The sequence below is a fragment of the Chiloscyllium punctatum genome, chromosome 6, assembly GCF_047496795.1.
Source record: "Chiloscyllium punctatum isolate Juve2018m chromosome 6, sChiPun1.3, whole genome shotgun sequence".
Classification (NCBI taxonomy): Eukaryota; Metazoa; Chordata; class Chondrichthyes; order Orectolobiformes; family Hemiscylliidae; genus Chiloscyllium; species Chiloscyllium punctatum.
In genome coordinates this window covers 28607384-28864099 of record NC_092744.1, presented here as the reverse complement: position 1 = coordinate 28864099, position 256716 = coordinate 28607384, and the positions used below count along the sequence as shown (strand labels likewise).

The window sequence follows — 256716 nt, the reverse complement described above, 5'->3', positions numbered from 1 at the left end:
CCTATCTCCAAACAACCCCCCAATCTCAAACCCTCCCCCAATCACCCCCATCCCTCCTCATACACTGTCCCTATCTCCAAACAACCCCCCACCCTCAAACCCTCCCCAATCACCCCCATCCCTCCTCATACACTGTCCCTATCTCCAAACAACCCCCCACCCTCAAACCCTCCCCCAATCACCCCCATCCCTCCTCATACACTATCCCTATCTCCAAACAACCCCCCACCCTCAAACCCTCCCCCAATCACCCCCATCCCTCCTCATACACTATCCCTATCTCCAAACAACCCCCCACCCTCAAACCCTCCCCCAATCACCCCCATCCCTCCTCATACACTATCCCTATCTCCAAACAACCCCCCACCCTCAAACCCTCCCCCAATCACCCCCATCCCTCCTCATACACTATCCCTATCTCCAAACAACCCCCCACCCTCAAACCCTCCCCCAATCACCCCCATCCCTCCTCATACACTATCCCTATCTCCAAACAACCCCCCACCCTCAAACCCTCCCCCAATCACCCCCATCCCTCCTCATACACTATCCCTATCTCCAAACAACCCCCCACCCTCAAACCCTCCCCCAATCACCCCCATCCCTCCTCATACACTGTCCCTATCTCCAAACAACCCCCCAATCTCAAACCCTCCCCCAATCATCCCCATCCCTCCTCATACACTGTCCCTATCTCCAAACAACCCCCCAATCTCAAACCCTCCCCCAATCACCCCCATCCCTCCTCATACACTGTCCCTATCTCCAAACAACCCCCCAATCTCAAACCCTCCCCCAATCATCCCCATCCCTCCTCATACACTGTCCCTATCTCCAAACAACCCCCCAATCTCAAACCCTCCCCCAATCATCCCCATCCCTCCTCATACACTGTCCCTATCTCCAAACAACCCCCCAATCTCAAACCCTCCCCCAATCACCCCCATCCCTCCTCATACACTGTCCCTATCTCCAAACAACTCCCCACCCTCAAACCCTCCCCCAATCACCTCCATCCCTCCTCATACACTATCCCTATCTCCAAACAACCCCCCACACTCAAACCCTCCTCCATTGCTCCTCAAACACTATCCACATCTCCAAACAACTCCCTACCCTGAAACCCTCCCCACAATCACCCCATTCCTCCTCAAACATTATCTGTGTCTCTGAATAACCCCCTGACCCAAGCCAAACTGTTACATCTGTCCAACAACGGACTTTTTTTCAAATATTCTTGTTAGCAAAATACAGGTCTATGGAAACATATGGACAGGAGGAAGATGCTTCAATCTGGAGAACAACATTTCAAATTTCTACAATCCATTGTGTGATGAAGTTTTAGCTAATTTCATTTCTGAAAGCTGACCTCTCATTTCCTTAGTGGAAATATTCAAGAATGTAATGTATTCAAAAAAGATAGGGAAGGAGAAAAAAGGGAGATGGAGTAGCAGTACTGATCAAGAATAACATAGTGTTTGAAAGAGAGGGAAAAGTCAGAAACAATTTGCTTGGAGTTGAAAAATAGAAGGGTTTGATCTGGCAATTGGGTGTACAGGGAGAAAGTGAGGACTGCAGATGCTGGAGATCGGAATCGAGAGTGTGGTGCTGGAAAAGCACAGCAGGTCAGGCAAATCTGAGGAGCAGGAGAATCGACGTTTTGGGCATAAGTCCGTCATTACTGATGAAAAATGTCATTCTCCTGCTCCTCGGATGCTGCCTAACCTGCTGTGCTTTTCCAACACCACACACTCAATTGGGTATACACTATGGTTCCCCAAATAGTGAAAGAGAGGAGCAAATCTGTAAGGAAAACTCAGATAAAAGCTGTGGAGGGAACTTCAGCCTAGTTGATACTTGGATGAGTCATGTAAGAGGAAAATGGTTAAAAGGTGAAGGAATTTCGAGGATATATTTGGGAAAACTTGACCTAAATATTTTCAAACGATTTCGGAAAAAGACAGCATTACTGGATGATCTGGTGTTGGGGAAATAAGTTGTCTTAAAGTTTGGGGGTTTTGTGACCATAGTTGTTTAATATTAGCAGTTGATCATTCCTAAGGAATTTTCAGATAGTTTATTCGGTTTCTTAAGCAAAATTCCAGATATGATACAGTCGTTGATTAGACAATACGTATACAATCCATGACATTGATACCACTGGTCAAAGAGGCTTGGTGTGTGTCAATGTCATTTAAAATTATAAAGGCAGTATCATCTTCTGAAGCCAAAGTGGTAGGGTATTCTTTCTCTGGTCTTAGTCCTCCTCTCCTCTTCCATTTTCTATTTGAAGAAGAAAGCTGTCTGCTGAGCACTGCCACCTGTGATGCACTGTCTTCTACTTTTGAGCCTATTGCGAGACTATTTACAGAACTGGCAATCTATGCTTTGTCAATCACTTTTTTTTAATCCTTTTAGCCAATGGGCAGGGAACAACCACTCATGGTATTAGAAGAAGCGTTGTCCCTTGCCCACCTTCATTTGAAGAGTAGTTTTCACACTTTTGGGGAACATTCTTAATTTCCTAAACACAGCACTCATTATGGTGCCAAAAAATGATATGCTAATTTATGGCCTCGGTGGTCTTTATTGTCACCTTCCTTTTGTCTTGTTTATTAGTAATTGTTTCTGTTTGCGAAAGGCAAATAGCTACTGTAACAGTTACATGAGATCTCAAAGATAAAGGAAATACTAGAAAAACTTAGTTTTAAAGGAATGTTGATTTCTTACAGATGAGTCAAGGAGATATAATGTTTGAGAACAATTGTGAATTATTAATAAACAATTATTGTGTTATCATCAAAACAAATATAGATACAATCATTGGTTATCAAACAGAGCCAGCAATTGTGAATATTGTGTTTATTCCACAAAATGACTACGAAATACTCAAATGCACACAGCCTTCAGGAATGGAGGAAACAAATGGATTTCTCTGCAGAGAAGGAGGGGAGGATCCTGTTTCTGTTGTTCACGTTGGTACTAACAAAATTGATAGGACTGTAAAAGGGAGTGTTACTAGAGGATTTTGAACAGTTGGAAGGTAAACTAAAAGTAGAATCTCAAAAGCAATAACATTAGGATTACTGTCCTTTGCCATGGCCAAACTGAGCATAGAGGAAATAAAATCAAGGGAGCATATACATGGCTTAATGATTGGTGTGGGAGGAATTGGTTCAGCACATGGGGCATTGGCATCAGTACTAGGGTAGTCAGGAGGTTTTCCATTTGGAAGGGCTTCATGTAATCTGTGCTGGGATCAGTGTCCCAAAGAATTGAACAACTAGGACTTAGAGAGGGCTTTAAACTAATTAAAGGGGGTGACATATGTTTGCAAAGCAAAAGGTTATGGCGTATTCTGAGCACAATGCCAAGAGAGGAGATAGAAAGATTAACAGTATGGAAGACAAGGAGAGGCTTCATTCTGAACACAGTGCAGTCGAGGCTGAGTGGAAAATTCCAAGAGTGACTTGTCAGGAAATCTATGAAGTTGTTGGTTGGTGAGGAGTTATTGTCAGGATTGAATCCAAAAACATTAAAACTAAAAGAAAGGAGCATTTATAAAGGATAGTAATGTCTGCTTGAATTTCAGGGAAAAAAATTTGAAAAAAGGGGATAAAATTAATTCAAGTCAAAACCTAAAAGTTAATAAAGTAAAACTGAAAGAAAACAAAGGGAATGTACATGAAGTGTTGTTACGAGTATGTTTTTATAGTTAGCTTATATTTATTTTAAGGGAGAAAAATAGTTTTCAGAGTGATAGCATGTCAATGGGGAGAAGTGTTACATGTGAATTCATGGATGTCTGTGTCTCCCAGACAAACACATTTGCAAGAAGTGTCACAAGCTGCAAATGCTTGAGCTCCAGCTTTTAGAACTTTTAACAGTAGCTGAAGTCACTGTTGCGCATCTTTGAGGCAGATGATATTTGTACGGAGGTAGTCATACTGCAGGTTAGAAGTATACAGGCAGAGAGGGAATGGGTAACAACCAGGCAGACATAGTAAACCCCAGCCTATCATGCTTGTCAATCTGTTTTCCATTTTGTAAATGAGTGAAGGTGATGGTTCCTCAGGGGAGTATAGTCAGTGACAAGTCCATGGCCCCTTCAAGGGCATCTCAGCTGTACAGTGGGGGAGAAAGAAGAATGGGGATACAACAATGACGGGGATCACATAGCCATGGGATCAGATAGGGGTTTCTGCAGCATGAAACATGATTCCAGGATGCTATGTTCCATCTGTGGTGACAGAGTCAAGGATGTCAGAGACGAAATTGAAAAGCAGATCTTGAAAACAATTTCAGGATTGCTACCAGTGCCATGTGCTAGTCGGCATAAGAACAGGAGAATCAATCAATTGAACATGTGGCTAGAGAACTGGTGTAAAAGGGAGGACATCAGATTTTGGAGACATTTGGACTGGTTCTGAGGCAGGAGGGATGTATACAAGCTGGTTGGAACACATCTTAGCAGGATTGAGACTGATTCTGTGAGGCTCGCAGTGGGATTTGTGACTGCTGTTGTGCCTGGATTAGCTTGGACTAGATTGTCAGGGCATATGAACCTGGGGGTAACCCAAATTGGAAGGGAATTAATCTGGTAACAGGAAGGAGAAACGTTGTGAGGGAGAAATGAACACATGATGCATAAAGCTAAGAATTCCTGATGAAGGACTTGCCTGAACTGTCAACTCTCCTGCTGCTTGGATGTTGCCTGACCTGCTGTGCTCTTTTGACTATGACTCTTTAGCATTTTCAGTCCTCACTTTCTCCTGTGCATTGAATATGCCTCAAATGTAGAATGATGTGTAAAGACACAAAGTTAAGGACACATCTGATTGCATGCAGCATTCACAATTACATAGATGACCTAAAGGTTATAATATTATTGCCAATAGAGACACATGGTTGCATTATAACCAGGACTGGAAACTGAACATTCAAGGATATTCAGTGTTTAGGAAGGAATGATGTCACATTTCATTGCGGTACTAGACTGGAAATCAAGCCCTGTTAAGAGGTTGTCACTGAAATTAAAGGTTTTATTAAAGTATGTAAACTTTTGGATTCGGGTTTCTGTGCTTAACAAAAATGATTTTAAGACTAATAAATAGACTGTAGCTACGGCTCAACAATTATAAAACATCAACATATAACTCTCCTAGTTAAACTCTAACCCCATTATAAAACTCCCCCTGCACATGCAAACAGACAAGTACAAAAAAAAATGGTGCTTTGAGTGGAGAGAAAAACTGAGGAGGCTTTTCAATGGTCCACGTCCACAGGGCTCACTAAGATGATCCCTTTTGTTTGCCAGGATGTGCTGCACTGCGATCTCTCTTCAGATAATTTCACTTGCTTGCTGTTTGAACAGATTAACTAGTTCACAACATTTTTCTGATCTTTTCGCTAAAAGCAACAGCTCATAACAACTGGTAAGATAAACAAACTTATTTACTTAAGTGGCGAAAGAAAGAAAACACCTGTCTTCCAAAGGTCCAAAGACTTCTGGCTATCTTGTTCACACCCAAACGTGTTCAGCTATTTGGGAGCCAAGAACATAGTTATTGACAGGAAGAATGCCTTGTCATCGACAATTTGTTCTTATTCCGTAAACCAATCTGCTATTTGTTACTGACTGAACATCATGTTGTACACACCACCAGTGAGATTTTGTATGCAGTCTCCTGTCGCAACTGTTTGAACAAACAGCAATGTAAACAACACTTACAACGGGTGCCAGTAACCTGCTTCTATAGCACCGAATAATTACTTCCACAGTCCTAACAGTCCCCGTTTTTTAGTTCAGCACATAGGGACGTTGTGAGTCTTGAAAGGGTTCAGAAAAGATTTACAAGAACGTTGCCAGGATTGGAGGATTTGAGCTATAGGGAGAGGTTGAATAGGCTCGGACTGTTTTCCCTTGAGCAGAGGAGTGATCTCATAGAGGTTTATAAAATCATGAGGGGCATGGATAGGATAAATGGACAAAGCCTCTTCCCTGGGGTGGGGGAGTCCGGAACCAGAGGGCGTAGGCTTAGGGTAAGTGGGGAAAGATATAAAAGAGAACTAAGGGGCAACCTTTTCATGCAGAGGGTGGTACGTGTATGGAATGAGCTGTCAGAGGAAGTGGTGAAGACTAGTACGACTGCAATGTTTAAAAGGCACCTGGATTGATATATGAGTAGGAAAGGTTTGAAGGAATATGTACCTGGTGCTGGCAGGTGGGACTAGATTGGGTTGGGATATCTGGTCGGCATGGACGAGTTGGACCGAAGGGTCTGTTTCCATTTTATACAAAAATAAAAATATATCCTCTTTACATGCTTCCACTTGTATAAGATGAAACACCATTTCAAAACTGTAGTTTATCACAGAATATGTGATTCACAAGCAACAACACATTTCTATTTATCCTTTCTTAAAAGTCACAGTTTACAGCAATTGCTGAAGGGAAAGTATACTGTTTCATTAGGGTTACAGTGGCATTTACTGCAGAGAAAACAGCTTCTGAGCGTTTAGGGATCTGATGGCTTCTCCAAATATTGCTTACAGCGCCATCAGCTACTTGTTGCCAGCTGAATCTCCGTTTGTGGATATCCTTCACTTCAGCTGGTCTGCATCTTCTCCTGGTACTGCTTGAACCATCAGCTCTGCAAACAGTACCTACAATGAGTTTCGTTTACTTGCTTTCAAAAACATAGTGGTCCTTCAGCCTCTAAAGATTTAAAGTAATTATTTTCCCTTTTCAGAGAAACATAGAAAATAGGATCAGGAATAGGCCATTCAGCTCTTTGAGGCTGCTGTACCATTCAACTGATCATGGTTGATGATTGCCCTGTCAGTCTACAATTAAAAATACATAGAAATAAGAAAATGCATGGATTTACAACCCCTTCAACAGATGAATAAGGCCCTACTACTCCTCGAACTATGGATTAGGATTCAAATTTGTCTTCATGATTGAATTTACATTTCTATAAACCACACAGAATCAACATGTTCCCTCCAGTTTAGGAAATAACTCAACAGGTAATCTCCAGCAGTTTTGGCTAGGTTCAATCAAGTGCTTCTTCAGCACATATTGAAACTGTTTCCACATGAGCTTACAGTCATATAATCATAGAGTCATACAGCACGGAAACATGCCAACCAAATTAAACTAGTCTCATTTACCTACATTTGGCTCATATCCCTCTAAACCTTTCCTATTTGTATCAAATGTTTTTTAAATGTAGTAAAAGTACCTGCATCTACCACTTCTTCTGACAGTTCATTCCACATATGTACCACCCTCTGTGTGAAAAGGTTGCTCTTTTAAATCTTTATCTTCTCACCTTAAACATATGTCCCCTAGTTTTGAACTCCCCCACCCTAGAGAAAAGACCTTTGCTATTCACTTTATCAATGCCACTATGCTTTTATAAACCTCTATAAGGTCACCCCTCAACCTTCTATGCTCCAGTCAAAACCTCCTAGCCTATTTAGACTCTCCTTATAACTCAAACCCTCCAGTCCTGGCAACATCCTGGTAATTCTTTTCCAAATCCTCTCCAATTTAATAATATCCTTCCTATAGCAGGGTGACCAATATACAGTATCCCAAAAGTGGCCTCACCAAACTCCTGTACAACCTCAACATGACATTCCAACTCCCATACTCAGTGGTCTGAGCAATGAAGGCAAGTATGCTAAATACCGTCTTAACCATCCTGTGTACTTGTGACACAAATTTCAGAGAATTATATACTTGAATCCCTAGGCGTCTGTTCAACAATGCTGCCCAGAGCTCTATCATTAACTGTATAAGTTCTGCCCTTGTTTGTATTAACAAAATGTAATATCTCACATTTATCCAAATTAAACTCCATCTGCTGCTCCTCAGCCCATTGGCCCAATTACTCAAGATCCATTTGTAATCTTAGATAATCTTCTGTACTGTCAACCAAAGCACTGATTTTGGTGCCATCCGCAAACGTCTGGGCTTAACGGATAGGAATGTTGCTTAATGGTCCTGATTCTCCAATGTCCACTTTAGGCCTTCCTAATACAGTCTGATCAGGTGTTTCACTACAGATTACCTTATACTTTCCAAGTAGTTTTAGAAGATCCTTCCTTTTTCCTTTCTTTTAATATGAAACAGAGTATTTAATGGTTCTGGTATTTCTGTGTTAGCTAGTGGAATTGCAGTTCACTTTGAGAATTGTCGACCTCTTCTTCAACCTCACTCTCATTATCTCCATGATCTTCCACTACTCTTATCACCTGACATACATTTGTTCTTATCCTGTCCCTTATGATGATACCTTACGTGATATTGATTCTTCTTATGATCAGGAGTATTTATCAGATAAATCACTTTACTAGCCGTCCTAACTACTTTGTATGGACACTTAATTTCACTTTCAGAGTTCACTTTGCAAAGGCAACAAAACCAATACTTTGTGTCAACTTGAAATGATCTAGTTGCTGAATGTTTATCTGCCCATTCTTTCATTTTCATCTGTGAAACTTTCAGAAGCTCTTCTTCTAGCTTGCATGCACATGTGAGTCATTCTAGAGAGAGAGATTCATAGAGATGTACAGCATGGAAACAGACCCTTTGGCCCAACCCATCGTTGCCGACCAGATATCCCAACCCAATCTAGTCCCAGCTGCCAGCACCCTTCCTATTCATATACCCATCCAAATGCCTCTTAAATGTTGCAATTGTACCAGCCTCCATCACTTCCTCTGGCAGCTCATTCCATACATGTACCACCCTCTGCATGAAAAAGTTGCCCCGAGGTCTCTTTTACAACTTTCCCCTCTCACCCTAAGCCTATGCTCTCTGTTTCTGGACTCTCCCACCCAAGGGAAAAGACTTTGTCTACTTCTTCTATCCATGCCCCTCATGACTTTATAAACATGTGTAAGGTCACCTCTCAGCCTCTGACGCACCAGGGAAAACAGCCCCAGCCTGTTCAGCCTCTCCCTATAGCTTAAATCCTCCATTCCTGGCAACACCCTTGTAAATCTTTTCTGAACCTTTCAAGTTTTACAACACCATTCCAATATGAAGGAGACTTTAATTGCATTCAATATTCCAAAAATGGCCTAACCAATGTCCTGTACATCTGCAATATGTCCTCCCAACTCCTGTACTCAATACTCTGACCAATAAAAGGAAAGCATATCAACTGCCTTCTTCACTATCCTATGTACCTATGACTTTACTTTCAAGGATCTATGAACCTGCACTGCAAAGTCTCTTTGTTCAGCAACACTTCCGAGGACCTTACCATTAAGTGTATAAGTCCTGCTAAGATTTGCTTTCCCAAAATGCAGCACCTCGCATTTATCTAAATTAAGTTCCATCTGCCACTCCTCAGTCCATTGTCCCATCTGATCAAGATCCCTTTGTAATATCAGGTAACCTTCTTCGCTGTCCACTACACCTCTAATTTTGGTATCATCTGCAAACTTACTAACTATACCTCTTATGCTCACATCCAAATCATTTATATAAATGATGAAAAGTAGTGGACTCAGCACCGATCCTTGTGGCACATCATTGGCCACAGGCCACAAGTCTTGAAAACAACCCTCCACCACCAACCTCTTGTCTTCTACCTTCGACCCAGTTCTGTATCCAAATGGATAGTTCTCCCTGAATTCCATGAGATCTAACCTTGCTAATCAATCTTCCATGGGTAACCTTGTTGAATGCCTTACTGAAGTCCATATAGATCATGTCTATTGCTCTGCCTCAGCACTCCTCTTTGTTACTTCTTCAAAAAACTTAATCACGTTTGTGAGGCATGATTTCCCATGCACAACGCCATGTTGGCTATCCCCAATCAGTCCTTGCTTTTCCAAATACATGTACATTCTGTCCCTCAGGATTCCCTCCAACAACTTGCCCACCACTGACGTCACTGGTCTACAGTTCCCTGGCTTGTCCTTTCTTAAATAGTGGCACCACATTAGCCAACCTCCGTCTTCCGGCACCTCATTTGTGACTATTGATGATACAAATTACTCACTAAGAAGCCCAGCAATCATTTCCCTAGCTTCCCACAGAGTTCTAGGGTACACCTGATCAAGTCCTGGGGATTTATCCATTTTTATGCATCTCAAGTCATCCAGCACTTCCTCCTCTGTAATATGGACATTTTGCAAGGTGTCACCATCTATTTCCCTACATTCTATGTCTTCCATGTCCTTTTCCACAGTAAACACTGATGCAAAATACTCGTTTAGTATCTCCCCCATTTTCTGTGGCTCCACACAAAGGCCGCCTTGCTGATCTTTGAGGGGCCCTATTCTCTCCTTAGTTGCCCTTTTGTCCTCAATGTATTTATAAAATCCCTTTGGAATCTCCTTAATTCTATTTGTCAAAGCTATCTCATGTCCCATTTTTGCCCTCCTGATTTCCCTTTTTAAGTTTACTCCTGCTGCCTTTATACTCTTCTAAGGATTCACTCAATCTATTCTGTCTATACCTGACATATGCTTCCTTAATCAAACCCTCAATTTCTTGAGTCATTCGGCATTCCCTGCACCTACCAGACTTTCCTTTCCCCCTAACAGGAATATACTGACTCTGGACTGTTGTTGTCTCATTTCTGAAGGGTTTCCATTTTCCAGCTGTCCCTTCACCTGCGAACATCTGCCCCCAATCAGCTTTTGAAGGTTCTTGCCTGGGTCCTACCCCCTATCTCTTGCCTAATACTGTCACAACCACCTGATGAAGGAGCAGCGTTCTGAAAGCTCGTGCTTCCAATTAAACCTGTTGGACTATAACCTGGTATTGTATGGTTTTTAACTAACAAAATTAGCCTTTCTCCAATGTAGAGCTTCAACTTTTAGATCTGGTCTATCCTTTTCCATCACTATGTTAAATCTAATAGAATTATGATCGCTGGCCCCAAAGTGCTCCCCCACTGACACCTCAGTCACCTGCCCTGCCTTATTTCCCAAGAGTAGGTCAAGCTTTGCATCTTCTCTAGTAGGTACATCCACATACTGAGTCAGAAAATTTTCTTGTACACACTTAACAAATTCCTTTCCTTCTAAATCCTTAGCACTATGGCAGTCCCAGTCTATGTTTTGAAAGTTAAGATCCTCTACCATAACCACCCTATTATTCTTACAGATAGCTGAGATCTCCTTACAAGTTTGTTTCTCAATTTCCCTCTGACTATTAGTGGGTTTATAATATAATCCCAGTAAGGTGATCATCCATTTCTTATTTCTCAGTTCCACCCAAATAACTTCCCTGACGATATTTCCAGGAATATCCTCCCTCAGTACAGCTGTAATGTTATACCTTATCAAAAACGCCACTTACTCTCCTCTTTTGCCTCCCTTTCTGTCCTTCCTGTAGCATTTGTATCCTGGAACATTAAGCTGCCAGTCCTGCCCTGCCTGAGCCATGTTTCTGTAATTGCTATGATATCCCAGGTTCATGTTCCTTTTCATGCCTGAGTTCATCTGCCTTCCCTGTTTGGCCTCTTGTATTGAATTAAATGCAGTTTAATTTATCAATCCTACCTTGTTCTGTGCTTTGTCCCTGCCTGCCCTCTCTGTTTGACTCTCTTCTTTTCCCAACTGTACCAGTCTCAGTTTGATCTCTTTCCTCACTCTCTCCCTGGGTCCCACCCCCCACCTCACTAGTTCCAATCTCCCAAGCAGCTCAAGCAAATCTCCCTGCCAGTATATTTGTCCTCTTCCAATTCAGGTGCAATCTGTTCTTCCAATGATCCAAAAATGTGATTCCTTCACCTGTACACCTGCTCCTCAGCCATTCATCTGCTCTATCCTCCTATTCCTACCCTCACTAGCTCATAGCATCAGGTGTAATCCAGATATTAATACTCTTGAGGGCCTACTTTTTAAATTCCTGCCTAACTCTGTATATTCTCCCTTCAGAATCTCATCCTTTTCCCTTCCTGTGTCGGTTCCAATGGGTATAATGACTTCCCACTGGGCCCTCTCCCCCTTGAGAACATTCTGCACTTCTCTGAGACATCCTTGATTCTGGCACCAGGATCAACACACCATTCTGATTTTTCATGCTGGCCATAGAAACACCTGTCTGTACCTCGGAGTAGAGAATCCCCTAACACAATCGATCTCTTGTAACCCAACATACCCCTCATTGCATTAGAGCCATCCTCGATACCAGAAACTTGTTTGTTTGTGCTACATTCCCCTGAGAATCCATCTCCCGCTGCATTTTCCAAAACAGCATACTTGTTTGAAATGGGGATGGCCACAGAAGACTCCTGCACTACCTGCCTACCTCTCTTACCTTTCCTGGTGTTAACCCATCTATGTGACTGTATCTGCGACTTTTCTCCCTTCCTATATCTACCATCCATCACACCCCTTGCTCTTGTAATTTCCTCATTGCCTCTAACTGTCGCTCCAACCGATCCATTCAATCTGCAGCCAACGGTATTTATTGCAGATATAATTCTCAGTAACATGTAAACTCTTCCAAAACTCCCACATTTGACAAGAAGAGCGTATCACTCTATTTTTCCTTCTTCCAATCTGCAGACCCAGAAAATAGCTCCATCTTATTTTTCAACAAAACACTGCGCCAGACTAATTTAATACTTATGGATTATATTTTAAGTTTAATCAAGAGACATATCTCAATAAAACTTATAATGAAGAAAGAACCCTCTCTACTCATTACTGCAGACTTTCAGCAACGCCACACTTAAAATTCGTATATCTGTTTCTGTGCTGTGACCTCTCTGAAGCAGGTTCCTCCAAAATCAGTTATGAATTTCACTGTTTGTTAATTTTCCTAGACACACTCCAATGTCCAGCGATACATGAATTCAACAGCAAAGACAGTAACTGCGGAGGTTCACTGCTGTGGACAAGTGTCTAATATTGAAGGTTCATCTTTTGTTTCAAGAACATCTGTCTAATCAATTTTAACGGACTTCTAGTCTCATGGCTCTAAAGTAATTCAAATGGACTAAACCGCATTTAGGGAAATCTCTGGAAGCAAATCATAAGAAATCTGACCCCTGTCCCAGTCATGTGGATATTCATAACAATATGCCTTTTTGGGCATAAATATACTTTTGAGTGCCTGATGGTACTTTTCCATGTTCCCCTTGTTTACAGATGGTATGCTGTTTCCTCAATTGTTTGACACCAAATTTCTCATAATCTCTTGTAAACCTTTAGACATAATATTAAAACTCTGATCAGACTTTATCTCAATTAATAATCCACAATTACGAAACAAAAAATGAGTTAACCTTTCTACCACCATCCTAAAAGGAAATTGGGTTGTCTTATCCATAATTATAAAGATACACTGAAGTTCCCTGCTTTTGCTTCCAGGAATGATGCTACACAGTCCACTGACACATGACTGAATGGTTCTTCAAAAACTGGTATGGCTATCAAAGGTTCTGGCTTAATTGCATGTTGTGGTTTTCTTACCACCTGACATATGTGACACCTTTTACAGAACGGCACTACATCCTTGTGAAGTCTTATGTAAAATACCTGTTTATTGATGCTTGTGTTTTTCATATTTCTTTGTGGCCTAGCAAAGGAATTTCATGTGCTACTTGCAACATGTGCTTACAATATCTGGGTGGTATTTAATGAGGAACCATCCAGCTGGCCTGTGATGATGGCTGAATATCCTCATCTGAACTCCATTTCTAAAATATTAGCTGTCTGGAATTGCATCTACCTCAGCTTGTATGGGCTGTCTGTGCTAATTTACTTAACGTTGAACCTACTTCCTCAGCTTCGGTTAACAAAGACATGCCAAATACTTCTTTTAAACTATGGTTGTTCTTAAGTAGAGTTTCAACTGTGCTACCAATCACTAGTGATATAACTATAACATCTGGTGATAGACATTGGTTCGCCATTCCTCCGATCACTGCATCCAATGAAAAAAATACCTAGAGTCTGTTTTTACAACTGCTCCATCTCTTGCAACTGCTTCATATGGACTTTCTGTGTCTGTAGGTGAAGTTTTAATTTTTAGTCCTCCTAAATTATTTCCCAGGAATAAAGCAACTTTGTGCCCAAGTAATTTCTTAACTGTCTTGACAATCAATGGTCCAGTTAACAAGTCACACTTAGGATTGCTGAAGAAGAATCATAGAGGCTGGAAACATCAACTCTGCTTCACTTTCCACAGATGCTGACAGACCTGCTTATTGTCTTCAGCCTTCTCTATGTTTGTAACATACTTATATTCTTTTTTTCCTCCTTGTTTCTTCTCCATAACTTTCTTTCCTACCTCTCTTTGTGATATAGCAAATTTAGCAACCCCATTTTCTGTCTCTTCATCCAAGTCACTTAAAGAAAAATGTAAATAGTTGAATAGTTGAATTGAAATCACTCTGCCAATGAGAAATGACCCTTTTATGCCTGTCTGGTTCCTGTTTGTCGGTCAATCTTCTATCCACGCAAACATACCTCCTACACAATAGCTTTTATTTCACAATAACCTTTGATGTGGCTCCATACAGATGCCTTCTGGAAATCTAAGGACAGGAAATGCACCAGTTCCTCTTTATCCACAGTACGTTACTTATTCAAAGAACGCTAATAAATTAAACATAATTTCCCTTTCAGAAAAGCACATCAACTCTGCCTGATTAGCTTGAACGTTTTTTAAGTCCTCTGCCATAACATCTTTAATAAAAACTTCTAACATTTCCATATGACAGATATAAGCTAACTGGGCTGTAGTTCTTACAAGGAGAGATCTTGCAGAGTTGTTTCAGCATCGTATGCCTTTGTTGTTTTGGTGCCTTGATTAATGCCAGGTGTTGTATTTGTTTTGAATGTTCCTTGGCTTTTCTGTAGCAGTCCAATGCAACTGCATGAGTTGGCAGGGCATTTCAAAATGCAGATCAGAGTCAACTACATTGCTGTGGATTTAGAGTCACATGTAGGTCGGACTAGGTAAGGAACGGCAGATTTCCTTCCCTAAAGGAAACTAGTGTATAAGATATGTTTTTATAATTATCCAGTAATGTCATGATCACCATGTGATTGGTGAAATGAGAAACTGAAGAGCAGCGTAACCATTTCCTGTTCTTGTTGCTGTCTGGTTGATGTGCTCCTTAATCCTAGATCTGTTGATGGGAGCCCTCAATGTTGGCATAGAGAGGATTGTGGAGGCTGGTGAATTTGATGATGGCTGGATGGTGGGGGTCATAAGTAAAAATCACAACATATGGTAAAGCTAAAATACTTCCTTTATTAAAAGAGCAGATTCATACCATGATGAATGTTTCTGATCATCCTCATGTCTTAGACAGAAATGTGTTTTGATATTATAGTTATATAACTTACCCAAATGAATGAAATATTTACAGTAGATTGTTGTACAGAATACTCATTCAAAGTTGCACTAAAAATTATTGAAAACAACTTGATATTTTTGAAGCTCTTGGTCCCTAAAATTTATCAAAAGTTCTTGACTTTTGTCACGTTGTGGATCCACTCCAGGCTTTTCCTGACATCAGAATAAACCCCATATCTGTTGTCCTCTCCACAGCCATCTCCCCACGAGACCGTCCCTACCAGGAACCAGCGATTTTTCTTATTATCGAGCGCCACCATTGGGCCCCCAGAATCTCCTTGGCAAGCATCACTCCCACCTGGAATTATCAGCAAAGGCAATTAAATTCACACAGGTAATCATTGGATAGTTACAGCATTTGTCTCTGTAAGGGCTCTTGAGAAGAGTGATTTATCTGGTTTCATTCTCCCTACACTTTGTTATTGTCTTATCTTCAGGTGTTTATCCAATTCTCTTAAAAAGAACACACCTAACTCTGCAACTATCACACTCTAAGACAGGATATATTTTTAGATACAAGTCACTCACTGCATAAAATAATTTCTTCTTATGTAGTGTTTGGTTCTTTTGCCAATTACTTTAAATTTGTGTCTTCTGATTCTCAACCCTATCTCAAATAGGAACAACTTCGAAATCGTTCATGATTTGGAAGCCTACTCCTATGATTTGCTGATTGCATGGGATAACTGTATCATGAAATATTCCTTATCTTCAAGCATAGGCATGGTTTCTCAGTTTTAGCAAATATTACATGTAATTAAATGAGTAATTTAAGAAGATGATGACAAGTAAAATGAAATTCTTCTAACAGAAATAGGAGTGAAAGATCAAGGTTTATAGTTTGGAAGATATACCTTAAGGGTTTGTTGGGACACTTATTCAGGGTTATTCCCCAATTCTCCATCACAAAGGGGCTCTGAGGATTGGATGACTGAGGTGGTGTGAGGTGCCTAAACTGAATTGGAAGGTGAGGCTGGCATTGCTAATGAGAATTGTTATCGGTGCTGTGGGATAAAAGGCATAGTGCACGAATTCTACTTGATGATAATGTGGCACTGCTTTGCTAAATATAATGTGAATGAATAGATATACACACACTCACTGCTAGGTGATGTAAACACACACAAATGCTACTGTGAGACAGGCACCCTGCTATGCAACACACACACACAAATATAAGTCACTCACACAAGTGCTCATTGCTGAGAGATGCACTCAAACAAACCCGTCCGCCTAGTAATGAATAGTTGTGGCATCTAACGTCATCTGAATGGATGCAAGGAATAGTGCTTACCTTGCTTCAGACCTGCACAGATCATATCATCTGTTACTTGTCTCCCAAGCTGAGAGTAAACATGCTTGCATTTGTCATGGTCCACAATAGGAATCTCAATCTAAACAAAAGAAAACAAGGATAGTTTGAGTTAATCAATTAATTTGAACTGATGGGGTGTTTACAAATGAAGCTGATTGGTTTGTGGACTAGGGACTGATTAGTAATGACAAAGGTCTGCATACAGAGAGAAGATAGTAAGAAGATAGGAAGAGGTATCAGTAGATCTGCACCAGCCATAATATACTGTCTATTTCACAGTTATCTGCAGTAAACCACTTTAAACCAGAAGAAAATTAGGATATATTTCCTTTAGCAGATTAGTGCTGGAGGTCACAATTATTTATAATCATTAGTGACTTGAATGAAGAAAGTTAATGAACCATTGCCAAGTTTGCAGATTACACAAAAATAGGTCGCAATTGGTGAGGATCACATAAAGAGTCTGCAGAGGGATCGAGAGAGCTTAAGTTAGTGGGTGAAAGCCTGGTAGATGGAATGCCAGTGGGAAAATGTGAGGTTATGCACTTTGGCAGGAATAATAGAAGAGCTGAATTTTACTTAAATAGAGGAAGGGTACAGAATCACATAAAGTTAGCATACAAGTTCAGCAGTTACAATGGAAGGGAACTTGAATGTTGGCCTTATTTCAAGAGATTGGAGTGTAAAAGTAGAGGGGTTTTGCTAAAATTATGCAAAACTCTAATCACATCACAGCTAGAATATTGTGAACGATTTTGGACCCCTTATCTAAGGAAAGATACACTGGCATGGGAGGCAGTCCAGAGAAGGTACACGAGGCTGATACCATGTATGGAGGGACTGTCTTATGAGGAGAGGTTGAGTAGGTTGGGTCTGTACTTGTCGGAACATAGAAGAATAAGAGGCAACCAACTTTAGCAAAGAAAACTCTTCAGGGACTTGACAGGTTGGTGCAGAATCTAGGATCAGATAGCATAATCTCAGAATAAAGGCTCACACATTTAAAGCAGAGCTAAGGAAAGAATTTTGTCTCTCAGAGGTTAGTGAATTTGTGGAATTCTTTACTGCCAATGCTGAGTTATTAAGTATCTAGTTATTAAGTATCTTCAAGACTGAGATACACAGATTTTTAATCAGTAAGGGAATCAAGGATTCTGGGGAAATTCAGAGAAACTGAGAATTATCAGATCAGTCATGATCTCATTGAATGGCATAGCAGATTCAATAGGCTGAATGGCCTAGTTTGGCTCTTACTTCTTAGTCAGCACATGCCACATGTTGTGTGACTCTGAATGGGATATGGCAGAGATATTTCACAAATGAACCAGCCACCCTGTGCCTCTTACAAACCAACAGAAGCATTTGGAAAAAGGAAGTTTGAGGAGAAACTTGCACATTAGCAAAATCCAGTCCAACAGATCTTATGAACAAAGACTATTGAACCTTTTTTTCAGTGTTCTCTCTGCTCCCTTTTTGTTCCCTGTTTCTGTTTGCATATCTGCATGTGCATAGGGAGGAGTTTATAAGAGATTTAGTTTTAATTTGTAGACTTTGCTTAATTTACTTTAATTATTTACTGTAATAAACATAATGACCTGTAATAAATAGCAATTTCATTAAGTACAGAAATCTGGACAATGCTTTCCATCAGTCTAGGTCTGCAAATCAAGTAGTTTGGGGATTTTGCATATTTCTTTTAGAAACTTTTGCTTTTGTGAAGATTCCAGGAATAGTGGGGCTTGATTTCTAATGCGCCACTTCAGAGTTATGACAATTCGTGGCGCCCACATCCATCACCTTCAAAAATGACTCCTTCCAATAAAAAGCATATTGAGCTTTTTACTGTTAGGTCGCAGTATCTGGGAATGAATGCAATGGATGCCAATTGTGATATACAAGGAATGAAAATAATCAGGATTTCAGCTGCAGTGTTAAATGATGCAGCATGTTGGTAATCTCAATTTGCTTCACAGAGGTTTTTGGCTCACAGGAGGCCTAATTAAAATAATGTGGTAGATTCACCCCATATGTCTGGCTCAATCCAGAAACATCTGCTAAATATTGATGAGGCAGAAATGTTCCAAAATTATTATGATAGTCTGGAAATTCACAGAAATCAAGTCAAGCCAGTTGGTTTCTCCAGCTGGTGAGAATGTAAGGAAAGCAGAATTGTATGTTCATAAGTTTAGGTATAAAAATTACTATTTTGAATGGAGATTATAGAGAATTTATGGAAAAAAGACTATTCTTTGCACTGTGGATTTAAAAGTGGGAAAATACTGCTTTAACTGAGAAACTGGAAGAAGACATAGCTTTATTTACTGGAAGTTATTCTATGCTGCATTTACAAGGTGGCCTTATTCAAGCACTGGGGATATTTGTTGGATTATTCAGTTCTGTGAGTGAGTGTCTGGGGCAGTTTTGCCCTGTGACAGAATTTTGACTGGTTTTTCAACAGGACCAGTTGTGTGTGGTCAGGAGTACTCAGCATAGTAATAGCTGCTTGAATGGTTCTTGGACAAGAGACTTGGAGATAGTGAGAACTGCAGATGCTGGAGAGTCAAGTGGATAAAGAGTGAAGCTGGAAAAAGCACAGCAGGTCAAGCAGCATCAGAGGAGAAAGGATGTCAATGTTTCAGGTTGGAGCCTTTCATCAGTGTGACATGAAACTTGACTCCCTTTTTCCTCTGATGCTGCTTGTCCTCTTGGACAAGAGACTACTGCTTTGTGTTTGGACAACACAACAGCAATATCCAGCCTGTGAAGGAGATATCATCTGTTTCTCCTTTCTGTAAGTGGAGAAGTAAGACGAATTCCTGAGCAGCTAGCTACCTCGACAAATTGCCTCTTTCAACTAAAAAGGGAAAAAAACTTTCGGAGATACCCCACATGTTGAATGTGAAGTCACTAATTCGTTTGTGTGACCTCATGACCTTATAAAAGAGTTAAAAACAAGTGGAAACTGATGGGAAAGATCTTATTGAAGCCTGCAATTTGGTCTGTGCTAGAACTGTGTTTCATTGACTATTACTTGTGTTCCTTTCACAGCCATAATACTTATGTCTTGCTTCTTTGTGTGTATGGGAACGTTTTACAATTGGGTGGAATTTCATTTATAGTGAGTTGTAAGTTAGCACTTTGTGCTAGTCGCCCTTGAGAAGGTGATGTTGAGCAGTTTTCCTGAACCGTTACAGTCCATTTAATGATGTTGGACCCATAACACCATTAGGGAGGGAGTTGCAGGACTTTGACCCAGTGACACTGAAGGAAGGCATGAATACATTTCCAGCTCAGGATAGTGAGTGACTTGGGCAGGAATTTGCAGGTGAGGGTCACACAGAGAGCATCAGATAGTAAGGGTCACACAGAGAGGGTCAGACAGTAAGGGTCACACTGTGAGGGTCAGATAATGAGGCTCACATAGCAAGGGTCAGACAGTGACAGTTGCACTAAGTTAGAGTGCTGTTCAGTAACTTGACAATAGAAAACTCACCTCCATCAGAGTTTCGGGAATTGAATGCAGGAACTGTTTTCCCCATCCACTGACTATCACCATATCACCTTTGAAACAAAACAATGGAAAATGTTAGTATTCAGAACACAGCAACTTCAAGGACATTTCCTATTCGACAGTACAAACTAGGGCAGTTTCAACATTAATCCCGAACAAGAGTTGAGACCATTTTAATAAATGCAACAGTAGGTGCTCTACGGTCTCTGGATGCTGTGCAGAATGTTCGCCGCAGTTTTGAGTGGCATGTAATTCCCAGAAAGTCACATTTGCTGGAATATACAAATCATGGGATGAGAGACCAGCTGGTTTCTCAATGCATGATGTTTGGAGTATCCTGTTGAGATGTTTGGAATTGTCAGTATTGGCTTCAATAACCTGGGGTGACAACTAGAAAACTGCCTTCAGGCTCTGCAGCCAAAATCTACTCACACATATCTGGGGGCATCTTTGGCTCCATGGTAGTGTCCCTGCCTCTCAGCCAGGAAAATTTGTTTCAATATCCACTTGCTCCAGAATGTGTTATAATACCTCTGTAGTAGGTTGATCAGATAATATCTCCCATATAGCTGGACTGAATTATTCCACTAACAATCAAAAAACACAGAACCATCAACGTCAAAGCAGACCACTTGATTGGCTTTTCATTCACCACCTTCAACGTTCATTCCCTTCACACTGATGGTTGCAGCAACAGTATATACTATCTACAAGATGCACTGCAAAAATTCACCAAGGCTCCTTAGACAGCAGCGTCCAAACCCACAGCCACTACCATCCAGAAGGACAAGAGCTGAAGGTATACGGGAACCCCACCATTTTAAAGTCTTGGAAGTACATCACCATTCCTTTAGTGTTGCTGGATCAAAATCCTATAACTCCCTCCTAACAGAGTTGTCGGGTACCTTCGCCAAATTGAGTGCAACTGTTCAAGAAGACACCACCTTCTCTAGGGTAATGATGGATTGGCAGTGAACCCTGATCCAGCCAATGAGGCTTCCATCTTATGATTGAATACAAAAAAAGGCCTCTTATAACAATTTTGGGGGCATAAACTCCTATGATAGTTTAGTCCACATTTAGTGCAAGATTATATCTAGAGAAATAACGGAAGCTTTATGCATAAAATGGCTGCCCAGACAATCTTTAAGGAACTGATTAGCACCTCTATGAGGTGCTCGTGCTCATTAATGCTGCATGATATGTTGTTCACTCCACCTTGTACTAATGCTGTCTCCCAACAGTAAATGCCTGATTAAGAAGGAGATACATCTGACCATACAAACAAGGAGCAAGAGTAGGCCACCCGAAACGTCGACTCTCCTGCTCCTCAGATGCTGCCTGACCTGCTGTGCTTTTCCAGCATCACAGTTTCCACGCTCAGCCATTCGAGCCTGTTGCATCATTTAACATGATCATGGCTGAACTGATTGTAAGTTAAAATCAGAATTTTTCCCTCCCCCGATAAGCTTTTACCCATTTCTTTACTGAGAATCTATTCGCCTCTACCTTGAAAATATACAAGGGCTCTGCTTCCACTGTACATTTTAATTTTAGTCAATAATCAGGAAGCAACGTCATGAGTGGAGTCCTAATGGACTTGAAATTAACTCTGTTTCTCTCTTCACAAATGCTTCCAGACCTGGTGATTTTTAATTTTTATTCTACATAAATTCAGTAAAAAAAAATACTCCTTTATCAAATCTTCTTGCAAGAAAGACTATTGTGGCATTTGCTTTCTTAATTGCCTGTTTACCTCAGTTAAAAATCATACGACACCAGGTTATAGTCCAACAGGTTTAATTGGAAGCACACTAGCTTTCGGAGCGCCACTCCTTCATCAGGTGCTTGTTTGCCTCATGTTAACTTTCTGTGACTCATCAACTTATTAAGTACCTTTAAAGTTCAACACTTCTCAGCTTCTCATTATTTAAGAAATATTCCATGTTTCTGTTTTTTTTTCTTATTGAAGTAGAAAACCTCACATTTTTCCATATTTATATTCTCTGGTTTAGTCTCTCCAAATCCCATTGAAGCATCTCCCACAACTGATGCATCTGCCTACTTCTGTGTCATCATTAAACCAGGATGTACATTTAATCCCCACATTAAAGGCTGCCACTATTTGTTCAGAAAAGGATAATTTAACTGGTCTGGGCAAGGACACTTGGCTGCAGTAAGGCACCTGACTATATCACTATAGAAAGGCACAGAATTGTTCAGGAGTTAATGGAATTCCTTGACTCATTGTGAGAATGTAAGTTCAATTGAACAAAACCATCGGTGGCTGCTGAGCTGTGGCCAGAATGCCAGTGCTTTACATGGAACATGACTTAGTTTATTGCATGGACCACCTGGTTAAAGTGGCCATTACGAACAATTTAAAACACAAGCTACTTAAACAAAGAACATTTTTTGCATTTTGTACCATTAGGAAGAATACACCTCTCTCGGCAGACAGAGAAAGAGAGAGAGCAAGATCTTGAAACACTTTTTGGTCTTCTGTAAAGTAACTGAGCAGCTGAAAGTACCATGCTTACAGAGCAGAAGCCAGTAATTTTCTTCCGTCCTGCATTCTGCTGTCCTATAGATACACACTTACAAGGAAATATCAACTAACCAACTACAGAAACCATCACAGCTGCTGAATGTTGATGCTTTTGCTTCAGTGATGGGGAACATAAGCCACAAGCCCCAGGGATATACCATGCAGACTTATTCAAAGTTTTTTCTTCTAACTACTCTTTTGTCTTCTTGCTACTTTTCCAATCTTGGCAGCAGTAATTTCTCGTTCTCACTTTATCTCTTTATCGTTAAGGTACCTTCAGGAATAACTTTTAATGTACAAACTTTTAACCTGTTAAACAAATGATTGACTGCTGATTTGCTTCAACTTAATCATTGCAAATTAAAAGGGGAATACATTAGCTATATTAATCACTAGTTCACTCAACATGTGCTGGACACTTGTGGCAGTTGTGTCGATTGTTATATAATAATGCAAAAGCATCTTTTCTTTACTATGTGCATTAGGTATCCGTTTAGTGTTTGTCTTATATTGATTTAGTTTGTTAGAATAAAAGTTTTAAAATATGACATGTTATCCTTCAGTAATTCCTATGGGTCACTAGGAAATCTGTGTATTTGTTTAAAATGTTAGAATCTTTGTGGGGGGCCATAACATGGTTACACATAATCTGTTCAAAAAAGCCTGTATCTATTCAGTTAAAAATCATGCAACGCCAGGTTATAGTCCAACAGGTTTAATTGGAAGCACTAGCTTTTGGAGCACTGCTCCTTCATCAGGTGGTTGTAAATCAGGTGTGCTTCCAATTAAACCTGTTGGACTGCAACCTGGTCTTGTGTGATTTTTAACTTTGTACATCCCAGTCCAACACTGGCATTTCCAAATCATGTATCTATTCAGTGTTACATCTGCTGGTCATTGAATAAAACAGCCTGAGGCAGGTTCAGACTATGGCAATCAACAGTTAGGACCAAAATAGCAAATAAATCCAAACTTTCAAATACATGGGTCACATTAGTATCACACTCATTTTCCTTTTATTAATTAATTCACAGGATGTTGGTGTCACTGACTTATAATTTGTCACCCATCTCTAATTGCTAATAGCTGCCTTCTTCAACTGCTTCAACCCATGTGATGAAGGTACAGTCACAGTGCTGTTAGGGACAGTGTTCCAGATTTTGACTCAGCAGCTGTGAAGGAACAGCTGTCATAGATCCAGGGCAGGATAGTTACAATCCTGTGGATTAATCACTTGTGCCACAACTCTAAATAAATCTAAATTAAACACGTTTACAGAATACCCGTTCTGAAGATAGGTCACTGGACCGGAACATTAACTCAATTTTCTCTTCACAGAATGCTGCCAGATCTGCTGAGTTTTTCCAGCAATTTCTGTTTTTGTTGCATCAACAGAATTATCCATTTCTTGAACATGCTTAACAAAGTCTCCCTCCCTAAATTCCATATCTCATTAACCCTAAGTTTAAATAAACCTTATCTTCTAGGTCTGCACAGTCTTACTGAAAACCTAATATCAATTTTTTATTTTTATCAACTCCTTGAAGATAATATCAGCAGAGAGCCAGCCATGTGTTTCCTAAGATGATGGTTTGTGCCAGTGTAGTCAACCCTGGCTTAAGCAAGACCTGGTGTTGTTCAGGAGCCCCTATACGGCATGGCAGTCTCTGCCATATTTAGTGCAGAGGGAGACAGTGGGTTGAGAGGGTGTACAACTTGCTTGCCTCTGTTTTCTCTAGGCCTTCTTCTCAGCCGACTGAGCTTCCCGTTTCTGCTTGCCTTCAATAACGCCCTTCCAGACAGTCAGCCTCCTGAGGGTCATGGCCATCAGCGACTGTCACCCAAAAGAAGGACACAGTTAGTTGGCTTTGCAAACTACACGTGGTCCAAAATTTGACCTTCAGAAGCTCATTCATTGTCCCCTGATCCTGCTGAGCTAAATGGAACAGGACAGGGGACCTCCCATGCTGACTAGGGTGAGTTCCCTCCTTATCACTATCCCAGCTGTTGGACATTAGTGACAATTGTGCCAAGAGAGAATTGAACACAACTGCAATGGCCTCAGGTTTATTTATAAGATATTCCCAATGTACCTGCATGTAAAGTTGAGAAGGACTTCTCTGGTAGACAGATTGGCATCACATAGTCTGTTATTTGTACTTTATGTGGGAGTTCCAACAACGCAATGTCAAATTCAAAGGTTGAGCCATTGTAACAAGGGTGAGAGATAATTCTTTTAGCACGAAACACTTGTTCTGTTTCTTCTTTTCTCAACGTTTTCTGCCTCCCTGAAACAGAGAGGCCGGGAGGTCAGAGAAAATAAGCACAATCCATGGATCCCAATCTGAAGTAAATCACGTTCTGAAATTTCCACTTGATTGTGCCGGTTTTTTCTACTACAATTCTCCCAATCTCAGCAAAATCAGCAAATTGATCACAGAACATCAAGCACAAATTGATTTTGGAATTTGTGCTACAAGGAAGCCCCAGCCAGAAACCTGACAACATTTCCAATGTGAATGCTGACCAAGGTAAATTTCCACTTATTATGCTCAGGAATGGGCCTTTGTGGAGGCTCCAAAAATTAAGCTAAACTGGAATTTTTAGGTCTAGAGGCATTAATAGAAACACTTTGAATGGTATTGAATAACTCTTTTTCTTAAAACTTACTATTCACTAAACTGAATTCTGTTTAATCTTTGAGAAAGCCTGATGGTGAAGGATAGATCTTGAGTTAATCTTTACACAATTTTGTAAGCATCTGTTACATAGCACAGGAATACACCTAGCCCAGCAACTACTTGTTTTTGTTTGATTGCCAGTTATCAGACCACAAGTAAATGCCTAGTTAATTCCCAATTAAACACAATTAATGTGTAATAGTCCATCCTCGCTCTAAAAGAAAATTACAGTTTATATGTAAATCATAATTTCAAAATAAATTATTTCAAGATCTGGTTCATTAATGTTCTTTATGAAAGGAAATCCGCTGTCCTTACTTGGCTGACCTTCAAGTGTTTCCAGACCCACAACACTGTTAACCACCCTCTGAAATGGCCTAGCAAATAAGTCAGTTGAATCAAACCACGATACAGTCTAAAGAAAGGAAGGGAATAGGATGGATCACCTGGCATCAACCTAGGCAATGGAAATGACAAGTGTTTTTCCCACCCCTTCTGAGCCTGCAAAGTCCTCTTTACCACTATCTGGAGTGTCGTGACAAAATTGGGAGAGCTCTCTCAAAATTGTACCTTGTAGACAATGTTCCAGACACCACCATCACCATTCTTGAATATGTCCAGTTCTACCAACAGTATAGAAGCAGTAGTGACTGTGGCACAGTGGCTCAGGTGGGAGGTGCCCTGGCAATCCTCAAAATTGACATCAGATCCAATGAAGGCTCATTACATCAGGTCAAACATGGGCAAGGAAATTTTCTCCTGATTATTATAGACTGCCTTCATCAGCTGATGAACCAGTGCTCCTTCATGTGGAACAACACTTCAGGAAGTACTGAATGTAGCACAGTTGCAGAATGCACTCTGGGTGGGAACTTCAATGTCTATCACCAAGAGCGACTGGGCAGCACCACATCTGACCAAGTTGGTCAGGTCCTAAAGGACATAGCTACTAGACTGGTCTATAGCAAATTCTGAGAGAACTTACAGGAGGCAAAAAACATACAGGACCTCATTCCCACCAGTCTACTGTCCATGACAGTATCGGCAAGAGTGACCACTGCACAAAGTTCCATCTTCATGTTGAGGATACCAGTATGGTAAATGTACAGACATTGTATAGATCTAGTAACTCAAGGCTGAGCAAAATCATAAGTTGCTGTTGGCCATCAGGAGCAGTAAAATTGTATTCTATATTAACACCCGGCATTTTTACCAATCTACTATTATGACCAAGTAAGGGTTTCAACCCTGAGATCAATAGAGAATGCAGGATGGCATACCGGAAACAGCACCAGAAGGACTGATATATGTGTAATTACCTGCCTTTGCTTTTGTACTTTACACCCATTTTCATAAAACCTAGGATGTTGCATGCTTTATTAATCACTCTCGCTACCTGTCCTGACCTATCCAAGGTTGCAGATACCATAGACACCCCATGTGGTCAGTGATCTTGATTAACATTGTTTATTAAGTCCCCCTTTCAATTGTACGATTCGAATCAAAGCAGATCAGCAGTCAAGCATTTGTTTAAAGCGGTTAAAAGTTTGATACTCAAGTTATTATTGAAGGTTCCTTAAGAATAAAGAGATATTGTTGTTAACAAGAAATTACAGACATTGAGATTAAAAGAATAACCAATAAGGCAAAAGAATGTTTATAAGGAAGCCTCAGTAGATCATTAAGCCCAATTGCTTGAGTTCCTCGTTGATGTAGCAAAGAAGTTACCACTTGATGTTCGGTCCCTACAGTTTTGATGGCTTCTGCAGTTGCGTGTTTAGTGTTTTCTAATAGATTTTGGGAGAGAGAAGACTCTTGGCTTCTCATTCTATTAACGTGGCACTTTTATTTGCAGTTATTTTACAGTAAGCTACTAACGGTTTTGAGATGGTTGTGACTCTCTCTCTTCCTCACTTTGCCTGGAGAAAGCTTTTCATTTCTATGTTCAAGATGGGGTCTTCCTATCTCATGTGTTTGTGATTCATTCTTTTCACTGGCTGTTATATTGGTTGATCTACATCAAAACTAATCATGCTGTATATAAAACAATGGCATTCAGAGACAGCTCATTTCCTGTGTTTTTTTAGTTTTTATTCCAGTCAATACCAAATTTACATTCTCATAACGAGTTGCCAATGAATTTTGTGTGCTGTTAAATGGGAATTCTTTCACATGTCAGTATACGTCTCTTAGCTCTGTATAATCTACAGTTACATAGAATCGTAGAAGCAATATTATTTGCATTTTGTCCAGGTACAGTCAGATTAATCTTTTTTACATAAAGGTTTCAGAAACATTTTCCTAATTACACAGCTGCCACAGTGGGGGTCACTGAGGATCAGTTAGCTCAGTTGGTTGGACAGCTGGTTTGCAATGCAAAGGAACATCAGCAGTGACGGTTCAACTCCTGTGTTGGCTGAGGTTACCACGAAGGTTCAACCTTGTCCCTTGCCTGTAGTGTTGTGACCCTCAGGTTAAATCATCACTCGTCATTTCTGTTTGATGAGAGAGCAGCCTTACAGTCCTCTGGAACAACGGCAACTTTACCTCTTTCCACCCTAGGTCTCTCTATTCCTGTATCTTCTTTAGAGTTACTTTATATTCTCTGTCCTTGTTTTTCTTAACACAAGAAGTCACGTAATACACACTCCTCTGTATTGAATCCCTTCACCAGGAGTCCATCATTCTACCTACTCGTCTACGTGCTTTCGAAATTTAATACTATCTCCTCAAATTTCACAATATTATTGAGTTTTGTGTAAATTCTATCAGTATCCAACGACAGATTGGAGATTTTATCTTTGGAGCATTAGTCCAGCCTCTGGGTTACCAGCCCTGAAAATTTCCAAAACTTTACCATTCTTAAATTGGAAGTGCCAAATGGCTGATCATTCTCAGACTCTCCAGAGATGTCAGGCATCACAGGTGCCAATTTTTGGCTAATTTGATACATTTCATGTGGTATCTGAAGATTGCTGAAGGCACTGGAATTTGCCAAGGTGATGGGCTGTGACAACATTACAGCAATAGTACTGAAGACTGTGTCCAGAACGTGCTGTGTTTCTAGCCAAGCTGCCCCAATATAGCTACAACACTCATCTACCCATCTACGTGAGGAAAACGTCCAGGCATGTACTGCATACAAAGCAAGACAAAATTCCCAGATATGTCCAGATTCCATGAAGATGCTTCAAATTTATTATACCTCAGGGGATTTCAGATTTGAAAGATTGTGGAAAAATTCAACTTTAAATTTTGTGGAAATACCAGGAGCTGTGGGATTTGAAGATTTTCTTTAACAATTCTTACGAGAAATCACATGACTGCTTGCTTTGCGAGATCTTGCTGGGAGTGTTCAGATAATGACTGAATGGAGAGTAATTATAAGCCCAGTGCTGAATTTAGCTAAAGCTACGGTCAGCACTGCCTTGTCCTCTTTAAGTAGACCGAGTGGGGGTTTGTGGTCCATTATTATTATAAATTTATGTCCATAAAGATAATGGTGGAACTTTCTGACTCTAAATATGACCGCCAAAGTTTCTTTCTCTATCTTGACATATTTACGCTTTGCATTAGCTAATGCCCTGGATGCATATGTTATTGGGCATTCCTCTCCACTGGGCCACCTATGAGCTAATACTACCCCAATGCCATATGGGGAGGCATCGCAAGTCAATAATAGATCATAATCTTGGGATCATAAAGTACCAACACCTTCGAGGATGATAGCTGTTTCTTCACTTCCCTGAAAGTTGGCTACATGACCATTTTCAAAGCTGACCCTTTTTTAGGAGTTGATGCAAAAGTATGGAGGCCAGGTTATGGATAAACTTTCTTTACTAATTCATCAGCCCAAGAAAAGACCGAAGCTCTGGTATAGGCATGGGAGCTGGGGCAACCTTTGATCGCTCTAACTTTATCTTCCAACAGGTGTACCTGGGTATTGTCAACTTTGTAGCCCAAGTAGGTTGCTTGAGGTGCCCTTAATGTCCCAGCCCTCTGTGGTAAAGAATTCCACAGATTCACTGCCCACTTTATAGAAAAAAACCCTCTCTATTCTCTGTCTTAAATGGGTGGTCATTTACATTAACATGATGCTTTCTGGTCCAAGACTGCCCCAACAGAGGGGCAAATTATTCCGCATCTACCCTGTCACGCCTCCTAAGAATCTTATATGTTGCAATTCAGAATCCTTTCATTCTTCAAAACTGAATACAGACCCAAAGTTTAATATCTGTTATAGTTCAGAATAATCTGCACCAACTGAGTAGGAGTTTTAAAGATACCTCTCTCCCTCACTTTACTGTGGATAACACCAGGCAGTAGCCCATGACACTCACTGGTGCCTGTCTGAGTCATCTTGTCATGTCCAGATATGAGCAGGCCTTATAATGTGTAAATACTAACCTAAGATAACTTTAAATGATGTGATGTTAATATGTTGAAAGTTGCTTAGATTTGGATTGTCAGGGTCATATGGAGGATGAAGACAATGGGCTGCAGTTATGATCCACATCTGCCCTACAGAACAAGCAAAAATAGAGTATTAGATGCAATAATTACAACAAATTACTTACATTTTTGTTATTGTGAAAAATATCAAACTCCTTCCCCGGCACACAGTGCCATATAGCAACAAAATGCTCAACAAAACTCATTCCATCACACTGATACCATCACGCTGCTTCTAATTCCCTATCCTTATAAAGATGAATAAGAATATCGACTGACTTTTACCAAAAAAAGTAACAAATCACACAACACCATAAACCAACAAACAAGTTTATTTGGAAGCACTAGCTTTTGGACCGCTGCTCCTTCATCAGGTAGCTCTGGAGCAGGACCATAAGACATAGAATTTATAGCAAAAGATTACAGTGTCATGCAACTGAAGTGATACACAGAACAAACCTAGATTGCTGTTAAGTCTTTTATCTTTTAGAATGGATTGCAGGTTTCGGTTTCTTAATATGTAAATCGCAGAACTTCTTTTAAGTCACATTCTCGAGATAACTTAATGTTTTATTAAAAAAAGGTGACATCTCAGCTCAGACAATGCATTAAAGGTATGAGGTTAGAGTCTGTCTGTATCCAAAAGCTCGTGCTTCCAAATAAACCTGTTGGACCATAACCTGTTGTGTGTGACTTTTTACTTTGTCCACCCCAGTCCAACACCAGCTCCTCCACATCATGTTTACCAAAAAAAAGGCTGTCAATTTTGGGGAGTATCATAGAGGGGTTCTCTCTGTGGGCTGTAGCAGGTTTTCTCACAAAACGATCTGCTGTTCACTTTAGTATGAATGCACCGCATTCCTCTGGTGCAGTGCTCATGACATTATCATGCACTCATCAGTAGCAGAAGTATTTGTCACTTCTACGACACTCCACTATTTCTGTTGTCAATACCATATTTAAAGCCCACCTGTGTACCAGTTCAATCACTGACAGCCCAAATAGCTCTTCATATTCCACGTAATAGCAGGGAAATGGAAAAGAAAAACTTCTGAGGACACATAGATGGTAAAGATCACACATCATTAGAAATGCAAGCTCACATTTGTCATTATATTGCCATTTTACATCAGTTCCACTCTAAACAACTATCACAGTAGCAGCAGCTCCAATAATCAAACTACAGGGGGTACTAGTCCTTAGAATCCTGTCTAAGGGAGTGCTACTCTTTCTAATGTTCGGTGTAGTAGAACATCTTGTCATTGTTCAGGATTGACAATGCCCAACCCTCCTGACCGATTTGGGAGGTCAGCCTCGGTTGATGGGTGACCAAACTTTGACAGACACTTTTCACTGAGGCTGACGCTGAAGGAGCTCCAGAGTGATGTAATATTAATGTAGAATTCAGATGAGCAAGTGGAGACATTCTCAAAGATCTGCAGATTAAGATTGGATGGTTATTCATCATATAGTGATATTACCCAGATATCGTAAGGAGAAATTGGGGGTAGATATGAAGTACCAATAGCAGGACGAATAGGAATATAGAAAATACCGACATCAATAAACATGCTTGGCCAAGACTTCATAAGAGGTAGTGCTGTTCAGTAAAATTATTATACATACCAGGAGGTAGGAAAACCTCACCATCTAGTTAACCCACTTTGATACCTGTACTGGTTTTTGAAGAACCATTTAGTTGAGTATTAATGGATTGTGCAGACCATTACCAAAAATAAGAGCAGGACATCATTGTATCCTTACAATTATGAGTCAGATAACTCAATTCCCAGATGATATTTCTTTAGTGTAGGGTAGTAGTTGAAAAGTTAATAGTTTTATTTACTAGTTATGGATATCAGTTGAGATATGGTTTGATCAGGATACCAGCTTTATATCTCAAGCTTATCAGGAAATCATGAGTACTTTGGGTTTAAACCAATTGTAATCATCTGTGTATCATCTGCAATCACAGGGGAGTTTGGAGAGATACCGTCAGACTGTCAAAACCATGATAATAAAACAAAGAACCGCAGAAGTTGAGGATCTGGAACAAAACCGTTTTAAACCATGATGATGGCATACTGTCATGAATATTCACAAGATTTGCTTCCAGAGAGTCCCCAAATCCAGGAGATGAAGTATTAGTGTTCTAGCCATTACAAAATGAACTTCTTAAAATGAAGTTTAGTAGCTCATATAAAGTAGTATAGAATGGTTAGTAATGTGACTTAGGTGATGAATACTCCTGATTGTAGGAAAAAGAATCATAAGCTTGTTGAAAAGGGAAGAAGTTAAGGGGGAGCAAATGTGTCAGGTGTTAAGAATTGTGGAGGTAACAGAGACAATAAGAGTGATGTAGAAAGAGAGATAGATGATGCTCAAAGTGAACCTCCTACAATTCCATTAGCTATATAGAAACAGTTTTGTGCACTTATATTTAAAGAAAAGACAGCAAGGGAGGATCTTGTAAGATTGCTGAGAAAGTATGAGGTAATCTGTAGAAATCCACCTGGATGTACTACATTAGCTAGAGATGATGTACACGGGAGAGTCAAGACCGATAAAACATATTTAACAGTTGAATCCAGTAAAACAAGTTGTGGCGGTTACAGAGATTCAGTACGTTTAACAAAAGTAGTAGCCTACCATAGAAAAGACACTTTGGAAATATTGTTGGCTGTTCAACACTTTGAAGACGATGTTAGGCACTAAAACAAGGAAAGCCTAACACATGCTAAACATAATCCACCAACCTTCATTGAGAAATTTAAAATTTGGAATATGAGACGATTCGTATGGAGTCTTTTGTTACAATTGTTTAATGTTAAGATTATTTATATAACTGAAAGAAACAATGTAATTGCAGATACAGTGTCCTGAATATAAAGTGTTGGAACATGTTAAAGATTTAAGAAATGCTACTATGGTTCAATAATGTAATGTGAATACACTTTTTTGGGTAGTGTTGGGCATCACAGCTGCCTGGACACATGCTCCTTGCTGCAGAGAATGGTGTCAATTCCTCTCACTGTACATTCTCCTACACCAACACATTCCTTTCTGTACCCCAATTTGATTGATTCCCTGTACCATGGTGCCATGATCATTTATGACCTCTCATCTTCTCCTCAAGGTACTGCTGACTGCAATAGTGGTGTCCTCCTGTCACCTTCTTCTCTAGGTGCTGTTGACTGCTTGGCTCAGTCCTCCACTCACTTGCTCCTCTAGTTGCTATCAACTGCCTGTCTAAGAGTTCTCCACAAACACTGTTTCTCTAAGTGCTGCCGACTGCCTGAATCAGGGTTGTCCACACACCCATGCTCCTCTGGGTGCTACCGACTGCCTGTCTCAGGGTTCTCCATTCATATGGTCCTTTGGGTGCCGCTGAATCCTCCCTCAGGGTAATCGTCAAGCTTGTTCACCTTTCTTGACAGTTTTTTGCAGGTTTTCACAAGTTGGACTCTTCCAAAGGGCTTGCGCCCTCTTTACACACCAGTCACTCTCATGCAATTGTCTCAAAGGTTACCTGATCTCTCTCCCCAAAAGATCCCTGACACTCCCTCATCCAAGGTGTTTAGATGGGGACAATCTTCAACTCTCCAAAGAGATTACCCAGGGCATCCAAAATAAATGCTTTGAGAACATTATTCATATCTGGTCTAACCTCCACACTGCAGGTTTTAGACACCAGCCACTCTGAACTTACATTTCAGTGAAGGCAGTTAGACACATATGTGGTCATCTGCATCCATGAACCACCCAAAATAAATCCCAGCCCTTCCCCAATCCCACTATGGCAAGGATTGAATGACATCACAGGTTCTAAAAAGAGACAGTGCAAGAAAGCAAACGATGACATAACCCTCCCAGATTGTCTCAACGCCTTCTATGTTCACTTTGAGCAGAATTTCGGTGGGGAAGTAGCACCTATTCCGACAAGTTCTCATGAACCTATCGAACAGTCACTGAGTCAGAAGTCAGATCAGTTTTCCTTTGTGTGAATCCAAGGAAAGCATTGGGACCAGACGGAGTATCAGGCCGTGCACTCAGAGCATGCACAGATCAACTGGCAGAGGTGTTCTTGGACATCTTCAACCTCTCCCTGCAGTAGGCCACTGTCCCTGCCTGTTTCAAGAGGGCCAACATCATCCCTGTGCGTAAGAAGGCTCATGCATCATGTCTCAATGACTACCACCCAGTGGCCCTAATTTTGGTGGCTATGAAGTGCTTTGGAAGGCTGGTAATGGCATTAATCAACTCCAGCCTCCCCACTACTCTTCACCCACTCCAATTTGCCTATCGGACCAACAGATTCACGTCAGATGTGATAACATTTGCCATCACTCCTCCAAGAACATTTTGACACCACAAACAGCTACGTAAGAATCCTGCTCATTGACTACAGTTCAGCCTTCAACACTATTAGCCCCTTGACACTGATTACTAAACTTAGTGATCTCGGACTAAGCCCCACTTTCTGCAACTGGATCCTTAGTTTCCTGACCCAAAGGCCACAATCATGAAGATTGGGGACAATATTTCATCCTCACTAACACTCAACAACTGGAGCCACCCAGGGGTGCATATTCAGCCTCCTTCTGTACTCACTGTCGCCAAATACCAGACTAATGCCATTTGCAAGTTTGCTGATGACACCACCATAGTCAGTTAAATCTCAGATGGCAATGAAACAGACGGGAGGTGGAAGACCTGGAAAAATGATGCACTGAGAACAACCTAGCTCTCAATACCAGGAGAACCAAGGAACTCATTATTGATTTTCAGCAGAATGTTACTCATGCCCCCCTACACATTAACAGCACAGAGGTGGAATGAGTGGAGTGTGTCAAGCTCCTGGGAGTGGTCATCCACAACAAGCTTTCTTGGACTCCTCATGTGGACGCACTGGTTAGAAAGGCCGAACAACACCTGTTCTTCCTCAGGCAGCTGAGGAAATTTGGCATGATGGTGAATACCCTTGCCAACTTTTACAGGTGCGCCATCGAGAGCATTCTGTCTGGAGGTATCACTGGATGGTATGGCAACTGTACCATTCAAGATCGGAGACAGTTCCAGAGGGTGGTGAACTCAGTGCGGATAATCACAAAGGCCAACCTCCCATCTATAGAATCCATGTACCAGACCATCTGTCAAGGAAAGGCTGCCAGCATCCCACCCTGGCAATGTTTTTCTACAACCTCTACCATCGGGGAGAAGGTACAGAAGCCTGAATACACGCACCAGCCGCTTTTGCAACAGTTTCTGTCCTGCTGTTGTTAGAATACTGAATGAACTCACAAACTCTTAACATTCGCCTGTACCTGTGTTTTTGTTTTTGCCGCTGTTTACCTATTATTTACTATCTATGCTACTTAACTATGTGATCTGCCTGTACTGCTCACAAGACAAATCTTTTCACTATGCCTCGGTACATGTGACAATAAATTCAATTCAATTCAATTTAATGTGCACTGCAGTTGTATACAGTGTTGATGAACCATATCTTAAGAAGAATGTGCAGTTTTGGTCTCCTTATTCAAGGAAAGATATAAATGTCTTAGATGCAATTCAGAGAAGATTCTCCTGCCTGATTCCTGGCATTGCAGGGGGTGGGGGGGAGGTGGTCTTATTGAGACATAAAGGATGCTGAGAGGCCAATACAGAGTGGAGGCTGAAAGAATGTTTCCCCTTGTGGGAGAGACTAGAACTTGGAGACACAATTTAAAAATAAGGTGTCTCCCATTTAACATAGAGGAGAACTTTTTTTGCTCTCAGAAACTTGTGAGTCTTCAGAATTCTCTTCCCCAGGGAGCAGTGGAGATGAGGTTATTGAATATTTTTTAAGGCAGAGATTGATAAATTCTTGACTAACAAGGGAGTTCACGGGGTTTTGGGGTAGGCCGGTAAAAGGAGTTGAAGCCAAACTCAGATCAGCCATGATCTTATTGAATGGAGAGCCAACATGAGGGGCTGAATAGCATACTCCTGATCCCAGTTTATATGTTTGTATGAGTAACAACCTACACATCAGGAGTCAGTTACTGAAGGGCAATCTGTATCCATTGATTTGTGTCTGATCAGCTTGGTCCTGCAGAGAGAATGCTCAAAGTAATGCAACAAAGTTTGTTTCACTCACCAATTAATGACCCACCACAGAAAGGAATGCCATTCTTCGACAACATTGTGATCCATGGTAAGGCTCCTTTTGATACAGCTCTGCCCTGTGCTATTTTAGGTTGTATTGATGATGGTTTTATTCTCGGCTTCCCACACACTGGAATGTTTTACAAAAGAAAAGTTTCATTTGAAATGAGAAACAAGCAGAAAATAATGTGTTGAGACTGAGGAACAAACAAGACAAGATTAATCACGAGATTATTAGCTACACCAAACTGATGTGAGGTCCCTTATGCTCTGGCATGCACATGCAGTTGGAGGTGAAAAATGTGAGATGCCATTGCATGCACTGAATTACAGAACTACAGCTTAAACGTTGTCCCAGTCAAATCCTGTTTCAGAGCAGATATTAAGTAGACATACCATGCAATTGTGTGTAAGGATATTACTGAGGAGTGAAACTGTTCACAGAAACACAATTATTAAAGCATAGAAGGAGGCTATTAGGTTAAGCATCAATAAATAGCAATATTAAGTAGCTCAGTGTTACAGGAGTTCCACATCAAAGATGAAGATTGAACTCATCTGAATGGTGGATTCCAACACATAATTGTTTATTCATCATGCAGTGGAAAATGGGCAATACCTTCAGCGTAGAAATCTTCACACATACTGATCACCTGTCCCCTTAAGAATTTTCACCATCACATATCCTTCTGCAGCTCACAAAATTGAGAGATCACTTATCCATTGTCAATAACAACTTGGTTGATGATCTGCCTGACTAAGGTGATATGTCCTTGTTTCCTCTGACACCAGTTGTTGGTTAATTACCTGATGTTCAAAAATTAACTCTCTGGATGTGAAATTCTCTGGAGGATTCTGACAATTTAGACAGACATATGAACAGGCAGGGAATAGAGTGATACCGACCATGTACAGATAGATGAGATTAGTTTAGAATGGCATCACAATTGGCATAAACACGTTGAGAGAAAGGGCCTGTTCCTATTGTTGCACTGTCCTGTGTTCAATGCTCAAGTAATGAAGCTCTGGATAAATCGTTATTTTTCTTATTAATAGTTCACAGAGACATAATATCAGAGAAATTGGCTGTTGAAGGAGAGCGTGAATCAATAAATAGCCCTTGTCAGGTCAATGTAGGACTGAGTGACTTGGCATGAATTTCATCATTTGCACCAAACTATTTCCATTGTCATGTATCATTTCATTGTTTTTCAGTCGATTCAGACACTGGCTTGCAGCCTTTCTTAACTATCAGTAAGGCATTCTCATACATCACTTGCACTGATCACTCACACCAGTCACTCACACCTGTCACTTACAAACCCACTGTCAAACCCACAAATTGTTCCATCTTTAAAGGCAAGGACAGTAGATACATGGGACTACCACCGCATGCAAATTCTCCTCCAAACCATGCATCATGTTGACTTGGAAATTTGTCTCTGTTTCTTCAGTGTCATTAGGTCAAAATCCTGAAACATCCTCCCTCACTGCATTGTGGATGTACATAAAGTAAATGGCAGCAGCAATTCAAAGAGGCACAGCCACCTACGGATCTATGGATGGGCAATAAATGCTGGCCCCAACAACCAAGTTCATATCCTCTGCATGGATAAATTTAACAACAGCTACATTTCACATGTTCTGATCTCCTGAATTCTACTGCTCTTTGATTGCTTCAGACTCACCACATCATCCATTAAAAAGCTTGTCTGTTAAGTCTGAAATGTGTAGAACAGTGTGACAGAGGCAGGAAGCAGTTGGCTTGAGACTCCTCAATATTGACTCTGGACTCATGAAATCTCATGGCATTGTGTCAAACATTGGCAACAAAATCTCCTGCTGATTACCATGTACCAAACCAACCTTGGCTGATGACTCAGTACAGCTCCATGTTGAACAACACTTGGAGAAATCACTGAAGGTGGCAAGTATGCTATATAGGATAGACTTTGAACAGATCTAGCAACCCAAGACTGGACATCCATGAGGTGCTGTAGGCAATTAACGATAGCGGAACTGTACTGTAACACAATCCGTAATCTCATGACCTGGTGTAGCTCGGACTCAGGAATGATAAAGATATGAATCTTGTGCCTCTCATGTATAAACATGTCACAAGATGTTTCAGTAAAGGGCGAAGATAAACTAGGGGTGCAAACAAAGCACGTGAGAGTCAGAGCAGTAAGAAGCTGAAGGAGTGGGCTTTATAAATGTTCTTTATGAAATTGGAGGTGGAGGGTTTCACAGACAATTACAGAGAATGGGTTGAAGTTGTTGAGGACTTCAACATGTTGGACACATAAGTTTCTATCCTTCAAAACCTGCAAAGGATATTGGTCTGTGGTGTTTGATTAGACATTGATTGCAGATCTACAGGTTGGTGTGTGGTTTGACTTGTTTCCCATTCCAGGTTTCAAGAGTTAATTTGGCAAACCAGAGAGGCAAATGCATATCAACCAAAACAGAAGATTTATTATTTTGAGTCTACAACTGCCACAAGTATTTCAACTGGGTTACAGAATTTTTCAGTATATCATGGGTACATTATAAAATAAATCCGGCATGGATGTTCTGACCAATTGTTCTGATTTACGCTGAAGTTCAGGATTAAATATGGTTCAAAACACAACTTATCAGTACATCTGACCTTTAACTAATGAGTGTTTAGAGGTGGAAATACAATTAGTTTTTGTATTGTTTGTAGAAATTGTGTTGAGATTTGATATGGGATTTGTTCTGAATTGGAAATACCCAATTACATAAACATTTCACCATTCAAGCCCTATCTAACAATTTGAAAACACGGCCTTAGTTGTATAGAACTTGAATATTTCTTAACCAGAGACATATTATTGAAGCTGTTTGTCTTGCCCTCAATAGGATAAACACAAGAATCAGAAATTCCAGGCTGGTTGGCTGGTTGTGTGGTAGGCAGAAGACCTTTTCTTAAAAGACTTCTGGTTGGTGGGAAATACCATTCACACAGCCATTGCACAACTACAGTATGACACGATTTGGTTAACCTGTTGTTCACATTTTTGCATTGCTTGACCTTTTTGAGGTGATTTGAAGTAGCCTGGACACCTCAAGGCTGAAAGTGATACTACTTTGGTCAATTGTAAATTTCTACAGACACAACTCACAGACCAAGAATTAAAGAACAGTCTTTACAAGTTGAGTTTTGGAAAATTATGGGATTGTGACAAAAGGTTTGGTGCAAACCTCAGTTGCTTAAAGGTAGTTAGCAAGATGCACCATCCTGATTCCTAAACCCATATTGAATCGACTATCCCATCTCCTGTACCCTGATAAAGGGTACCATCCTAATTTCAGAACCTCTATCCATTCCAATTACTCAACCTGATACTGTACACTATCCCAATTACTGAACGTAAAACTGTATACCATTCCCGTAAGTGAACCCAAAATTGTACAGCATCCCAATGATTCAATGCTGATAATGTACACCAAACCCGATTTCTGAACCCAATCCTAATTTGTCAAACCCAATACTGCACACCTTTCCAATTACTGAACATAAAACTGTTTATCATTCCAATTATTGAACCCTGATACTCTACACCATCATGATTACTGAACTCTTATACTGTACACCATCCCAATTATGGAGCCCTGATACGGTCTACCATTCCAATGACTGAGTCCAAATAATAGACACCATCTCAATTTCCAAACATAAAACAGTAACCATCTGATTATTGAACTCTGATACAGTACCCCATTCCAATTATGGAGCCTTGATACAGTACACCATACCAATTACTGAATCCCAATAATAGACACCATCTCAATTTCCAAACATAAAACAGTAACAACCTGACTACTGAACTCTGATACTGTACGCCATTCCAGTTACTGAAAACAATACTGTATACCTTCCAGCTGCTGAGCATAAAGAAATACACCATCCCAATTAGTAAACCGAAAGCAATGCAATATTTGAATTACTAAATTCAGATTATGTACATCATTCTCATTATTGAATCTTGATTCCATACATCATCCTGATTATTGAATCTTGGTACTCCATCCCAATTACTGCATCCCAATACTGTACACTATCCCAATTACTGAATTCCAATATTGTACAACCTATCGATTACTGAAATCCGATTCTGCACATCAGCCTGATTCCTGAATCCTGATATTGTCCATTATCTCAATTACTGAACCCCCAATATTCTACACTATCCTGATTCCTGATACAATATACTATCCTGATTCTGCACATCATTCCAGTTCCTGAACCCTGATTCTGAACAGTCTTGATTACTGACATAAAACTTAGAACAGTACAAGCCCTTCAGCCTTCAATGTTGTGCCGACCTTTTATCCTACTCTAAGGTAAGACTAATCTACGTACCCTTCATGATACTATCTTCCATATGTCTATCCAAGAGTCGCTTAAATGTCCTTAATGTCTATGACTCTACCACCACTGCTGGCAGTACATTCCACGCACCCACCACTCTCTGTGTAAAGAACCTACCTCTGACATCTCCCCTAAACCTTCCTCCAATCACCTTAAAATCACCCTCGGGAAAAGTCTCTGACTATTCACTCTATCTGTGCCTCTCAACATCTTGTACACCTCTATCAAGTCACCTCTCATCCTTCTTCACTCTAATGAGAAAAGCCTTAGCTCCCTCAACATTTCTTCTTAAGACATGTCCTCCAGTCCAGGCAGCATCCTGGGAAATCTCCTCTGCACCCTCCCTAAAGCTTCCACATCCTTCCTATAATGAGGCGACTAGAACTGAACACAATGTTTCCAAGTGTGGTCTAACCAGGGTTCCATAGAGCTGCAGCATAACCTAGCAGCTTTTAATCTCAATCTCCCTGCTAATGAAAGTCAACACACCGTACGTCTTCTTGACAACCATATCCCTTGAGTGACAACTTTGAGGGGGTCTGAGGACCCCAAGATCCCAAGATCCCTCTGTTCCTCCACACTGCCCAGAATCCTGCCTTTAACCCTGTATTCTGCATTTAAATTTGACCTTCCAAATCACTTCATACTTTTCCAGGTTGAACTCCATCTGCCACTTATCAACCCAGTTCTGCATCCTGTCAATGTCCCATTGCAAGCTACAACAGCCTTCCACACTGCCTACCACTCCACAAATCTTTGTGTCATCGGCAAACGTACTAACCCACCCTTCCACTTCCTCATCCAAGTCATTTATGAAAATCACAAACAGCAGAGGTCACAAAACCGATCCCTGCGGAGCACCGCTGATCACAAAACTCCAGACTGAAAACGTTTCATCTACCACCACCCTCTGTCTTCTATGGGCCAGCCAATTCTGTATCCAGATAGCCAGATTTCCCTGTATCCCATGCCTTCTTACTTTCTGAATGGGCCTACCATGGGGAACCTTATCAAATGCCTTGCTAAAATCCAAGTATACTACAACCACTGCTCTACCTTCATCAATGTGATTTGTCACATCCTTAAAAAAATTCAATAAGATTTATGAGACATGACCTGCCTCATGAGGCTGACTATGTCTAATCAAACTATGGTTTTCCAAGTTATCGTAAACCCTGTCTCTCAGAATCCTCTCCAATACTTTATCCACCACAGACGTGAGACTGACTAGTCTGTAATTCCCAGGATTATTGCTGTTCCCTTTCTTGAATAAGGGAATAACATTTTCCACCCTCCAATCATCTGGCTCTACTCCATTGGACAGTGAGGGCACAAAGATCATCGCTAAAGGCGCAGCAATCTCTTCCCTCACTTCCTGTAGTAACCTAGGGTATATCCCTAGGCAGTACGGTGGCACAGTGGTTAGCACTGCTGCCTCACAGCGCCAGAGACCTGGGTTCAATTCCCGCCTCAGGCGACTGACTGTGTGGAGTTTGCACATTCTCCCCTTGTCTGCGTGGGTTTCCTCCGGGTGCTGCGGTTTCCTCCCACAGTCCAAATATGTGCAGGACAGGTGAATTGGCCATGCTAAATTGCCCCTAGTGTTAGGTAAGGGGTAGATGTAGGGGTATGGGTGGGTTGCGCTTCGGCAGGGCAGTGTGGACTTGTTGTGCCGAAGGGCCTGCTTCCACACTGTAAGTAATCTAATCTAATCCCATATGGTCCAGGACCTACCTATCCTTACAATTTTCAAAATTTTCAGCACATCCTCCTTCTTAACATCAACCTGTCCAAGCATATCAGTCTGTTTCACACTGTCCTTAGAAACATCAAGGTCCCTCTCAGTAGTGAATACTGAAGCAAAGTATTCATTAAGGACCTCCCCTACTTCCGCCGACTCCAGCCGCAAGAACCCCCACTATCCCTCACTCTGGCTATCCTCTTGTTCCTCATTGTGGTTCTGTTCGCTGAGCTGGGAATTTGTGTTGCAGACATTTCGTCCCCTGTCTCGGTGACATCCTCAGTGCTTGGGAGCCTCCTGTGAAGCGCTTCTGTGATCTTTCCTCCGGCATTTGTAGTGGTTTGAATCTGTCGCTTCCAGTTGTCAGTTCCAGCTATCCGTTGCAGTGGCCGGTATATTGGGTCCAGATCGATGTGCTTATTGATTGAATCTGTGGATGAGTGCCATGCTTCTAGGAATTCCCTGGCTGTTCTCTGTTTGGCTTGTCCTATAATAGTAGTGTTGTCCCAGATGAATTCATGTTGCTTGTCATCTGCGTGTGTGGCTACTAAGGACAGCTGGTCGTGTCGTTTCGTGGCTAGTTGGTGTTCATGGATGCGGATCATTAGCTGTCTTCCTGTTTGTCCTATGTAGTGTTTTGTGCAGTCCTTGCATGGGATTTTGTACACTACATTGGTTTTGCTCATGCTGGGTATCAGGTCCTTTGTTCTGGTGAGTTGTTGTCTGAGAGTGGCTGTTGGTTTGTGTGCTGTTATGAGTCCTAGTGGTCGCAGTAGTCTGGCTGTCTGTTCGGAAATGCTCTTGATGTATGGTAGTGTGGCTAGTCCTTTGGGTTGTGGAATGTCCTCGTTCCGTTGTTTTTCCCTTAGGCATCTGTTGATGAAATTGCGCGGGTATCCGTTTTTGGCGAATACATTGTATAGGTGTTCTTCTTCCTCTTTTTGCAGTTCTGGTGTACTGCAGTGTGTTGTGGCCCTTTTGAATAGTGTCTTGATGCAACTTCTTTTGTGTGTGTTGGGGTGGTTGCTTTCGTAGTTCAGGACTTGGTCTGTGTGTGTGGCTTTCCTTTATACCTTTGTGGTGAATTCTCCGTTAGGTGTTCTCTGTACCATCACGTCTAGGAATGGGGGTTGATTGTCCCATCAAGAGAATTTCTGAACTGACAGCCAGACTACTGCAACCACTAGGACTCATAACAGCACACAAACCAACAGCCACTCTCAGACAACAACTCACCAGAACGAAGGACCCGATACCCAGCATGAGCAAAACCAATGTAGTGTACAAAATCCCATACAAGGACTGTACAAATCACTACATAGGACAAACAGGAAGACAGCTAACGATCCGCATCCATGAACACCAACTAGCCACGAAACGACACGACCAGCTATCCTGAGAAGCCACACACACAGATGACAAGCAACATGAATTCGACTGGGACAACACTACTATTATAGGACAAGCCAAACAGAGAACAGCCAGGGAATTCCTAGAGGCATGGCACTCATCCACAGATTCATTCAATAAGCACATCGATCTGGACCTAATATACTGGCCACTGCAACGGACAGCTGGAACTGACAACCGGAAGCGACAGATTCAAACCACTATAAATGCCGGAGGAAAGATCACAGAAGCACTTCACAGGAGGCTCCCAAGCACGAGGATGTCACCGAGACAGGGGACGAAACACAAATTCTCAGCTCGGTGAACAGAACCACAACAACGAGCACCCGAGCTACAAATCTTCTCACAAACTTTGAATTCTTGTTCCTCATGTAAGTGTAAAATGCCTTAGGGTTTTCCTTAATCTGACCTGCTAAAGCTTTCTCATGCTCCCTTCTTCCTCTCCCATGTCCTTTCTTCAGTTCCTAACTACCTTGTAACCCTGTAGAGCCCTGTCTGATCCTTGCCTCCTCAACCTTAAGTAAGCGTCCTTCTTCTTCTTGAGTAGATATTCCACATCCCTTGTCACCCACAGTTCTTTCAACCTACATTCTTTCCTTGCCTTAGTGGGTCAAACCTGTCCAGCACTATCAGAAAGTGCTTCCTAAACAACCTCCACATTTCTGTCGTACATTTGCCTGAGAACATCTGTTCCAATTTAGGCACCCCAGATCCTACCTAATAGCATTGTAATTCCCTCTCCACCAATTGAATACTTGCCCATAATGTCTGTTCTCATCCCTCTCCATGAGTATAGTAAAGCTCAGGGATTTGTGATCACTATCATCAAAATGCTGTCCAACTGAGAGATCTGACATTTGGCATGGTTTGTTGCCAAGCATCAATTCTAATATGGCCTCCCCTCTAGTCAGCCTATCTACATATTGAGTCAGGAACCCTTCCTGGATACCCCTGACAAAAACTGCTCCATCCAAACTATTTGAACTAAGGAGGTTCCAATCAATTTTAGGGAAGTTAAAGAGTCACCCATGACAACAACCCTGTTACTTCTGCACCTTTCCAAAATCTGCCTCCCAATCTGCTCTTCTGTGTCTCTGTTGCTTTTGGGACGGTCTGTAGAAAACTCTCAATAAAGTGACTGCTCCTTTCTTGTTTCTGACTTCCACCCATACTGACTCTGTAGACAAACCCTCCTCGACGATCACCCTTTCTGCAGTTGTGATACTATCCCTGATGGGCAATGCCATTCCTCCACTTCTTTAATCTCCCGCCCACTTCCTTTTGAAACGTCTAACAACCATTCCTGCCCCTGTGATATCCAAATCTCTGTAATAGTGACAACATCATAGTTCCAAGTACTGATCCATGCTCTAAGTCGAATCTGGGCATTTTACAGCCCGCGGGCCATGTCCGGCCCGCATGAGGTCAATCTTAAATTAGAACATAAATGAAAACATATTTATGCCATGTGCGCAATACAACTGTGTTGCTTTTGTTTTGAAAAGGATGTTTTTTTTATTGACGTATGGACTCACATACGCGTGTATGTGCGTGCGTGAACAGCTAAAGGTGATGCTTGCTGGCTAGCCCTCAAAATGTCAGCTCACGCCAAGACAAGTTATGTCATATCCCACAAAATCGCCAGAAACAGTAAACCGTTTTCTGGTGGAGAGTTTATTAAGGAGTGTTTGTAGGACTCTGCAGAACTAATGTGTGCAGAGAAAAAGGAGGCATTTGAGAATGTGCTCCTCTCCCGACGCACTGTAACGAGAAGGACTGGAGACGTCGTGAGAAATCTGGAACTTCAGCTGCAGCACAGAACGGTCAACTTTGACTTTTCTTCCTTGGCTTTGGATGAGAGCTGCGATGTATGTGACACAGCCCAGCTACTCATCTTTGTACGTGGGATAACTACGGACTTTAAAATCACGGAGGAGCTGGCAGCCATGCAGTCAATGAAAGGAACAACTACTGGTAATGATTTGTTCATGGAGGTAAATGCATGTTTGGACAAGCTGGAGAGTGTAACAACGGATGGTTGTCCAAATCTAATGGGAAAAAATGTTGGACTCTTAAAGACAATGCAGGATAAAGTGACAGAAATTGACCCTGAACAGAAATTGGTCTTTTTTGCATTATATTATACATCAGGAAGTGTTTTGCAAGTCAGTGTTAAAAATTAACCATGTGGTTGATGTTGTAACTAAAATAGTTAACTTCATCAGGGCAAGAGCTTTGAATCACAGGCAGTTTGTTGCACTTTTGGAGGAAAATGAGATAGAACATGAGACTGAACACAGCTGTCAGGTGGCTCAGCCTGGGCAAAATGCTGAAAAATGTATGGGACCTGAGAGAAGAGATTCAGGATTTCTAGGTGAAGAAAGCATTCCACAGCTTTCAGATGCAGACTAGATTGCAGAACTTGGTTTTGCTGTTGATGTGACTGCACTTATGAATGAACTAAATGTGAAACTGCAGTGCAAGGGCCTTTTTGTGCATGAAATGTAAAACTTGGTGAAGGCTTTTATGAGAAAGTTGCAGCTTCTCTCAAGCCAAATGGAGAACAACATTCTCACCCACTTTCCAACACTGAAGGAAGCTGCACCTTCAGCTGATCACCTCCACAGGTACTCATCTATGTTAGAAGCACTGCATGGTGAATTTTCAAGGCGATTTCAAGACTTTTAAACGGTTGAGAATGAAATGCACATGATTTTTTCCCCATTTACATGCAATGTGGAGAATGCACCTCGTGATGTTCAGCTTGAACTCATTGACCTGCAGTCTGACACACTTCTGGCAGAGTAATTTAAGTCAGTCTCACTGCTTGATTTTTACTCTTCCCTCAAAGAGGAGAACCTTCCACACATGAGGAGGCATGCTCAGATGATTCTAGTCCTCTTTGGATCTACCTATATATGCGAACAGACATTCTCAGTGATGAAGTTCAACAAACCCAAATACAGATCCTCTATCACTGATGATCACCTCTCAGCTGTCCTTCGCACATCCACCTCAGACATTCAACTTATTCAAGCCCAAAACAGACAGGACTTTTCTCACTAAACAAGTAAAATGAACTGAAAAACATCAAAAGCATTTATTGCTTTTTGTATAGAGTTGTTTGTTGTTTGTAATACTGAACAATAATGAAACAACTTTTCATTGTTGGTTTGTGAAATTAACATGTTAAAAATAAAATGAAATACTGGAATTATTGTTTTTACTGTTTATTCTATATTTGACCTACTCCACAATTTCATATCTTTATTGTAACAGAATATTCTTATTCTTTTGATTATAAATTTCAGTGCAAAACTATATAATTTAGTACTTTTTACAATGGAAGAAAATTAATATTGAACAGAATTATGTTCAACTTATTGTTGGTTCGGCCCTCCAACACAACTCAGGTTTCTCATGTGGCCCCTTGGAAGAACTAATTGCCCACCCCTGCTCTAAGTTCATCACCCTTATGCCTGATACTTCTTGCATTAAAATAGACACACTTCAACCCATCACACTGACTGCACCTTTGCCCTGTAAAGTGCCTATCCCTCTTTACAGATTCTATGCACGCTGTAGCTGGCTGTTCACTACCTACTCCATCATCTGATCCGTAACTCTGATTACCATCTCCCACCAATCTAGCTTAAACATAAAACTATACATGATTTCCCTAGATGAACCCAAAACTGTACAATATCCAAATTAGTCAATGCTGATACTATGCACCATCCCTATTACTGAACCCTGACACTGTACGCGATCTCAATTCATCATACTTCATACTGTTCACAAACCCAATTACTGAACATAAAATTGTTCAGTTTCCCAATTACAGAACCCAATACTGTACACCATCTTGATTACTGAACCTTGATACTGTACACAATCCTGATTACTCAACCCCAATACTGTACAGACTCCTGATTACTGAACCAGATACTGTATACTATCTCAATTACTGAACCGATACTGTACACCATTTTGATTACTAAATCTCGATACCATACACAATCCTGATTACTGAACCTGATATTTTACACCATCTCAATTCGTCAAACTTGATAATGTTCACCACCTTCATTACTGAACTTAAAACTGTTCACCATCCTAATTACTGAACCACGATACTGTTTATTGAACCCAATACTGTACACCATCACAATTACCGAGCATAAAACTGTATACTGTCCGACTACTGAACTCCTAAACAGTATACCATCCGAATTGCTGAATCCTGATACTGTATCCCATTGTGATTACTGGACACTGATACTGTACACCAACCCAAGTCTTGAACAATACACCTTTCTGATTAATGAACCCAAAAACGTTGAAACATCCTTATACATGAAACCAAAATTATACATCATCCCAATAACTGAAGCCCTATGTAGTATGGCATCATCCCTGTAACTGAACCTTGATACTGCACACAAACCCAAGTTTTGATCTTCAATGCAATATACCGGCACCCAGATACTTTACAACATCTTGATACATGAAATCAAAAATGTACACCATGCGAATTATACTGAATCCAAAACTATACACCATTCTGATCACTGAAACACGATATTGTACACCAACCCACAGTATCTTGATACTGTGCACCAACCCCATTCCTGAACTCTGATACTGTACACCATCCTAATTCCAGAAACCTGGTACTGTACACCCTCCTGATTACTGAACCCCGATACAGTACACCAATCCAACTACTGAACCTTATACACCATCTAACCTACTGAATACTGATACTGTTCACTATCCCTATCACTGAACCCTGATACTGTATTGCATCTCAATCTGTCAAACCTGACAGTGCACACCACCCTGATTACTGAACATAAATTTTCACCATCCCAAATACTGAACCCCAATACTGTATACCATTTTCAATTACTAAACCCTAATACTAGACAGCTGTACACCATCTGAACCCCTACTCAGTACACCATCTGACACTACACCCCATTCCAATTACTCAAAACTGATACTGTACACCATCTTGATTACTGAACATAAAACTATACTCCATCCTGATTCTTGAAACCGGATAGAGTACATCATCTAGAATACTGAACTCTGACACTGGACACATTCCTGATTACTAAACTCCGATACTGTACACATTCCTGATTACTGAACTCCGATATTGTACACATTCCCAATTACTGAACCCCAATACTGTACACATTCCCGATTACTGAACTCCAATATTGTACACATCCCTGATTACTGAACTCCGATACTGTGCACATTCCCGATTATTGAGCTCCGATATTGTACACATTCCTGATTACTGAACTCCAGTATACAGTCCTGCTTATTGAACTCCGATACTGTACACATCTCTGATTACTGAACTCCGATACTATACACATTGCTGATTACTGAACTCTGATACTGTACACCATCCCAATTACTGAATCCAGATATAGCACACAATCCCAACTACTGAATCCCGACACTGTATTTCATCCCGCTACTTTACACTTTCTGAACTTGTGAGCCCAAAAATACTGTACACCTTCCCAATTCCTGGACTCTGACATTGTATATCATCCTAATTCCCGAACTCAGATATTGTACACCATCCTGATTGTTGAACTGGATACTATACCCCATAATAATTCTTGAACCTCAGTTCTGTGCACCAATCCAAATAGTAAACAGCAGCGAACCTCGATACAGTACATCATCCTGATTACTGAATCTAGATCCTGTACTGTACATCAGGAATGATGTACTGTACTGTACATCAGGAATGCTTTTGCCTGAAACGTCGACTTTCCTGCTCCTCAGATGCTGTCTGACCTGCTGTGCTTTTCCGATACCACTCTAATCTTGACAACTATCATCCAAACCCAGTCTGGCGTACATCTGACTCCAAACCAGAGCCATGTGATTGACTCTTAATTGTCTTCTAAAATGAACTAAAGAACCACTCAATTCACAAGCAGTTAGGGATGGGCAAGAAATTTTGGCCTTGCCAGTGATGCCAACATCTCATGAAAGAAGCAAAGAAAAAGACTTAGACACAGGAATAGTGAATAAGCTTTAGCTAGTGTGGTGCAAAGCTTGCGATGGCTCATTGCTCAATGATCTCCAGTGTAATGACTGCAGATCTGCTGCGGGTCTGCCATTCAACACAGTCTTTTTCATGTCTACCGCCTCTTCCAGCTCCACTGCTCATTAACAGGCCAGTCCTGTTCTCTTCTGCCATCTCCATGCTACTATCTGCTCCCTCATCACACACCCCTACCACTGTCCATCCTGTATACAATCCCATTTCCATAACTTGAGAAACAAGATCAGCAACACGAACAAAATTATAAAGTGAATTTTCCAAAATCTGAAACCAAATCAAGAAACACCCAGAAATTAACAGGCAGCCGGAAAGAACAAACCAGCAACTGACCTGGGAGCTCGGGATGATCCCTTCCTGCCGGTTAGCGCCAGCTGTAGTTGAGTCAGATCAGCAGAATCAGGAAGGGTCCTGCAAGAAGCACAGGACCCCAATTTAAATCACATTCAAACTTTCAAATCCTGATTAAGGAACCCAAGCAATTTACAAATTCCAATTACAGAACTCCAATTACAGAACCCCATCCCAATACTGAATCCTGATACTGTACAGCAATCCTCTGGACTCTACACTATTCTGATTAACGAACTTCAATACTGGGCTCAATCCTGATTACAGAACCCTATAATATACACCAGCCAAATTACTAAACTTGATACAGTACATAATCCTGATTATGATTCCCAATAATGTATATACCATCCTGATTACAAAATTCTTAAGGTATACGTCATCCCACATACAAATACCTCAATACTGTACACAATCATAATAGATTGTCATGATAATATGCTCCAATGACAATTGCTGAACACAATACTGTACACATTCTGGTTACTGAACCCCAATACTGTACAATGAACCTTGATCACATTGTTTTTGTGGGAATTTTCAGATGTGGCAGTCTCGCATCCCACCACTGGAATGGTCAGCTAGGAATGGACCCCGATACCCACTGCCCTGCAACCACTTCATTATTGGCATGCACAGGTGAAGAAGTTCCTGCTTTAGGGAATTTTTGCAGTCAATTTTCTTCCAATAAAGAGGATATACAATCTTCTTCACCCAGGAATTAGTCCAGTAAACTTTTGCAGTATTTCTTCCAATACAAGGTAATCCTTCCTTCGTTCAAGAGAATGAATCTGTAATAGGTATTCCAGGTGTGGTCTTATCAAAGCCCTGTAGTAAGACTTCTTCATTTCTCTACTCCAATTCCCTAATAATAATTTTTTACCTAATTACTTGATTGAGCTGCATGTTGACTTTCACATTTCTTATATGAGCTTACGCAAGTCTCTCCTTGCACCAACATTCATTACAAGTTTCACATTTTTCAAAAATATTGAGCTTTTCTGTTTTTAAGATCAAAGTGTATACTTTTCCACATTGAAGACCATCTGCTAATTTGCTTCTCACTTAATCTGGAGGGTTTGAGTTATAAGGAGAAGCCAGATAGGCTGAGACTTTTTCCACTGAAGGTTGAGGGGTGACCTTATGGAGGTTTATAAAATCATGAGGGGCATAGATAAGGTGAAGATCAAAGGCCTTTTCCCTGGATTGGGGGAGTTCAAAACTATGGGACATAATTTTAAGGTGAGAGGAGAAATATTTAAAATGGACATGAGGGGCAACTTTTTCACATATGGTGTTTCATATGTGGAATGAACTGCCCGAGAAGGTTGTAGATGCAAGTTACAACATTTAAAAGACATTTGGACAATTTGGACCAAAGAGTCTGGTTACGCGCTGTATGACTCTTATGACCTCTGTGCAAGCTTTGTGATCTCCCTACAGCTTACATTCCCACATAGCTCTGTGTTGCCAGCAAATTTAGATACATTACCTTTTATAAGCCATTCATCTGGATTATAAATAGCTGCTACCTGAGCACTCCACTTGTTAAAATCTGTCAACTTGAAGGAAATGCTTTAAGTCTATTCGTAGTTTCCTGTTACCAAATCCTCTATCAGTGCTAATATGTAACCCAACTCCATGAGCCGTTACTCTTATCTCATTTTATGTGGCAATTTGTCAAATGCCTTGTAGGAATTAAAATACACAGCATTCTCTGGTTCCCATTTATTCCCAAGAAAAGTCGGAAATAAATTTATCAAACACCATTTAACTTTGAGAAAATAAACTGACTACCAAATCACTTGAGTATCATCAACATGCCCTGTTAAAAGCAAATTCCAACAATTTCCTGATTCTGTTCTCACATTAACTGAGCTATCAGTCTCTGTTTCCGAGTCTTGCTGAGATACATTTACCGCTGGCTAATCGTGCAGACTTTTTCAGAAGCTGGGAAACTTTGGAAGCTCACAGCTACTGCACTTAATATCATTTCAGCTATCTCCTTTAGAACCTTGGAATGTTGGTCTTCAGGTGTTGAGAGTGGTCAGTGGTCATTCTGTTGGAAAGTATTCCAGTCAGTGGTCAGTCTCTGGGACAGTATTACAGTGAATGGACATTCTGTGAGAGTACTTCAGTCAGTAGTCACTCTGTGGAACGATAATTTGGTCAGTGATCACTCTGTAGGACAGTATTTCAATATGTGAGTCAATTGAACAGTATTTCAGTCAGTGGTCGCTCTGTAGAAAAGAATTTCAGTTGGTAGTCATTCTGTGAAACAGTATTTCAGTCAATGGTCACTCTGCAGGACAGTATCCCAATCTGTGAGTTAGTTGAAAAGTACTTTATTTAGCGGTTGCTCTTTCGAAAAGTATTTCAATTGGTAATCATTTTGTCAGACAATATTTCAGTCACTGGGTCAGTTGAACCAAATTTTGGTTAGTGGTCACTCTGTGGAAAAGTAGTCGTTTTTATGGGGGGGGGGGGGGTTCAGATTATCTGGTTCCCTCACATTCCTGACTTAATGCTTAGTCAACAGTTTTGTATTTGACTGTATTTAGCAATAAAGATCCCTAACAAAACTAGAGACAGTGGGAATCAAGGGAGAAACTGTTCACTGCTTGGTGTCATACCAGGCATACTGTCCATGGTTGTTGGAGGTTGGTCAGCTGAGCTGTGGTCATGTCCTCAGGGTCATGTCCTAGACCCAACCATTTTTGTTGTTTCATCAATGACCTTCCCTCCTTTAGATGGTCAGAATTGGGAATGTCTGCTTATGACTGCACAGTGTTCAGCATCATTCATGGTTTTTCAGATACTGAAGCAGACCAAAACCAAATGCAGCAAGAGCAAGGCAATATCCCAGCTTGGGCTGAAAGGTAGTAAGTAATATTCATGTCACACAAATGCCAGGCAATGACAATCTGCAACAAGTAGGAATCCAACCATTGCGCCTTGATATTTTATGGCATGGCTATAACTAAAACCCCCCAGAGTTTTCGCCTGAATTCATGATTAGATATATGGATACATTACATTTGTAGGTCCTACTTCTTGTCTCTCAACAAAGAAACACCCTCATGGACCGTTTCATCACTTCAACAGGCTAGGGTTGTTGAGAGGTATTTGAGATGTTGAGAGGCTAAATGGGCAGCACAGGGGCTCAGTGGTTAGCACTGCTGCCTCACAGCACCATGGACATAGGTTCAATTTCACTCTTGGAGAACTGTCTGTATGGAGTTTATACATTCTCCCCGTATTTTCATGGGTTTCTAACACGTGCTCCCACAGTCCAAAGATGTGCAAGTTAGGTGAATTGGACATGCTAAATTGCCCATAGTGTTCAGGGATGTGTAGATTAGGTGCTTATCCATGGGAAATATAGGGTTACGGGGAAGGGGTGGTGGGATGCTCTTCGGAGGGTTGGTGTGGACTTGTTGGGCCAAAGGGCCTGTTTCCACATTGTATGGATTCTATTAAAATGAGATAAAAAACACAGTTTGTGGTAATTGTCAGTCTCATAATAAAGTAGCCCCAAGAGAAAGATGAATGAAGAGAACAAGTTAAAATCTAACATAAAAGAGAACCCAAAGGTGATACAAAGAATAACTTCAAAATTTTCACTTCACTCAAGTATCATAAATGTAGTAGAGGTAGGACAGTGACAGACTTCAGGCCATTTCAATTACTTAAACAAACGCAAGAGAGGTAAAGTTGAACATGGATAAATGAAAAACAATATATTTGTGTAGGAAGAATGGAAAGTGAAATGATCTAGTTTTCGGTGGGGGGTTAGGGTATACTTGAAAAGTGAGAACTCGGGTATACAGATTGATCTTTGTAGGTACCAGGACGGATGATTTAATAAAATATCTTACAGGATCCTTGGTTTTGATCACTGAGACACAAATGGAAACTAGAAATAGCATAGGCCATTCAGCCTTTTGAGCTTGCTCTGCCATTCAACATGATCATAGTTCAAGATAAAAAAAAAACTGCAGATGCTGGAATTCAAGGTAGACAAGCAGGAAGCTGGAAGAACACAGCAAGCCAGTCAGCACCAGGAGTGTGGAAGTTGATGTTTTGGGCATAACCCTTCCTCAGAACTGGGTGTGGGTGTAGGGGGAGCTGCAGATAAAGGGTATGGCAGGGGCAGGGTGGTGAAGTAGGGATAGGTGAACACAGGTAGAGGGTTGGTCAGTGGGAGGAATGAATCTGGTAGATGGCTGGGAGGAGTGGAGTAGAAGGGGAGGGACTGGGAAACGAGTCGGGAGTAGGGAAGGGAGGTTATTTGAAATTAGAGAACTCATTGTTGAGTCCTCCAGTCTGTAGGCTGCCCCGGTGGAAGATGAGGTGTTGTTCCTCCAATTTGTGGTTTGGTTCGCTATGACAATGGAGGTGGCCAAGGATAGTCATGTCAGAAAGGGAGTGGGAAGGGAAATTGAAATGGGCGGTGACTGGGAGATCTGGTTGGCCACTGCGGGCCCGGCTGCAATGCCCGGCTAACTGTTCCCTCAATTTACGTTTGGTCTCCCCAATGTTAACAGCTGAAATGTCATTTTTAAAATATAAAACCTTAAGTTATCTCTCAAGAATATGACTTAAATGAAGTTCTGGGACTTACATATTAATGAAACCTACAACCCATTCTAAAAGATGAAATATTGACAGCAATCTTGGTTTTTTCAATGTATCGTTTCAGTTGCATGACCTGTGATCTTTTGCTATGAATTCTCTGTCTTATGATCCTGCTCCACAGCCACGTGGTGAAGGAGCAGTGCTCTGAAAGCTAGTTCTTCCAAATAAACCTGTTGTACTATAACCTGGTGTTGTGTGTTTTTTACCTTTATTTTGCACCACACTTTATCCATCTAGCCAACTGAGCTAACACAGAGTCCAAAAGGAAGGAAGTTATGCTTAGCTTTTAAAAATCACTGATTAGGCATTTCACTAAATTCAGGCACTTCAGGAAATTAGAGATGCTGCAGAGGAGATTTACTAGAATAGGATCAGGGATGAATGAGGAGAGACTGGAGAACCTGGGATTGTTCTCCTGACACCAGGACAGGTAAATGGGAAATTGAACAATGTGTTCAAAATGTTGAGGGATTTTGACAGAGTAAGTAAGAAAAAAAAACTGTTTACATCGGAATGGGGGTCAGGAAACATTGGTTTGCTGCAATTAAAGAACCAGATGTGACAATGAGTTATTGGGATCTGGAATGCATTTCTTGACAGGGAAGCAGAGGCTGATTATAAGATAACAATATAAATGTTTGCAGCAGATATTAGCCATTCACTCCTCAGATCTGCTCTAACAATCATTAAGATCATCGCTGATGTGATAATGGCCTTAACTCCACCTTTCTGTTTGCTCCTTTAGAGCCTTTCACTGTCTTGCGGAATAAAAAGGTCTCAATTCTCAACTCTGAATATATTCAATGAGCCAGCTTACACTATTTAGGAAAGAGAATTTCAAACATTAAAGAATCTCTGAGAGAGGAACTTCTTAATTTCCATCCTAAATGAGAGACCTCAGATTCTGAAATTATGCTGCCTGCTTCTAATTTCCCCCATGAGGAAAAACGTTCTTCCACCATCCACCCTGTCAAACTCCCTCAAAATCCTATGTGTTTCAACAGGAAACCACTCTTTTTGAAATTCCAATGAGTGCAGGTGTAACCCATGTTTTCCTCACAAGTAATGCCTTAATCAGCCTTGGGTACCTTTTCTGAACTGCCTTAAGTATAAATATAACCCTGCTTAAGTAAAGAGGCCAAAAGTCCAAGTAAGATCTCATAAATTCCCTGTGCATTTGGAGTAAGATTTCCCTACTTTTATACTTAACATTTTTCTAGTAGTTTCACTACCACAGATATCAAACTGACAGACTTGTAGTTTTCTAGCTTTTCCCTATCACACTTCTTGAATAATACTACCACATTAACTACTCTGCAATCCGCTAGCACGCATCCTGTGATCAGATAGGACTTAAAAAGATTAATGTCAGAATCCCTGCAATGTCCTTTGCCTCCCAAACCAGCCTGAGATACACCTCATCTGGGCCTGGCGATTTATCTACTTTCAAACTTGGTAAATAAATTAATATCTCTGCTCTCAAAATACTAATTCATCCAAGTATACCACAGACACCTCTCTGATTTCTACATCTATGCTATCCTTCTCTATAGTGAATACGGATTCAAAGTATTTATCGAAAGCCTCAGTAATGTCTTTGGTTTACATGCAGATGGCCACCATGATCCCTAATGGGCTCTTTTCTCCCCTGTTTATTCTCTTGCCCCTAATATTCTTATAAACACTTTGGATTTTTCTTAATGTTAATGAGGTATTATGTCCTTTCTTCACTTTCCTAACTTTTTTTGAAGCAATCCTCTTCACTTTCCACATTCCTCTACAACATCCGCTATTTCGTGACTTCAGGACTTGGGTTCATGTTTTGGGTCTTTGGTATCTAGAGGTCATGTTGCTTTGCTGCTGCACATTCTATGTTTATCAGCCAATGTCCAAATATTTTCAAATACATCCTACTCTTAACTCAAACCAGAATTGTCAAATCTCACAGAACATAAGCAGATCATTTAGGTTGCCAATCCTGTCATGGTTCTTCAACAGTGGTGTGGTGTGGGAGGGCATCAGTTAGCTCAGTTGGATGGGCAGCTGGTTTGCGATGTAGAGTGATGCCAACAGTACATGTTCAATTTTCATGTTGACTGAGGCTACCAAAAAGGTTCCTCCTTTTCAATCTCTCCCTTTGCCTGGGGTGTGGTGATCTTTAGGTTAAACCATGACCAGATACTGCTTTCTAATCAGAGAGTGGGGTGGGGTGATTTTACCTTTAGTATTGTTTAAATCAGCCTGGTGTCTTTGCAAAACTCTGTTGTCTTCCTCAAATACATACTCAAATATCTTTTGAGTGTTGCTATGTCATCTTATGTAACCATCCTTCTCATTCCAGATTTTAACAACCCTCTATGTTAAAAAACTTCTCCACATTTACTCTCCTTTTCCAATTATTTTCAGTTTATAACCTTTAGTTACCATTTGCTGCATCAAGATCCATTATCATTTTGAAGAGCTTCATTTCATCTGTTCCAAAGGGGAACCATCCTAGTTTCTTATAATGTCTGCAACTGAACATAGAGGCATTTCTTAGTTCAGTGAAGAAGGATTTAAACCATAGCGGGCAAAAAAAACTAAGCAGCAAGACAAGAGTAAGTAGAAAGCAAAACTAGATAGCAAAGGAAATAAGGGCCATAGCAACAAATAGGACCATCATACACAATAGATGTTAAAAGAAACCAAAACAAAAGTCTAAAGATACTGTCTGAATAATGAAACATTCACAATAAGGCAGATGAATTAACAGCATAATTACTTTTAAAAAGACATGACTGCATGGTATCCAAGGCTGAGAAATTAACTTCCAAGAGTATTTAATCTTTAGGAAGGACAGGCAAAAAGGAAAAGGAGATGGATGGTATTATTAGTGCAAAAATACAAAAGGATATTGGTACAAGAAAACCAGATGTGAGATCAGTCTGAATGGACCTAAAATGCAACAAGGGGTGAAATGTAGGAGTTGCTTGTAGCTCTCCAAACAGTAGTGGTGAGTTGTGGTATGGCATTAAACAGGAAATTAGAGATGTATGCAACAGTAATCATGGGTGATTTTAATGTAAAAAGAGACTGGGTACACCACATTGTCCATGATACTGTGATAAATTAATTCCTTGAGTTGCATACAAAATTTCTTTTAGACCAGACCTTGACAAACAAATTTAGGGGCAGGCTATTCTAGATTTGATTTTGTGCAATATGAATGGGTTAATAAATAAATCTTGCTGTGAGAAGGAAAGATAACCATAACATGAGAGAATTCTTCTTAAGGTAGAATGTGAAGTGGTCTGATCAAAAGCAGGGCCCTAAATCTAAACAAAGGAAACTATGAAGACATGAGGAGTGAGTTGGCTGTGATAGGTTGAGTAATGTCATTTAAGGGCTTAACCATGGTTAATATTTAAGGAACAATGCATGCATTGCAGCAGTTATATACTGCTTTGGTAAAATAACACTATAAGCAAAATGGCCTAACCATAGTTACCGAAAGAAGTTAATAATCGTAATAGTTTCAAACTGGCGTCATTAAAAGTTGATACTACATCAGTCACTGAAAGCAAGCATGCAGCTGCAACAAACAGGGAAGGCAGGTGCTATATTGGCCTTTGTTGCAAGAAGGTTTGAATACACGAGTAAGGATGTGTTACTGCAGCAAATCAGGGCCTTGATGAAACCACACCTGATGGATATTGCACAGTGATCTCCTTAGCTCAGAAAATACGCCTTGTCAGAGAGGGAGTGCTGCAAAGTTTCATCAGACTGATTCCTGGGATGGCAATTTTGATTATGTTCAGTGGGCCTATATTCAGTGGAATTTATTAAGAATGAGAGAAGATCTCAGTAAAACATATAAAATTCTGACAGGTGTGGACAGCGGGAGAAAGCCACTTGGTCCATGTTTCTAGGTGATACCTCTCATTCCTGAAATATCTTGTCTTCTGCAAGTCCAATGCCAGAATTGGACATAATATTATTGGTGGGTCTAACTAGGCATTTTCAGAGTTTCAGTAAGTTCAGTACCTCTACTTACAAAGACAAGTAACCATAACTTCACTTAATCACCTTGTCCTGTCACATTCAATATATTGTGAACTTCAATCATAAGGCAACTGGATCCAGTCCATAAAACTCACACATTGCCAAGACACATTCCATAGTAAAATCACACAGAGCCCAGTCAAAAATCCATGTAAATCACACAAAGCTCAGGCCCAGTCTATATATGTCACATACAGCCTAGATCCAGTCTCTGTAAATCACACAGTCCAAATCTAATCCATAAAGTTCATTCAGAGCCCAGCCAAAGTTCATATGAATCACTTTTAGCTCAGATCCAGCCCCTATCAATCCCAGAGAACTCAGAACCAGTCTGTTTTTATCATATCGAACCTAGATCGAGCCCCTTTAAATCAGACAGAACCCCGACCCAGTGTATATAGTTCACACAGAGCCATATCAAAGCAGATATAAATTACACAGAGCCCAAATGCAGTCCATATATATCACACAAAACACAAACCCAGTCCACATTAATGTAGCAGATTCCTTCTTTGCAAAAGAAATATTTGATATTTCTGAGGGTGCAGTTCATGTACATTCTGCATTAGTCTGAGGAATTGTTCATTTTGTCTGCCAGCCACCTTCCATACTTGGAAATCTTGGTGTAAACTCCATATACTCGTTTACTGCCACATTTCTCAGGCCCACCCCAAGATACCAGTCCTTGAGCAACCCAGCTCTGTGTGACTGAGTCATATGTAATGAATGCCCCTCCACTATCACCTAAACATGTGTCCTTGCCACCTTCATAAAAGCCAGCGCAGAACATATTATCTGTCACATTGTAGCTGTCAGAACGTGACTCATAGCTGCTTTTACACTCAGCCTGGAGCGTGACTGGAAGCTTCACATATTGTAAGATATTTGACAGTGTTGCATGGTCACCTTCAGTGGCGTCATCCATGGTCAGGTTCGGGTTGGTAATGCCCCAGCCAGCCACTAATCCCAGAGTATTTGGCTGTGGTTCTTCCACCTCCTGAAGACTGGGGAGACATAATGGCATCACAAAGACATTCATAGTGACTTTGTCCTTCATCTTCACTAAAGCAATGTCATTATTGTAAGTTCTGGGATCAAATGCTTTGTGAAGAATGATTTTTTCAACAGTTCTCTTCACAGCAGCTTCCATCTGCCGAACATCATGCAGCCCCAGGTAGATAGTGACATATTCACTTGGAACAAAGGTGATGGTGTCCCATCTCTGCGAGCGTAATACATGAGCTGCAGTCAATACCCAGGTGCTGGAGAGCAAAGCTCCACTGCCAAACCACTTGTCCTTTGGGACTCGGCTCATGTCCTCCACCACCATCAATAACTGCCAGGGGAAGAGACCTGGGAGTGCAGTCCGCCCTCCGATAATCCGCTTGTTGAGTGGTGGCAGGGATCGAGCTGGCCTTCCACAGACTATCATTAACAAATAAAGAAAACACAACAGTAAATGCAGTTAAATAATCGTGCAAATAGGGGAGATAAAAGTTCATTTTTGTGAAATTGTCAGATGCAGATTACAGTCCAGTGTTTTATGGTTTGCAACAAAAATAACTTCCTTTCATGCATAAATTCTCAGCAAGCAAAGTGTTTAACCATGGCTAACAAAAAAAAGCCTGTATTATATCGAAGGAAGAGGCATATAAAATTGAGAAGGACAAGTGTTAAAGCTGAAGATAGGGAGCATTTTGGAATGTTATGAACGATGACCAAGAGAAAGATTAAGAAAGCAAAAGTAGAATATGAGAGTAAATTAATGAATGATGTAAAAATGGACTGTAAAGGTATGTAAAAAGGAAGAATTAACAAAAACAAATTCGAATATATTACAACCAGAATCAGAAGTTTATGATGGGGAATAAGGAAATGGCAAAAAAAAACCTAAAGTAACAATTTGTATTTATCCTCATGGAGCAAAATATTAAAAACTTCCCAGAAATAATGGAGATTCTTGAGACTAGTATAAAATAGGAACTGCAAGATATTATAGTTAGCAAAGAAGTAATACAAGATAAATTACTGGGAACTAATGAAAATAAATCTTCTGAACCTGATGATCTACATCCCACAGTGTTAAAGAGGTGGCTGTGGAGATAATGGATGCATTGATGGTCATCTTACAAAATTTTGTACACTTTATGTAAAGACCATGTCATTTTACTTTGTGTGTTTTTCTAAAGAAAACTATGGGCTGAAATAAGAAAGAACTGTTTTAAAACTAATGCATGATAGGATGGGTACTGCTTTTTAAAGCAAGTAACCTGACATGCATGGCAAGCACTGTGAACAACAGAGAGAACAAGCAATAATTGAAGTTTGAGTTGCAGACTTGAGCACAGGGTTGTACAGATACAGCTTTCGCAGGCAACAAGAAGTTCAGTATTCTATAGACTAGTCCCAAGTTGTTAATGACAGAGACCTTCTTGCTGACTGACTGACTGGTTCTCAGGTAACTGAACAGTTTGAAGCTTGGAATAAGTTGCAGAGAGAGAGAAATGTTCTGTTCGTCATCATCTTGTGAGTGGTCTCTCTGTTCTGTGCAGTTAAAACTTACCGTAAATGTGAAGAAAACCAGTTTACATTTCCTGCAACTGTTGTTGTAAGTAATAAATTTTAAATGAAGTCAGAGTGAATTGACCACTTTGTGCATTCGAAGCACTTGGAGTAAGAAGTAATACATGATAAATTACTGGGGACCAATGAGAATAAATTAGGGATCAGAACCTGGTAACAAAGATTACAGAATTGCCTTTCTCGTTTTTTTTTGCCCTGTCTGTAATCTATTTTGATGTGTCCATAATCTACTTTGGTGTGGTTAATATTTTAATGACTACTTTTAAACTATAACTATAGTAATTTATTACTACTTGTAATAAATAGTAATTCAAATTCTTGCAAAGTACAGAAATCTGGTCCGTGCTTTCCATCAAACAAGGTTTGAACATCAGGCACATTGGGGAACTTTGACTATTTTGAAATAACTTCAACTTTTGCGATGACTCCAGGAATAGCAGGACTTGATTTCTAGTGCATTACCTGAGTATTTGGAATATAAACAACAGATTAAATTATGGTAATTGTAAGTCCACCTACTTAAGAAAGGAGGAAGAGAGAAAATCAGGAACGACAAACCTGTTGACATAGCATCAGTTGCAGTGAATGTAGAATATGAAGCAAACAGGATACTTTGAAAATAATGGTAGGACTGGGCAGGGTCAACATGGATTTATGAAAGGGAAATCATTTTTGACAAACCTGATATAAATATTTGAGGATGTAATTGAAGAATAAATAATGGAGAGCCAGTAGATTTTTTGTTTTTCATTTGTTCAGGTGATGTGGGTGTTATTTATTGGCTAGTTCAGGATTTATTGCCCAACTATAAACTATGGTCCTCAAGACAGTGTTCCCTCTAATTTTCTTACTGCCTCTTAGACCTCTGAGGCCCATGCATGACAGTGACTTGTATATCTGTAAATCAGTGCCGTGATTGGTGTCGATACCAATCACCCTGTGCGGAGCATCAGAGCAGCTGTTGTGCATGCAGCCAAGCAGCTAAGAGGGAATGTTGCCTGGAGAGGTATGAAATATTACTTTGGCAGGAAGAACAGAGGAGCTGAATATTACTTAAATTGAGAAGGACTGCAGAATAATTCAGATAGGAGACTTTGGGGGTTCCATGTGAAGTCAAACAGCAGTTAATAGGAAGTCATATAGATTATTGGTCTTTGTTTCAAAGGGAATAGAATATAAAAAAGAATGAAACCATATTAAAACTACACAAGGCATTGGTTAAAATATACCTTGGATATGTGAAAGGTTTTGGGCCCCTCATCTGAGAAAAGATATACTGACATTGAAGGCAGTGTAGAGAGAGTTCACTAGCTTGATCCAGATCAGGAGTGACTGTCTTATGATGAGAAGTTGAGAAGGTTGGACCTGCACCCACTGGAGTATTGAAGAATGAGAGGTGACTTTATTGAGATATACAGGATTCTTAGGTGGCTTGATCAGGTAGCTACGGAAAGTGTAATTCCCCTTATAGGAGAGTGTTTTGCAATATGAGGTGCTATTGCTGTTGGGAAGGCTTTAAATTAACCTGGCAAAGTTTGGGGACCAAGACAGAATAGTAGAGCAGAATATCAGGTTCACACAATACTTACGAGATGCATTGGGCACCAGCAGTGAATACAGTAAGTAAATTGATGAAGTCAGAGTATGGAAGAAAGGAATGAAGCCCAAAATCAGAGTTCCACGTCCAAGTATATGAATGCATTAAATATTAGAAATATGATTGGGAGTTATAGGCACAAATTGCCCAAGGGAAGTATGACCTGGTGATACTTGGCTCAAGGAAGGGCAAGACTGGCTGTTAAATATACATGGGTGCAAGGTGTTCAGAAAAAAATAGAGAAGGAAAGAACTGATGGAGGATGGCAATATTGTTTAGGGAGAACCTTGTTGTGCTACAGGAAGAGGATGTTTCAGAGACTCCAAGGACAGCATCAATTTGGCCAGAGCTCAGGAACAAGCAACTGTTAGTCTCAGGATGCTTTTGAGGTCTGTAGACAGCCAATTTGTGGTAAGGATGTAACAAATCTTATGTAGTAATTGCAGACTATAGCACAGAAAAATGTCTTCAGCCTATTAAGTCTGCACCAGTCAAAAACAAGCATCTTACTATTCTCATCTCATTTTCTAGTACCTATCCCATATCCATGTATGCCTTGGCACTTCAAGAGTATCTAAGTACTTCTTAAGTGTTATAACATTTTCTGTCTCTAATACCCTTACAGGCTGTGAGTTCCAGATTCCCACACCCTCTGGGTAAAACCACTTTTCCTCACATCTTTTTTAACCCTCCAATCTGAATTTCCTTTTTGTCCTCTCCAGTGCAATTTACAACTCAGATAGTACAAGAGACAAGAGAGACTGTTCTCCTTGGTGAAAGGATTGAGAATCAGATGACATTGATTTACAGTAATTGGTGAAAGAAGCAATGGTGAAGAAGCTCTTTCTAACGCAGTGAATAGTTCGGGTCTGGAATGCACTGCCTAATACCTGGCAGAAGCAGGTTCAACTGGGACATACGAAAGTGAATTAGATGGTTATTTGAAAAGGGAGAAAGTGCACTGTTGCTAGGAGCAGGTGAGAGAATGTGACTGGGTGAGATGATCATTCTGAGAACCAGCACAGACGTGATGAACTGAGTGGCCTCTTTCTGCATATGTAACAATTCTGTGATTTATAAGGTCAACATCCTTTTACAAAAAGGATATAGTGTTTGTCCAATTTATTAGAATGCTTTGAGGATGTAATTGGTGCCAGGAAATGGAGTACTGTTGGATTTCCAAAAGGCATTTGATGTCACATAAGAGCTCCTGGAATAGGGGATGATTGTCATGTCCAAAAGAAAATTAAAGTATTATACTTTATTTTTTTGAAAGGTGACTTTACTGGTCTTTTAACAATGGCTGCTACAAATTACACAATGTACAAAATGATCAAATTTCTAGAAGCATCGGTCATTGGTTTGCAGTGAGACATAGCTAGACTCATGATGTTTGTGGAATTTCTCACCTGTTACTGTATAGAAAGGCTGCAAAACTTCACAACAAAGTCCCTCAGAAGCCTGGTCATTGTGCCCACAAAAGCCACTGAAAATGTCTAACCAGCTGCTGTCATGATTTCAATAGATTTGAGCAGGGGATCTCCTTCGTTAAAATAAACAGCTCACTAATGACCACCAACATCTGTTCATTGCCAACTAATGTGATTGAACTCATTTAGAATTCTGGAGACTTCAAACACACATTCTGAACCTTTAAAGCAGTTTGATGCCACCAGCATCAAGAAAGCAGCAGATATCAGGCTAACAGCAAGACCTGTCTGAAGGTTAGAGCCTCAATTCCTGCTTCAGAGGGATTACGAATTCAGCTGAAAATTTAATTGATCCTCTGTCCAAGAACATTACCAGCAACTATTATCTCAACTTGTTACCTTCCCACAACTTTGAAGTAACTCTACAGATTCCAACTCCATCATTTGGATTCTGATCTTTAATGATTTTTAATGATATCTTCTGTGATATTTAGTTTTAACATTTCGCTGCATGATTTTCCTTTTACTGTAATATTCGTCTGTATGTGTGGTGTGCATGTAATTATATAAGACCAGTCTGGAATCAGAAATAAATGATACTATAGGTTTAAACCTAAGACAGTCTGGCATTTACGTTTTTAAAATTGCTTTCATACCAACAGGAAACACACTTCATTCTTTTCAAAATGAAAGCCTTCTGTTTTGGAGTGAAAGTGAGGGAAAATAAAGGGGCTGTGTGTTTGGCTCTGCTGTTTATAACAGTGAGAGGCTCAGCCTATCTGTCTATTTCTGCTGTCTGTAAGAGTGAGAAAGCAGTTCTTAGAATCTTTGAAATATGGAAAATAGGAGCATGACTAGGCCATTTGGCCCTTTGTGCCTGCTCCATCAATCAATATAATCTTGGCTGACCATCCAACTCAGCAGCGTTTCTGCTTTCTCCACATACCCTTTGATCTCTTTAGCTTTAAGAATTACAGTGTAGCCAACACATTCTTGGAAACATTCAATGTTTTTGCCTGTGATATTGATATGATCTTGTCACACACACACACACACCAAGAACCATTTCAAAAGCCAACCTTTAAATCAACATTTAGATCTTCAGTCTTACCTGGCTGACAGGAAGGGAGATCTGTGCCCAGCTCATCATTGACCCAAAACCCATTCTCCATACAGGTGTACGTAGCTGGTAAAGTACAGTGATTCCATTTGTCAGTGAGAAGATTGAAAATGATGTGAAAACAGGATGTACAGGAATACTGTTCTGATTTAAGTGGCAAGAAATCTCTAAAACACACCAGACAATTTATTCAATCATATTTTGTCATTATACCACCCAGTCTATTTACACTCTGCTCTCACTTCCTGCATCCTTTATTATCCCACCCAATCTAATCCCACTCTATCTCACATTGTCTGCCTCTTATAAAATGCCATCCAGTCTAATCGCATTGTCCTTGCATCGGTATATGGTATCAAATGTTACGCAATGTTATTCTACTCTTCCTTCACTTTCCGCACCCTTTAATAACCCGAGTCTAATTCTATTCTCCACTCACTGTCTGGACTCTTTAATATCATATGCAGGCTAATCTCACTCTTCCATCACTCTTCTCACACTTTAGTATCAGTCTAACACACTCTCACCTCATTGCCCACACCTCAACTAGTCTAATTCCATTTTCCATTTGCTCCCTGCATCCTTCAACATCCGCCACTCCCCCCTCCCCAAGTCCAATCCCACACTGCAAGATGAGTTATGTAAAGAACCCAGTGATGCAGACAGAATGTGTTTCTGTTTGTAATATTTCCTGGTATAATAGAGAACTCAGTTTGAATACTTATGGGTTTGAGAGAGGTTGTCAATTGTACAAACCTCTGCCTGCAGTGTGGATTGATGTGTCCTACTTTTTCCAATAAGCAATCAATATTTTATTCATTTGAGTGAAAACTGATCCACTTACTGTTCAATTCTGTCTCCATCCGGTAATATAAGGCATGGCATGAATATTCAATGTGACTCCCAAACAGTGTTAGATTGTCTGTGGTGTGGAAAGTAATGAATCCGTCCTCTAGTGGTCGGGGTGCCCCACAATCGATAACTGAAAATATAGAAGACTACATTCTTGGCACTTACAAAAACTTAGAGAATGGCAATCTCTCCTCATAGCTAATACCTTCCAAATCAGGCAACACCCTTGTAAACCATTTCTGCCTCTCCAAAGTCTCCTTCTGGTAGTGTGGCTATATTCCAAATTCACCTGCACCTCCACACACATCATTTATTGCATCCGCTGCACCCAATGTAGCCTCCTCTATATTGGGGAGACAGGCCGCCTACTTGCGGAACGTTTCAGAGAATACCTCTGGGACACCCGGACCAACCAACCCAACCACCCCGTGGCTCAACACTTCAACTCCCCCTCCCACTCCACCAAGGACATGCAGGTACTTGGACTCCTCCATCGCCAGACCATAGCAACATGACGGTTGGAGGAAGAACGCCTCATCTTCCGCCTAGGAACCCTCCAACCACAAGGGATGAATGCAGATTTCTCCAGTTTCCTCATTTCCCCTCTCCCCACCTTGTCTCAGTCAAATCCCTCAAACTCAGCACCGCCTTCCTAACCTGCAATCTTCTTCCTGACCTCTCCGCCTCCACCCCCACTCCGGCCTATCACCCTCACCTTGACCTCCTTCCACCTATCGTATTTCCAACGCCCCTCCCCCAAGTCCCTCCTCCCTACCTTTTATCTTAGCCTGGTGGACACACTCTCCTCATTCCTGAAGAAGGGCTCATGCCCGAAACGTCGATTCTCCTGCTCCTTGGATGCTGCCTGACCTGCTGCGCTTTTCCAGCAACACATTTTCAGCTATATTCCAAATGTCGGCTTAACTAAATTTGGGTATGGACTTCTTCACTATTCACAATTCCTCAGCATCTGAGGAATTGTGAATAGTGCTGAACTTTGTGGAAACATGAGTCAACATCCTCATTTGACCTTATGATGGAAGTAAGGTCATTGATGAAGCAACTGAAAATGGTTCGGATTTTGTGGAGGAACTTGTGCATTGATGTCCTGGTTGAACATGAAAGGGTAACTGATGCTGTTTCATATCTGTACATCTCTGTTTCAAGATGTTTACATTAATTCTGTATGATTATATCTTACCCTTGCATGTAGGAATACTGCTACTCCATGTTCCAGATTTCTGGCATTCAATCTGATAAGCTTCCACCTCGTCACCACCCTGAAAACCACCAAACACGATGTTAAAAATGTCAACAAGAACAACTTATCAACACTACATTGTTTAATTCAATATTCTGGAGAATAGGCAGGCAGCATCTGTTTGTGAAAAGAAAGATAAAGTTGCATTTATATATCACGTTGTACAACCTCCGGAAATCTAAATGCATTTTATGGCCAATGATGTAGTTATGCAGTATATTTACTGTTAAAATATTTGTGACATGGCAGTCAATTTGCACTCAGCAAAATCTCACTAAGGCCAATGAAATAGTGACCACTTTATCTGTTCTTCCTGTGATGATGATAATTGATGGATAAATATTAGCCAAGACACAGGAAAGAACTTTCATTTGTTGTTTGAAGTGATATTCTAGATTCTGTTACATCCACATGTGGGATCAGAAGGAGTCTTTACTTACATACATATAAATCAGGTATATGAGAAGGTTATTCATCCCCTTGAGTCTTCTCCGGCATTGAATAAAATCATGGCTGACGTGATTGTATCCTCAAATCCACATTCCTCCCGACCTGGTAACCTTTCACCCCCTGGCTTAAAGAAAATCTATCGACATCTGCTTTAAAAAGATTTAAGGACTCTAAATCCAACAACTTTTCAGGAGGAAGTTTCAAAGATTCCCTACTCACTTGAGAAAATAAATTTCACTTAATTTCCATTTTGAATGGATTACCTTGATTGCTAAATAGTGACTCCAGTTCTAGGTTCTCTCATAAGAAGAATCATTCTCTCCACATCTACCTTGTTATGACTATCAAAACTTTGTATGTTTCAATCCAGTCACCTTTTCCTCTTTTAAACTCCTGCAGATAAAAGACTTGCATCTCTATCCTCTCCACATTAGGCAACCTACCCATTGCAGGTATCAGTCTAGTCAACCTTCTCTGAACTCCCTGCAATGCTTTTACATTCTTCCTTAAATAGACAATAGGCAAAAGACAATAGACAATCCTGATGAAGGGCTTTTGCCTGAAACGTCGATTTCGCTGCTCGTTGGATGCTGCCTGAACTGCTGTGCTCTTCCAGCACCACTAATCCAGTATTTGGTTTTCAGCATCTGCAGTCATTGTTTTTACCTAATAGACAATAGGTGCAGGAGTAGGCCATTCTGCCCTTCGAGCCAGCACCACCATTCATTATGATCATGACTGATCATCCTCAATCAGTATCCTGTTCCTGCCTTATCCCCATAACCCTTGATTCCACTATCCTTCTATCTAACTCTTTCTTGAAAGTATCCAGAGACTTGGCCTCCACAGCCTTCTGGGGCAGAGCATTCCATACACCCACCACTCTCTGGGTGAAGTAGTTTATCCTCAGCTCTGTTCTAAGTGGCCTACCCCTTATTTTTAAACTGTGTCCTCTGGTTCAGGACTCACCCATCAACGGAAACATGCTTCCTGCCTCCAGAGTGTCCAATCCTTTAATAATCTCATACGTCTCAATCAGATCCCCTCTCAGTCTTCTAAACTCAAGCGTATACAAGCCCAGTCACTCCAATCTTTCAGCGTAAGATAGTCCCGCCATTCTGGGAATTGACCTCATGAACCTACGCTGCACTCCCTCAAAAGCCAGAATGTCTTTCCTCAAATTTGGAGACCAAAACTGCGCACAATATTCGGTGCGGTCTCACCAGGGCCCTGTACAGCTGCAGAAGGACCTCTTTGCTTCTATACTCAATTCCTCTTGTTATGAAGGCCAGCATGCTATTAGCTTTCTTCACTGCCTGCTGTACCTGCATGCTTGCTTTCATTGACTGATGTATAAGAACACCTAGATCTCATTGTACTGCCCCTTTACCTAACTTGACTCCATTTAGGTAGTAATCTGCCTTCCTGTTCTTGCCACCAAAGTGGATAACCACACGTTTATCCACATTAAACTGCATCTGCCATGCATCCGTCCACTCACCTAGCCTGTCCAGGTCACCCTGTATTCTCCTAACATACTCCTCACATTTTACCCTGCTACCCAGCTTTGTGTCATCAGCAAGTTTGCTAATATTACTTTTAATACCTTCATCTAGATCATTGATGTACATTGTAAAAAGCTGCAGTCTCAGCACTGATCCCTGCAGCACACAACTGGTCACTGCCTGCCATTCCGAAAGGGAGCTGTTTATCACAACTCTTTGTTTCCTGTCAGCCAACTAATTTTCAATCCATGTCAGTATTTTGCCCCTAATACCATGTGCCCTCAGTTTGCTCACTAACCTCCTATGTGGGACTTTATCAAAGGCTTTCTGAAAGTCCAGGTATACTACATCCACTGGATCTCCCTTGTCCATTTCAGAGTTACATCCTCAAAAATTCCAGAAGATTCGTCAAGCAGGATTTCCCCTTCATAAATCCATGCTGACTCCGACCTATCCTGTTACTGCTATCCAGATGTGTCGTAATTTCGTCCTTTATAATTGACTCCAGCATTTTTCCCACCACTGAGGTCAGACTAACTGGTCTCTAATTCTGTTTTCTCTCTCCCTCCTTTCTTAAAAAGAGGGACAACATTAGCTACCCTCCAATCCACAGGAACTGATCCTGAATCTATAGAACATTGGAAAATGATCACCAATGCATCCACGATTTCTAGAGCCACCTCCTTCAGTACTCTGCGATGCAGACCATCAGGTCCCAGGGACTTATCAGTCTTCAGAACTAACAGTCTCTCCAACAGTCATTTCCTGCCTAGTATAAATTCCCTTCAGTTCAGGTCCTTCAGCCACTGTTACATCTGGGAGATTACTCGTGTCTTCCCCAGTGAAGACAGAGCTAAAGTACCAATTCAACTCTTCTGTTATTTCTTTGTTCCTGTTATAAATTCACCCATTTCTGTCTTCAAGGGCGCAATTTTAGTCTTAACCATTTTTTTTCTTTTCACATACCTCAAAAAGCCTTTACTATCCTCCTTTATATTTTTGGCCAGTTTACCTTCGTACCTTATTTTTTCTTTATGTATTTCCTTTTTAGTTATCCTCTGTTGTTCTTTAAAAGCTTCCCAGTTCTCCGACAGCCCACTCATCTTTGCTCTGTTATACTTTTTCCCTTTTGTCTTTATATGGTCCTTAACTTCCCTCGTCAGCCACGGCCACCCCTGCCTCCCCTTAGGATCTTTCTTCCTTTTTGGAATGAACTGATCCTGCATCTTCTGCATTATACCCAGAAATGCCTGCCATTGTTGTTCCACTGCCATCCCTGCTAGGGTATTGCACCATTGAACTTTGGCCAGCTCCTCCCTCATAGCTCCATAGTTCCCCTTATTCAACTGAAATATTGTCACTTCCGATTCTACCCTCTCCCTTTCAAACTGCAGATTAAAGCTGATTGTAATGTGGTCACTACCTCCTAATGGCTCCTTTACTTCGAGGTCCCTGATCAAATCCGGTTCATTGCACAACACCAGATCCAGAATCGCTTTCTCCCTGGTAGGCTCCTGCACAAGCTGTTCTAAGAATCCATCTTGGAGGCACTCCACAAACTCCCTTTCTTGGGGTCCAGTACCATCCTTATTCTCCCAGTCTATCTGCACGTTGAAATCCCCCATAACAACTGTAGTAATATCTTTGCAACAGGCCAATTTCAGCTCCTTATTCAACTTACACACTACATCCAGGCTACTGTTTGGGGGCCTGTAGATAACCCCCATTAGGGTCTTTCTACCATTAGAATTTCTCAGCTCTAGCCATATTGAGTCTACATCCCCTGATTCTAGGTCCCCCCACGCAAGGGACTGAATATCATTCCTTACCAACAGGTCCACCCCACCCCCTCTGCCAGTCAGTCTGTCCTTACGATAGCACATTTAGCCTTGAATATTCATTTCCCAGGCCCTGTCCACTTGAAGCCACGTCTCAGTTATCCCCACTACATTGTAACTGCCAATTTCCAAATGAGCCTCAAGCTCATCCACCTTATAAAGTGACCAATATTGTGCTCAGTACTCCAGATGTGATTTCAGCAGTGTTCTGTTTCACTGAAGCGTAACTTCCCTAATTTTGTATTCATTTCTCTTCGCAATAAATCATTACATTCTATTAGCTTTCCTAATTACTTTTATTCTTCCTGCCAAAGTGGACACTATTACATTTTCCTATATTATATATCATTTGCTGCATCTTTGCCTACTCACTGCAAACAGTTTAGAAAAACATACTACTAAGTTCTTTCCACAACTTGTTTTCCTACCTTTCTTTGCGTCATCAGCATATTTGGCAACCATTCCTTCCATCCTTTCACCCAAGTCATTTACAGAAATTGGAAACAGTTGAGATACCAGAACATTGCTCACTTTTGTTCCATGTCTTTGCCATCACTGTGTTTCATATTGTTAATTACCCAGTCTCACCCTCTAAAAAATGGAGAAAGTGTTTGAAACATTGAGTTTTTCAAGAGGGAATTATATATAGTGTTTAGGGGTTAAAGGGATCAAGGGGTATGGGGAGAAAGCAGGAACAAGGTACTGATTTGGATTAATAGCCAGATTGAAGAGCAGATTGAAACGGCCAAATTTTCTACTTCTGCTCCTATTTTATATCTTTCTGTGTTTAATTGTTCCTTTTTTTTGGTTTATGAAATGTTCCCAACCCTCAGGCGAACCCTTAATCTGCATGGTCAGGTACGTCTTTTGTTTAGTTTAACACTCCTTGTCAACTGTCTTTGTTGGTCATGGATGTTTCATTCATCTTGTTGATACTTTCTCAATGGAATATATCTTTGTTGGCAATTATGAAATATATCCTGAAAGCTCTGTCTCTGCTGATCTGCTCTTTTATCTTTTAATCAAGTCTCCCTGTCTACTTTAACTATATCTTTCTTCATTATTTTATTTATGTTTAAGACACTGGTTTCAGATCCAAATTTCTCATTCTCAAACTGAATGTGAAATTCCTCATGTTATTAATCACTCTTCCCCAATCTATAAGATCATCAATTAATCATATTTCATTACACCTTTCCAGATATACAGTTGCCTATTCCATGGCTGGTTCCACAATGTATTATTTTAAGAAACTGTCTAGAATACACTCTCCTAAGCCATCCTCAAGTCTTCATTTAATAATTTGACTTGGTAACATTACAGTATTATTTCCACAAACTGTCATTATTTCTTATTGTATATACTGAAACAATGTAATTACTGTCAGGGGACCCATAGCCACTCCCTCCAATTACTTCTTTGTCTTGCTATTTCTTAGCTCCATTCAAACTTACTTTACATCTCGACCTCCAGAATCAAGATCATTTTTCACGATCGTTCAGATTTCATCTAGTATTAAAAGAAGTGTACTATTTGTTTCTCTCAACCTGTAGTTACCATTACCCACGTACAGTTGGCCATTCCTTTAATTTTCAACCTACTGATACGTGCTGCCTCCATTCTTTGTACAATTTACATATAGTGCAATGTTCCCTCTACCCTGTCCCCACCAAATGCTCCCAAGACAGGTACAGCAAGGGTAAAATACAGAGTAAAGTTTCCTCTACACTGTCCTTATCAAACACTCCCAGAACTGATACAGCTTGGGATTAGATACAGAGTGAAGCTCCCTTTGATTCATCTTTCTCCATCAAACACAGAGTCAAAGTCATCGAGGTGTACAGCGTAGAGAAAAGCCCTCAGGTCCATAACATCTGCTTGGTCAAAAACAAGCACCTAGTTATTTGAATCTCTTTTACCAGCACTTGACCCATGGCCTTGTCTACTTTGGCATCACACGTGCACATCTAAATACTTCTAAAATGTTAGGATGGTTTCTGCCGGTACTACCCTCAGATGCAGGGAGATCCACATCCCATCAAACACTCCCAAGAGAGTTACAGCACAGGGTTAGATTGAAGTAAACCTTCCTCTACATGCCCCCATCAAAACTCCCACAACAGGATTAGTACAGGATTTGGTACAGAGTAAAGCTCCTTTTTCTGCCTATCGACCTTCTAAAATTACACCATTTTCATCGGTTAAAAATCACACAACACCAGGTTATAGTCCAACAGGTTTATTTGGAAGCACGAGCTTTTGATGCGCTGCTTCTTCAACAGGTGGTTGTGGAGCAGAATCAGAAGACAGAATTTATAGCAATAGGATTGCAGTGTTATGGAGTGTAATATTAAACAAATTTAGCTTAAGTCTTTCATCTTTTAGAATGATCATGTTAGTTTCATATGAAAATACCAGAAAGGTTTTAAAGTTATATTCTCAAGATAGCATTAACAATAAGTGCTGCCTCAGCTCAGATAATTCATTGAAGGTATGAGGTTAAAGCCTATCTGTGTCCCAATTGTTAGGTCAGACTGATACTGTTTCTAAAGTGGTATTTACAGAAGTTTACATGGATTTATACAGTTTTTGAGAAAAATAAAATATAGTTCTGCAAGTACAAGTTCACCCCACAAGTTTAAATGTGTGTACGTGCAGGGGAGATCAAGTGGGTGTGTGAGTGTCTGTGAGAGAGTATGTGTATGTGTGTGAGTGTAATGGGTATAAGTGTGTGAGAGGGTGCGTGTGTGGCTGTGAATGTGGGGGGAGTACGTGTGAGCAGATGTGAAAAGTATGACAGAGGGTCTGTGTGAGTGGGTGGGTTTTTAGGTATGTCTGTGTATGCACGCATGTGTGTGTGCATGTGTGTGTGTGAGAGAGTGTATAGTGCAGTGGGGACACATGTAGTGTGACATGAACCCAAGTTCCCATTTGAGGCCATCCCACGGGTACTGAACTTGGATATCAGCCTCTGGCCATTTTGCGTTGTTGCCTGTCCCGAAGTCCACCTTGGATGGTGGTCACCTGAAGGTCCAAGGCCGAATGTGCTGGACTGCTGAAGTTTTCCCTGACTGGGAGGGAACACACCTGGCTGGTGATTGTTGTGCGGTGTCCATTCATCCGTTGCCGTAGCTTCTGCTCGGTCTTGCCAATGTACCATGCCTCAGGGCATCCTTGCCTGCAACATATGAGATAGACAGCGCTGGCCGAGTCACATGAGTACCTGCTGCATACATGGTGGGTGGTGTCCCCATGTGTAATGGTAGTATCCATGTCGACACTCTGACACGTCTTTCAGTGTATGCAGCAGGTACGCATGTGACTTGGCCAGCGCTGTCTATCTCATATGCTGCAGGCAATGATGCCCCGAAACATGGTACATACACATACACACACTCTCTCACAGACACTCATCCCCCCCCCCCACACACACACACTCACATGTGCACATTCACTTGGTCTCCCCTGCATATAAGATTGTGGGGTGAATTTGTACTTGCAGAATTACATTTTATTTTGCTCAAAAACTGCATAACTCCATGTAAACTTCTGTAAATCCCACTTTAGAAACAGAATCAGTCTGACCTAACATTGGGACATGGACAGACTTTAACCTCACACCTTCAATGCATTGAGCTGGGGCGGCACCTATTGTTAATGCTATCTTGGGGATGTAACTTTAAAAAGTTCTGGAATTTTCATATGAAGGACCTGAAACTAACATGATCATTCTAAAAGATGAAAGGCTTAAGCTAAATTTGTTTAATATTACATTCCATGACACTGCAATCCTGTTGCTATAAATTCTGTGTCTTCTGATTCTGCTTCACAACCACCTGATGAAGAAGCAGCACAACAAAAGCTTGTGCTTCCAAATAAACCTGTTGGACTATAACCTGGTGTTGTGTGATTTTTAACTTTGTCTACCCCAGTCCATCACAGACTCCTCCACATCACGACCATTTTGATCATTTGGCAGCAGAGGAGGAAATGTCTTTTGTTAGTGTTAACTAGCTTCTCAGCCAATTCTACAGCTGTTTGTGCATGTAAATTTGCTTTCCAAGGTTAATGTTACTACAATATTTCTGTCTTCGCTTTGGCATTGGCTTTATTGCTGTAGTCACTGATATCTGGAGAACTCTGATAGCCAAGTTCGGTACCCAATCAATCTTGCAGATCATTATATACCTTTTGATTTCACTGAGTTTCGATGTCTATACACTTCAGTATCATAGTCGTGATGCTGTTAGAACTGACTGGGACAAGACTGTGTCAACAACAGAGTGAGAAGGCACTTTAAAATTCACAAGAGCTCAGTGTCATAGCGTCACAACAAAAGATTCTGGTGGTTGTCAGATGGCGCTCTCTCCTAGCTATCTCGCACATTATCTTCCTTAAGGCAAATGATTGATCGTTTGTAAAGAGTACAGAAAATATTTTAAAATAGTGTCAGGGATGAGGGATTTCTGATTTTAGGAGAAACAAGTGAAATTGGTGCTCTCCTCCATGGATTGAGAAGACCCAGAGGATATTTGATTGTGATATTCAAACTGATGACAATTTGAAACAGACTAAATAAAAACTGTAGACAATAGAAAGAGATTCAGGAATCAAAGACGCAGATTTAAAAGAATTATCAAATAACCATACACAATGTCTGGAGAACATATTAATTTCTGCAGTGACTGGTTATAATTTGGAATGCATAGCCTGAGTTGGAAAATAAAGATTCAAAGATGGACTTTAAAAGAGAATTAGATAAACAGCAGAAGTGTATTCTGAACAATGTGATGTAGGCTGATTGGATTCTCCTTTTTACAAAGGACTTCACTTTTGATGGGAAGAATAGTCTCTGTGCTGTACATTTCTATGACTTGAAGTTGTAAGAAAAAGTGCAAAAATGCAATCTGTTCACTCAGTCTCAAAGATTTGGATTTTAGGAAGTTGTTGGTTGTGTTAGATGAATCTCTGAAAGGCTGGGGTCCAAAATGGTATAAAGTTTCACTGTTGTCTGTTAGTTATTGCCTTACAATGTGTGACACAGATTCCCTTGAAATTAATCACCAATTCATTTCCATATGAGGGGCATGTGTGACAGAATGCTCCAAAAATGTATTACTCGACACTGACCCTAGCTATCAATTTTAAAGTGGGATGGAAGGAGACAATAAGGGAATAAACCTCTAAACCTGCTGGACAGCCAGGCCAGTTTCAGTGTTACCAAACACATTTCATCAGGGCTGATATTAAAGTTAAGATTAGTTTAAAATTTGAAGACTGCAAGAATAAGACAACAAAACTGCCAACTGATGAGAATAATGATGCCAAATTGATTTCAAAATAACCAAAACTTCTATGTAAAGTACCTTGACAAATTTAAATCCAGTGTTACATCTGATCTGGACCTGATCTTTGAATGAATATTGCTCCTGGACAGGTTCAATTGTACCATTGGCAGGAGGATGTACAATAGGACATGGAGTGCCTACAAAAACACAAAGAGATATTTATGTACAATCAAGGACATTTTGCTCATTTCCCAGCCATATTGAGAATCATCCTCAACTGTCACAGAGTAAGAGTCTTTCACATAAGAACATAAGAAATGTAAATAGGAGTAGACCATTCAGTCCATTGTGTTTGTTTGTTTAATCTATATGATCATTGCTGATCTTGGTCTTCAACTCCCCTTTCTCACTTGCTCCCCATATCCCCAATGTCCTAAGAGACAAAAATCTATCTCAGCTTTAAATATTTGCAATGACAGAGCATCCCCAGCCTCAGCGGTGGAGAAATCCAAAGATTCACAATCGTTTGTATGAAAGGGTTATCCTCATCTCGGTCCTAAATGATCGGCCCCTTATCTTGAGACTAAGTCCCTGCGTTCTACATTCCCCAATCTGTGGAAACAACGTTTCAACTTCCTGGTGAATCTCTTCTCCATCCTCTCCAGTGTAATCATGTCCTTCCTATAGTGAGGCAACCAGAAATGCACACTACTCCATTGCGGCCCACCTAATGTTATATAAAGCTTCATAATAACTTCCAAGCTTCTTCACTATTCAAGGCAAGTATCCCATATACCTTCGTAACCACCTTATCTAGCTGTCCTATTGCTTTCAGTGATCTATGGATATGTACAGTAAGACCTCTCTGATTGTCTGAACTTCCAACGGTTATACTATTCAATGTGCACTCCCTTTTTCGTCCTCCCAAAATGCATATCTCTTCACAACTTTCAGGAATAAATTCCATTTGTCATTGTTTAGCCATCTGACCAGTCCATCTATATTAAACTGTAGTCTAAGGCTTTCCTCCTTTTTATTTATCACCATCACCAATTTTCATGTCATCTGTGAACTTATTGATCATACTTCCTACATTCATGTCTAGATCGTTAATGTAGGCAATAAACAGCAAGAGACACAGCACCAAAGCCAGCAGTAAGTCACTGGACATAGACATCCAGTCAAAAAGCATCCTTCAACCATCATCATCTGCATCCTGTCACTAAGCCAGTTTTGGATCTAATTTATCAAACTGCCCTGGATCCTATGGGCTCATAACGTCTGAACCAGTTTCCCTGTGTAACTTTGTCTAAAGCTTTCATGAAGTCCATGCAGTTGCACTACCCTCATCTAAACAGCTGATCACCTCCTTTGGTAGACATGATTTTCCCCTTCCAAAGCTATGCTGACTATCCTTGATTCGTCCTTTGCCTCTTCAAGTGAAGATAATTCTGTTCCTCAAAACCTTTTGCCAATAGTTTCCCTACCAGAGATGTTAGACTAATGGGCCTATGGTTCCCTGATTTATCCCTACTTCCAAGCCGCTAGAACCACTGACACTTCCTCCCTCTCAATATGTATTTTATTTTAAGATGTTCTTTATCTAAATCTGTATTTATCTAGAATTAGCTAAATGCTGAGCGATTGCAGAACTCTGAGATGCAGAGGATGTCCTGGTGCATGAATCACGAAAGGTCAGTTTTTGGTTACAGCGAATAATTAGGAAAGATAATAATAATGATAGAATAATAGAAACGTACAGCATGGAAACAGACCCTTCAATCCAACTCGTGCATGCTGACCATAAATCGGAAATAAATCTAATCCCATCTGCCAGCATTTCAAATGTAATCATTTATAGTGAGAGGAATTGAATACAAGTTGGGAGATTATGTTTTAGTTAATCATGACACTGGTGAGATTGCATCTGGAGTACTGTCAACAATATTGGGCACCCGATTTAAGGAAGGATACAAATTCGTTGGAAGATGTTCTGGATGGTTTACCAGACTAATACCAGGAATGGGCAGATTGTCTTATGAGGAAAGATTGGACAGGCTAGGCTTAGCTCTGCTGAAGTTTTGAAGATAAGAGGCAACTTGATTGAAACATTTAAGATTCTGAGGGGGCTTAACAGGGTAGATGTGGAAATGATGTTTCCTCTTCTGCATGAATCTCGAACTAGAACAACTGTTTAAAGATAATGCCTCACCTAATTAAGAAAGAGATGAAATATTTTCTCATGAGACTTTGATAACTTTATATCCCCTTGGTTCTTGAGAATCTACCTATTCATATAACTTAGAACAGTACAGCAAAGTACAGGCCCTTCAGCCCTCGATGTTGTGCCAGCCTTTTATCCTACTCTAAAATCAGACTAACCTGCATACCCTTTATTGTACTATCGTCCACATGCCTAACCAAGAGTTGCTTAAATGTCCCTAATGTATCTAACTCTACTACCAGTGCTGGCAGTGCATTCCACACATCCATCGCTCTCTGTGTAAAGAACCTACCTCTGACATCTCCCCTAAACCTTCCTCCAATTACCTTAAAATTATGTCCCCTCATGATAGACATTTCTGCCCTGGGAAAAAAATCTCTGACTATCCACTCTATCTATGCCTCTCAACATCTTGTATGCCTCTATCTAGGCACCTCTCATCCTTCTTCGCACCAATGAGAAAAGCCCTAGCTCCTTCAACCTTTCTTCATAAGATATGCCCTCCAGTCCAGGCAGCATATTGGTAAATCTCCTCTGCATCCTCTCTAAAGCTTCCACATCTTTCTGATAATGAGGTGACCAGAACTGAACACAATATTCCAAGTGTCGTCTAATCAGGGTTCTAAAGAGCTGCAGCATAACCTCGTGCTTCTTAAACTCAATCCCCCTGCTAATGAAAGCCAACACACCATACACCTTCTTAACAACTCTATCAACTTGGGTGGCAACTCTGAGGGACCTAGTGAGAGGAATTGAATACAAGTTGGGAGATTATGTTTTAGTTAATCATGACACTGGTGAGATTGCATCTGGAGTACTGTCAACAATATTGGGTACCCTATTTAAGGAAGGATACAAATTCACAGCACCAGAGACCCAGGTTCAATTCCCGCCTCAGGCGACCCTCTGTGTGGAGTTTGCACATTCTCCCCATGACTGCGTGGGTTTCCTCCGGGTGCTCCGGTTTCCTCCCACAATCCAAAAATGTGCAGGTTAGGTGGATTGGCCATGCTAAATTGCCCATAGTGTTAGGTGAAGGGGTAAATGTAGGGGAATGAGTCTGGGTGGGTTGTGCTTTGGTGGGTCAGTGTGGACTTGTTGGGCAAAAGGGCCTGTTTCCACATTGTAAGTAATCTAAAACCCTCTGTTCCTTCACACTGCCAAGAATACTGCCTTTATCCCTGTAATCTGCATTCAAATTTGACCTTCCAAAGTGAATGACTTCACACCGTTCCAGGTTGAATTCTATATGCCACTTATTAGAACAGTTCTGCATCCTATCAATGTCCCATTGCAACCTACAACAGTCCTCTACCAACCCCCTCGTGTCATTGGCAAACTTACAAACCCACCGTTCCACTTCCTCATCCATTCTTACCTTAAAAATATTCAAAGACTCTGCTTTCAACATCCTTCAAGAGAGAGAGTTCAGAGGTAAGTAGAAATGTGGAGCAATTAGGTCACAATCTTACTGAATCTGGGTTTAAGGAGGAGGGGTTAAGCAGCCTGCTACTGTTTCGAACCTGCAGGTTCTGTCGCCAAGGTGGAGGCTTCCCACTGCTTCATGGGCAATATGTACATTTTCTCATGTTTCATGGTCCAAAACATTTCATATATCCCCTTGCACAATTTCTAAATGATAGTCTTTGGTTGCAGTCTTAATAAATGTTCCCACGGACATCATCGTTTGAACCATGATTGTGTAGATCTTCTAAAAGTTGTAAAATTCTCTTCACTTTCTTCAAATTTATCAATTTTTTTTTGAGAAAAATAGACACAGCAAGTTTTCTGCTACTGCTGTCTCTGGGGTCACCAGTTTGGAGAATGTTTGTGATGAAAGTAGCACTTGTTTTTAAGGTTAAGTGCATCTTTTCACTTTTCTCCTTCCTGGTCTGCTCCTTTATGTCGTTATTGTAAAGTTCCTTTTTTCCCTTGCTCTCAGTTATCTCTAATTTTACTTCCAGACCTCTCATCACTCACACAAAGTCATCTTCTGTAAGGTCCCAGACCCTACCCAGTAGCATAAGATTATATTTTTTCTCTTTATTCATTCACAGGCGATGGCATAAATTCCTGGGGAAGTATTTGTTCACCACCTCTAGTTGCTCTCAAGAAGGTTGTGATGAGCTGTCTTGTTAAACTACTGTAGTCCATTTGTTGTGGTAGACCCATAGTGCTGTTAGGGAGGGAGTTCAAGGAATTTGACTCAACGACACTAAAGGATCAGCGATATATTTCCAGGTCAGGATGGCGACTGATGTGGGGGGGATGGTGATAGTGATGGTGATGGTGTTCCCATGTATTTGCTACCTTTGTCCTTCTATAGTCTTGGGTTTGGAAGGTAATGTCTCAGAAGCCTTGTGAATTTCTGCAGTGCATCTTGAAGATAATACACATTTCTGCAATTGAACATTGGGATAGAAGGAATGAATGTTAAAGGTGATAAATGTGGCACCAATCAAGTGGGTCATTTTGTCCTGGAATGATTTCAAGCTACTTGACTATTGTTGGAGCTGCACTCTTCAAAGTAATTGGGGTTTATTCCATCACACTCCTTACTTGCACTTTGTAGATGGTGGACAGGCTGTGCCGAGTGGGGAGGTGAGGTACTCACTGAGGGATTCATAGCCTCTGATCTGTTCTTGCATTTATTTTTGCATTTATACAACTAGGTCAGTTCAGTTTCTAGTTAATAGTAACTCCCTCAATATTGTTAGTGGGGAATTCAGCATTGGTAATGCCATTGTCAATCAAGGGGCAATTGATAGATTCTCTCTTGTTTGGGATGATCATTGTGTGATACTTATATGGTTTGAATATTACTTGTAACTTATTAGGTCAAGCATGGACATTGTCCAGGTCTTGCTGGGTTTGGATATGGACTGCTTCAGTATCTGAGGAACCATGAATGGTGCTGAAAATTGTGCAAACATAAGTGAACATTCCCACTTTTGAACTTGTGAATGTAGCAACTGAAGATGTTTAGACCTAGGACAATGCCCTGGGAATATGTCCTGGAACTGGGATTACAGGCCTCCAATTATCACAATCACTTTGCTTTGTGCCAGGTATAATTAAATGATTCCCATTAACTCAGTTTTGCTGGGAGTAATTGAGACTATGCTCGGTCAAATGTGATCTTGTTGTTAAAGGCTATCACTCTTATCTGACCTCTAGAATTCAGCTCTTTTCTTCGTGTTTGAACTAACACTGTAATGAGGTCAGGAGCTGAGTGGCTGTGGAAGAATCCAAACTGGGTGTCACTGAGCTAGTTATTTATTATTATCAAGTACTGCTTAATAGCACTGCTGTTGACTTCTTCTACCACTTTATTGATGATCGAGAGTAGACTGATTGGGTGGTAATTGGCAACATTGGATTTATCCTGTTTTTTGTGTACAGCACATACCGGACATTTTTCCACCCTTCCTGAAGAAGGGCTTATGCCCAAGACATTGATTCTCCTGCACTTCAGATGCTGCCTGACCTGCTGTGCTTTTCCAGCATCACACTTTCGACTCTGATCTCCAGCATCTGCAGTCCTCACCTTTTTTCGCATCGTCAGTATTGTAGCTGTACTGGAACAATTTTGTCCAGGGACATGACAAGTTCTGGAACAGAAGCCTTCAGATTTCTTGCTGGAATGTTGTCAGGGCCTATAGCCTTTGTAGTAGCCAGTGCCTCAAACTGTTTGTTGAAACACATGGACTGAATCGAACTGGCTGAATACTGGTTTTTGAGATTCTGAGAATCACTAGAGGATGCCAATCACTCACTTAGTACTTAGTCTATAGTCATGGAGTCATACAGCACAGAGATAGACTTTTCGTTCCACCTCGTTTATGCTGATCAGGTTTGCCAAACTAAACTAGTTCCATTTGCCTGCGTTTAGGCCATATCCTTTTCACTTTTCTTATTCAAGCAGCTGCCCAAATATCTTTTAAATGTTGTAACTGTACTGGCTTCTACCACTTCCTCTGGCAATTCATTGCATACATGCATCACCCTCAGCTTGAAAAGTTGCATCTTAGGACCCATCTAGATCTTTCCCTTTCCACCTTAATCCTATGCCCTCTTGTTTTGGACTCCCAAACCTTGGGGAAGAGACCTTGGCTATTCATCAATTCTATGCCTCTCATGATTTTATAAACCTCTATAAAGTTTAACCTCTATAACCTCAACCTCTATAATCTCAACTTCCTACGCTCCAGGGAAAAAAAGCGTCTCAGCCTCTCCTTACAACTCAAGCCCTCCAGTCCTGGTAACATTCTGGTAAATCTTTTCTGCACCCTTTACAACTCCTTCCTCTAGCAGAGTGACCAGAACTCCAAAAATGGCCTCACCAATGTCCAGTACAGCTGCAACATGACATCCCAAACCCAATACTCAATGATCTGACCAATTAAGAAAAGCATGCCTTTCTGTCTACCTGTGACGCTACTTTCAAGAAAGAATGTACCTGAACCCTGTGGCCTCTCTATTTGACAACACTCCCCAAGGTCCTGCCATTAACTGCTTAAGTCTTGCCCTGGTTTGTCCCACCACAATGCAACACCTCACATTTATCTAAATTAAACTCCATCTGTCACTCTTCAGTCAATTGGCCCAGCTGATTCAGATTCTATTTAACTCTTAGATGACTTTCTTCACTGTCTACTATACCACCAGTTTTGGTATCATCTACAAACTTACTAACCATGCTTCCTACATTTTCTTACAAATCATTTATATAAATTACAAACAACAAGCATCGACCCAACATTGATTGTTTCAGAACACCCATAATCACAGACTTCCAGTCTGAAGAATTCCTTCAGGCTTATCTTTCAGACTCATGTTTTGGAGTGCCCCATCAATAAGAATGTGGATATTTGTACAGCCTTTACTTCCAGTGAGTTGTTTGATTGTGCACCATCATTCACAACTGGATATGGCAGGACTGCAGAGCTTAGATCTGATCCATTGGTTTTGGAATCACCTAACTCTGTCACTTGGTGCTTCCATATGAGGCACTGTGTAGCACTTAAGGAGTCCTGTGCTGTAGCTTCACCAGATTGACTCGTCACCTTTAAGTAATTTCAGGTGCTGCTCCTAGCATACATTCATGCATTCTTCATTGAACCAAGGTTAATCCTTGTAGTGGTTGTGTGGAGAAATTAACTTACAGACTGGAATTAAACACTAATCTGCTGCTGTTGGTGGCTCACAGTGCCTAATGGGCACCCAGCTTTGAGTTGGTATAGAATCATAGAATCCTACAGCATGGTGACAGGCCCTTTGGCCCAAACTAATCCATGCCGACCAAAATGTCTGCCCATGCTAACCCCATTTCCCTGCACTTGGAGTCCAAATGCCTTTTAAATGTTGTTAATGTACCCGCCTCAACCACTTCCACTGGTAGCTCATTCGATATGCATACCAAGCTCTGTGTAAAAATGTTGTCCGTCAGATTCCCTTTATTCTTTCACCTCTAACTTGAAGCTGATGCTCTCTAGTCCTCTTGGCGAAAGTGAAGACTGTAGATTCTGGAGAGCCGAGAGTGTGGTGCTGGTCAGGCAGCATTCGAGGAGCAGGAAAATCAACGTTTCGGGCAAACGCCCTTCATCAGGAATGAGCCTAGGAGCCTCGGGGTGGAGAGTTAAATGGGAGGGGGGTGGGGCTGGGGGGGAAGGTATCTGAGAGTGCGATAAGTGGATGGATGTGGAGTTAACGGTGAGAGGTCGGGGGAGGGTGGAACGGATAGGTGGGAAGGAAGATGGGCAGGTAACACAGACCATGAGGGTGGTGTTGAGTTGGAAGGTTGAAACTGGGATAAGGTGGAAGGAGCGAAAATGAGCAAACTGGTGAAATCCACATTGATGCCATTGGGTTGGAGGATCCCGAGGCGGAAGATGAGTTCTTCCTCCAGGAAAAAGACTGAGTGCATTCAACCTATCCATGCCTCTCATGATCTTATACACCTCTGTAAGGACTCCCCTCAGTCTCCTACATTCTAAAGTAAGGAGTCCCAACTTGTCCAACTCTGCCTATAACTCAGACCATTCAGTCCAGGCAACATTCTTGCAACCAACCCAAAGATATAAATAGGAAGCAAGAATTTTCAGCATTGCTTCACATGAGGTCCACTGAAGATGTTACCTAGTAAAGTAAGGAAACGTTTGGAAATACATCTAATAGCTCACCTGAGCAACCTACATCCAAAACCTTAACCTGAGCTACAAATTTTCTCAAAACTCACTAACATTCTTGTAAATTTCTTCTACACTCTCTAGTTTAATAACATACTTCCTATAACTAGGTGAACAAAACTGGACACAGTACTCCAAGTGCAGCCTCACCAATGTCCTGTAGAACTGCAACATATCTGCCCAACTTCTTTACTCAATGCCTGACTGATGAAGGTTAGTGTGCCAAAAGCCTTCTTCACTGCCCTGTCTACCTGTGACTCCACTTTCAGAGACTGGTGAACCTGAACTCCAAGATGCCTTTGTTCCATTTCACCCCTTGAGGCCCAACCATTCACTATGAAACTTCTCCCTTTATTTACTTGTTCTGATAAACAGTGACCAGACTCAAAACATTAAATCTGTTTTTTCCAGACCTGTTGAGATCTGGTCGAGGTCTGTCTTATTGTGCAGTGATAGTGCCACATGATATGGTTGAGGGAATCTTCAATGTGAAGACAGGACTTAGAGTCATAGAGTCATAGAGATGTACAGCATGGAAACAAGCCCTTCAGTCCAACCCGCCCATTCCGACCAGATATCCCAACTCGATCTAGTTCCACCTGCCAGCACCCAGACCATACCCCTCCAAACCCTTCCTATTCATACACCCATCCAAATGCCTTTTAAATGTTGCAATTGTACCAGCCTCCACCACTTCCTCTAGCATCTCATTCCATACATGTACCACCCTCTGTGTGAAAATGTTGCCCGTTAGGTCTCTTTTATATCTTTCCCCTCTCACCCTAAACCTATGCCCTCTAGTTCTGGATTCCCCCACCCAGGGAAAAGACTTTGTCAATTTACCCTATTCATGACCCTCATAATCTCTTAAGGTCACCCCTCAGCCTTCGACACTCCAGGGAAAACAGCCCCAGCCTATTCAGCCTCTCCCTTTAGCTCAAATCCTCTAACCCTTGCAACATCCTTGTAAATCTTTTCTGTGCCCTTCCAAGTTTCACAATATCTTTCCGATAGGATGGAGACCAGAATAGCACGCAGTATTCCAACAGTGGTCTAACCAATGTCCTGGTAAAAACATTCCTGATGAAGGCCTTTTTCCCGAAACGTCAATTTTCCTGCTCCTCGGATGCTGCCTGAACTGCTGTGCTTTTCCAGCACCACTCTAATCCAGTAACCAATGTCCTGTACCACCGCAACATTATCTCCCAACTCCTGTACTCAATACTCTGACCAATAAAGGAAAGCATACCAAATGCCTTCTTCACTATCCTATTTACCTGTGACTCCGCTTTCAATGAGCTATGAACCTGCACTCCAAGATCTCTTTGATCAGCAACACTCCCTAGGATCTTTCCATTAAGTGTATAAGTCCTGCTAAGATTTGCTTTCCCAAAATGCAGCACCTCACATTTGTCTGAATTAAACTCTATCTGCCACTTCTCAGCCCATTGGCCCATCTGGTCAAGAACCTGTTGCAATCTGAGGTAACCTTCTTCGCCGTCCACTACACCTCCAATTTTGGTATCATCTGCAAACCTAACTATACCGCTTATGCTCGCATCCAAATCATTTATATAAATGACAAAAAGTAGAGGACCCAGCACCGATCCTTGTGGCACTCCACTGGTCACAGGCCTCCATCCTGAAAAACAACCCTCCACCACAACCCTCTGTGTTCTACCTTTGAGCCAGTTCTGTATCCAAATGGCTAGTTCTCCTTGTATTCTATGAGATTTAACCTTGCTAATCAGTCTCCCATGGGGAACCTTGTCGAATGCCTTACTGAAGTCCATAAAGATCACGTTCACCACTCTGCCCTCATCAATCCTTTTTGTTACTTCTTCAAAAAAATCTCAAATCAAGTTTGTGAGACATGGTTTCCCATGCACAAAGCCATGTTGACTATCTCTAATCAGTCCTTGCCTTTCCAATACATGAACATTCTGTCCCTCAGGATTCCTTCCAACAATTTGCCCACCACCGAGGTCAGGCTCACTGGTCTATAGTTCCCTGGCTTGTCCTTACCACCCTTCTTAAACAGTGGCACCACCTTAGCCAACCTCCAGTTTTCCAGCACCTTACTTGTGACTATCGATGATACAAATATCTCAGCAAAAGACCCAGCAATCACCACTTCCCTAGCTTCCCACAGAGTTCCACGATACACCTGATCAGGTCCTGCAGATTTATCCACCTTTATGCGTTTCAAGACATCCAGCACTTCCTTCTCTGTAATATGGACATTTTGCAAGGTGTCACCATCTATTTCCCTATAGTCTATATCTTCCATATCCTTTTCCACAGTAAATACTGATGCAAAATACTTGTTGAGGATCTCCCCCCATTTTCTGTGGCTCCACACAAAGGCCACCTTGCTGATCTTTGAGGGGTCCTATTCTCTCCCCAGTTACCCTTTTGTCCTTAATGTATTTGTAAAAACACTTTGGATTCTCTTTACTACTATTTGCCAAAGCTATCTCCCTTTTTGCCCTCCTGATTTCCCTCTTAAGTATATGCCTTTTCACTCTTCTAAGGATTTACTTGATCTATCCTGACTATACCTGACATATACTTCCTTCTTTTTCTTAACTAAACCCTCAATTTCTTTAGTCATCCAGCATTCCCTATATCTACAAGCTTTTCCTTTCACCCTAACAGGAATATACTTTCTCTGGATTCTCGTTATCTCATTTCTGAAGGCTTCCCATTTTCCAGCCGTCCCTTTACCTGCGAACATCTGCCCCCAATTAGCTTTTGAAAGTCCTTGCCTAATACCATGAAAATTGGCCTTTCTCCAATTTAGAACTTCAACTTTTAGATCTGGTCTATCCTTTTCCATCACTATTTTAAATCCAATAGAAGTATGGTCGCTGACCCCAAAGTGCTTCCCCCCTGCACCTTCACCTCCACAACGACTGTCTCTCTTACTGATAATGTCATGATCAGATGCATCTGAGGCAGGCAGATTGTTATGGACGATGTCAAAAATATGTATTTCACTCTCAGTGGTTCCTTCATCACCCCCTACAGGCCTAGGCTAGTAGCTATTTCCTTTAGGACTCAACCAGGTCAGTAGTGGTACGGGTCAGTAGTGGTGCTGCCGAGTTACTTCTGATGGCAGACATTTAAGTTCCGATCCAGAGTGCATCCTGTGCTCCTATCACTCCTCAATGCTTCCTTCAAATGGTGTTTAACATGGAAAAGCACTGAATCATCAACCGGGCGAGGGAATTTGGTATGTGGCAATCAGCAGGAGATTTCCTTGCCAATGTTTGACCCAATGCCATGAGAATTCCATAGTCCATGGAGAATATTCCCAGAGGAGTTTCCTTCTGAATGTATACTGTGCCATTAGCTCTGCTGCTCTGCTCTGCCAGCAGGAGAGGGCATGACCTAGGATAGCGATAGTGTGTTTTCAGACACTGTGTGTACGTTGTGGTTCTGAGAATAATGACAATGTCAAGGTCTTGTTTGATGAGTCTGTGAGACAGCTGTTTGAATTTAGCTGTAGTTCTTGGATGGGTCAATGTCCTGAATTTCCTCAAGGGCATTGAGGGTTTACCTCCAGCACATGAACTGCAGCATGTCAAGAAGGCAGCTCACTTCTCAAGGGCAACTAGAGATGGGCAATAAATGTTGACCAGTCAGTAATGCCCATACACCAAAACTGAATACATTTTTAAAAAGTTATCAAGGAGATGTTTGCAAGGTCAACAATGATATGTTTCCCTTTGTATTTTTAGTGACCTAGTCAATGCCTGGGAGCCCGTCTAGTTTTCATTCTTTCCTTTTACTGTTTTCTTAGCTGTTCCTGCTGCACCTCTTAGCAGCTTCGGGGTGAACATTTTCTTCCATCTACTTAAGTATAGAGTATAATATATCAGCATGGATGGAAGATAGGCTAACCATTAGTAGACAGAAAGTTGTGATAAAGGGTCATTTTCAGGATTGCAAACTAACTAGTGGTGTGCCAGAGGATCAGTGCTGAGGCCACAGTTATTTTCAATATATATTACTGACTTGGAGGAGGAAAGTGAGTGGACAACCTCAATATATTTTCCCATAATATATTTCACCTGTTAATTTTTGTCTTGTTTCACTTAATGTACCAATATTCCTTTTCATACTCTTTGTGTCCTCCTCACAGTTTACTTGCCTGCTTAAATTTGGCGAAATGCAGTCAGTTCCATCATCCAATCATTCACATAAACGATAAATAGTTGACACCCCTGAGGCCATTAATTACAGCTTGCCAAGTTCCAAATGACCCAATGATCCAAAGTCTTTGTTCCCTGGTTGTTAACCAATCTGGTATCCATGCTAATGTACTACCCCCATGAGCTCTTACCCTTTAGGGAACCCACTTATATTATTAATAACATAATCAAACGCCTTTCAGAAATCCAAGTGTGTGTCAGCTACTTACTTCCCTTTATTCACCAACTTATTACATCCTCAGTAGGACTGAATATACTTTTTAAACAGAATTTCTCTTTCACAAATTCATGTTGAATCTGCTTGACTGTATTATGATTTTCTAAACGTCCTGCTACTAATTCCTTAATAATGGGAACTGGCATTTTCCAACAACAAATGCTGGATTAACAGATTTATAGCCTCAGGGCCTAATAATCTAAATCTCAGAGTCTTAAGGTAGTGACTCTAGAAGTAGAGAGTGCATGGGTGGCCATCTTTCAAGATTCTATAGATCTTGGAAACATTCCTCTGGATTGGAGGGCAGCAAATAGAACCTCACTATTTCAAAAAGGTAGAGGGAAAATGGGAAATTACAGACTGGTTAGCCTGTTATTGGTAGTAGAGTTCATAAGGGGGATCCAGTAGGTGTAGTTTACTTGGACTTTCAGAAGTCTTTCAATCAGGCCCAACCGAAGAGATTAGCATGTAAAGTTAAAGCATATGGAATTGGGGGTAGTGTATTGACATGGATAGAGAACTGATTGGCATACAGGAAACAAAAAGTAGGAATAAAAGTCATTTCTGAGTGGCAGCCAGTAACTAGTGGGGTGTTGCCAGAATCAGTGCTAGGACCCCAGCTATTCAAAATATGTATGAATGATTTAGATGAGGCTATGAAATGCATTCTTTCCAAGTTAGCAGATCACACAAAGTGGGGTGGGAGGAAGATGCTTCATTGTCATTTGGACAAGTTCAGTGAGTGGACAATTACATGATAGACTAAGTGGATAAATGTGAGGTTATCCAGTTTATTAGCCAAGACAGGAAATTAGTTTATTATCTGAATGCTCTTAGAGTAGGAAAGGTGGAGGTGCAACAAGACCTGGGTGCCCTTGTTCACCAGTTGCTGAAATTAACCACTCCCAAAACCACTGATACTTAGTAGCATCAGTGTGTACTACCTCCCGGGTGTACTGCAGAAATTTACCAAAGAGCTTCGACACCACTTTCCAAACTCACAATCACTTCTATCTAGAAGGATAAAGGCAGCAGGCACATGGAAACATTAACAACTGTTAGTTCCCCTCCAGGTCACTGACCATCCTAACTTGCAAATATATCGCTGTTCCTTCAATGCCACTGGGTCAAAATCCTGGATCCCCTCCCTAAGGCATTCAGTCTACAGCACGTGGACTGCAGTGGTTCAAGAAGGCAGCTCATTACCACCTTCTCAAGGCCAATGAGAACAGGCAGTGATATATAGGTTCCACGAGTGAATTAAAAAGAAATTTCTTTAAGGTATAAGGAGCATGCCCAGGTGACCTGTAAGCATTTAGTCCCAGTCATTTTCCCAGGACATTTTCTCAAGTAATTGTGATTGCTTTAATTTCCTCCCTTCTTTTTCCCTCTAGGTTTTCTGTAATTCTTGGAGTATTTTCTGCTGTGATAAAACATACAAAATATTGTTCAATATCTCAGCTATTTTCATAGTTTCCTCTTGTTAATTCCCTGGTATGATCTTCTCAGGGAAAACAATGCTTATCTTTGTTATTCCATTCTTTTTACACAACTATAGAAGTTTTGTGTTCATCTGTGTTTATATTTCTTGTTGTATTGCTCTCAATTCCTAATTTCTGACTTATTTTAGTTTAAGGTCTTTACCTTTAGTATTTCCCTGCTCTCAATGGTAATGCAATTTTTCTGGTTTTCAAAAGCTTTGAAAGGTTCCCCATACTATGTTAATGAATACGGTCAAAGAAGGTGGAGTTAGGGACAAGTGAAGGAGTAGTTTACTCACTGGCTCAGAAACAGAAAGTGAGTCATAGAGTCATAGAGATGTACAGATCCTTCGGTCCAACTCGTCCATGCCAACCAGATATCCCAACCCAATCTAGTCCCACCTGCCAGCACCCGGCCCATATCCCTCCAAACCCTTCCTATTCATATACCCTGGGAAATCATGTTCACAAACTTGATTGAGTTTTTTGAAGAATTAACAAACAGGATTGATGAGGGCAGAGTGGTAGATGTGATCTATATAGACTTCAGTAAGGTGTTCGACAAGGTTCCCCATGGGAGAATGGTGAGCGAGGTTAGATTTCATGGAATACAGGGAGAACTAGCCATTTGGATGCAGAACTGGCTCAAAGGTAGAAGACAGAGGATGGTGGTGGAGGGTTGTTTTTCAGGTTAGAGGTCTGTGACCAGTGGAGCGCCACAAGGATTGATGCTGGGTCCACTACCTTTCGTCATTTACATAAATGATTTGGATGTGAGCTTAAGAGGAATAGTTAGTAAGTTTGCATATACCCCAAAATTGGAGGTGCAGTGGACAGCAAAGAAGGTTACCTCAGATTACAACGTGTTCTTGATCAGATGAGCCAATGGGCTGAGGAATGGCAAATGGAGTTTAATTTAGATATATGCAAGGTGCTGCATTTTGGGAAAGCAAACCTTAGCGGGACTTATGCACTTAATGGTAAGGTCCTCAAGAGTGTTGCTGAACAAAGAGACCTTGGAGTGCAGGGTCATAGCTCCTTGAAAGTGGAGACGCAGGTAGATAAGATAGTGAAGAAGGTGTTCCGTATGCTTTCCTTTATTGATCAGAGTATTGAGTACAGAATTTGAGAGGTCATGTTGCAACTGTACAGGACATTGGTTAGGCCACTGTTGGAATATTGCATGCAATTCTGGTCTCCTTCCTATCGGAAGGATGTTGTGAAACTTGAAAGGGTTCAGAAAAGATTTACAAGGATATTGCCAGGGTTGGAGGATTTGAGTTATAGGGAGAGGTTGTATAGGCTAGAGCTGCTTTCCCTGGAGCATCGGAGGCTGAGAGGTGACCTTATAGAGGTTTCTAAAATCATGAGCGGCATGGATTGGGTAAATAGACAAAGTGGGGGAGTCAAACTGGGGTGGGGGAGTCCAGAACTAGAGGGTGAGAGGGGAAAGATATAAAAGAGACCTAAGGGGCAACTTTTTCATGCAGAAGGTGGTCTGTGTATGGAATGAACTGCAGAGCAAGAGGTGGAGGCTTGTACAATTGCAGTATTTAAAGGGCATCTGAATGGGTGTATCAAGGAGAGTTTCTCAGACTGGACACTGCTGTTCATAATTTACAATAAACATTTGGCATTTGGATTCAAAAACAATTTCTAAATTTGCAGATGACAGCAATTTACCATGGTCGGGGCACAGTTGGTGTTGATATTGAGATGGTCATGCAATGAATTGGACAACAAATGGTTAAATTTGCAGAAAGGACTAATAGTTGTCAAATGAAGTTCAATATATACAAAGGTGAAGTTGTACATGGAGGTTAATTATCACTTGGAAAGTGCAGGTATCTGTGGGATAGAAGAAGAAGGGAATCTCAGAGCACAAATATACCAGTCAGATGAGCAAGGCTACATAGAAAGTAAACACAGCATGATGCTTTATTTCTAGAGCAATAGAGTAGAACAGTCAGGAATTTATGCTAAACCTATATTGAACTTTAGTTTGACTACACTCAGAGTACTGACTGCAGTGCTGGTCAACTTACTATTAAAAGGATGTTGTAACAATCGAGAAGGTTCGGAAAAGACACACAAGGATGCTATCAGAAATGTATGGGATTTTCATCAGGAAAATATTGAAAGGCTGGGTCGGTTTTCTCTTGACTGGATGGTTGGTTTGTGATGCAGAGTGATGCCAACAGCATGACTTACCATGAGGGACTCTTCTACTCAACCTCTCCCCTCGCCTGAAGTGTGGTACCCCTCGGGTTAAACCAACACTAGTTATATCTCTCTAGAACAACAGCAACTTTACCTTCACTTTTTCTTTGGAGAAGAAGACTGAAGAAGACCTATTGGGAGATCTTGAAAATTAAAAGCTTCTGATAGTGTATTCAGAAAGAATGTTTCCGCTTGTGGAAAAGAGCATAGCTGGAGGATGTCATTACATTACAGTCACAGAGAAATCCAGTGGGAAATCCTCAAAATCACGAATTATTACAATTCAGAAAGAGGCCATTTGGCCCATTGTATCTGTGTTCAGCTGTCTGAATGAGCATCTTCACTTAGTGCCCTTCTTTTAGTCTTTTCTCATAATCCTGTGAATTGCTCCTTTTCACATAACAAGCTCAAGCTTGTTTCCTATTCAATGTTTCCGTTGAATCTGCCTCACTACATGAAAAAGATTTTATGCATTTCACTTTTGCTTCTTTTAATAATTACATTAATCTGTACCATCTCATTCTCTATCTTTTCACAAGTGAAGACAGTGTCTCTTGATCGACTCTGCACAGATCCTTCATCATTTTGAATAGTTCAACCAGGTATCCTCTCAGCCTTCTCTTCACCAAGGAGAACATTCTCAGCTTCTCAAATCTAGCTTCATCAGTGAAGTTCTTCATCCTTGGAACCATTCTCATAAAATTGTCTGTACTCTCTGAAATGCCTTCATCTCTCTCCTAAAGTGTGGCTGTACACAATATGCCGTTGAGGTTAAACTAGTAATTTATGTGAATTCAGCATAATCTCTTTGTTCTTAAATCCTGCCCTGATTTGCCTTTCCAAAATGCAACACCTCACATTTATCTAAATTAAACTCCATCTGTCACTCATTGGCCCATTGGCCTATCTAATCAAGATCCCATTGTATTCTAAAGTAACCTTTTTTGCTGTCAACTACACCTACAAATTTGGTGTCATCTGCAAACTTACTAACCATATCTCCCATGTTCACATCCAAATCATTTACATAAATGACAAAAAGCAATGGACCCAGCATACCGCTGGTCACTGGCCTCCAGTCTGAAAAGCAACCCTCCACTCCCACCCTCTGTCTCTTACTTTTGAGCCAAATGGTTAGTTTTCACTGTATTCCACGTGATCTAACCTTGCTAACCAGTCTACCAGTTGGAACCTTGTCGAACGCCTTACTGAAGACCATATCAATTAAGTCCACTGCGCTGCCTTCATCAATCCCCTTCATTCCTTCTTCAAAAAACTCAATCAAGTTAGTTGGATATGATTTCCCACACACAAAGCCATGTTGGCTCTCCCAAATCAGTCGTTGCCTTTCCAAATACGTATAAATCCTGTCCCTCAGGATCCCCTCTAACTTGTCCACCACTGACATCAGGCTCACTGGTCTGTAGTTCCCTGGCTTTCCTTTACCACCTTTCCTAAATAGCGGCACCACATTAGCCAACCTCCAATCTTCTAGCGCCTCACCTGTGGCGCTGCCCATAGAGTTCTGGGCTACACCTGATCAGGTCCTGGGGATTTATTGATTTTTATGCATTTTAAGCCATCCAGCACCTCCTCCTCTGTAATATGGCCATTTTTTAAGATCTTGCTATTTATTTCCCCAAGATCTTTACCTTCCATATCCTTCTCAACAGTAAACACAGATGCAAAATACTCTTTTAGTATCTTCCCCATCTCCTGCAGTTCCACACATAGGCAGCCTTGCTGACCTTTAAGGTGCCATATTCTCTCTGTAGTTATCCTTTTGTCCTTAATGTATTTATAGAATCCCTTTGATCCTCCATAACCCTATTTGCCAAAGCTAACTCATGTTCCCTTTCGCTCTCCTGATTTCTGTCTTGAGTGTACTTCTACTGCCTTTGTACTCTTTTAGTGATTCACTCAATCCCTGCTGTCCATACCTGACATATGCTTCCTTCTTATTCTTGACTAAAACCTCAATTTCTCTAGTCACCCAGCATTTCTATACCTACCAGCCTTGCCCTTCACCCTAACAGGAACATACTGACTCTGGCCTTTTGGAGTACCACACTGTCATCCTTAAAATTCACTATGCACCTAAAGTACATCACAACCTCAAAATTTGAAATTGTCCCTTTCTTACCGAAATCTAGAACATTAATAGATATGAATAAAAACAAGGGAGCCCTTGAGAAACTCCTTTACAAACCTTCCACCAGCCTAAAATAAAATTAACCTCTCTATTTCCTATTATCTGGCCAATTTCATGTCCATGTTGGTCTAATTCCATTATTCCATAAGATATAACTTTTTTTTCACAAATCTGTTGAGTGGCACATTTAAAATGCAGAGCAACTTAGGCTAAGAGTAGTGAGAATATGGATTCCCTCCCATGGCTTTATATTAAAGTGCATAGTATTGATGTAATTAAGGGAAAGCTAGACAAACGTATGAGGGAAGAGGGAACAGATGGTTACAATAACATGTTCAACTGAGGGGGAATGGGAGGAGATACATGAGGTAATAGATGGATTGTGTGAATGGTCTTTTTCTGTGTTGTACACTGTGTCGTCTGCAAAGTGAGAATATTCTCTATCAATTCCACAGTAAGAATCTTCTACACCTCTCCAAGGCTGAGAACATTCTATCTTTTCCCCCAAAGTGACAAAATTACTCAACTGTTAAAATAAAAGTGACATTGATGCAAGGCACTCTTCATATTCATCCCAATCTGAGAATCTCATTGATTCCAATGCGCTAATCTTAATGATCCCAGTACAAGTGTCATTCTCACTCATCCCAGTGTAGGAATCTCACTGATCCCAGTCTGGGCTTCTTTCCCAATTATCCCACGGCAAGAATCTTTCCTACTTTTCCCAGTGTGGGAACGTTTCTCACTGATCCCAATGTAGGAATCTCACTTATCCCAGGGAGTGAATTTTTCTCACTGATCTGAGTGGAAGTTTTTCATTTTCTTTTATCTCATAATGAGACTCATCTGCACTAAACTGAAGCAACCTTTTTCTATTCTTATTCCAGACTGAGAATCTCCCTCAGCAATCCTGGAGTGATGATAGCCATGATGATCGGAATGGGGCTCTTGTATCATAGAATCATACACCATAGAAAAAGGTTCTTCAGCCCACCATGTCTATGCTAACCACCAAACTATACTAATCCTACTTATCTGCCCTTGATCCATAGCCTATGATGACTTGGTATCTTATGCGCTCCACCAGATATTTCTTAAATGTTGTGGGAGGACCTGCCTTCACCACCCTCTCAGGTAACTCCTTCCATATTTCCACCATCCTGAAGGTGTAAAAACTTTACTCAGATCTGAATTACAACATTTCTGTGATCCTTTCCCCTAGGTGAGATCTTTTCCATCTGGTATTGCTGTCTGACAATCCTAACACTCTTCCAGTGTAGAGTGTTCACCGAAGTTCTATTATTATTACTTTTGCTTCAATGTGACTTGGACTGGACTGCAACTGTCAAGAATTGAGCCCACAATGAATTGGAGCAGTGAGAGTCTGCCCTCTTCAAAATACCTCTCCTTACTGCAATGTCTGGTTCAGCTGTGAATCTACATTTAGGTCATAATCACAATGTCAATGTAATGTTAATGTCTAGTTGATTTGCAACTGATATTATTCAAATCTGTTATACTTATCAGGTCAGTGCTTGAACTGACAACAAAAAAGACAGGAATCATAATGCTGGAATCAGCCTGCCGACAAAAATTTTGGTGATAGAAACACAACAGCGACATTGACATTCATGTCTCACCACTCATTGTCAGGCTCTGACCCATTCTATAACACCATCATGTAATTTATAGCATAGCAAGAGGTCACTAGATTGCAGAGTTTAAAATACAAGTTGATTCAATCTAACTCTCCTATTTACCTCATTGTCTGCTATAATTTATTATCGTTTCCATCTTAAACTGAAGTGTTAAACCTTTTTAAAAGATTCAGCTGCATTCTACACAGATTTTCAAAACAGCAAATTGCCGTCTTACTTTGATATAGAAACAAGAGGAAGGCATTTGGCTCATGCCCACCATTCATTTCGATCATAGCTGTCAGAATTACCCCCTTTCCCTTAGTGTAGTTGCCAAAAGGCAGTGATTTTAAAAAGAATGCTGCTGTGATTATATTTCATAAGGTCATTACTGTTTCCTAATATCAGTGAGGAATGTGAAAAATGTACAATAATCCAACCCTGCCTGCAGTGCAGAGGCACTGCTAGCCCCAAAACACCAGTAGATGCATTTTTTTGACACAGCAAGATTGAGGCTTTAACTGCTTGTTCCTAAATTTTACTTTCTGTATTTGTAAAAGGAAAAAATAGAAAACATCTATGACCAAATCATCACATCAAAAAGGCAATTTAATTGAACTCACCAGAGAAATTAGTATCATCACAAATTATCTCATTAAACTATTAATACAAGCAATATCAAAGTCATAATGTTATCAACACCACTAATTGACATAATCAATTTTAATAGCAACACCATTAACATTGTAGACTTCATTTTCAACATTAATATTTAAAATATCATTATCAGCAACATATAAAAATCACTAAATAAGATCTTATGGGATTGAGAAACAGATTTTGGGTTCAAATAGGAACTAGTTGATTTGTCAAAAACAGATGGCAACTATGAGTATTGATGATTCTGAATGGAGACTGCAGTGTGTGCAGGACGCATTCCATACTCAGTGTGTGAGAAGCCCAACAAGCAAGGAATCACAGCTGGATCCAGAAAATAAAGCACAGCACATAAAAGAAGGAAGCACAGAGAAACATCTGGCCATTAGAAACACAACATAAGATGTAAGAAATTGCTGGAGATATAATGTGAATTAGTGGTATTCATATTGTTAGTGAATGGAAAATCCAGCAACATGCACTGAAGAGATAAGTCCCAAGTTTGGATTCACCACAAATTCCGGGTCCATTTGCCAAAACCAAATAAATTAATATCTTGCAATAAGTCTCCTCCCTGATATTTGTCATAAAACTGATGGTTTTACAGTAGTTACATGAAAGTATTTTACATTACGGGTGAGTAATTCAAGTGATGAGAACTTTATTAAAGATGTGATGTATAATCATGACATTCCTCAAACCTGAGGGCCCTGAAAATGAACAAAGAAGCTGTGAAGTTCTAATGAAGCAAGTTGTGAATTGTTCCGATAAGTTTTAAATTTTTTATGTCATGGCCGTATATTTACATTAATTATTTTGCTTTTAGATTCTTGTGGTGTTGAAGGGAAACAGGTTTCAGGATACAAACTGTTTTGACATTCAAAAATGAGAATATATTTCATTCAGTGGTCAATTGTGACATAAAAGTCATTTTGTTTATTAATGCAGCCATGACAGGCCTTTATTGTTCTTTAACTGTCCTGCAGAAAATGATGGTGAGCTGCTTGCTTGAACCACTGCAATCCATTTTTTTGCAGGTATATCTACAATGCTTTTAAGAAGGGAGTTCTGGACTTTTGACCCAGCACCAGTGATGGACATACTTCAAAGTCAGTATAGGAGTGGCTTGGAGGGGAACTTGCAGATGGTGCTGTTCCCATGTATCTGCTGCCCTTGTCTTTCTAGATCTTAGTGGTCATGAGGCTGAGAGGTGCTGTCAAAGGAACCTTGGTGAGTTTCTGCAGTGCATCTTCTTTTATTAATTCACGAGATGTGGGCATCACTGGCTAGGCCATTATTTAATGGCCATCCACAATTATTATTTGCTGTGGGTCTAAAATCACATGTAGACCAGACCAAGTAAGGACAGCAGTTTCCTTCCCTAAAGGGCAACAGTTAACCAGATTGATTTTTTCCAATAATTGACAATAGTTTCATAGAATCCCTACAATGTGTAAGCAGGCCATTAGGCTCATTGAGTCCACCCCAATCCCAACACCCCCCCCACCAAATCTATCCTTGTAACCATGCATTTCCCATGGCTAATCTACCTAACTTGCATGTCTTTGGACTGTGGGAGGAAATTGTTGCAGATACTGAGAGAATGGGCAAACTTCACAAAGACAGTTGCCCGAGGCTAGAATTGAACCTGGGTCCCTGGTGCTAATGGCAGCAGTGCTAACCACTGAGCCACTGTGTTGCCCATGGTCACTGTTGGACTCTTAATTCCAGATTTTTTTAAAAGATTGAAATCAAATTCCACCACTTGCCATGGCAGGATTCAAACTCAGATCCACAAAATATTATTTGGGTCTGTGCATTAGTAGGCGAATGACAATACCACTAGACCATTACCTCCTCCTAGTAGACGGTACAAGAAGGTTAGTAGATGGCAGACAGTGTCAGTAGTGGAATGAGTAGATGTGATGCCAATCAAGAGAGCTGCTTTGTCTTGAATAATGTTAAGTTTCTGCTGTAGTTGTTGAAGCTGCACTCATGCAGGCAATTCCATCACACTCCTGACTTGAACGGTGTGGACAGACATTGGGGAGACAGAAGGTAAGTTAATTGCAAGCCTCTTGTTGCCACAATATTTATATGACCAGTCCAGTTCAGTTTCTCATCAAAGGTAACCTCCCAGATGTTGATAGTGGGCGATTTAGCAATGGTATTTGCCATTGAATGCAAAGAGGTGATGGTTAGATTATCTCTGGTTGAAGACAGACATTAGTTGGCACTTGTGAATGTGAATGTTACTTGCCACTAATGAACACAAGCCTGGATATTGTCTAAAGTTTACTGTATATGGACAAGAATTTTCTTAGTATTTGAGGAGTCATGGATGGTGCTGAACATTGTGCAGTGATGGATAAACATCCCCACTTCTACCTAAACGATGGAGGGAAGATAATTGATGAAGCAGCTGAATATGGTTGGGCCTAGCACCCTACCCTGAGGATTTCCTACTAAGATTCCTGGAACTAAAATGTTTAACCTCCAATAACCACAACCATCGTCCTTTGTGCCAGGTATGACTCCAACAATAGAGAGTTTTCCTCATAATTCCCAATTACCTCAGCTTTGTGAGGAAGATGTAAAATGTTTTCAGGAGAATTTGATTGGGCAAGTACATGGCAGATAATATGTCTAAATATGAGGTTAGCCACTTTGGTAAGAGAAACAGATGTGCAGAGTATTTCTTAAATGGTAAGAGGCTAGAAAGTATAGATTTCAGAAGGACCTAGACATCCATGACAAGATGTCACTGAAGGCTAAAATGCAGGTGCAGCAAATTATTAGGAAGTCTAATAGAATGGTAGTCTTTATCGCAAGAGGACTTGAGTACAGCCGTAATGAAGTTTTGCTTCAATTGTATAGGAACTTGTTTAGATGACACCTAAGTACTGTACGGAGTTTTCTCTCCTTATCTCAGGCAAGGTATTCTTGCCATAGAGGTTCTCCAAACTTATACCTGGGATGGCAGAACTAACCTCTGAAGAAAGACTGGGCAAACTGAGCCTGTAGTTTCTATAGTTTCATAGAATGAGATGTGATCTGATTGTGATCTACAAAATACTTAAAGAGTCGTTGCAGATCATTGTTTCCAATGCCTTTTGTGATTGAGATTGGGAGAATTATTTTTACTCAGAGGGTGGTGAATTTTTGGAATTTTCTCAGCTAGAGGGCTGTTGAAGCTTAGTCAAGTATACTTAAAATAAATGTTGATAAATGTTTGATTTATCAATGGTGAAGAGTATGGTGATAGTATCGCTAAAGGCCATGTTCATGTTAAATGATACAGCAGCATTATCAAGATGAATGGCCTACTCCTGCCCCTATGTTCAACTTAAGCTCAATACTCATCAAAAAAGGTGGAAGGCATTTTGGGACCTAATGCCATATCTTAACAGTGATTAGTTAAGTATCAACTAGTCATCCAAGTATTATGTAATGAGTTACTAAACATTTCATCATCACTGCAACAACAGTTGTGCAGAAAAACTTTGAAACATATCAGAAGACTTTCTGGGAAACTTCAGAAGCACTCTATCAATGTTTATTCTGGAAAGTCTCTGCAATTTTCCCCTATACACAGCAAATGAAGTATTACACCAGCATATTGGATTTTCCAGAAGAAGGGAGTCCTTGATCATGGGCACCATGTTGTGGAGTGTCTTGGTGGAATGGGAAGACAACATGAGGCTAAGCAGAGTAGCACCAGCTGCTGAAGGTGAATAGGACAAAAGGCTAAAGAAGGCTCCTTATCATTTATGGGTACAGAACATCCCTTCTTCACCAGGGCTTCCTATCTATATCCGACATTATGTGAATCTTCTCTTTCAGTATTTGAGCCACCCTGGATCCTGTTGCAGTTTGTCACTAGCATATTATATACCGTCACTGGGAGTGGCTGTAAACAGCCTCATAAGCAACTGTAGGAATATTGTGTCCATTCAGCACCAAGTGTTAATCCCTCAGGCGGCTGACTCAAGCAATGAATGAAAGGTCAACTCTGATAATCTGAGATTTGAACCAAAAATGCATGCCAATTCCAGCTTTTCAAGCAGGTGTGTTTTATTAACAAAGAATCCATATAGTTCCGCCTTCCAACTTTACCTGAATAATCTCCATTAACTTCTTTAAGGCAAATGTAGCACTTTCCAAACTGGACTGATTTACAAAGAGCTCTCTCTTAGCTTGGTCCTCTTAATGTTTTTCTTCCTTTCCTTTCTGTCATCTTTTATACTCTATCTTGATGTACTCATTGTCTTTCTTCTTTCTGATTGTAATTTTACCCTATTTTAGATGATTTCCTGCTTGCCATTCTCTCTGTATCTTTCTTGTTGCTTTTCTTCCACTGGTTCAGGAGATGGACAAGAATGATGTCCCTGTAGAGTCATAGAGTTGTACAGCACAGAAACAGACCCTTCAGTCCAACGCCGACCTGTATTAATCCAGTCCCATTTGCCAGCATTTGTCCTATATCCTTCTAAACCCTTCCTATTCATTTACCAGATGCCTTTTAACAGTTGTTTTGGCATCCAGATGTATTTTAAGTGCTGCAGTTGTACCTGCCTCCACCACTTCCTCTGGCAGCTTCTTCCATACACACCCACCCTCTGCATGAAAAAGTTGCCCCTTAGGTCCCTTTAAATCTTTCTTCTCTCACCTTGAACCTATGCACTCAAGTTCTGGACTCCCCTACCCTGGGAAAAAAAGACCTTGACTATTCATTCTATCCATGCCCTTCATGATTTTATAAACCTCTCCAAGATCATCCCTCAGCCTCCAACAGTCCAGAGAAAATAGTTTCGGCTTATTCAGCCTCTATAGTTCAAACCCTCCAAACCCCGCAACATCCTTGTACATCTTTCCTGAACCCTTTCAAGTTTATCAACATCTTTTCTATGGCAGGATGTTTGAAATTAAATGCAGTGTTCCAAAAGTGGCCTAGCCAATGTCCTGTACAGCTGCAACATGACATCCCAACTCCTGTACTCAATACACTGACCATTAAAGGCAAGGGTACCAAACACTTCTTCATAATTCTGTTCTATCTGGAAGTCCACTTTCAAGAAACTATGAATCTGCATCCCAAGGTCTCATTCTTCGGCAACACTCCCCATGTGTTGACATACCTTGTTCAACTTGCAATCACAGGAAGCTGTGCATAAGTATGCTGCAGTCTCAGGGATTAGGGATTAACCTTCAATCACATTTCTCCATTCCAGCAATTTTTGCTCCATTGATTGAGAAAGCCAACGAAGAATAAAGCTCACAGTAATCAATTGCTAGCACCGACCTTCTGTTCTGCTGAAAATATACATACCTTGTTGAAGTTTTCCATTTTGTATTCATCAGGACAATCACAAGAACACAAGGAGGAAACCAAAATTTATGAGTGGCGAATAGTGATTAATTAACTCTGATTTATGAAGATATTTCTGTGGAAATTACACCCATTGATGGGAATTACCAAACAGGCTTTTTTTTTTAAGTTTAAATTTTAAACCAGGCAGGTTAACTCTGATAAAAAATAAATAATTTAAAAGCTGATGATGAGGGAATGATAATGGAAGTCAGGAAGATAAACAAGAAAACAAGCATTGACAAAAAGATAAAGTGACAAAGGCAAATATTTCAATTAATAATCATTTCTGGAGAAATTACCTTCTGTTAAAAAATCAAGGATATCAAGTCATTTAAGACAGAAAAGGGAGAAACAATTGATAAACTAATCAAACTTATAAGGGGTAGAAGCCCTGGTCTAGATGGATTGAATCTGCATATTGAAAGTAGCTGTAGAATTCGATGGTTTAAAAAAAAATGAGAAGCAATCTTAATCAAACATACAAGATTCTTAGATGATTTGTGGACAGGGTAGATGCAGAGAGTCTAGGTCCACAAAGCATAACCTCAGAATAAGGGGTCACACACTTAAGACAGAGATGAGAAATTACTTCTTTTGGAAAGTAGGAATTTGTAGAATTCTTTACTACAGGGAGCTGTCAAGGCTGGTTTGTAGGTAGAGTTTTAATCATTATGGGATTCAAAGGTTATGGGGAAAAGGGAGGAAAGTATAGTTGAAGATTATTAAATCAGCTAGGAACCTACTGAACAGCTAAAATGGCTAATCAAAATTGCCTACTTCTCCTCCTACATCTCACGGAAGAGCAAAGACTGTTACCACCCAAGACAGTGAAACATCATAGATGTACAGTCCACCACTCCAAAACCATGAGGATCCACCTACTTTGCTTCTCCAATCTACGGAATAGTTTTGGGATTGGTACAGATCTTTCACCTGTTACAGGTCATATTTTCATTTCTTTGTCTTAGTGAATAATGTATCATATCAAAATAGTTGCTTCTCAACAAACTTAATATACTTTCTGAAAATTGCTTACAAATGATTGACTGCTTTTATTTGGTAACTGTGATCACGAACCCCCAAAACCTAACACCATTGTCAGAATCTCATCACTCAAGATGTGGCCAGATCAGAGCTCGATATATTGGCTGCAGTGTTACTTCACCTTTTTGTATTTCTGCTGCCCTCAGTTAAGGCAAACATTTCAGTTTTGTGTGTGTCCACCTCCTTTTAGAGATTTCAAGAGGAAAACATTCAAAAATGGAAAGTTAATGTGAAGCTTGTACAGAATTTTGGTTGGGGGAGGAGAGAATGGAATAAAAAGATTTACATTGGCTGAGATGAAATGAAGGACAGCAGGAGGCTCATGTGGAAACTAAGCAGTAGGTGGGTGTTAGGTTGACTGGCCTGTTTCTGTGAAATGGAATTCCACAGGGATCAATGTTTGGACCTGTACTTTTAATTTTTTATCTCAGTGAGGGAATCAGAAACATGTCTGCAGGTTCATGGGGTTCATGCAAACAAGAACCTTCAGTGAGAAAAACAGATTCCAGGCAGATCTAGGCATATAAGAGAATTCGTCTCCATCTGACAGCCATGCAGTTCATTGTGATTGTAAATATGTGAGAGTAATGGGTGGAAAAAGATGTAAGTATGTAGGATATCAGCTATTGTTCCCAAGGGTTTTTCTGCATCTGATTCTGTTGGAGCTTGGCAATTGGTTATACAACTTTTCAAATCAAGAATTGAGCAGTCGATGAGGAAGGCCCAAGTCTCCTTCAGCCAGGATTGAATTGAACTCTTGCTATTAGCATTATTCTGATGCATTGTCTACCTTTCTAGCTAACTGGGCAAACCAATCTCCATGACATGAGTATGATAATTCTTAAATCATTGACAATCCATGACCAGTGAGGTTATTGAGAAAGCAAATACAGTGTCCTCATGCACTGCCAATTACAAAACACAAAAGGGCAATGCTGTCTCTGTACAAAGTCTTTTTGGGCTTCATCCAGAATACTGTGTCCAGTTTTGGTTCCCCTCCCCCTCTCACAGTGAATATTTTCAAATCCCTGCTGAAGATTCTGAAAAGGGTTAGATACTGGTTTTAATGGTCCTTAGATAGGCTTAAAAGAACTGGGACTTCTGTAGATCAGTTCAGAAGGATCAGAAAACACAAGAATACATTCCACAAGCAAAGAAGAATGTTAGGTGTTAGAAGGTATTTCACTGCACTGTTTGTTGTTGATTGGCTCATGCAGTTAGTGCAGATTCCTGCAGTCATTCAAAAGGAGGCTGGAGATGTTCTTGTTTTGGGAATTGAGGATGTATTTCCTGGTCACTGTGATCTCCCGGAGCTCCTTCGGTTTCCTTCAGGATCAGGAAGGAATTTCCCAGAATGTTTTCCTAAATTACCAACACCAACATCAACATCACTGACAACAACTTTGGTATCACTAATATCAACATTGACACCAGTATTATTATCACTGACAACACCACACACATACCAAAATCATATTCAAAATCTTCAATATAAATTCATTATCATTGACCACATCCATTTCATCACTGGGTCTGAAGACCATAATCATCTATATAAACACAGTGATAGTAATAATCCCCAATATCCATTGTGAACCATAGAAAGATTTGAAAAGTATTGGACAATGTCACTAAGAGCAAGGAGTGAAATGCAAAATGTGGTTGAGGGGTAAGATGTTGAAAAGAGGAGGCAGCTTCTCAGGATGAGAAAGCATAATGTGGCCTGTGTAGGAAGGAGGGGGAATGAGAAGTGAACAAGTCAAAATGACAGAGTATGGTGAACATAAAGATCTGGAGACTGAAGAATGAAATAAAGAAGGAGAGGGATTTATAAATGAGGATGTAAGTCGGATGGAAGATCAATATGAACACCTGCTGACCCCTACTCCTGTGTCAGCCACATCTGCCCCTGAGAGACCCACGCTTGCCCCAAGTGACCTATTGCCCACTTCCTGAAACCTGTAGCAGCTCCAGCGGGGCAGGAGGGCAGGGTGTGGCTCGAGACTGGCTCACTGGTGATGTTCAGGCTGCAGAAGTGGAACTTGGAGAAAGCTTTTCCTGAGATTTGGGTGGTTGAGATTGGGTGAATCTCAAGCAGCATCTCAAGAGCTTGACTGATCTCATCAGTATTCAGTGATTGCAACCTGATCACCAGTGGTAACCAGATCACTGGGGATAAACAGATCACTGATGGCAACCAGTATCTGGGAAGTGGCAGAGATTGCGTTACCTTTGTGTACAATGGAAGAATATGTGGCTGCCCTGACCAATCCCTTATGAGACAGCATGGTAGCAAAATGTACACAACCCTCAGCAGGTCCATCTTAGAACGCCGACTCCACAAAACTAACTCCACCTCAATCCCCAGAAACAGTAAGATGCACAAAACAACCACAGAATATTGCAATTGCAAGTACTAGCTTCACATCCAAAAATCACACACATTCATGCAGAGGGTGGTACATGTATGGAATGAGCTGCCAGAGGAAGTGGTGGATGCTGGTACAATTGTAACATTTAAAAGACATTTGGATGGGTATATGAATAGGAAGGGTTTGGAGGGATATGGGCCAGGTGCTGGCAGGTGGGATTGGATTGGGTTGGGATATCTAGTCGGCATGGACGGGTTGGAACGAAGGGTCTGTTTCCATGTTGTACATCTCTATGAATCTATGATTCTATGAATATAACTGCGCACAAATTTGTATGCTTGGGTACACACATTTGTTAATATAAGCATGCATTTGCACTTATATACTTGTACACATACACATAAACACTAATTCACCTGTGTAAGCACACAAATACATATACACACATGCATATCACTTATGTGCACACATTCTCATACACATGCAGAAATAAGCACACAGCAGATAGTGAAAGTGTGAAGCTGGGTCAGTGCTGCGACAAACTGCACACACTGGCAAATGGATATTTGAGCTCATTTTCTGGTATGGTTGATGAAATGTTGAGCACCCTCGGGGAAGTAAAGATCAACCCCCAGTGATTTGCCAAATATTCCCGACTCCTGGGAAATTATCTACACTCGATGATTTTTCAGAGAATGGGATGGCTTAAATAAGATGCTACAAAAGACAGAGCAAGCTGTTGGCTCAGACTAGGACACTCAGTTCGATGACCCTCTGGCAACAGGCATTTCCCATTAATTGATCCCACACTAGCAGTTAGGAAAGGAGAAGTGAATAATTGTGACAATGAGAAACTCTCATCTGTCTGAGCTCAGGCAACTTACCGACTGATGTGAAAGTGAGCTTCCAGCCTTGGTTATCCCCCGAATCATCACTGTGGAAGTGAATGTGAATACTGCTGCTGTTTGTATCGATCTTTCCTGGACTTTTATCTCCACAATATGGGCCAAACTCCTTTATTCCAGCTTTAATCTGCAACAAATAAACACCAAACACAGAGAATGAACTGAGAAATCTGAACTCAGCTGGGAACCTTATTCACAAGGAAAAAAACCAAATCAACAATTACACAAACAAAGTAAATGTTAATCAACAGTCCCATAGACATCCCATGTGAACATTCTGATTAAATTTAACTATAACTGATTAAAATTTCACAACTTGTTTTCAAATGGATAAAATGTGTGTTTTTGGCCAAATGAGAATCAAAATCCAGCTAATCTGTCATCATGAAGGGAGCTCCCACAGGAACATGGGAACTAGGAGCTGGAGGAGACCATTTGGCTTTTTGAGCCTGCTCCACTATTCAATATGGTTATAGCTCATCCTTTTTCTCAGAGTCCTCTTTCGCTGAATTCTAAACTGCTCTCTGTCCTCAGGCTTAGAGCCTTTTTCCATTTTGGGAAAAATTCGGGATAGTATTAGATCCAAATTAGGGATAGTATTAGGTCCAAAGAGGAGACAAATAGAATTCTAATTTCTTCCATAAGCCATGTTGAACCACCCTTCTTGTTGCGCCAGATAGGAATGGATAATTATTGTTATTCGTAAATAGATGTCTTAAATATTTGCCATAATTTATCCACTGCCTAACCTTTTAGTAATGTTCACTAATCCATCATTGTCAACTTGTGCCTCATATTTTCATAGTTCCCTTTATTTAGATTTGGGACATTAATTTCAGATTCAACCTCTTCATCCTATATTTTCATGAAAATTTCCATCATTTAATGGTTAATCTTCCCCAATGGACCCCAGATGACAGATTGTTAATTAATCTTTTTGCATTGTTCAATATCCACTCCAGGAAATTAATCTATATGTAAATTAAAGACACTCATGATTACAATTGTAACTTTATTGCATGTATCTCTAACCTCCTGTTTAATGCCTTCTCTTACGGGGCTGCTACTGATTGGGGGCCTGTAGACACCCCCCAACGATGCTTTCTGCCTCTTGGTATTTCTTATCTTCACCCATACAAATTCCACAACATGTTATTCCAAGCTAATATCATTCTTCATGATTGTACTGACGGCCTCCTTTACTAACATTGCTACCTCTTTTGCCCATTTGTTGACTTTCCTCAATACTGAATACCTGGATGTTCAGTTTGCACTCTTGATCACTCTATGGCCATGTCTCCATTACAGCTATACTATAATCATGTATATCTATTTGTGCTGTTAATTAATCAGTTTTATGGCAAATGATCCACACATTAAGATACAATGTCTTTATAATCTTGTGAGTTACCTAAGCTTGATTTTGCACTATGGCCCCATTTGTTTGTTGCCATTTTCTTTTCTGCCTTCCATTTTCACTTCTACTTTTCTGCCTTTCATTTCTATTCTTGTTTCCCCCTTCTCTGTCTCATTGATTTGGTCCCCAGCTTTTTGCTATTTCAGTTTAAACCATCCCTGCCACTACTAGCAATCAGCACTGCCCACCCCTCCCCTACATTCTGGACATGGCTGGCTTAAATGCAATCCATCCTGTTTGTATTGGTCCCATTTTTCCCAATAACCTGTCCCAATGCCCCAGGAATGGTCCCCTACACCATTTCTTCAACCATATATTCATTTGGTATATCCATATTTCAATGCTCACTATCATGTTGCACTGGAAGCAATCCTAAGATTACTTCTTTTGAGGTCTTATTTAGTAATTTACATCTTACTCCCTGCATTTTGCTTATAGGATCTCATCTCTTTTTTTACAATGGTATTGGTATTCATATTTACCATGACCACTGTTTGCCCTCCCCCTTAAGAATGCCTTGCAGCCTCTCTGAGTCCTCACTGACGCTGGCACCAGACAGGCAACTTATAGAGTCATAGAGTCATAGAGATGTACAGCATGGAAACAGACCCTTTGGTCCAACCCGTCCATGCCGACCAGATATCCCAACCCAATCTAGTCCCACCTGCCAGCACCCGGCCCATATCCCTCCAAACCCTTCCTATTCATATACCCATCCAAATGCCTCTTAAATGTTGTAATTGTACCAGCCTCCACCACATCCTCTGGTAGCTCATTCCATACACGTACCACCCTGTGCGTGAAAAAGTTGCCCCTTAGGTCTCTTTTATATCTTTCCCCCCTCATCCTAAACCTATGCCCTCTAGTTCTGGACTCCCCGACCCCAGGGAAAAGACTTTGTCTATTTATCCTATGCATGCCCCTCATAATTTTGTAAACATCGATAAGGTCACCCCTCAGCCTCTGATGTTCCAGGGAAACAGCCCCAGCCTGTTCAGCCTCTCCCTGTAGCTCAGATCCTCCAACCCTGGCAACTTCCTTGTAAATCTTTTCTGAACCCTTTAAAGTCTCACAACATCTTTCTGATAGGAAGGAGACCAGAATTGCAATATTCCAACAGGGGCCTAACCAATGTCCTGTACAACCGCAACATGACCTCCCAACTCCTGCACTCAATACTCTGACCAATAAAGGAAAGCCTTCTTCACTATCCTATCTACCTGCGACTCCACTTTCAAGGAGCTATGAATCTGCACTCCAAGGTCTTTTTGTTCAGCAACACTCCCTAGGACCTTACCATTAAGTATAAGTCCTGCTAAGATTTGCTTTCCCAAATGCAGCACCTCGCATTTATCTGATTTAAACTCCATCTGTCACTTCTCAGCCCATTGGCCCATCTGGTCCAGATCTTGTTGTAATCTGAGGTGACCCTTTTTGCTGTCCACTACACCTCCAATTTTGGTGTCATCTGCAAACTTACTAACTGTACCTCTTATGCTCGCATCCAAATCATTTATGTAAATAACAAAAAGTAGTGGACCCAGCACCGATCCTTGTGGCACTCCACTGGTCACAGGCCTCCAGTCTGAAAAACAACCCTCCACCTCTGTCTTCTACCTTTGAGCCAGTTCTGTATCCAAATGGCTAGTTCTCCCTGTATTCCATGAGATCTAACCTTGCTAATCAGCCTCCCATGGGGAACCTTGTTGAACGCCTTACTGAAGTCCATATAGATTACATCTACTGCTCTACCCTCATTAATCTTCTTTGTTACTTCTTCAAAAAACTCAATCAAGTTTGTGAGACATGATTTCCCATGTTCAAAGCCATGTTGGCTATCCCGAATCAGTCCTTGCCTTTCCAAATACATGTACATCCTGTCCCTCAGGATTCCCTACAACAACTTGCCTACCACTGAGGTCAGGCTCACCGGTCTATAGTTCCTTGGCTTGTCCTTACCGCCCTTCTTAAACAGTGGCACCACGTTTACCAACCTCCAGTCTTCCGGCACCTCACCTGTGACTATCAATGATACAAATATCTCAGCAAGAGGCCCAGCAATCACTTCTCTAGCTTTTCACAGAGTTTTCGGGTACACCTGATCAGGTCCTGGGGATTTATCCACCTTTAACCATTTCAAGACATCCAGCACTTCCTCCTCTGTAATCTGGACATTTTGCAAGATGTCACCATCTATTTCCATATCCTTTTCCACAGTAAATACTGTTGCAAAATATTCATTTACTATCTCCCCCATTTTTTTGTGGCTCCACACAAAGGCCACCTTGCTGATCTGTGGGGGACCCTATTCTCTCCTTAGTTAGCCTTTTGTCCTTAATATATTTGTAAAAACCCTTTGGATTCTCCTTATTTCTATTTGCCAAAGCTATCTCATGTCCCAGTTTTGCCCTCCTGATTTCCCTCTTAAGTATACTCCTACTTTCTTTATACTCTTCTAAGGATTCACTCGATCTATCCTGTCTATACCTGACATATGCTTCCTTCTTTTTCTTAACCAAACCCTCAATTTCTTTAGTCATCCAGCATTCCCAAGACCTACTAGCCTTCCCTTTCACCCTGACAGGAATATACTTTCACTGGATTCTTGTTATCTCATTTCTGAAGGCTTCCCATTTTCCAGCCGTCCCTTTACCTGCGAACATCTGCCTCCAATCACCTTTCAAACGTTCTTGCCTAATACCGTCAAAATTGGCCTTTCTCCAATTCAGAAATTCAACTTTTAGATCTGGTCTATCCTTTTCTGTCACTATTTTAAAACGAATAGAATTATGGTTGCTGGCCCCAAAGTGCTCCCCCACTGACACCTCAGTCACTTGCCCTGCCTTATTTCCCAAGAGTAGGTCAAGTTTTGCACCTTCTCTAGTAGGTGCATCCACATACTGAATCAGAACATTGTCTTGTACACACTTAAGAAATTCCTCTCCATCTAAACCTTTAACACTATGGCAGTCCCAGTCGATGTTTGGAAAGTTAAAATCCCCTACCATAAATACCCTATTATTCTTATAGATAGCTGAGATCTCCTTACAAGTTTGTTTCTCAATTTCCCTCTGACTATTGGGAGGTCTATAATACAATCCCAATAATGTGATCAATCCTGGAGTCTCTTTTGCAGCTTCAGGAACAGCCATTACTATTCAATTCCTCAACTTTATACTCTGCTATTCTTCTTCCTCTCTTCCTGCACATCAGAGCCACTCCTGGTGCTATGGTCTTGGCTACTGCTGTTATCCCGAGATGTTGCCTCCCCCAGTGGTAATCAAACAATATAGCTATTGGTGGTGGGGGAGGGAGTGAGGGGGGGGGGGGGGGGGGGGTGGACACAAGTGTCTGTTCCACTACCTGCCTTCCTTTATTCTGTCTGGTGGTCACCAATCCCTCCTCTGCCTGTTCAATTGCTACCTGCAGTATGGCTACCTCACTGAACATGTTGTCCATGATAATCACTGCGCAAGTCCATCCACTGCTCCAGCTCCGAAATGCAGTTGTTGCATCTGGACACACCTCCTTCACACATGGTCACCAGAGACACTGGATATGTCCATGACTTCCCGTATGGTGTAGGAGGAGTATATTACAGTTATGGAAGCTACTATTGTGACTTCCCTTCAGAATAAGTTCTTTACTTACGTCCTTTAAACAATAATTACAGAAGGCATCTTTTTCACTCCAAACACTCCCACCACAGCCCAAAATTCCTGCCTTAGTTTGTTTAAGCTAATGGACTGCAGCAGTTTAATCAGTAGAAAAACTAAGAGTGGAAGTACTCACCTGACCTTCTCCAGATACTTTCTAATTCAGAGCTATTTAAAGATTCACCCAAACATCACCACTGTCCACTTGCGCTGCTTCATACTGAATTCTTCCCAGTCTGCTTCACAGTGATGCTCTACCATCAAAGGATGCCGCACTGTTGGAGAGTCATTACTATGGGAGTGCTGTACTGACAGAGGGTCAGGACTGAGGGAGCTCTGCAGTGACAGAGGGTCAGTATCAAGGGAGTGCTGCACTGTCAGAGGATCAGTACTGAGGGAATGCTGCACTGTCGGAGGATCAGTTCTGAGCGATTGCTGCACTGTCAGAGGGTCAGTACTGAGGGAGTGCTGCAATGTCAGAGGGTCAGTATTGAGGGAGTGCTGTACTGTCAGAGGGTCAGTACTGAGGGAGTGCTGTACTGTCAGAGGGTCAAAACTGAGGGAGTGCTGTACTGCTGGAGAGTCAGTACTAGGAGAGTGCTGCACTTTTGGAGGGTCAATACTGAGAAGGTGCTGCTCTTTTGGAGGGTTAGCATTGACAGAGCTCTTTGCTATTGGAAGATCAGTCCTGAAGGAATGCCGCACAGTCAAAAGGGTCAATACTGAGAGAGTACGGTGGCACGGTGGCGCAGTGGTTAGCACTGTTGCCTCACAGCACCAGAGACCCGGGTTCAATTCCTGCCTCAGGCAACTCTCTGTGTGGAGTTTGCACATTCGCCCAGTGTCTGCGTGGGTTTCCTCCAGGTGCTCCGGTTTCCTTCCACAATCCAAAAATGCGCAGGTTAGGTGAATTGGCCATGCTAAATTGTCCGTAGTGTCAGGTGAAGGGGTAAATGTAGGGGAATGGGTCTGGGTGGGTTGTGCTTCGGCAGGTCGGTGTGGACTTGTTGGGCTGAAGGGCCTGTTTCCACGCTATAAGTAATCTAATCTAATCTCTGGTGGAGGGCCAGTAATGAGAGTGTTGTTCTGTTGGAAGGTCAGCACTGATGGGCCACCATACTGTCAAAGAAACTTCATTTTCACCGTGTCTCTCTGTTAATCCCGTATTTGAGGTCATGCTGAATTTTTCTCACGTCTAACATGTCCCATACAATGACGCACCTTCAGGTAGTCATAAGGGCACGGCACATCTGGATGATCTTCTAAATCAAAGATGTCTGCAAATTCCAAAGAGATGGTGAATCCTTCCTCCAGTTCAATGCGGTATAGACAGTCTGAGCTTTTGGGATACGAATAGGGATAGTCTGGACTGCTGATCACGCCTGATTTCTCAGTGAACACATTGTCACGACACTCAACTTGTGAGAAATAAAAACAAACAGCAAGTCAACAAATCATTAACCAGGGACAGACCAAGAACTGCTGCTCATGATCAGCAGACAATTTGCTTAATTTCAAAGTTAAAAGGTGACAGGAAACTGAGAAATGGAGCAAAGGGTGAGGAAGGTGGTGACAAACCCCAGAAGGGAACAGCTAGTGGGTGATGTAGTCAGACATGAGGCAAATAAAACTTAAAACAGAAAATTGTGGAGCAACATACTAAGTTAAAAACAACGAGCAATGTGAAGTAAAATGACACATTGTCAATCATTGGTTTGATCACATTGTATTCAATCTGGGCACATCGCACTTTAGGAAAGAAAAATTGTATAGTGTATTGTAATCTAGAGCCCGCTGCCTGAGTGGGCAGTGCAAACAGATTTAGTCATAACTTTGAAGAAGAAATTAGTTATGTTAGTGAAATGAGCCAATGATGCCACAATAGACTCCATGGACTCTATCATTCTCTGATCCAATAATAGTGATGACACACAGTACAAAGTCTAAAGTGAGTGCACACATTGACTATAGTATGCAAACAGCCAAATACACAAATTATGAACAGAGATTAGGTCATGCATTGCTTAATAGGAATGTATCTACCTCTGACTTAAAAATATTCAAGGACTCTGGTTCTACCACCTTTTCAGGGAGCATTCCAAAGAATCATGGGCCCATTATGAGAAAATAAAGATGATCTTTGAACAATGATCCTAGTTCTCAATTCTCCCACAAGTGAAAACAGCCTCTCCACACCTACCATATCAACATTCCTCCTAAACTTAACATGTTTCAGTGGATACAATCCTATCCTGTTTAACCATTCCTCATAGGATAACCCTCTCATTCACTATCTGAACTGCCCAGTACTCCAGATGGGGTCTCACCAGTGACCTGTATAACTAAAACACAACTTCCCTACATGTGTATTCATTTCCCCTCACAATCAAAAACATTCAAGATCATTTCCAGGGATGAGAAACTTCAGTTGAGAATAGATAGAAGAAGTTGGGATTGTTCTCTTTGGAGAGAGGAGATTAAATAGAAATGTTCAAAATCATGAGTGAGATGGATAGAGTAGATTGGGAGAAACTGTTCCCACTCCAAAAAGGAACAAGAGCAAATAAGCATAGGTTTAGTGTAATTTGTAAAAGGAGAAAATATGATCTGAGAAAAATACATTTTCATTCAGTAAGTAATGTCTGGAATGTACCATCTGGAAATGTGGAGGTTTTTAAATTGAGGCATTCAAGAGGACATTGGATGATAATTTGGACAGAAATGGTGTGCAAGGATATGGGGAGAAAACAAGAGATTGGGGCTAGGTAATGATGCTTGTTTGAAGATTCAGTACAGGTATAATGGGCCAAATGTCCTCCTCCTGTCCTGTGATATTTCTGTGATTCAGTGTTTCTATTATCTTTCCTAATTGCTTGTTGCACCCTCAGTTTAACCTTTGTGATTAATGCATAAGGAGACCCAGATCCATTTGCATCTCAGAGCCCTGCAGTCTCTCCCCATATAGATAACATGCTTTCATTTTTCTTCTTACCAAAATGGGCCATTTCACATTTTTCACATTGTACTCAATTTTCCACTTTGCCACATCTTTTCCTACTCATTTAACCTATCTATATATTTTGCAGCCTCCTTATTTCGTCTGCATAACTGTAAACACATCTTCAACCTTGCATCCAAGTCATTGATATTAATTATAAACATTGAGGTTGCAGCATCAGTCTCTGTAGCACACCACGTGTTACATCTTGCCTGCCACAAAAAGATCCATTCATAATGATAGCTTCCTGTTAGTCAGGTAATCTCTCCATGCCAATATGTTACCCATATACACAAGAAGCTTGAGTATATATTGCCAATGTGTTTAAGTATACACAGATGGTATGTGGTACATGCTTAGTGTGAAAGTACATGGTCAGTGTGAGTGGCAATGTATTTGGTGAGTAGTGTACACTGTCAGTGCAAATTTGAGTGAACACAGTCAGTGAGAATGTACTGTAAATACTATGTCTTTTTATTTTTCTATATTTTTAAATTGCGGACTTAAATGAGAAAAGAATTGTTTTGAAACCAGAAAGGTTACTGAAACAAAATAATCTGACAGTTATCGTAAGCACTATTTACACAGCTGCTGGTTCAAGTAGGAGCAGGAGAACATGCAGACAAGCTGGAGCCAAAAGGTGTATACAAATGAAGGTTCAACTGGCAACATGGAGCTGATTAGTCTGTGAACTAGTAACCAGTTATCAATGACAAAAGGCCTTCTGCCTGCCAACAAATGTGATTGGTTCTCAGGTAACTGAACAGCTTGGGCCTGGGAACAAGTTAGAGACAAGTCATCAAACTTCTACCAGTGCCGGAGCTCTCTGTTCTCTGCAGTAAAAGCTACTTTAAGCCTGGCCTGTAGTTTCTGTCAACTTGCATACAAAGTCATACAAATGGGGGGACTATGAGTATTTTTTTAAAACGTAACTTCTGTGACCACTCTGGGAATAGCAAGGCTTGATTTCCAGTGTGTTAGCCTGGTAAGTCATAATAGTAAGCTGTGTGAATGTCAGAATTTGCAACCGACGTGATTGTGAATGTAACACTACCTTTGCAGGTCCGGTTATCTGAATGAAGGATGTAGCTGAATCTGCAAGAGCAGTAAAATCCACCGATGTAATTGTGACAGAAATGGTCGCAGACCAATGCTTCATCCAACTTCTCCACACACTCATCAATATCTACAAAGGAAAAGGCAATTAATCACAGCATCCTACACCAGATATTCCAGTGACCAGTGAAATAACCACTGGCTGGAGAAATGCTACTGACAGGAGAAATTAGTGATGGATCACTGATCCCATCTCTCATTGCTTCACTAGTCTCTCTACTCCATTTTAGTGACTTTGGGCTTTCTTTTCATGGCACCTTCTCCAACTCTTTTTTTCCAATATATTATGTCTATTGTCAGCATCAACATTTGAGGTAAACATTTCACTTTTTTTCTTTTATATCAATCTGTGCTGAGTGATTCACAGAGTCACAGAGGTCTACAGCACAGAAAATGATCCTTTGCCTCATTGAGTCCACACCGATTAAAAACAGCCACCTAACTATTCTAGCACTTGGTCAATAGACTTGTATTCCTTGGCATAGCAAGTATACATTCAAATACTATTCCTCATCCTTGGCATATTTCATGTTCTTCACAGTATCCTTGTCCTTACAACCCCATGACCATGGGCTTAATCATTCACCAGTTTCTCCCTGTCCTTCACATTCTGTTTCGCTCTCTCCCTCTTTATCCCCCCCTCTCTCTCTCTCTTTATCGCTCACTCTTTATCCATCTCTATAAAAGTTTTATCTTTTGTTGAAAGAAATACACATTTGATGGAGCTTTTCATCTTGCACTCTTCGTGATAAATTTTCTAGAATTTGTAAAAATTCAGAGAGTAAGAATATTTGTCTAGTGTGAGAGAAGAATATTGACTGGTTGGCAAGTGCACTGTGATTGATACTAGCATAGCCATTGAGAATACACTCATTGATGCTGATTGACAGTTAACTGTTTGGCTTTGCTCAGTGCATTCCAGCACAAATCATGGTGATCTAGACTCACCATCATTGTGTGAATCAGTATTCACTGTATTTATGAATTCAGTAACTTGCACAGTTGAGGTCACTTTCAATGACAGCATGTATGCCCAAATTGATGGTGTTGCCATGGGACCCACAATGACAAAGCCATTCCTGCAAGCACTGTCTTCAGTGTTAAACAGTGACAGACCAATTACTATAACTCAGGTGTTTGATGATGACAACCATATCCACAATTGTACTATATCCCAGTGCTATACAGTGACAGTCCTACCCCCACTTGTAGTATACCCCAGTGTTATTCAGTGACAATCCTATCCCTAGTGTTCAATCACTCTGTTATACCACATCTGGAGTTTAGAGAGAGACATTCTGAAAGTTTCTAGGCACCTTACTTCCTCAAAGTAGTAACAAATGAAAATTATTTCTGATGAAAGTTCCTATATTCACCTGATAATCCAGCCTGTATTACTGGGAATTAATCAGTCCTAGGGTTCCTTGCTGCACTGCCTCCCCTGGTTAATATCCCTCCATGTCTTGGTGACTGATCCTTATCATCTGTGTTACACTGTATTCTTTCACCCCACGAATTAGATCCAATATTCACAGACTGACAGGAAGCAAAGGGTTCTGCTTGGTGGATGTTTTGGTAACTGGTAGGCTATTTCTAGTGGGGTTGTGCAGGGCCCTTTGCTGTTCATGATACACATTACCTATTTAGACTTTAATATAGGGAATGACTAACAGGATTACAAATGGCACAAAGATTGGCCATATGGTTGATAATGAAAGGGGAAGCTGTAGATGGAGGAAGACATCAATGGACTGGTCAGCTGGTTAGAAAAGTGACCTTTTCATCATTTACATAAATTATTTGAATGTGAATGTAAGAGGTATAGTTAGTAAATTTGCAGATGATACCAAAATTGGATGTGTAGTGGACAGCGAAGAAAGTTACCTTAGAGTACAATGGAATCTTGATCAGATGTGGGCCAATAGGCCAAGGAGTGGCAACTGAAGTTTATTGTGGTTCTGTTCACTGAGCTTGGAATTTGTGTTGCAGACATTTCGTCCCCTGTCTAGGTGACATCCTCAGTGCTTGGGAGCCTCCTGTGAAGCGCTTCTGTGATGTTTCCTCCGGTATTTATAGTGGTTTGAATCTGTCGCTTCCGGTTGTCAGTTCCAGCTGTCCCTTGCAGTGGCCGGTATATTGGGTCCAGGTCGATGTGCTTATTGATTGAATCTGTGGATGAGTGCCATACCTCTAGGAATTCCCTGGCTGTTCTCTGTTTGGCTTGTCCTATAATAGTAGGACAAGCCAAACAGAGAACAGCCAGGGAATTCCTAGAGGCATGGCACTCATCCACAGATTCAATCAATAAGCACATCGACCTGGACCCAATATACCGGCCACTGCAGCAGACAGCTGGAACTGACAACCGGAAGCGGCAGAAACAAATCACTATAAATACTGGAGGAAACATCTCAGAAGCGCTTCACAGGAGGCTCCCAAGCACTGAGGATGTCACCTAGACAGGGGACGAAACGTCTGCAACACAAATTCCCAGCTCGGCGAACAGAACCACAACAACGAGCACCTGAGCTACAAATCTTCGCACAAACTTTGAAAATTAAGTTTAATTTAGATAGGTGTGAGGTGCTGCATTTTCGAAAGGCAAATCAGGGCAGGACTTAGACACTTAATGGTAAGGTCCTGGGGAGTGTTGCTGAACAAAGAGACCTTGAAGTGCAGGTTCATAGCTCCTTGAAAGTGGGGTCACAAAAAGATAGGATAGTGAAGAAAGTATTTGGGATGCGTGCATTTATTGGTCAATGCATTGAGTAAAGGTGTTGGGAGGTCATGTTGCGGCTGAACAGAACATTGGCTAAGCCACTTTTGGAATATTGTGTACAGTTCTTGTATCCCTGCTACAGGAAGGATATTGTGAAATTTGAAATGGTTCAGAAAAGCTTAACAAGGATGTTGCCAGGGTTGGAGGATTTGCGCAATCGGGGCTGTTTACCCTGGAGCGTTGGAGGCTGAGGGGTGACTTTATAAAGGTTTATAAAATTATAAGGGTCATGGATAGAGTAAATATGGAGGAGTCTAGAACTAGAGGGCATAGGTTTAGGGTGAGAAGGGAAAGTTTAAAAGGGACCTAACAGACAACTCTTTCACGCAAACAGTGGGGCATGTATGGAATGAGCTGCCAGAGGAAGTGGTGGAGGCTGGTACAATTACAACATTTAAAAAGCATCTGAATGGGTATATGAATAGGTAAGGTTCACAGAGAGAGAACGCCAAATAAAACTAGATTAATTTTGGATATCTGTTTGGCGTGGACGAGTTGGACCCAAGGGTCTGTTTCCATGCTGTACATCCCTATGACTCTATGAATCTAGGTGGAATTCATACCAAAGAGTGTGAGGTGATGCACTTCGGAAGAGCAAATAAGGCAAGGGAATTGACGCCATGTACAATCTACAATCTATATGGTATATTGTATGTGTGATATATGCTATACAATATACACAGCAATGAAAAGCGGAGAAAATTGGAAAGATCTTGGAACTTATCCACTAGACCCCGACAGTAACAGATAGGTATTTACAGTGCTCACAATGAATATGGAAGATTTTAGTGACCAAGAGCTAAAGTATAACAGCAAGCTGACTTAAGTTTCATAAGTTTACACAGTCTGGTCACCACATTGCAGGAAGAACATGATCACATCACGGGGTGTCACTAGGAATGGAGAGTTTTAGCCAGGAAGAAGGATAGGATTGATTGGGTCTGTTTCCTTTATAACAGTAGTACCTGAGGGGAAATGTAACTGATGTATAACATGAAAACTGAGGTACAGTGCTGAGGAAGGATTTGCCTAAGCAGAGAGGTCAATCACCAGTGACAAAGTGATTTAAAACATTTGGCAGAAGGATTAAACAGAAGTTAAGATTACTTACAGTGTGGAAACAGGCCCTTCGGCCCAACAAGTCCACACCAACCCTCTGAAGAGCAACCCTCCAAGACCCATTTCCCTCCACCTAACACTACAGGCAATTTAGCATAGTCAATTCACCTAACCTGCACATCTTTAGACTGTGGGAGGAAACTGGAGCACACCCACACAGAGAGAATGTGTAAACTCCATACAGACAGTTGCCCAAAGTGGGATTTGAACGCAGGTCTCTGACATTGTGAGGCAGCAATGCTAACCATTGTACTACCTTCTTTTCACTAGAGGTCAGTGGGGATCTTGAGCTCACTGCCTTATTGGGTGTTCCAGACTGAAACCCCTTAATCCATTATATAAATATGTGGGCATGCCCCTAAAATGCTGGCACTGACAGGGAAACAGATCAGGAGTGGGAAGAGTTTATTTTTAATTAATTCATACGATGTGGGCATCATTTATTGACCATCCCTAATTGCACAGAGAGGAGTTAAGAGTTAACCACATTACTATGGGTCAGGAGTCATCTGTAGGTCAGATCAGGTGAAGTTTCCTTCCCCAAAGGACATGAGTGAACTAGGTGGATTTTTTTCAACAATCAACGATGGTCTCACAGTCATCAATTAGACTCTTACTTCCAGACTTTTAAAAAAAATTTGAATTCAAAGTCCACCATCCACCATGGTGGGATTTGAACCTGCATCCCCAGAGCATTAATTGGGTCTCTCAGTTAACAGTCAAGTGATTATACCACAAGGTAATTGCTTCCCCTGATGAGAAGGGATAGACATGAGTGCTCTTTCTCAGTCAGATTGGACAAATTGGGCTGAATTACGTCCTTCTGACCTGTAAATATTTCTTTATTTCTGGTCTATTGGTCAGGGGACTAGTTGAGGTGACATCACTGACTCTCAAATCTTCCTACGCCAGATGCATTTCAGACCAATCAGCATAGGAACTGAGCAGCGTGCGGCAAAGGGCTGATGATACTTTGTGTTTGGGGGGTGAATTCCCACCCTGTGAGTTCCTGTCAGAGAAGTGCTCTATTTAACTGCCTTCACCAGGATTGTTTCTTTTACACTTTAACTCCTGCCACCACCATTCCAGGGATGCTCCAGGGAAACCAGCCACAGCATATTCAGCCTCTCCATATAGCTCAAATCATCCAACCCTGGCAACAATCCTTGTAAGTCTTTTCTGAACCCTTTCAGGTTGCACAACATCCTTCCTACAGGAGGGAGACCAGAATTGCACACAATATTCCAAAAGTGGCCTGACCAGTGTCCTGTACAGCCGCAAAATGATCTCCCACTTCCGATACTCAATGCCCTGACCAATAAAGGAAAACATACCAAATGCCTTCTTCACTATCCTAACTACCTGTGATTCCACTTTCAAGGAACTATGAACATGCACTCCAAGGTCTCTTGGTTCAGCAACACTCCCCATTAAGGTATACATCCTGCCCTGATTTCCCTTTCCAAAATGCAGCAAATCACATTTATCTAAATTAAACTCCACCTGCCACTCCTCAATCCATTGGCCCATCTGGTCAAGATCCTGTTGTACTCTGAGGTAACCTTCTTTGCTGTCCACTACACCTCCAATTTTGGTGTCATCTGCAAACTTACTAACCAAACGTCTTACATTCACATCCAAATCATTTTTATAAATGATGAAAAGCAGTGGACCCAGCGCCAATCCTTGTGGCGCACCACTGGTCACAGGCCTCCAGTCTGAAAAACAACCCTCCACCACCACCCTCTGTCTTCTATTTTCTAGCCAGTTCTGTATCCAACTGGCTAGTTCTCCCTGTATTCCATGAGATCTAACCTTGCTCACCAGTTTACCATGAGGAACCTTGTTGAAAGCATTACTGAAGTCCATATAGATCACGTCCACAGCTCTGCCCTCATCAATCCTCTTCACTACATCTTCAAAAAACCCATTCAAGTTTGTGAGACATGATTTCCCAGACACAAAGCCATGTTGATTATCCCTAACCAGTCCATGCCTTTCCAAATATGTGTAAGTCCTGTTCCTGACATTACAGAAATTTTAGGATAGTTGATCCACCTAACCTGCACATCCTTGGACTGGGGAGGAAACCAAAGCACCCAGGGGAAATCCACACAACAAAAGGAGAATGTGCAAACTCCACATGAGCAGTTACCAGAGAGTGGAATTGAACCCAGGTCACTGATGTAATGAAGCAGCAGTGCTAACCACTGTGCCAGCATTCACCTGGTGCATATGTGCTGCTGTCCAGATGCCTTCCCATTCCCAAACTGATGGGAGTAAAGACTGCAAGGTGACAGAATCCCCACTTGTGACTGTCCTGACTAAATGTCCTCTGCCACTAATCTAGCCAGAGAGAAGTCACAAGATTCCACCTACTGTTTGATACTCATGCTTTGGGATCATAATCTGATGAACAGACTAAAAAGCAACTCACCGACAGCAGAATAATGAGCTTCAAAGCCAGTAAATCGCTCCTCGTTGGAAAAATCTGTCTTGAACGTAACAGTCATGGTGTTGCTGTTTGTTAAGACAAACTCTTGGCCAGGGATTCGTTCAGTGTCAGTACTCTCTCTGCCACAAAACGTTTCCTGCAAATCATCAGACATGACCTAGAATCAAAAGAGAGATTTTAGCACCACAGACAAGGAATGGAAGATCCCACTTTTCATTCTTAAGTTCCATTCTCCACAGCCATCTTGTTAATCCAAACCCTCCTGCAACTCTTCAATTTTCAGGACATAATCTCTTTGATGACTCTCAGTGCAAAGGCTTCTCTCCTCAGATTCTGACTCAGCACTGCCTGTTTCCATGGCAAACGTTGTGTCAAGCATCAAAATATAACAGGTTTCCTGAGCACAATGAATCAGAGATTGTGAAACAGTAACACATACACACACGCACACACACACTCACTCAGTGTCTTGTTAGAAACTTAGCACCTTGGGAAAAAGATTACTTCAAGAAATCTGAGGCAATTTGAGTTTGATTTTCACCACATCTTCAAGATGACTTTCAGAGCAATTTACATTCTTGCACTTTTTCATCAGTTTGTTCAATTTTAGCTGTTTATTCCTGAGCTGATCCATGATCTCACGGGATCAGAGAAACTTTCCATGTTTGTCACAAACAGCACAACTGTAATTCAGCTCAGCCCTGTGCTGAAGCAGTGTCACTGGGGACATCAGATGTACCTCAGGACTCTTTGATTATAGAGGGGGAGAATCTCATGATCATCATTCAGTGCCTCAGTTCAATGCTGATACCATGTTGTCCTTGCTACGGAGCCAGAGTTAGCTCATGTGCAGAGATTGTGGTGTAATGGTAATGTCAGTAATCCTGCAATTCAGACTAATGATCTGGGAACGGGTTCAAACTCACCATGGCTGTTGGTGGTATTTAACTTTAATTAATGAATGTAGAATGCAAAAAATGGTTTTGCTGTTTAAAAAGGGCACAAAACAAATGCCAAACTATTACAGGCCAGTTAATCTTACTTTGTTGGTGGAAAAAATTGTTAACATCAATCCTGACAAATCAGATAAACTGAAACTTAGGCATGGACAGTCAGGGATAGTCAGCATGGCTTTGTTAACTGAAAGTCATGCCTTACAAATTTGAATGCTTTGAGGAAGTGAGAAAGAGGATCGATAAGGGTAGTGCAGTGGATGTTGTCTCCATGGATTGTAGCAAGGGAGTTGACGAGGTCCCACTTGACAGACTGGTCAAAAACATAAAAGCTCATCAGATACAGAATAATGTGTCAAATTGGATCCAAAGTTGGCTTAATAACAAGAAACAAGGTGTAATGGTCGATTACTGCCCTTGCAAATGGAAAGCTGTTTCAAGTGATATTGTGCAGGGCTAGGTGTCTGCACCCCTGGTGTTTGTTTTATCCATTAATGATTTGGAATGGGACATAGAGGCATAACTGGGAAATTTGTAGATGGCACAAAAATTGGCTACGTCGTGGATAGTGTAGAGAATAGCTATAAGCTCCAAAATCATATAGATGGGTTGATGGAGTGGTGAGGAAAGTGCCAGATGGAGTTCAACACTGGTAAGTGTGAGGTAATGCATTTTGGGAGATCAAATAATAAAAGCAAATACACAATAAACGGGAATATATTGAGAACGGTAGATGAAGTGAGAGAACTTGGCATGCAAATGCGTAAGTCCCTAATGGTAGCAGTACAGTTAAATATGATTGTAAAGAAGCAATGGAATGCTCTCCTTCATTGGCAGAGGTATAGAACATTGTTGTGTTGTGTCACCATAGTCTTGCCAGACCATAGGGACTGCTCTCTTATTAGAAAGAAGTGACGTGGTGATTTAACCTGAGGGTCACCAGACCTCAGGCAAGGGAAGACATTGAGAAGGAGAGTCCTACATGGTAACCTCAAACTGATGATGGGAACTGAACATATGCTGTTGGCACCACACTGCTCAGTATAGCATATAAAAGTAGGATCTAATAATGAAATTGTTTTAGACACTAGTGAGGCCACAACTGGAGTATCGTGTGCGTTTCTGGTCACCACATTACTGGAGGATATAATTGCTCTGGAGAGAGTGCAGAGAAGATTTACTAGAATGTTGCCAGGACTGGAGAACTGCAGCTACAAAGAGAGTTTGAAGAAGTTGAGGTTGTTTTCCTTGGATCAGAGAAGGCTGAGGGGTGACATGGTGGAGGTATACAAAATTGTGAGGCATAGTAATAGAGTAGACAGGAGGAACCTTTTTCTCTTAGCACAGAGTTCAAAAGCAAAAGGTCATAGATTCAAGCTCAGTGGCAGAAGAACTGGAGGTGATGTGAGGAAAGCCTTTTTATGCAGAGAATGCTGGGTAGTCTGGAATACATTGCCGAAATTGGTGATGCCTGCAGAGACCCTAAACTGTTTTAAGAAGTACCTGGATTTGCACCTTGCATGCTGTAAGCTACAGGGCTATGGGCCATGTGCAGGAAGGTGGGATTAGAAAGGGCATCTGGGTGGAAGAAGCAAAAGTGACATAAGGAAATGTTTTTTATGTAGTAACTGGTGAGCATCTACAATGTACTGTTCAATGGCCATGTTGCCCCTAATTCTTCCTTTTGCCACATGGATCTCCAAGGTCCCATCACAGCAGTGACTTCTGGAACCAGATGTCAATTGGATGCCAATGGCATGTTGAAAATCGTGGACCCTCTGAGCAGCTGCATGGCTTTAACATTGCCCGAGTGGGACTCAGAAGTGGAGTTATTCAAGTGGTAATTGCATTATATTCTGAGGAAAACAAATTCTGAGGGGTTGGGTGGGGGAGGGGGGAAAATAAAGGCAGGTGAATTCACACAGTATGCTCTCCTTAGAGAGAGATGGGAGTTGAAATGGATCAGTTGATTTAAAGAAGATGTAAAGGTCACTGATTCAATCCGAGGTTTTGGCCAAGTATGTGGAGAGAGATGGAGTGGATGCTGATAGTTATAGTGACAGGTTTCCTATCAATGAGCCACAAGGCCTGAGTTCAAGTCTCACCTGTTTCAAGGATGTATCATAACATCTCTGATTAGAAAATATTTTTTGCAGTTGCTGAATCCCTAGACTCCATTTGTCTGTTGAGCCAGGCATGGAAACTGAAATCTTTAGATAAATTGAACCTATTAGTGCTGGGAGTGAGATTGTTGAATTTGCGTAGATAAATTAATGAATGTTGGACTGGGGCTTGTCTAGTGCAGTGGTGATGTCCCTCCCTCTGGAAAGACTCAGCAGGTCTAGCAGCATCTGTGGAGAGAAAACAGAGTTAATGTTTCGGGTTGATTGAGTTGATTGAAGAAGGGTCACTGGATCTGAAATGTTAACTCTGCTTCCTCTCCACAAATGCCACCAGACCTGCTGAGGTTTTGCAGCAATTTCTGATTTGTGCACACGTGTAATTCAATTTCTGAACAGGGTTGATAAGAAATAATCTGAACAGATAGCGGTTAGGTTCTGGATTGCACTTCCAGAGAGTATTGTGGAGATAGATTTAATCATGGCTTTCAAAAAGGGAATTCTCTCCTCTTTGCTTAACCCCCTTTCCGTTCTCCCTATTTCTCCCTCCCTTTTGATGATATACATTGCCCTTAACAGGCTTTGAACATAAAGTATTCAATTGGAACCATGGATGATTTACTGGTGATGGTTAATATTTGAAAAAAAAACCATGGTAATTTGGTGATGGGCAATAAAAATGCCTGTTCAGTTGTGTACATGTACTGCTGGATATTAAAAAATGTAGAGAGATGTGGTTTGGTTGTGCATGTAAATTTAATAATCAGAAACACAAGTGATTTACTGGTGGTAATTAATAGATGAAAAATCATATGTGTCCACCCTGTCTTTCCCTGTTAATGTGCTGAAGACCTCAATTGGATCACCCTGAACCTTTTAAATTCTAGAGAACAAAGGCCTAATTTATCTAATTACTCCATGTGACTTGACCTCTGGGGTCCAGGTATCATCTTTGCAAACCTGTGTTGAACTCCCATCAAGGCCCAAACAACCTTCCTGAGATGTGCTCTCAGTATTTTAAGTGGGGTCTAATTAAGGTTTTGTATAACTACATAAGGTCTCCACTGGATGTTTCCACTCATTCATCATAGGAATGATTCTGTTTCTAATCAGTAATGCTCTCCATCTCCTCTGCCGTTTTCTCTATCTCTCCTGTAAACCTAGCCCTGACCATCCCGCAGCCATGATTCTGAAATACCTACTATATCATCACTTTCAATTTAAATCTGTGCCTGCAGCTCATTTAATTTGTTCCTTACATGCCATGCATTTGTGTGGCAAACTCCAATTTTGGCTGTACACTCTATCCTATCCTTCAGCATCATTTTATTATTTCTCCCTCCTGGCTTACTCAATACACTTTTTATAGTTCTGCCTTGTTCATTAAACCAGCCTTGCTTGTTCATCCTATTAACCTCCACCTTTCCTCCACCTACTGCTCTGGTTCCCATCCCCCCCCATTAGTTTAAATCCTCTCAAGTGGCACTAGCAAACCTCCGTACAATATTATATGCAACCTGTCTTTTTTCTACAAGTCTTACCAGATCTGGAAGAGATCCCAATGATCCAGATATCCGATTCCCTCCCTCCCACACCAGCTCTTTGGCAATGTATTCAGCTGTATTATCTCCCCGTATCTGGCCTCACTGGCAAATGGCATGGGAAGTAATCCTGAGATTACATCCTTGGAGATTCTGCTTTTTATTTTGCTGTTTAACTCCCTAAATTCCTTTTGCAGGGCCTCATTGTCCTTCCTATTTATGTTGGTAATTCCAATATGGACCACGATTTCTGGCTATTCACCCCCTCCTTTCAGATAGTGAGAACTGCAGATGCTGGAGATCAGAGTCGAGGGTGTGTTGCTAGGAAAGCACAGCAGGTCAGGCAGCATCTGAGGAGCAAGAGAATTAACATTTCGGGCATAGGCCCTTCATCAGGAATGATGAAGTCATTCGCACACTCTTCGACCCCCTTCCTTTCAGAATGTCCTGTGCCCTTCAGAAACATTCTTGATCCCGGCACCAAGAAGGCAGCACACCATCCTGGAGTCTCACTTACGATCACAAAAATGCCTACCCCAGACTATAGAGTGTTCGACTACCACTGCTCCCTCAGTACTCACCTACCAACAGTAGTGCTCTCTAAGTACTGATCCTCTGACGGTGCAACACTCCCTCATAAATATTGTCTGACAGTGCAGTGCTTCATCTATATTGACCCTCCGACAGTGTAGCACTCCTTCAGCAGTGATCCTCTGACAATGCAACAGTCCCTCAGTACTGACTCTCAGAGACAACAGTGATCCCTCACCACTGACCCTTCAATAGTGTTACTCTCCCTCTGTGCTGATCCTCTGACAACGCAGTACTGGCTTTGTATTGAACCTCCAACGGTCCAGTGCTCCCTTAGTACTGACCCTCTGACAGTACAGTGTCCCCTCAGTACTGATCCTTTGACAGTGTCATACTCTTTAAGTATTGAACTTCTAACAGTGCAGCACTCCCTGTCTGGGTGAGGAGAAGTGTTTTATCAAACAGTTCAAAGAAATGGAGCAGATTGTTTGTGACTTTGCTCATGGGGCCTTGATTCTGTTTGTTAAAATTGTTTTGTTCTGGGTTCCCTCAGGCTCCAAATATTTGGTCAAGTCATGATTGGGAACAGCTGCTGGCAGATCAGCCAATGAGTTTCAGCCACCATTCCAGCTGCTTTACAATGTAAGCCTTGTCACTGATTGGTCCAAGTTTGGGAACAGAATCAGTTACACACATTGGCAGCAACAACAACACTAGCATCTGGAGATGGTAACATTTACTGTTATCAAACCCTTAGTCGTCGCTAATTATTTATTTGCATTTTGAACTTTCCAGTAAATATGTCCTGATCATGCGTTTTCAGAAGAGCAATCAAAGAATGGCTGGAAATCACATGATGTATAAATCAGTAGTACAGGTTACACGCTGTATCTGCTGTGGCAGTGTTTGAGTACTACATTATAAAAATTAGAAATGGGAGGAGGCATTCAGCCCCTTGAGCCTGCTCCCTCATTCAATACAATCATGGCTGATCTAATTGCTATCCCCAGCTCCATTCCCCATTCTAGGAAAATTCTGAGAGACAGAATTAATCTCCAAAGTAAGGACTATTCAAGAATAGTCAGCTTTGTCAGAGAGAGATCAAGTCTGATAGGTATGATTGAGTAATTAAGGGAAATGACAAGATGTGTGGATGACAGTACTGCAGCGAGTGTAGTCTTTTTGACAAAGTCTTGCATGGGACAACCCATGGAATCCAGGTCAATTTGGTAGATTGGATCCAAAATTGGCTTTGGTTGCAGGAAACTGATGCATCAAAAACAGAGATTATGTATGTGACTGGAAGCTTGTGTCCACTGACATACTGCAAGGCTCATTGCTGGCCCCTTGTTCTTTGTAGTGTACATTAATGATTGTGACATGAATGTAGGAGGTTTGATCAATAAGTTTGCAGGTGTCACAAAAACTGATGTGATAAATAGCGAAGAGGAAAGCTTTAGGTAATAGGGTGATATAGATGGGCAGAACAAAGGCAAATGGAATTTAATCTTAAAAAGGGAGAGGTGATGCATTTTAGGTAGACTTACAAGGCACGGGAACACACATTGACCCAAACAAATACAGAGGATTAGAGGGATCTTAGTGTGCATATCCACAGATATTGGTGCCAGAATTATGGGTGGATATATTGATTAAGAACTTATGGGATATTTGCCTTTATTAGTTGGAGACATTAAACTCAAGAGCAGGGAATTTATGGTGGAACTGTAGAAGATATTAATTAGGTCAAAGCTGGAGTGTTGCATGAGGTTTTGGTTACCAGATTGTAAGAAAGATGGGATTCTCTGGGAGAGGGTGTGAATGAGGTTAGAGGACAACATGGCCTAGTGGACTATTAGATTAGATTCCCTACATGTGGAAACAAGCCCTTTGGCCCATTCAGTCCACACTGACCCTCCAAAGAGTAACCCACCCTGACCCATTTCCCCTCTTACTAATGCACCGAACACTATGGGCAATTTAACATGGCCAATTTTCCTGATCTGCACATCTTTGGACTGTGGGAGGAAACCCATGCAGGGAGAATGTGCAAACTCCACACAGCCAGTTGGCTGAGGCTGGAATTGAACCTGGCACCCGGGTGGTATGAGGCAGCAGCGCTAACCACTGAGCCACCATGCCACCCTATTAATCCAGAAATTTAGCTTACATCCCAGAAACCCAGGTTTGAATCCTGTCATGGTAGAATTTGTATTCCATTTTTTAAAAAAAAGTCTGGAATTAAGAATCTAATGATCATGAAACCATCTGGTTCCCTCATGTTCTTCAGAAAGGAAATCAGCCCACACATAACTCCAGACCCCAGCAATTCGAATAACTCTCAAATGCCCTCTAAAATGGTCTAGCAAGCTGCTCAACCATGATGAAGTAACAACCAATGAAACTAGACTGACTACTAGGCATTGACCTAGGCACAGTACACCGACTGCAGCATTTCAGGCAGGCAGCTCAGACCATCTTCTCAAGGACAACTAGATATGAGCAATAAATGTTAGCCAGCCAGCAATGTTCATGTCACACGAGACAATAAAAAGGTTTAGTCAACAGTCCTTTAATTAGTAAGAAACCAGGCTTCCATTAATTTCCGAGAGTAAATTATGCCTCTTTGAGCTGCTGACCAATCAAAACCACCTGCACATGGCCCAACCAATTCAGCCTTGACAGAAGAGATTTTTCCTCATCTCTGTTTTAAATGGGAAGCCTCCTTACTCTGAAACTGCAACCAGTAGTTCTGAACTCCCCCACAAGAGGGAAACATCTTCACAGCACATGCCCTATCAAGCCCTCTCAGAGTTGAATATGTTCCAATAACAATATCTTTCATTCCTCTAATCCCAAAGTCCGTGGTGACTGTCCATTGCCAGTTTTATTGGTCACGCCTTGGAGTGAGGAATTAGTGTGGAAAGAGAAGGATCCAATTATCATACTTCATGTAGGTACCAACAACACAGGTAGGACTAAGAAAGAGGTTCTGCTGAGGGGTTATAAGTAGGGGCTAAGTTAAACAATGGAACCACAAAGGGAGTAAACTTTAAATTATGTCTGAACCAGGAGTAATTTGGCATAAGGGGAACAAGATCAAACAGTTGAATAAATGACTCAAAGACATTTTGGGAGAATTGGGTTGGATTCTTGGGTCACTGGCACCAGTGCCAAGGAAAGTGGGAACTAAACTGCTAGGATGGTCCACTTGAATTATAGAACATAGAACATAGAAAAATACAGCGCAGTATAGGCCCTTCGGCCCTCGATGTTGGACTAGATAGGTAGGACTAGATAAGTAGGACTAGAGTTCTGCAAGACATATAACTAATGTTGCAGGGAGGGCTTTAAACTAAATGGGGTGGGAGGGTCATCTGGAAAAGTATCAAGAATATCTCCTCATTCCTGATGGAGGGCTTTTGCCCGAAACATCGATTTTCCTGCTCCTCGGATGCTGCCTGACCTGCTACGCTTTTCCAGCACTACTCTAATCTTGACTCTGATCTCCAGCATCTGCAGTCTTCACTTTCGCCAAGTATCAAGAACAGTCAAGGCAATAGTGCAGGGTAACGACTAGGGTAATGATTGTTAGGGTGTGACAGGAAGGGACTGAGCACAAACAAACAGTGTGCACCAGCAAATATGGTCAAAGTTGACAAAAGTAGAACTCAATGGCTCTTTATCTGAATGCATGCAACATTCTTGGGAAGAAGGAAATATTGACAGCACAAACAAAGTAAATGAGTGTAATGTTGTTGGCAATATCAGAGACATGGTTGAAAGATGACCAAGACTGAAAATATTGAAGTGTGTTTGATATTTTGGATGAACAGAAGAAAAGGAAAAGGAGGTAGAGTAGCCCTGGTTAAAGGAGCAGATAAAGCACTGTGGTCAGAAATGGTTTGGGTTCTGGATATCAATATGTAGAATCAGTTTGTGTATAGATCAGAAATAATTAAGACCATAAGGCCATAAGACACAGGAACAGAAGCAGGCCATTGGCAAATTGAGTTCCTCCATCCAAAGTTGGGATTAATTTAGTGAACCTTATCAGGACTGCCTATAATGTCAATATGTCTTTTCTCAGGTAGGGGGACCAAAGCTGCCCACAGTATTCTAGATGTGTTCTAACCACAGCCGTATATACTTTTAGCAAGACTTCCCTATATTTTTTACTCCAATCCCTTTGAAATAAAGGTCAACATTCCAAATACCTTCCCTATTACCTACTCAACTGATATGTTAGCTTCGTGTGATTTATGCAAGTGGACCCCATATCTCTATGTGCTGCAGCCAATTACAACTTTCTGTAGTTGTTTTTTCTCCATTTAAGTAATATTCAGCTCTTGTATTCTTCCTGCCAATGTGCATAAGATCACATCTTCCCACATTGTATTTCATCTGCCACATTTTTGCCCACTCATTTAACCTGTCGATATTTCTCTGCAAACTCTTTGTAATCCTCACCACTTGCTTTCCCACCTACTGTTATGTCATCTACAAATTTTGCAATAATACATTCATTTCCATCAGCCAAGGCATTAATACAGACCGTGAATAATTGTGGCCCCAGCGCTGATTGCTGTAGCACTCCACTAATTACAATGTTCCCCATATCCTCTTCAATCTGATCCTTAACCTTATTTAGTTATTCTTCACTTCCTTTTCAAAAGTATTTTGGATTGTCCATTGGGCATATGTTTGTGTCAAGAACTGAGTGATCATGTTTGTGTTAAAGTGACAGATTGATTTTTTTCTGAACTTTGCATTGTTTCTATGAATCAACATTTGACAGCTTAAAGTTTTCCTCTGTGTCCAAAGGCATTTATATATCCTGCATTGTTAACTGAGCTATCGACAGAGAGATCAGGAATATACAGAATATCAACTGGGCTGGTAATAGTGTGAGTTTCCATCTCACCTTCACATAATCGTATTCACAAAGATAGGAAGGCTCCAGATCAAAATGCATGAAATAGAGTTTGATTCGGAATCCCGTAGGAACTGTGATATTCCAGGTTGAGTCTAAATCACTTGGGTAACCTTCTGGGTAATTGGGAGACTGAATCTGCCCAAACATCCCGGTCAGTTCAGTGAAGTTTGCTCCAGCTGGGGAGAAGAGGCACAGCACAAACAACCAGAAGCATCTGCCAAAGGAAAAAAAGAGAATTGATTAGAGGCAAGATGTTTAAATCACTGAAAGTGGAGGGCAGGAACCAAGGGAGTGGAGGGACGAGAATTAACAACCAGAGTCAAACATTTCTTCATTTGCACAGTGCTGTAAAATAAATCAGATCAACAATGAACAAATGAAGACTGATATATAGACTCACACCATATAGATAGGAGGCTATTCGGAGAACTGGAGGAGGCCATTCAGCCCCTCACATGTGTTCTATCATTCAATACGATCATGGATGATCTGTACCTAGTTCCACCTGGCTCCATATCCATTAATAAACTTGGCAGAGAAACTCAGCGGTGTCAGACTGAATTTTTTTTAAGTCAGTGGGGTGGGATTTTGAGAACTTAAGAATTGTCCCAACTTTTAGGTGAAGAAATGCTTCATAGATAAGATCGGGCAGAATTGTAAATCACATTTGTGAGGGTTGGACAGCCTGTACGTACACAGACGCAGTGAATGTGAGGATGCACCCTACCATAACATCACCAGGTAACTCATTGCTCTTCACAGTTCAGCAAGTGTTTTGATAGCTTGCTTTTGAGAAAGGCTGTCTGGTCATTCTATGCACCAGGTCCAATGGATGCAGTATTTAAAGATGGCTTGCATTTTGCAGATGTAGGCACACGGTTAAAGATGACTTATTCCAGTCATTGTTGGGATGACTGATTTGTATATCAGTGTTGGCTTTGAGGCCTCTTAATGCTGTCAAACATCAAGATTGCACATGAAAATCAGACCAGTCACTTGGGAACCTCATTATATGTGTACATTCAATCAGCTAGGTGTGCCTTCAGGGATTTATGTTTTCAGTGGACATTGGTTTGTGTTGGAATTACTGGGAACTAAGAGATCCTAGCTCAGCAAATATTTCTTCCTGTCTGATGTGGGGTCAAGGCACACCAAACTGAAATCACATGCAAGGATAAACTCATTGCGTTCAGATAGCATGTGGTCAGAGAGATTTACTACATATTTAGTGAGGTCACTAATTGTGTTGCCAAACCATTTTTGCTTAAGTGAGTTTATAGTGTAGTCATCTATTAAAGCAATATAACAGCATCAACAGATCAAATCAAAAAAGTAAAGAAATTTGCACAGTCCAGACCAAGTGCAGAGTAGATCTTGGCATAGGTTAGTCACCCTATTACCAATCTCACCTCACATTAATGCTTGTTCAACCGTGGAATTAAGTAGTAGCAATGTGAGTGATGTGCCGTTAAATGAATGCTGCCATCATACCAAAAAGATGTTCCGTTATCACTCAAATGAGTAAGATGGTGTATAAATTTCAGTGCTATTGTGATGCCAGATATGTAAGCCTTATGTCCCAAACTTAAAAATGTGTTGCTGGAAAAGCGCAGCAGGTCAGGCAGCATCAAAGGAGAAAGAGAATCGATGTTTCGGGCATAAGCCCTTCTTCAGAAATGAGGAGGGTGTGCCAAACAGGCTAAGATAAAAGTTAGGGAGGAGGGACTTGGGGAAGGGACGTTGGGAATGCAATAGGTGGAAGGAGGTTAAGATGAGGGTGATAGGCCGGAGAGGGGGTGGGGGCGGAGAGGTCGGAAAGAAGATTGCAGGTCAAGAAGTCGGTGCTGAGTCCAAGGGTTGGGACTGAGAAAAGGTGGGGGGAGGGGATATGAGGAAGCTGGAGAAATCTGCATTCATCCCTTGTGGTTGGAGACCGCAATTTCCCCTCAGACGTGGTTGACAATGCTCTCCACCGCATCTCCTCCACTTCCTGCTCCTCCGCCCTCGAACCCCGCCCCTCCAATCGCCACCAGGACAGAACCCCACTAGTCCTCACCTACCACCCCACCAACCTCCAGATACATTGGATCATCCTTCGTCATTTCCGCCACCTCCAAACGGACCCCACCACCAGGGATATATTTCCCTCCCCACCCCTATCAGCGTTCTGGAAAGACCACTCACTCTGCGACTCCCTTGTCAGATCCACACCCCCCACCCAACCCAACCTCCACTCCCGGCACCTTCCCCTGCAACCGCAAAAAATGCAAAACTTGCGCCCACACCTCCCCCCTCACTTCCCTCCAAGGGCCCAAGGGATCCTTCAATATCCATCAGAAATTCACCTGCACCTTCACACACATCATTTACTGCATCCGCTGCACCCGATGTGGCCTCCTCTACATTGGGGGGACAGACCGCCGACTTGCGGAACGTTTCAGAGAACACCTCTGGGACACCCGCACCAACCAACCCAACCACCCCGTGACTGAACACTTTTAACTCCCCCTCCCACTCCACCAAGGACATACAGGTCCTTGGCCTCCTCCATCGCCAGACCATGGCAACACGACGGTTGGAGGAAGAGCGCCTCATCTTCCGCCTAAGAACCCTCCAACCACAAGGGATGAATACAGATTTCTCCAGTTTCCTCATTTCCCCTCCCCCCACCTTTCCTCAGTCCCAACCCTCAGACTCAGCACCGACGTCTTGACCTGCAATCTTCTTCCTGACCTCTCCGCCCCCACACCCTCTCCGGCCTATCACCCTCACCTTAACCTCCTTCCACCTATTGCATTCCCAATGCCCCTCCCCCAAGTCCCTCCTCCCTACCTTTTATCTTAGCCTGCTTGGCACACCCTCCTCATTCCTGAAGAAGGGCTTATGCCCAAAACGTTGATTCTCTTTCTCCTTTGCTGCCTAACCTGCTGCGCTTTTCCAGCAACACATTTTTAAGCTCTGATCCCCAGCATCTGCAGTCCTCACTTTCTCCTATGTCCCAAAGAGTAGTAGCTCGTACCAAATGGAATATTCTTTGGCTGTTTGCATCAATCCAACTAGCATGCACTTGAAAAACTCACAAAACATTATCTGACATTAGATTTGATTCTGTAATTGGATAGCATTTTCTGAATAATCAAGGATGTGCAATGAATTAAATAGACAACCAAGTTCGAGTTGTAATTTGAGTTTGCAGTGTGGCACATATATGTGTCCTGGAAACTAAATATATGAATACACAAGGTTATATCTGCATTGTACTATATTTGTATATCACACATACGCATTCAAATCAAGAACAGAAATGGGCTATTTAGCCCCTCAAGCCTGATCTGCCATTAAATAAGATGAATATAACCAAAGGTTCACATTCCTGCCTGCCTCTGTTAACCTTTCACCCATTTGTGCTGAACAAAAATCTATCTAACTTTTCCTGAAAAATATACAAGAATTAACGGCACGGTGCCTCAGTGGTTAGCACTGCTACCTCACAGTGCTCGAAACCCAGGTTTGATTCCAGTCTTGGGTGACTGACTATGTGCAGTTTGCACATTCTCACTGTGTCTGTGTGGGTTTCCTCCCACTATACAAAGATGTGCAGGTCAGGTGAATTGGCCATGCTAAATTGCCCATAGTATTCAGGGATGTGTAGGTTAGGTGCATTATTCAGGGGTAAATGTAGAGTAATAGGGTAGTGGAATGATTTTGGGTGGAATACTCTTTGGAGGATCGGTGTGGACCTGTTGGGCCAAAGGGCCTGTTTCCACACTGTAGGGATGCTCTTCAAAAAAAAATTCTGTTTCCACCACCTTTTCAGGAAGGGCGTTCCAAAGACTCATAACCTTCTGACAGAATATATTTCACGAGTTTTGAGAAGATGTGTAGTTCAGGTTGAGGTTCTGGGTATAGGTTTGCTTGCTGAGCTGGATGGTTCGTTTTCAGACATTTTGTCAACATCGTAGGTAACATCGTCAGTGAGCCTCCAGTGAAGCACTAGTGTTATGACCACTTGCTATTTAGGTGTTTAGCTTTCCTTCGGTTGGTGATGTCATTTCCTATTGTTTTGTGAACAGTGACTCCCAGGTTCTTTTGCACATCAATATTTTCCAACCTCTCATTCAAAAAATATTTTGGATATCCGATTTTCATAACAAAATGGATAATATTTCATTCATGGACATTACATTATCTGCCATGTGCTTGCCCACTCATTAAGCCTTCACTATTTAGTTTAAAGTCCTCACTATTAATGACTCACTGGAACTCTGGTTCCAGCACAGTCCAGGTCCCAAGTTATTCAGTTACCATGATGTTTCCCAGTGCCCCATGATAGAAACCTTTATTTATTATACGCTCATTTGCTGTGCTTTAGTTAATAATCCAGGGGTTATTACCTTTTGAGGTTATGCATCTTAATTTAGACCCTAGTTGCTCATACTCTGTATGAACCTCTTTCTTTGTTCTGTCATTGGCATTGGTACCTACGTGGACCTTAGCAACTGGACATTCCTCCTCCCACTGCAAGTTATACTTCTGCCCACAGAGGAGTCCTGAACCTCAGCTCTTGGCAATGTTTATCTAATGTAGTTCAAGGAATGCCTGAAACGTAATGGAATGAAGGAACAGTTGATGGATGCAGTATATTAATTAAATGTTAACTGGGCTTGAATTGGTTATATAAACATAGCTTGTAATCAGTGGAATGCGAATTTTGTGGAGTGTGCTAACTAAAATAAAGCTCTCACATAAAAGTATGGACATCAATTTTATTCAAATACAGTTATCATTTGGTATATAACAAGGAACGCAGCTGTCTGGACCTCCAATCTTAGCTACAGAGAATTGTGTCCATTGCTCTGACTACATTGTCCCCTACTTTCACAACATTTCTCTTAACTCCCCCTGTTAGAATAGCTTTTCTGAAGCTGTTATTGGGATTTGTTTGCCTTTTTTGTCTTTGTTTCTCTACCAATCCCCAATTCGACTAAACTTTACACTTATATATATCCTGTTAGTTGTATTTTACATTTCAACTTTGCAATTGACTAAAGCTATTATCATTCATAGAGACTGCTGGATGGTCCTGTATCAAATTTAATAATTTTGAACACCTTTCATTGTTTATCTGTAGTTTTACCTGATAACAGCTTTAACCAATTTGCTATTTCAGTTTCTGTCCCATCCTGCTAAAATTAACATTAATGTTATTAGTAATCAGAGTTACTGTGTACCTCTTCTTATCCAACACAGAATTTATTCATATTATGCTTACTGTCAGTTAAAAGACCTCTTACAGAGGATTATTAGCTTTGGCTCAGTACTCATTAATAAACTTAGAATAGCCTGCACTCTTACTGATTCTAAAAGATGTTGCTACAGAGATCTAGCATCAATACACTGAAGAAATTCACCAACTTTCTGATTGTGGAGCAGTGTGTCTTAATCTATATGGAAATTAAAACTTCTTCTTAAAATAACTATGCTTCAGTTACAAACTGCTCTAGTCCATGAATTAGTCCAATCTGTAATTTCATTGCTGCTATCAAGAAGTCGATTGACAATTCCCATTACATGTCTAAAATATGGTTTTTGCTTTACTTGCAGCAATCCACTCTCTGGTGAATGCCTTCCCTGGCAACAGCCTACTTCTTCCTCGTAATAATATCTGCAATCAAATTGAATAAATGTTGTTCACGTAATTTTTCTTGACCTTTTAAATACCTTATAATTTTATGGAATATTTAACACAATTATGATCAGTTTGCAGCCAGTCTCTGCAAGGATCACCTGATTAGAAGAAATTGGAGGAGTAGACCATTCAGCCTCTCCAACTTGCTGCAATATTCACTCAGGCCATGGTTGATCAAGTTATGAGGTAAAAACAATGAAGGGCTTTTCCCCGAAACATCGATTTCGAAGCTACTTGGATGCTGCCTGAACTGCTGTGCTCTTCCAGCACCACTAATCCAGAAGTTGATCAAGTTATGGCCTAATTTCCACATTCCTGTCATTACTCTTGAATCCCAGGTCAATCAAAATTCTGTCAAAATCAGATTTGAATATATTTAGTGATCCAACCTCAACTGCTCATTGTGAATTTGAATTCTAAAAATGAACAATCATCTGAGAGAAGAAATTTCTTATAACCTCCATCTTAAATGGGATATCATTTATTTTGAAACTGTGCCCCTTGATTTAAAATCCTCCATGAGGCAAAATATGGTCTCAGCAACTGCCCTGCCACATCATATGCATGGCATTCCCTCAGAGCAGTATTACATTTTCAACCTCACTAAATTAATTTCTGATTCAAACAGGGCATCATATAAGCTTTTGTGTGTGAGTGCGTGAATGATTGTGTGAGTGTGACAATAGTGTGAGTGTAAGTGTGAGTGAGTGCATGAGCGAGGGAGAGTGTAAGCTACTTTGAAGCCAGGCACCCAATACATCCAGATTCTGGATTAGTGCTGCTGCATCCAAACAAGACCTACTTTCTCAAGTTGCTGCTGAGACCAGGCAGTGAATTCTTTTGTTGTTCATTCATGGAACAGAATAAGTAGGGACCAGGAACAGGCCACTCAGCCCCTTGAGCCTGTTCCACCATTCTAATCATAGCTCATCATTTATTTCAATGGCATTTCCCCACACCATCCCCATATCGCTTGTCGTCATTAAAAGCTAGAAACCTATCAAGTTTTGTTGAAACATTCTTAATGACTGAGCTTCCACAGGTGGCATGGTGGCTCAGTGGTTAGCATTCCTGCCTCACAGCACCAGGGACCGGGTTTGCTTCCAGCCTCAGGTGACTGTCTGTGAGGAGTTTGCACGTTCTTGCCATGTCTGAATGGGTTCCCGCCACAATCCAAAAATGTGCAGGTTAGGTGAATTGGCCATGCTAAATTGCCCAAAGTGTTCAGAAATGTGTAGGTTAGGTGCATTAGTTAGGGGTAAATGTAGGGGAATGGGTCAGTGTGGACTGGTTGGGCTGAAGGGCCTGTTTTCACATTTTTTAAAAAATGTGAGATTGAGAATTCCAAAGAGTCAACATTCTCAGAGTAAAGAAATTCTTCCTCATCTCAGTCCGAAAGGGCCTATCCCTGATTCTATGTCCCTAGCTTATAATCAACAGCCTGGGGAAATGATTCTTTCCGCATTTACCCTGTCTATCCCTTTAAGAATTTTTCAAGTTTCTATGAGATTGCCTTTTATTCTTTGAAACTCCAGAGAAGTCTCCTCAATGTCTCCTTGTAGGACAGTCCCACAATGCCAGTAATCTGGTGAACATAAGATCACACAAAACAGGAACAGGTGTAGACCATCTGGCCCCTTGAGCCAATATTCAATAAAATCATGGCTGATCTCTTTGTTGACTCAGCTCCACCAACCCGCCTGTTCACTATAACTCTGAATTCCTTTACTGCTCAAAGATCTATATATTTTTGCCTTAAAAACATTCGACGTGATAGCCTCAACCATAACACTGGGCAGGGAATTCCACAGATGAACTGTATTCTTTGACAGTGTTTCCCAATGTAACTCCATTTTTGAGCCTTTTAAATTGTCACAACCTCTCGTGAGAATTGAGTCAGCAGGGGGTCTGTTCAAGACAGAGTGCAACTCTTATGGCTCAGCTGGAGGGCTCCACAGCTGCCAATGCTTCCTCAGAGATCATGAACCTCAAAAGTACAGCCTGGGACCCCACTTGGGGTTCATAACCTCTACTTTGGGGAGCCCAGCTCTGTAGGATTAGGGACTGAAACGGAAATTGCTGAAAAAGCTCAGCAGGTCTGGCAGCATCTGTGCAGAGAAATCAGAGTTAATGTTTCACGTCAATTGACCCTTCCTCAGAACTACAGGATCACGGAATGGGACCATAACTGCACTCAATCCTCAGGAATGGTTTAGCCAGTTTTATGTATAGTTGCTGTAAGAGTCTTTGCTGATGTAGTGAAATCCTTGTGTAACCAAGGTTAACATGCTGTTTACCTTCCAAACTACTTGCCGCACCTGTGTGCTAGAATTCGGTGACTTATGAACAAGAAGAGCACCTTCCTACCTTGGATCTTTTGGACAGCAACACTTTTTTTTTAATTGCTTCATCATTTCAGAAATATTCTGTGCTTGTGTTTCCTAACCCCAGACGTATCCACATTATATTCCCTCTGCCATGCTCCTGCCCACTTACTCAGCCTGACTAAATTTCGTGGAAGCCTGTCCTACAAGTCCCTTCAGAGTCACACACTCTTGTGTTTGCAGCAAACTTGGGAATATTATTTGGAAAAACGACCCAACCCCCACTCCCCCAGCCACATCATTGCTACAGATTTGTCAGCAGTTGGAACCATGCAGGTTCCCTGCTCATAGCCTGCCAACTTTTATATTCTGCTCTGTTACTGAACGATTCTCAGTAGATGCCCGTTAATCTCTCAGGCGAAATCAGCATTCCTTATGCAAGATGTCAACATTGAGATTGAAGGACGTTGTTGAGTGAATGTGAGCAGGAATCTGGTATTGATCTCTGTCGAGAATAGACTCGATTGGCTGAATGGCCTCATTGCGGGCAGTGGCTGGAACAATGTCAGGAGTTGGTACAGTTTCACTTTGATTTCAGTGTGTTTAACACTGGGAGCTGGGAAAGTCAAAGCAGCGGCCTGACGGCGGAGAGAGTCCGGGACTGAACTTTCCACTTGGGGAGTTGTAAAGCCGGGCTGCGGCCACACAAAGGGAGCGCTCTCGATCCCTCCCCGCCACCCCACCCGGCACAAAGAGAGTGACCCTGGCCGGGCCAGGCAGCCCGCAGTCTGCCCCCCGTACTCACCCCATGCCGCCTGTTCGCATTGCCCAGCTCCTGGAGCCGCTCTCATTCACGTCGCGTTCCCGGCTCTGGGTCCCGCAGTCACAAAGAGAACAGAAAGTCCAAATCTTCGATGGAGCTACAGCTCCCCCCACTCCCCATCCCCACCCCCTCGAGTCAAACTCCAGCTGCTGGCACATCCCAGCAACTAGAGCACTGCGTTCTCGCAGTCACCGGGCCAGGTCCAGACAGCCCTCACTTTACACGCTCACTACCATCTACACACTAATCTCTCACTTGAAACACACACGCTCAATTCACTCTCCTTACTTTACACACTCAACCCTTCATTACACACTCTACCCTCACTTTACACACTCATGTCTCACTACACACACACACACACTCTCTCCCCTGCTCTACATGCTCACTCCCTCTACACACTCACCCCTACTACACACTCCCCACCTTCACTATATCCTCACACTCCTCACTTTACATCCTCAATGCCCTCACTACACCCTCACTCTCCTCACTTTATACACAATCACTCTCTCAACATACCCCCCATCCCCTCACTTTACATGCTCATCCCTCACTCCCCTCACTACACACACCCTAATACCCTCCTCACTAGACCCTCACCCCCCCATTGTCTACATCCTCTGGTCCCTCATTGGACCATCACCTACTGCCCCATCTTACCCCACTCACGGCACCTACACCCCATAAATGAATTAAAACCTTTTAAGTGTTTTGAAGCAGACACTGTTACATGTCACATAACATGTTATTAAGACAGGGTTCTGTCAAAGAGTTAGATTTATAGAAAGGTTTGAAAGGAGCAAAATGAGGTGAAGAGGTTTAGGAAGATACTTCCACAAGTTAGTGCCAGGAAGATGGAGGTAAGGCATGTCAACTGAAGTTAGGGATGTTCAAGAGCTCTGAGTTAGAGGAGCGCAGAGATCCTTGGGGGATTATGGAGCTGGAAATGTTGGGGGAAAAAAGAACAAAAGCATTCTATCATATGTAGCAAACACACTGCATGTGCTTCATGAGTGAAAAGTGGGCAGGTACCAGTCATGTTGTAATCCCACATAAATACATGGTCCATTTAAACCACCTCATTTCCCAGCACCAGTTCCAGCAATATCTCTTTCCTGGTTGGACCAAGAGAATGATTTCAATGAAGATGTGCGAAAGTCAAGAGGAGCAATCTTTAAAGAAGTCAAGGGGGACTATGATCAGTCAGGGGCATCACCACTGTCAGTCAATTCCAATTCCAATCAGAAGGGTTGTTCAAGGTCAATCAAATGAGTAAAGAGTAACCAGTCCAAGAATTACAGGTAGGTGAGTCAAGGTGATGTGGAAGCATCAATCTGCGAGTTTCAGTCAATTTAACCTTCCAGTGAGGCAATGGGAGGGACTGAGTATGACTTAAGTGGAGACAAGAACCATTATTGATGGTGCAGGAACAGTTGAGGTGTATTCCCAGTGACTGAGTAGGAAGTGCAGAGGGCAAGAAGGCTCAGTATTTTGCAAGGGTGAGGTAGGTGTGAATCTTTAAGTTGACATGATGATGCATGCAATAATGAGAGTTGCAATCATATACCTTGGTGAATATTTCAAGTCTACTATGACTACTCTTTGAAATAAAATCTATATTTTCCTCCAGGAACAGACAGAGACTTTTTGTCTTTGAGAAGCAATATTCAACAAATTATGACTTCACCTAATGATAGCTTGGTTATTAATCCAGAGACGCAGGTAATGCTCTGGGAACTTGAGTTCAAATACCACCATAGCAGTTGGTGAAAATTAAATTCACTAAATACAGAATCAAAAAATTTTACAGTACAGAAGGAGGCCATTTGACCCATCAGAGCCGAAAATGTGTTGCTGGAAAAGCACAGCAGGTCAGGCAGCATCCAAGGAACAGGAGAATTGACGTTTCGGGCATAAGCCCTTCTTCAGGAATGAGGAAAGTGGGTCCAGCAGGCTAAGATAAAAGGTAGGAAGGAGGGACTTGGGGGAGGGGTGTTGGAAATGCGATAGGTGGAAGGAGGTCAAGGTGAGGGTGATAGGCCGGAGTGGGTTGGGGGCGGAGAGGTCAGAAAGAAGATTGCAGGTTAGGAAGGCGGTGCTGAGTTCGAGGGATTTGACTGAGACAAGGTGGGGGGAGGGGAAATGAGGAAACTGGAGAAATCTGTATTCATCCCTGTGGTTGGAGGGTTCCTAGGCGGAAGATGAGGCGCTCTTCCTCCAACCGTCGTGTTGCTATGATCTGGCGATGGAGGAGTCCAAGGACCTGCATGTCCTTGGTGGAGTGGGAGGGAGAGTTGAAGTGTTGAGCTACGGGGTGGTTGGGTTGTTTGGTCCGGGTGTCCCAGAGGTGTTCTCTGAAACGTTCCGCAAGTAGGCGGCCTGTCTCCCCAATATAGAGGAGGCCACATCGGGTGCAGCGGATGCAATAGATGATGTGTGTGGAGGTGCAGGTGAATTTGTGGGGGATATGAAAGTATCCCTTGGGGCCTTGGAGGGAAGTAAGGGGGGAGGTGTGGGCGCAAGTTTTGCATTGCTTGCGGTTGCAGGGGAAGGTACCGGCAGTGGAGGTTGGGTTGGTGGGGGGTGTGGACCTGACAAGGGAATCACGGAGGGAGTGGTCTTTTCGGAAAGCTGGTAGGGGAGGGAAGGGAAATATATCCCTGGTGGTGGGGTCCGTTTAGAGGTGGCGGAAATGACGGCAGAAGATACGCTGTACATGGAGGTTGGTGGGGTGGTAGGTGAGGACCAGTGGGGTTCTGTCCTGGTGGCGGTTGGAGGGGCGGGGCTCAAGGGCGGAGGAGCGGGAAGTGGAAGACATGCGGTGGAGGGCATCGTCGAACACGTCTGGGGGGAAATTACGGTCCTTGAAGAAGGAGGCCATCTGGGTTGTACGGTTTTGGAACTGGTCCTCCTGGGAGCAGATGCGGTGGAGACGAAGGAATTGGGAATATGGGATAGCGTTTTTACAGGGGACAGGGTGGGAGGAGGTGTAATCTAGGTAGCTGTGGGAGTCGGTCAGTTTATAGTAAATGTCCGTGTTGATTCGGTCGCCAGAGATAGAAATGGAAAGGTTTAGGAAGGGGAGGGAGGAGTCTGAGACGGTCCAGGTGAATTTGAGGTCGGGGTGGAAGGTGTTGGTAAAGTGGATGAACTGTTCAACCACCTCGTGGGAGCACGAGGCAGCACCGATACAGTCATCGATGTAGCGGAGGAAAAAGTGGGGGGTGGTGCCAGGGTAGCTGCGGAAGATGGACTGTTCCACATATCCTACGAAGAGGCAGGCATAGCTGGGGCCTATGCGGGTGCCCATGGCTACTCCTTTGGTTTGGAGGAAGTGGGTGGATTGGAAAGAGAAGTTGTTCAGGGTGAGGACCAGTTCAGTCAGTCTAAGGAGGATGTCAGTGGAAGGGTACTGGTTGGTACGGTGGGAAAGGAAGAAACGGAGGGCTTTGAGTCCTTCATGATGGGGGATGGAGGTGTACAGGGTGAAGATAAGGCGTTGGGGACCGGGGAAGCAAAAATCATGGAGAAGGTGGAGGGCGTGGGTGGTGTCCCGAACGTAGGTGGGGAGTTCTTGGACTAATGGGGATAGGACCGTGTCGAGGTATGCAACCACAAGGGATGAACTCAGATTTCTCCAGTTTCCTCATTTCCCCTCCCCCCACCTTGCCTCAGTCAAATCCCTCGAACTCAGCACCGCCTTCCTAACCTGCAATCTTCTTCCTGACCTATCCGCCCCCAACCCACTCCGGCCTATCACCCTCACCTTGACCTCCTTCCACCTATCGCATTTCCAACACCCCTCCCCCAAGTCCCTTCTCCCTACCTTTTATCTTAGCCTGCTGGACACACTTTCCTCATTCCTGAAGAAGGGCTTATGCCCGAAATGTCGATTCTCCTGTTCCTTGGATGCTGCCTGACCTGCTGCGCTTTTCCAGCAACACATTTTCAGCTCTGATCTCCAGCATCTGTAGTCCTCACTTTCTCCTCATTTGACCCATCATGTCAGTACTGGTTCTTAAAGAGCTACCCAGCTAGTCCCATTCTCCAGCTTATCACCGCAACCCTCCAAATTAATTACTTTCAAATACATATTCAGTTATCTTTTGAAACCTCCTAAAGAATTTGTCTGCACCATTCTCCCAGCCAGCACATTCCCAATCCTAACAACTCTCTGAATAAATAAGCTTCTCATCATCTCACTCCTAACTCTCTTGCTGACAATCTTGAAATTGTGATCCTGAGTTATTGAGATATCAATTAGTATAAACAGAATATCCATCTTTACCCTGTCAAAATTGTTCATAATTTTAAACATCTCAATGAGGTCACCTCTTAATCTTTTCTGCTCCAAGTAGAGTAAGCCCAATTTCTCTAACCATTCCTTGTATTCAAAACCATTCACTCCTGTTATTGTTCTAATAAATCTTCTTTGCGCTCTGTCTCTCGAGGACTTTAACATTCTTCCTTAAATGAAGTGCCCAGAAGTGAACACAACACACCAAATGCGGTCTGAACAATAATTTGTTGAGCTATAGCATTACCTCCTTGCTTTTATACTCTATGCCTCTGTTTATAAACCCAAGGACCCTATGATCATTATGTTCTGGAATTAAACGTCTAATGATGACCATGAAACTATAGTTGATTGTCAAAAAAAACCCATTTAGAGGAGGAAACCCATCAGAAAAGGAAATCTGCCATTCTCACCTGGTATGGCCTACATGTGATTGTGGATCTACAACAATGTGATTGACTTTTAACTGGCCTATAATGACCTCACAAGCCAATCAGTTGTAATAATTGCTATGAAGATACAAAAAGCAAATGAAACTGAACAGAGAAATTTGTTGGAGTGTGGCATCAAGGAACCCTCGCAAAACTGGAGTCGGTGGGAATCAGGGGTAAACTCTGCACTGCTTGGATATTACCTGACCCAAAGGAAGACGGTTGTGCTTGTTGGGTGACAGTCATCTCAACTGTAAGACATCTCTACAGGAGTTTCTTATAGTAGTGTCCTAGATTCAAACACCTTCAGCTTGTCAATGATCATCTCTTTATCATAAAGCCAGAAGTGCAGATGTTCATCCCTATCCAGGACAAAGCAGTCTGACTAATTGGCACCATATCCACAAACATTCACTTTCTTTACCACCGATGCTCAGTAACAGCAGCGTGTGTACCATTATCAAGATGTACTGCAGAAATTTACCATGGCCCCTTTGACAGCTGTAATGACTGTATTTGTCTATTTTTCTGTATTTTTGATTACAAACTGAAATGGAAAAATAACTTTTGAAAGTCAAGGATTGGTGAAAAGGATTGCTGCAAATTTTTAAAAGCGAGATACCTGATATTCTTGAGAATAGTGTTAACAAAACTGTTCGATCAAGTAGAAGGAAAGGCTACTATAAGTCGACTGGAGCCAGAGGCTATGTAAAAAGGGGAATTCAGCAAGCAACAAGTGGATGATTGGTCTGTGGAATGGTAGCCAGTTGTCAATAACGAAGGCCTTCTGCCTGTCAACAATGATGCAATTGACTCCCAGGTAGCTGAACAGCTTGTGGATGTGAACAGGGAGAAGCAATTGGATCTCTGAGAGAGAAAAATCAGTTCTTTTTCTCTGCAATAAAAACCCTCAAACTTGACGAAAGCCAATATAACCTTCTCTCATCTGTTGCTGTAAGCAGTAGCTTTTTAACCAGTATGTCAGAGGTTTCTGACCATCAGTAACTTATCAACGGGCCACAGAACAATCACATAGTTGTTGCCAGCTGAAGTTCATTTGTACACTTGTACCCTTGGCTTCAGCACATCAGCAAATGGACTGCCCTCGGTACTTGAACATATAGCTGTACAAAGAACACATACAAAGAGTGTCAGGTATATTGCTTTTAGAAGCAATCCAGTAATCCTGCAATAATTATTGGCTTTTAAACCAGTTCTTTTTTGTCCAGAACCAAACTCCAGAAAAATGAAAAGACATGGTTTTGCAACCTATAAAGAAGCAGTATCAGAGCATTCTGACAGTTGTGTTCAAGCCAAGAAACCATTTCAATTATTATAGCTGTATGAGTTTTGATTGCTGAGCAAGAGACTTCTGAAAGAGTCATAATGGAACCCAATTCACCTCTAGAGAGATTAAGAAATTTGCTGAACTGTTTGTGTTCAAAATCATTATCATAACAATTAGTGGCAGATGTAATGCAGATCTTAGAAGAAGGATAAAAATTGTTAGAAGTAATTTTGTGAAGATGAAGGAAATAATTTATAAGATGCTATATCTGTCCACATACTTATCCACCTCAGAAACCTGGACAATGCATAAAGACCTGTGGAGGAAAATACAGGTCTTTGAAATGTAGATGCTAAGATGAATACTTAAAATTCCATACACACATTAGAAGGTAAACAAAGAGGCATTTGAAATTGTGAAAAAAAATTTAAAACTCACATCCATAAAAGAAAATGCCATTCTTTTGGCCATTTGATCACAGCTGAAAAGTTACAGTGATCTCTTTTGAAGGCAGTTTGGAGGGCTGCAACATGAGAGATTGAGCCAGGCGTCATTGGATAACAGAAGATATGATCTACATTTGCTGATGATGCAAAGATAGCTAGAAAAGTCATTTGTTAAAAGGACGTAAGGAGGCTACAAAAATATATATGGATGGGTTAAGTGATTGGACAAAGACATGGAAAATACAGTACAATGTAGGAAAATATGAAATTGGCCATTTTGACAGAATAGTTAAAAAGCATTTTATCTACAAGGTGAGTGATTGCACAGATTTGTGATACAGAGGGATCTGGTGTCATCATGCATGAATTACAAATAGTTAATTTGCAACATACAGCTGCATATATTCCTTTCATAATATACAAAAACAAAGAAATTGTGATAAACCTGAATAAAAAGCTGTCATTCTTCAATTGGCATATTGTTTCCAATTCAAGGCCCCATACTTTAGGAAGGATATGAAAGTAGAAGAGAGATTGCAGAGAAGATTTGGGAATCATGCTAAGGATGATGACATTCAGGAGAAACTGGGGCTGTTCTTAGAGTAGAGAAGTCTGAGAAAACACCTGATCGGGATCTTCAAAGTCAGGAGATGCCTGGATAGAGGAAACAGGGAAAAACTGTTCCCATTAGTGGAAGGATAAAGATCCAAAGAATACAGATTGAAGGTAATTTTGCACAGTGAGTAGTTTGAATGTAGAATGCACTGGAGAAGAATGTGGGGGAGGCAGGTTCAGTCATGGATTTACAAAAGGAATTGAATTATTACCTGAACAGAAGGAGTATGGAAGGCTTTGGGGAAAAAAAACAGATAAATGGAGCTAGGTGATTTACTCTTGCAGAAAGTTAGTGCAGACATGATGGGCCAAATAGTCTCATTCTGTGATGTAACTATTCTGTTAATATATCATGTATGTGTGTATAAAATTAAATAAAGCCAAGTATAGAGAGAAGTCCTAAGGGAGGGAGAAAGCGAGATTCAGCTGGCAAAAGAAGGAAGAGCAAAATGCAAATGTGTGTGGAGTGAGAGACAGTGAGGTGCGAGGAGGAGAACATAAGAACATAAGAATTAGGAGCAGGAGTAGACCGTCTGGCCCTTCGAGCCTGTTCAGCCACTCAATTAGCCACACAAGGCTAATCTTTCGGTGGACTCAGCTCTACTCACCCGCATTTTCACCATTTCCCTTAATTTCTTTATTTTTCAAAAAGGTATCTACATTAGCTTTAAAAGTAATTACTGAAGTTGTGCCAACTATTTCCCTGGCCAAGGAATTCCATAGATTAACAACCCTCTGGGTGAAGAAGTTCCTTCTCAGCTCAGTTCTAAACCTGCTTCCTCTAATCTTGAGGCTATGCCCTCTTATCCTAGTCTCACCTACCAGTGGAAACATCATATTTATTTCTATTTTATCGATTCCTTTCATAACTTTTTATGTTTCTATAAGATTCCCCCCTCATTCTTCTGAATTCCAATGAATCTAATCCCAACTTATTCAGTCTCTCCTCATAAACCAACCCCCTCAACCCCGGAATCAACCTAGTGAGGAGAGAGAATGTGGAATTTGGCATTAACTTTCAATAGAGTCATAGAGATGTACAGCATGGAAACAGACCCTTCGGTCCAACCTGTCCATGCCGACCAGATATCCCAACCCAATCTAGTCCTACCTGCCAGCACCCAGCCCATATCCCTCCAAACCCTTCCTATTCATATACTCATTCAAATGCCCCTTAAATGTTGCAATTGTACCAGCCTCCACCACTTCCTGTGGCAGCTCATTCCATACCTGTACCACCCTCTGCGTGAAAAAGTTGCCCCTTAGGTCTCTTTTATATCTTTCCCCTCTCACCCTAAACCTATGCCCTCTAGTTCTGGATTCCCCAACCCCAGGGAAAAGCCTTTGCCTATTTACCCTATCCATGCCCCTCATAATTTTGTAAACGTTTATAAGGTCACCCCTCAGCCTCCGATGCTCCAGGGAAAACAGCCCCAGCCTGTTCAGCCTCTCCTTATAGCTCAAATCCTCCAACCCTGCAACATCCTTGTAAATCTTTTCTGAACCCTTTCAAGTTTCACTAGAACTGCATGCAATATTCCAACAGTGACCTAACCAATGTCCTGTACAGCCGCAACATGACCTCCTGTACTCAGTAATCTGACCGATAAAAGAAAGCATACCAAACGCCTTCTTCACCATCCTATCTACCTGCGACTCCACTTTCAAGGAGCTATGAACCTGCACTCCAAGGTCTCTTTGTTCAGCAACACTCCCTAGGACTTTACCGTTAAGTGTATAAGTCCTGCTAAGGTTTGCTTTCCCAAAATGCAGCACCTCGCATTTATCTAAATTAAACACCATCTGCCACTTCTCAGCCATTGGCCCATCTGGTCAAGATCCTATTGTGATCTGAGGTAACCTTCTTCGCCGTCCACTACACCTCCAATTTTGGTGTCATCTGCAAACTTACGAACTGTACCTCTTATGCTCGCATCCAAACAATGCATAGAGTATAAAAGCTTTGCCATAACTGTTTGAACTGTTGGAAAATATGCAGTGCCAAAGGAAATTTCTCATTTCAATGCTCCTAATTCCAAAATATGAGCAATTAATCAGAAACCCAATCCTGGTCAGGCAGGTAGTTACACTACTCCTACTGTCAGGTGTTAGTGGATAACCTTTAATTCGAATTGTGGCTTCTGCTCCTGGCCAGTGCTGTTGCGACTCGTATTATTGGTTAACGATGTGGTTGGGAAGCTCACTAATGCGGGATAGAACATAGAACATAGAACATATACAGCGCAGTACAGGCCCTTTGGCCCTCGATGTTGTGCCGATCCAAGCCCACCTAACCTACACTAGCCCACTATCCTCCATATGCCTATCCAATGCCCGTTTAAATCCCATAAAGAGGGAGAGTCCACCACTGCTACTGGCAGGGCATTCCATGAACTCATGACTCGCTGAGTAAAGAATCTACCCCTAACATCTGTCCTATACCTACCACCCCTTAATTTAAAGCTATGCCTCCTCGTAATAGCTGACTCCATACATGGAAAAAGGTTCTCATGGTCCACCCTATCCAAACCCCCAATCATCTTGTACACCTCTATCAAGTCACCCCTAAACCTTCTTTTCTCCAATGAAAACAGCCCCAAGTGCCTCAGCCTTTCCTCAGACGATCTTCCTACCATACCAGGCAACATCCTGGTAAACCTCCTCTGCACCCATTCCAGTGCCTCCACATCCTTCCTATAGTATGGCGACCAAAACTGCACACAATACTCCAGATGCGGCCACACCAGAGTCTTATACAACTGCAACATGACCTCAGGACTCCGGAACTCAATTCCTCTACCAATAAAAACCAGTGCGCCATATGCCTTCTTCACAGGACTATTTACCTGGAGGGCAACTTTCAGATCTGTGTACATGGACACCAAGATCCCTCTGCTCATCCACACTACCAAGTATCTGACCATTAGCCCAGTACTCCATCTTCTTGTTACTCTTACCAAAGTGAATCACTTCACTTACCTACATTGAACTCCATTTGCCACCTTTCTGCCCAGCTCTGCAGCTTATCTATATCCCGCTGTAACCTGCCACATCCTTCCTCACTGTCAACAACTCCACCGACTTTCGTATCATCCGCAAACTTGCTCACCCAACCTTCTTGCCCCTCCTCCAGGTCATTTATAAAAATGACAAACAGCAATGTTCCCAAAACAGATCCTTGCGGAACACCACTAGTAACTGCACTCCAAGATGAATCTTTACCATCAACTACTACCCTCTCTTCTTCCAGCCAGCCAATTCCAACTCACCCTCAATGCCATACTCCATATTTTTTGCAGTAGCCTACCATGGGGAACCTTATCAAATGCCTTACTAAAATCCATATACACCACATCTACCGCTTTCCCTCGTCCACCTCCTTAGTCACCTTCTCAAAGAATTCAGTAAGGTTTGTGAGGCACGACCTGCCCTTCACAAAACCATGCTGACTATCCTTGATCACATTATTCCTATCCAGATGTTCATAAATCCTATCCCTTACAATTCTCACCAAGACTTTGACCACAACAGAAGTGAGACTCACTGGCCTATAGTTACCAGGGTTATCCCTACTCCCCTTCTTGAACAAGGGAACCACATTTGCTATTCTCCAGTCTTCTGGCACTATTCCTGTAGACAACGAGGACATAAAAATCAAGGCCAATGGCTCTGCAATCTCTTCCCTTGCTTCCCAGAGAATCCTAGGATAAATGCCATCAGGCCCAGGGAACTTATCTATTTTCACCCTTTCCAGAATTTCCAACACCTCTTCCCTACATACCTCAAAGCCATCCATTCTAATTAATTGTGACTCAATATTCACATCGGCAACAATGTCCTGTTTCTGAGTGAATACTGACGAAAAGTATTCATTCAGTGTCTCCCCAATCTCTTCAGCCTCCACACGCAACTTCCCACTACTATCCCTGACTGGACCTATTCCTACCCTAGTCATTCTTTTATTCCTGACATACCTATAGAAAGCCTTTGGGTTTTCCCTAATCCTACCAACTAAGGACTTTTCATGTCCCCTCCTTGCTGCTCTTAGCTCTCTCTTGAGATCCTTCCTGGCTACCTTATAACTCTCAATCGCCCCAATTGAACCTTCACGCCTCATCTTTACATAGGCTGCCCTCTTCCCTTTAACAAGGGATTCCAATTCCTTATTAAACCATGGCTCCCTCACACGACCCTTTCGTCCCTGCCTGACAGGTACATACTTATCAAGGACACTCAATAGTTGCTCCTTGAACAAGCTCCACATATCGATTGCACCCTTCCCTTGAAGCCTACTTTTCCAAGCCACGCATCCTAAGTCATGCCTCACCGCATCATAATTTCCCTGCCCACAGCTATAACTCTTGCCCTGCAGTGCACACTTCTCCCTCTCCATCACTAGAGTAAAAGTCACCGAATTGTGGTCACTGTCCCCAAAGTGCTCACCTTCCTCTAATTCTAACACTTGGCCTGGTTCGTTACCCAGAAGCAAATCCAGTATGGCCTCATCTCTTTTTGGCCTGTCTACTTATTGTGTGAGGAAACCCTCCTGCACACATTGGACAAACACCGACCCATCTAACGTACTCGAGCTATAGCTTTCCCAGTCAATATCTGGAAAGTTAAAGTCCCCCATAACAACCACCCTATTACTTTCACTCTTCTCCTGAATCATCCTCGCAATCCTTTCTTCTACGTCTCTACGACTATTAGGAGGCCTGTAGAAAACTCCTAACAGGGTGACCTCACCTTTCCTATTTCTAACCTCAGCCCAAACTACCTCAGATCGTGAGTCTTCATCCATCGTCCTTTCCACCGCTGGAATACTATCTTTGACAAGCAATGCCACACCTCCCCCTCTTTTACCCCCACCTCTGACCCTACTAAAACATTTCAACCCTGGAACCTGCAAAAGCCAATCCTGTCCCTGTTCTACCCATGTCTCCGTAATAGCCACAACATCGAAATCCCAGGTACCAACCCACGCTGCAAGTTCACCTACCTTATTTCGTATACTTCTTGCATTGAAGTATACACACTTCAAGCCACTTTCCTGTTTACAGGCACCCTCCTTTGAGATTGATGCCATGTTCCTAACCTCCCTACACTCCAGGTCCTGCACCCTAAAGCTACAGTCTAGGTTCCCATGCCCCTGCAGAGTTAGTTTAAACCCCCCCCAAAGAGCACTAGCAAACCTCCCCCCAAGGATACTGGTGCCCCTCAGATTCAGGTGTAGACCATCCTGTTTATAGAGATCCCACCTTCCCCAGAAAGAACCCCAGTTATCCAGATACCGGAATGTTCTCCCGAAATATGAGAGATGTCTCTTCTTAAAGCAATGAATAACATTCCTGTTGTTAAAATGCTATAGAAGATCCATTATCCTCAATATTTTAGTCAGGAAATCAAAGTGTTCTTACTACATCAAGCTCTTTGAGTTAGATTCTCATCTATCACCCCTCTTCCCACCAACCCCCCCCCCCACCGCCCCCATTGTGTCCATTCCATCCACTTCCTGTTTCATTAACATCCCGTCCCAAAATCTTCCATTAACATCACTCCCAGAGAAATATTCTCTTACCTCATGATTGGGGGATCTGATTGTAGAAATCATTTTTTGAAGAACAGAGTTAGTGCTGGGTAGTTTTGGAACCAAAGCCCATCAATCATTTCAAGATAAGGAACAGGTATGTAATTCACTGCTTTGGGCAATTGGAGCAAATGGGAAATAACTTGTAATTTGCATCAATTGTGATGTCACAATGATGTGTCATGATATCACAAAGGAGGTGACAGAGATGCCACATCCCATCAGTTAGTAGAGAAATAACCAGGTTTTCATAGCAGTGATACTGGGCAGCAATTGTACATATCTTGATCTGTAACACTAAAGGAATAGTGGACACATTCCCAAGTCTAGAGGGTGTGCAGCATGGAGAGGAACTTGCAGGCAGTGGTGTTCTCATTTATTTGGTAACCCTTGTCCTTCTAGATGACAGTGGTTATGGGTTTGAAGATGCTGTTGAAAAAGCCTTGGTGAATATCTGCAATGCATTTTGTAAATGGTACACTCTACTGCTACAGAGTGTCATGGGTGAAGGCAAAGAATGTTTAAGGTGGTGGATGAGATGGGATCCCAATCAAGAGGTTGCTTAGTCCTGGATGGTGTTAAGCTTCTTGAATGTTTTTGCAGTTGCACTCATCCAGGAAATGAAGTGCACTCCATCACCAACAAGAAGTAAACTCTTATTTAACCCTGCTTTCAGCAGTTTGCGTGCATCTTATTAACAAAGGTGATGGTATTAACAAAGGTGAGCACTGCACAGATTTTATTATGACAGATTTGTCTTTCAGGATGATCACATTCTGTGGCTGCACCACTGTTTTAAATGTGATAGATTCAAAACGAATCAGCAACTCAAAAATTGAGTATTTATGAGGAGCTGTGAATCATTAGGAGGAGCAGTTGTACTCAGTTGTATTCTGTAAGCTCATGGCTTTGTGTTTTCCCACTCTACAACATATCAGTGGATCAGCATTGGTTCAAATGGAGAGAGCAGGAGGACATGTCAGGGACAGCACCAGTCACACCTAGAATTGAGGTACCAACCTGATAAATCTACATATAGGACTGCGTTATGTCAAACAGTATAAGCATGCACAAATATGCAATAGATAGATATAAGCCATGTCACAATAATGGATCACACCTATGCTCTGCAGTGCTTTTGCATCCAGTTGTGAACGGTGGTGGACTATCAAACAACTTACTGCACAAGGAGGCTCCACGAATATGCCAATCCTCAATAATTTGGAGCCCAGTACATCAATGCAAAAGATAAGGCTGACTCATTTCAACATCACAGTTACCAGGCTTAAGCCAATTTGATTCACTCCGAATGCTTTCAAAAATATTGCTGAAGGCTCTGGATATTGCCTAGAGTATTATATTTCTGCAATTGTACTGAAAATGTGTGCTCCAGATTTGTTGTGCCCTAGCTAAGCTGTTCCACTACAGCTACAATACTGGCATTTACATGTCAATATGGAAAATTGCCCAGGTATGTCCCCTCTATAAATAGCAGAAAAAAATTCAATCCATTCAATTACCACCCCGTCAGTTGATTCTTGATTATCAGCAAATGGTAGATTGGTTTGGGAAATTTGCAGTGAGTCAAAACTCCCTTTTAATATTGGTTCACAAAGCATTGTCCCTATAGTTCTGCGCACTAATGCTTCTTGGGGAGTGAAGTACGCTTTACACAGTCAGGCAGGAGAGATCCTATTCAGAGTGAGACACAGACCAAGTGAATATATAGTTCGGGAAATTTGGAGGCAACGTGGGAAGATGGTGCCGGGGAAGAGGTGCTTTTTGCTTGTTTTTTTTTGGCTCATAGTTTGTAAAGTTTTTTTGACAGGATAAATTGAAGCCCAGGATCAGGAACTTCGTACAGAAGAGTGACACCATTGAAGAGTAACTGGGTATACCGAGGTGGCACAGTGGCTGAGTGGTTAGCATTGCTGCCTCACAGCACCAGGGACCCGGGTTTAATTTCAGTCTCGGGCGACTCACATAACTAGGTTGTGGATAAGGCTAAGTAGTAAGAGAGGGGATAATGTGAGGATTGGAGGTGGGGAGGGGAATGGGAGGGGTGTCAGTTGCATGGAAAATTATGGAAAAAGTTAAAGTTGTGGAGGGCTGAGCATAAGTTATTAAACTTTTGAGAACAAGTAATGGGACAGAGAGTTTGAAAAGAATCAGGAATGTAACTTCAGATGCAGTAGATAAGGGGGCAACTATCAGAAGGGGGGAGTCAATGCAGGACTGATGGTATTGTACTAAATGCATGCAATATACGAAGTAACATAACTGAGTTATAGTGCAGGTTGAAATTGGGGGTATGATATTGTGAGTATCACAGAGACCTGGCTTCAAGGGATCAGGGCTGGGAACTAAATATCCAAGAGTACCTGACCTATTGAAAAGACAACCAGATGGGCAGAGGGGTTGGGGTTGCTTTATTGATAAGAAATGAAATTAAACCGCTAGCAAGAAGTGATATAAAGTCAGAAGGTGTAAAATCTGTGTGATAGAGTTGAGAAAAGGAAGAACCTGAAAAGGCTGGGGCTGTTTTCCCTGGAGCATCAGAGGGGTGACCTTCTTGAGGTTTATAAAATCATGAGGGGCGTGGATAGGATAAATAGACAAAGTCTTTTCCCTAGGGTTGGGGAGTCCAGAACTAGAGGGCACAGGTTTAGGGTGAGAAGGGAAAGATATGAAAGAGACCTAAAGGGCAACTTTTTCACACAGAGGGTGGTATGTGTATAGAATGAGAAGCCAGAGGAAGCTAATGCAACTGCACCATTTAAATTACATCTGGATGGGTATGTGAATCTGAAGGGTTTGGAGGGCTGCTGACAAGTGGGACAAGATTAGGTTAGGATATTTGATCGGCATGGACGAATTGGACCAAATTGGACCAAAGGGTCTGCTTCCATGCTGAACATCTTTATGACTCTATGACTCTATAACTGCAAAGGAAAAAGTCCTCTGGTGGAAGTTATGTAAAGGCCTCCTCGCAGTAGTCAGGATGTGGGGAAGAAAATAAATCAGCATTAAAAAGGCATGTAAGAAAGGCACTATTACAATAATCATGTGGACTTCACTATATCGGTGCACTGGGAAAATCAAGTTGGTAGCAGATCTCAAGAAAAGGAATTCGTGGAATGTCTACAAGATAGTTTTTTTGGAGCAGCTTGTGGTACAGTCCACTAAAGAACAGGCAAGGCTGGATTTGATTATATGTAATAAAGCAGACTTGATCAGGGAGCTTTAGATGAAGGAACCACTAGGGGAAATGACCATAATATGATAGAATTCACCCTGCAATTTGAGAGGGAGAAGCTAGAGTCAGATGTAATGGTATTACATTTGAGTAAAGGTAACAACAAAGACATGAGGGAGGAGCTGACCACAATTGATTGGAAGGAGACCCTAGCAAGGAAGAAAGTGGAGCAGCAATATCGGGTTAATTCAGGAGAAAAAAAAACACAATAAAGGGACAGTGAGGCAACTATGGCTGAAAAAGAGCATATAATGTAGTGAAGATTACTGCGAAGCGAGAGGATTGGGAAGCCTTTAAAAATCAGCTCAGGATAACTAAAAAAGCAATAATGCGGGAGAAGGTGAAATATGAGAGTAAGCTAGCTCACAGTATAAAAGCATGTGGAATAAATTTCCTAAGGAAATGGTGAATATGGGTACAATTACAACATTTAAAAGGCATTTGGATCAGTACATAAGTAGGAAAGGTATATGGGCCAGGTAGGTGGGACTAAATTAGTTTGGAATTATGTTTGGCATGGACTGGTTGGACTGAAGGGTCTGTTTCAGTGCTGTATGACTTTAAGATTGCAAGAAGTCTTTTTAGATGGCTAAAAGGTTACAGAGAGGTAAGAGTAAACACTGGACCATTGGATAGAGGAGAGGTAGTAATTGGGAACAAAGAAATACTCAATGAATTGAATCAGTTTGCATCGGTTTTCACAGTGGATGACACCAGCAACATACCAGATTTTGAAGAGAGTCAGAGGGCAGAGGTGAGTGTAGTGGCCATCACTATAGATGATGTTGGTGAAGCTGAAGGGTCTAAAGGTGGATAAATCACCTGGACTAGATGGACTACACCCCCGAGTTCTGAAGGACATACCCGAGGAGAATGCAGATGCGTTGCTGGTGATCTTTAAGGAATGTTTGGAGTCAGAGAGGGTCTCAGAGGGCTGGAAAATAGCCAATGGAGCACCTCCACAAGAGGGGAGAGAGCAGAAGACAGGAAACTATAGGTTGGTTAGCCTGCTCTGATAAGATTTTAGTGTCCATTAATAAGGATGCAGTACTTGGAAGTGCATAGCAAAATAAGGCTGAGTCAGCACAGCTTCATCGGGGGGAGCTCATGCCTGACAAGTTAAAATACTTTGAGGAAGTAATAAGCAAGTTAGACAAAGTGGATACAATGTATTTGGTTTTCCAGAAGGTCTTTTACAATGTGTTGCACAGATGACTGCAAGATTAGACAAGAGTCCATCGTGTTAGGGGCAATGTAATGGCATGGATAGAGGATTTGCTAACTGGCAGAAGGCAGAGGGTAAGGTTAATAGGCTCTTTTTCAGGGTGGCAGCTGATGACTAGCGCAGTTCTGCAGTGGTCAGTTTTGGAACCATGTTATACACAGTGTGAAAATGCTCCATTGGCTGGAGACATTCCTTGCATTAAAGATGATGATGTGATTGTTGGAGGTCAATCATCTTAGCTTCAGTTTCATTGCAGAAGGCAAGTTAGTAATCGACAAGCTGGTCAGTGTTATGTAAATACAAATTAACACTGTTAAAAACTAGCATCCGTCACTTTGCTGATGATTGACAATAGAATAATTGGGTGGCAATGAACAAATTAGATTTGCCCTATTATTTGTGTGCAGGATATACCTTGGCAATTTTCCACATTTTGAGGTAGATTTTGGTGCTGTACTACTAGCACAATTTGGCTCAGGGCATGGCTAGTACTGGAGCACAAGTTGTCAGTACTGTTGCTGAAATGTTATTAGGGCCCATAATCTTTGCGGTATCCAGGCCTTCAGCCGTTCCTTGATATTGCATTGTTTGTCTGAATTGGCTGTAGAGTGGCCATTAGATGCACAGTTAATAATTGAATGTTACCAGCAAAGTCTCCTTGGACAGCAGTGAAAACAGGCAGATCACAGAACCTCTCAGGTTGTTGAATTTTTATTTACCATCAAGAGTTTATGAAGCCTCCTGCAGAGGGCCCTATAGCTCCATGCCAACTATATTATCTATTTTTTGATCTTCTATGAGGAAACTCATTTGATATATTCTGAAGCATTGCAATGCAATTGTACCTTGAACTGTTCCGTCTCCATTTTACAGAAGCACTGGACAAAATGTTTAGAAGAATTATGAGGTGTTACTGGAACCAAGAGGTCCCACCTGTCAGGAAAGGCTGTAACTCATTTCTCTAGAAAAGATTTCGAAAGGTGAGCAGAAATAAATCTTTTAAGATAACACATGTGTTTGAAAGGCAGACATTGAGAAATGGCATCTCAGTTTGGATTTGGAACAAAGCTGGAGAAGGTAGCAGTGACAGTTACTCTGGGCTTCCAGCAGGACCATGAGATGGAACAAAGAGAACCAGCTCTGAACAATACCCTCTGCCAACTTGGAATCAGACTCCCCAGTGCTTCTTTGCAAGACAGGAGGCCGTTGGGATTGTCAGCCAATGCGATTTCTGTATGAACCAGTCAACCCCACTGAGACCCTCAACTGAGTCTTCTGCGATAGAATGATCTCTGACCTTGCCCTTCACTGAACCGACGCACAAACTGCCTTCTTTGCTCATCCTGGCTTTAGCCTATTTGTGTCAGGTGACTCACCACAAGGTATTACATGCTGGTATTGGGGCTGGTGCATGTCAGATCCAATGATGGGACCTCATGATCAATGATTGCAGCTCCTGTGGCACTCCGTCTGGATGGACAGCATGCCTTGGGTATTTTGAAAGCCAGAAATCTTAGAGGGAAGGATTGATATGAGGAAACTAGGTAAAATCAATGACTGCAGATGCTGGAAACCAGATTTTGGATTAGTGGTGCTGGAAGAGCACAGCAGTTCAGGCAGCATCCGAGGAGCAGCAAAATCGACGTTTTGGGCAAAAGCCCTTCATCAGGAAAGGTGAGTGGGAAAGACAGCATGAAGTTCATGGTGATACCATTGCTTGTCACACAGGCTGAGAGGATGAGGGTAAGCTGGGAGTTAAAGAGAGAGATAGGATAGAAGAAAAACATCATCTTAGTCATATTATGGCCCAATGATGCACTTTGTCACTGGAGTTCAGGAGATGGAAGAGCCTCTGTTATTGTTGACTCTACTCTCTTCTTTGTGAACATGTGACACCTTCTCCTGCAAGAGAAAAGGCAGAATGTGAGAAGTAGCATTGCAATGTTCCTCAGTGTGACACCTGTCACAGCTGACTAACTGTAGGTATGTGAAGGGCATGCAAGCAGAGCATGAGGCTGATATTGTTGGAATGGGCATGAGGTGGAGTAAAAGAATGGTTGGTATGAGTAATAGGGCTGTGATGTTTTGAGCTGTGGGAGAGTGTAGCTGGGAGATGTCACATGAAGATTGACACCTTTATAGGTGTTTATAAGATAAGATGGAAAAGATTTTAAAAAGACCTGAAAGGTAACTTTCTCATGCAGATGGTGGTGCATGTTCGGAACAAGTTGCCAGGGGAAATGGTGGAGGAAGGAACACCTGAGGAAGGAGCAGCACTCAGAAAGCTAGTGCTTCCAAATAAACCTGCTGGACTATAATCTGGTGTTGTGTGATTTTTTAACTTCGTCCACCCCAGTCCAACACTGGCATCTCCAAATCTTGAAAGGAAAAGCATTTGTTGCAATTGATGACAGTGCAAGTTTCAAAAGATGTTTGCTTCTTAGAAGTGAAGTTACTCTCTTTCTTTAGAATGCTAGGAACAAAACACTTACTTCATCTGCTGTTTATAATAGGAAGGTTTTTTCTAACTCTGATAGATGAGGTTCAATGTGAGGCTTTCCAGTCAAAAGGGGAGGAATCTCATGATTCTTTACATAGAGAGAAGGCAGCACCTATGGAGGAACAGAGAGATATCAGGGTACCGCATCCTCTCTACTCTTTCACATCAAACTTAGGGACAAATACCAATGATCAGTCAAATCCAGCCTTACCCGAAATTCTTGTGAGGTAAGGAACAGATTTGTTTCCCTGATACCATATGACCACTGTCTGTTTCTCGCACACACCCATTCCACATATTGTTGAGGAACTAGTGCAGTGATGTGTGATCGACAGCACAGAGGGCAGGAGCAGTGATCCCCATACATGTTTGATCAAATGGCCACCAACAGCCGAAATGTTATTTATCACCAACTGCTATGATTTGACATCTAATGAGCTCATTTTTGGGTTTTTGATTTACTGGAAATGAAATTTAATGAGCTGATATTTTGTAAATATGTCAGAACCTGAAGAGATGTTATGTCTCTGTTGTTAGTTTTGTTTTCAGTCTGTTAACATTAAAGACTGGCAAAGATCCACCTCTTTTTTTAATCTGTTAGTGTTTCAAATTTCAGCCAATCATAACAAAGAGAAATACATTGTACCTCCGTCAGAGCTGGTGACAGAGGATAAGATTATCAATGCCCCCCTTCTTCCTGTAACCAGAGCAGCATCAGTCTCAATTGTGTTAAGTTTTCAGTGGAAAGGATTATAGGATTTCATCTCTTTTGCTCTCTGCCTCTTGTTATTTCTGTCTGTCTTGGTATCTTTGTCATGCTGTGTCTCTCTGTCTATTTGGATCTTTCTCTCTCTCTTTGTCTGTCTCTGTATCTTTGTCTGTTTGCCTTTACCTAGTGTCAGTTTCTTCTGTCTTTGTGTCTCTCTGTACGTCTCTATCTGTCTGTCTCACACTCACTCTCTGTCTGTCCCTTTTCTTCTGTCTTTGTGTCTCTCTGTACGTCTCTATCTGTCTGTCTCACACTCACTCTCTGTCTGTCCCTTTTTTCATTTGTCTAATTCCACAAAGATTAGTGATAGATCAGGAAATGTTAAAACTAGTAAAGAGAGAGAAATTAAAATATGCAGGATGAAAGGTTTGCCTTATGAGAACAGCTTGAAAAATTGGGTCCATACTCACTGGAATTCAGAAGAGTGAGAAATAACGTTATTGAAACATATAAATTTCTGAGAGGACTTGACAGAGTAGAAGCTGACAGGGGGTTTCTTTCTTGAATGAACTAAGAAAAAGGGAATACTTGGCCTAAATAAGGTGTCTCCCATTTAATACAGAGACGTTGAGAGTTTCATACCTTAGAACGTCCATAGTTTTTGGAATTCTCTTTGTCAAAGAGCAGTGAAGTCTAAGTCATTAAATGTATTCAAGGCCTGGTTAGATAAAACATTGGTCAACCATGGTTATGGTGGAACAGTTAAAGTGGAGGTCATAATCAGACATGAATTACTAGAATGATGGAGCAGGATTGAGGGGTGAATGTTCCCTCCTACTCCTAGTTCTTGTGTTCTACATCTCTGTAGAGACAGAAGCTGAGTTAAAGTTTCAGGTCAAGGATCATTTTCAGAACAGAGGAAAGATATAGATGTAAGTTGCAGTTCTATCATCTTGAAGCAAGCAAGGATTGTGACAAAGATTCTTTAGCATTTTTTGCAGCAGTATTTCAGAGCCTCACACTTTACTGATTCAAATGCATTAATAAATGTGATCAAGAGTTCTTGGTGTGATTCTCAATGTTCTTCTTAGATTTGTCTGACAGCAAAGATAGGTCAGAGGAAAGGTTGGACAAGTTGTGTCTGTATCCACTGGGATTTAGAAGAATGAGAGGTGATCTTATTGAAACATTTAAAATGCTGAGGGGACTTGACAGGGTGGATACTGAGAGGACGTCTCCCTTCATAGGAGAGACTACAATCAGGGAACACTGTTTAAAAATAAGGGTCACCATTTAATATGGAGAAGAGTGGTCATTCTTTTTTCTTTTTTCCCAAGAGAGTGGCGGAAGTAGGATCTTAGAATACTTTTACAGCAGAGGTAGATAGATTCTTGGTCAAGATGAAAGTCAGTGGTTATAAGGGATGGATGGAATTAGGAGTCAAAAGCACAATCGGATCAATCATGATCTTATTGAATGGTGGCACAGTCTAAGGTGGCAAATGATCTAGTCCTGCTTCTGATTCATTTGTTCCTATCTCCCTCAGTTTCCATTCTCACATGCCACTCTCAACCTAAGTTCATGTCTGTCACTTGCTTTTCACCCAGTCTCCATTCTTCTTTTATCCAGTCATTACACCACTGGGAATACACCCAACCCAATTCCATCATTAGATAACATCTGGAAGACACCATCCAACCCCTCAGGTCTGTTCTGCCATTCATTGAGGTCATGGTCAAACTGTGAGCTAACTCTATGCACACACCCTTGCCCCGTGTCCATTAATATGTTTGGAAATGGAAATATATCAATCTCAAGTTTTAAAAGAACAATTGATCAAGCACCAACTCTTTTGTTTTCTGAAGAAGAGTCCAAACTTCTACCATCATTTGCAAGTGGAAGTGCTCCCACATTTAAGTCCTGAAAGATCTGGCTCCAAATTTTAAACCATGGCCCCTTGTCCCAACCAGTGGCCATATTGATTCTTTATTTAACCCTCTCTTTCCTCCTTAATGTCTTGAACATTTAAAATAAATCATCTTGTAACACATTGCACTATGGAGAATAAGATCTGGGTTTGCTCCATTTCTTGATATAATTTTACCCTCAAGATTGAGGTATCCTTTTGGACCCTACACTGTCCCTAATTCTGCCCTACTATACTGACTACCAATCCCTTAAGCTCCAGTTCAGACTCCTGGACTTCCATTCTCTATCTCAGTCATCCTTGCCATCTCATCTAATCTTTCCTTTTGCCTTTTCCACTCACCAATACCCTGACCCTCACACTCTATCTTCTCCTTCTCACTCATCCTCTTTTCCCATCATACATTATGCCTCTCCACTAGAATTGCCTCTTGTTCTCCCACTGCCCTCCCTCTCTTTTCACTTCTGTCTCCCTCCATTGCTCTCCCTCTTCCTTCTTCCCCACTGCTTTGAGTTGTGGGGGCAGTGGGGATTCTGAGTAGAAACAAGTTAAGTTTCTTCCTCACTGGGATAGAATGCACGTTCAGAGTTCTGAGTGAAATCAGTCAGAGCAAACTGAAGGAGGTAGCACCAGGATAATTGATTTGGCTAATTCCTAATTAATTGAAGTGTCTGTGATTGGCAGCTTTAAAGTTTGTTATCGTGAGGCGCAGCTGAATGAGATTAACCCATGATCACGCAGTCCAGTTCTCTCCGCATTCTCAATGGATATTCTGATGACCTCGGATAAGCCGAAGAGAGCTGATGATGATGGGGTTTCTCAAGATGCATTTTAATGACAAGGTGTTTCAAGATCATTTCACACAGCTTTACAATTTAAACAATAACCATGTTATCCTGAAGACAGAATATCATGATAAATTCTGAGCAATCCAGAACCCTCAAATTAAACAACCACATGACAGATATATCTGGGGTTTACTGGGATATACTCATATCCCAATGGTATATACCCAGAGTCTATATGGATTAAGCTGGCATACATTATGATATATTCAGGGTGTTCCAAGGTACATGGGGCATTCTGGATATACTTAAATTGTAGTAGACTGTGTATAAAGTATTTTAGGATAAAGCCAGAATAAACCAATATGTACCCATTTCTCATTACTCTCTGTTTCCTTTCACTTAACAAACTTTGAATCCATATTGCTAATGACCTTTTTATTCCATGGTTTGTAATGCTCCTCACAAGACAAGTGTGGTACTGTATCAAAAGCCTTGTAGTAAATCATATACACCACATCAACAGTATTATCCTCATCAAACCTTTCTGTTACGTCCTCAAAAAACTCCAGCAAGTTAGGTAAATATGATTTCCCCTTTAGAAATCTGTGCTGACTCTTCTTAATCAACCTACCTCTTTGCTTGTGAGTATTAATTTTATCCCTAATAATTCTCTCTAGAAACCTCCTGACCACTGGAGTTAAACTGACTGGTCTGTAATTGCTGGGCTTTTCTTTGTAATCTTCTTGAACAAAGCTGTAATGTCTGCAATTTTTCAGTCTTCTGACACCTCTCTGAGTCTGGGAAGAATAAAAGATTGTGGCCAGTGCCACCTGCAATTTCTACTCTCATTTCCTTCAAAATCTTTGGATGCATCTCATCTGACGCTAGTGCCCTCTCAACTTCAAATACCAATAGTCTATCCAATATTTCTTCCTTATCAGTTTTGAACCCTTCCAGTTACAGAGTTTCCTCTTTAGTTACTATGGCCTGGACAGTATTGTCCTCTTTGGTAAAGACAGATGCAAGTTATTAATTTAACACCTCAGCCATACCATGTGTGCTCATGTGTAAATCCCAGCTCTGGTCTCTAATTGTCCCTACTCCTTTTATCACACTTTTGCTATTTATATGTCTACAGAAATAAAAGAATCCCTACACTGTTGACACAGGCCATTTAGCCCATATCAACCCTCTAGAGAGCATCCTACCCAGATCCACCCCATCCCTACATTTCCCATGGCTAATCCACCTAGTATGCACATCTTTGGAAACCAGAGCACCTGGAGAAAACCCAGAGACTGTGCAAACTCCACATAAACAGTCACCTGAGGCAGGAGAATCGATGTTTCAGGCATGAGCCTTCTTCAGGATTCCTGAAGAAGGGCTCATACCCGAAACATCGATTCTCCTGCTTCTTGGATGCTGCCTGACCTGCTGCGCTTTTCCAGTAACACATTTTCAGCCCCAAATTGATTCTGTCCTTGAATCCTTTGAGACATCCTCTTTCTCCATCAGTACAATGCTCCCCCTTAACAAATATTATAATACCTCCACCCTTCCTTATTTTCTATTAGACTGTGCCTTCTTCCAGAGAGTTGAGATTGCACTGAGCTAAGTGGTGACCTCAGATCAGGCTGGTGTGGTCTGGTGTCATGATCTCCACTGCCAGTCCTAGAGAAATAGGATATCCTATCTCTGCATCACCCAATCAGCAGGATCTCCAGGTTCCTGCTTGCAATACAGGGCACCAAATTTCCCTTTGCTGCCATGACCTGAAGGAATGGTGGAGACAAAAAAATCTGCAGAAAAAGGTCTCCAGGAAAAGTACAGAGAAACATCAACAGCATAGAATACTTATGATAGGAGACTTAAATTCTTAAGTATAAATGTGTGAAGTGGAGGTATAGGGCAGTTGAAGAGCATGTGTTCAGGAAAGCATTCAGGAAAATCTCCTACGGCTGGTCTGTCCAACAAGAAATGATGCACCATTGGACCTGGTTCTCTTGGTAATGAGGTGGGTCCACTAAAAAATCTGATCCAAGCAGGAAGCTGGAAGAACACAGCAAGTCAGGCAACATCAGGAAATGGAGAAGTCGACTTTTCGGGTGTCACCCTTCTTCAGGAGAGCCGTTTTGGACCAACAATATTTTTCTGGGTGCACAATGTCCTTTTAAAATGGCAGCAGTGCCAGTTATCCTTGTCAATTTTGGGATGTCTTGGCTGTAGTTGTTTGTTACTGGAGCTGCCTGCGAGAATCTGACAGGAGGGGCACCATTCTGGCAGTTAGGGAGTTAATGAGGTGAGTTTGGTAAGAACTGGTTTGAAAAACCACGTGGTATTGAAATGGAGAATATTCCAAAACTACTTAGTCAAATAAGTGCAAATTTATCTAATTGTTTCATCTTGATTTGGTTGTGAGTATAGGAGGTACTGTTGGTAAGTTTGCAGATAACACCAAAATTGGAGGTGTAGGAAACAGCGAAGAAAGTCACCTCAGAGTACTGTTTAATTTAAATGAATGTGAGGTGCTGCATTTTGGAAAGGCAAATCAGGACAGGACTTATACACTTAATGATAAAGTGCTGGGGAGTATTGCCAAATAAAGAGACTTTAGAGTGTAGATTCATTGTTGCTTGAAAGTGGAGTTGCAGGTAGATAGGATAGTGAAGAAAGTATTTGGTATGCTTGCCGTTATTAGTCAGTGCAGTGAGTATAGGAGTTGGGAGGTCATGTTGCGGCTGCGCAGGACATTGGTTTGACCACTTTTGGATTTCTGCATGCCATTCTGATCTCCCCTCTACAGGAAGAATGTTGAGCAACTTGAAAGAATTCAGAGAAGATTCACAAGAATGTTGCCAAAGGGTTGCAGGGTTTGAGTTTAGGGAGAGGCTGAACAGACTGGGGCTGTTTTTCCTGGAGTGTTGGTGACCTTATAGAGGTATTATAAAACCATGAGGGGCAGGGATAGGATAAATAGACAAGGTCTTTTCCCTGGGGTGGTGGAGTCCAAAATTAGAGGACATAGGTTTATGGTGACAGGGGAAAACTTTAAAAGGGATGTAAGGAGAAACTTTTCCATACAGAGGGTGGTGCGTGTAATGGAATGAGCTGCCAGCGGAAGTGGTGGAGGCTGGTACAATTACAACATTTAAAAGGCATCTGGATGACCATATGAATAGGAAGAGTATAGAGGGATATGGGCTAATTGCTGGCAAATAGGATTAGACTTAGAATAGCTGGTTGCCATGGACAAGTTGGACTGAAGGGTCTGTTTCATGCTGTACCTCTCTACGACTCTAGTTTGTTGGCCAAATCTAGAACCAGGGATCATCATAGAATTCCTACAGTGCATAAGCAAGCCTAACATCCCATTGAGTCCACAACCAACCCTCTAAGAACACTCCACCTAGACCCTCCTAACCCTATCCCCACAACCTTGCAGTTTCCATGGCTAATCTACCTAGCAAGCACGTCTTTACACTGTGGAAGGAAACCCATGCAATCATGGGGAGAATGTGCAAACTCCATAGCCTTCATCCCTCACATCACCTCAGTCAGTCCCCATGCCCCACATGTGAACTCACCCACCCATCCATACCTCGTGTAACCTCATAAATCCATAGCAATTCCACAGCTTCTCATGCAACATCTACAATGAGCAGACATCAGGACCCATGTAGGGTTTGAGAAATACTTATAACAGTCGGATAAAGCTCTCACTCTAACATTCTTAATACTGAAGAAAAACATTGATTTCTTTACTGATTAAAAATCTGTCTACCCCAGTCTTGAATGTTTGTAACAGCCTTAACATCTCTCTACAGTGAAGAATTCCACAGGTTCACTACCCTCTGAGAGAAGACATTCCTCCTCATCTCCTTCTTAAATGGGCAGCTTCTAACTCTGAGATTATGTCTTACAATCTTCCTCAAGGGGAAATAACCCATCTCGAAAAACCCCATCAAATAGCTATTCTGGTACAGGTGTATGTTTCAAATAAGGTCTACTCTCATTCTTCTAAGATCCAATGAGTACAAACCAACATACTCAACCTCTGCTCATAATAAAATCCTTCAATGTCCAGAAGCTATCTAGTTAACCTGCTCTGAACCACCTATCATGATAATGTATATTCCCTTAGATAATGAGGCCAAACAGTTCATGGTATTCTAGGTTTGGTCTGACAAGTACCTTGTTTAGCTTTAAAAAGACATCCCAATTTTTATATTCTATTCACTTTGAAATAAATGCCAACATTTTGTGATTCATGCACAAAGGCCACCAAATCCCTCTTTGCTACAGCTTTCTGCAGCATTTCTCCATTAATAAAATATTTAGCTCCTTTCTTCTTCCTGCCAAAGTGCAAAACCTCAGATTTTCCCTTATTGTATGCTATTTTCAAATTTTTGCTTTGATAGCGAAGCATTCAGAATTACTTTGGCAATAATAGTAGACATTGAGAGATATCATCAAATAAGTTTATCAAAATTGGAGGAATGGAAAGTAATAGTTTATTTTTCAAACCTACACCAGGGGGTCTGTAAATCAATACAATCTATCAGAAGATTGTTTAACATTGTCTCAGTTTCAGGCTTTTTTTTTCTTGTGTAATGGACTAGAGATTTAAACATCTTTAGATGATGATAGTTTTTTTTATTCACTGATGGGATATAGGTGAAGCTTGCTGGACTAGCATTTATTGCTCTTCCCTAGTTTCGAGTAGTGGTGTGCTGGCCTCTTGAACTGCTGCAAATTATTTTTTTGTAGGTAGACCCGCTATGCTGTGAGGGAGAGCGTTCCAGGGTTTTGACCCAGCGATTCTGAAGGAATGCTGATATATTTTCAAGTCAACATGGTGAGTGACTAAGAGTGGAACTTGCAGGTAGTGCTCCCATCTATTTGCTGCCCTTGTCCATCTTGATGGCAATGGTCATGGGTTTGGAAGGTGCTATCTAAAAAGCTTTGATGAATTTCTGCAGTGCATCTTGTAGATGGTATGTACTGCTGCTGCTGTCTACAGTTTGTGGATGTGGGACCAATCAAGAGGTATGCCTTTTCCTGGATAATGTCCAGCTTCTTGGATGTTGTTGGAGCTGCACTCATCCCGACAAGTGGAGAGTATTCCATCACACTCATGATTTGTGCCTTGTAAATGATAGACAGGCTCTAGAGAGTCAGGAGGTAAGTTACTAGCTGCATTATTCCCAGCCTCTGAGCTGCTCTTATAGCTATTGTATTTATATGGCTGGTCTAGTTCAGGTTCTGGTTCATGGTAAGCCTTAAGATTTTGATAATGGGGATTCAGTGATAGTAGTGCTGTTGAATGTCAAAGGGAAATGGTTAGAATATCCTTTGTGGGAGATAGTCATTGCCTGGCACTTGTGTGGCGTGTATCTTATTTGCCAGTTGTCAGCCCAAACCTGCATATTGTCCAGGTCTTGCTGCTTCTTTCTTCATGTGATGAGGACATCATTGACTAGGCAGCATTTATTCCCCACCCCTAGTTGATCAGAGGGGACTTAAGAGTCAACAACGTTGCTGTGGGTCTGGAGTCACATGTTGCCCAGCACTTTCCTTCCCAAAGGATAGTAGTGAACCAGATAGGTTTTTCCAACAATCAACAATGAATTCATGGTCATTCTTAAACTCTTAATTCCATATTTTCTTTTTATTCTACCACCTGCTGTGAAAAAATTCAATCCTGGGTCCCCAGCATATTACCTGGGTCTCTGGCTTAATAGTCCAGCAATAATACCACTAGGCCATCACTTTAAATAGAACTTTGTAACTCTTCACCAGCACTTTCATGTACTCCATAAATGCATGTCTCCCACATTGTGGATTTAAGCCCCTTGAACAGCCAGAATCAAGTCTGTATGAAACTGGCACAAATCTTAAATTGTAATTTCAGATTTCATGCCTGTGAGATTCACACCTTGCAGCATTCCACTGCCAGGAATAATAGAATCTATTGGAGTTAAAGATGAGACACCAAATATGAATTTCTCCCACAATTTTGAAACATCTCTGAGTTAGACCAACTGGAAATCTAACCCTGTGACCCTACTGTCTCAGGATGAGCTATTAGCTGACATAAGGGAAAGCCTCCCTATTCAGAGGGTTAAGAATCTCTGAAATTCCTTGGCTGAGAGTGTTGTGAAAGCTAAGTTGTTCAAGGCTAAGATTGCTATCATTTCTGGACTCTAGGAGAATTAAATAGGGTGGATGGGGAAGTTGAGTTGTTGTAAAAAATCAGTCATGATTGGGTTCACTAGGATGTGCACTGTAATCCTGCGTCTGATAACATCCAATTCATTTAGTCCTTTTTTTATCTATTGCTGTCCCGTCAATCCTCACAGCATCATCACTGTTATTTAATCTCCCGTCCCCAGTCCTTTCACAGATTGCCCCATTGTTCTTTCCTGTCTTTCCCAGTCTCTGTGGTCACTTAACATCTGTAGTATTTCCAAATTTTTCTGATTCTAACAAAATGTCATTGCCTGAAATGATAACTATTTTTCTCTCTCTGTTGAGGCTGTCAGACCCATTAAGTGATGCTTGCTTTTTAGCCGAACTATTATTCAGAGTTTCATTGTCCCACCTTGAGCTGGCAAATGGCTGGATGAGCTCTGAAGATGGAACAATTTACCACAGCTACTCAGCCTTGGACCGAGATTCTTCTCATTTCTCACTTTAGACATATTCAGGGTCACATTTAGCTTCAGGAAGTGGCCCTGAATTTTATTCTTGAATAGCAAAGCAGAGAGCGAAAACTTCAATCTAGTCTTAATATCAGTAAAATTAGATCATTTTACTGGGTTATTCATCATTGGACAACCTTCCTATCCCAGGCACCAATCTAGAGAACTGTCTCTGTCCACCTCCCACTGCAGGTAATATCCTTCATTAACAATGAGATATAGTCCCTGTGACACTACACCTATTACAACATCCCAAACAGAAATGACCCACTTATCCTTAAACTCTGTTTCCTGGAAGCTCTCAATCAAGTATTTCATAATCTCTCATTTCAAAAACATGTAGCTCTTTACTGTGGGCTATCATGATCCCAGTTTTTGAAATCTTTTATTTGTTGTTATGTTTATATTCATTCATGGGAAGTGGATATTGCTGGCTGGACCAGCAATTATTATCTATCCATAACTACCCTGGAGAAGGTAGTGGTGAGCTGCCTCTTGATCTACTGCAGTCCTGGGATGTGTGTACTCTCACAATAGTGTCGGAAGTTCGAGGATTTTCACCCAGCATCAGTGAAGTAATGGCAATATATTTCCAAGTCAGGATAGTGAGTGGCTTGGAGAAGAAGTTGCGAGTGGTGGTGTTTCCATATGTCTGCTGCCTTTATCCTTCCAGATGGCAATAAATGCTGCTGTCTAAGGAGCCGAGGTAAATAAGTGCAGTGCATCTTGTAGATTGTGCACACTCCTGCTACTGAGCATCAGTGGAGTAGGGAGTTGATGTTTGTAGATGAGGTGCCAGTCAAACAGACTGTTTTGTTCTGAATGGTGTTAAACTTCTTGATTGTTATTGGAGCTGCACTCTGCCAGGTGAGTGGAGTGTATTCCATCACACAGCTGACTTGTGCCTTATAGATGGTGGTCAAGCTTTGGGCAGTCAGTGATGTTGAAGTCTTTTATTTGAGAAAATAAGAAATAAAGGCAAGGTTGTACAATGCAAATACTCGTAAAATATTTCATCAATTTAATTCTTTGTGTAAGTCAGGACAATCTAAAGACTAATTTGATCAGAACATAAGGTCTGAAGCCAGTACTTACTCGCTAACATAATTGCTAAATGGACTGTTGAACCTCTACATCTGTTATGCCCTTTGAGTTACAAACATACAGAAATAATTCAGACTTCAAGAAGGGCTTATCTTTGATACAAAGAAAATTATAATTAATAGTCTGGAAAGGGAATTTAAATAATGATTGTGGGAAAATGTAGTTTAACTACTGAAAGGGTGTGGACTGAAGGTGGTGTTGCCACTTGGCAGTGAGCAATAAATGATGTTTAGACTGATACAAGCAGTGCAACTACAAAGAGCAATTCTAATTATAGTGCAGCTAATATCTAGCATACAAATAAAAACTGTTCTGCTGACAACAGATGTAAATGAAGAGATAAAAGCCAAAATAAATAAAGTGTCTTCGATTTAAGGAGAAACCTTCCTTACTACTTTAAATAGGCAAACATTTCCACAGTGAGAGTCAGTTCCTACAGGAAATATATCCCAGTGAGAGTCAGCATCTTCAGGAACTATATCCCAGTGAGAGTCAGTATCTTCAGGAACTATATCCCAGTGAGAGTCAGCACCTTCAGGAACTATATCCCAGTGAGAGTCAGCATCTTCAGGAACTATATCCCAGTGAGAGTCAGCACCTTCAGGAACTATATCCCAGTGAGAGTCAGCCCTTCAGGAACTATATCCCAGTGAGAGTCAGCACCTTCAGGAACTATATCCCACTGAGAGTCAGCACCTTCAGGAACTACATCCCAGTGAGAGTCAGCACCTTCAGGAACTATATCCCAGTGAGAGTCAGCATCTTCAGGAACTACATCCCAGTGAGAGTCAGCACCTTCAGGAACTATATCCCAGTGAGAGTCAGCACCTTCAGGAACTATATCCCAATGAGAGTCAGCACCTTCAGGAACTATATCCCAGTGAGAGTCAGCACCTTCAGGAACTATATCCCAGTGAGAGTCAGCACCTTCAGGAACTATATCCCAGTGAGACTCAGCACCTTCAGGAACTATATCCCAGTGAGAGTCAGCATCTTCAGGAACTATATCCCATGAGAGTCAGCACCTTCAGGAACTATATCCCAGTGAGAGTCAGCACCTTCAGGAACTATATCCCAGTGAGAGTCAGCTCCTTCAGGAACTATATCCCAGTGAGAGTCAGCACCTTCAGGAACTATATCCCAATGAGACTCAGCACCTTCAGGAACTATATCCCAGTGAGAGTCAGCATCTTCAGGAACTATATCCCAGTGAGAGTCAGCACCTTCAGGAACTATATCCCAGTGAGAGTCAGCACCTTCAGAAACTATATCCCAGTGAGAGTCAGCTCCTTCAGGAACTATATCCCAATGAGACTCAGCACCTTCAGGAACTATATCCCAGTGAGAGTCAGCACCTTCAGGAACTATATCCCAGTGAGAGTCAGCATCTTCAGGAACTATATCCCAGTGAGAGTCAGCACCTTCAGGAACTATATCCCAGTGAGAGTCAGCATCTTCAGGAACTATATCCCAGTGAGAGTCAGCACCTTCAGCAACTGTATCCCTGTGAGAGCCAGCACCTTCAGGAACTGTCCCCTAGTGAGAGTCAGCTCCTTCAGGAACTGTCTCCCTGTGAGAGTCAGCATCTTCAGGAACTATATCCCAGTGAGAGTCAGCACCTTCAGGAACTGTCCCCTAGTGAGAGTCAGCACCTTCAGGAACTGTCTCCCTGTGAGAGCCAGCACCTTCAGGAACTGTCTCCCTGTGAGAGCCAGCACCTTCAGGAACTATATCCCAGTGAGAGTCAGTTCCTACAGGAACTATATCCCAGTGAGAGTCAGCACCTTCAGGAACTATATCCCAGTGAGAGTCAGCACCTTCAGGAACTATACCCCAGTGAGAGTCAGCATCTTCAGGAACTATATCCCAGTGAGAGTCAGCACCTTCAGGAACTATATCCCAGTGAGAGTCAGCATCTTCAGGAACTATATCCCAGTGAGAGTCAGCACCTTCAGGAACTATATCCCAGTGAGAGTCAGCATCTTCAGCAACTGTATCCCAGTGAGAGCCAGCACCTTCAGGAACTGTCTCCCTGTGAGAGCCAGCACCTTCAGGAACTGTCTCCCTGTGAGAGCCAGCATCTTCAGGAACTATATCCCAGTGAGAGTCAGTTCCTACAGGAACTATATCCCAGTGAGAGTCAGCACCTTCAGGAACTATATCCCAGTGAGAGTCAGCACCTTCAGGAACTATATCCCAGTGAGAGTCAGCATCTTCAGGAACTATATCCCAGTGAGAGTCAGCATCTTCAGGAACTATATCCCAATGAGAGTCAGCACCTTCAGCAACTGTATCCCTGTGAGAGCCAGCACCTTCAGGAACTGTCCCCTAGTGAGAGTCAGCACCTTCAGGAACTATATCCCAGTGAGAGTCAGCATCTTCAGGAACTATATCCCAGTGAGAGTCAGCATCTTCAGGAACTATATCCCAGTGAGAGTCAGCACCTTCAGGAACTATATCCCAGTGAGAGTCAGCACCTTCAGGAACTATATCCCAGTGAGAGTCAGCATCTTCAGGAACTATATCCCAGTGAGAGTCAGCACCTTCAGGAACTATATCCCAGTGAGAGTCAGCACCTTCAGCAACTGTATCCCTGGGAGAGCCAGCACCTTCAGGAACTGTCTCCCTGTGAGAGCCAGCACCTTCAGGAACTGTCTCCCTGTGAGAGCCAGCATCTTCAGGAACTATATCCCAGTGAGAGTCAGTTCCTACAGGAACTATATCCCAGTGAGAGTCAGCACCTTCAGGAACTGTCTCCCTGTGAGAGCCAGCATCTTCAGGAACTATATCCCAGTGAGAGTCAGCTCCTACAGGAACTATATCCCAGTGAGAGTCAGCACCTTCAGGAACTATATCCCAGTGAGAGTCAGCACCTTCAGGAACTATATCCCAGTGAGAGTCAGCACCTTCAGGAACTATATCCCAGAGAAAGTCAGCACCTTCAGGAACTATATCCCAGTGAGAGTCAGCATCTTCAGGAACTATATCCCAGTGAGAGTCAGCATCTTCAGGAACTATATCCCAGTGAGAGTCAGCATCTTCAGCAACTGTCCCCCAGTGAGAGTCAGCATCTTCAGGAACTATATCCCAGTGAGAATCAGCATCTTCAGGAACTGTATCCCTGTGAGAGTCAGCTCCTTCAGGAACTGTCTCCCTGTGAGAGTCAGCATCTTCAGGAACTATATCCCAGTGAGAGTCAGCACCTTCAGGAACTGTATCCCTGTGAGAGTCAGCTCCTTCAGGAACTGTCTCCCTGTGAGAGTCTGCACCTTCAGGAACTGTCTCCCTGTGAGAGCCAGCACCTTCAGGAACTATATCCCAGTGAGAGTCAGCACCTTCAGCAACTGTATCCCTGTGAGAGCCAGCACCTTCAGGAACTGTCCCCTAGTGAGACTCAGCACCTTCAGGAACTGTATCCCAGTGAGAGTCAGCACCTTCAGGAACTATATCCCAGTGAGAGCCAGCACCTTCAGGAACTATATCCCAGTGAGAGTCAGCACCTTCAGGAACTATATCCCAGTGAGAGCCAGCACCTTCAGGAACTATATCCCAGTGAGAGTCAGCACCTTCAGCAACTGTCCCCCAGTGAGAGCCAGCACCTTCAGGAACTGTCCCCTAGTGAGAGTCAGCACCTTCAGGAACTGTCTCCCTGTGAGAGCCAGCACCTTCAGCAACTGTATCCCAGTGAGAGTCAGCACCTTCAGGAACTGTCTCCCTGTGAGAGCCAGCATCTTCAGGAACTATATCCCTGTGAGAGCCAGCACCTTCAGGAACTGTCCCCTAGTGAGAGTCAGCTCCTTCAGGAACTGTCTCCCTGTGAGAGTCAGCACCTTCAGGAACTATCCCCCAGTGAGTGTCAGCACCTTCAGCAACTGTCCCCCAGTGAGAGTCAGCACCTTCAGGAACTGTCCCCCAGTGAGAGTCAGCACCTTCAGGAACTGTCCCCCAGTGAGAGTCAGCACCTTCAGGAACTGTCTCCCAGTGAGAGCCAGCACCTTCAGGAACTGTCCCCCAGTGAGAGCCAGCACCTTCAGGAACTGTCTCCCAGTGAGAATCTGCACCTTCAGGAATTGTATCTCAGTGAGAGTCAGCACCTTCAGGGATTGTAGTTCAGTGACAGTCAACAATAATCGGCTCCTGGGATGCTGTAAATTTCCCACCTATTTTTATTTGAAGAAGTAGAGTAGGTTAAGACACCACTTCCTTCTTTAACTTGTTCAAAGGGGCAATACTGTTTATTCTATTATCTTTACTTCAAGCAGGATGTGAAATAAGGAGCATGTCTGCCTGCTCTGTCTGGTTTTGGTGAACTCATGTATATCTTAATAGGAGAGTTATTCCAGATCTTGTAACGGAAGGTAGCCAGCCAAGTTTAAATGGATTGTGATCTCGTTGCTTTTGAGATCATGCTGTGTACTCATTGCTGTCCTTTACAGTAACATTATTATGATGACCACACTTGAATATGATTCAATGATAATTGAGCACCTTGAGAAGGTCTGACTGTGATATAGTTCAGTAATACATAACTATAGCATTGGGTGTTTGAAATTGATATTAATGCTATGAATCAGGAGTTGCAATATTTTCAATTGCTCCGTGGTATTATTGAAGCTGTTCACATGATTTATTTGTAGCTATGATTGCAGCAATAAAATGCCTCCAGTGTGCAATATCTGTTTTTCTTTTCACAGATTCTGAAAGATTAATTGCTTCTCTCTCATTTATTCTGCAACCACTGACACGCGGCCATCTTGTTGCAATGTGACATCAAATACACTGTGCCTGAGGATAAATCATCCTTGAGACTGACGCACAAATTTATAAATGCACAACTTTCAGAAAGTCGAAGAGAAATCAATTGATTGGCCTTTTATCCCATCCCTCAGCTAACTTGTTCCCGCCATAATTTAGAGAATCTCATAGAATAATATATCCCTATTGCCTTATTCGAAGTGCTGACAAATTAGGTCCACTCTCCCTCTATCACCGTAAAGCCAAAAGATGTCTTCTTTTGAGTATTTGTCCAAGTCTCTCTTAAAAATTATAGATGGTTATGCTTCCAGTGATCTCTCAGGCCGGCTATTCAACAGCCTACAAATCAGAGGTTGTCCTGCTTAATTTCATCAGCAATGTGATCAAAGGAGTTGTTGAAAATGTTACCAAGCTGCTGCTCAGCAATACCTTTCTCACTGATTTGGATTCCATTAGGGCCACTCAGCTCTTGACTTAATTACAGTTTTGGTCCAAACATGGATAGAAAAACTGAACTCCAGAGGTGAGGTAGGAATGACTACCCATAAAGTCAGGACAGCATTTATCAATAAAATATTAAGGTGTTTCAGAAAACTATAGTCAGTGGGAATCAGGGGAGAACTCTGCTGGTTGCAGTCACACCTGGAAGAAAGGAAGATGTTTATGGTTGTTGCAGGTCAGTCAACTCAACACCAGGATATTTCTGAAGGTGTTCTTCATGGTAGTGTCCACCGCCCAACCATCTTCAGTTGCTTCATCAATAGCCTTCACTCCGTAATAAGGTCCGTGTCGGTACCCAGTGGAGTTTACAATAATGAGAGGTGATCACTTTGAAATATATAAAATTCTGAAAGGCATTGACAGTCTGATTGCAGGGAAGATGTTTCCTTTGGCCTGGATGGAGGGGTTGCAGTTCAGAACAAGAGACATGGTCTCAGGATCTGCGGTAGGCCATTTTGGACTGAGATGAGAAGAAATGTCTTCAGTCAGAGGATGGTAAACCTGTGGAATTCACTACCTGTGGCTGTGGCTCTACCTGTCACTGCATATATTTAAGAAAGAGATGGATAGATTTCTAGAACCTAAAGGTGTCAAGGAATATGTGACAGAACAGGAATATGATGCAGTGGTAAAGGATCAGCTATATTCAATGGTAGAGTAGCTTTGATAGTCGGAATGGTCTACTCCTGCTCCTATTTTTTTTATTTTTTTTTAGTTGGAGGGGGAAAACTCCTCTGTTAATCTTTTTTCCTTTTTTTTGTAACATAGTGCTTATTTTTTCCTGCTCCTATTTTTTTTTTTTTTTTTCTTTTTTTCAGGAATCAGGTTTTTCCCTCTCCAAAAAAAAAGGTCAGACACCAACAGTAACACACTGACTGTAGCACCAGCCAACATAAGAGTCAGTCCCCTAAACTGAAGAGACTCTGAATCTCCTGTTTATTTTTTTTTCTCCTGGGTGTCAGTGGACACCACATGCTCCTTCTCCAAGGACACCCGGGCTCCTGCTCCTATTTTCTATGTAATCTGTTATTCTGTGATTGGCAGCACTTACTCAACAATCCTGAACAAGCAATTGACATACTCCATAAAATGGCTCTTTTACAATTGCTAGTAGTAACAGGCATGCATGCACCGGGAGTGATTCTGCAAACAAAAGGCAGATGTTCAAACCTTGTGTTTTATTTTTGAATTACCTAGAAAGTTGGAGACCTGATGGATCCCTGTTGCTTTCTGGCAATGCTTCATCCAGTAAGAACTGACTTGCCAACCAACCAGCTCTCTTTTCTGCGATAATATAAGTTGTTGTGATAGCTTAAAATTTAGTATTCTTACAGTTGTCTTGATCAGTACAAGATGAAAATCTTTGGCACATGTCTCCCATTTTGGCAATAGTCAAGTGCTGTCCCAGCAAACAACTGTTTCTATCTGAATATATTGAACATTAGCATCTGCAACTGGCATTTCTGTGACCGCCATTTAATTTATTGCAGTAAAGTGGTTAAAATGTTTCACTGATGTGGTATCAAGCAAAATCAAGGGAAATAAGAGGCCACTAAAAGTTTGGCTGCAAATGTAAGTTTTGTGGCACATCTTATAAAAAATAGACTGATCCAGGTGTGTGTATCTGCAGGGAGGGATTCCAGACCTTGGGGTCAAGGTCACAGAAGGCTTGACCAGTGGTTGTGGAGCAATTAATTCAAATATTACTGAAATTCATAGTGTGCAGTTATCCTGAAGGGTTTAAGGCTGAAGGAGATTAGAGATAAAGAATATTTTTATTCATTCAGGGAATGCGGCCATCGTTGGCTGGGCAAACATATATTTCCCATCCCTAATTGCTCAAAGCATTTAAGAGTCAATGACATTATTGTGGGTGTAGAGTCACATGTGGACCAGACCAGGTATCAATTGAATTTTGCTTCCCTAAACAACATTAGTGAACTCGATGGGTTTAATTGACAATCAACACTGGTTACACAGTCACCATTAGGTCAGCTGAATAGAGTCATGAAGGGATTTGAAATCGAGAACCAGGCTGTTAATATTGCAATGTTGCTTACTGACTTCCAAAGTCGGTCGGTGAGTCCAGCGTTACAGATGCTGGTAAGGATAGGAGTTAGCTGTTGAAGAGGTTGTAAGTAAAGTGAATAAGGAGTACTGTGGATTAGAGAGAAAATGTTACAAGCAGTCTTACAGTTCTGGTAACATCTGTGGAGAGAGAGAGACCGGGTTATAGTTCATGTTGCTGATGTTCATCAGAAATGATTTGTCGCATTGGGGCAGAGGATCGAATAACCCTGGTACTGTTTCATTCTTTCAACTGGAAGATGTTGAATGGAAACAACTTTTAAACAATGGAGACCCAGGACATGAATAAAAGGAAGAACTCTGTGATTGACTAGATATCAGGCACTTTACCATAATTCAAGATTGCTAAGATTTGCTGGAACCCTAAGAGATCAAGGTCTGGTTGTCACGTGAGGCAATTCAACTACAAGAGGCTGCTACACTGCAGCAAATGTACATTCAAAAAAACTTCATTGTCTGGGGGATGTGATAGGGTGTTTTGAAGTGGTAGAAATGGGCATTTCTATTTCTTTCTCTTCCTTTCGGGGTCCAGAAGGTTGGGCTTTGACAGTGAACACAAATTGCAGATCAAAGCCAGGAGCTTCCTAGACTGTGTGGTTCAGGATGAGCTGTCCCTTTGCATACTGTCTGGAGAAAGCTGAATTGTTGAATATTCTCAGCCTCTGTTCCATTTATGGATGCACTGAGCTGTCAGTGTCGAACATCCCTTCAATGCCACCACATGCCATTAACTTCTCAAATCACCATCCACTGTAGCTCAAGAGTTAGACAACAGCATTAAATATTTCAAACACACAAATTACTTTCTACTTAGTTACAGTGCAAGAAAGAGATGGATTTAAAGAGAGTAGCACAATGTCTTGTCCATTAATAACTCAAAGCAAGTAGCATCCCACAGTTACCTACAAAACCACATATTCATTTTAAAAAGCTGACCAAATGATTCACTGTATATTGAGCTAATTTATTTAAAGACTGATGGCAAGTATTATATATGTTATTTAATGTTATGCACAGTAGTTGTATGATGTAACTAATTTATTAACACATTTAATGAAGTTATATGTCCCTGAAAACCAAATAACCTTTGCTATTGAACCACATGAGATGGAATCTTCTGGGTCTGCCAAGTGTCGGGTGAAAGGAACTTAATTGCATGGGAAGCAGAAAATCAATTTCACAACAGCAGGAGAAAGCCTTGTTATTATGTTCTCACAATCTTCCAAGAGTCAGCTTTCCCAACTTAATGGTCAGCCACATTTTCTTGCATTCATTACTTTGTGACAAATTCTCATTAACTCACTAGCCTGTTGGGATTACATTCATGGGGGTAAACTGATTAATGGGCAACACATGTTCTCATACTCGACTATATATCTGAGATGTATGCCTGACAGGTAGACTTCTTCCCGCAATCTCTGCAAAGTTTGAATTGCTTCAGTAATTCGGCTCCTTCATGACCAAACAGTTTCTTTGTACAAATGTTCACAATGCCTGGGGTGAAGACTGTCCATGTCAATCAGCTCAGGAGACCGCTCAGTTAAATGTGGCCTTGCTTGTTTTAGTTGTATATTTTAAACAGGCAAGTTACTTTCTCCAAGCCATAGTGAATGAAATTGCTTTAAATAGAGCCCTGCTATTCCTTGCCCATTGACAACCCCAAACAAGCTAGCATCCCTTAGTCAACTGACAAACCATATATCTATTTTAAAAGCTGACCCAATGTTTATTGTGTAAAGGGTGAAAGATGATTGTATCCAATACTTGTTGATATATACAATGGTGTACCCAATACAATTGGACCCAAATAAGGTAGATACATTGACGGAAGTCATCAAACCCGACTGGGATAGGGAAACTGATAAGGTAGGACTGGCTGGAAAAGAATGGATCTCAAATGGCATGGTTACTTGGGTATAGGAAGGATTTTGGGAAATTTAGTGGGCAAACTGGGATACAGATGTGTGATTCACAGTCATGTGGCAAGGAAGCAAGGAAGAGCAGAATAGGAAACACAGTGGGGTAATTAGGTGTACTGATGAAAAGAATTAATGGGTAAATTTAGTAAGGGAGAGTGTAATGGCGAGACTGGACAAGGGGATCGGAATGGTTGAGGAGAAGACTACTTACAGGAGGGGGTATGCTCGAGGGGGATGGCAGAGGATGAATAACTTGAAGGAAAAGATAACTTTCTCTAGATCAGATTTGAAAAGAAGACTTTTAAGAGTATGTGCAATGCAAGTGGGAGGGGCTCAAGATCTATTTGCACATTTTGCAGAATGGAAACATACCCTTAGAACCCCTACAGTGTGGAAACAGGCCCTTCAGCCCATCAAGTCCACATTGACCCTCCGAACAGTAATCCACCCAGACCTATTCTCCTCCATTTACCCCTGACTAATATACCTAACCTATACATCCCTGAACACTATGGGCAATTCAGCATAGCCAATTCACCTAACCTGCACATCTTTAGATTTTGGGAGCACCCGGAGCAAACCCACACAGACACAGGGAGAAAGTGAAAACTCCACGCAGCCACCCAAGGCTGGAATCGAACCCAAGTCCCTGGCACTGTGAGGCAGCAGTGCTTACCACTGAGCTACCATGCCACCCAACTGAGTGAATCAAAACAAAACTGAAAAGTACATGTACTTGGTTATGGACTCAGCACTTAAGGGAAGCTCTCACTGCTAACTAGAGATCTTCTTGCTTGAAACTGCAACATCGCAACCATGTCCTGTCAGTCAGTAACCTTTGTCAAGAAAAGCATTTAAGAATCACTAGCAGCAGTGTTGATGCTGTGGGGGTGAGAAAAGGTGAGGTATAGACATGGGGTTTACACTGTTATGCAGGGTGTGGATTCCAAAGCTGTAGACCAGGGATAATTCAGGGCAACTGGAGTCAGACAGTACTCATTGCCACGTGCCACATGGAAAGCAGTATTAAAATCCAGACTACATGGCTGCATCAGGAATGGGAAAATCAGTCACAGATCAATGCCCCTCGTGATGGATGACGGGTAGGCCTTCACCCACCACATCAACATCAGGCCCCTTGTCCAAAGGATAGATTGATCATGTTGAGATCTTAAACAAAAATATAGACCTCATTTCTGACATTCCTTCACAGATCTATGCTTCCATGCCAGATATTCAACCAAATTATGTCACAGCAGTGTGTGCATTCCTGTGATTAAAAGAAGAAGGAGGGGAGGAGAAGAAAGAACGAGCAACATCAACAGAACCAGAAACACGAAGCTTAGGGGTGGCAGTGGCAATGAGTAAGCAGCACCTGAAAAGGAGGATCCAGGATCTTCAGCACTGTCAAGTCCTGAGAGAGGGTACCCATAGGCATTGCAGTGACCAGTAGACATGCGCAAGATGCCTAGTACCAGAACTCGTTTGCATAATTAGTGAACCTATGACCTATATCAGTGCCCTCCTGCAGTCAGATCACTGCTTTTGCTTTTTGGTATGCAGGTAGTCCTGTTTAGTAGCTTCACCAGGTTGGTATTTCATTTCACTCCCTCCTGCACTTTCCATTGAACCAGAGGTGATTCCCTGTGTTGATGATAATAGCTGAGTAGAGATATGTTGGGCCATGAGGTTGCAGGTTGTGTTGGAGTATGATTCTGTCGCTATTGATGGCCCACAGCACATTGTAGATACTAAGTCTTGAGTTGCCAGATCTGTTTAAAGTCTGTCCTATTTAGCACAGTGGTTGTGCTGCACATTCTTGCCCTAATGTTAGATCTTACTATTATCACAGGCATACCCAGCATGCCACACATTTCCACCCCCCCCCACCAGCCCAGCCTCAACATCCCTGTCAAACCACCTCATGCCTGCACCCACTCCTCCCAACCCCATGTGTGCATGTTTCTGCTGGTTGCACATCTGGATATAGGTAGAAATATCAATACCACCTGCTGTAATTTTTTGTGTGAGTTCTTTGTAAGAAGAAAGGGATAAGGGGGCGGATGAAGTTCTGATTGAGTTCTAATCAAAGAGTTAAAGTTGTTTTTTTTATTCATTTGTGGGACTTGGGCATGACTGGCTGGCCAGCATTGATAGCCCATCCCTATTTAGACCATAAGACATAGGAGTGGAAGTAAGGCCATTCGGCCCATCGAGTCCACTCCGCTATTCAATCATGGCTGCTGGGCACTTCAACTCCACTTACCCGCATTCTCCCCGTAGCCCTTTATTCCCCGAGACAACAAGAATCTATCAATCTCTGCCTTGAAGACATTTAGCGTCCCGGCCTCCACTGCACTCTGCGGCAATGAATTCCACAGGCCCACCACTCTCTGGCTGAAGAAATGTCTCTGCATTTCTGTTCTGAATTTACCCCCTCTAATTCTAAGGCTGTGTCCACGGGTCCTAGTCTCCTCACCTAACGGAAACAATTTCCTAGCATCCACCCTCTCCAAGCCACGTATTATCTTGTACGTCTCTATTAAGTTTCCCCTTAATCTTCTAAACTCCAATGAATACAATCCCAGGATCCTCATCCGTTCCTCATATGTTAGACCTACCATTCCAGGGATCATCCGTGTGAATCTCCGCTGGACACGTTCCAGTGCCAGTATGTCCTTCCTGAGGTGTGGGGACCAAAACTGGACACAGTACTCCAAATGGGGCCTAACCAGAGCTTTATAAAGTCTCAGTAGCACAACGGTGCTTTTATATTCCAACCCTCTTGAGATAAGTGACAACATTGCATTCGCTTTCTTAATCACAAACTCAACCTGCATGTTGACCTTTAGAGAATCCTCGACTAGCACTCCCAGATCCCTTTGTACTTTGGCTTTACGAATTTTCTCACCGTTTAGAAAGTAGTCTGTGCTTTTATTCTTTTTTCCAAAGTGCAAGACCTCGCATTTGTTCACGTTGAATTCCATCAGCCATTTCCTGGACCACTCTCCCAAACTGTCTAGATCCTTCTGTAGCCTCCCCACTTCCTCAGTACTACCTGCCTGTCCACCTAACTTCGTATCATCTGCAAATTTCGCTAGAATGCCCCCAGTCCCTTCATCCAGATCATTAATATATAATGCGAACAGCTGTGGCCCCAACACTGAACCCTGCGGAACACCGCTCGTCACCGGCTGCCATTCTGAAAAAGAACCTTTTATCCCAACTCTCTGCCTTCTGTCAGACAGCCAATCCTCAATCCATCCCAGGAGCTCACCTTGAACACCATGGGCCCTCACCTTGCTCAGCAGCCTCCCGTGTGGCACCTTATCAAAGGCCTTTTGGAAGTCTAGATAGACCACATCCACTGGGTTTCCCTGGTCTAACCTACTTGTCACCTCTTCAAAGAATACCAACAGGTTTGTCAGGCATGACCTCCCCTTACTAAATCCATGTTGACTTGTTCTAATCAGACTCTGCTCTTCTAAGAATTTAGAAACCTCATCCTTAATGATGGATTCTAGAATTTTACCAACAACCAAGGTTAGGCTAATTGGCCTATAATTTTCCATCTTTTGTCTTGATCCTTTCTTGAACAATGGAGTTACAACCGCGATCTTCCAATCATCCGGGGACTCCAGTGACTCTTGAAAGATCTCAACCAATGCCTCCACTATTTCCTCAGCCACCTCTCTCAGAACTCTAGGATGTATCCCATTGGGGCCAGGAGATTTATCAATTTTAAGACTTTTTAGCTTTTCTAGCACTATCTCTTTTGTCATGACAACCATACTCGACTCAGCCTCCTGACTCCCTTTAATTGTTAGGATATTACTCATGTCTTCCATTGTGAAGACTGACGCAAAGTACTTGTTAAGTTCTCCTGCTATTTCCTTATCTCCCATCACTAGGCTTCCAGCATCAGTTTGAAGTGGCCCAATGTCTACTTTTGTCTGTCGTTTGTTTCTTATGTATTGAAAGAAACTTTTACTATCATTTCTAATATTACTGGCTAGCCTACCTTCATATTTGATCCTCTCCTTTCTTATTACTCTCTTTGTTATCCTCTGTTTGTTTTTGTAGCCTTCCCAATCTTCTGATTTCCCACTGCTCTTGGCCACTTTATAGGATCTCTCTTTTTCTTTAATAGATTTCCTGACTTCCTTTGTCAGCCATGGCTGTCTAATCCCTCCCTGGATAATCTTTCTTTTCTTGGGGATGAACCTCTGTACAGTGTCCTTAATTATACCCACAAACTCCTGCCATTTTTGCTCAACTGTCTTCCCCGCAAGCCTCTGCTTCCAGTCAATATTTGTCAGTTCCTCTCTCATGCCCTCATAATTACCTTTATTTAACTGTAACACCATTACATCAGATTTTGCCTTCTCTCTTTCAAACTCCAGACTGAACTCTACCATATTATGATCGCTGCTTCCTAAGGGTTCCCTTATTTTAAGATCTTTTATAAAGTCTGGTTCATTGCAAAGCACTAGGTCCAGAATAGCCTGCTCCCTTGTGGGCTCCATGACAAGCTGTTCCAAAAAGCCATCCTGTAAGCATTCCATGAATTCCCTTTCTTTGGATCCACCGGCAACATTATTTACCCAGTCCACCTACATATTGAAGTCTCTCGTGATCACCGCCTTCCCTTAAGAAGGCGGTGGTGAGCTACTTTCTTGAACTGCTACAGTCCACTTGCTGTGGGTTGACCCACAATGCTGGTAGGGAGGGAATTCCAGGATTTTGACCCAACAACTGTGAAGGAAAGGGAATATATTTCCAAGTCAGGACGGTGAGTGGCTTGGAGGGAAACTTGTGGGTGAACTTGCAGGTGGTGGTGTTCCCAAGTATCTGCTGCCCTTGTCCTTCTGGATGGAAGTGGTCATGGGTTTGAAAGGCGCTCTCTAAGGATCTTTGGTGAATTCCTGCAGTGCATCTTGTAGATAGTACACACTGCTGCTACTGCGTATCAGTGATGGAGGGATTGAATGTTTGTAGATGTGCCAATCAAGTGGGTTGCTACGTTCTGGATGGTGTCAAGATCCTTTAGTGTTTTTGGAGCTGCACCCATCCAGGCAAGTGGGGAGTATTCCACCAAACTCCTGACTTGGGCCTTGTAGATGGTGGATAGACTTTGGGGTGTCAGGAGGTGAGTTATTTGCCACAGTGCCTAGTGTCTGACATGCTCTTGTAGCCACTGTGTTTATGTGATGAATCCAGTTGAGTTTTTGGTTAATAGTAACCTCAAGGATGTTGACAGTGGGGGAATTCAGTGATGGTAATACCGTTGAATGTCAAGGGGCAGTGGTTAGAGTGTCTCTTATTGTTGAGGGTCATTGTTTGGTATTTGTGTAGCACGAATGTTACTTGCCACTTGTTGGCCCAAGCCTGGATATTGTCCAGATCTTGTTGCATTTGAGCACGGACTGCTTCAGTGTCTGAGGAGTCGCAAATGGTGCTGACACTGTGCAATCATCAGCGACATCTCCATTTCTGACCTTATGACAGAGGGAAGGTTGTTAATGAAGCAGCTGAAGATGTTTGGGCCTAGGACACTATCCTGAGGGACTCCTGCAGAGACGTCCTGGAGCTCAGATGACTGACTCTCAACAAGCACAACCATCTTCCTTTGTGCCAGGTTTGACTCTAACCAGTGGAGTGTTTGTCCCCTGATACCCATTGTTTCCAGTTTTGCCAGGGCTCCTTGATGTCATACTTGGTCAAATGTGACCTTGAAATCGAGGGCTTTCATTCTCACCTCGCCTCTGGAATTCAGCTCTTTTTCCCATGTTTGAACCAAGGATGTAATGAGATCAGGAGCTGAGTGACCCTGGTGAAACCCAAACTGGGCATCACTGAGCAGGTTGTTGCTGAGCAGGTGCTGCTTAATAGCACTGTTGATAACCCTTCCATCACTTTACTGATGATGGAAAGTAGATTGATTGGCGGTAATTGGCTGGGTTGGATTTGTCCTGCTTTTTGTGAACAGGACATTCCTGGGCAATTTTCCGCATTGCTGGAGGGATGCCAGTGTTGTAACTATACTGGAAGAACTTGGCTAGGGGAGCAACAAGTTCCAGAGCACGTCTTTAGTACTATTACCGGAATGTTATCAGGACCCATTGTCTTTGCAGCATCCAGTGCCTCCAGCTATTTCTTGATATCAGATGGAGTGAATTGAATTGGCTGGAGACTGGTAAATGACTGGACATTGGAGGAGCCCGAGATGGATCATCCACTCGGCACTATTGACTGAAGATTTTTGCGAATGCTTCAGCCTTATCTTTTGCAATGATGTGCTGGGCTCCTCCATCATTGAGGGCGGGGATATTTGTGGAGCTTTGTCCTCTAGTGAGTTGTTTAATTATCCATCACTATTCACGGCTGGATGTGGAAAGACTGCAGAGCTTAGATCTGATCACTTAGCTCTGTCTATCACTTGCTGTTTATGCCATTTGGAATGCAAGTAGTCCTGTTGGATAGCTTCACCAGGTTGACACCTCATTTTCAGGTATGCTTAATGCTGCTCCTGGCATGCCCTCCTGCACTCTTCATTGAACCAGGGTTCATCCTAGTATTGTTTGCTAGTTGAGGTGAAAGGTTTGTGAGCTGATGGAGAGTGAGCAGTTGAGTGCTGCAGTTCCTTTTATCTTTCATGGGTGAACCCTGGCAGATGTGTAAGAGACATGTGTGGTAGTATCACTTGTCGTGCCAGCCGTGCCTCATTGCAGCTGCAATGAAATGACAGATATTAATTGTACGTGATATCTGATGGTGATGTCTAACATCCAGCCTTATATGTGTCAGTCCTGTGCAGTGGGAACAGAGAAACACAGAAGAGGTAGGAGCAGGAGTGAGCTATTCTGCTTTTCGAGCCTGGTCTGACATTCCATATAATCGTGATTGATCCATTATTTCAATGCCACAGTCCCACTTTCTCCTCATACCTCTTGATGCCTTTAAAATTTAAAACAAATTATCTATCTCTTTCTTGAATATACTCAGTGGCTTATCCTCCACAGTCTTCTGTTGTATAAAAAGCAACATTTTCTCATCTCAGTCATAAATCATCTATCCCATATCCTGAGATTGTGTCCCTTGGTTTGAGACATTAGAAAACATCTAATCTGTCCACCCCTGTTAGAATCTAATACATTTGAATCAGACACCTGTCATGTTACTTGCTAACTCATAGGCTCTGAAGCATTGAGTAGACACTGATACGTACTCACAGATCATTCATCTTCTTATACCACTGGAGCCAGTTGTCTTGTGACACCTCCAGGCACTGACCTCCACAGTCCCCTCTTCTCAGGCTGCCTTTGTCTGTTGGATGAATTATGTTTGTGATTCCTAAAGGTAAGAACTTCCTTTCTCATGCAGAGAATCTTCAGGAGAAACTCTGGGGTGGCATCACTAAAGTGGGTGTCTGGTCTCTGGTCTGGTCTCTGATATCACTAGCGGTGAGTAGGAGGGGGTGATGAGCTCATGTTGAGCCATGCTTCTGGGTTGGAGAAAGTGGTGGCTTAGAGCAGGAGAAAGGGAGAGAGAGCCAGGGAGGTTAGTCCAGAGCTTCGAACCCAGGCAACTAAAAAAGACTGCTATCAATCATGGAGTCATTAAAATCAAGAGTTAAAACTGCACTAGAATTAGATGAGCACTGAGATTTTGGAGGATTGTGGGACTTAATGGGATTAAAGTAATAGGGAGGGGTAAGGCTATGGAGTGATTTGAAAACAAAGGTGAGAATGTTGAAATTGAGACATTGTTGATCAGATGACATAAAGCACAGAGTTTGCAGAGATTGGGGCTTTGTGGGGGTTTAATTCCAGGCCACAGAGTTTCAGATGGCCTCTAGTTTATAGAGGCTAAAGAGGAGGTGGTTGACGAGTATTAAAATTGTCCTTTCTGGAGCTAACACAGTCATGGATGAGGACTTTTTGTAGCAAATAAACAATGACAATGGTTGCGATTTAACATTCCTTGTTTCACCCTGGACCTGATTAGCTACAACATTCACTCGAGAGTTTTAAAACATCTCCAGTCTTAACTTTAATCAGACTTGTCAAGCAATTCTGGAATCTGACATTACACAGACCATCTCAACTCTGGATGGAATCTTGCTGTTATGTTGAACTTTTGAATAATCAACATTCCAGCCATTTCAATAGGGTGCTGTGGTGGCCTTTTTTGTTAAACATAAACATTTGTAATAAATGTCTGTACTTTCTAGAGAGACATGAATATGCCAGTCAGCACTGACATTGTGTGAACAACAAGGGAAAGAATTCAACTCTAGATATCGTGTAACAATTAACAACATAAAGCCCAGAGTTTCACCACAATATCAACAACCTGGAATTTATAAAACACTTTTAATATATTAAAACGCCTCAAGGTGTTTCACAGCAGCAGCATTACCAAGCACCAAATGAGATAAGACAGTGTTAAGGCAAATGACTAAAAGATGGAAGAAATGAGTTTTAAGGAGGGACTTAATGGAGGGAAGTGAGATGGAGAGATATTGGGCGAAGATAGACACCGTGTCAAAGACTGCAGACAGGTCAAGGGCAAGAAGGGTAAGAAGTAAGAAGAAAATGTTTCCTTCTATCACAATTACAGTGGTTACATTTGCAACTTTCTTAAGAGCTATTCTATTTCTGGAATACAGATAAAAAAAATTGATGCAGGGATTCAAAGTACAGTTCAAGGAAAGTTTTGAATGGATTTAGGAAGTGACAACACATTGAAGAAGAGGAAAGAGAAGATTATGATGAGACAATAGTAGCAGAGGGCTGGTTCTTTGAGGAGAGATAAGGTGATGACAGATTTAGTGGAGACAGGTGCAATCCTCCTGAGAAAACTATCAAAAATGTTGGTAAACATGGGACGTAAGAGTGGGAATTGGTCAGTATTTAATTGGAATAGAATTGAGGGAGCAAGAACTGGGACTCTTAGATAAGATGAACTCAGAGAGAGGATAGAAAGCAAGATAGGAAAGAGATGAGTGCAGGAAGTGAGTTCAGTGCTAGAGTAAAGGGGACCCATGTACAAAACAAGCGGATGGGCTTGTGGAAAGGAGGAATATGACAGAGACAGCTGATGGATGTTCCAGATCTTAGTGCTAGTAACTCTAATGTTTTATGAATAAAAGTATCCTTTTCAGGGAATTGGCTTTGCTGATCTCACCTTCCCAAGTACAAGGCCAGTGCCCCTCCATCTGGAATTCATTTCTCCCACAGTTTTCAAACCACGAGTTAAAGATTTTAATAAAAGATGTATGCATAGTGGATGAGGAATGCAATAGGCTTTTCAGCTTTTTGAAGTGATATGTAATTCATATAAGATTTGTCAGAAATATCAAAGGGCATCATCATAGCCTTTAGTAAATCTGCCATTGATGAGGAATTTCAATAAGGTAGATTTCAATAAGGTATGGATTTAAAGATGGAGATAAAAGTAAAAAAAACTTTTACATTTCGTAGATTTTGCAACTAATTTTTTAAAGTTGACAATAATGTGGAGGATATAATGGAAAAATGGATAGAACCAGACCTGGACCACCAGAAAAATTCTCACTGAAAATGGGGGAGTTTGCTGATTATGATTTCAGAGATCTGAATGCAAAATGAGCATCATAAGTATGAATGAAAGAGAAGAAAACTCCTTTTGCAATGGAATATGTGAAAGGATCCAGGTGGTAATAGACACGATGATTCATAAAATTTTGGCAGGTAATTCAAACTAAATTATTGACTGTAATGGTATGAAGACTTATGCTAAAGAACTTGCCACACCCTTAGCTAAGTTGTTCCAGTGCAGCTACAATGTTGGCATCTACCCGATAATGTGGAAAATTGCCCAGGAATGTCCTGTACACAAAAAGCCTCATCATTAGTAAAATGATGAAACAGCTCTTGCTAAGGAATTACCTGCTCACTGATGCTCAGTTTGGGTTTTAGGGCCATTCAGCTCACGACCTCATTACAATCTTAGTTCAAACGTGGACAAAAGAACTGAATTGCACATTTGAAGCAAGAATGACTGACCTCAAACAACCACAACCATTTTCCTTTGTGCCAAGTATGGCTTCAACCAGTGGAGATTTTTAACCCCTGATTCCCATTGACTTCAGTTTTGCTCGAGTTCCTTGATGCCACACTCAGTCAAATACAGTGTTAATGTCAAGGACATTACAAAGAAAGTTGGTTAGTAATCTCAGCTTCAGGACATCTCTGTAAGAATTCGTCATGGGATATGCAAGTTCTCCTCCAAGCCATAAAACGTCCTGACTTGTTTCTTCTGTGTGACTAAATCAAAAATCCTGGAATTTCTTCTTGAACCACATTGTAGGTGTCTCCAAAATGATAACAGCAGCAGTTCAAGATGGCAGCTCATCACCAGCAAATCAAGAGCAATAGATGTTGGCCCAGCCAGAGATTAGATTCCCATGGAAACAGGTCCTTCAGCCCAACAAGTCCACAGCAACCCTCCCAGACCCATTCCCGTCCCCTATATTTACCCCTGACTAATGCACCTAACACTACGGGCAATTTAGTATCGCCAATTCACCTTACCTGCACATCTTTGGACTATGGGAGGAAACCAGAGCACCCAGAGGAAACCCACACAGACTCTGGGGGGTAATATGCAAACTCCACACAGACAGTCGCCCAAGGCGGGAATTGAACCCGGATCTCTGGTACTGTGAGACAGCAGTGCTATCCATTGAGCCACCATGCCACCCCCATTCCATGGGGTGCTAACATTCCATGAGTGACAATAAAGATGTCTGCATCTGACCATGTGCTGTACCTCTCCTGGGAGTGTACCATGGGGACAGTGCAGATAGAGCCTTACTCTGTGTCTAAGCCTGTGGTGTATCAGTTCTGGGAATGTATAAGGGGGACGATGTAGAGAGAGATCTGCTCTGTACAAAACACTGTGCTGTACCTGTCTATTGAATGTTTGATGGGGACAGTATAGAGGGAGCTTTACTCTGGAAAAGCCTTGTGCTGTATGTTTCCTGGGAGTGTTTGATGGAGACATTGAAGAAAGAGCTTTACTATGCACCTAACTCCATACTACACCTCTACTGGAAACGTTTGATGGGTGCAGTTTAGAGGGGTGCAGTTCAGTCTGTATCTAACCCTTGTTGTACCTGCCTGGGGAATGTTTGATGGGGACAGTGCACAAGAAGCTATGCTCTGAGTCTAACCATGTGTTGTACCAGTCCTGGAAGAACTTGATGGCCACAGTGTAGAAGTACTTTAGCCTATTTAAACCAATCCTGTACATGCTGACTTGCTTTAGTATCCCTAAACAAAAGCACAACATTTTGAAAAATAACCTTGAACTGAACTTAAAATTCTCATAATGAAATGCAATGCAAGGACATTAGCTGTGCAGATGGTATGTAACATTTATTAAATATCAGCGTAGCAAAATGGGTCGGGGACTGTACACGTGCTGAAGAAATGGAATCATGATCGGAACACGTTTTGGTGACAATTAGATGAGCGCAGTGACTGTAGACATCATCACAGCTCCATAATGAGCCTCCTCCTTCATATTACAAATTAATCTCATATTTCTTCCTGACATATAAGGTTAAAGTTTGTTGAAAGGATAAAGATAAATAATGACTTTTTCAGTGTATCATTGAATTACATTACATATGTTTTTTGATTCATTCATGGGATGTGGGTGTTGCTGGCAGCATTTGTTGCTTATTCCTTGTTGCCCTTGAGAAGGTGGAGGTGAGCTGGCATCTTGAATTACTGTAGTCCATGATGTTGGAACACCTCCAATGCCATCAGGGAGAGTTTCAGGATTTTGATGCACATGAAGAGTGGGACATATCAATGGGATTAATGACCTCCTTCAGTTCCTAAACACGTAAGCCTCTTTATAAATGCAAAGTAGAGCTCCCTGTGGGGTACTGTCTCTACCTCTGAGCCAGGACTACTGGGCTTAAGCCCCACCTAATCCAAAGCAAATATCTCTACATGCAAATTGCACCTTTCATCAGGGAGTATTCGGCATAACACTTCTGATGATGAATAGAGAGATAGAGAAACTGTAGATTTGAGAATTCAACAGCCACCAGGCATCAGGCTTTCCACTTGTTCTTCTTTTGGATTATTCCCAATCCGTGGCGTCTGTTGCCAAGCAGAGCTCCCAATAATATAAAAACAAGGGCAGTAAGCATTGGCTTCAGTTGGATTCAGCCTTACAATCCAGAATGACAAATGTTACCGAGTTAATCAATAAAGTTAGAAACAATCTATTCAAGGATAGTCAGACATAGTCATTAAAGACATCAGGTTTCATGTATTTAAGAAGAGACTGAGAAACATGGGGTTCAGTGGAATGGCCATGCTAAATTATCCATAGTGTCCAGGGAAGTACAGGCTGAGTAGATTAGCCATGGGAAATGCAGGGTTACTGGAGTAGAATAGAGGGGGTAAGTCTGCTTGGGATACTCCTTGGAAGTTTGGACAATGAGCTGAGTGGCCTGCTTCCACACTGTAGCGATTCCATGATTCTATGATATAGAGAAAATCTACAACATTAAGATATATTACCATGCTTCCAATATCTTGATTCATTTTTTTTTCAAACTACTTGCTGGTTTCCTTGAAGTGAGACCTGGGTCTTTCAATGGTGTTCGTCAACTGAAGGAAAAACGGGGAACATTTTAAAATATTGACATTAGTCGGAAGTAGACTGTGAGCGAGTGAGAACATTGGCAAACAGAAGGATTACAGGAGACCATTCATCCCATTGAACTTACTCTGAGTAATTAATATTAAATCTTGTCTTTGTGGTGGAGATGCTGAAGTTAGTCATGGTAAGAGGTTGAGATTGATAGCCAAGAAAACACTAATCCAGAGTTGAAAAACCTCCAGAAAGCAATGCTGAAGCCTTTGCTTAGACTAATTAGTTTGTTGAGTACTGCCTGATATCAAAGACTTCACTATTTATTTCTTCTGAAAATGATTGTTTATAGAATGTAAAATAGTTGCAAGTAAAAGGCTGTTCCATTAACCACATAATTGAAATCTTTTCCCAATTGATGTTAATAAACAGGAAATGTCATCATTCTCTGGATTGTTGCTCCTAATCAGAGTTTGGACTCTAGCCAACTGCTGCTAATTATAATCCTGGGAGAGATCAGAACCACTCAGTCCCACAACATTCCCAATAAACAGTTGCTGTCATAACACAGCTTCAATATTATGAAGATTGACTAGATTGCCATGTATTTATTGTTTCTTATACTCTTCCAAAAACATCCCTCTGTATATTAACAGTAGAGTAGGAAATGGCTAGTACACAGATAGAGTAAAGAACCTGGGACACAGGGAATTGAATGCGATACATTGGGAACTGAATGTGATATGCAGGAAACTGAGTCACATAGAAAAGAAACTGAACACAGCACACAAGGAACAGAATCCAGGTCACAGGGAACTGAACACAAAACAGACGGAATTGAATGTGATACACAGCAAACTGAACATGATACACTAGGAACTGATTGCGAATTACAGCAACAGAGCCCTGCACACAGGGAACTGAACTCAGTGCACAGGGAACTGAATGCAGTACACAAGAAACTGAACCCAGTGTGCAGAAAACAGGACCCAATAGACAGGGAACTGAGCCTGATATACAGAGGACAAGAACATGCAATTGCAGGGAACTGAATCCAATACACAAGAATGAATCCAGTACATAGGGAACTGAACTTAATACACAGGGAATTACAGAACTGGTACATGTGGAACTGAACCCAGCTTTCAGGATTTCATGCTTCCAGGATAGTACACCAAAGAAAAGTTATGAATATTTTGGAAAGAATGCAGAAGTGATTTTACAAGAATGTTGTTGAGATGAGGAACTTCAATTATGAAGATAATTTGAAGGAGTTTGGACAGTCCCATTTGAGAGAGAAAATGCTAAGAGCAGATCTGATAGATATTTTCAAAATCATGAGAGATCTGGATAGGGTGAAATGGTTCCCTCTTGTAAAAGGATCGAGGACACGGATCAAAAGAGACTCGTTATAAAGAATTACGTGAGAAATATATTTTTGACACAGTGGGTCTGGAATGCATTGTTTGGAAATATAGTGGAGATAAGTTCGAGGTAGCATTGAATAATGGGTTCAAAGAAATGATGTGAAGGGAGAAGGCAGGTGAATGGCTCTGAACATGTCACACCTCACTGGGGTAGCGAGTTAGAAATCAATCACTGCTATTTCTGAAGTAGTCACAAAAATTAAAAATTTTATCAAAACATGAAAAATTCCCCAGTTTACCTGTCTCTATAGACCTAAGTTAACAGAAAACATTGATGAGGTTACTGTACTTAAGAATTAAATTTATTATAAATAAATATTATTCACCACAGGTAAACAACTATGAACTATGCCAATTAATTCCACGAGTTAAAACAGAGAAATTTTAAAAAATGGTCTTGTTAAAAAACATCCATGTCTGCAGTGACCTCAATGAACTCTTTTGAAGAATCCTCTCCATGTATTTCCACAAAATTTGAAATAAAACCTTTTTTGTGCAATTTGTGGAGGCAGTGGTATTGGGATGTTGACCTAGTCAGCAATGCCCACATCTCTTGAATGAATAAAAATCTTTAAAATGTAATTCTTCCAGAAACATTAAATATGAAATATCTTTGTAACATTGCAGAAAATTGAACCTGGTATACATAGAACTGAATACAACGATTAGTATGCCAAGAACTGAACCCAGTGCACGTGGAAGTGAACCTGTAACACAGCAAACTGACCCTGGTGTAGAAAGTGTTGAACACAATATACAGAGCCTGTACATACATATCTGAATACAGAGAGCCGAAACCAGAGAACAAAGTCTGGTGCACATATCACAGTACATGGCTAGTGGATGTTGAACTAAGCCCGAGTTTGTTGTAACTTTGATTCATTTTCCTGCTGATGTGGATGGCAGATTAGAAAACACAGGAACATGAAATCCCATGGCTGTTCACTAACCCTGCAGTTCGTGTCCCCTGCCTTACTGCCGGTCAGTAGGTATCATTGTACCTTCACATCTCTCTCACTGATTTACACGGCTTGCCAGTTCCCTCTGCGTCTGTCAGTTTCTTCATCTCTGCTGTCGTACAATCCTCAGAAGAAAGCACTTTAATTTCTACTGAGTGCCTGAGTTGGGAGAGTGAAGACTTGAAATGTTTCAAAATGTGGATAATGAGGTTGTAACAAGCAAACATTAACATTTACAGTTTTACTTCATCCTGTCTCCTGACACAATGACACCAGTTGCACTGTCAGTAAATTCTTACGAGAATGGAATCCTCTGAGGAATGCAGTTGCACAGTCTGGTTTCTCATAGCAACTAATATAAAGGGCAAAGTACATTTTACGGTACATTTTTAATAATCTGCTGTGTTTGAGAGGGACATAACCCAGGCAGCTGATTATCTGGATTTACATTGCTGAACAAACACAATCACTTCCCGAACAACTGCTCCGCTGCACATACTGAATAATGGCCCACCTCTGATTTTTATTCCGTTTTGGGATATGATTGAAGAATTTAAACTGTTATTTGTAGAACGCTAGCTTCCATTACCTGTATTGGCTATAAAGCGATTCCGGTCCCATTAGTTTAAATGGTGCGGCTATTGCACAATTTTCTTACAACATGAGATCGCACGAGGACGGAACTATTACATTATATCAGAACTGACTGTATTCTGTTTAAAGATGAAATCAAAATATTGAGGATGCTGGAAATCTGAAATAAAAATCAAGCGCTGGTGAACCTTAGCAGGTCAGTCAGTATGTATGGAAAGAGAAACAGCATTACTATAACTAGGCAAGAAACGTTAACTCTGTTTAAAATGTCACTACCTGATAATCTGGATCCAATTTCATTCTCTCAATATTGAATAAAAGTCTTCTCAAGTCCTCAGTATTCCTCAGTTACTGTTTCAGCTTTACCATCTCCCAGTGATTCCAATAATTGTCATCACTGATTGTCAGATTATCATCATTGATCCCATTTCCCGTTTGGTTTTATTGGAAGCTGTTGATGATTTTCTCACTCACATTTACTTTTCCTCCAGACCCATCTTCAGTTCCTTTCCTTATTTTTTCACTACCTTATTATTGCCTTGCTCCATCATTCCCTTTTGTTCATTATCATTGCCTATCATGGAACTCTAATTGTTCTTGCCCCCTGTTTCTGCCATTGGACATGTCTAAGATTTACCAAATCCCATGTTCCGACATTGGAAGACCTGCAAAACATCTGCAAAGAGCACTGGTCTATGCACTGGACACTGACAGGGCACCGGTGTTTACAACTGGCAGTCGAAGATGTCATCAACAGTGCTATCAAGCAGAATGTGCTTGGCAATAACCTGTTCACTGATGCCCAGTTTGGGTCCTGCCAAGGCCACTCAGCTCCTGACCACAGTACAGCCTTGAATCAAACATGATCAAAAGAGCTGAATTGCAGAGATGAGGTGAGAGTGACTGCCCTTGACATCAAGGACACATTTAACCAAGTATGGCATCAAAGAGCCCTGGCAAAATTGGAATCAATGGGAATACAGAGGAAAATTCTCCACTGGTTGGAGTCATACCTGCTACAAAGGAAGATGGTCATGGTCATTGGAGGTCAATCAACTCAGCTCTAGGTCATCTCTGCAAGAGTTCCTCAGGGTAGTGGTCTAACATCTTTGGATATTTCCTCAATGACCTCACAAAACATCAAATATAGAACAATACAGCACTGGCCCTCAGTGTTGTGCCAACCTGTGAACTAATCTAAGCCCATCCCCCTACACTATCCCATCATCATCCATGTGCTTATCCAAGAATTGATTAAATCTCCCTAATGTGGCTGAGTTAACTACATTGGCAGGCAGGGCATTCCATGCCCTTACCACTCTCTGAGTAAAGAACCTGCCTCTGACATCTGTCTTAAATCTATCACCCCTCGATTTGAAGTTATGCCACCTCATACAAGCTAACATCATCATCCTCGGAAAAAGACTTTCACTGTGCACCCTATCTAATCCTCTGATCATCTTATATGTCTCTATCAAATCCCCTCTTAGCCTTCTTCTTTCCAATGAGAACAGACCCAAGTCTTTCAGCCTTTCCTTATAAGACCTTCCCTCCAGACCTGGCAACATCCTGGTAAATCTTCTCTGCACCTTTTCCAATGCTTCCACATCCTTCCTGTACACAATATTCCAAGTGTGGCCGCACTAGTGTTTTGTAAAGTTGCAGCATGATATTATGGCTCCAGAACTCAAACCCTCTATCAGTAAAAGCCAACACACAGTATGCCTTCTTAACAGCCCTATCAACCTGGGTGGCAACTTTCAGGGATTTATGTACATGGACTCCAAAATCCCTCTGCACATCCACACTACCAAGAATATTTCTATTGACCCAGTATTCTGCTTTCCTTTTATTTTTCCTAATGTGAATCCCCTCACATTTAGCTGCATTGAATTCCATTTGCCACCTCTCAGCCCAATTCTGCAGTTTATCCAAGTCCCCCTGCAGCCTGCAACATTCTTCCACACTGTCCACTACTCCACCAACTTTAGTGTCATCTGCAAACTTACTAACGCATCCACCTTTGCCTGCATCTAAGTTATTTATAAAAATGACAAACAGCAGTGGTCCCCAAACAGATCCTTGTGGCACACCACTAGTAACTGGACTCCAGGCTGAATATTTCCCATCAACCACCACTCGCTGCCTTCTTTCAGAAAGCCAGTTTCTAATCCAAACTTCTAAATCACCCTCAATCCCATGCCTCTGCATTTTCTCCAAAAGCCTACCACGTGGAACCTTTTCAAAGGCTTTATTGAAGTCCATGTACACCACATCAACTGCCCTACCCTCATCCGCATGCTTGGTCACCTTCTCAAAAAAACCTCAACGACTTTCGTGAGACATGACCTGCCCTTGATGAAACCGTGTTGACTATCTGAAATAGAATTGTTGCTTGCTTGATGATTATAAATCCTATCTCTTATAATCCTTCCCAAAACTTTACCTTAAACAGACATAAGGCTCACTGGTCTATAATTACCTGGGTCATCTCTACTGCCTTTCTAGAACAAGGGCACAACATTTGCAATCCTCCAATCCTCTGGTACTAGATCTGTAGACAATAATCTGTAGACTCAAAGATCAAAGCCAAAGACTCCGCTATCTCCTCCCTAGCTTCCCAGAGAATCCTCGAATAAATTCCATTTGGCCCAGAGGACTTGTCTACTTTCACTCCTTCTTGAATTGATAACACCTCTTCCTTACTAACCTCGATCCCTTCTAGTCTAATATCTAATATCTCATATCTCATTCTTCTCCTTTATAATATTCTCCTTTTGCTGAGTGAAAACTGATGAGAAATATTTATTTCACATCTCTCTGATCTCCATAGGTTCCACACACAACTTCCCACTTCTGTCTTTGATTAACCGTATTCCTACCCTACTCATCCTTTTATTCCTCACATACCTATAGAAAGCTTGAGGGTTCTCTTTTATTCTACCTGCTAAAGACTGCTCATGTCCTCTCATTGCTCTTCTTAACTCTTTCTTTACATCCTTTCTCACTAATCTGTAACTCTCCATCACCTCATCTGAACCATCACGTCTCATTGCCACATAAGCCTCATTCTTCTGCTTAACATGAGATGCAATTTCTGTAATAAACCATAGTTCCCTTATCTTGTCACTTCCTCCCTGCCTGACAGGGACATACCTATCAAGGATATGCAATAGCTGTTCCTTAAAACAGCTCCACATTTCGATTGTCTCCATCCCCTGCATTTTGCTAACCCATTCTATGCATTCTAAGTCTTGCCTAATCGCATTATAATTACCCTGGCCCCATCGATAATCCTTGCCCTGTGGCATGTACCTGTCCCTTTGCATCGCTAAAATAGACGTAACTGAATTATGGTCACTCTCTCTAAAGTGCTCACTTACCACTAAATCAAACACCTGGCCTGGTTCATTACCAAGCACCAGATCCAGCATGGCCTCCCCTCTTGTTGGCCCTTCGACATACTGTGTCAGGAAACCTTCCTGCACACATTGCACAAAAACTGATCCATTAGACGTACTAGAGTTATAGCATTTCCAGTCAATGTTGGGGAAGTTAAAGTCCCCCATAATGACCACCCTGTTCCTTTCACTCCTACCCAGAATCATTTTGCCAATCCTCTCCTCCACCTCCCTGGAACTCTGCAGAGGCCTATAAAAATCTCCCAGCAATGTGACCTCTCCTCTCCTGTTCCTAACCTCAGCCCATACTACCTCTGTAGGTGAGTCCTGTCAGACACCGTTATACTATCCTTGACCAACAAGGCCACACCTCCCCCTCTTTTACCGCCTTGCCCGTTCTTAGTGAATGATCTAAATCCTGGAACCTGCAACATCCATTCCGACTCTGGTCTATCCATGTCTCTGAAATGGCCACAACATTGCGTCCCAGGTACCTATCCATGCTGCAAGCTTACTGACCTTATTTCGGATACTTCTGTCGTTGAAGTAGACCCACTTCAAACCAGCTTGCTGCGTGCCAGCACATTCCTGTGACCTTGAAATCCTGTCCCTGCTGTCCATATCCTCATCTCCTGTGCACTGGAACTTCACCTCAGGTTCCGATTCCCCTGCTGAACTAGTTTAAACCCACCTGAACATAACCAGCAAATTTCCCACCCAGGATATTAGTGCCGCTCTGGTTCAAGTGAAGTCCTGTTTGTAGATGTCCCTCCTTCCCAAAAATGAGCCCCAATTATCCAAGTACCTGAAACTCTCCCTCCTGCACTATCCCTGTAGCCATGTGGTCAGCTGATATCTCTCCCTCTTCCTTACCTCGCAAGCACGTGGCACAGGTAACAAACTGGAGATAACAACTCTATTTGTTTTAGCTCTCAGAACTAAGAGAAGCTTACCTGATGTGTCCCTGGTGATTAAGGTTAGAGGAGGTGTTTGGGTGGGAGGCCCTACAAAGGTAGGGGCTCGGGTTTAGAAAATACTCCCTTATATAACTGGAGGGAAATAAAAAAAGTCCCTCCTTTCCCAGAAACCTCGGCTCTCTGATATGAAATGTAAAAGCTCAAATCAGTGACACACTGCTCCCGACTGGCCCCTGGTCCAAGCTCCCACCCTTCCAGCTGCTGCTGCTGCTGAAAAACAGAAATGAGGATGTTCACCAATAATTGCACAGTGTTCAGCACCATTCACAACTCCTCAGACACCAAAAGTAGTCCATGTCCAAATGCAGCAAGACCTAGACAATATCTAGGTTTGGGTTGAAAAGTGGCAACTAACATTCGTGCCACGCAATTGCCAGACTATGACCATGTCCAATAACAAGCGAGATAACCATCACTGCTTGATATTCAATGGTGTTTCCATCAATAATTCCCTACTAACAACATCCTTGGAATTGCCTTCAATCAGAAACTGAAATGGACCAGGTATATTAGGTATAAGAGAAGGTCCAAGGATAGGAATCCTGCAGTGAGTACCTCACCTCCTGACTATCACCTCCTCCCCACCATTTGTCACCATGCAAAACAGGGTAGACTTTGAACAGATCTTGGAACTGGGTATCCATGAGGTGCTGTGGGCTATCGGCAGAAGCAGAATTGTTCTCTAACACAGTCAGTAACTTCATAATATATCCCTCATTCTACTATGACCATCAAACTATGGGTTGAGCCGTGCTTCAGTTGAAGAGAGTAGGAGGGCATGCCAGGAGCAGCACCAGGCATGCCTGAAAATGAGGTGTCTGCCTTGTGAAGCTGCAACATTGGGCCACTTGACTCCTGGAGAATGATCACTGGATAGATTGACTGCTAGATAACCACTACAGCAGAGTGATTGCTGAAGCAGAATGACCACTGGATAGTGACCTCTGGATGGAGTGATCACTAGAGCAGAGTGAAACTGAGGATAGCTGAGTAGAGTAGAGAGACCATTAGGCAGAGTGACTGGTAAAGTTGAATAATCACTGGATAGAGTGCTCATTGTTGTTTAGGCAGTGATTTGTAAGTATCAAAATCTCAAAAATGACAAAAAATGACAATGAAGCAAATTCCCGGTTAATCTCGTTGGTTTTTGAGAAGTGGGGGTGGGGGAGGTGGTGGTGAGTAGCAATGATGGGAGGGAGTGGGGTGGATGGAGGTGGGGTGCTGTGATGCTGGGCATTGAGATTGTGAAAAGTTTAGTTCTAAATGGATACTGATTGATTAGGCAGTGGGTAGAGGGGTCATTGTGCCAAGTTCTTGTTTTTTAAGGTAAATTTGAGCTTAGCCTCACAGCGCCAGAGACCCAGGTTCAGTTCCCGCCTCAGGCGACTGACTGTGTGGAGTTTGCACGTTCTCCCCTTGTCTGCGTGGGTTTCCTCCGGGTGCTCCGGTTTCCTCCCACAGTCCAAAGATGTGCAGGTCAGGTGAATTGGCCATGCTAAATTGCCCGTAGTGTTAGGTAAGGGGTAAATGTAGGGGTATGGGTGGGTTGCGCTTCGGCGGGTCGGTGTGAACTTGTTGGGCCGAAGGGCCTGTTTCCACACTGTAAGTAATCTAAGTAATCTAATCTAATCTAATCTAGCAAAAACGAGATTGCAGGGAATTTGATACTGGGACTGGTTACAAATTAAATGGAGTTAATTGATGCTATTTAAACCCCACTGATGTTGAATATTATAGTTCTAAAAGGTTAGTTTATCAAGTGTGGAGAGTAGATTCACTCAAAATCCTCTCATGCCTGGGTTTTACTGCACTGCCACCTACTGCAGCTATCGGGCAGCTCAGTGTTTGGGAAACAGCCCCAGCCAACCAATTTGTCTCCCTGCCTGAGCAGTAACAGTTATAAAGTGCAGGTTCCTCTGCCCAGACCTTGAAAGCTTTCTTCCACCAAACCGAGTCACACGTGGATCACTGATGACACGTTGAAACTTAAAAAATGATTAAAGAGAAAGGCAGGATAGATGCAGGGAAGATGTTTCCCTGGTTTGGGAACCAGTGAACACAATTGAAAAATAAGGAACATGTCATTTGGTTCTGAGATCAGAAGATTTTGTTTTTAAACTCAGATTGCAGTGAATCTTTCTAATTCTCTACCATAGAGAGCTATGGAAGCTTAGCCTTTGAGCATGTTTAAAGTAGAAATTGCTAGGTCTCTGATTTTTCCAGCAGCACACTTTTCAACTCTGGTCTCCAGTATCTGCAGTCCTCACTTTCTCCTAAGTCTCTGATTACCAATGGTATGAAAGGTTTTGGTGATGGAGCAGATGAACGTCATTGACATGTTTGATCAGCCATCTACACTGCATGGCAGGCAAATTCAATGGGTTGAATGGCCTATTCTTGCTCCTACTGTTCCAATATTCAGCCTGGTGCTTGATTGTATTATGTACCTGATATAAGCATATTTTTCCTTCATCATATACTCTATATTTTCAGGGAATTCTGGATGTTTGTCCTTTGAAGGAATATACCTTGACTGTGTCGAACTTGGAATGTAGCCTATTGTTTAATTATATTTTTCCTGCCTACCTTTGATTCCAATTTATGAATCAAATTCATTCTTACCCATTAAAGTTGACTTTCTCTATGTTTCTTTTTTAAATTCTGGTTTGTTCCTTGTCTTTTCCTGAAGTCATCCTAAACTTTACGATACAATGATCATTGTTCTCTGAATGTTTTTCCACCGACATTTGATCCACTTAGCACACATCATTCCTAACTAACTAGAGAATTAACTCTAACAGTGTCTCCTTTCTCACTGGACTGGACATATACTGCATAGAAAATTCTTTTTGAACAGACTCTAAGAACGTTTACCCCTTTCTACTCTTGACATAACTACTATCCCAGTCTATATGTGGATAATTAAACCCATTACAACTACAGTCTTGTTTTTACTCCTTCCAGTAATTTAGTTGCAAAATATTTCCACTACTCCTTTTCTCCTATTTGGAAACCTGCAAACAACATTGAGCAATTCTAAAACTGGATTCATGTTTTTCCTTATCTCTAGCAAACAGATTCTGTACTTGACCTCTTTATTACTTTCTCCCTTATACTGAATCCAGTAGTAGCTAATCATTCTCATTCTCTCCAGGTATCTGTGCATTTTCACATTCCTCTCTGATATTATCTCCTCGTTCCCATACTCCCACTCCTTAGCAGGCCTGAAATAATGATCTGCAAGAGACACAGTCCTGGTTTGTAGAGATGTCAGCTCTTCCAAAGCCAATCCCAGTGTCCCAGGGAATTTAAAGCCCTCACTCCTGCACCATCTCCCTAGCCACGCATTCATCTGCCTTCTCCTTCTATTTCTGTACTGACTTGTACATGGCACTGGGAGTAATCCAGAGAATATGACCTTTTGAGGTCCTGCTTTCTGATTTTCTATCTAGCTTCTTAATTGCTGACTGTAGAAGCATATTCTTCTCTAAGCCTATGTCATTGATTCCAAAGATGTGGAGGAGCCAGTGTCGGACTGGGGTGGACAAAGTTAAAAATCACACAACACCGGGTTATAGCCCAACAGATTTATTTGAAAGCATTAGCTTTCGGAGCATGCTCCTGCTACAGACAGCTACTTGATGAAGGAACAGCGTCCAAAACCCAGTGCTTCCAAATAAATCTGTTGGACTATAACCTGGTGTTGTGTGATTTTTTTTAACATTGATTCCAATGTGCTCACCCCTCAGGGTGCTCAGCAGCCACTCAGGGACATCTTTGATCTTGGCAGTGAGGACAAAATACCATCCTGGATTCACATTTTGTGGCCCAAGAAATGCTATTTATTCCCCTTTCAAATCACCAGATGCCTGCAACTCTTCTTTGTAGTCCTTGTGCAGCTGAATGACTTGTAGTGCCATAGTTATGCACGCGTGCACACACACAAGCTAGGAGCAGAAGTATCCCTCATTGGTCTATGCTGATCTATGCACAGCACAGAAAGCACGTGGAGTTCTCACATTGCAGACGTTGGCAGTCTGCAGGTCTATTAGTATTGCTATTAATAATGAGCCTAGTTACTATAATAAATCTCACTAATGTTAACAATTTAATAGACACACTTGCTACTATGATAATGACATTTTAATTCTTGATTTCTCATCTGAAACATGTAAATGAGTTTCCATAAAAAAGAGAAAAATATTCACTTGCCAATTACTTACATGGTTTCCTGTGAAGTCATACTTTGATTTTCTTTCGAGACCTCCTTCTGTCCTCAGTATTGCTCTCACCCTCCTCTCACACACTCTCTCTTTCTCTCTCATTCTTTCTTTAACACCTTCATTTTCTTAGTCTCACTTGCTCTTGCTCAATCTCACCCCCCTCACTCTGTCTCACTCTTATTCACACTCACTCTCTCATTCTCTCTCTCTCTCTCTCTCACTTCCATGCACTCTCTTCTTCACTCTCTCTATTTTTACTGACTCTCTCTGGCACTGCTTTTATTGATGCTCTGCTTTCACCTCTCCCATTGGGTTTGCAATGAATCTTTCATTCACTTATTCTCTGTTGCTTTCTTTACCTTTCCGTCTATCTCTTAGTATCTCTTTTATTTTCTCATCTCTCTCTCTTACTCTCTCACTTTTACTCTCTCTCATTTCACTCCACTGATCCTCTTATCCCCGTTGTGTTCTCTCCTGTCCTGCTGATCTCACTGTGACTACTTCTTATTCTTTCTCATTCTATCCCTGTCACTCGATCTTGCATCCTCACATTCTCCAACTCTTTCTTGATTGTTCCTTTAACTTCAGCACACTGTACTGCTATAGTTTCAGTGTCCACTATTACCCACATCTTAGGAATGAATAACCAAAAAGGAAAAATGGAGGAGATAAGCGAAGTAATGTGTAAAGTGTAAAGTGTAAAAGAGATCAGTGGCTAACATAAAAAAACAAACTCAACATCTTCCATAGTCTAATAAATACTAAAAGGGTGGAATGGGACTACGGAGCAAAAGGGGATTAAAACGTGTTGGAAGAAGGCATTGCTAAGTTGTTAAATAATAGTTTACATCTGTCATTACCAAAGAGGAAATGTTGCCCAGGCTTTGTTGGTAGAGGAGGAAACTCAGTCATGACAGCTGTTTAAAATTGATGAAGACGAGGTGTTGGATACGCAGTTCATATTTAAAATTGACAAGACTCTGCGACTGAATGGGAGGTATCCAAGTATATTAAGAGAAATAAGAGTGGAAATTGCAAAGACACTGACAAAAATGTTTCAATCTTCCTTAGACTCAGAGATGGTGTGAGAAGAGTGAAGAATTAGAAACGTAACACTTTGTTCAGAAGGATGAGAAAGTAGAGCCCAACGCTTTAGTGGTGGGAAAGCCTCTGAATCTAACCATCACCTCAGCAACTGTGGCTTATTAAAGACAGCCAGCATGAACTTAATAAAAGCAAATTGTGTTTAACTAACTTACTGATGCTTTTAGATGAAGGTAATGAAGGTGGTGTACATGGACTTCTACAAGATGTTTAATACAGTGGTACAAAACAGAGCTATGATGAAATATAGAGCTCATGGAATAAAAGGGCCAATAATAACATAAATACTGGAAAAAGAGCAATGGTTATAGAGTGCAGTTTTTAAGCGAGGGGGAATGTCTGCAGTGGAGTTCCCCAGGGGTCGGTATTGGGAACCTTTGCTTTCCCTGATATACATTAATGATGTTGATTATGGCGTACCAAGGCTAATTTCACAATTTATGGATGAAATATAACTTCGAAGAATTCTGAATAAAGAGCAGGGTAGGGTAGAAGTTCAAAAGAACATAAATTATTTAATGTAGTCAGGGCACCAGTGCAGATACAATATGATGCAGAAAAATGTGAATGATTAATTTTTGTTAGGAAGAACATAGAAAAATAATATAAAAAGAAGTACAACACTAAAGGGGTACTGGAGGAGAGCAATTTGTATGAATATGTACATAAGTCACGAAAGGTGGTAGAACAGGTTGAGAGACCTGTTAAAGCATACAATATCTTAGGCTTTATTGATGGGAGCATACTGTAGAAGAGAAAGGAGGTAATGTGGAACTTGTACAAGATATAGTTAGACCTCAGTTGAATTTTTGGGTATAGTTCCTGGCTCTACACTTCAGGAAAGAATGTGAAAGCATTGGAGAGCATGAAACAAAGATTCTCAAAAATGGTTCCAGGGACTAGGAATTTCAATGATGATGATACATTGAAGGAACTGGGACTGTTCTTGGAGTTGAGATGGCTGAAAGGAGATTTGATCGACGTGTTAAAAATCAGGAGGGACCTGTACAGAGTGGAGAAACCATTTCCAGTGGTGGAAGGACAATGAGTGACAGGAGCATAGATTTACAAAAGAAAGAATGGAAGGATTAGGAAAAATTCTTTCATATTGTGAGTGTTTATGGTCTGGAATGCACTTCCAAAGAATGTTGTGAAGGTAGATTCAATCAAGGCTTTCAGAAGGGAAATAGATGGTTATTTGAAAAGCATGAATGGCAGAGTTACAGGGAGAAGGCAGGATAATAACATTAAGTGATTACTGATTTCAAATGTTGGTACAGACATGGTAGGCTGAATGGCCTCATTCTGAATTGTAATTATTCTGTGATTTTCGGAATTTTCCATTGAAACTACTGTGGTACTGTGTGTTTAATGTTGTAATGATCATATGACAAAACAAGTACTCTAATCTGTACATTTTATACCAATTGTCAGCCTGACTCAGGCAGGCTCAGACTCACAAGGTTTTGGTTTAAAGCCCCACTCCAGGACTTTAGCACAAAAGCCCAAGGTGGTACTGAGGGAGGACTGCACTGTCAAAGGTGCTATCATTTGTATGAGATGTTAGACAAAGGCCACATATGCCTGATCTGATGGATAGGAAAGAGCCAATGGTACCACTTTCTCAAAAAATAAGGGAGTTCTCCCTGGTTTCTTGGCCATTCTTACACCAGAGAAAACAGATGACCTGATCATTATTATATTGCTGTATGCGGGAGCTGGCTGTTGTGTTTCCTCCATTGTAATACTGACTATACTTCAAATAGTACGTCACTAGCCATAAAACACTTTGACATGTCTGGTGTTTGTGAAAAGCAGATGAATGCAAGCTCCTCTGTTTTTGAAACTGCATATAGTTTGCTCAAGACATCGTAGTGAGTATTACTGAAAAAAAAAGACACATTGTACTCATCAGAACGATTCTCAGGAAACATCAAATTAAAGGGTAAGCAGCATTTATACTGCACAAGAGAAATATGCTGGCGAGTTGGCAAGTGGACTCTGATTGGTTGACGCATTGCCATGGAGAATGTACCAGTTAATGATGATTACCTGGCTTTGTTCAATTTTAAGGAGAAAGTGAGGACTGCAGATGCTGGAGATCAGAGCTGAAAATGTGTTGCTGGAAAAGCGCAGCAGGTCAGGCAGCATCCAAGGAGCAGGAGAATCGACATTTCGGGCATGAGCCCTTCTTCAGGAAACTGAAGAAGGGCTCATGCCCGAAACGCCGATTCTCCTGCTCCTTGGATGCTGCCTAGACTGCTGCGCTTTTCCAGCAACACATTTTCAGCTTTGTTCAATTTTAAAGCAGGAAGATGGATTCTCATTGGTCAAAGCATTGCCCTGGGAAGTGAACAATGAATAGTTTTTGTTATTCTGTTGAGTTGGAACTGACTCATTACATGTATATATTCCTTCTGTTAATAAAGTATAGGGTCCTGTGTATTCATGCGCATAGCCTCCAGTTCCCAAAGTTTGTAGACTGCCAGCTCTGGCTGTCAGCATAATTCTCCACACACTCAGAACTACGTAGCAAATGTTGGCCAACTGTAAAATGACATCTAATTAGAGGACACTGAGCTGATTGGATACATTCAGTCAATTTGCTTGTTGCAAAGAGCTGAAGGGTTATTCTGATTAATGAGATCTGCCAGCCTTTGGGATGTATAACCGACATACCCAGCATCACACCGTCACTGAAATTATGTCAACTTGACAATCAATCAACATCCTCCACTCAGTACAGTACAAATATTGAATTCCTTTTACTTTGATATTTATAGAGTCATAGAATTACACAGTATGGAAATAATGCCGACCAGTCATCCAAAGTCAACCTACCTATGTGCCAGCATTTGGCTCATATTCCTCTAAACCCTTTCTATTCAGATATCCAGCCAGATGCCTTTTAAATGTTGTAACTGTACCCACCTCCATCACTTCCTCTGGCAACTTATTCCATATATGCACTACCCTTAGCATGAAAAACTTACTCCTGAAGTTCTTTTAAAACTTTACCTTCTCACCTGAAACCTATGCTCTGTAGTTGTGGATTCTAACCCCGCCCACCAACCAGGAGAAAGACCTTGGCTATTCAACCTATCCATGCCCCTCATGATTTTACAAACATCTATAAGGTCAACCCTTAGCTTCCAAACATTCCAGGGAAAAAAAGCCCCAGCCTATTCAGCCTCTTCCTATAATACAAGTGCCAGCAACATCCTTGTAAATCTTTTCTGCACCCTCTAAGTTTAACAACATCTTTCCTCAAGAAGGCCAGCCAGAACTGTACATTGTTTTCTAAAAGAGGCCTTACCAATGTCCTGTAGAGTGCAACATGACATTCTAACTCCTGTACTTAATGTCCTGACCAATGAAGCCAAAGTCTTCTTCACCATCCTGTGGACCTGCGACTTCACTTTCAAGGAACTAAGCATCTGCACCCCAAGGTCTCTTTGTTCGGTAACACTCCGCAGGGCCCTACTATTAACTGTATAAGTCCTGTGCTAATTTGCCTTACCGAAATGCAACACATCACATTTAACTAAATTAAACCCCATCTGCCACCCCTTGGTCCACTGGCCCATCTGATCAAGGGTCCTGTTATACGCTGTGATCATCGTCTTCACTGTCGACGACACCACCAATTTTAGTGTCACTTGATTGAGCTTTTTTTGAAGAGGTGTCAAAGGAGATTGATGAAGGTGGAACAATAGATGTTGTCTATATGCACTTCAGCAAGGCATTCAAAAGATTCTGCATGATTGATTTGTTAGTGGTAAGATCACATAGTATCTGAGGGAGCTAACAAATTGAATACAAAATTGGCTTGAAAGAAGCAGACAGAGGGTAATGGTAGAGGGTTGCTTTTTGGATTGGCAGCCTGTGACCAACAGTGTGCCAAAGGATTGGTGCTGGGTCCGCTGCTTTTCTTCATTTATTTAAATGATTTTGATGTGAATATAGGAGGAATGGTTAGTATGTTTGCAGATGACACCAAAATAGGTGATGTAGTGGACAGTGAAAAAGATTATCTCAGAGTACATTCTGCAAAATATCCTCATGAGGGCAAATTGACAAATTTCAATAAACTATTGCTATTTTAAGCAGCACTCCAGTTCTGTACAATTTGGGTATCCTTTATCTGGCAACCTCAAGTCCAATTACTTTTTGGAAATCAGAAAATTGTGGTTTTTGGATTTAGCCTGCTTACCCTATAGCTCTTGAATTTCAAATGAGTTTTATCAGCTTCGACTGCTGAACTAGTGACTCCTGCTGGCGTGGAGTCTTGTAGTCACTTTTCTAAGCCCTATAGTTTCATAGTTTTTTAATTGCTAAAATATACTTAACTCATAAAAATAATCTTTATGTACATAAATGTTATTGAAGCAGTTCTGCACAGTCTTTGCAGATGAAGAGCAAACATTGGTTTTGGCATTCCCTGCAGTTGCAAAAACCCCAAGGTATTTCTTATTTGTGCAGGACAGTATTCACGTACATTTGATGCACAATAGGATCTGATAACGGAACAGATCCCCATTCCACTTTGGCAGAAAGACCTTAAATGGTGGTCTTAGCAGCAACTGCCCCAAGCGTAAGTGTTATAGTTTTATCTTCAAATTTCCCCTTTTAAACATACTCCCGGACATTGTTTCTTTAGTCTTTTGATCCATTCAGGCCCTCCTGTTTAGTCAGGATGCTATCGAAAAATAGGCTTCAGTTTGAGATTGTTTTTGGTTTTTGGGTATGACGATAATGGATATCCAATCTGTACTACTGAACAACTTTGTAACAAATGTGAATCTGAGTTTGGAGACTTCATAATTTATTAGTAATCAGACCTCATTACAGATCAGTTTGAATCTCAACTTCTTGAGTTTATAATGCATTCAAAAGACAAACAAAAAAGCAGGAAAAATCAGTTGACAGTTTCTTCCCCCGCCTCTACCAGTACACTGACAGGGATTTGACCTGACGTTTCCTGAATAATTTAATATGTTAATATCTAACAAACAATAACTGATGGTTTTTGACTCACTGACTTTTTTTCACTTATCTGAATTTGGAAAACATTTTCTCCTGTTTTATTTTCAAGAGGGGTTGTTCTGCTGTCAGTGGATTCATGGCTACGGCTCAGCGTTATTCCGAGATATGAAATACTCGTCAAGCAGATAAGCAACGTCTGAATAAAAGGCTGAGTTACAGAAAAGCACAATTAGAGGAACCAGGGAAATCTGTGAATACTAATCAGTCATGAATGTCAGGCCTAGATAACGACTCTGTGATGTGCCAGCAATGGAGAGGAGGTGCTCAGATTTGAACAGCTCGCTGCTGAATGATGAAAAACCTGAAGTTAAAAGAGTGAGTGGGTTTGTCATATTTAATCTGCTGGCAGCTAGCCCGCCTTCAGAAAAGCAGAAACTGTGATCTTGCCGTCACTTCAATGATGTGAGACCCCTGCACTGATGAATCATGAACTTTACAAAATATTACACATTATATGCTGCATGCTAGTATTTTTGTTTGGCATGACCTATCCCCACCTTACTTCACCTCAGTTGATCACTAAAAATGTTCTCTATCTTTCTCCTTATCAAACTTCTCCTTAAATATACTAATGTTAGTGCCTCTAAACAAACCAAGACTAGCCAATTTGCTGTTCTTGATAGGTCTAACCTCTTCATTCTGGTATGATTCTAGTTCATAGTTTTTGCACTATCTCCAGTTCCTCTGTTTTTATTTTATATGGAATCTAACTCCACAGAAACCCAAGATAAAAGCAAATTACTGCGGATGCTGGAATCTGAAACCAAAAGAGAAAATGCTGGAAAATCTCAGCAGGTCTGGCAGCATCTGTAAGGAGAGAAAAGAGCTGACGTTTCGAGTCTAACTGACCCTTTGTCAAAGCTTTGCTGCTAGACCTGCTGAGATTTTCCAGCATTTTCTCTTTTGGGTCCACAGAAACCCAGTTTCACTATGATGGACTCTGACTGAAATCTAAATGCATAAAAAGAGTTTAATCCATGTATGAACCATTCTGTGTGACAAGTATTGAATTAAGCATTCTTCTTCTCATCTGCTCTGGAGTTTCTTCAGCACCTCACTTCAGTGGATGGTTCAGTTCAGTTAGCTGAAAGATGAAGTACCCACTGTTCCATGTGAAGAACATGGCAATTCATGATGCCAGGAATTCCATCTCACTGCCTCTCCGTCAGTAATCCCTATGGTTTACTATAGCAGTGGGAGGAACGACAGCGAGGGCCAGGGACCTGCTGGGAAGGTTAACTTAAATTATATAAAGTTACCTCATGTATAGGTATGCTGAGCAGGAGCGGACACGGGATGCTGAGGAAGTGAGGTAATATATTTGGGCAGTTGCTTTACCTGAAACACTACTTAGGTAGATTGATAAATTCTTGATGTCACAAGGAATTAAGGGCTACGGAGAGAATGCGGGTAAGTGGAGTTGAAATGCCTATCGGCCATGATTGAATGGTGGAGTGGGCTCGATGGGGCCAAATGGCCTTACTTCCACTCCTATGTCTTATGGTCTTATCTCCCATCTATCCTTCTCCTCTAACCAAAAACAAAGGTTCTGTGTGCTGGATTGGTAAGGTAACTCGTTTTTTATTATTTTTATTTTTCAATAGTGTCTTTGGGAATTTAGAATAGTGGGAATGGAGGTTAGGGCAGTTGAATGTTCCTCCTGTGTCCCTGCTGACCACATGTGCAGGAAGTGCATCCAAATCCAGCTCCTTGGAAACCGCTTAGGGAATGGGAGCTGAAGCTGGATGACCTTTGGATCAGTTGGGAGGCTGAGGGTGTCATTGAGAGGAGCCACAGGGAGGTAGTCACACCTCAGGTACAAGAAAAAGGTAGATGGGTTATAGTCAGGGGTGGAAAGGGAACTGGCAGACAGTGCAGGGATCCCCTGTGGCAGTTCCCCTCAATAACAAGTATACCATTGTGGAAACTATTGTGGGGGGTCATACTTACCAGGGGTAAGCCATGGGGTACTGGTCTCTGGCACAGAGTCTGTCCCTGATGCTCAGAAGGGTAGCAGGGAAAGGAGCAGAGCATTAGTCATTGGGCACTACATAGTTAGGGGGACAGATAAGAGATTCTGTGGGAATGAGAAAGACTCACAGTTGGTGTGTGGCCTCCCAGGTTCATGATGTCTTGGATTGTATTTTTGGGATCCTTAAAGGGGAGGGGGAGCAGCCCAAAGTTGTGGTCCACAGAGGTACCAATGACATAGGTAGGAAAAGAGATAGAGATTTAAGGCAAAAATGCAGGGAGCTAGGATGGAAGCTTAAAGCTAGAACAAACAGAGTTGCTATCTCTGGTTTGTTACCTGTGCCACATGCTAGCGAGGCAAGGGAGAGGGAGAGAAAGGGGTTGAACACCTGGCTACAGGGATGGTGCAGGATGGAGGGATTCGGATACCTGGATAATTGAGGCTCATTCTGGGGTAGGTAGGACCTCTACAACTGGATGGTCTACACCTGAACCAGAGGAGTACCAATATCCTGAGGAAGTGAGAGGGGGAGGGTGAGGGGGATCTTTGCGAATGCTCTTTGGGAGGGCTTAGACTACTTCAGCAAGGGACTGAGAACCTCAATTGTAGCTCCAGTGTCCAGGAGGTTGAGAGTAGTGAGGTCAGAAATAAGGTTTCAAAGTCACAAGAGTGCACCGTCAGCCATGAAGGTGGTTTGAATTGTGTCTACTTCAACGCCAGGAGCATCCAGAATAAGGTAGATGAACTTGCAGCATGGGTTGGTACCTGGGATTTTGATGTTGTGGCCATTTCGGAGACATGGATAGAGCAAGGGCAGAAATGGTTGTTGCAGGTTTTGGGGTATATCCCTCTTTCAGTAAGTATCTTCTTTCAGTAAGAACGGGGAAGGTGGTAAAAGAGGGGATGGTGTGGCATTGTAAGTCAAGGACAGTATTACAGTAGCAGAAAGGACTTTTGAGGACTCGTCTACTGAGATAGTATTGGCTGAGGTTAGAAACAGAAAAGGAGAGGTCGCCCTGTTGTGAGTTTTCTATAGGCCTCTGAATAGTTCCAGAGATAAACAGGAAAGGATAGCAAAGATTATTCTGGATAGGAGTGAGTGTAACATAGTAGTTGTTATGGGGTTTTAAACTTTCTAAATAATGACTGGAAATGCTATAGTTCGAGTACTTTAGATGAGTCAGTTTCTGTCCAATGTGTGCAGGAGGGTTTCTTGACACAGTACGTAGAGAGGCCAACACGGGGCAAGGCCACATTGGATTTGGTACTGGGTATTGAACCAGGCCAGGTGTTAGATTTGGAGGCATGTGAGCACTTTGGTGAAAATGATCACAATCTGGTTATGTTTACTTTAGCAATGGAAGAGGATAGGCATATACTGTAGACCAAGAGTTTTTGCTGAGGGAAAGGCAATTTTGATGCGATTAGGCAAGGTTTAGGATGTACAGGATGGGGAAGGAAATTGCAGGGGATGGGCACAATTGAAATGTGGAGCTTATTCAAGAAATAGCTACTACGTGTCCTTGATAAGTTTGTACCTGTCAGGCAGGGAGGAAGTGGTTGAGTGAGGGAGCTGTGATTTACTGAAGAAGTTGAATCTTTTGTCAAGAGGAAGAAGCATGTTTACGGAAGGATGAGACATGAAGGCTCAGTTAGTGTACTTGAGAGTTACAAGTTAACTGGGAAAAACCTAAAGAGAGAGCTAAGAAGAGCCAGAAGGGGACATGTGAAGTCTTGGCAGGTATGGTCAAGGAAAGCCTGAAAGCTTTCTATATGTATACCAGGAATAAAAGAATAACTAGAGTAAGCTTCGGGCCAATCAAGGACAGTAGTGGGTATTTGTGTGTGGAGTCCAATGAGATAGGAGAGGCACTAAATGAATATTTTTCCTCAGTATACATACTCGAAAAAGACAATGTTGTTGAGGAGAATACTGAGATACAGGCTACGAGACTAGACGGAATTGAGGTGGTGTTAGCAATTCTGGAAAGTGTGAAAATAGATATGTGCCCTGGGCCGGATGGGATTTATCCTAAGATTCTCTGGGAAGCCAGAGAGGAGATTGCAGAGCTTTTGGCTTAGATCATTATGTCATCATTGTCTACAGGAATAGTGCTAGAGACTGGTGGATAGCAAATGTTGTCCCCTTGTTCAAGAAGGGGAATAGAGACAATCCTGGTAATTATAGACCAGTGAGTTTTACTTTGGTTGTGGGTAAAGTGTTGGAAAGGATTAAAAGAGAAAAGATTTATAATCATCTAGAAAGTAATAATTTGTTTAGGGGTTGTCAAAATGGTTTTGTGAAGCACATTTACATCACAACTACTGGATCATCTACAAATCGATTTGGTTTTGTGAGTGTCATCTTTGTTCAAATTTCTGCTGCTTGCTTCTGAATATTTTCTCTTTATTTAGATTAGTGGGAATCCCTTCCTTTATAATACTAAATATCTCACATCACAGGTGTTAACCTAAGCAAGCTGTTACCCAGATCATCTCCAACTTTCATTTTAATAATTATACAGAATTGCCTTCCTCTCAGCCTTCTGCTTAAATTCCTACTCAATAAGCCTGAAAATATAGACTCTAATTTCACCTTGAAGCATTGATTGAGATTGCAGGTTGACTTGGGATCAGTCAGCAATGCCAATCCATCTGAATGTAAGGCCAGAGAGATTCAAACTCATTAAAAAGCCCCAACGCTGACTGTCACTAAAACGAGTGGGAGCAGCCTCACTCAACACGGGACCCTTGGAGCGGGAGGAGAGGGAGGATCAGTGGATCCTAAATTAGAGAGTTCATTGCATATTCACACGTGCACACACAGTCAGGAATTAAAAGTGAGGTGAGATTAAATTCTTTCATGTTTAGAACCAGCCCGTCACTGCCAAGAAAAAGGAAGTTACGAGTCACACGACACCAGTTATGGTCCAACAGGCTTATTTGAATGTACAAGCTTTCACAGTGCTGCTCCACTGTCAGGTAGCTAGTGGGCAAGGATCATAGGTCACAGAATTTACAGTAAAATATCAAAGTATCATACAATTGATGTGATGTATTGAACAAACCTCAATTGCTGTTAAGTCTTTAATCACTTAGAATGGGGATGCAGGTTTTGATTGATTAATATGCAAATCCCAGAAACTTTTTCAAGTCACAGTCCTGAGACAACTTAAGGTTTTATCAATGTATAAAAAATGGTGACATCTCAGCTCAGACAATGAATTAAAGCTGTAAGGTTAGATAGAGTCTGTCTGTATCCCAACCGGCACCTCCACATCAAAGCAAGAGGAAGGAATTACTTTCCCATTTAACCAGCTGCTTGTCCTGATGTAAAAATTGATTGAACACTGATTGTTGACACCAGAATTGGTAATAAACAAGTGATTTATTGGTCCTAATGTATAAGTCAATATCCCACATAACCAATGTCACAGTTAAAACAATGGATTCCTGTTGTGATAAAAGTCACTATCAGATATTAAGCTGCATCTCTTGACCCTTTCACATTTTAAAGACCTCTCTCAGGTCACCATTCAGTTTTTTATTTTCTGAAGAGAGCTGACAATATCAGTCTCTATTGTCAAGCTGCTTGTCCAATATGTAGATTCAATCAACCTGAATTCTCTCAGATTTGAGTTTGGGAAGATCAAAGTTGTTACCTTCAATCACACACGAAACACCCTCTATGACTTCAGTTCTCCATGATTAATCCTAAAATGAACTTCTGGCCACATTTCCTTTTAACGACTAAGCACCTACATTATCATGCTGCACTAGCTAATCCAATATTCAACTAGATCCTTGGCACCTTCAGATTTCATTCTTTCATCATGTTCTCAGCCATTCCTACCTTCAAATCTCTGTGAAATGCAACTCATTCAAATCAAATATCTTATGCTTCAATGATTCCAAGACTTCACTGCTACCAATCTCTGTAACCTCCTTCATTTTCCTCCTGAAATCCATTCTTCTAAGCCTGGATTCTTACTCTGCACTTTCCTGATTCCCAGCTCCTGTTCCATGTCAAAGAAAGTGAGATGGTAGACAGAGGAAAACACAAGCGAGAAAACAGAAGCTTTAAATGGAGAACAGCAAAGACAAAAACCATGGTGGGATTCAGACACAGGTCTGCAGAACATTACCAGAATCTCTGGCTTAATAAGGCCAGTGATAATACTGCTAGGCCATTACCTTCCCATTGCTTCAGTGTCACTGGGTCAAAATCCTTGAACTCTCTCTCTAATGGTATTGTGAGCCTGCTTAACGCACATGGACTGCAGTGGCTTAAGAAGGCAGCTTACCACCACCTTTCAAGGGCAACTAGGGATGGATAATGAAGTATTTGCCCAGCTAGTGATGCCCACATACCATGAGTGAATTTTAAAAAATGTAAAATACTGCAGATGATGGAAATCTGAAAGAAACACCGAATGTGCTGAAGAATCTCAGCAGGTTTGATAGCATCTGTGAAGATAAAAACAGAGTTAATGTTTTGAACCTGATGATTCTGTTCTGGACCTCACTTTTGCTTTCATGTGGAGTAATGTATTAATATGGATAGAAGACTGGTTAACTGACAGAAAGGTGATTTTCTGGTTGGCTATTAGTGGCTAGTGATATGCCTCAGAGATCACTTTACAAAAGTGATTTAGAGTTGGGGACCAAGTAGAGTATATCAAAGTTTGCAGATGACACAAAGATGCGTGGTAGAGCAACTTGAGCACAAGACACTGAAAGTTGGCAGATGGACATAGATAGCTTAAGGGGTTAGGGCAAGGGTCTGGCAGATAGAGTACAATGTTGGTAAATGTGAGATCATCATTTTGATAGGACTAATCATAGAATGGACTATTACTTAAACACTGAAAAATTGCAGAGGGACCTGGGTGTCCTTGTGCATGAATCACAAAATTTTTGTGTTGTAGATGCAGTAGGTAAATAAGAAGGCAAATGGAATATTGTTTTTCATTGCTAGAGTTGGAGTTTAAAAATAGGGAGGTTATGCTGCAGCTGTATAGGATGCTGGTGAGGCCACACATGGAAAACTGCATACAGTTTTGGTCTCCTTTCTTGAGAAAGGATATACCAGCACTGGAAGAGATGCAGAGGAGGTTCACTAGATTGATTCCGGTGTTGAGAGGGTTGGCTTATGAGGAGAGATTGAGTAGATTGAGACTAAACTGATTGGAATTTAGAAGAATGAGGAGGAATCTTGTAGAAACATGTAAAATTATACAGGGAATAGATAAGATAGAAGCAGGTAGGTTGCTTCCACTGACAGGTGAAACTAGATCGTGGGGATATACCCTCAAAACAAGGGAGCAGATTTATGACTGAGTTGAGGAGGAACTTCTTCACCCAAAGGGTTGTGAATCTGTGGAATTCTCTGCCAAGTGAGGCAGTTGAGACGACCTTATTGAATGTTTTTAAGGCAAAGATGAATAGATTTTTGAATAGTAAAGGAATTAAAGGGTTATGGTGAGTAGGTGGTTAAGTGGAGCTGAGTCCACAAAAAAATCAGCTGTGTCCTTATTGAATAGCTGAGCAGTCTGGAGGAACTAGCTGGCCTACCCCTACTCCTATTTCTCATGTTCTTATGAATCAAATTGACCGGAGACTGGAATCTCTGAAGCAGGGGACCTCAGAAGTAAGCTGAGAAGGGTCATTTGTTGCAACTGCTTCAGCTTTATCTTTTTACACCAATGCGCTGGACCCCTCCAGTGGGTATCAGAATTATGGCGAAAAAGCAAAAAAATGAAGTAAAGAAGGAATGTGAGAAAAGTCTAATAATTAACATAAAAGGGGGAAGATATATATATTGTAAAAGAGTGTAGAAGGAGGAGTAGGATGATTATGAGACAAAAGGGGAAACAAAAACATGAAAGGAGAGAATGTGAATGAGGTATTGAATTAATGCTTTGCATCTGTGTTTACCACAAAAGAACATACTGTCGAGGCCTTGGTGACTGAGGTGGAACGTCGGTCACAAGAAAGGCTTAAAATTAAGAAGACGGACATTTTGGAAGACTGTTGAAATACTCTGAGATGCACTCAAGGCTATTAAGGAAGGTGAGGGTGAAAATATCAGAGACACTGACCAAAAGTTTACAACTTCCCGTAGAGTCAAATGTAGTGCCTGAGAAATAGAAAATTGACAATGTTCTACTCTTATTCAGAAAGACTAGAAAGGAAGTTGTTTACAGGTCACTTTCCCCAGTGATGGGGAAATTCTAAATATAGTACTTCCAGACAAAATTAATAGTCAATTGAACAACTGTGAATGAATGAAGGAAAGACCTGGGTATATATGTGCATAGATCATTGAAGGTAGCAGGACAGATTCAGAGAGTGGTTAATAAAGCATATAGTAACCTCAACTTTATTGATAGGGGCATAGCACAAAAGTAAGCAGGTTGAGTAGCTTTGCCTCAGCTGGCGTATTGTGTCCAGTTCTGGGTGCCATACATTAAGAAGGATGTGAGGTCATTGGAGAGAATCGAGTAAAGATTCACAAGGATTGTTCCAGGGAGATAAGATGGAGAACTTAAGTCTGTTCTCCTTGGAGGGAAATGGAAATGAGATTTTAATCAAGGTGTTCAAAATCAGTGGGGGCTTGACAGAGTGGCTAAGGAGAAAATGTTCCTATTGATGGAAAGATAGTGAGTGACAAGGCACAGATTCAATATAATTGTCAAACGAAGCAATGGAGTGATTGGAAAAAAGTTTCTCATACTGTGAGCTGCTTGAGTCCAGAATGTACTGCCTAAGGGTATGGTGAAATCAAATACAGTCAAGGCTTTGAAAACAATTAGATGGTTATTTCAAAGGAATATATGTGAAGGGTTTCAGGGAGAAGGCAGGAGAGTAGCACTGAATTAATTAATGATTTGGAGTGCTGGCACAGACATAGTGGGCTGAAAAGCATCTTTCTACCCTATGATAAGTCTGTGTTTTTCTGAGCCATTCATAGAAACTGTGTGTTCAGAGTACAGGTGCTGTAATCTCTAAACTTTGTACCAATCCTAAGCCTGGTTTGATTCGGGCTTGTACTAACGTGTTTCTGAGTTAAAGTTCCACTTTATGGCTTTAGCACAAAATCCCAAGGTAATACTGAGGGAGCATGGCATTGTCAGAGGTGCTATCATTTGGCTGAGACATGAAACTAAGGCGTCATTTGTCTGAATGGGTTGATGTGAACGAACCAATGTCAAAGTTTCAATTGACAGATTTTCTGTGCCTGCCTGTACCAATACACTGACAGGGATTTGACCTGAAGAATCCTGAATAATTTAAAATGCTAATATCAAACAAACAATTACTGACAGTTTTCTGCTCGTTGACTTTTTTCACTTATCTGAATTTGGAAAACAAATTCAAATCCTGTTTCACTTTCAAAAGAGGTTGTTCTGCTGTCAGTAGATTCATGGCTGCAGCTCAGCATTATTCCAAGATATGAAATACTCATCAAGCAGATAAGCAACATCTGAATAATACACACTTAGAGGAACCTGGAAAACTGAGAATTGGGGAATTGCAAATGCTGTACTCTTGTTTAGGAGAAGAGTGTAAGGATAAGCCCAGCAATAACAGGCTAATCAGTTTAACTTTATGTTGGGGAGATGTCTAGAAACAATAATTTTGGATAGTCACATGCATAAAGATAGGTTAATTAAGAAGAGCCAACATGGATTTCTCAGTTTAAAGAATTCTGATGGCTAAGGAGTTATTTCTGTAGTCTCAATGGGAGTTGCATCTCAGGGTCATCTGGAAACCCTGACATTACAGACTCTGAGAGAAATGCCTGGGATATTGACAATTCCGACAGGCACTTCCCACACTTGGAACACTTCAGAAGTATCAATTTACATTGGAGATTTCAGAGGGTTCCACTGCAGTTATGTAAATAGTTACTCAGGAAACGTTAGACAATATGGGCAGCATGGTGGCTCGGTGGCTAGCACTGCTACCTCACAGTGCCAAGGACCCAGATTTGAGTCCAACATCAAGCGACTGTGTGGCATTTGCACATTCTCCCCGTCTCTGAATAGATTTCTTCTAGGTGCTCTGATTTCCTCCTGCAGTCCAAAGTTGTGCTGGTTAGGTGGATTGACCATGCTAAATTGCCCATAGTGACCAGGGATATGCAGGCTGGGTGGATAAGCCCTGGGAAATGCAAGGTTACAAAGGTAGGGTGTGTGTTTGGGTGGAATGCTCTTTGGAGGGTTGATGTGAACTCAATGGGCCAAATGGCTTACTTCCACACTGTCAAGATTCTATGATTCTACGAGTACCTCGTTTAACTCCTGAGTAACTATTCAACTGATCTCCAATTTACTGCATCTCCTCTGATCCGCATAGAATTCTACAGTGCTAAAAGAGGCCATTTGGCCATCAGGTCTGCACCAACCTTCCAAAGAGCATCCCAACCCCTCGCTCTACGGCCATAACCCTGAGACTACCCCATGTAGCCTGCACATCCCTGGACACTATGGGCAATTTAGCATGGCCAATCCACTGAACCTTAAATCTTTGGACTTTTAAAAAGTGAACAGGGACTGTTATTTGAAAAGGAAGAATGTACAGGGTGATGTGGAAAGGCAGGAGAATGGCACTGATTCTGTGAAATGAACATAATAGATTCAGGAATCTCATTTAGAGAACCAGCACAGATATGATGGGCTGAATGTCTTTCTTCTACACTGTAACAGTTTTCTGATTCTGTGAAATGAACATAATAGATTCAGGAATCTCATTCCAGATAGAATGGGAAATCTCACTTCCTGTGCATGGCAAAACCTCTTTAACATTTCATGGAAAGTGATAACTCTAGAAGTTATTGCCTTTCCCTCATTGCCCTTGGATTGAATTGCTCAGCTATTTCAGAGGGCACTTAAGAGTCAATCACATTGTTTTAGCTTGATTATATCTATCATTCAATGGAGCAACATAATATTGCATAGAATCTTATAACCAAAGTTTATTCTTTCTGGTATTTATTCAATTCTTTTAGTTAATTTGTCTGACATGCTGTAACTGGAAACTGTGATTAGTTAGCTGTCAGTGTTCAGCTGAGCCGTGTTGCATATTCGTTGAAATATGATTTTAATTTTCTCATTATAAGATTCATAACTTATTACTTCTTGACAGTCTCAATTCTCAAAGCAACAGAATAGACAGAGAGTGCAATTATCAGTGAGATACAACCGTTCATCCAGGGAAATATGTACAACTTGATCCCATCTTTCAGCACCCAAAACACCTTCACACTGAGCATTGGTTCCTGAAGAGTCAGTGGAGAACATTCCAAAGGAAAAGTCTGGAAAACAGTTCAGAAAGTTTAGAAAGAGTGACCGGGTCATGAAGATGGAGGGTTCCAGAATGGATGGAAAGATCAGGAACTTGTTCAGAATCAATGAATGGTGAGTGAGGATTGTTTCAAAATTGGTGAGCAGTGGGTGGTGAAGGTGGTTAGTTCAGGTTTAATGGGGATTGGCTCAGGATTGGTGAGTGGTGGGTGAGGATTGGCTCAGGGTTGATGAGTGGGTAGTGGGGATTGGTTCAGGATTGATGAGGGGTGAGTTGGGATTGGTTCATGATTGGTGAGCAGTGATGAGAATTGATTCAAACAAATTACAACCCCAAATATTGTGAATTCTGATGCATATTGACAAGTTGACAATTTAACAAATTGCCTATCGGAATATGAAACTTTGAGGGTCCTTATGTAAGATAAATCATTCAGCATATTTATGATTTTAATCACGTGGGGTAACAAGAAATTGCCTGATAAAGAGCAGCAAAAATGCCTCTCTGAATCTCTCCAGCTCAGCAATCAATTTATTGCTTTGTGTAGGTTATAAGAATGACTAAAATAAAAACCAAAACTGCTGAAGGTACTTAGTAAGTCTGGCAGCAGCTGTGGAGGAAAACTATGTTAACTGCTGGATAATAATTGAAACCCATTTGGTTCACTGAAGCAAGAGACCTGACAGTGCAGCAGTCCATCAGTACTGATGCTGTAGACAGTGTGGCACTCTTTCAGGACTAATCCTTTGACTGTGCGGCGCTCTCTCAGTTCTGACTGTGTCTCACAAACTCATTTGAGGAAGTGACAAAGAAATTGATGAGAGCAGGATGGTAGATGTTGTCTATATTGACTTTAGAAATGCATTGAACCAAGTACCTCATGGCAGGCTGATACAAAGGTGAAGCCACATGGGATCAGTGGTGAGTTGGTAAGATAAATACAGAACTGGCTTCGTCATAGAAGATAGAGTAGCAGTGGAAGGGTGTTTTTCAGAATGGAAATCTGGGACCAGTAATGTTCTGCAGGGATCAATGCCGAGGCCACTGTTGTTTGTAACACATATAAATGATTTGGAGGAGAATGTAGAAGGCCTGATCAGTAAGTTTGCAGATGACAAAAATATTGGGGGAGCTGCAGATAATGAGGAAGATTGCCAGCAAATACAGCAGAATGTAGATAAGTGGGAGAGTTAGAACATAGAAAAGTACAGCACAGAACAGGCCCTTTGGCCTACGATGTTATGCCAAGGTTTAATTCTAATGTAAAATATATCCCTCAACTCACTGCTATCCATGTGCATGTCCAGCAGTTGCTTAAATGTCCCCAATGACTCTGCTTCCACCACCACAGCTGGGAACGCATTCCATGCATTCACAACTCTCTGCGTAAAGAACCTGGTTGTTCTGGTAAAATTTCCCAATGTGCAGAAAGTTCAAAGAAATTGAGCTAAAAGAGCCTTTTGATATTTATTATGCATCCTTTCAGAAGATTATTTTCATCATCTTAATCAATTTTGTTGAGTAGAAAAAATGGCAGAGGGAGTTTAATCCAGACAAATGTGAGGTGATGCATTTTGGAAGGTCTAATGCAGAAGGAAAGTATACAGTAAATAGCAGACCCCTTAGTAGCATCAGAAGAATAGAGGCATACAGGTCCACAGTTTTCTGAAAGTGACAGCACAAGTGGATAAGGTAGTCAAGAAAGGCATAGAACATGTTTGCTGTCATTGGTTGGTACACAGAGTATAAAACTTGGTAAGTCATGTTGTAGTTGTATAGAACTTGCGTTAAGCCACATTTGCAATGTTGTGTATAGTTCTGACTGCCATACCACCATAAAGATCTGGAGGCTTTGGAGATGGTACAGAAATGGTTTAACAGGATTTTGTCTGGTTTGGAGGGTATTACCTATGAGGAGAGATTAAACAAAATTTGTTTGTTTTCACTTGAATGTCAAAGGATGGGGGTCGATCTGATTGAAGTTTAAGTAAGCATGAGAGACATGGATAGAATGGATAGTTGGAATCATTTGAAGTGTCCATTACTAGGGGACATTGGTTGAAGGAAAAAGGGGGTACGTTTAAAGGAAATGTGAAGGTTTTTTATACAGAGTGTGGTAAGTGTCTGGAACTCTGCCAGAGGAGGTGGTGGAGGCAGGTGTAATAGCAATTTTTAAGAGGCAAGACAGATCCATGAATAGGCAGGGAATAAAGGAATGCAGACAACATGGAGGAAAAAGGTTTTTAATTAAGAAAGGCTGTTTCAGTACAGTTTTAATGGGATGAAGGACCTGTTCCTGTGCTGTACTATTCTTTGTTCTTCTTTGACATTCTGATAGTGCAGCACGCTCACAGTACTGACCCTCCCACAGTGCAGTACTCCCACAGTATTGACCACCTGACAGTGCAACGCTTCCTCATTAATGCATCTTAGAGAGAGAGCACCATTCCCTTAATACTAATCCTTTGACAGTGGAGCAAACACACAGTAAAGCCCTATGGACAGTGCAGCACTTCCTCAGTATTGACCTTCTGACAGTTCAGCATTGCCTCTGCAATGACTCTCTGACAGCGTAACACCACTCAACAGTGAATCTCTGAATCTCTTCCTCAACAATGATCATCTGACTGTGGAACACTCCTCTAGAGCTTTGGTTAGTCCAGCACTCCCTCACTATTGACCCTCTGACAGTTCATCATCCACTCGGTACTGATTCTTGGACAGTGTACCACTCCCTCAGTAATAACCTTCTAACAGTGCTGCATTCCCTCAGTAATGGACCTCTACCATTGTAACGTCCATTGGTAGTTACGTTCTGACAGTGCAGTACTCCCTCAGTTCTGACCCTTCAACAATGCGACATTCTGTTAGTGTTGCATTATAAGTATCTACCCAATTATGAGTTCCATTTTCTTGAGCAGATGTGGGAGAAGCAGCAGGGAGCTGGGTATTAGATGATTTTGGGAAGAAATATAATTATGTCAAAGACCAGGATTGTCAGTGTCGAGAGAGAAAAAAATAAGGAAGCAGGTGGTGCTGTTGTGGTTCCTTTGAAGGTCAATATCCCAGGGAGCCATAATTCAGAGCAGGGAGGTAACGATTGCTTTTCATTAACAATGACTCCCTGGTCTACGTGACAGATTGAAATTCCTCATTTCAATAAGAAACACGGCTGTCCACAGCTCCTGTTTTAATTTTGTTGGTATTTATTCAGCTGATTGGCGCATTAACCTTTATCAATAAGAACACTTTTCTTCCTGATAGTTTCAGGGTTATATCATGCCCGTGGTAAGTTCATCCTTCTTCATCAGGGTGATATTAAACAAACGGAAAACAATTCATTAATACAGTGTCGACCAGGAATCACTCCCAATCACTGCCTGGTAACCCACTGAGTGTGTGTCTGCATCGATTCTGTGAACAGTCACATGAAGAATAACCATTGTAAAGAGATCCTGAAATACATGAGATTAGATAGAATGAATAGTGCAGAAACAGGATGTTCAGCCCAACCAGCCCATGCTGATGCTTTGTTCTTCTCAAGCCTCCTCTCATTTATTCTCATCTAAATCTACCATCATAGCCACTGTTTCCCTTCTGCGTCATGGGCTTGTCTAGTTTTCCACTAAATCTATCCTACTATTCACTTCAAATTTTTCCTGCAGACACAAGTTCTACATTCTTACCACTTACTTCTTCCAGTGATGTGTGTTTAATAGCTATCATAAAGGGGCTGACAGCAGAGTTAGTGATCACACAACTGTAGCAAGGCAGGCTGTACTACAAGTACAATTGTGTTTCTCCATTTTCAGAACAAAATAAAAAATAATTTGCCTGCGGTATTTACAATTACAAGTTAAGCACATTATCCAATGCACATAACGTCAAGAAAAAGATCATTTATTAAAAGATCAGTGCATTAATTCTAGTCAGTTCCATTTTCATCAGTCCCTGCACATACGCATATGTAGTCACTAAGTTGTGTAAGTCTCCAAATCGCACATGTGCACAGTGTTATTGTTTGCTCATCTGTACTGTGTTTGTTCCCAAGGTGCTGTTCCTAATCTGAGGAGTTTTGTTTCTGTAGTGAATGCTGCTGCTATGGTGACTGCTGTTGTTGGTCCATTCTCATTACTGGTGAATGGTGCACCTCTGGTCATTCTGGAGTCAGTAGAGGTTGTGCAATAATTTCTTCCTGATCTGCTGCCTACAATGAAAAAACAACCTCTCTAGAGACATCTGCGATTGCAGTGATATATTCACTCTTTGATGATCAACATGTATGGTCATAGTAGCAATTAATCAACACAGGTCCCAAGTTGCCACGTGGGCTGACCTTTGGTGAGAGCATTGAATCTTGTACTGTGATTACCAGAATTGAGAATTGGAGAGACAATGACTTGGCAAGTTTATCAAAATGAGATTTGGATTCCTGTCATTTTACCTTGATTTTGTCACCCATACCTGTTAGTACTTCTGACTGCAATAAGTTTCTCATTGTTGGAAGAGGTGTTTGAATGCAGCGTGACTGGAGTCTTCAGCTAGACTACATTCCATGCATCATTTCCTTGCGCAGGTTTGTCCTGGATATGCTCTTCTTCTTTATGATCCCTTTGGAGATTTTCACTGCTATCTCAGTCTTTCCATTAGAATGTCTCCATAGTGTAGAGATGACGTGTAATGCTGAATTTCACAACCCTCTGTGACACAGCTGAATTCATCACTTGTACACTGAGAGCAATTATTGCTCATTCCTATGCCTAGACCGCTATGATGACTGAAATATGTTTTCAGGCATTTGACAACGTTACAAGGAGTTGTTGATATCAACTGTTCCAACACCCAGTAGTCGGAATAATCGCTGATAATGTCAAGATAATCAGTTCCTGTAAAACTGACATGTTTTAGTCCGGACTTCATTCTTGGTCTTTCTGAGATATTATGGTTCATAAGCGGCTCTACAGCTTGCTTTAAATGCTGAAAGTTTATGATATATTATTATTGTTATTATTGGAAACTTGTGTTATAAAGAGAGTAGAACCATGTCAGGTTATGCTTCAGGTACACAGGGTATTGGCAAGACCATATCTTGAATATTTTGTGCAGTTTTGCTTTCCATGCAGGAGGAAGAATGTAAATACATTGGAGGTAGTTCAGAGGAAGTTTACTTGATTGTAACCTTGATGAGTGGCTTATCTTATAAGGATAGGTTGGACAGGCTGGGCTTGTTTCACTGGAGTTAAGAAAAGTGAGGAGTGACTTGATTGAAGTGTAATATGTCATGAATGATCTTGATAAGATGGACAGTGCGAGGATGTTTTCTCTTGTGGGTGTGTTTGGAAATAGAGGGCATTGTTTTAAAATTCGGTCATTTAGATCAGACGTGAGGGGAATATTTTTTCAGAAGACAGCGCAACATTAGAACTTTGCCTCAAAGGTCGTGAAGGAAGAGTCATTGCTTATTTTTAAGGTGGAGGCAAGCAGATATTTGTTAAACAATGATATCGAAGGTTACTTGGGGCGGAGAGGAAAATGGAATTCAATACACAAACAGATCAGACATGACCTTATCAAATGATAGAACAGGCTTAAGGGTTGAATGGCCTACTTCTGCTTTCTAACTTGTGTGTTTGTATGTATTTCTGCAGGTAAAACTTTAAGTTTGTTTGTATATTTATATTTATGTGGTTTAGGAAGGAAATAACTTGATTTTATTTAGGTGAGGCATTTTTAAAAAAAAAACCCTTGAGGTGAATAGTTCAGTGCTTTAGAAAATGCTGATTGAAGAGAGAAAAAGATTAGACTGTTGCTTAGCAACAAGGTGTTTTATGGTAAATGGAGATAGAGGCAGAAACAGAAACAGTTTCCCTTTAGAAAGAGAGAATCATCCAGATGGTCATGAATCTCTGTCTGCAAAAAAGGCCCTGAGCTTCCAGTTGCTTGCCATTTTAACACATCACCCTGTTCCCTGGCCAACATCTTTGTCTCAGGCTTGCTGCAGTGCTCCAGCGAAGCTCAGTGCAAGCTGGAAGGACAGCGCCTCTTTTTCCACTTGAGAACCTTGCAGCGTTCTGGATTCAGCATGAGATCAACAACATTAGGGCTTGAACTCTCCCATGTCCTTGTCCCTACCCTCACACATCAGACCCTGTTAACACATAGTCTGCTATTACGCACAACTCATTGTTAGCCTATAAGAGCAGCAGTGCAGTTTTAGTCATCTCCAGAGCAGCCAGGCAGAAGAAACAAAGTCCTAGCAGTTACTGTCAGTAAGATAAAATGTTGGGAATGCATATCTATATTTAAGGAATATGAGGAAGGATTGGATGTAGTGAAATGTTTTGGATATTTTCTGGGTTATTGAAAAATAGGAGCAACAATAATGTGTACCATAAGCTCTGCTGTTTACAGAAAAACTAAGCAGTTTAGGAAGAATAGGCCAAATATTCCAAGGAGTTAAGAGATGATGTTTATTGCCTTAATTACTGGAAAACCTAGCTTTGAAAAGATTGAAGAGATTCTGGTTGCCTAGCAACTATTTTCTGGATATAGAATCTACAGGCCCTTGAGTTGTAACAAAGAGACTTTGGAAGATGTAAGTCTCTCTTCTGAATGTCTATTCTCAAATTCAGGGAATAACCCAGCATTGCTTGCACCTGCACCATCTATAAAAGGCCATTATGCACCTGGACAAACACTTGATATTTGCCCTGGTTGTGGAAGATAAAGGGAAGTTGGGGTGCCCTTCTTTATGGACAGGCATCTGGACATACTGGTTTAATGAGGTGTTGCAGTGCAGGGATGTCCTCTTTCCCCAGGACTGGCAGAGGACGGCATGTATTCAGACCCTGTCAGTCTGATCCAACGTTGCCACCCAAGTCATTAGCACTTGCAGGAATATACTGCAGTGAAGAAAGAGGGTCAATGACTAAGTGTCACCTTCTCTGTGCTACCACTTTATCTCTACTGTTGTACCCAACTCCCACCATGGCTCATGCTCTACTATTCCCACTCTGGAATACAGAATCTTCGCATCCACCCAATTCCCTGACACTTCAAATCCTCCAAAGCCTCGGCACTCCCTAAACAGTCCCTTGGAGCACCTCAAAACGTTTCCTGCATTGGCACAGGACAAATATTGGGTCAGAAAATTTCATTTCCCTTTAAGACCTCCTTTTGACCCATTCCAAGAAAAAAACCGTCCACTGTAGGATAGAAAGAGACAAAGACAGGTAAGTGATCTGTTTGATATTTGGCTCCACACCCCTTACACCCCTGACCTCCTCAGGTGGGAAACTAACCATATCCAAGCTCCTGGACTGTTAAGCTAAGGCTGCCCTTAGCTTACTGGGCCAGTACCCCTTGACTGAAGGCAGGACAGAAGGACGGTTCGCCTCATGATTCTGGCTAATGCATCCTACTACAAAAAGGCAGGGTAAGGTAGGACAGGATTGTTGTGAGCATCCAGGTTCGAAAGAAGTCTTTTGCTGAAGAAAAATCACAACAGAATCAAAATATTAACTCCATTTCTCTTGACAGATGCTGCCAGACCTGCTGAGATTCTGCAGCATTCTTTGTGTTTGTTTCAGGATTCCAGCATCCACAGTATTTTATCTTTATTTGGACTGTGTTGCCTGATATCTGTAATGTCAATAGATGTGCTTCAGCATATCTTTTCCTAGGCTTTTAGGGATAATGATTTTGGTTTGTTGCACAAGCAGCCATTCTGGGCTAACACTCCATTGCTATATATCCAATATGCTCCTATAGAAACAGACGTGTCCTTGATAGTTTCAGACTATCTTTTTGAAACTATGTTCTGCAGCATTTAGGAAAGTTATACTTTGTTTTGTAGTTTGCTTGATTTCAGCAAGAAGATTTTCTTTCAGTTTCAATGTTTCTTTTAGGTTGATGACTTCTGTAGGATGTTGAGCTGCTGCTATCCGTTGAATCTGGAAGATTTCACACTCAGTCCTACCCTCCTCAACTTTCTTCATAGGGAGTGCTGCTCACAACAGTATGTTGGCAGTGTACATCAATTTCTTTTGCTTTTATGTTATGTCCAGATGATATCTCTGCAAACAAAGTGACATTCTTTGCAGATGTTCTGGAGAAGCTTGAAACAGTTTGAGGGAAGAAGCTCAAAAATGGCTTGCAGTTGGACTCCACTATCATTTTATTTCTTCCAAGCACATATTATTACATAAAATGTTCACAGACAAATACAATAGCCGGGTGCTATTTCTCTATCTGAGTGGCATTGTTCCGTTGTGTCAATGCCCTAGGTGGCAAATGTAACTGCTTGTCCTTACTGCATTTGGGTTCTCCAAGACTTGTCTTATTGGCAGCAAACTACAAAGCAATTTCATCACTGATATTGTAGTACATCAGCGCTAGAGCTGCAGTCACTACTTACATGATTCTTTTTAATGTTCAACTTTAGATTCATCTGCAATCTGTCCCTGGCAGTTTCACTAGATTCAGATCACAGTCTGCAATAGCCTCTTCCATTGTTTTTCTACATGCATTAACTAGAAGATGACCCGAAGTAGCTTCCACTCTGAAAAGGTCTCTGGCTATTTCATGCTGTCTGTGTTAATCTTCTTCCAGACCAGTGGAAATGCCAAATGATCCAAGAGAGAATGCGATCCCTAGTCCAAGAGTCCATAAACACCAATCTCTGATCTGAGGAATTACCCATTGATCCCAGATCCAAGATTCCAAAGGAGTCTATGCCAATGATCCCTGACCTCAGAATCTGTACCCTCTGATCCCAATGTCTGTGTTCATTGATCCTAGACTCCAGAATCCATGCTGTTTGATCCCACAACCTATATTTGAACCCATTAACCCCAGCTTCCAGAGTCTGGATGCATTGATTCCAAAACCCATATCCCAGGGGAATCTATGACAATGATTCTTGATCTTGGAGATTGTACCCACAGATCCCAGATCCCAATGTCAATGTTTATTGATCCCAGTGTCCATTCTGATTGATCCTAGGTCCAGTTCCCATCAATTCCATCATCCTAGGGTCTGAACTCATCTTCATGAGATTACCGAGCCCTGCCCACAATCGCAGATCCCAAAGTCCATGGCCATTGATCCCATGCCCTGGAGTCTGTGCTGGAATTCAGAAAAATTCTGTAACCTGCAGAGGGCTGCCACAGATAGATATCTGATCTCTGAGGGAATCTAGAGATATGGAGAGCTGACAGGAAAATGCACTTGGGGCAAATGAGTAGCCTTGGTCAAATTGAACAGTACAACTGAATGGTCATGTATCTGCTGCCCTTGTCCTTCTTGACAGTCAGTGGTTGGGAAGAGGCTCCCTAAGGAAACATTGAATTTCAGCAATGCATCTGTAAGATGGTGTACATTTCTGCCACAATGTGTTATTGGTGGCAGGAGTGAATATTCGTATGGTGCCAATAAGCTCTGTCTGGTATAATGTCAAGTTTCTTAAGTGTTGTTGGAGTTGCATTCATTCAGACAAGTGCTGACCTGTGCCTTTTACATGTAGTTGGGCTCTGGGGAATCAGGAGATAGGTTATTTGCCAGCCTCTGAACTGCTTTTGTAGCCACTGTGTTTATATGGTGAGTCCAGTTCCATTTAAGATCAATGATAATCCTCATAATGGGGGATTCAGTGAAGGAAATGCCATTGAATGTTAAGGTGTGATGGTTAGATTCTCTCTTGCTGGTAATGGTCATTGCCTGGTAGTTGTTTGGCATAAATGTTACTTGTACTTGACAACCAAATCCAAAACATTTTTGGGCTCTTGCTGCATTTGGATATGAACTGCTTCATTATTTGAGAAGTTGCAAATAGTTCTGAACATTAAGCAATCATCAGCAAACATCTCCACTTCTGACTTTGTAATGAAAGGAAGGTCATTGATTTTGTAACTTAGGTGATTGGGTCCAGGATACTATGCAGAGGAACACCTACAGGGATGTCCTGGAGCTGAGATAACTGACTTTTAACAACCACAACCATCTTCCTATGTGCCAGGCATGACTTCAACCAGCAAAGAAGTTTTCTCTTGATTCAGATAGATTCCTGTTTTGATCAGGCTCCTAGCTGCCACACTCGGTCTAATGCTGCATTGATGTCAAGGGCAGTCACTCTCACCGTATGTCTAGAATTTAGCTCTTCGGTCCTTATTTGAACCAAGACTACATTGCAGTGAGGAGCTGAGTTCCCCTGATGAAACTCAAACTGAGGGTCAACAAGCAAATTACTAATTAACAAGCGCTGCTTTAATATCAATGTTAATGATGCCTTCCATCATTTTACCAATGATTGAAAGTCAAAGGAATGGGTAGTGATCGTCTGTGTTGGACTTGTCCTGCTGTTTTGTGTACAGGCAATAGAATTAGAATTAGTTTTATTGTCATGTACACAAATAAATGTAATGAAAACTTTACAAGTCAGCATTTATGGTGTCATCTTGGGTACAAAGTTACCAAGATACAGATTCTTAAGTACAAATTCTTAGAAACAAAAAATTAGAAAAATGAAGAATTGGTAAGTCTAGCAATACAGATCATAGGAATAAATTAGAAATAAAAAGAAATAAAATGTTCAGAAAAACAGTCCTTCCAACCCAGTCCTTGCCAACACTTGGCCTTTAGCCTGCGTGGAGCTTTGACTCCAGACTATGCCAGGCTTCTCCTCAAGGCAATTGGGGCCTGGAGACCACTCTGGAATCATCTCAATACTGAGGTTGTGCTTGGCGGAAAGACAGCCAAGCTGGGCTGCTGAGAGACTGCCATGCTGAGCTATGAGACACCATGCCAGCTTTGTGCTGATGCCGAGGCTTTGAATCTGCATTGAGGCCAGGAGACCAAGTGCTTGCTGAGGCCGGGAGTTCAGGACATCACTGCGGAGAAAGAAAGCACAAAATAGAGAGAAAAAAATGAGAAAGAAAATGAGAGAGAAAAAGAACAGAAATGGATGGAAGAGTCAGGCTCCTGCTGAAAACTTCTACTCTGCTGCCATCTTGAAAGTTTATACTTCAACATGGCCAGGTAGATGCCAGCATTGTAGTTGCACTGGAACCGCTTGGCTAGGGATGCGGTGAGTTCTGGAACACACTTCATCAGTATCATTTCAGGAATGCTGGAAGGAACTATAGCTTTTGCCATATTCAGTGCCTCCAGTTGTTTCTTGATATCACATGGAGTGAATTGAATTGGCTAAGGACTGACATCTGTAATGTTGGCAATCTCTACAAGAAATCGAGATGGATTATCCACTCAGCACTTCTGGTTGGAAGTTGTTGCAAGTTCTTCAGTGAGGTTTACATTTTAAGATATTTCTATCAAACTTCAGGTAAATATGTGTTCTGTTTCAATTTCATTATTCCCAGAGTCAGAGAGAAATACTTGAATTCACGGAGCCTACTCTTACATATGAATGGATCAAGAGAAGAACCAAAGATTTATAGATTCTGCTCTGACATGCACGCAAATCTCTGAAGTATACAGAATAATTTAACACATCAAAGAATAAACAACAATCTGCAAACAAAATTAAGCTGAGCAAAGTTGTTAAGAGCCTCTGTAAGTACCTTTCATATTTGATGAAATCTTCATGCTGTTTTCAAAGCTGAACCTCCATACTGAGCTGTCTACCATTCTCTGAGGTCAAGGTTCTCTTATTGACCATCATTTATTCAACAAAAACCCATGCTCCTCCTAGAAATGGCCATGGTGAGTGAATAGTTTTTTTTAATGCATGTGGCATCACTGCCTAGTACTTCACTTATTCCTCAGATCTAATTGCCCTTAAGAACAGGGTGGTTGTTATCTTTTATTTCATCGAGATTATGCAATATAGCTTTACGAGACTTGCTCAGAATATCATCATTGTATCAAAGCAAGTGTCCTAATGGTCTAAAAATCTCAGTCTCTGTCTTTCTGAATGCACTTACAGCATTACATGCTGAGGGAAATATGCTAAGGTTTATAACCAAATTGCTCGGGACTAGCCTCAGCACACCAGTGTCTGTGATTGCAATAAATGTAGATACCATGAGCTGAAATAAAATTCTATTGAATCTTCCAGTACGACATCATCATGTGTCATTTTTATGTTATAAGAGCTAAGATAAGCACTTTCTCATCATGTGCAAAAAACCTGCTGAAAGTAAAAGGCTCATCACTGTATCTATGGAGGATTGTGCAGGCAGAACAAATCTGAGTTAACAATGGTGACTGTTTATGAAGAAACAAGTTCCCAGATACCATATCAGAACACATGAATGGAAAGCTGCTGTGTCGAACCACTGTATCCTTGTGATGGAGGGACACAGTGCATTAGGGAGCGCTTTTCAGGATTTTGACCCAGTGACCCTGGTGAAACAGTGACATATTTCCAAATCAGGATGTCAACATGGACTGAATAGGAAATTAAGATAATGATGTTCCTGTGTAAAGCTGCCCTTGTCCTTTAAGATGAAAATGTCTTATCAGATCAAATGGATTGGTTGGAGAGACAGTTAGAAGCAATGAGGAATTTGCAACAGCAACAGTATGTGATAGATGGCAGTTATAGGAAGGGGGAAAGTCTCAGATACAGTCATATAGATGGGTTAACTCCAGGACAGGTAAGAGAGGTAGACAGTTAGTGCAGGAGCCATTTCAAACAAGTATGCTGTTTTGGAAAATGTAGGGGTGATGGATTCTCAGGGGAACGTTGCACAAATAGCCAAGTTTCTGGTATTGAGACTGGCTCTTATGCCATGAGGGCTACGTCAAGTTCAATTGTGTTAGGGGACTCTCGAGTCCGAGGTACAGACAGACGTTTCTGTGCCCAACAGTGAGAAACCAGAATGGTGTGTTGCTTCCCTGGTGCCAGGATCAAGGGTGTCTCAGAGAGGGTGCAGGATGTTCTCAAGGGGGAGATGGGCCAGCAAGAGGTCATTGTCCACATTGGAAACAACGACATAGGAAGGGAAAAGGTTGAGATTCTGAAGGGAGATTACAGATAGGCAGAAATTTAAAAAGGAGGTCCTCGAGAGTAGTAATATCTGGACTACTCCCGGTGCTGAACAAAGAGACCTTGGAGTGCAGGATCATAGTTCCTTGAAAGTGGAGTCGCAGGTAGATAGGATAGTGAAGAAGGTGTTTGGTATGCTTTCCTTTATTGGTCAGAGTACTGAGTACAGGAGTTGGAATGGCAAGTTGCTGCTGTACAGGACATTGGTTCAGCCACTGTTGGAAGTGCAATTCTGGTTTCCTTCCTATTGGAAAGATGTTGTGAAACTTAAAAGGGTTCAGAAAAGATTTACAAGGATGTAGCCAGGGTTGGAGGATTTGAGTTATAGGGAGAGGTTGAACAGGCTAGGGCTCTTTTCCCTGGAGTGTCAGAGGCTGAGGGGTGACCTTATAGAGGTTTACAAAATTATGAGGGGCATGGAAAGGTAAATAAGCAAAGTCTTTTCCCTGGGTTCGGGGAGTCCAGAACTAGAGGGCATAGGTTTAGGGTGAGAGGGGAAAAATACAAGATAGACCTATGGGGCAACGTTTTCACCCAGAGGGTGGTACATGTATCTAATGAGCTGCCAGAGGAAGTGGTGGAGGCTGGTACAATTGCAACATTTAAGAAGCATTTGGATGGGTATATGAATAGGAAGGCTTTGGAGGGATATAGGCCGGATGCTGGCAGGTGGGACTAGATTGGGTTGGGATATCTGGTCAGCATGGACGGGTTGGACCGAACGGTCTGTTTCCATGCTGTACATCTCTATGACTCTATGACTCTATAAGTAGCAGATGGAGTTTAATTCATTTAAATGTGAGGTACTGCATTTTGGGAAAGCAAATCTTAGCAGGACTTATACACTTAATGATAAGGTCCTAGGGAGTGTTGCTGAACAAAGAAACCTTGGGGTGCAGGTTCATAGCTCCTTGAAAGTGGAGTCGCAGGTAGATAGGATAGTCAGGAAATCGTTTGGTACGTTTTCTTTTATTAGTCAGAGTATTGAGTACAGGAGTTGGGAGGTCATGTTACGGCTGTACAGGACATTGGTCAGGCCACTGTTGGAATATTGGGTGCAATTCTGGTCTCCTTCCTAACGGAAAGATCTTGTGAAATTTGAAAAGGTTCAGAAAAGTTTTCCAAGGATGTAGCCAGGGTTGGAGGATTTGAGCTATGGGAGAGGCTGAACAGACTGGGGCTATTTTCCCTGGAGCGTCGGAGGCTGAGGGGCGACCTTATAGAGGTTTACAAAATTATGAGGGGCATGGATAGGATAAATAGACAAAGTCTTTTCCCTGGGGTCGGGGAGTCCAGAACTATAGGGCATAGGTTTAGGGTGAGAGGGGAAAAGATATAAAAGGGAGCTAAGGGGCAACATTTTCACGCAGAGGGTGGTATGTGCATCTAATAAGCTGCCAGAGGATGTGGTGGAGGCTGGTACAATTGCAACATTTAAGAGGCATTTGGATGGGTATATGAATAGGAAGGGTTTGGAGGAATATGGGCTGGGTGCTGGCAGGTGGAACTAGATCGGGTTGGAATAGCTGGTCGGCATGGACGGGTTGGACTGAAGGGTCTGGTTCCATGCTGTACAACTCTATGAGTCTATAATTGAGAATTCAAGAAAAATGTCTTTACCCAGAGAATGGAAGATTGAAGAACGCACTCCCAGGGAATACTCAAGGTGAATCTTTTTGACACATTAGTGGAAAGATGAATAAACATGTGAGGGAGAAAGGAATAGAAGCTGATAAGGTGAGTTGAAGAGGATTTGGGAAAAGTCTCATGGAGTAGAAACACCAGCACAAAGCAGATAGGCCGAACAGCCTGAGTCTTTGCTTGAAAACCTAAATGCTGAATTTTATGCTCACAAGCTGAAAGTGCCCGACAGTAACCATACAATCAGGATAACAAAGACACTGTCTCAAAAATAGTTCATCAATCGGCATCCACTCCCTCCACTACCAATACTCAGAAGCAGCAGTGTGTACTATCTGCATGACTCACTGCAGAAATTCATGCTTAGATAGCACCTTCCAAACCCATAACCACTTCCATCTAGAAGGATAAGGGTAGCAGATATATGACTCTATGACTCTATGGTCATGGATTTGGAAGGTGCAATCTTAGGAGCCTTGGTGATTTTCAGCAGTGCACATTGTAGATGGTATGTATTGCTGCTACTGTACATCAATAGTGGATGGAGTGAATGTTGAAGGTACTGGATGGGGTGCCAATCAAAAGGTCTGTTTAATCTTAGATGATGTGAAACTTCTTGAGACTTGTTAGAGCTGCACTTTTCCATTCAACCAGTGAGTATTCTATTCCATATCTGATGTGTGCATGCTGATACTGGGCAGGAATTGTTAAAATAATTATTAAATATTGTAAAATGTGTACTATACTTCACTGAGGAACAAGCATCAATTTTCAGTTATAAGTGCCACATGTTGGATACATCTCAGTCTCTTCCAGAGATCTCCAGCATCACAGATACCAGTTTTTAGTCCATTTGTTTCACTCCAGTAGACCACAGTTTTGATTTTATTGATTGGTGGAGCAGGCTTGAAGGGCTAGACAGCCTACTCCTGCTCCTGGTTCTTATGTTCTTATATCAATAAACAACTGGGAGCTTTGGACACTGCAAAGTGTATGGGCCCTGCCAGCATTCCTGCCATACAACTGATGATGTGTGCACTAGAAGTTGCCGTATCCTGAGCCAAGCTACTCCAGTGCAGCTATAAAGTTGGCATCTACCTGACAATGTGGAAAATTGTTCAGCTATGTTCTGCACATGAAAAATGGAAAAGCCCAACCCATCCAATTACTGGCCCATAGGTTTACTCTCATCCATCATGATGACAAAATGATGGAAAATGTCATTAACATTGCTAGGGGTCCAGAGATGAGTTACTTCCTGCAGATTCCTTGTCTTTGAGCTGTTCCTGTGGCCATGGCTTTTTATGTAGCTAATCCAGTTTAGTTTCTGGACACTGGTAACCCGCAGGATGTTGCTAATGAGCGATTCAGTGATGATAATGCTTTTAAATGTCAAGAGGCAATGGTTAGACTCTCTCACTGGAGATGGTCATTGCCTGACACTTGTGTAGTGTGAATATTACTTGCCACTTACCAGCCACACCTGCACATTGTAAAGCATAGTCACAACGGAAACCACCCAGAATTTGGCAAAACAATCCTGTGGACCAGCTATTTCAGGTGATGAGATCTAGTTTGAATTCTCCCATTGTTGATGAACTTGATTCATAGTGAGGCCAATTTCCCAGTTTCCATCCCTCCCTGACCTCTCATCTTTGGCCTCTCACCTCTGATTCTCTGCTTCTTAACCCTGCAGTTGATATTCCAAAGGAAAGGATCCCCTGCTTAAACATGAATGATGGAGTCTCCAATCACTTTTGCTCAAAGCCCATGGTAGTTGAATGGGTTTAAGATCCCAAATCAAAACTAACTATCTCTGTTTAAACTTCTGTCCCTTCTGGAGCATTCTAACCATGGAATTACAATGTAAACACCCGAGAATCTAGCGGCCGAACAGGTTGTGAAGCATTTCATCCATACAGCAGTGATTTAACACCAAAGTGTTCTCTGGGGACCCATTTCCTGAAATGGGTCCCCCATTTGAGCAAAAGTGAATGGAGACTCCATCATTCATGTTTAAGCAGGGGATCCTTTCCTTTGTATTTAACTGCTGAGTTTATTTGCTGTGAATGGATAGAAATCTTTGATACGATGAGAAGCTCAGAATGATCCTATAGTCAGAGATGTACAGCATGGAAACAGACCCTTTGGTCCAATTCATCCATGCTAACCAGATATCCTAATTAAGCTAGTCCCGTTTGTCAACATTTGGCTCATATCTCTCTAAACCCTTCCTCAGGGAGATGAAATATTGGATTAGAAACTGGAGTGTGTTCTGCTCTTTGTTTAAGTACAAAACGGACACAGAACATTTTAATTTACAATGGTTGAATATCCTCTGTCTGTCAGTAAATGCCTCTGATATGAACAAACGAATCAGGAGCAGGTGTCGACCATTCAACAGTTCAATCCTTCTTTCTATTTAAGAAGATCATGGCTGACCCGATTGTAATCTCAAACTACATTACCTGCTTCATACATATTTTTATTACATTTCAATACATTTCTGCAATCCTTTTTAAAAGATGTCTGGAGCATTAGGGAAGGCTCATGGGGTAGTGATAGTAATTTGGAGAACTAGGTTAATGCTTCAGGGACATGGGTTCAAATTCCACCAGGGCAGCTGGTGAGTTTAAATCCAATTAGTTCAAAGCTAATCTCAGTGGAGGACTGTGGAACAATTGGTGATTGTGATTGAAGCTCATCTAATATCTCACATGGAGTTCAAAACTTGTCCTGGCCTATGTGTACTCCTGATCCATATTTGAATGACTTTTAACTGCCCTTAAAATTATTGCATGAGATGTTGAATTTCATCAAACTGTTGCCTATTGGATCAAGATCTTTCTCAAATGTATTTAGGAATATGTGACAAACGCTGGCTTTGCCCTTGAAAAATAGTTTAAAAATATCAGGTCACTCCTGACCTTTTCCATGCACAAAGGCACCCTCCTTCCCTTCCTACCCAAGAATGGATTCTTTAGGCAGTTGCACAATTCATAAAGCATCATCCTCTTTCTTAGTTTCACACTCAATCAAATGTTCAAGGCATCAGGCAGAGTCAACATGATTTGGTGAAAGTAAAATCATGTCTACCCAAACTATTGGAGTTCTTCAAGGAAATTCTCCAAATATCCTCAGACAGCACCTTTCAAACCCATGAATACTTCCATCTAGAAGGAAAAAGGCAGCAGAGACATGGGAACACCACCACCTTCAAGTTCCCTGCCAAGCCCTTGCCATCCTGACTTGGAAATCTATCACTGTTCCTTCACTGTTGCTGAGTGACAATCTGGAAATTCCTTCCTTAATAGCATTGTGGGTCAACTTTCAGAGGAGGACTGCAGCAGTTCAAGAAGGCAGCTCACCACCACCTTTTCAAAGGTGACTAGGGATGAGAAGTAAATTCTGGCCAGCCAGTGATGCCTACATCTCACAAATAAATATGGTCTGTTCTTCTATAACGCATGGTTGCGAGCTTGTACAGCCCTGCGTTATCGAAAAATTGCACTTTAGAAACAGCACTTAAAATGTTGGCGCTGTAATCACGTTATAGCCAACACGCTATAGAAACAGCCTTCTCAATTCATCAATCGCGTTCCAGTGAATCCGTGTTGATAAAATGCACATTATAACAGAACGACCTGGAAATAAAGAAAAAAATGATGTACTCTGCATAAAGGGGAATCGGATATATCGTACTTGGATTTTGAGTAGGCATGCAAGAAGTTTCAAAATCAAAATTTATTTCAGAAAATATGTGCTAATGATGTAGGGGATAACACATTGGCTAAGATAGAAGATTGTTTGGCACACAGGAAGCAGAGAGTAGGCTTAAATGAGAAGTTTTCTGATTGGCAAAATGTAGCAAGTGGTGTGCCACAGGGATCATGGCTGGAGTCTCAACATTTTAGTGTATATAAATTACTTAGATGAATGGTTGGAAGCTATAGTTGCCCTGTTTGTTCGGGATGCAAAGATAAGTAGGAAAGTAAACTGAGAAAGAGATATAAGGAAGCAACAGGAAGATATAGGTAGGTTAATGGACTGTGTAACTGTGTGGCAAATGAAACAGAATGTGAAAAAATATGAAATTGTCCATTTTGGCAGGAAGAATTAAAATGACCCACCTTATCTAAATGGTGTGAGATTGCTGAGCTCTGAGTTCCAGAGAGATCTGATTGTCCTCATTCATGAATCACAAAAGGTTAGTATGTGGGTACAGCAGGTAATCAGAAAATGTAATGAAATGTTTTTGTTTACTACCAGCAGATTTGATTACAAAAGTAGAGGAGATCATGTCTCAGTTGTACATGGTATTGTTTATTTTATCTAAGGAAGGATACAAGTGCATTGCAGATTAGAGAGGTATAACAAACTAATACCTTGAATGGGGCAATAGGTTTGATGGGAATGTTTGCAGAGGCTCGGCTCTATCAGTTGAAATTTATGATACTAAGTAGGCAACGTGAATGAAAGATGTAAAATCCTGACTGGTCTTGACAGGGCAGATGCAGAGAGAATGTTTACTCTTGTGGGAGAATCTAGAGCTAAGGCTCACTGTTTAATAATGAGGGGTTTGGCAGCATCCAAGGAGCAGGATGGTGCCTGACTTGCTGTGCTTTTCTAGCACCACACTCTCGACTCTGATCTCCAGCATCTGCAGTCCTCACTTTCTCCCAATAATGAGGTATTACCTATTTAAAACAAAGTCAAAGAGGGGGATATTTTCTTTGTCATATGCAAGTCTTTGGAATGCTTTTCCTCAAAGACTGTGGAAGTGGATTCTCTGAATATTTTCAAAACAGAGGTCAATAGATTCTTGTTAAACAAAGGAGTAAAAGGTTATCGGGGTAGTTGGGAAGATGGAATGATCAGATTAGCCATGACCTTACTGAATGTGGAGTTGGTTGACAGGCCAAGTGGTCTACTCCAACTTTTAATGTGCACGTTTGGATATTGCCCTTTAGGCAGCAGTGGGAGTGCTGTCGCTTGTTGGAACTTTTGCTGCTTAGGCCTCAGACTGAAACCACAGTTATCCTCAATACAAGATTGGCACAGGGATCTGATATGGAAACATCTGCTTCATTTGACTTTGCTCTTAAGCCTGTTCCTCATTGAAAACTGTTCGAGGATGAATAACTGTGTTGCTGCGTAATTAAGGATACTTATTGTCCTGATTAGGCTCCTATTCAGAGATAACATTATCAGGGGTAATTGAGTAGTGTGTGCAAAAACACATTAACATTTACACAGGGAGACTGATAAATCTTCAAAATGAATTAGCCACTGTGTCTAGAATTCCAAAAAATCATTGTTTCGGTTGTGAAATGTCAGTCATGTGTTGTAATGGTGACAATGAATTTTGACACTGGAGAGCGTGTGCAGTAATGCTCAAAACACCTTTGGGAATTAAACTATAATTTATTAGAATGATGCATATTTCTCTTAAAATTGTCCAGAATCTAAGTACTGTTCAATTGTTAACCTTTATTTTGCCAGAGGATACAGAAATACTGGCCTGTTTCTGGAATATCCTCTTTTTTTACTTCATGGCGCCTAATCAAAATATAACAACAACCTTCATTTATATAGCAATTTTCAGTTCATAAAATACCCAATGTGCTTCCATCAAACTCCGACATTAATTTGCATGAGGAGATAGTTGAGCAGCTCTCCAAGGCTTATTTAAAGTGATAGTTACCAAGGTAGGGAGAGAACCAATGGCATGTAGGCACAGAAATCTAGAACTCAAAAGTAAGAGATTCTCAGGAAGCCAGAGTTGGACCAAAGCAAAGACCTGAGAGATGTAGGAATGGAGATCACTGAGGGAGTGAGGTCATGGAGGGATTTGAACATAAGAATGAAAATGAGGGAATGGGATGTAATGTTGATCAGTGAACATTATGATATTTGTTAGATAGGATAAGGTGTGAATCAGGACAGGGTCAGCAAGAGCTTACAGACTGTGCAATATAGGAATTCAGCCAGAACAGCATTAAAAAACCAGAAGTTGCCAGAGAAACTCAGCAGTTCTGGCAGCACCTCATTTTCTTCAGGATCACGGGGCTTGAAATATTAATGCTGATTTCTCCCCGCAGATTCTGCCAGATCTGCTGAGGTTCTCCAGCAAGTTCTGTTGTTTTTCAGATATTCAACATGCACAGTTCTTTCTTTATGTAATACAGTACTGAAATCACTGAGTCTGAAATAATGAAAGTATGGACAAGCTTTCAGTTCAAAGGAGCTGAGGCAAGGATAGTTTGGGCAATGTAGCAGAGATAAAAATAGGTGATCTTAAAGATTACGTGGGAACTCTCAACAAAGTTACAAATATTCTGATTCAACTTCAGACAGGTGCCATGGAGAGGGCTGTGGTCAATTGCTTCAGAATTACATTAGTGAGAAGACAAATACTTTGTTCTTTTCAATAGATAATTGGGGGATATTTCCACTGATCCAGTGGTGGATGTTGGACAGGCAGTGCTACAAACCATTTAAGCAAAGTGTTGGTGCAGTGATCATATCACTGGACTAATGTTCCAATGGTCCAGACAATAGGGACATGAAGTTAGCCAGTAGTATTTAAATTCAATTCATAATTCTGGATTTAAGAACTGATCTCATGTGATGAAGGCTCTTAATACTTTGATAAATGAGTATGATCTGTTGTTATCATTTGGGGATTTGGATTTTCATGCAAAGGCAAAATAACAATGGTTTCTATTATGTTAATTTAACTTTTTTTTAAATCAAAAAGACATGTAGAACAGTGAAACATAATTTTCAAGGAAGTATGTGAATTAGGTTAAGTGCCTAGCAGGGTATCTGTGGTGTTTAATTGATGAAGTGTTTGCAATACCAGGTTTTATGGCAAGCAGAAAAATAAACAACCAGGGCCACTAATAGGTTAATTCTGAAAAATACGTTTCCAGGTAAAGGGAGCTTATTTTATAGAATCTCCAGGTTGTAAGAGTTTGTACAAACCTAATGGCTGTCAGACCTGTAAAGGCATCCAAGCCCTTAGAACTGAAACAAAATCTCTAGCCTATTATAACTGGAAAAAGCAACTTAAGCAAGAAATCCAAGAGTTAAGCTAGGTGTGACACTGCTTTGGGATTATGTATATGCAAATAATATTGTGAAAAATAATGTTGAACATTTCCTTTTGCTAATTATGTTAAGAGATTTCTAAGTTGTCTTATAATTATATGGCTTTGCTTTTTCTGTTGCAAAATAAACTTGTGCTTTTTGTAAAGAACATTGTAAGTCCTCAAGTGAATATTTTCAGTGATAGGTCCACCATGGTAACCAAACTGCAAAATGAAATTTTATGTCCTGTGTCTCAGAATGTGTAGACGATTCATTGCTGAGCAAATTCTTTCCCATTTGCCTTTAGAGCATAAGTTATGCTGGGAATGGTAATCTTCTCCATTGGTGTTATATGAAAGTGCAGCAATGCATTGTGAACATCTTTTCTAGTTCTGAAGAAACGTAGAAACATAGAAAATAGGAGCAGGAGTATACCATTTGGCCTTTTGAGCCTGCTCAATGTGATCATGGCTGATCATTCAACTCAGTACGCTATTCACCTTTACATCCTACACCTTTTAATTCCTTTACCTCCAAGTGCTGTTTCCAATTCCTTCTTGGAATTATACAATGTTTTGACTTCGACTGTTCTCTGTGACAATGAATTCCATGGGCTCACCACTCTCTAAATGGAGAAATTTCTCTTCATGTCAGTTTCAAATGGTTTACTCCATATCTTTAGACTGCCACCCCTGATTCTGGAAGAACCTTTGAACTTGAAACCTGAACTTTGCCTTTCTCAGCAGATGATGCCATACCTGCTGAGTTGTGACAATATTTTCTGTTTTATTTTAGGTGTTCAGCGTTTGCAGTAGTTTTCTTTTAGCTAATGTGAATATTTTGTTTTGTTGCTTGACATTTGATAATCATAGATTTGATAGGACACAGCACAGGGTCTGTTAGATTGCTTGAGCAGAGATAATGGAATGATAATGTGATGTCTCCACTTAGCACATGTCTTCAATAAACTTAAAATAGTGCTTATTGTGTCAGCCTTAGTCATACTTGTTATATTGCTAAGTTTTTCTTGAACAATTGGAAATTTGGCAAAGAAATCTATCACAAGGTTGTAATCTTCCATCCACCAATCATCATCCCTCCTTCCCTGTGTATCGTGAATAGGTCTGTTTATTTTCATCCAAAGAGTAGGTGGAACATTGTGTGGATGTAGAGATACCCTCCAGTGATGGGGTTGATACATTTAGCATGCATAATTACATTATCATTGAATATTCTGATTCATCCCTGATCAGTACACAGATCTATGCAATAGCTGTCCTGTTTGCTCAATGCCCATGTATCCTTGGTATAATATGGATAGGACATCTTGATGTAATGCTTCTGGATTAGTTGGCTTTGAACATGACTTTACATTTTAGATGAAGTTTATCTCTGTGTAACCAAAATCAATGAAGCTACTCAGGGACTGGATAATGAATCTTTTACTAGTCTTATAGTTACTCATCTTCAGTACTTGCCAATTGTAATTACCACCATTGATTTTGGATAAAGCATAAGAGACCATCATTGAGAATATTGAACTTCGTAGTCTACAGCATCAACATGTAAATTATAAAGAGTATCTTGTTCTGTGTGGGTTAGGAAATTTGCTCCATATCTCTATTTTTGTATTCCATACCCCATCCAAGAAGAAAAGCAACCACATACTGTCTTTACCATCTTATCTATACATCCTGACACTCTAAGTAACCTGTGGACATGCCAATGTCTTTAATATTTCTCACATCCACTCCATCTCTCAATGTCTTCCTATTTGTTGTATATTTAGACACTTTGTTTGCTTCCCCTCCCCCTGCATGCATAACCTTGCATTTCTCTGGATTGAATTCCATTTGCGACTTTTCTGCCAACTTGACCAAACCATTGATATCAGCTTGCAGTTGACACCTATCCTTTTCACAATCAAACATTGCCAACATTTGCATTGTTTGAAAATTTCCCCATCATGCCTCTCACCTTTAAATCACAAATTGTGAGGGGCTCAACACTGAGCACTGAAAACTGCTTTCTTTAGGGATTGTAACAGGGTCAGCCAAATGAACCTTATTGAGTATTGAAGCCGTTAATCTGGTCCAATCAGGGAGACCTAGCTAAAATATAAAAAGGGTGAGTGTCAGAGAGACTGGCACCTGACTGAATCAGACAGTACTAAAATCAAGGGCTGTTTATAAAGGGTCACTTGGTGATGGAATACTGACCACTGTGGCGTTATTTCACTTTCCATTTGCAAAAGATCTGTTAACCATTACCTTTTGTTCCTTTTCACTGAGCTAATTTGGAATCCATGTAGATAACATGCACTACACATTAATCCTTCTTGTTACTTGCTCAAAATAAAATCAATTAAATCAGTAAAGCACGACCTTCCCATAGCAAAACCATGCTGACTCTCCATAATTAATCCACATCTTTCCAAGTAAGTTAATCTTATCTCTTGATATTGATTCACAATTTTCACAAAATCAAGGTCATATTAGATCAGACCAGTCCTACAATTATTTGGCCCTTTGCACAGTTTTTGAATAATAGCATAGCATTTGCAGACCTCCAATTCCCTGCTACCTCATGTGCAGGAGTGAGAATTGTAAAATGATCCTCAGAGTATTCATTATTTCCTCCCTGACTTTCCTTCCCAGGCTAGAATACAATTCACCCAGCCCTGGAGATTTATCCACCTTCAAGGACAGTCCCTTTGATACTTCCTTTCTAATTATGTTTACTTTATCTAATATCTCACACGCCTCCTCTTTAACTAAACATCTACTCCATCCCTCTCCTTTGGGAAGATAGAGACAAAGTGCTCATTAAGAACCCTGCCCACATCTTCTGCATCTACTCATAAGTTGCCTTGGACTTCTCTGATAAGCTCTACCTTTTCCTTAATCATTCTTTTGCTTTCATCTGCAGCACGTTATGCTGATAAAACACCTTTGGATTTTCCTTAATTTTATCAGAAATGTAGCTTGCATTGTTTCTTTATTTCTACATTTTTTTTTCACTTCACCCTTTACCTTCTGTAATTGTTTAAGCTTTTTGAGATTCTCAGAAGCACAATATTTCTGCTTTATTTTACTATGTATGTTTCTGGATAACTGGGGGCTTGAGACTTGGCAGCATCATCCTCTCTCTTGGTGTTGCCATGTCCACACTGTGCCCTCAGCATTTTAATTTTAATTACTTCCCCCCATTGATTTGCCGCTGATGTTCTTTCACATAGGTGTACCCAGTCCACTTTTGCTTGGTTTATATAAAACTTGCCTTCATCTAATTTTTACTTCTTTTTAATCTGGCTTCCTTTTTAAAACTCATGCTACATTTGAGTGATTATTGATAAGGGATGGTGAAAGGTTATACAGAGGTTGGCAGGAATACAGATTAATCAGATCATCCATAAATGACAGAGAAAATTTGATGGGCTGAGTGGTCTACTTCTGTTCCTAACTTGTATATAAAGAATAGTGCATTCAATGTATTTGTCGGAAAAGGTGGATGTTTGAATGGAAATGCAAATGTCCTTTACGAATGTCCTTCCTGACATCGCTTTCTCCAAAATGTTCTCTTACTGTTACTTCATTCAATTGTCCAGTTTCACTTGCTAAGACTAAGTCTAGAATTGCACCCTATCTCATTACAATATTTGCAGACTCTGATTGGTTACACCAGATGGCGATCCATAAGTAAAACTCTTGAAAGTAAAGTTGAGGCTGTTTGACCAAACACTGAGCACCCTGATAGGACACGTTACTCTGAGAGCACAACGTTATGACAAGACAGAAGATCTGAAATTCCAATTCTTAATTACATTGCTAAAACCTGAAGCAAATTGAAAGCTCCGCCTAATAACTGAAAATATGCTACAAGAGCTTTGCTGTGTTTCACAGGTCACATTGTCTGACAAACAGAGGAATACAACTGAAGGAAAGGGATGGCTAAGGCAACAGTGTTAATCAGAAGAATCATCTGATTAGGTTTCAAAATCAAATTAGAGAGCACATTATTGCAAGCAGAAGACATTGGAAGATAGGCTAACAACTTGCATGTATACCACATGTTCAAAGAGACAGAGGAAATAAGGATGAACTAAAACAATGAACAGTTTTGTAAATGCATGAGAACAGTTATGTGCTTAGTGTGTAATTTGAGTAATTCATGGTGATTATTGATAAGGGATGGTGAAAGGTTATGCAGGGGTTGGTAGGAATACAGATTAATCAGATCATCCATAAATGACAGAGAAGATTTGATGGGCTGAGTGGCCTACTTCTGTTCCTAACTTGTATATAAAAAGTAGTGCATTCAACGTATTTTATCAGAAAAGATGGATGTTTGGATGGAAATGCAAATGTCCTTTACGAATGTCCTTCCTGACATTGCCATTGTCATGTGATCGATGCCATGAGACACACTCAGTTCTAATAAATACAAAAAAAACCAAATAATAAATACCAGCCATATTTCACTCCATTGAATATGTAATACTGTCAATGGCTATCACAATCTTCCTAACACGAGGAACCTAAAATTGTTCTAACTGTTTTAACTCTTGGCTGGCTGACCATTTGTGATATACTGGTAATTACTGCACACTGAGAATTGTGATATACCAATGGCCATATTTTCTTGATGTTATTTGCAAGCTACACTGATTGAGTAGTGTTGGTGGGGGATTTTAAAGAGGAGTCTAGTGTTCAACAGCACAAATCAATCTTTATTTGGAGCTCCATACTAATGCAGCATGGGAGAGATCTCAAGGACACTCTCCGTTTCCCAATAAGGTACAGGTTATTTTATGTACCATATTAGAGAGGGTACATGCATCATTGACATCAGTGCATGCCACATTCTCTCTGACCTATACATATGATCTTGTTTATACTTTCTTGTTCTCATCTCCCTGTTGATGGAGTGAAAGCTTCTCTTTACAGTCTACAGCCATTTATTGAAAGGAAATTCAGTTGAATCCCTTCATGTGTGTTAGATGCATTTATAAGTTTAACATACCCAAATACAGGTGTATTTAATAGAGAGTGACAATTATTAAAAGTGTCTTGATTATTGAGGGATCAGACTTCCCTTCTAATCTGTACTGAATAACAAACTTTGAACTAACTGGTGCCAGGCTCTTATCAAGGTTGTCCAACAGTGTTTTCAAAACCAAGGCTAACTGCCTACAGAAGTCTAATTACATTTTCCATTACATTAAGACTACTATTATATATAATTAAAAGACCTCATCTAAAGTGTATCAAGCTTTCCCTTTCTATTTCATATTAAATCAGGAAATTTCAAATCAGATGGTTTCCATATGAGCTATCCTTATTGGAAAAGAGGAATCTTGCTCTCTGCATTCTTGCCCCATCTCACTGAGACACTATGTGATTCTCAGAGGCATTTTGCTACCAGGATTTGAGCTGTAAGAAATGCTTTATCAGCGACAACCTCCTTCAACTTGTGTCAGCTAAAAAAATCATTAGCAGCCATTTTGTCACATTCATCCAGGTGTGCCCACAACAAGTAGCGTGAATTCAGTTTGCTTAAAAATCTCAAACAGGTTTACTAAAAGCTCAAGCCACAATTTGCAATTGCAGGTAACTATGTACGCTACCTTCTCCTAGTTTATTTCTTCCTGGACTGCACATAGCAGTTGTTTGTGTGGTTCACATCCCTTATACATAGTCGAAGACTGAACTTCCATCATCCTCAGTAGGAGACAATTCCAAAGGATCACAACCCTTTAAGTGAAATAATTTCTCCTCATTCTGGAGCCTAAGTGGCAAGCCCCCTTTTTTAAAATAGAGCCCTGCAGTTCTAGACTCCCAAACCAGGGGAAGCATTATATTTACATCTACTCTGCCTATCCCTTTAAGTATTTTGTATGTTAGAATGAGATCACCTCTCATTTTTGGAAACTCTAGAGAATATGGGACCTGTTTGCCCAATTCCTTTTCATTGGAGAGTCCTACTATTCTGAGAACATGTCTGATGAACTTTTGTTGCATTTCTTGTACAGCAATAATAACTTTCCTGAGATAAGGAGACAGAAACTATACACAGTACTGCAGGCGCAGTCTAACCAAGTTCCTCTAAAAATTTGAAGCAATATTTCACTGCTCGTTGCTCAAGTCCTCTTGCAATAAAAGCTAATGTTCAATTAGCCTTCCAATATCTTGCTGCACCTTCACATTAGCCTTCAATGATTTATTGACAAGGATACCTTCACTCCATTGTATACTTACACTTTCTAATCTCTTATCGTTTAACAAATACTGTCCACATCTGTTCCTCATATCAAAGTGGATAAGATCAGATTTTCCCACATTGTATTTCATCTACCACATTTTTGCCCATTTATTAAACCTGCCTAAATCCACTTGAAGTCACTTAGCATCTTCCTCCCAACACATATTTCCACTCCCAACACATATTTGCAGATTTTGTATCATCTGCAAATACTACATTTAGTCCTTACCTCCAATCAATGACATATATTGTGAGCACCTGATGGCCAAAAACTGATTTTTGCAGTCTCCAACTAGTCACAGCCTGTCATCTCGAGAAGACCCATTTATTCCTAGCCCTGTTTTCTGTCTGTTAGTCATTCATTCATCCTTCCTATCCCATGTGCTTTCACTTATCTGATCAGCCTCCTATAGAGGAAATTTATCAAAATTCTTCTGGAAATCTATGTATACCACATCCATCGACTCTCCTTAAACAATTTTATGTGGTTTTCAAGCTTGCATCACAGCCTTTTATTTTGAAGATAAATCCCTAGTTTTGCTGCGATACACTAACCATTTGTAATGTATTGGTGACATTGGATGAAGAAACCTGAGGAAACAAATCCTTGCCTGAAGTGCAGAACCACTTTTTATTGCAAAAGTTTATTTTTTAAAAACTCTATAAGTACATCCATTCTCAATCCATTCAGTGGATTCCTTGTAGATAGAAACTACATTTTAGAAGTTGATATCTCACAGAGCTGCCATGTGGTTGCAAAAATAAAGGCATTTTTAAGTCATGCAGGAAAAATACTCACATATATTTTGAGGCAAACGTGGTCTCTGAGAACTGAACAGACCCCTATAATACTTTGGCAGAAAGACCTTAAACTGTGGTCTTTCCCCACACAGCCATTGACCAATCTCTTCCTGGGACTGGAGTGAGGGTTGAACATTGACTGGTCTTTTGATACTGGTTTCATTTTGACCATCTGCTATGAGGTCAGACTGATCACAGCCTCCAAAACTCCTATACAAGGTTCTGACATCAATTGTATTGTGTGACCAATTTAAATTTGACCTCTATGATTTTTATTATTCCAACCCTTGGTTCAAAGTAACATTTGCACCACATAAATATCAGGCAATGATTATCTCCTCGAAGAGTCTTTGACATTCAATGGTGTTACCATCAGTCAATCCCCTACGATCAACATCCTGGGGTTACCATTGACTAGAAACTTAACTGAACCTGCCACATACACACCGTAGCTACCGGAACAGGTCAGGGGTTAGGAATACTGAAAAGAGTAAATCACCCTGTGGCTCCAAAGTGTGTCCACCATGCACAAGACACAAGTTAGGAATGTGATGGAATACTCTTCACTTGCCTGGATGTATGTAGCTCCAGCAACATTCAAGAAATTTGACATCAGCCAGAACAAATCAGCCAACTTGTTTGGCATTACATCCATAAGCATCTGCTCCCTCTAGCACTAATGCTCAGTAGCAGCAGTGTGTAATATGTGCAAGATGTGTTACAGCAATTCACCAAAAATCCTTTGACAACATTTCCAAAACCATGCCCACTTCCATCTAGAAGTACAAGGGCAGCAAATACATGGGAACACCGCCATCTGCAAATTCCCTTCCAAGCCATTCACCATCCTGATTTTGAAATATATCATTATTTATTCACTGTCATTGGAGCAACTCCTGAAATTCCCTCCCTAAAGGCATTGTGGGACTACCTGCAGCACATGACTGCAGTGGTTCAAAAAACCAGCTCAGTCACCACCAGGGCAACTAAAGTTGGGCAATAATTGCTGACCAGCCAGCAATGCCCACAATCCCATGAGTGAATAAAAAAAAAATTTTTCCTAAATGCCAACTAAATACAAGCACTGATATTGAGACACTTCCAGGACTCACCCTGGATCTCTCAGGGGCTTTGAAGGATGGTAGGTGGGGACTGTATCCTTACCTCATCCAAGCTAAATCCAAACTACAGCCAAACTGCACTCAGATAGCACTAAAACCAAATCGATAGATGAATGGAAGGAGATTGTGAAATCTCACTGACTATGATTACAAGAATGTTATTAACTGTGTGCAAGTTCCACTTTCCCCACATCGAACTAACCATGTCTTACCCATCTCACTCCTCTCATCCTCTCTCACTATCACACTCCCTCCCTCATATTCACCTTCGCTTTTAGCCTATCTCACCATCTCACCCTTTCCAGGTTATAATATATTGACCGTTATCCCCAATTTAACCAATTAACCTGCCACTTCTCTGTTTCAAACCAATGATGACACCTCCTTTTTGAAACTGTGAGCACTTTTGTCGTTACTTAGTTGACTGGGTTGTGTGCACTTGAATATATTACACTGCACAGTTATAAATGAGAAAGCCATTACTGAAGCCATCAGAGTAATGGTTTATCAAAGTTTATTTGTACCAGTCTCTATTGCGAGGTTTCAGAACAGTGAGTGCAGGCATTGACTGTGAAATGGCTCTTCAAATATTTGCTCAAGTACATATATTAATCTCTCAATGTGAGCAATGCACATAGTGAGAATAATCTTCTGTTGCCTGGCTGTATAAATGTTCTACACATTATCATACTGAGGTAGCCACACTAGAGAGGAATACTTCTGTTACAAGGGGACAATTTTATAGTTCTCGTCACCCCAAACAGTATAATGTAGGGAGGACATCACATCAAAATAAGCCAGCCTGTCCACACCAAGACTCACTGAGGCCCTTAACCGGCCAATCAGTAAGCAGTTAAGGGATTAATTCTTCTTGTGAACAATAGTATGAATGCTAAGGGAGGACAGAATAAAAGAGGCCAGCCTGCTACTCACCTTCTCAGATGACTAAAATGGGAAGGAATGGAAAGATACACTTTGGGGACAGCAAAGGACCCCATTGGAGTTACTCCATCCAAAGTATTACCCTGCCTTGGTGGCTCTTCCGAGCCCCAAAACACAACACACCTCACTACAACATCCACAACTCCATCCCCTCTACTTAAGAACTTCAGAGTTAACTCAAAATCTGGTCACCATGGAGTTTCTCTTTATGACCGGATGTAGTGCAGCAGTGACCATTACCGAGGGCAATGTTTTTTCATTTTTTCATTATGGGACATAGGCTTTGCTGGCTGATCAGCATTTATTGCCCAACTCTAGTTACCCTTGAGAAGGTGATGGTGAGCTGCCTTCTTGAACAACTCCAGTCCATGTGTTGTAAGTCAATCCACAATGTCCTTATGGAGAGGAAATTTGGACTGAGCGACTGTGTAGGAATGGTGACAAATTTCCAAGTGAAGATGGTGAGTGGCTTGGAAGGAGATTTTCAGTTGGTGGTGTTCCCACATATCTGCTGCCCTTATCCTTCTAGATGGAAGTGGTTATGGGCTTGAAAGGTGCCATCTAAGCATGAATTTCGGCAGTGAGTCATGCAGATGGTACACACTGCTGCTTCTGAGTATTGGTGGTGGAGGGAGTGGATGCCAATTGATTATCTATTTTTGAGACAATGTCTTTGTTACCCTGATTGTATAGTTGCTGAAGGGCACTTTCAGCTTGTGAACATAAAATTCAGCATTTAGGTTTTCAAGCAAAGACTCAGGCTGTTCGGCCCATCTGCTTTGTGCTGGTGTATCTACTCCATGAGTCTTTTCCCAACACCTCTTCAGCTCACCTTATCAGCTTTTATTTCTTTCTCCCTCACATGTTTATCCATCTTCCCACTAACTGTGTCAAAAAGATTCACCTTGACTATTCCCCTGGGAGTGTGTTCTTCATTCTTCAATTCTCTGGGTAAAGACATTTTTTCTTGAATTCCCAACTGGATTAATTAGTGACATTCTTCTGGAGTCTGGACTCTCATACATGAGGGAACACCATCGATAAATCAATCTTTTCAAACACTTTCGCAAATACAAAGGCTAATCAGGTCACCTTTCAGTTTTTTGTATTTTAGAGATAAGTGGCCCAGGCTGTTCAATCAATGCTAAGCTTCTGAAACTTCCAGTTCCGTTGTCATCCTCATGAATATTTTCTGCAGATTCTCCTAAGCTCATTATCGTTCACAAAATGCGAAGACCAGAATTATGTGCTGAGCTCCAAATGTGATTGTACCAAGTTTTTGACAACTTGAAAACTTTTGCCAGTGTTACAATTCGAGGTGTCTGGAAATTAGCACAGGGTCTATGCTTATGCTTTTCTTGAACTCAATAGCATTGCAACTTCTAACATTCATCTATCTGTGCCCCGGGATCACTCTCATAATGCTTCTGCCTCTTCAGGCAGCAGTTAACAGTGGAAAGAGAGTTGGCAGAAAGCACACACACTCCGTTGCACACCCTGCCAATTAAATCCCACGATGACAGACTGTCACTCATGTCATTGATGCTGTAAATTATATCTTGAGAGTGGGACATTTGGTGGAGAAGGTCAGAGGTTGTAATGTCTGAAGGGAGAGGGGTCAGACACTGACCTGGGAGGATGCTCCTTGTGATGAGTGAAAAGGTCCCCATTGTTTAGGTAAAGACTGCAGTAAAATGGCAAGCTATTAACTCACTGCTCTCATTGAGATCACAAGGTGAGTGGGTGACTGACCTTTGAGCACTCAGAATCATTGTCTCCCATTGTTTAATGATGCAGCAGGAGGGCAACACACCTCACACTCTCACACCCCAGCCCTGATCTGCACCTATTTTTCCCTACATACACACGGGAAAAAATCCTGTAAATGGAACACTGACTAGATACAAAATAAGCGTCCCATCAAGCAGCCAGACATATACAGTACAGGGTTAGATATCACATAAATCTCCCTTTACACTATCCCCATCAAACAATTCCAGGGTAGGTACAACATAGGGTTAGATATAGAATTACGTTTCTTTCACACTGTCCCCATCAAATAATCCCAGGATGGTACAGCACATCAGTTAGATAAAGAATATGCCTCCACTATCTCTGTAGCTACTTCCTTTAATATCTTCAGATGCATCCCATCAGGTCCAAAGATTAATTGGTCTTTAGCCCAATTAATTTCCCCAGCACATGTGATAGTTATTGTATTTATTTCCTCACTGAGTTCTGATGCTGTTCATTTAACCTGCTTTCAATGGCATTTCTTTGTTTGTATGCCTTTGTAG

The 256716-nt window shown here is 41.4% G+C and overlaps 1 protein-coding gene across 5 annotated transcripts; it reads right to left on the bottom strand.

Annotated features, from left to right (window-relative positions):
- Positions 1-15280: 15280 nt before the first annotated feature.
- On the bottom strand, positions 15281-141846 carry masp1 (MBL associated serine protease 1). 5 transcript variants are annotated; one of them, XM_072572204.1, is made up of 17 exons: positions 141726-141846; positions 132896-133121; positions 122809-122983; positions 116412-116543; positions 113581-113777; positions 107266-107413; positions 76680-76798; positions 67461-67539; positions 66252-66389; positions 65399-65473; positions 59584-60102; positions 35996-36133; positions 29812-29925; positions 24817-25011; positions 20158-20225; positions 16644-16743; positions 15281-15647 (listed from the first exon to the last, which is right to left on the bottom strand). In XM_072572204.1, exons 1-17 carry the CDS (start codon positions 141743-141745, stop codon positions 15454-15456), a joined length of 2637 nt encoding a protein of 878 aa, XP_072428305.1. In that variant the 5' UTR covers positions 141746-141846; the 3' UTR covers positions 15281-15453. The 5 variants fall into 5 exon arrangements, 3 of the variants coding, with proteins under 3 accessions (XP_072428305.1, XP_072428306.1, XP_072428307.1); XM_072572205.1 differs by lacking the exon at positions 24817-25011 and having other exon boundaries at positions 15282-15647; XR_011960872.1 differs by lacking the exons at positions 15281-15647; positions 24817-25011 and having other exon boundaries at positions 16706-16743; positions 29812-29920.
- Between the last annotated feature and the right edge of the window lie 114870 nt (positions 141847-256716).

Bases quoted from the DNA above. Each gene is read 5' to 3' on its own strand.
- masp1 (XM_072572204.1), bottom strand. From the start codon at position 141,745: ATGCGAACAGGCGGCATGGG. The intron at 107,414-113,580 runs GTGCGTCATTGT...TATTTGTTGCAG, and splicing joins GCCCTTATGACTACCTGAAG to ATTAAAGCTGGAATAAAGGA. The intron at 76,799-107,265 runs GTAAGTTGCCTG...GTGTTTTTGTAG, and splicing joins GCTCACTTTCACATCAGTCG to GCACTCCATGTCCTATTGTA.